General features: G+C 42.7%; 4 protein-coding genes and 2 long non-coding RNA genes across 8 annotated transcripts in view; 3 read left to right on the plus strand and 3 right to left on the minus strand.

The window, feature by feature from the left end:
- GCM2 (glial cells missing transcription factor 2) overlaps nucleotides 1–6521 on the minus strand; it is a 10587-nt gene extending 4066 nt beyond the window's left edge. The window contains exons 1-3 of the mRNA XM_008165345.2: nucleotides 6296–6521; nucleotides 2559–2811; nucleotides 1614–1726 (exon numbers count right to left, since the gene is read on the minus strand). Of these exons, the coding sequence (XP_008163567.2) occupies nucleotides 1614–1726; nucleotides 2559–2811; nucleotides 6296–6394 (465 nt within the window). The 5' untranslated portion in view covers nucleotides 6395–6521. The remainder of the gene's footprint in view (nucleotides 1–1613; nucleotides 1727–2558; nucleotides 2812–6295) is intronic.
- Nucleotides 6522–11620: 5099 nt separating this feature from the next.
- Nucleotides 11621–63568, plus strand: SYCP2L (synaptonemal complex protein 2 like). Of its 2 annotated transcripts, XM_065584954.1 has the most exons (36): nucleotides 11621–12119; nucleotides 14168–14233; nucleotides 15416–15553; nucleotides 15656–15775; nucleotides 16845–16949; nucleotides 21004–21028; nucleotides 21905–21990; nucleotides 22177–22265; nucleotides 22562–22596; nucleotides 23381–23523; nucleotides 24804–24856; nucleotides 25836–25881; nucleotides 26860–26952; nucleotides 27031–27091; nucleotides 28085–28233; nucleotides 29671–29731; nucleotides 31764–31870; nucleotides 32278–32353; nucleotides 32464–32542; nucleotides 34040–34097; nucleotides 34879–34940; nucleotides 37321–37372; nucleotides 41624–41679; nucleotides 42975–43029; nucleotides 47257–47413; nucleotides 48620–48669; nucleotides 50238–50334; nucleotides 51606–51682; nucleotides 51834–51903; nucleotides 54966–55097; nucleotides 56155–56276; nucleotides 57756–57850; nucleotides 60284–60383; nucleotides 60474–60532; nucleotides 61427–61496; nucleotides 63155–63568. In XM_065584954.1, the coding sequence occupies exons 1-36, from the start codon at nucleotides 12111–12113 to the stop codon at nucleotides 63215–63217; spliced, it is 2916 nt and encodes a 971-aa protein (XP_065441026.1). In that variant the 5' UTR covers nucleotides 11621–12110; the 3' UTR covers nucleotides 63218–63568. The 2 variants fall into 2 exon arrangements, with proteins under 2 accessions (XP_065441026.1, XP_065441027.1); XM_065584955.1 differs by lacking the exon at nucleotides 60474–60532.
- Nucleotides 63569–76683: 13115 nt separating this feature from the next.
- ELOVL2 (ELOVL fatty acid elongase 2) lies at nucleotides 76684–175243 on the minus strand. Of its 2 annotated transcripts, XM_065584956.1 has the most exons (8): nucleotides 175057–175238; nucleotides 133520–133583; nucleotides 124590–124777; nucleotides 108856–108933; nucleotides 105963–106134; nucleotides 98988–99112; nucleotides 94374–94508; nucleotides 76684–79908 (listed from the first exon to the last, which is right to left on the minus strand). In XM_065584956.1, the coding sequence occupies exons 1-8, from the start codon at nucleotides 175057–175059 to the stop codon at nucleotides 79780–79782; spliced, it is 894 nt and encodes a 297-aa protein (XP_065441028.1). In that variant the 5' UTR covers nucleotides 175060–175238; the 3' UTR covers nucleotides 76684–79779. The 2 variants fall into 2 exon arrangements, with proteins under 2 accessions (XP_065441028.1, XP_065441029.1); XM_065584957.1 differs by lacking the exon at nucleotides 108856–108933 and having other exon boundaries at nucleotides 175057–175243.
- Nucleotides 152848–193002, plus strand: LOC135981630 (uncharacterized). Its single transcript, XR_010598748.1, has 2 exons — nucleotides 152848–152955; nucleotides 192638–193002. It is a non-coding gene; the product is annotated as an uncharacterized LOC135981630 (long non-coding RNA).
- LOC135981629 (uncharacterized) lies at nucleotides 187473–206923 on the minus strand. The gene is made up of 3 exons (XR_010598747.1): nucleotides 206776–206923; nucleotides 193053–193237; nucleotides 187473–190929 (listed from the first exon to the last, which is right to left on the minus strand). It is a non-coding gene; the product is annotated as an uncharacterized LOC135981629 (long non-coding RNA).
- On the plus strand, nucleotides 206230–225125 carry SMIM13 (small integral membrane protein 13). The gene is made up of 2 exons (XM_005305188.4): nucleotides 206230–206763; nucleotides 221320–225125. The coding sequence occupies exons 1-2, from the start codon at nucleotides 206688–206690 to the stop codon at nucleotides 221511–221513; spliced, it is 270 nt and encodes an 89-aa protein (XP_005305245.1). The 5' UTR covers nucleotides 206230–206687; the 3' UTR covers nucleotides 221514–225125.
- The last annotated feature ends 9703 nt before the right edge of the window (nucleotides 225126–234828 follow it).

Raw genomic sequence — 234828 nt, forward strand, 5'->3', positions numbered from 1 at the left:
TAACAAAAGAAGACTGGGGAGAAGATTTCAGTGCAAGGTGTGAGATGACCTTAGCATGGGCCAGTAATTTAACCATTAGAGTGGAGAGGAGAGGGAGGTTGCAGATTAGTGATGCTGTGAAGAATTAAACAATGGGATTTGGTCACCACCTGCATGTGGGTGAGAAGGAAAAGGGAGGGAGGAGTCAAATATGATCCCAAAATTCTGGATTTGGATGAAGGAGAATACAGATGTTGTCCATGGAGCTCAGGAGTAGCTGAGAGGATCTGGGAGGAAAGATTAGGAGTTCTGCAGTTCAAAAATCTTAGTTCTGCTTCATAACAGCCACCATTAAAACAGTATACATCAGCTTTAAAGAGCTTGCACTGTACTCACTGACAAATGTTCTTTACTTTAAAAACAACTCTTCTCAAGCAGAACTGAAATGCATTCTGTAGAAGGACATCCAGAGTTGCTCTTCTGTTAAAAGGATTATGGTTCTATCTAAAACTTTCATTTCTCTACCTTTCTATAGTTGTGATTTTTGTCTTAGTTTTAGACCCTGATCCTCTTTGAAATCAATGAAACTATTTACGTGCTTATGTGTTTGCAGGAAAGGGCTTTTAGCTTGTTTAAAAAAAGTTGTGGAACCCTATCCAGATGATCACTATTGTAATATGAACCTATTGGTGAAGAAAGAATCCTCATGTGCTGAAATGACAAAAATCTGCTATAGGATACTATCATTTTGCTATTTAATTTATGAATGTTCATATTAAATATGGATTTTAATCTAAATGCTACTCAGGCCATTTAAGTTTTAAAAAGCAACCAGCACTAATGAGCCTCAGTGAAGCGGTCCCTTTAGATTTAGGCCCCAGTCCTGCAAACAGTTATGCTCATGCTTATCTTTTCTCACAAGCATAGTCCCATTAGCTTCAGTGGCACTACTCAGCTAGGTAAAGTTAGGTATAGGAATAACTAAAATAGTGTATAAAAATCTCCCTGTATTGAATAGAAAGAGTAAAATTGTTTTTAATCTGTGACTATTCTACTAAAGAAATATGCTTTTCAGTTTCTGCCCTTCTGTGAACAGTAAAATGGGAATATTTTGGAACACACAGAAGTTTAGGGAACATGATCAGAGTAATCACATTTATCCAGTGTACCACACTAGCCAAGCTTTCCTTTCACTTTCCTCTTAATTCAATAAAAGTTAAATATGAAGCATAGACCTCTGATGTTAATTCCTACACAGTGAATTAATCAAACAATCAATTAAATGAAAGTTCTTTTAATGGGGTAAAATCTAACCAATAGACATATTTAAATCCTGGTCAGTCCTTGTGCAGGCAAACCTCCCATTTTACTTGATTCCATACAGTTTATGCATGAAATTTAGCAGGAGAGTTTCTTCTTTAAGTAATATGGGATTCAGCCCATGTTAAGGGCTGGGAGTCTTGTCTGTGCAAGGACTACAGCATTAGGCCTTTAATGAAATTCTATTGTAAGAAATGTGTGAAGGAAAGAACAAGCCTCATGCTTGTAATTGTGTGTAATATTCATCAAGAGCTTTTATAAATCCATAGCAATAATAAGAAGTAAGGTAAGTTTAAGGACTATTTATATCTTACCTGGAAAAATATTGCCTTGCCATCAAGCCTCCAAAAGTTAGTGACTGGGTAGCCACTGTGTCCCCGGCAAGGAATTATCTCTAGCGCTGAGTTACAGTTTGGACAGACTTTCTCTGTGAAATCAGATAAGGCCGGTATTGAAGAGCATGGTTAAAATGGAGAAATCAGCTGAGAACACCGTCAGGTTCAACCACTCTATAACTGATCCTTCAATTAAACTCCAAATCAAAGTATAATACTCAAACAATATAAGGTACACTAAGAAGCACAGCTGAACTACCGTATATACTCGTTCATTAGCCCATTCGTTTATAAGCCAAGCCCCCCAAGATGGTTAGGTAAAAATAGCAAAAACTGTATGACCCTTTCATAAGCTGATCCTATATTTCAGGGGTCAGCAAACTTTGGCTCCCAGCCCATCAGGGTAAGCCGCTGGTGGGATGTTTTGTTTACTTGGAACATCTGCAGGCACGGAGTCCCTCAGCTCCCTGTGGCCGCGGTTCACTGTTCCCAGCCAATGGGAGCTGCGGGAAGTGGCACACCACAAAACAACAATGCGTTAGATATTCAATTCAATGATTCCATAGAGTTTAAAATCATCAAATTTTGGTGTAGACCCGTTTATAAGCCGACCCCCGCTCTTTGATGCGTCACTTTTTACCAAAAATATTCGGCTTATGAACGAGTATATACAGTGTATACTAATGGACTCGAGATGAATACTTGATATATTCACTTTGGACGTCAGGGATGTTTAGATTTAAATCTGAGTCCATTATGTAGGCCCATCTCTGCTGGACCCTTTACCAGACACACACATTTTTGAAATTTGGAGCGACTGCTTTACATCCTCTTTGCCACTAATAATAAGAGCAGGATAAGCCAGCTCTGTCTGTGAGTGGGAATTAGGTTAATTTGGAATCCCACCCCTCAAACTTCTCTCACTTTGTTGCTTCTGGCGGGCCTTGTCACAGATAGCAGGTCGGAGCTGCAGCCTGGTACCATCCGGCAGCGTGCAGTTCCTGGCACAAACCACCACTCCAAGGCAGGACTTCTTGAGGATCTGGCAGTTGTGGTTATTGGTGTTGCGCATGGCCCAGCCGCTGAGATGCCGCTGTGCATTCTTTTCCTCGACAGAGTAGATAAATCGCACATAGCCATCTGGCCACTCCTGGAAGCCATCAAAGTGCTTGGGCTCCTGTACCACAGTTGGGTTAGGGGAGAGGGGCAACAATAGAAAGGAAGGGGGAAGTGGAGACCAGCAAGAAAGAATGAGAACGTATTAACAGAGTACCTCAGCACAGTAAAAACTACTCAGTCTATCCTTTTTATCCTGTCCCATTATACATAACAAGAAGTTACCTGAGGAAGTTAAAGAGAAGTAAGCTTAGAACAACAAAAGGAAATAATACTGTCCTTAAAGCACAGCTCTATTCTAAAACATAATCCTGTAAAAATAACATTGTCGGGTTCCATGTCCAATGCCGCTCAATAACTCTAAATTAAATGTGCTCAATTTACAAGCAAAAAGAATTTTTTTTAAAAACTGCCAGCTCTGTAAACTCAATCTGGGTTGTGAGAATCAAACTGGGCTCCTTCCATTTTGCCCAACTCCGCCAATAATAAAACTGTCTGTGATCAGTGACACCTTTGCGATACAAAACTCTTTGGTTTACACAGTTGTAACTGATTGGCCAGCAACAGGAACTTAATAAACAGTTTGATGCACAAGGACAAATAGAATCCAGCTCTCATTCTCTTATGCTGTACCCATTTCAGGATTTAGGATTTATAGATTAATAAAAACCAGAAATATTCTGAGTAAAAGTTTTGGTTATGCCACTATTTCTTCTAATGTATTTAATAAGACTTGAATAGACCCGTCACCAAAATAATGTTAATTGATTATAAGTATAAATAATATATATTTGTGGAATATGCTCAATATAGTTTAAAAGAAGCATGTTTTGAAATTGGGATATTAAGACTTGCTTTCAAAAAGTTGCCAACCAAAATGTAATTTATTAGAAAAATGATAGACTGAAAGAGGGGTTTTTTTTAAACCATTTTCTTTGTTGGCCAGTAAAGAAAAGTAAGATCCTGATCCTGCAAAACTTAGTCATTTGCTTAACTTTATGCCTGTAAGTGATCCCCCAGTATACACAATGGGACTACACATGTGCATGAAATTAAACTTGTCCATGAGTGTTTGCAGAATTGAAGCTCAAATGATTAATTGACAAGCTTTAGGGACTACAAAAATAGATTTTAAAAGAAACAAGCTATTGGGGGGCTAAACCATTTTTAAAAATCCTGAATGATGTATTAAATATTAAAATCTATTAAACCACTAGACAATTCAACAAACTTGTAAAACATTTTAAATTATTTGAATGATAGACACCATCTGCTAACAAAGAGATGTCAAAGGCAGCTAAGATTTAAAAAGGAAAAATAAATAATTCATCCAGAGCTGTTCAAATCATCATCTGTCAAGTCCGACTTTTATTACTAATTGTTCTATAAGCAATGATGGACATCAAGATATTTAGCTCAGACACTCTGCTTCCTTCCCAGGACCTGAAGAAGAGCTCTGTGCAGCTGGAAAGCTTGTATCTTCCACCAACAGAAGTTGGTTCAATAAAAGATATTACCTCACCTACTTTGTCTCTATCAAGATATCATTTTACATTTGAAAATGGAAGTGTCTTCTCATTCATCACAACACTCAACTTCATCAGAGGCTATAATGAAACTGTAATTCCAAAAAATATAAACTAAGCTCTTAAATTCATTATTTTTTTTCCCATCCTGTGATTGTATTGCTTTAGCCATGTGCAGGAATATATGATTTTTTCCCCTGTGTTAGATTGAAGTACCTTTTACAGTTTCCGATTGCCTGCATAATTGAAGAGTCAAGCAAGGCAGTTTCTGAAAAATTTAAGGATTTGGAGAGGTTTTAACTTATGTTGCATCATAAGGTCCATTAGAGAAGATTTTTTTGAATCACCAGAATCAATTTCTGATTTGCCAGATAAACCTACTGCGTGAATATGGAAAGCCTTAAAATTCTTCTCCATAACCCCTCTATTCCATGGAGTAACAAATAAGGTGAAATCCTGGCACCATTGAAATTGATGGAAGTTTTGCCATTGATTTGAATGAAACCAGGAATGCATACATTGTCTTTTATAACAATGCAAATCAATGGTTTTAAACTCTCACTCTGTACTTGTAACTTGGACATTGAGGTCCTGATACTGCAAAAATATATGCACAAAAGCAACTTTATTCAGGCATGGAATCCCAGTGAAGTGAATGTCACCTGAGTAGTCTCATTGATTTCAATGGGACTCCTTGTGTGAGTAATCTTTCGCAGAATCAGGCTCTTAATGTTCCATACTACTGAATTCTTCCTCAGCAGAAAACATTCTCCAAACCATTAGTTTTTGAATTATATAACAAAGCCTACTTTATATTCTTTAGAATCCAATCAAAGACTGAAAGTTCTGACTAAAAGGGATTTTGGGTAGGTAAAATCAGGAAATCTCTTCTTCCAGCTTCATCCCCTATTGCATGAGCTCTCATACTTGCGGGCGCAACCACAGGGTGCGTGCGTGTGTGTCTGTCTGTCTAAAACAGGTTTCAGGGAGGTTGAGACCAGCCTCCCTTTCTTTATAGCTAGGTGGGAAGAGGGTCCTGAAACTTTGTTTCTGTTTTAACATTGGTCTGGAAACCCTTGAGAACCATTTCGCCACTGGACCTACAGTAATAGCTAATTTTAAACTTATTTTAAGGGGGGCTTTCTATCGCACTCATAAATGTTTTCTAATCACTTAAATATATATGGAAGTATCTGAATATATTTATAAAGGATTAAAATAACTGTCCCCCATCATTCTCAAGAAATCAGCAGTTGATGTCCGCATGCTTAACAGCATGTCCCACCTTGTATTGAGCTGGGCGCTTCTGAGTACCTTTCGTAGGCTCTGTAGTTGGAAATCATGTCTCTTTCACCAACAGAAGTTGGTCCAATAAAAGATATTACCCTTGTCTTTCTCAGTTTATACCAGTCTAAGTAAAGTAGTCTGATAAACAAATATACAATGATATGACCAGGCACAAAACTATCCAAACATACACAGTCTTTCTTATAATTTCTTGTTAGCACAGAATTAAACTATAGCGATCACTCTGAGATCTCGTTTCTTTTCTGACAAATTTCAGAAACCACAAAGACCAAAACCATTGAGCAAACAAACATAGCAGAAGAATAATTTTGGTTTCTTTCCTTTACAACTTCAGATTCCGGGTTGTCTACATTCCGATTCCCCAGTCCACTTAACCTCACCGATCTAATTTGCCAATATGAGACAAACTCTGAATTTTAACCAGTTTTATTAAAACCTTTACTCCCGAGTCCAGAATCTACGTCTCCTGTGCATGGGACTTCTCAGTGCCCCGAGGCAGCCACGGGACCAGGCTGTACAGTTCTGAAGCATGTCCTTGTTAGCTTTAAAGAAGTGCTTGAATTCTGTATGGGCAAATATTAGCTGTTCAGTTGGGGCAGTGGTCCCTCCTTCATTCTGGGCTGGCTACAGCCGAGCGAAGAGCATCGCCGTGAGAGATCAAATCCCTGCTCCCCCAACCCACAGCAGCAACCACCTTTCTCTCCATCCTACCTGAGGCAGTTTGGGGTCATTGATATCCCAGGTTAGCTTCATCCCGTAGGAGCACACGCAGTCCGAGTCTTCCAGGGGGCCCTTGGACATGTTCACCATCGGCTGGCAGGGAGCTGCCCCCTCTGCTCCGGGACGCTACGCAGCAAGAGTCTGAAAACTGGAGGAGGACTTAACAGAAACCGAATTGCAAAGGAGAAGCGGCGCGCGGGGCAGCTACTGCTTGGCCAAGGCGCTGAGTTTAGCAGGCACGTGCAGTGCTCGCGCTTTGCCCTGTCCGGGGACTGCGGTGCTGAAAGGAGCGGGCAAATCCTGCTCCTGCTCCGCCCTTTGATTCCCGCTTTTATGCGTGGATGTGAGACAGTCTCCCGGCTTGCCCTGTCCATCTCCCTCCCACATAGCTGGTCTGTGTTAAACGCAGGAGGGGCGGGGGGGGGGGGGTTGCTTTGTTTCAAGGCCGACTCCTCCGGTCTAGTCACTGAGCGCGAAGGAAAAGTTTGGAAATCCGAGACACTTGAACACCGAGTCACTGGACAACCAGAGCCAGCCGCAAAGGGCAAAAGGGGGCAGCGGGAGCACTACAATATTGCAAAAACAGGCCCAGTCCTCAAGGTCAGCGCGCAGGCCGCTTTGGTTTGTAATCACCCTGTGTTTAGCCAAGAGCGCAACCATCTCCACTGACAGGGCCGAATAACGGCTTACGGGTGATAGTCACACCTGGACAATTGGTTTTACAGTCCTCTCCAGGCGCACCTTCGAAGGGAGGCTTTGAATGCAGCGCCTATGAGTGGCAGGATGAAAACACGAAGCTACTTCCACGAGTATTTTATTGTTTATCTATTCTGTTTTGATACCAGGCTTAGGGCAAGACTAACTCTAAAACACAGCTGGAAGGCAAACCGAAAGGCGTTCCCCATTCACAGCACAGTCCTGAAATCTGGCAGGCACCTTTACTTGCATCAGTGGGAGTTTTTACTCCGATAAATAATGCAGAATGAATGAACCTCCGAAACGGTCCTAAAAGTTGACAACTAATATACTGCTACTGTATGAAATTTCACCCCCCCCCCGCGTCTGATTTCTAGAAACTAGAAATGAGACATGAAGGACAATAATGAGTTTAAGGTTATACTAAATAACCAAGATCACAGCTTGTCTCTCGGTTTTAGATCAAGCCTTATTCATTTGGTCTTCAGTTCTGAGTGAGGCAAGTAGCAAGTGTCCAAAGTTTTGCCTCCCCAGTAAGACAATATGTTCTATATGTTGTGCACACACTGGTTCCGATCATGATTTATGTCGCGGAGGGGGAGGACTTCTAAAAGTACCTGCATGCTAGAATCAGTGCAAAAGGCACGAGATTACATATGTGCAAACTCTACAGAGCTGCATTTTTGCTGATCTTGTAGCAAAAACTGCCTGATTCTTATCCAGCCCTGAAATTTCAGGAGGGCATGATACACCTGTGCTCCTCCAAGCCTTCTGGTATGGTACATGGGAAGATGTTTCGATCAATCACTAGGTTCTGAGGCTCCTCTCTAGCTGCTGCTATCGAATTCAGCAGCAGCTAAAACCACTTGTGGTTGTTTAAAATTCGGCAGTACAAAAATAATTCCACTTCACTTTCCCCTGAGTTTGTGGAGTAGCTGCTGTTTACCCGCGTCTTGTGTGAAACCTGGAGTTCTATCTGCTAAACACACATGCGGCTGGAATCTACATTGCAAATCTATTTATCCCAAGTTCCATCCAGTCAAGCCTCCTAATGAAAATCAGAGAAGAATGGATGCAGGTGAAACATACTCACTTCTTCTCGGGTAACAGGGCACCAGAGCTATACAAAAATAAACCACCCTATTTCAATAACACGCATCAGCTGAAATCATTGTTTGATAATGTATTCCTTACTTCTTTCCAAACACAATTAAATGCAATAGTTTTCTTTTTCCCCACAGTGCAGCTGATCATTTTTGTAGCTGCTGCGGGATACAGTTTGTAGAGGAACTAGGTCTGCGATTGCGGATATCTTCCTATTTAGCAGAGCCAACTCATCCTGCGATCGTTCCTCAGACAAAATTCTCATGGAAACCGATGGGAATCTTGCTCGAGTGGATTTGCCTTTTCTGTTGTGTGGTTGCAGCTACGCAGAGGTTCCAGCTGCAGGAACCAGGTTGCTGCTCATCTCCGCTGCAATGTCCCCGAGACACAAAACCACGCAAGCGGCTGTCTGTATCCTCATTTATCCGGAGGTGCTTTCCGAAAATATAAACGGACACAGTACTAAAGGCCTAAGCCTGCACCATTGAAATCAATGGGAGTTTTGCCGTTGATTTCAATGAGTCCAGGATTGAACCTTTATTTTGCACGATATATCACTATTTGCAGCTTGACACAACTAGCACTTATTAAAGAAATCCAGATCACTAACCTCTAATTTCAAATATGTCTAAAGTTTGTTATGATCTGAAAAGACCGCTTGGGTGTGATACTTATAACTATGATGTAGCCTATTGTTCTTTAGCTTTATGCATATATACCAAAAAAACATGCTGCTCTTACGAATTAATTTGTTGTGCTATTCGTATTTGTGCCCTTTCTACACACACTTATTCGAAATGGTTACATTACTCTACATTACGAAATAAAATAACGACTACTTTCATCAACGTGTAGCAGCTTCTGCAGTGGAACTTGTCTGATTGAAGCATGACACTATTTGGTGTGATTTAAAGAAATAACTTTTTATTTTGACTCTTTCATTAGCAAACCTAATAAGTAAAACATTGTTGTCGCTTAATATTATGGAGATGTGGCAAGACACTGGAAGCCAGCTTTAGCTTTTAGCAGGGCCGCCCAGAGGGGGGGCAAGTGGGGCAATTTGCCCCGGGCCCCACAGGGGCCCCAACGAGAATGTAGTATTCTATCGTATTGCAACTTTTTTTATGGAAGGGGCCCCCAAAATTGGTTTGGCCCCCAGACCCCGTGAATCTTCTGGGCAGCCCTGTCTTTCAGCTGGAAAGAAATTGGACATCTGCATTCCTACAGTACGTGAAAGGAGTGTGTGCCTTGCCACAGAATTTCCCAATCGCTGACTAGGTTCCTCTTTCGTTCACCTGTGAAATATACAAAATGTTCGCCTTAATTTAATAGAAGTTCCCTCCTTCCTTTAAATCGGGAAATAAATCCTGAAGCCAGCAAGGGTCCCGTTTCTCCTCTTCTGCTAACAACGGCACCCCCCAAAAAATCCCATTAACTACTTTGTTCAACTGTTTAGTGTGTGTCCTTTTAGCTGTATAAAACTTTGGGGGTTGTGTAATATTTTTCACACAAAAATAATTGCGATCTGCAAGGAGACTCTTCCTTCTCCATTGCAGAAAAGGCCCCGGTTCCCTCCCTTAATGGATTCAAGAGACATTTTCTTTCCTGAAATCTGACAGAGATTAGGGAAAGAATTGTAATGCCTGCATCTGTAATTTTCACTCCATACATCTAAAGAAGTGGTTTTTTTACGTAGGAAAGCTTATGCCCAAATAAATCTGTTAGTCTTTAAGGAGCCACCAGACTCCTTGTTGTTTTTGTGGATACAGACTAACAAGGCTACCGCTTGATACTTGACAAGTTCAGCATAACTTTCCCGGGCTGGAACTGCCAGCGGTAGCGAAGCATTTGTAGCAGATGCCAGCCATCTTTCCACGGGCAAAACTCTCCAGTGAAGTCAATGGCGTTTTTGCCAGAGTTAAGGCTCATAAGAACGTTCTTTCTTAACTAGGCAATTTCCACACGCCAAGAAATTGATGTCAATAGCAAAGCGCCCATTGATTAACGGAAGAAGGGCTGGATCCAAAACAATGAGGGCCAGAGAGCCCCTCCTAGCCCCACTTGGAGAAGTATTCGTTGCAGTTTCAACTGTGCTGGGAGGGAGGGAAGGTCAGTTGTCTCTAGTGCTAGTGGCTTTAGAATCGTGGAAAATCCTCTCAGGGGAACAAGCAAGTTCACGGCCGATGCCGTAGGGAGCCCAAGGAAAAGTTATTGCTGTCTGAGTCTGCCCTAACTTTACAGCAGAGCCCCTTGTGCTAAGGACCCAATCCCCTTGAGATGGAATGTCAGGGGGAGAAGCCTTCAGAGCAACTCCATCCACAGAGAATGCCCTGGGCTCCCGTGGATTGAGCTGGGCTGCGGGCCAGTCGCTTTGTTAGGCGGCTGAGGGGACTGAGAAGATCTGTCCAGGAAGGAGTGGATCGTTAATTCCTGTTGGTTTTGGTTTAAATGTCAAGCACTTACTCGCCCTCGTATGATCCTGTCATTGAAGGGAAGCACTGAGCAGTCATTCAAAAGAACATAATGCTACAGAATGGAAGTGCCCGTGAAAATATGGCGAGACTGTTCTCCCTGCGGAGCACATATAACAGGTGAAATAGTTGTAATTAAGGCGCGTGGTTCGCCACTGCCTTGCGCCCCTGGAGTCATTTGCACCTGTGCAAAGTGAATGTAAAACCTATTGTCAGTGTAAGTGGAAAACTCTTATTTGGTAGCATTTTTACCACTTTCCACAGGCGTAATCAGGCCCAATGTATATTTATTTTACTTAAAAAAAAAACCCCAAAACAACTTTTCAAGGCGCCTCCTGAGTAGTTTAAGCGGGCTCACGTGTTATTTATTTAGTATCAGATTGAAAGAACACAATCAATTTGGAAATAGTCTACAAATTTTGTATTTAGTATAGTTGCACGTGGCCCTTAAAGTTTCTAAAACTGAAAGATTAGCAAAAATATTTTCTCGTCTTTTTCAGTTTGTTTACTTTGTGTAGAACCGGTTTCATTGTTTCTCTTCCTAATCAGTTCAATTAAACACCTGCATAAATTTACTTCAACATTGGCTTCAATGGAACCCATATAAATGAAGTCAGGCACGTGCTTAAAGTGTTTTCAAATCGAAGGCTTTGCTCCTACAAAATATTTCATGGGTTTGATCAGTAGTTCTTCAGAACCAATATAATTACAAATCCATGGGCCTCTTCCGCCAATTAACTGCTGGGAGTACTCCGTATGAATGAGTAGTCCCATTGAAGCCAAGGATTGGTGTTTAGGCTCCTTGTTCTGGAGTTGGTTGCATTGTAAAGGTTAGTGCAGTAACATCTACATGAGCTCTCTATTGTGCAACTCTCCCCACGCGCAAGACTCAGTTAATCAAAACCTCTGTAATTGCACAATTAGTAACCTACTTTGAGATACTGCTGAATTCATTACACAGAATTACCATGCTTCCCCCATATAACAAGTTTGCAAATCATTGGTCAAATCTTGTAGTCCTACTGCAGCCTCCATGTTCCTCTTGGCTTAGCGGAGGGGAACCTGCCCCCAAATCACACACCCCTACAGTGGAAGGGAGAAATACCCCTTCAGTTCTTGCCTATTCTCTTCCCTCCCTGTGGAAACCAGCCCTCACTGTAAGTTCTCTGTGAGGAGATCTCTGTCCCCAGCTGCAAGTTCCCTGCGATGCAGATCCCGCAGCGTGCTTCCAGAGGCTTAGCCCCCCGGGGTTGATCTCCAGTCCTACCCCTCTGGAGAAGCGTAAAGCGCTATGCCCGCTGGTCAGGCTGGAGATACGCTCAGTAGCGAGAAGCGCCCTCAGATCTCCCAAGGCGGATTCTCTCTGGGCTCCCCTTTCCCGGCACTGGGTCCCTGTTCCCTCGAGCGAGGCAGGGGGCGCCCCGGGCTCCATAACCAACTGCACCTGGGCAGTACACGAGGGCTGATCGGCGTCTCATTAAGGGTGCAGCTGGGTGGCTTATGGTCGCCTCTTCCCTTTTACGGGGATTTGCACCATGTTGAAGGTAAGTGAGCTGTGCCGGAGATCGAGCTGGGGAAATGGCCTTGTCCCTGCCCCATGGATCAGCTTCTCTAGTTCCCTAGCTGACGGTGGCTTATGTTTCTCCCTCCAATCTCTTCTCCCCCTATTCCTGTTTGGCGGGGGGCGGGAGGTGTTCGTTCTCTCTCTCTCCTTCCTCTTCCCACCTCTCCATGGGGCTGTCCTTTGCCTCTTGTGGCAGGTAAAGGGGAGTCTTACTTCTCCAAGTCTCCTCCTCTCAAGTGCAAAAGGGACCGGCCTTCTGCCCTGGGTCCCTCTCCAAATCCCTTCCTTTGCTCTTAGTTTCCTTTGCCTAGGAAAGGGGCTCTAGTTCTGCCCAGTCTTATGTCAGGTTCCCTGCTCAACTGGGACTAGTCCACACTCAAAACCAGGGTTAGGTCACCTTAAATCTAAAGCCAGTTTTATTCTCTAGCTCTAACTGGCTTTAAAATCGATTAGCACATCGCCCCCAACCCTCGGTGTCTATCCAGTGGTATGGTTTTAAGGTCTGATCCCTGTTGTTCATCCCTTTCAAATCATACTCTTCTTCTCTCTTTCCCCCGCCCCTCAAAGGCAACGAAGGATCCTTGTAGGCATGCTACCCCACGCAGTTTTAACTGCAACTTTGTCCCCCGGCTCTCTTGGGCTGCGCTGTAAGGATGTTGATTTACCATCTCATGTCCCCACTGCAAAGATCTGTCTCTGGTTAAACAAAAATATGGTACAGGAACCATGGTGTCAATAAAGGCTATTTATGAAATAAAAACTATTCCTCAATTTAGTGTCTAGCCTTTGGTGTGACCTAAAGGCCAAAAGTTTTTGGTTCTGTAAGAAATCAGGGGAGTGAATTCCAGAGCCGAGAGCTCTTCCCTGTTTGTCCTTGGATATTAAAATCTGCTACTGAATTCAAGAGTCCCAACTGCTGTGATGATGGGGAAAGGGAGGGAGGAGAGAGCCACTGGTAGCCAGAGCTTGAGCCATTTTTACTTTCCTTTGGAGTCTCAGCAACAAATCTCTCGTTTATCTAGTTACATACTATCCGGGGTATTCTGGTAACTCAGTGCTTGGTTCTTTCTCTTAAGTAATTAATAATTAATAAAAACCTGATTAATGCTTTACTAAGGAAACATCACATGTACAAAAAGGGCTCTGTTTAAAGTTCGTGTAAGTCAGATGTTCATTTATTAGAAGAAAAAAACCTTGGTGCTGTAACACCCTGGAACTAACGTCCTGCGTTATTCCTTAGCCATGTTTAGTAAATCTACAGCAATACTGGGATTACTTGCCTCAGTAAGGGTTGCAAGATTGATCCCTTTGTGGAGCATTTTCTTTCTGCTGATGAATGGAGCCACCAAAAGGAAAAAAACAAACAAACATTAGAATGTCATTGTGGCTGTATCGTTTCTTGAATGCTGCTAACGATTCATCTGGTCGGTTAATTTCATCATGTGTTACAGAAACAAGGCTTCTTCTAAGGAAGGTTTACTTTTTTTTCTGGCTTTTATTTTTTAATTAAGATTTCTGTAGCGTTTAGAGCAAAATTTAAATATGGATTCATTCTGTAAATGAAAGTTTACCACTATTTGGGAAATCGTAACTATAAAACTTACGTTGGTTCTGTAAATAAGTAACAAGACTTTTCTTCCACATACATTGGTTGTCTTTGTTTTGGTGGATTCTTACAGTTCCAACTGCTGTAGTTTCCCCCCCCCCCCCTAGTTGTGGAAACTCTTATGATGGAGCTGTGGCTGGGGAGGGAATAATTGAATTTGGAATTTTTGGTTGTAAAACTGAATAGTTGCAGAGTGATCTATAATGGAATGAGAACTTGGCTTGTCATATTTATAATTGTGTGTTAGTGATTTAGTTATTACTTTTAAGCAATGGTCGTTTGACAGATGGGGAGAAATTTTGAAATAGTGTCTTAAAAACATGCAAGTAAAAATAGTTGATCAAAAGAGATTTTTATAACAAAGTACATTTTTTCACTTTTTGAGCAGCAATGAGTGCCTTTTTCTCCCTTTTCATTTAAAGGAGGAAGAAAGTCAAGAACAGAGCAGTGAGATAAAGGAAAACATGGCATCCAGAACAGAATACTATGTAAATAACCCTCTCCAAATTTTCACCTTCTTTTGAAAGCCATTACTGACATGACCTTATATACATCAATTTTCAACATACTCTCAAATTCCTAATTTTATGTGGTCAAAGAAGTGAATACATAATGACATACATTTTCCATTTCCATCAGTTTGTATATGTAATAGAACAGTAGTCCGCAACCTTTCAGAAGTGGTGTGCTGAGTCTTCATTTATTCACTTTAAATTAAAGTTTCGCGTGCCAGTAATATATTTTAATGTTTTTAGAAGGTCTCTTTCTATAAGTCTATAATATATAATTAAATGATTACTTTACATCAAACAAATAAGGTTTTTAAAATGTTTAAGAAGCTTCATTTAAAATGACATTAAAATGCAGAGCCCCCCAGATCGGTGGCCAGGACCCGGGCCGTGTGGGTGCCACTGAAAATCAGCTCGCGTGCCGCCTTTGGCACACATGCCATAGGTTGTCTACCCCTGTAATAGAACATTTAGCAAGAGGGCTAGTATGGTATGAGCCAAATGTAGACCCTAATCCTACAGTTGGGTCAGTGCTAATGAGTCCATCTGATGTACTTGGGTGGAGCTGTGTGTGTGTGTGTGTGTGTGTGTGTGTGTGTGTGTGTGTATATATATATACACACACACACACAAATGGGCGATGTATATTAAAAACAGTGTTTTCTAAAAAAGTAAATTCTTAAATGGAGATGACGAAAGTTAATTTTGGTATCTTATAGCAGTATTTACAAGTCAAGTAGGTAACTGACTCTCAACTTCATCTTTTGATTAGAGAATGCTAAGAAGTGATAAAATTAGTTATGAAATGGCTGAGTAGAGGAATTATGAATATCCACTCTCTGAAAATCAGGTTCTTTGAAGGTGTCTGAAGTTAAATGCTGAAAAATTGAAACATGCCAAATCACTATGTCACTTTTGAAAATTTAGGCTCATGTTTTTACAGGAAGTGTATACAGTTAAAAATCTAATGCTTTAATTCTCATTGAAAGTCCCCTTCTTCTCTCTCTCCTCCCCCCTTCCTCGCCCCCCCCCCCAAATAGCAAGCACTGTTATAATAGCTTTTGGTGGGAAGATAAGCTATGTTTATGAAATATAAATTACATTTTTTTAAAGAATAAAGATTATTTTCAAAGTGATCATTCTTCATGTTTTTCCTCCCAGCTTGAATCACTCATAACTGATGCTTTTAAGGGAAAGGGATTTCAGAAAATAAATGAACTGTTTGAAGAAAAAGAAATTTACCCTCCTCAAAAATACAGCAAACAATTGTTTAACCAACTTGACAAAGTGTTGAAAAAGGCAAGTTGGCTAACTTATACTGTATCATTTTAAGACTCAAATTAAATAATTAACATAATTGGCTAAGATAGTAATCAAAATATGGTGGAAAATGTTTTATAGGAGTTGGACAAGAATGAATTCCAAAATGTTTCCTTGTTGTTGAAATGCATTCAGATGTACTTTAAAAGTGATCCTCAAGAAGGGGCAAGCTTGCTTATTCAGCAAGGGCTGATACCAAAGATAAGTATAATATTCACATTTAGTTCTGTAATCAAATGACTGCAATTTGTTGAGATGGGATTTATTTATTTATTTTATTTTTTTAGAGAAAACATTAGAATGTGACTTCTTAGCTGTTCTGAAATCAAATCCCAGGGATCCTTTTTAATGGATGAAATGAACTAGGTCACCAAACTGAGTAGGGCTTTTTAAAATTGCTTTGTCTTCAATTTCAGTTAAATCTTACATTTGTTTTGCATTGCTTAGAATAGAAGCTAATGACTTTTATGTAGTATTTAAAAGAAAGCAATCTTATTTTTAAAAACTTTGTATAAACAATGCACTGAATACTCACCGTTAACCAGGTTCAGAGGGACAGTCTGCATGTGAGCTGAAATTGTTTCTTTCCTTGCCCAGTTCCTTTTAGGTCCTGCAATGTGCAATCCACTGTCGCAGGCTGCCCAGGTTTCAGAGTAGCAGCCATGTTAGTCTGTATCCGTCTCTAGGCTGCCCAGGTAGCTTCTGCAAAGCCCTTACACGCACCTACTACAAAACCTCTACAGAATCCTAGATCTCCCTGTAACCTATACAGGATGGAGAGATGTCCTTTGTGTATTATTTCACATGGTTTAACAGCATTGCTTTATAAAATAAGAGATGTTGCAAAACCATCAGTTGAGAATAAAAAAAAAATTGACTTCCTCCAGAAGAGTTCCCCAATAGCTATAATGTCACCAGCATAGTGTGTGCTGGAGCATCACAGCAGAGCAGGGGTCAGATGCAGTGGGGATGTAGATTTCATGAAAGTCAGAGGAAAGGTGAGTTGCTGAAAAAAGAAACTGCTGCTCATTGTTACTTTTTTCTTAACTAGAGGAGGCAATAATAACACAAAGGACTGTTAAAAAGATGGGATTCTACTAATTTCACTTGCAAGTGACCTTTAATGCAGTGTGGTTCTGCTAAGCTCAGTGATCAAGGAATCTTGTGTGTTTGTGTAATGTATCTAGCCACTGATGCACTTGAGGTGAAAATCCATTCAACTGAATCATTGTTAGCCATCTCTGCTTTATTCATTTATTTTAATTTTTACATGGTATCTTGGTTTGAAAGAGCAAGAGAATTTTTGATCCTCATAGAGCCAGCACAGAACAAATCTCTGCTGAGACTTGTGGAAGATTTCTTTGACTCTGCGTTGGTAAGTACACAATTCAAAAATCAGTTTGCTTTCTTCAATGGAGACGGCCCCTTACTAGAAAGGCAGTTTATTTATTCAGAGCACCACCATTGCAGAAAAGAAACACAAGAATTTGCCTTAAAAAAATGAACACCATTTTTATTTAAATAACTCAACAAACTTAGGAAAAAAAGACACCTAAGGAAACTTTTGGCACCCTTTTGTTGTTTCTTGAGAAATAAATCTGAGGTAAAGGACTGTTGTAGCTCAGAAAAGCACATCAACACAGAATTTGCATAGTGGTGTTATGCCTTTTCCTTGAATGCTCCCCTCACAAATGTGTTCCAAATTTTGAGATGTTCCTAATGTAATAGCAATTTGAGGGGTTAGAATTGTGTATGAGTATCTCGTACAATCCTAGGTAGTCTAGGAGGCATCTCTTAAAAAGCCCCCCCTTTAAAAAAGGAGACGTGACAATGGGGTGGCTATGACTAATTTGGATTTTAATGCATGTTAGTGCTCATTTTTATGAACAGGTAGTTGTGCCCTGATGGGCACCCTATCTAATACTTCTAGAGTAAGTTAAATGTACTGTCTGTTGATCCCTTTAACCATACCTGATGGTTGGGAATTTTCCATCAATGTTTTTTTGATGAAAACATAGATCCTGCAAAATAACAAAAATCAAAATTTTCTAGTGGATTTTTTTTGACACTCTTGTACTTCACCTCTCCCAGAAATAAAAAGAAAATATTTCATGTCAGGCTGATCCAAATTGAAACATTTTGGTTAGTCAAATAGAATTGAAATGTTGACCTAAGCCAAAATGAGACATGTAATCTGTCTCCCTGAGCTGCTGCAATGCCTCATGAAAATTGTAGTGAAGGTGACTGATGCCCCAGTCTTCCTTTCTGGTTTGCCTGGCCAGACTACCATGGTCTCCGCCTTTCTGTAACTGCCATAACATAGAATGGGAGTCCTGTGATCACAGTGAATAACAGAAGATATAGTCTGGCCATTCAGGGAGAGACAAATTTAATCTTGAATAAGGGCTAAACAAAATGTTTCAGCATTATTGAATAGACACTTTTCTGAACATTCCACTCCACACAAAAACAAATTGACTTTTCATTCCCCAATTTAGGACAAAAACAAATGTTGAAATATCAGAATTTTCTGTGGTTTAGAAATTTCCATCTTCAATCCGCTCTAATTTCTCTTGTTTTCATTGCAAATGTGATTAAAATAATTATTAAGCTTTGGGGTGCTAAGGCTTTGACTATCAGAAAATTTTTCCCCCCTTCTTTCTTTCTCCCCTCCCCTCCATTATTGAGAATTGGAAAGTGGGTTGTATAAGTGATCTTGCAATATATGTGTATATAGACGTCATACCCTATTTTGCTGTACATGAGCTGAGCTGTACAGTGAAGTCTACATATCAAAATCTGTTTTGAACACAGTAAATTAGCAATTGCAGGTAATCATAATCGAAGACTTCCTATAATTAAGACATTTTAAAAGATACTTTGGCAGAGCTAAATTTTCTTGTTCGGGGCTCTAATAAAACCAGAAATGGAATTATATCCATAATTTATGCATGGTTGGAGATGGAAGGGGCAATTAATATATTTTAAAAAAATAAAAATACATAATTACATTATATTCTGGTTTGTCTTCCTATCCTCAGTTTTTAGGTCAGTTCCTTTTGTGTTCCTTCATTTGTGTCCATTCATAAATTCCAAGGCCAGAAAGGACTATTGTGATCTAATCTGACCTCCTGTAGAATACAAGCCACAGAACATTCCCCAAAATAATTCCCAGAGCAGATCTTTTTAGAATAAACCCCCAATCTTGACTTTAAAAATTGTGAGTTATGGGCAAGCCACTGTGACCCTTGGTGAATTGTTCCAATGGTTAATTACTCTGTGTTAAAAATGTACGCTTTCTTTTCAGAATTAATTTATCTAGTTTCAACTTCCAACTATTGGATTATGTTACAGCTTTCTCAGCTAGATTCCAGAGCCAAGTGTTACATATTTGTTCCCCATGTAAATACATATAGACTGTAATCAAATCACCCCTTAAACCCTCTCTTTGTTAAACTAAATAGATAAGCTCCTTGAGTCTAATCCCTATGAATATGTCTACACAGAAACGAAATGCCCATGGTTGGCCCATATCAGTGGACTTGGTCTCATTCAGTGGGGCTATAAAATTGCAGCATAGACGTTCAGGAGTGTGCTGGAGCCCAGGTGCCCAAAGTCGAATGTCTACACTGCAATTGTATAGCCCCGCAGTCTGAGCTCCATGAGCCCAAGTCTGCTGACATGGGTCAACAGCGGATATTTTATTGCAGTGTAGACTTACTCTATAAAACATGTTTTCTAATCTCTTAATCATTCTCGTGGCTCTTCTCTGAATTCTTTCCAATTTATCAACATCCTTCTTCAATTGTGGACAACAGACCTGAACACAGTATTGCAGCAGTGGTCCTGCCAATGCTAAATACAGAGGTATAATAAACTCTGTACTCCTACTCAAGATTCCCTTTTTATGCATCCCAGGATCTCATTAGCTCTTTTGGCCACAGTGTCACCCTGGGAGCTCACCACGCCTCTTCCCCCCGGGGGATCACACTAGAAACACACTTGTTAAATGATCATTCCCTATCTGCAGTTACATTTTGAGACCTTCATTTAGGCAGTTTTTAATCCATTTAATGTGTGCCATGTTAATTTTATATCATTCTAATTTTTAATCAAAATGTCATGCAATACCAAGTCCAAAGCCTTACAGAAGTCTAAATATATTACATCAATATTATTACAGTTATCAACCAAACATATGATCTTATTTAAAAAAAGATATGAAGCTAGTTTGACAGCATCTATTCTCCATAAACGCATGTTAATTGGCATTAATTGCATTACCCTTTTAAAATTCTTTATTAACCGAGTCCCATATCAGCCATTCCATTATCTTGCCCAGGATCGATGTCAGGCTGACAGGCCTATAATTACTCAAGTCATCCCATTTCCCCTTTTTAAAAAAATAATTGACACAACATTAGCTTCTTTTAGTCTTCTGGAACTTCCCCAATGCTCCAAGAATTATGGAAAATCAACATTGATGATGAAGTGAGCTCCTCAGCCAGCTTTTCTAAAATTCTTGGATGCAAGTTATCTGGACTTGGTGATTTAAAGAAGTCTAACTTTAGTAGCTTCTGCTTAACATCCTCCAGAGCTACTAGTGGAATGGACAAAGCGTTGTCGTCATATATGATGATATCATCTTTTTCCCCCCCAATACAGAACAAAATATTTAATACTTCTGCCTTTTCTACATTATTGTTGATAATCCTACCATTTCCATCTAGTAATGAACTGATACCATTGTCAGGATTCTGTTTGTTCCTAATACATTTTAAAAACTCCCTATTATCACTAACTCTGCTGGCCATAAATTCTGATTTATATTAATTACTATCAATTTACCCTTTCTTCCATTTGTTATATTATTTTATTTTTAAAAGCAACCTTCACTTCCCCTTTAAACCAGGTCAGTTTGACTTTCTAAAACTACTTAAATTTCCCCCAGAACTTCAGATACTGTTCAGATATCAATGTCTTGTTATGACATTTAGCACTATACCATACAAGTTTCAATGGTGTTTATATATACAAATAGATGGCAAAAATAACCCTTTTCCCACTATGGTTTGGGTTTTCAAAGGAACCATGTCTAAGGGAATTAGGCACCCAACCCTCCTTGACGTTTGAGGACTCCATTAAGTGCTTCTGCAAATCTCAATAAGTGCTTCTGCAAATCTCAATATATAAGTTTTAGTGAACAATTTTAATTAATGTAACTGCAGCTTCTGAAGGGTTTATCTGGATGTAAATTTGAAGTTAGTGTCTCAGAAATGCCAGTGAGGGGTGAGTGGGATGGTGCTGGCTGCATAAACACATAGCGGTTCACTTTACTAACACTGTTTGTTTATTATTACTGTATCCAGTATGTAATCCAGATTCCCCTCTTTCTTTCTCTCCCTCCTCTCCCCTCTGCCCCAAATCAGGTCATTTGCAAATGCAACAGTGAAGGTCAGTAATTTCCCAAATACTTTTATTCTGCACATGTCTCAGTAACCTTTTCTTTGTATCATTTTTTTAAAAGGGGGGGGAAAATAGATCTTATATGAGTAAGAGTTCATCCAAAGCCACATGTATAACTATTTACAGGAAATTTTACTGTAACATGCAAATAAGAGTGTTAAACCTTTTTAGTAACTATTGGGATATACTGAGAACATGTAGCCTTGCTAGTGCTACAACTAAAATGAAATATTTTCTTTCAAATTGTTGGTAGTAAGTAATTAGCTTGTTCCAAGGTAAATGGTATTCATGAAATGGGTTTAGTATAGTCAAAATCCTGATGTTGTTTTCCCCCTCCCTCTCCACAAGAATATTTAAAAAAAAAGATCATTTGCCACTGAAAATGGCTGTGTAGTTTTTAATTTGTCTGTGTCTAGAAACTAGAATTCTGGGTTAATAAGAATTGCACAAAGGAATGATCTATATGGGCATCCCCATGGAATAAGAGATAAGTTGCTTACTCCTCTTCTAGCTGCTATTTTTAAAGCAGAGGAGAAATGGCATTATTCAGAACATGCTTGTCTAATAGCCTGGTCTACACACTTTTTGGATCAATTTAACTACTTTGGTAAGGGGTGTGATTTGTCTACTTAAATAGTTAAATTGGTACAACCCCTCTAGATGGGTGCAGTTATAACTATATAAAGGTGACTTCTATCTGAATAGCTTATTCCCCTTACCATGTAGAAAGCCCCCTTATACTAGTATAACTGCATCCAGTCTAGGCGATTGTACTGTTTCAACTATACTGATGTTGCTAAAATAGTGCAATTCTGTGTGTAGACAAGCCTTAAGCCAGATGTAAAACTTTGACTGTTCTCCTAGGAAAGAAACAGTTGCTGGATTCATTCTTACCTGACCTAGGACAGCTAGTGACTGAAACAAAGGTTGGCTGTGCACTTCGGCAGGAGGTGAGACTCAAATGAGAATACAAACTACAAATGTATGTAAATTATTTAAAAAAAACGAAAACAAAACCCACACACAACGTTTTTTAATGGCTTATTTCTCCTCTTCTCCATACTGTCTCTTTCCCCCATCTTTCCTCTCTTCCTCCCCCCCCCCCACCTCCCCACAAAAAAATCCCTGCAAAAAAGGCTTTGAGGACTCTGAACTCCATGCTGGACAGTGTACCACGGGAAGAGAGAAGAAAATTTCCTATGTCTGAAGAAATGTGTTCGCTTACGTAAGTATCTCTACAACAACTGTAACATTTGTTGCAGCAAGAAAAGCATTTAGTTATGGGGTGTAATTTTTTTTTTTTTCAACAATCTGAGGCCATAATCTATAGATAGAACCTAATTGGTGAAAAGCTGATGGATTGTACAAGTATGGATAAAAGTTGTAAGCTTTTCATTTTATTTTAATGAGTGGTTGCACTTTTGTTCAACTTTATAGAAAAAAAATGTATTTTTTACTGTCCATATGCTTTGAATGGATTAAAATGGAAAGAAAAAACATTAATGGATTATGTTGTTTCAGGAAAGATCTGGCAAAAACAATTCTGGAGGTTGGTGGTAAGAAATATTTAGTCATTTATTTTCATGAATTGAAGCTCTTTCCCCTAAAATCCCTAATGAATTGTTACTTTGTTATACTTCATATTGTATTTTTAACTTTTTGAATAGGATTGTTGAGGAAAATAAAAAATTAAGATGAAATATATTTTAGGACAAATTCATTCTTAAACCAAAAAGCTACTAATACTGACCTTAAAAACACTCAAGTAATTAAATAGTAGGAAAGGTTATGCTGAGGTACAGTAAGTCAAAACTGAACTGGTGGGAGATCAGCGTCAGGTGGTAGCATTTTGTTCTGTTAGCCTGCTAAGTGGTTAAGAAGTCCATCTTCCTGTTAACATTTTAAAAATAAAACTTATGAGTTTCATCTGTTTTTTCCAATATAATAGCTTTGACCAAGTAAATAATGTAAATGTAGATCATCGCCTTTCTCTGTAATAAAAGCATTTTGAGGTATCTGTGTTTTGGTAGGTGAAATAACAGCCCTAAGGAGTTTTGGAGGTGAAGTCCTCTTCCTTTTTACTTCAGGGAATGTCTCCAGACACTCATGCACAGAGAGTTAACAGTGCACGATAATTGGTTGAATAAAATAAAGGGACTATATAAGATCTCAAAATAGCTTGTGATATTTTGCAGGACAGTTTGGCTTTTGTCATCACTGAATCAAAGCACCAGCTTCTTAGAATAAAATTTAATGCAGTGGGCTGATATTCATTAAGCCATCATATTAACCTTCTGTTTTTTTGAGGGACGCTTCTATTCTTGTATTTATCACATGTAGATTATGACCTTCAGGTTGCTCTTTCGGAAGCACTGTGTAGGCTGATAACAAAAAAATGGAGGGATGACCTTGTTCACAACTGGTTTGAAGATGATTATCTTGCTGAAGCTTTCAAAGAGATAAAGGATAGAGAATTTGAGACGGTAAGGGTCCTTATTTTGAAAACAAAAACTGACAGTTCTATATAGGGGTTAGTTTCATCTGGGTTTAGTATATAAAGTTCCTGATAATGTCAAAGAGAAGTTTTAATGTCCTTGTAAGAAATTGGTTCAATTACCTTATGTTAATACAATTAATGACAATGTATCCTTCAGTAAGCTGAAGAAGAAATTTCATATTGTTATGATTATGTACTTTTTTAAATGCTATTTATTTAAAAATATTAATTACAAAATAGAACTAATCACCTGGAATAGAGGCTACAAGAACAAGTACAGTCGTGCCTTGCTTTCTCCTTCTTCTTACACCAAACCTTATACAGTTAAATCATACTTTAGGACCAGATTCTCACAACCCTACTTCTTAAATAGTCCTAATGCGAGTAAGATGTGACTCACTGTAAGTAAGGACAGCTGACTCAAGCCATTTGGATCATGTCATCTGCTATTAGATATGTCTTGTCAAGTCTCCATCTTATGTCAAGCCCTCTTTTTTTTTTTTAAATTTGTGCTCAAGACTTCTCCACATGCATCCTCTCATTCCAGAGTGGCCTAACTTATTCATCAAAGCTTTATATCCGCGCTAAAATGCCCTTTCCCACCACTAGAAAACGAATGTAGTATAGACAGTTACAGCAGAAAGAGGACAGATTATGCTAAGATGCAAGCATGCGGGACCATTCTACCTAGGCATGTAATGTGCCCTCAATTCAGTGAAGTCAATGAACGACAAAAACGTAACAATAACATTCTTTTCTGTAAAGAAAATTGCTCAAATAGAATATGAATATAAATAACCACGGGGAATTACTTTTTAAATGACAAGCCATTTAGTGTTGTCTAGCAGCTCAAGAAAACTGAGCAGAAGCTTAATGTGATATGGTACATATAATTTGGATAGAGAGTTTTTTCCTATTATGGGCCCAATCCATCTCTCACTGATTTCAGTGGTAACTAAACTAAGCCCCCTAGAGAACATACATTAGTTTGACCTGTGATGTTACAATATGTTCTCTTCCTTTGAATTGTTCCCCTTCTCTCAAGTGTTCCCGTACTGACTTGTGTGGTTCCAATGTGGGCTTTAACTAAATTGGGTTTGAATCAACTGATAACTCCAACTATACTAACAGCTTGGGTTTGGATCATTCAACAGTGATCCTGTGTATGGTCTTAGTCACTACGCTATTTGCCCAACAAAATATTGCTTACAAGTGTAAACAGTAACACATTTTTGTGTGTGTAACAAGCTGTCCTTTGTTTTGAAGGACTGCAGAAAATTTCTCAATCAACTAAATGACAGACTTGGGGATAAAAAAAGGTAAGTTCTCCACAGTGAACATGGAATATAGTATCTGGCCTGCTAGACAGTCACAGTGACTTTCAATCTATACATATTGGGAAGAAAAATGCAAACCTTTGGTTATGTGGTGTGTAAATTGCAACATGTCTGTAAATGAGTGGCTAATAAACCCCTTTTACAATCCTGGTATCTGCATTTATTTTGATGGAAGAGAAAATTTTCACATCTAAAAACCTGAATTCATTTATTATTATGTGTTTATCAACACTCAGAAAGGAAGTTAATGAGGTTATGCTAGTCACATCACTTAATGCCCTTCTGAAAGGTGCTAAGAAACTGCAGTGATGAGGGAGGTATTCTAGCTTATTCAAGCTCTTCTAAAAGTCTGATGCATAGATTTATAAAAGCTACCAATGGGTGAGAATCTATTTGGTTCAATTGGTCTCCAGTTAGTGCAAAGTGGCTCCTATAAATTTATCTAGCCTTTTTCTCAGTCCAATGTTACACAACCAATGTGCTGAACTACTGATACTTCCCTTGGAAGATTGTTTGTTTACAATATTTAGATATTCATAAAAGAAGGCACTGGGATAATATTATTCTTTCATCTGTACTCATCAGTTAGTATTCCTTCCTTTACTGCTGTTTATAAATGAAATGGTGGCCCACAGGTCACACATTATTTTCTAAAGTACACATTTTAAAACTAACTCTGTAACCTATCAGTGGGTCACCTTACACTTGAAAATAAATTATTACAGTTGATCTCCTCTACTGACAGAATGAACACCCAATACCTGTATAGTATCAGCCTAAAAGGATATTGCAGTCTCTTAAAGGAAAACAAACTTATTTGACTGCTAGAAAAATTAGCCTTTTGATCAACAAGTCTAGAGAGACTTAACCTCTCATTCAGGTTTTTGGTTTTTCATTTAAATTCCCATTCTAACTTGTGTTCAGGAGCAATTTATTATGTTCAAGTATGCTTCTTTTGCAGAGTTTATTCATTTCCCTGCATATCTGCTTTTGCCGACATGGAGGAGGTAAGTGTTTTTATATACTGAGGTGCATTTCTTATACTGTTACTACACTGTTAAAAATGGACAAAATAGCCTAATGTGATTAAAAGATATTTAGTTCTGCTGCATCCTACAACCATGTGAAAGGAATGTTCCTGTACATGTTTGCTTTGTAAACTGCTGTTTTACTTCTCTTTCCATTTTATTGTCTAGTTACCTATTATTTGTGTCAGCCAAACAATAAAGAAGCTGAATAGACTGGTTCTCTCTTAAAGACCATGAGATGAATCAGCTGTTCCTGTAGTAAAACACTAGGAAGGGAACAGGGAGGAAAACGGAGATTCATAGAATATCAGGGTTGGCAGGGACCTCAGGAGGTCATCTAGTCCAACCCCCTGCTCAAAGCAGGACCAATTCCCAACCAAATCAAAACTAAACTAGATTGCCCTTGTACAGTTCCTCCCAAAATGGGTGTCAAAGGGCAAGGTTTGCCTCCCTAACCCCACAGAACAGATCACAGGCTAGCAGCTCACCCTACAGATCCACAAGAGGATCCCTATATCATGGCTAGGTTTCACAGTTCTTTAATTATGTAAGTGAATGTTAAGTACATGGCACTGTGCTCCTTAGAAGGTTATCAAACTAACCTAAGTAACAGAAGTATTAGTCTGAAGAGGCTACCATCAGCTCTGCTTAATAAGTACTGACAAATACATAGGACTTCCTAGAAGCTTGAACAAAACAATTGTGCAGTATTTGCTTCAGTCTTAAGTAAACATTTTCCCTTGGCTAATATACAGCAATTTTCTGGTTCTGCTGGCATTGTAAGTCAGTTACAGGCTAGTAGTTCACCTCTTCATACCATTTAGAAACAAATGTAAGTGTTCATGATAAGGATAATATGTTTCTAGTTAAGCTAGTTAACACAGTTGAGGGCACTAGTACTGTATTTTTGTATGGGCTCTTCTGGAAATAATGGCAATGGCTGTTCTGTTTCTTAAGGTGAAGAAGCCATCAGATGAGAAACTGGAGGAGTTTTGGATTGACTTCAATGTTGGAAGTCAAAGTGTGTCTTTCTACATAGACAGCGCTGAGGTAAACATATCCTCTGATTACTTTTTGATTAGGCTAAAATACTTGAAGAGAATTCACTCCCAAATCCTTTTTTTTTAGGGTGCTCTTTGGGACTCAGTGAGGCTGCCAAGGGAAGTGGTCAGTAGTTACAGTCTGAGAGGTAAGATTATACAAAGGATATTATCTTTACAATCCAAGTAGCCAAAAGAAACTGCAGATTTATATTCATACCTTACACTGAACTTCCAAGAACTTCCAACAGGATCACAGTTGCCAAGTGTAGTCAGCTGCTAACACACGAAAATTTGCAACATAATTTGAGGTTGAGAGTCTAACTCATAAAACTCACTGTGTGTTTGGCTTTATTTTCTGCAATATATTTAAATAAGAATTGAAATTAAGTTCAATCCACTGTAACAAATAGCATGTTTTTGAAATAACTTTATTTAAGTATTCTGCATATACATAAATGTCTGCTGCTATGAATACCTACCATGAAAATGAATTCTCTTTCCTCATGGGCCCAATGTAATGCTAACTGAAGTCAATGGAAAGGCTCTCACTGGGAGAGAGAATGGGCCCCGAAAGACTTTTTTCTAAGGCTAACCTAGCAAAGGATACTTTTTAGGGATGTACTAGATTCTGTCTAGCATAGCTAAAATAGAGATCAAATATGTGCTGGGACCATGAAGCAATAAATGCTAATTTAGGCCTCCCCCTACTCCCATGGATGTAATTGGCAGTTCCCTCCCATCGGGGGCAAACATGGATCCTTAGGGGTAAAGACTTCTAGCTGTGATGGTGAAGTAGACAGCCACAAACATGACCTAGCTGCTACAGTTTAGATATGCAGGAGGCAAGGCTGCAGAGAGGGCTCATAGGGGGACTCTGTAACCTTCTGTGTGGTATAGAGTTTAGCTCCATGAGGGCTGTGTCATCTAAGTGCACTGGTTGGTTTATGGAGAGGCCCAGGACATGGTTCATAGACTTATTTGTACCCTGTAAAGAGAGGAGGATAAAACTCGGTGCATAGTCAACATTTATTTACTTTTCAAAAGAGTGACTCTCTTGGTGTGGGAAATGGCATGCAAATTATTTCAGTGGCGCTTTCTGTGTAATTCTAAAGCAGATTCTAATTTCCTTTTTTAAATAGAGGATAACGGAGAAGAGATAGTTAAAATTTACATGAAGAACCCTACTATGATCAATGGCAAAGAAGTAACAAAAATCAAAATACACTTCAGTGCCAAATTTGATATTTTAAATACACTCAATGAAGTTCTGGGAAAAGACAAAATGATGGCAAGTATTAGTTTTCGGCTTTATTGTATAATCCTTTACAGTCATAAGACTTTTTTAACATCCTAGTTAACACCCACTTTTCAAATGCATTGGTTGAAAGTTTAACTAGCCCTGAAGATCTTGGCTGTTAGATTTAACCAGAGAAGAAGAAAAATGTTTGTTTCCTGTTTTGATGCTATGGAAAAATCTTTCAAGCCTTCTTAGTATACCATGCAGTCTTTTTCGTGTCTCCCCTACTGAGGCCAGGTCTAAACTAAAAAGTTCTGCTGGCATAGATATGTTGGTCAAGTGTATGGGAAAACCCCCACATCCTAGACAACATAGTTATGCCAGCAAAACCTTCAGTGTAGAGACAGCTATATTGGCAGGCCAACTCCTTCTGTTGGCATATGCTACAGCTACACTAGGGAGCTTTGCTGGAATAGCTATACCTGTCTAGTTATACCAGCAAAGCCTATGTAGTATAGACTAGTCTTTAGTCTTCTACACTAGAAATTCAGGTTGTGTCTACCTGGTCTTCCACCAGAATACTGGACATGAACTCAAGTTAATGCTGATGTCTGCACTCTTACGGATATCTGTAATTTAAATGTTCCTTCTCCTTCTAATGTTCAGTAACTGTCCATATGTAAGTTAGATGCTGTGGCACTTTGACCCAAAGGGAAGACATTCCCCGCCCCTTTAAAAAGTTTCTTTCTAATGCCCAAAAGAATGGCTGTATTTAGAAGGTGAGGCCTTGAGCTACTACTGGCTGCCTAATAATGGGTTTGTTTACCTGCATAGTTGAATCAATAAGAGTATTTAAGTTTATCCTATTATTGCGCTTTGAAGTACATCATTCTATTTAGATAAATGGGTAACCTAAAAATACAAATGTGTTTTCTTGTTGGCTCATAGTGTAAAATGGACCATGACATGCACATTGGGGAAAAGAGAAGCTTGTGGGTCCTGCAAAATTCAAATGTTCAGATGAAAGTAAAAACTATGATCATACTCTGTAAATGAGACTCTATGGGCAAGGAAGGAAGGAAGACTGACTTTGTTTTTTTTAAGTACTTGGGAGAAACTTGCATTATGGAACCCATAGAAGTACCTAAATACCGAGGGAATAAAGATGTGTAGTAAATGAGCATACTTTATCCTGGCAGCAGAGTAAATTATTTCCAAGTACTGACTACAGTAATACACTGAGAGCAACAACATTATATGTCACTAGCATTATTCAATGCTTTGTTACCTAAAATATTTCTGTATAAGAATTCTTGGATAAAGAATTCTGGTTTGTTTTTGTTTTTTGTTTTGTTTTTGTTTTTCACAGAATCATAGAATATCAGGGTTGGAAGGGACCTCAGGAGGTCATCTAGTCCAACCCCCTGCTCAAAGCAGTACCAATTTTTTTAAAGATAACAGTAATGTTAGATTAGTTTACACCAACAGATCAAGACTGATAGAGAGGATCTCATTGGCACCGAGGAACAAACAAAGCAAAATGGAACATGTGAGTTTTTAAAAACCTAGATTTCCTGTAGCTGATGAAATTCTAAGAATTATGAATGACGCCAGAAAATGGCATATTCTCCCGAAAGCATCAGCAGCTGTAGAGATTTTCACTTAAAGTAACTTTCTACATAAGTTCCATAGTGATTAGATCTTTAATAGTGGGAACTGAGATACTGTTGATGAAATCATACGGCTATACTGAAAATGTCTCAAGACAAAAAGCAACATTAATGAAGAGGTTCAAAATTGCAAACAGGATTTAGCAGCTGAAGTAGAATTTATGCCTTAAAAATATCTCTGGAAGATGGACGACTCAAATATGAAGTCTTAGCATTAGTCTCTAAAATGTAAGTTTTCTATGAATGAGAAGACTGGGTAAAAATTTCAAAAGTTCACTTTGGGACTTACCCTCCAAAGTCACCTAGGCACCTCAAAAAGTTTTACCAAGTCATCTTCAATAAGAACACCAGTAAGTGCATTTTGGGCTTCCTTTCGTTTCCAGAGCTGCAATGTTTTCTTGCAGTTCTTATGGTTACGTTTTTTTTTTCCTGCCTTGGAGACTCTTAATGATGCTGAGTCCAATTTATTTTCAAATTAAATCCTGGTTCCAAACTTTGCAATTGAAGAAAAATAAAGCATTCCTAATAAAATCTTAAAACTGTAGACCTTCTCATAACTCATCTTGCATATTGAACCCATGGAATGGTTACTTGTTTTGGCAAGTAAATCTGCCTCTTTGATTTTGTTTGTATAATATTATACGGCCAAATTCAGAAATAATGCAAGTAGTTATACATTGGTAAATTGGGGCTTACCTCTTCTAGAAAACTAGGTCATGTTACCTTGAAGTCATACTAATGAACAGATTAATCTCATTTTTGCAGTCAATATTGACAGGTACAAATTTGTTTAACACTTTGTCACCTGGACTTGGGTAAAACCCCTAATTTCTGTTGGGTATATCACAACCCGTTGATAAGATGTTAAACATGATTTGTCCTTGTTCACACTAACTGCAAAGGCTCTAATATTACCCAATTTTCTAATAAAGACTAGACCTTGGTGCTGTCTTTATATGCTGATGGGGCAAAATACTGCAGGAAGGTGTAAGACAAAGAAGGCACCACACTTTTGTCTTGTAGGAGAAAAAGCAACCCAGAGGATACAATATCCCTTAACTACCACCATTCATGTTACCTCTGGATTTAATTGACAAAGCTTGTAGCAAATCTCTTAGGCAGCACTCTCCCTTTGATGTAAAACATAAAGACAACTCACCACTTTCCTATTTGCTGTGGTGATGCATTGATGCCACAATTAGAGCATCAGAAATGCCTAAGGCAGCTACTCAACTACGTTTTCTAGCTCCAATTATCTGAGACCATAACTAGCACTTGTTTAGTAGCTTCCCCCACTCTCCCTGCCAACCTTACTGCCCCTAAATCAATCTATTACTGAAGGTCCCCAAATTAAATGGAGGCTCAGCTATGTAAAGTGGACAGCAGGTAGATTAGAAGCTGCTGCTGTTCATTCTTTGTCCATCTGAAATATGCACGAAGGCAAACCTCACCAAAATAGATACCCCTTAAAAGTATTTGATCACCCAGATGCTCCATGGAATGTATTTGTGGGGTTAATGCCAACTGCAGAACGCTGGTTGTTTGATATTTGCAGAATAATAGCACAGAGAGGACCCAGTCATGATTTGTGGGGAAGGGTTTGGTCCCATTATGCTGCGCATTGTACAGCTATAAATTATAGTCTCTATTCCAAAGAGCATATAGCCTGATTAGGGACAAAGGTGTAGTACACAATGGAGAGGTAGCAGGGGGCAGACAATATGAACCTAGTTGCTTCTATTGGCTACGTGTTCAATGTGGAGGATTTGTATCTTTTTTTTTTTTTTTTTTTTTTTTTTTGGTTCTTCAATATGATCTAGAAGGCTGTAGTGCCCTTCACATTTTGCTGGAAATATAGAAGGGAGAAAATCTATGTATTAAGATATTCTTTCCCAAATTGCTGTTTCACAGTAATAACTAATGAATCCAGCTACTTACAGTGGAAGAAAGATTCTACAAACATTGCAAAAACAGACTCTTTATCTGACATCCTGACATCTCAATATAGTGATCAATCAGTAAGTACTTTTACAGTAAGTATGAGTGTTTGGGATCCTATGTAGAAATGTAATAGTTTTCCCCTTCTTTTCATAGACATGGTGGATGGTACTTTCAAATGTGCTTCAGTGACTTAGGTCATTTTAGAAAATGTTACCCAGTCTTTCCAAGTCTCACAGCTATCAGGGGAAGGTAAAAATGTTTTTTCCCCAAACTTTCTAAAAAAGATGCTAGACTTTACTGCCCAGGAATATTGCAGTTCATAAGTGTAGCCATAATTAAGTCACACAGACTAGCACTTTCCCACCAAATGAAACAATACATTTGAATATTCAGGAATGTTTCCTAGCTGCACTTCTCTGGGACTAGGAACATAAATGTTAGTGTCATGTGCATATCATGTTGTTAACTTCATATCTCAAACCAGCATAAAACTAGTTCTGGTATCACTACGAGCATGGGAAGCCAACAGACTGAAACCGAAGATGCTAAGCTAAGCCAAGGTCAGGCATGACTTCTTGTAGTTTATAAATATCATTCATGTATAACACTTAAGAAATGGTTTGCTTTTGTAGACCTGCACAAATACGGTTTTACCTCTTAAAATTTTCAGAGTGTGAAGCTGCAGTTTCCCAAACTCTTTCAGCAAAAAAGTCTAAAACTCCATCACCTAAACTGAATGATAAAACCAGGTAAGCACTTTGGAGATACAAGATCTTGTCCAAAAGATTAAAATTTCCTAGGGGACTTCTGTATGTTTCTGTTTAACAAGCCATCCAGAACTTAGTTGTTACTAAATCAAAACTGGTATTTACTACTGTAAACCTAGCCCTAAGGCATGGCTGCAGCCTTCTCCTTTTCTCTTCATAGTTATGGGTCCTGGATTTACCTATAAGGTGCCTGGTGCCTCCACTCAAGGAAACCCCTCCTAGCTCAGAGAACACAGAGGGCTTGTTCCTTGTAAAAATATTTCACACACAATCTCCTACAGAGGAGTGTCAGTCAGAACACACAAATAAAACAGCAATCACAATTCCCAGGGTAATAAAACAGTAACTGGGGCTTTATTAGGTATGGGGCATTCAGAATAAGGAACAGTGTCAAAGAGAATTAAGATAAGCACAAACAATAATACATAACTCTACCTCTCCCAACATTTACAGCCAGAAGAAACAACACTGTGCTCCCTGCCAGAACATGCCTAGGCAAACAGTGAATTTAGGCTCAGTCTGTGGTGGGTGGTGCAGTGCAGAACTCAGTGGGCATCTTAAAATAAAATAGCAAAATAAACAAACAAGGGTATTCTTACAAAGCATCCACACCAAGGATGGCAAGGTCATCCTTGTGGCTCTCTGGTCTGGATTCCATGATTGTCCTCAGCCTTCTAAGTTTCTGGTCTCTGCTGAGATGACACTGAGCCAGGAATCTCAAAAGGTTTTTCTCTTGGTAAGGAGTGTGGAGAATAGAAGGGTCCTCCCTGGCTGTGATGGCTTTCTCCCTGCTACACAGCCAAAAAAACAAAAGTAAAACCAAACCCTTCGTCTCTGAGTTCTGGTAGTGTTGCTAGTCAGGTCTCTCTCTACCCTGGATCTTAGGCAATCTGGGCAACGGGATCCTGAGCCTCTCCAGCCATTGCTGCTATAGTCCAGGAGTGAGTCCCTAGTGGGTCTGGACTCTAAAGGGGTTACACTACATTAATAGGAAAAAGGGTTGAGGTGGGGAGAAGCTGCCTAGTGATTATAATCATAACTTCTATAAACTTTTCTTCCTAGTGCTATTCCTGTTTTTAGTGGCTTGCTGTGACCGTAAATGCTGTTTTTTAATTTAACCAATCTAAAAAATTGGTCAAATACTTTGTATTACAGGGTTAACTTTTCTAATGTGCTCTGGGTTGTTTGGTTGTAAAGTAGCTATATAAACAATTTTATCTCTACCATGTAGTAGTCACACTAACTGGCTCCAACCTTAATGCCTAGTTATCTCCCCTTTCTTAATAGTGGTACAGAATAGTATTTCCCTTATTACTAGTTAGTGGTGTTGGAACTGAACAGTTCTCTCCCCTCTTTCCCCAACCTTTATTGCATTGGAGTTAACTGGGCTACGACATTACCTTCACATCACTTGTTTTAATTGGCTTTAAATTGATGGTACTTTAGAAATGTTTTCTTGCCCTTTCCTTCTGTTTATAGTGAACCATCCATAGAAGAACAGCCAGATATACAGTTTGTAGAAGAACATTCCCCAGAGGTAGGTATGTCTGTCTTGGGGCACAATTTACATACAAAAATTTTTCTTCAAGTGCTTTTTTCCTTCACAGTAGAAGAATTAAATTAGAACATTGCAAATATTGTTTACATACCGAGACAGAACAGTCTTGTTCTGTGTTTGTACAGTACTTGTACAGTAACCAGGCCTGTGACTGGGGCTCCTAAGTGTTACCACTATTGCCTCTTGGTCTGTTCTTTCACCCTTGTAATGTGGGGGAGAAATAATAATAATACAGAACCTAGAAACCTTAGCTAGAATCTTCAAACATAAATGCCTAAAATAAGGTACCTCAGCAGAAGTAGCCTGATGTCTTTTCAGAAGGATTTGGACACCTAAATAAAAGTGATATTTGATTTTGAGGTCAGTGGTCAGCACCTATGAAAATTCAACCTACTATAACTGGTGCCTGGCCTTGGGTGCCCAGGTACCATGAAATAAACTTTTACTTTTGTCTTTTCTGGGCAGGCGAGGTCAAAACTTTCATAACTATACCTATCCTGTGAATGAATTAAAGATTTTAAGTATTCTATCTTCTCTACCCTCCTTCTAGTTGTTTCCTCACTGGTCCACCCCTTCCTTAACTTCTGGGTATAAAGTATTATAGAACATGTTTTTATTGTGGATTATGCTATTAATTAGTTTTGGAGTGATTCTATGAACTAATACGGGTGGGTGTGTCTATTTTTAGTTTCAACATACTGAGTAAATAGCTTTACTCTGTGTGCTATAGTTTTAAATTCTGTAACCTCCTTTCTTTCAGATTGATAAATGGGAGAAGAAAAATAGAAGAACAAGCTTAGGCAAAGAAATAATAGAAGCAAAGTACAGTATATGAGTCTTGAATGTGTATTAAACCTTGGTGCACTGTTGCTTAAATGTTCCTACTGTTCATGTTCAGTGTTAAAACTGGATTAAGGAAAAAATGCTTCTCTGCTGCTCTCAGCTAAGATCGAGTGTAAACTGACTAGAGCAGCCATGCCCTCTGGTGATATTTTCCAGTATAGCAATTAATCGGTCTGGTTGAGATTACCAGTGCTTCAAAGGAGGATCCATTCCTATACTGCCAATAACATACAAGAGCTAACTGATATACCACAGAGGAAATTTCTTTTTGACTCCCACTGATTATATTTATGCCCTGAAAGAGGAAGACTGATGGCCTCTGTAAATTTACTTTAGTATGGCTGCTGGTGACTTAATTTGCAAATGTCTAATCTGTTCTGAAATTTTGACATCCTATAGTAACAAGTTCCATCAATAATTTTTTTGCATGTAGTGTATAGGTTTTTGTGTTTTTTTTTTTTAATATTTTTAAACTTGAAAGCACTAGACTGATGTATTCTTAGGTTTTGAAGGGTTCTGCCTAGCAGTTGAGTAGCCCCTTTAGGGACCTAGGGAGCAGAGGATAGCCAGAGTGCCATGCTTTAACACCATGCTCCTGAACTGCACCCTTTGTCATGCAACAACCCAACACCACTCTGTGAGCCGCTGAATTAAAATCCGGTCGCTTGGATTCCAAAGGCACACATGGAGTACTTCATGGTCTGCTGTAGCAAAGGATGCTGACTGCCATTTTCTAGACTAGTTAAAAGTGAAACTTTGAGAAATTCTTCCAAAAGGCTGAGAGGAAATGGGGTTTAGCTGACTGGCTCCATTTAGAGGGTTTAGACGGTCACTCACACATGAAGACAATAGAAAATGAAAGAATTTAGTTGCTTTTTTCAAATACATCTGTTTTCTCTAAAATCTGAATATAATCTTTTTTAGTGCCTACATCTCTGAGAGCCATACCACTATAAACTCAGGCATTGTTGTCTTGAATCTGCAGGCAGAAAAACAGGAAGGAAGAAACCTCGCTAAATCTCATCCATATGACTGGGTGTTGATTCAAACACAATTATACCATTTAAACTATGGAAACCAATTCTCTGCTGCTTGTAGTAACAGCAACTTCCCTCACAAAGTTCTCCACAGTACCTGGGTGTTCTTTTTGTATCCTTAGATGATATGTTTATGCTTCATATGTATAACATTTTAAGTTTTGAATATCTAATATTCTGTCTGATTCTTAGTGTTATCGGAACAAAGGAGAATTATTATTCTTAAAATTAGGGTGATATTGAGGTTTACATTGCAGTTAGCTAAAAATGTGGCAGTTTTAATCCCCAAGTGTTCAAAAATGAGATGACAAACAAACAAAAAAGAACTTTTATGTTTAGCTGAATTTTTGAATTGGTTGTGAATGGAAACTGAGTAATTGACATAGAAAATCTTTGGTTCAAAACATAAATTCAAATATTCACTAAGATTTCTATCACAACAGGTGCCTCCTGTTGAGGAAGGGGTTGACTTCACAGACATTAGAAATGGAGAAGATGAAATACTAGGTTGTCTAGCTCTCCATCACTCTGCCACTGCAGGATTGCTCCAATGTAGTTCTGAAAGCAAAGTGGCTTCTGTCTTTCCTGTTGGGAATCCACAGCACGGGAGAAAGGACCTAGTTCTGTATGTGCACCGCTTTTCCGCTGTTAAACAGAAGAGTAGAATACACAGCCATTTTGACAGCTAATTTTTAAATGGTGCTGAATCTAATAAACACTGACGACTTTACACACTTTTACTAATGTTGGGAAATATGAAGCCTATTTCCAGATGCGATATAGAGATGTGACTAGAGAGCAACCATTAAGAGGCGACGTTTTCAGAAGTGGTTAGGGAAAAGGTCCCTTTTAAAGCCTCTTAAGTTCTTTTCAAAATTCCATCTGCATCCACTAGCGATATTTTTTTGTCTTGTCTTTCTCTACTATTATTGATGGCTTTTGGGGAGCAGAGAGATACTTAATTTATATAACATAACATGCTAAGTTGGCTTAAAGGACATACAAAAGATGCACAATTGTCTTGAACTTACTTTCTAAGGAAACAAGGCATGAGACCAACCCCCGCAAAAAAGTATAGTGGGGAGGGGAAAGAGATAAGAAACCAAGACTTAAAATAACAGTCAGAGCAAGCATTTATTCTTATTAATGCATCTTGGTAAGTTTTAGATACATGAACTCTGTGAATAATATTAATGATAAATATTGTAAATGGCTGCAGTTTTTTTCAGCACTCTATTTTTAGTGAAGTTATGCAAGTTGAGTGTTCTTTCATAATTGTAAGCCAGAAACATTTCACATATTAAGTATGTGTTGCTTTGCAGGATGAATTCCTATGACTTTGAAAATTCATCTGACTCTCTGCATTATGAGAAGGTAAAGTTTGGGAAAATATTGGCATAGGAACCAAAACTAAATCACGTTTGCTTTATATTCAGCAACCAGTCAATGGTAATAAGTTTTTCAATAGGCTGTGTCTCTTAACTGCAGATGAAGTGAAAAGCTTTTCTGAGAAGGTTGAAATTGATCCTATAAGCTAGGAACAAGTAATGATAGACATGGATGAAAACTGGAGATGTGAGACTCATGTCTCATTTCACAGGATTGGACGCAAAAGCTTGTGTTTCTCTTTGAAGGAGTAATCATAATTTGTTGCAGGTTGTAGTGGAAGTCATATAGTGCAGCCATTTGAGTCCAGACCATCAAGTTTGTTTTCCTTACCAATGTACATTAACTTGATTTAAATGTGGTTGAGAATATCTTGCTGTGTTTAAATAGTCAATTTTTTCCCTTCCCTGAATAGAGAGGATGAACTAAAGTCCGTGGTTCTCAGCCTCTTTCGTATCATGACTCCATGTTACAACAGAATGTTTTGGGATCCCAGTCTTGCCATAGAGAAATGGAAGGTGGTCATATCTCACAGGCTGAGAAACCCCAACTAAGTCAATAATTGAGAAGATACTCTTTGTTATAAAATAGGTGTCTGACTTAAGCCTGAAACTTGTCAAGAACTTTAATGAAAGCCAAAAAGTTGCCTGAATGGTGCATGTCTTTACAAGAAGTTAATAAGTACTTCTGATAACTTTCTTCAGGATAGCTTTCACACATAAAACCTCTGATTTTTTTGTTACTGTAATTATCATTACCATTTGGTAGCATGCAAAAATAGTCTTTGGTCCCTGTCCTTCAAAGTGGTGGTATAGGCAGGGCTGGTATTATGGTTGCCTGACACTTCTTCTCGTTTTCATATCCTGTTCTCAGTTGCTTATAACTTTTCCGACTTTAACCATTTGGGCTGAAATTTTTCATGCCAGGTCTCTGCCTCAGGCTGAAATGGTTTGGAAAAGTTCAGCCAAAATGGTTGTCACTTCTGAGAACAAAGCTAGGGAAAAAGTGTTCGCACACGTTAAAATTCCGGTGACCTTTTTGTTTGAGAAGTTGTAACACTCCATGTTTGGGAGCATGGACTTGAAATTTGGTGTGTGTATCGGGAACTGGTGAGGCCAATAGCCTTTGTCATGGATGTGCCTCTCAACATCCTCATGAAAAAAGTTCTAAGCCTTTGAAAAGTCACAATTTGTAGGTACTTGGGACTTGCTGGAGAAGCACATCTAAAAATCTCTGAAGATTCCATCCATCCTGAGCATGTTCCACCCGGAGGCTCCGGAGGGTTTTCTCTGCAATTGCAGCTCTGGGCTGCTGCAAGCCAGATCCAGGTCTGGGCACCAGAACTGAAAGCAGGGAGGCTCTTTCTCCTGTGCTCTCAATGCCCCTTGTACCCTTTTGATGCCCAGGCAGCATGGAGAAGAAAGTTGCTGGAGTCAAATGCAGAGGGCATGAGAGCTGGACTTGGTGTGGTAGATTAGGAAGGAGGCTGGCAAGGGTGGGAGGGGCTGGAGGCTGGCCTGGAAAGGACACTGGGACTGGAAGTAGAGGGGAGAGAGGAGACTGAGACAGGCTGGGCAGAAAGACTAGGACTGGGAACCATTCGGTTGGGGGAACGGAGGTGGGATTGGGGGGAAAACATCTCTGATGAGAAGTCAAGGTGTTGGTTGAGAACTGCGTTTGCCTGGGTAAAGAGAATAAAACAAGGAGGGGTCAAGGTGTGTGTGTGTGTGTGTGTGTGTGAGTGAATGAATGAATGAATGAATGAATGAATCACACCGAGATGGGATGGCTGGGGAGAGGGACTGGGAGCCAGTGGGGATAAGGATTGTGAGCATGGGGGCAGGAGCCACTGGAGGGTATGTGGGAGGTCAGAGAGACAGATTGGATGGGAAGCTAGGTGGGCAGGAACTGCGAATGATTTGGCAAGAAGGGTGAAAGGGACATATAAAGCCCTAGGGGAACTAGGATAGGGAGTCTAGAAGAGGAGACTAGGACTGGCTGGGGAAGGAGTCTGGGACAAGGAGCCAGGGTAGGGAGAGCTAGGATTGGCACAGAGATAGAAAGAGTTAGGCACGGGGTGGGGAGGAATGGGCAAAAGATTCAATGCCCTCTGGAGAACACTCTTCTCTAGAGCCTGAAACAGAGCCAAAGATTCCTGAGTCTCACCATTCCTCTGCTGTCATGTCTCACATCCCCCTCTAATGGTTATCCACAAAGAGGATGATAACCTACTAATGCATTGTAATTTCAAGTGGCAGATGTCTCCCCAGTGGATTTAAAGGTTTCCACTCTACCCATGGGGGTGTCAATATGATGCAACAAGACTAAATTTCTTTTATTTAAGACTGTTTGTTTAAAAAAACCCAACAACCTAGAAAACTGCACACACAAACCTAAATTAAAAGGTTATTCTAAAGTCAAGCCTTCACAAGGTAGGAAATACCAGGGATTCATCATCAACTCTGTCATGTATACATTATGATCATGATCACATAATATAAATATATATATTTTTACAGGACCCTTGCCTCATTCAGTGCCCAGGCTGGACCTGTTTCAGGGGTGAATCATGGGGTGTGTGGTGAAAGACTTTAGGACCTCTGTTTCATTTGTTGCATAAGTTGGAATGTGTGTGGTGAATGAGGCAGAGGATTGCAGGAAGAGAAGAGATGATCCCATGGCTGTTGAATGGCTGACTTGATACCCTAGGGTTTCATTGGTAGAAGTACTAAGCACTCAGCTACAGCTGAAGTCAATGGGAGCTGTGCTTTGTATGTATAAAACTATATACTTTAGTGTGTATATGTAAAGCTAAATACTCTGGGGAAAAATGAGTTCCTAGGGATCTCAAACTGGGTACCCAAAATGAGTGGATATTTTTTTACCTTAATCCTTCTGTGCTTCAGTTTCTCATTGGTAAGAATGAGATCATACCCCCTCACAGGGGTGTTGTACAGATAAATTAATGTTTATGCAATACTCAGATACTATAGTGATGGGCACCAGGAAAAGCCCACGAGGAAATTAATTCTGTTTTCAGGATTTGAATAGTGTACAGTAAATAAGGCCTGGGGTCACACATTGAACAAAGAGGAGGAAATGAAAAATTGAATAGCTCGTTGTTACATGAGAACTGTCCATCCTGTGCACTGAATGAGGCAGTGGATCTTGTGGAAAAAGTAGTATGTGATCATGTAATTAAAGACTGTTTCACAATACACACACACACAAGGGGGTTCAAGTTAAGGTTGCATGGGCAACCTTAATTCTGGTACTTTAACTCTGGAGTACTTGGCTTTGCAATTTTACTGTTTGTTTTTAAAGTGTGTGTGTGTGAGATATTAACTAGCCTACATAAGGTAAGACCAGTCTACTAAGTGCCATTACGCCAGGAGAATTCTTGTTTGTTTTGTGGTGAGTACAGTTGCCCCTAAAGCTTCTGTTGCTGGTGGTAGAATGGTGCAGCTGCAACGCTGGTGAAACATAGTTAAGACGTTTGCTAATGTAGATGCACCTTGAGTGTTTTTGATGTAAAGCAAAGTGTCAAAACTCAACCGTTCTCCTAGGAATTAACTGAACTTATGTTAGTCAGCCCTTAGTGAAATATTTAAACAGATGGTGCAAAGAAATGAGGTTATTGTAACCAACAGCAGTTCAACTGCTCTCAGCCAGATTCCATTTACTGCCCCTATGCTTGCTATATTAACTCCATTATTACCTCTTTCTGGTTTAATATCCCTCAAATTCTAGCTGAAAAGAAAAATCTGAATCTCAGTCAAGTATTTGGCATCTTACACCTTTCAGTACTACCACTGGGTGTCAGCATAAAGCACTGCTCTCATACATTCTACAATATGTTACACTTATTATTGTTTATCTCCGTCTAAATATCTTTATCCAACATTTGCCATGTCTAGCATTTTGTGTTTTATCCAGAGTGCCTTAGCAATTATCAGGACTATCCTGATTTGAATGCCATTTCAGTAATATATTCTGTGATTCAGAATTCTTTTAGTAATAAAGCAAGGAAAAAGTGGAAAAAATGCTGTTTTGAGAAACCTCTATCTCCCTATATATTAAATTGTTTCACTTAACTAATTCCTTCTATTTATAAAGCACTCTTATTCCGGAATATTTTTAGTCAATTCCCACTTTATCCCTTCCAAGACCTGACATGTATTCATTTAATAGATTATTGTATGGGATATTGAACCTTAAAATATGTGGCTTCTATTTTAGGTTTCTGAAGCAAAACAAAAAATTCTTGGCCAGAGGGTTTCTTTACAAAACCAGAGGTACAGCATCATATATATTCTTTCATAATAACATCTTGCATTGGTAAAGAACACACTGCCTTCTTTAAGAAGATGCTGCGTTAGCTTCTGCCCAAATAAATGTTAGTTTTTAAGGTGCCACTGGACTCCTCATTGTTTTTGTGGATACAGACTAACACTGCTACCCTTGATACTTGCTTTTATAAGGTTAGAACAAAAAGGAAGATGCAATATATTTTTCATTAGAAATATCTTAGTTGTTGGTATTGTATCTGATACACACAGACTCTGGGAGAAGAGAATAACCATCCAAATCCTGTTCATTTTTCTCACAAAAGAGATCCTATTCTATTCAGTGCCCAAGATTTTCAACTTGGGCGCCTAACTTTAGATGCCCAACTAAATGGCCTGATCTCTTCCCCCCCCCCCCCCCCGCCCCCGAGAAGTGCTAGTTACACCACTCTCAGCATCCCCGTGAAGTTAGAGAGCTGTGGGGGGGCTCAGCATTTCTGGAAAAATCAGGCCACTTAGGCACCTAGTTTAGATGTCCTTTTAAATCTTGGCCAATGACTACCTGTGTGAATATGGAAAGTAGGATCTGGCCTTCATTTTTTGCCTCTAAATGATGGCTACTGTTATGACTGCCCTTATTGGAGGGGTTGGGGGAGTTGTGCATCTGAGGAATTGGAGTTCTCTGCTACTCGTTGTGTGGGTGGGGTTTTTTGTTTTTTTGTTTTTAAATCACTGACCAAATATTTGTCTTCTGATGGGAAAGAGGCAGGATACTTTGAAGTCTGGTGCCTACAAAAGGATCAGCCAGCAGTGTGTTAGAAAAGGGGGAATACGGAAAATCTTTTAGCAACGCAAACATATCACCTTTATCTCCCTTTGCCCTTCAGACCCCTTGCTAATGCAAGCTGTTCCCGCAGCGTTGCCAACTCTCACATCTTTATCCTGAGGTTCACAGTAGTTTGTATCTTTCTTAAAGCAAAAGCTCCTGGAATCAAGAAATTGGTCTGAGAATCTTGGCTTCCATTTAAAATAAAATTAAAAGCTTCTGGTCCTGAGTGTTGCAGGGGAAAAAGTTGAACATGTGAAATGAATGCATCCTAAAGACTCAGAAACCAGAAGGCAAATAAACTCCACACTGAAATATTTTTAAAAAAATCTTATTTCTGTTTGACTCATGATTTTTGAATGCATGGAGTTGGCAATGCTCCTGCTTGCAGAATGGTCATATCTTTCCTAATCCATAATGATCTGTTGCAAGCTTCATTGATTAGTTCTAACATGCATAATTGTGGATTACTCAACAGAAGTCATGAAAATGGAAACATGAAACGGGAATCAAGCAAACTAGAGAGAAGGCCGGTAGGTAATATATATTTCATTATGGTAGATTGTGTAAATATTAATATGTGGCCAGTTTCTGCATGTAAATAAACTGAAAGCATGGCCTGTTTAAATTAACTTGGGGAAATGGAGAGATTAGAATTGGTGATGATGAACCAAACCTCCCCCATATTTATTCAGATGCATGATTACTTTCTCCCACCTAACCAAACTTCCATACATTTAGAGAACCTATTATGGAGGCTAGCACCTCTGGGGCACTCTGTGTGGTCGTGACCAGGGCCAGCTTTAGCAGGTGCAGGGCCCCATGCCGGCACACGAATTGTCTCGTGCCCCAACTCCGCCCCGGCCCCGCCTCCTCCCTGGCCCCGCATCTTTGTCGCATTCCTCCTCACCCCTCCTTCCAAGGCTTGCGCTGATCAGCTGTATGGGGGCGCAAGCGCTGGAGGGAGGGGGGAGAAGCAGGACGCGGCTTTTCTTTTTGCTTCGCCGGCAGCCCCGGACGTTGCGGGGCCCTCTTAGGTGCGGGGCCCCATTCCGGGGAATCAGCCGAAACAGCTTAAAGCCGGCCCTGGTCATGACCACCACTGAACTGAAAATTTAGATGCACTCTCTTATGCCCAGCACTCTGGATTTGAAGTTGGACAGCCTGGCTTGAGTAGTCAGGAGGGGGTTAAACTAATAGTAAAATGGGAGTGTAAAAAGAAGGAAGATAAGACCTCTGGGCAAAAAAATCAAGATGTTGAGAACAAAATTAATCAAGGAACTAAACAACATGAAGAAAAGAAATTATTCATTTGCCTGTACACCAATGCTAGGAGCCTGGGTAACAAACAAGAGGAATTGCAATTGCTCATTTTATGGGAGAATATTTGATCTAGTTGATATTACTGAAACCTGATGGGATGGTTCACATTATAGTCATTGATTTTAATATGCCAATCATCTATTTAGGCAGGATCATGTGGGCAGAAGGGAAGAGGAGTACCATTCCGCATCAAAAATGGCTTTACCAATTTGAATCACTGATAACTTAGAAGAAAATTATCTTAAATGCTTATGGATTAAGGTGCTAATAGATTAAGTGCAAGATGGGGTATTAGTTGGTGTCTGCTACAGACCACCACATTACCCAAGGGAACATGATGACCGGCTCCTTACACCCCTATCTATAAGGTGTAGAAGAAAGAAGCTGCATGATTCATGGGGGATTTCAGTTTGAGTGACACATGCTGGAGGTCTCAAGCTGCCAGGACTAAAATATCCATGGAATTTCTGAACATTATAGATGACAATTTCCTAATCTAACAAAGTATTGGAATATTAGACCTTGTCTTAAGAGATAAGAGGATGACAGAACTAAAAATTGATTAGGTACAAGTGACATTAACTAAATCACATTTATAATGTGCAAGCAGAATGAAGTGCCATATAGTCCAGTTATATGTATATACTTGGTGCTTTAAAAAGACTAATTTTACAAAGCTGGAAACAATTATGAAAACAACTGGGAGGAAGAATTTAATCTGAAAAACTGAGAGTGATGATTGGCAATTGTTTAAAAACATTTTACTAGGTGCCAAAAAGTCATAATCAAGAAAGAAGCCCATACTGGTTTAAAAACTGACCCAGTTTTGAAAGGAAGAGAAGGCAGCTAGTGGAGGTGGGTGCAGAATGGGGTTGGAGGGGCAGCTCATAGTAATGAGTCTAAATCAGAAGCTAGAAATTGTAGAAAAATGATAAGGGAAGCAAAGGGACACAAGGAGATATCTATGGCCAGCAGAGTTAAGGACCGTAAGAAGGATTTTAAAAAAATTATATTTGGAACAAAAAAGAATCTTCTAGAAGGAAATGGTAGAACTATTACTACTAATGTAGTAAAGGCAAAAGTATTCAATAAATATTTCTGTTCTGTATTTGGGGGAAAACAGTTGATTTAGTCATATGGTAACAACACACTATCTATTCCACTTTTTAAATCAGCAGGTCTAGCTAACTTGCATCCAGGAGTTTTAAAAGAGCTGGCTGAGGAACTCACTGGACCATTAATGATGATTTTAAGTCTTGGAACACTGGGACAGTTCCAGAGGATTGGAAAAAAACTAATATTATGCCAATATTTCAACAGGGTAAATGAGATGACCTGAGAAATTATAGGCCTGTCAGTCAGACATTGATGCAAGGCAAAATAATGGAGTGCCTAATATAAGACTTCCTTAAAGGAGAGCCATTAATGCCAATCACCTTAGGTTTATGGAAAATAGAACTTCTCAAACTAACTTGATATCTTCTTTGGGATGACAAATTTGGTGGACAAAAGTAATAGTGTTGATATAATATACTTTTTGACTTGATTTTGATTTAAAAAAAACTAGAGTATGAAATTTATCTGGAACATATTAAATGGATTAAAAGCTGGCTGATAGGTCTCAAAATGTAACTGTAAATGGGAACTCATCATTGAGTAGGTGTGTTTCTAACAGGGTCCCACAGGGGATCAGTTTTTGACCCTACTCTCTAAATCAATGACCTCAGAGAAAACATAAAATTATTACTGATAAAGTTTTCAGATGACCCAAAAATTGGGGTATAGGTAAATAACAAAGAGGACAGGTCACTGATACAGAGTAACTTGGGTCGCTTGGTAAGTTGGGTGCAAGCAAACAATGTATTTTTACTATAGCTAAATCTAAACGTATACATTTAGAACAAAGAATGTAGGCCATACTTACAGGATACTTACACTGCTTTCTTGGGAAGCAGTAACTGAAAAGATTTGGGGATTGTGATGGATAATCAGCTGAACGTGAGCACCTACTTAGTGCAATGCTGTGGCCAAAAGGATAGCGCAATCATTGGATGCAAAAATAGGGGAAATCTTGAGTAGGAGTAAAGATGTTATTTTACCTTTGTATTTGGCATTGGTGCAACTGCTATTGGAATAACTGTGTTCAGTTCTGGTGTCAACAATTCAAGAAAGATGTTGATAAATTGGAGAGGGTTCAGAGAAGAGCCACGAGAACGATTAAAGGATTAGAAATCATGCCTTTATAGTGATAGACTGAAGGAGCTCATGTCGCTTAACAAAGAGAAAGTTCAAGTGATTAGATTACATGGGAATATGGGAAACAAATATTTAATAATGGGGTCTTTAATCAACCAGAGAAAGTTCTAACATGATCCAATGGCCAGAAGTTGAAACTAGACAAATTCAGACTGAAAATAGGTGTAATTTTTTTAATGTTAAGAGTAATTGACCATTGGTACAGTTTACCTAGTGTTGTAGTGGATTCTCCATCACTGACCATTTTAAAATCAAGATTGGATGTTGTTCTGAGAGAGCTGCTCTAGGCATTATTTTGGTGCCATCCTATGGCCTGTATTATACAGGAACTCAGACTAATAATCACTGTAATCCTTTCCAGCCTTGGAATCTATAAGTCTATGAAAGTAAGTTGCTGCCTGGGTCCTGTGTCTAATGAAGCCTTAAATGAGTGAGATGGGTGAGCAGGGAACTGGGCTTTATAGATGGGCTGAGGGGCTTATCTACATGAACAGTTAGACTATGGCAAACTGTGGTGTAAATCTACCCCACACTAGCCTACTATAGTCTGTCCATATGCATCCTGCTGACATGTGTTAAGTTTGTTAGAACATTTGAGCTAGTCCTGTTTTCAAAGCAAACTAGCTCAAAGCACTCTAATGAACTGATAACACCCATCAGCTGGGTGCACGCTGGTAGGCTAACCTGAGGTAGATTTATACTTCGTTTGCCATGGGCAAACGGTTTGTATAGACAGTCCTTATGTTGCATGCTGCTACAGTTTTGTAATTCAGAGCAGCTGAGAGTATGTTTAGACAGCAAAGAAAAACCTGCGTCCATTGGTGACTTTATTGCTGTGTCTTGAAATTATGATTTGGTAGCGGCTGCCCCTGCACCCCAAATGTGTATGTGGTCTTAATACTGATAAGAGGTGCTGGACCGACAGCTGTAGACACTTAGGGTATGTCTACACAGCCACTAGACACTCACAATGGACCCATGCCATCTGACTTGTGCTCATGGAACTCGGGCTGTGGGACTGTTCCATTGCAGTGTAGCCTTCCAGGCTTGGGCTCGAGCCGGAGGTCTGGTACCCTCCCACCACACAGGGTGGTGTGGTGGGCCGTTGCTCATCTGATGGTAAAAAGATTTGCACCGTCATTTGTTTTTGGGAGTTAGAACTGACTTATTAGTATATTTAGTCTGATTATAGGAAACATCTTTTCTCCGAAAGTAATCGTGACACTGCAAGCAATAGTCACAGTGAAAAGAGCTGGATCCTTGATTCTCAGAAAAAATCACTACCAAAAACCCTAGATTATACCCGAAGAAGGCCCAGGGTCAGGAGTAAATTAAAAGGTAAGGACTATGTCATGTGTGGCAAAACATAGCTGATGTAACCTACTGTGTAACAAAGGTGTAAACTGAATGGTGAAAATATCCAAGTCTGGGTTTGGGTTAGGCAGTGTTTGTGAGATTGAGGACTTGGATGAAAACTGCCCAGTTTGCACAAGACTAAAATTATGCTGGTATTCTAATAGGTTAGGGAAGATTTGGCCAAGATTTTTGTCTGCCTGTCCCTGCCTTGAGGGAGTGCATCAGCTCTTAGTAACACGTGTTTGTAATTTGGGTATAAAATGAGATATTGGGGTGCTCATGGATGCTCAGGTAGTGGCAATGTTCAAAGTGCTGCTTTTGATCTCTGCCCAGCAAGAATGTTATCAGCTTTCCTTGAGGTTGGGGACCCTGCTTCAATTTTCCATGCCTTTGTCTCTTTAAGATTGCTGAAATGTGAGCTACGTGGGGCTGCATCCTCATACCCAGCAGAAACCAAACTTGCTGCAGAAAGAGGCTGCCGACTTTTTTACTTTTTCAGACTCATGAGTGCTCATCTTCTGCAAAAAAATATAAATGGACATTCTAAATTTTGATGATGTCTTTCACTCTCACATCATATACCGTATATCTTTCCCAAGCAGTACACCGCTCCAGTGCTCCATAATCAGCAGTGGTTTCTGACACCCTTGAGTTTAACCTATAATCTTCTGAATGGGTTGGAACCTCCTCACCATCGGCATGAGGAGATGAGAAGAGCACAACTACTCATGATGGAGCCCTTTAGAGTGTGTGTGTGTGTGTGTGTGTGTGTGTGTGTTTGTGTGTTAAATAAAATAAAAGGAAGTGGCAGCAGAATGTCCTCAGTGCGGGTCCCTCAACTTTAAGACCTCTTCCCATTTCTCCACACTTGTTCGCCAGACTTTGGATTTGTTGCCCTTCCAGACAAGCTGCAAGGTCCACCTCTTTGCCCAGATGTTCGAGGATGAAATGGTCTTAATATTATTTGCATTTGTGCTAATGGGCAGCTCTGTGAGCAAATGAGTGTTTTTTTTTTTTTAACATTTTAGTATGGAGATGTCGTTAAGTTGGGCCTTGTACGTGCTATGAAAATCCAAATAAAACTGAATGAGACTTAACCATGTTGCAGATAACTGTAAATCAACAGGTGAGGAGCAAAAGTGTGCAATGTCTCCAATAATTGGTTAAAACCTTCTTTTTCTCTTACAGTGTTGCCGTTATCATCTGCAAGTAGTGGCAGTGATTACCACACAAAGAAAGTAAGATGCTATGGTATTTAGATTATGCTGCTACTGATGCTCATGCATTACTTATGTGAAGCATATTAAGGGATGAATATGTAGCATGTAGCTAGGTAAATATCAAGAGTTGTACATCTCTACCCCGCTATAACGCGACCCGATATAACATTAATTCAAATATAACGCGATAAAGCAGCGCTGCGCGGGGCTGCGCACTCCGGCGGATCAAAGCAAGTTCAATATAACATGATTTTTTTTTTTGGCTCCCGAGGACAGCGTTATATCAGGGTAGAGGGGTACCTGGGTTTTCAAATACAACCTAAATATTTATTTATTTTTTGAGGGAACATATAGTTCATAATTAGTCATAGACATATAGTAATAGACTAGTCAACTACTGTAGTCTGCTATCATCAAGCTATACTGAGCTGTTAGCTGTAGGTGTGTTGCATCTCAAGGCTTGTCTACAGGGTGAGTGACTGTGCAGCAAGCCAGAGTGTGAATCTACAGTGCACCAGCTTGCTTCACAGTAACTAGCCATGGGGACACTGCTACAGTGCAGTGACAGTCCTGGAGTGCACCTTAGTGTGTACTACACACTTCAAAGCAATGTTCACTAAAGGATCTTACCTACATTCTCCTCTACCTTTAGTAAGGAATCTGCTAGAGATTAGGGGTAAGATGTATTTTAGTTGGAGATTTAAGGCCTAGGGGCATATGGAACATGTAAAATTTTACAACTTCTACCCCAAATGAGCCTCACTTAGATTTTATTTACCTGTCATTCTTGGGAGCAGGACAGGAATTAGCATGCATAATCCAACATCAGCTTTGGAAACCCAGTGGTACTTCAATTTCAGATAAGCATCCAAGAGCTACAGCAGCTTATTTGAATATTTGGAACCTCATGTCTGGCCCTGTGCTCCTCTATCCCGACACTGTTTCTCCTCTCCCCTCCTTCCTCTGGTTTTTGTCTGAGCCTCCTGTCCCACTTCCTTCAGTGGTAGACCAGATTCCCTCCGGCCATTTTTTGGGCTCATGTTCCCATACTCCCACATGCTCCCTGGATAACCCTCACTTCAAATCAATGTTTCCATTTGATTCAGAAATATGGGCCATAAACATGGCTACAGGCTGCATGGCATGCCGCCAAACTACACTTCAAACAATGGACAGTAATGATGCCAAACTTTTCTAGTGTTCCAAATGTTAGCGCCATGTCTTGTGAGCATAGGCGATACTGTATGAAGTCTAAGATAGTTACTATTTATCATGTTTTTGCAAACTTCAGAAAGCTTATATCAGGCTTCTTAAATTTTCGCTCCTTCTGCTCTGTTAAAACATTTTGTGGTCATTCATATGAAGAATGACTTGAGCTGTAATTGCTTGCTAAGGAGGAAATTTTAGAGTTGCCTCAGATTTAAGAGCGTGAGTCCTTTGCAAATCAATGGAGCCTATGTTCCTAAACCGCTTGGGTGTTTCAGGAAATCTCCCTCTAGGAGTCTAGACATGCTAATAGCCTAGTTACTACTAATGTTAATTTTACTTCTTGAATAAAATAGGTACTTAAAATACATATATTTTAGGTTGCTGTTTCAAGACCAACAATGCACAGGGAAGTGCTGAAGAAGGAAATTAAATCCAGTGCAATGAGGCTTGATTTCTCTGCAGTGGAGCTCCCTGGTATGTTATGTTATGTTTGTTTTCTCCCCTCCCCCCCCTACCCTTCCCATACAGTCTACTAGAAAGAGGCCACATACATTTTATATTTCTTTTATCCCCCTGTACCCCATAAATTCCTGCCTACTTGCACCTCTTATAGCAGTGGTGAGACTTCATCAGTGTTTTAGGTAAGCTGTTTTGGGAGGGGGGCACTGAGCGATATTTTGTTCCCTGATACACAGGTTCAAGTCGGCTCAGCTCATCACTACATTAGTAGGGCTGCTTATGCTTATGCTTTGATGGTTTGTCATCCATGCTTGAATTTCCAATCCCAATAGATGGAGGGGAGAGGAAGGGGAAGAAATCAGATTTAGGATTTCTGGCACTTGAGCCACAGATGTTCAGTTCGTATTCAGTTCCCAAGTCTGTGAAAATTGGAATTTTCTTTTCTGACTAGGACTCTTAAATTTGTAATGAGGCCGTTAAACTGATTAATGATTTGTATTGTTTTAAACTTGAAACAAATCTTTGCTGAAGATTTTTCCATTCCACAATGCTGGTCTCTCTTATGACGTTAAAATTCCTAACACTGATCTGTTGCATTGAAATTACATTGTAAACTGTAAGTATATTAGTGTATCTGTCATACATTTACATACCGCCTTCAGTGCTTCTACTGTATGCAAATAACTATATAGCAGTTATGGATCTACATACACAATGCTGTTGTGTCCTAGGATATTTGGAGCTAGTGTGATGTATATTATGGTATGCTAAACCTTACGGTTTGGGGCTGGAAAAATTAGCTATCTGTCCAACAGTTTTTACAGCGTAATGTCTCCATGTCTGAAAAAGCTACTGTAATAAAATGCTATCTCGTTCCTTTCATGTCCTGGCATCATAAAAATTATCCTGCTGGTCATGTCCCTGCTTGTAGCTTGTCTGGTAGTACAGAATTTTATATATAGTACTCTGAAGTATTTTCATTTTTCTTTTCCTTACTTTGTTCCCTCCAGGAGCATACTGGCTGGAATAGATAGTGATGTATGTATTGCTTCAGATGTGTGTATTGCCACTATAGCAGTCCTGTGAAGGGAAAAGAATGCTGTTCAACTGCAGCTCAAAATACAATAGCACTCTCTCATATATTGATTGTAGAAGAAGGTGGTGGTGGTGTGGTGGTTGTTACTCACTATTCAATGCACGGAGATATTGACTTGGTCAATATACAATCCAAAATCAATTGCCTGTATTACCTGACTAATAATACGTCACTTATGCACTTCTTTCAGATGATTTGGAAGCAGACGATCTGACACTACCATTAAGTGCATCTTCCCATGAGTATTCTGATGCTGGAGAGAAGAAGGTGAGGTTTAGAGTACTTATTTTACCCTATTCTATTCTGTTTATATTACTTTTAATACAAATAGTTAGAGAACAATATGTTTTATTTGGAAATGAGGTGGCCTTTTTTCCCCCCCATATACAGAGCTAATGCAATGCATCTCTCTCTCTAGAAATATGCAGAGGTATCCAGTAAATTACCAGGAGAAGATAAAGTCTCCAAATTTAAACGAAAAGGTTCAGGTATAGTAGACACCATCTAAGTAAACACAGAAGCTATTCAAAAGCATAACTGCATGGAGTGGAGCACCTAACTGCCCTTCGTCTCTGAAAATCTCCCCCTATATGTCAAGGGTCTGACTAGACTTCATTTTCTTGTGCAAATTGTGAGACTGTTAATTCCATGCTGTAGCTCTTGTACAACTTTACTCCTGTCTAGTGCTCTCATATTTATTTTTGTCCTCAGTTGGTCAGTAATGTGACTATCTTGAGCAGAGACACACACAGCGAAGACCCTAAGAATGGCGTGAGGGTGGGGAAATCTGAACCTTATTACAGATTTGGAACTATGATGTAATTAAATCAACACTTCATTCAAAAATAGTCAGTCACATTCCCCAGGTATAAGAGCGGAGGGTAAACTTTGTGCTCAAGGTTATCCTTTATATTTAACCCCTTTCCAATAATAACCTTTTTGGTTTTACTGCACACTATTTCTATTAAAGGCAAGTACAGTGTGAAGCTTCACAATATTGAAATGTTTTAGCTGCTCTCTTGTTGAACACCAGCACATAGAAATCCAATTCTTTTCTTGTTTTGCTTGGTTACCATCTGCTGTCTTTTTTGAGTGAGCACAATTCATTTGTAGCAGAGTGTATGTATAGTTGTATTTATCTTGAGGGTGTGCTTTATCTTTGTAATTAGCAATATGACACTGCTTCTGTAGGAAGCAGAAGATCTTCAGAGGATCGTCTTTCCATAGCACTTTTCTCTACTAACACTTTCTGTGTGGCCTTTGCATAACTATCTGGCAACTAGAAGAAGGCAAAGCCAAGAGCGTGTGGAGGGTTAGCATCTTGTTAGAGAAGCATAAGGGTTCAGGTTCTCTGGCCTGAGGCGTCAAAATGGAATGTCATGCTGATAGTGGTGCATGACCCATATCTTGCCTGGCCACTCAGTTCTTCATTAAGTCGCTAATGACTTTTATTGCTTTAAAGGTGTTCTGTAAGAACGGCTTCTTGACAATGCTGTAAATCTTAGTTGAAGCAAAATCAAACAATTTTTCCTGGGTTTAGTGAAAGAGAAATTCCTTTTAATCACTTCTTTTTTTATATATATATATATCTTTCCCCCCCTCTTGTAACCTATTTTGTGTACAATTTAACGGTGGGGTATTGCTTGTGTTTGCAAGCTGTTTGTGAATATTTAATTCCCATACTTAAAAAGCATCAGTACAAACTACTGTCATCTGCTCGAAGTAAATACATTACCAGTGACATGTAAGGACATGTTTTCAGTGAAGATGAAGTCACATAATCCTTTTCTAATCTGCTATTCAAGTGGCGCTGCAGCACATCCTTCCTTGTTGGAAGAAAACCAGTTGTATGCTAGCGAAACAACAATAGGGTTTTGGTGTGTGGTGTTCATGCAAATGTTCTCGACACTGATCCAATTACCAGATAAAACACATGGTTCACTGTAAGGTTGCTACTATTTTACTATGTATATATGGTATACCAAGGAACTATTGGTTTTAAAAAAAAACACACACCAAAAACCTGTTGAGTCTGAGACCTCACTTTCCAGATACAGGCTGTATATCCACCCAATGTTTGTAGGAAGTGAACCTCTGGCTACGTCCATACTTGCAGCAGAGGGTGTGGTTCCCAGCCCGAGTAAGCGTACCTGCACTAGCTTTGCTCAAGAGGAGATGCTCAAGATGAGATGCCAGCCAGAGTAGCGTGGGCAGCAGCAATGGCATGGGCTAGCCGCCTTGAGTACAAATCTGCCCATAACCCATGGGTATGTATTCAGGGAGTCTAGCCCATGCCACCACTCCCTGTGCTAGTGCAGCTAAACTACTGTTCTTAGTGTGCTAACTCAAGCAGGGCTAGAGTGGGTGTGTCTATGTAAGCTGGGAATCACTTCCCCTGCACCAGGTGTAGATGTAACCTATGAGTACCCATACACCAGATCAGGATAGCACTTTTCTTAATTATCAGACAGGAGAGAAGGGAGTCAGCGTGTCTGAATTTATTATCATTTGCGGTTAATGGTGGCTTTAAGTCAGCAGTTGTGATAGCTCTAGTCTACAGTGTAAATGTAATCCTATTACATGGTCGGGTGGCTATCTGGTGGCAGAGTTAAGGTTATTTATGGAGAACATGCATGGTGATATTGTGAGTGCTTTTGTTTGGAGATATACTTAGGGGTGTAATTGAATATTTACTTCATGAGCTCTGGGAGGGTGCCAGCACCCCAAGATACCACTGCCTTGTAGAGCTCATGAGCCGCTCAGGGGCCCCAGCTGCTCCTGCTGTGCACTGCCTTACCGAGTTTAGGAATAATCCACAGAGTTCCTATTTCTCTTCTGTTCTCCTAGCCCTGCGTAAACTTCAAAAAGCACATGTACCATGCACACACCATCCATCGCACAACATTAAAGCTGACAATGAGGACTGGTTTTATAAATCTCCTCCTTAAAATATGGCTTCCATCTCCTTAGATGAGCCCAAGTCCTAATAGCATTAAACTGGTATGTGAAGTTTGAAGTTTTACTTGTGACCCTTATTTTCCTCTCTCCAGCTGCTCTTGCTGGCATGCTGGAAGAAGTGGTGATGAGGCTATGTGCACTCACTGCCCTCGTCCACTCACTCCTCCAGCCAGGGCCAGCGCAACCCATTAGGCAACCGGGTGCTACAATTTGGGGGTCGGTGACAGTGGCGGTATTTCGGCGGTGGGACCTTCCACCTCCTCTGTGGGAGGCGGCATTTTGGGGCAGCAGAAAAGCTGGCGGCGCTCCTGCCTCCAGCCATGTTTGCATGGGAGAAGCAGCAGTTCTGCAGAGGCTGTGCAGGGTCTGACGATGCAGGTAGCCTGTGCAGAGGAATAAGGAGACTCCAAACTGTCCTGCAGAGATGCGCAACCAATGTCTCAGATAAATTCAGATTGCTCACCAAGACTCTTGTAAACCAGCAAGCAGTGCTAGCTATTGCAAGGGTGGTAGGTCACTGTGCAGTCGTGCTAAATACTCAATGTGGAACTAAGTTCTAGATCTCTACTGTACCGGTATTATTGTCTTTTAGATCTATCGCCTGGTGGTGTCGTTAAAAAGCGCAAACTTTCAAGATGGGAAATGGGTCAGTCATCTCCTGGCATTTCCCCTGAGCCAAGAAAACTTTTTGATTCAATAGAGAAGAAAAAGGAGATTCAAACAGGTAACACCAAGCCAGTGTTTAAAATGAGCATTTCAAAGTCTTTGTCACTTGGCCTTATTGACTGAAATTGTAGTTTGTGTCCAAGCCTAGACAGAACTATAGTGAACTCCTTTACGAGTGAGCCATTCTAATGGGGTAGATAGTGGATCAGATTGTGAACTTGCAAGAGTGTAAATAACTGTTCACTCCATGGAAATAAATGGAGTTAGAGGTGTAAATGAGAGGAGAACTGGTCCCATTGTTTGCAAGTTCTGGTGGGGAAGCTGCATGGAATTGACATATCAATGCCCAGAAATGACAGCAGTTTCAAGTGTACCTGCGCCCAGATGTCAACTTCATTGACAGTCGAGCCCACTGTCTTGCCCCTTCTACAGTTACTAGCAACCTTTGTGGAAAGTACATGGAAATCACTACCAAATCAGAATGGGAGTGGGTTACATCAACGCAAAGTGACTGTAAAGAACTACACAAGAGGCAAAGCAGTGGTATCAGGGCCTGAAAGTGCAGACACCACACACTTTATGAAGAGTGTATAGTCTTTGGTTTTCCTCGGACACACTTCCCTCTGGGGAACGGAAGCAAAGGAGCCCAGGATGGGGCTGTCACAGGTTTCAGCCAGAGAGTAGCAGGGCATTTTGTTGCCGCATTTCTGTACATAGTTTCCATTCCTAGTAAAGTGTGTTTGTCTGGAAACAAGCCTGCTCATCAGTAAGATATTAGGAGGCCCAATGTTTTTTGGTCTGATTGCCCCATATTTACATGTTAATACATTGTGTACTTGGTTGGTGTCCAAATATCTGTTCTACAATGCAGTCGTTTGTAATAGATTGACAATTCCTTCTCAGACTTCCTCCATTTTGAGATTGTTCCACTTCAGTTTCCAAGAACTTTGGAAGAGTGACCATGAAACACCGTCTCACCCCTAACATAGGTTGTCACTTGCATCTCGTTGGAGTGAAGGAATGTGGTGTAGTGCAACAGATAATGATTAGGATCGGGTCTGCTCGAGTGCTTTAGAAACGTTTTGCATGGAGTTGCACCTTCCTCTCTCTTGCAGGTGGGGAATCGGATGAATCAGATGACATCTTTGTCTCCAAGATACTGCATGAGGACGTCAGTGATTCTGGTGTCATTGCTGCCTTTGAAAGCTTTACCAAACAACTAACGAAAACATTCTGGGTAACTCTACAGTGTGCATGATTTTCCTAGTGTGTATCCATTGTGTGGTATGCATATACCTAAACAAAGCAACCAAACAGCAGATTAGCTGAGATGCCTGACCTTACTGTCCCTAAATTAATACAACTGGGGGAAGGGAGTTAGTTGGAGAGTAATTTATTCAGGAGCTCATCCCACCACATCTAGGTATGCTGCAAGGCCCAGCTATTCCCAGAAATGTCCAAGGGGCAGTAATGGATTGGTTGTGAGAGGATGGTTTTAATTGGAACGGAGAGTTCTTTTAAATGAAACTTTATTCTGTGATGTCAATTTAGTTGTATTTAGATGTTCCAAATAATTTGATGGAAAGAAGGAAAGGAACAACACTTTTTAATCCTATCCCAACATAATAGTGGCATACCTACTTCTTCTAGTTGCAGGGTTGGGGCCACATATATATTTAGAGTGTATGCGTGTACATATACGGTGGGTGGAGATAGAGATTGTATTGTTTTGGGTGGATTCTTTAATTTATGGAAATTATTGGCTACTGTTCAGACAGAACAGTGACCAGTAATGTCCATAAACTAAGCATTTTTTTCTGTAATGAGACAGAAAACTATATAGTCCGACTTAGTAGTTAGAGCTTATGTAGACCTGTAGGTATGTCTACACAGCATTTTGGCGTTTGTGGGAGCAGACCTCCCAGTCTGGGTCAACAGATCTGGGCTAGCGAGCCTCGCACTAGTGCTCTTAAAAAAAAAAGCTGTGTAGACAGCACTTTGAAGATGTTACTCGGGCTAGGATGTAGGCCTCAGACCCTGAGTCACAACTTCAAAGCGCTGTCTATACTGCTATTTTTAGAGTGTGCCACAAACCCTGTAGGCTCAAGCCTATTGACCAAGGCTGGAAGGCTTGCTCCAAGATGCTGTATAGACAAACTCATAAGGACTTAGACATGTCTCTTCGGATTTATATTACATGCATGCAGTTGCATTTACCATGGAACTTGGTTATGACCCCAACACACACTTGGAAAAATTCATATTATTGTTGATTTGAGATGGTGCTAACTAACAGTGTGATCTTGCAGCCCTTCTGTCCCGTTTCAGGGTGTGAGTAAGGACTTTAGGATAAGGCCCTTAGTAACTTCTCAGGTAGTAAACTGATCTCTTTATGGGTTAGATGTTCACTTGTAGCATACTCTGTGTAATTTAAGGCTTTATCTACAGAGTTCCAATGATATAAGTAAAGGAGTAAAAGTAAATTGATTTAGTTAAACCAGTGTGAACCTTGGTGTAGACACTCTTTTTATTTGTGTCTTATTTCAGTTTAGCTTATGTTGATCAGAAATAGGTTTAAACTAAACCAAAATAAGTTTGCCGTATAAGGGGTGGCACCAGTTCAACTAAACCAGTACAAATGTATGGATGGACAAGTTTTAGACTTAGTGTTTTTTGTTTTGATATTGTATGTTAAGATGTATATATTGTGGTCTAGTCCAGGTACAAAAGAATGGAGATTTGTGCAAAGAATGCTTTGAAGACCTCTGAAAAAAGTGTGTCCGCTTTATTAAATCAGATACATCAATGCAGGTAACTAGTTTGCTATGTGCCAAAAACAGCTTAAACTTTGCATGAGTTTTCTAGTAATCCTTAAAAATGAATGCCTTTTGTAATAGAACTTGGCAGTAAAGTGTTGCACTTCTTAGGGTTACAAAACAAAATGACAGTATCTGACTTGTTTAAAAAGCAACAACATTGGGAGCAGAGCTCCTGTGAAGTTCACTCGTTTGTGATGAATGGGGCTGTTCACGTATAGGCGAATCCCTCCCGAACTCGTGGAGCTGTATGTGTAGGCAATGTCGTGCATGACCAGGGCTGGCTCCAGGGTTTTGGCCGCACCAAACAGACCAAAAAAAAGAAAAGGAGAGAGGGGGGAAAAAAAAAGCCGCGATCGCGACCTGTGGCGGCAATTCAGCGGGAGGTCCTTTGCTCCGAGCGGGAGTGAGGGACTGTCCGCCGAATACCTGGACATGCCACCCCTCTCCGGAGCGGCCGCCCCAAGCACCTGCTTGCCAGGCTGGTGCCTGGAGCCGGCCCTGTGCACGACCCACTTTCCCTGCAAGGGCAATGCGCATGGAGTCAATGCAAAGGGTACTGGAGCCAAGAGAATGGACAACAGAGGCATTTTGTGTGCCATTGACTGGCAGGCCAGGTTAAAAAGTATGCTTCCATTAAATTATTTTTGTTTGTTATCCTCAAACGGCATCACTTGCCTCCCGTTTAAATAGAAGTCAATTTCTAGAAAGCTCTTCATACTCTTAATGTCATCTTTATAGTCAGTTAAGCTGTTGTGCTTAACTGCATAAATATAAATCTAATTGTATATGTATGTATATAAATAATGCACAAGCACAGTTTGGGATCAATATTGATACAGAATAATCATGAACATCTCTCACGTATATGCTCGCAAATGTGCATCAGTGTGTGGGATTTGGCAGTGTGAAATAGTTCCAAATTTGTGGCAAGTATTACACCTTTAACTTATAAACTACACGGGATGCAAGTACTACCCATTGTATCACTGTTGTATAAAATATATCGCTTGCATGGTACTATGCCCTTGTCTTGATGAAAGTAAATGCAGAAGCAACGATAAAAATCTGTTAATTTCTCTCACAGAAGTTTAGAGCGGGTTTATAATAGAAAACTGCTGTTGTGCCTTTGTACACTGATTTTTCTAGAACCAGTCAGAAATGGAAACCGCTACTTAACAGGAAAAAAAATCAAAACTTTTGGTCTTTATTTCTAATTATGAAATTTTGTCAGTTTTCAGATTTGAAAAAATGCACCCAGCTCTTAGGTTACTTTCTCTCTGTCACTTTCTAATTCAGTAGAATATTTTTAATTGGGAAAACTTGGTGAATGGCCTTGTGTCCCCACTAACAGACATGCTTGATCAGCAACAGGCTCCATTTTAATAGTGATATCGCTGGATAGTTCCATGGAATTAATATACTCTTCAGAGGAGCCGGGCTGATGAAGTTGTTGTCCTGTTGTGCCAAAACCCACTGTAAAATGGGCTTAAAGCATGCGTTTGCACCTTTGGCCCACTGACTTTAGTGGTGCTCACGAGCAGTAGGAGTCAGTGGCTTTTATAATTGCCTGCTATGAGCTGGACAGAGATGTTTGTCTAATGCAGACCACTGAAAAGCTGCCATCTAGTACAACATCTATGGTACGTACTGTTCATGTACCTACCTAAAAGCCGTAACCTAGGAAGGTAAAGCCTTTACGTTCTATAACCAATCCCCTGAATCCTCTAATCCCCATGTGTGCAAATTATTCTTGCTTGCTCATGTGTATATGGCTGTGGTATCTTGGCAATGTATGTCCCTGGGGATAGTTCCGGGGGGGGAGGGATAGCTCAGTGGTTTGAGCATTGGCCTGTTAAACCCAGGGGGGAGGGATAGCTCAGTGGTTTGAACATTGGCCTGCTTAAACCCAGGGTTGTGAGTTCAATCCTTGAGGGGGCCACTTGGGGATCTGGGGCAAAATCAGTACTTGGTCCTGCTAGTGAAGGCAGGGGGCTGGACTCGATGACCTTTCAAGGTCCCTTCCAGTTCTAGGAGATGGGATATCTCCATTAATTTCTCTTTTTTATTTCTAATTTCTTTTATAGTTCTGACTTGAGAAATGTACCTGCTTTTGCCTTATTTCCAAGAATTTCCTTATGTTTACCTTTGCAATATGTTGCCCTTGCACTTGTCTGAAGACGTATACTCCGTTTTTTGGCATAGTATTTCCTGTGCTGGCTATCTTGTAACACATTGTTTATGTTCTGCTAAATAGATATTTTTAAAAAATCAGCTGATGTTGGGTTGGAAAGAAAACACCTGCTTTTGTTTTTTTTTTTTTTTTCCTTACAAAGCCTGCAAAATACATAAACCAACTTGCAGCAGTCATCTGCTGTCTTGTGACACTGCATTTTAAAGATGTTGAATTTATATTTATTGCCTACAGACTGAATAAATTGGAGAACTTCCACAAGGTGGTTGTCCAAGAACTTGCCAATCTTGAGAAGGATGCTCAAATTTTATCCATCCTTGAGAAGGACACAGTGGTGTGTATGTCTTAATTTGTTTTTGACCCATACATGGATTGTATGTCCAGTTCCAAAATAACACATGTACTCTTTGGGAAACTCTTGTAGGACTTTTGGAATAAACAGTCCATCAAACTGAGCTCTTTCTGTAATCATCAAAAGCAAAGGTATTTATCTTCCAGCTGTCTTTTAAATGTGTCATTTTAGAGATAGGAAATATCTTTGCTCAGTCTTAGTCATCTAGTTAAATGATCAGTTCTGATGCTGGTCATTACTTCTGAGACAAAGTAGGCGAGGTAATATCTTTTATTGGACCAACTTCTGTTGGTGAGAGAAACAAGCTTTTATTCTGTTTTAACCAGTGCTGCTTGGAAACCTGTAACTAACAGATACGGACCAGAGCAGCAAAATTTGGATTTAAATAGTTCCATAGTTTTCAGGTGTTTGGATCTGAGGTTTTGGTACAGGACCACCTTTATGTTGCTTACATGTGCTTGAAGTAACTTACTTTGGTTAGCAGGTTTCGCAAACTGTAATGTGGTGGTAGTTCTTTGCAGGCTTCCCTGGAGTTTTGGTTTTGCATAAACCCAAAATGCAAATGAAACCCTTGACTCCCCCAAATTGGTCCTTACACCTCCTTACCACCTTAAAATAGCTTGTCAAGTCCAGCATCCTTGCTCCAGTATCTTCTGTTCTGGAGCAGTTGGCCTCTGACTGGGATTTTTGAGGAGGTGCCAGAGGGCTGGTCCCTATCTTCTGTATTTGAGAGCATGTCTGGTATGCATTTACCCCCCAAATTTCTGAAATGGTTTTCTTGAGGAGGCTGGAGGCTCTCGCTATTCAGTCTAGGTAACAGCGGACAAAATTAAAGCATGTTCACTCTGTGGCTAACAGTGAGAGCCGTGTGCACTTGGTACTAGGGTTTTCCTTATGCTAGCTATTGTGTTGGCCTTTGAGCTGCAGTTAGGTGAATCCCAGGAATTTATTTATGAAACAGTAAGCATGGACACACTGAAATGAGGCCAGCCAATGAGATTCTCCAAGTTTTATTTTTCTTCCAGGATTCAGTCTATGGATTCAGTATTGGAAGAAACTGCAAGGAGTTTTAAAGATACAATACAAAATACAAAGGTAGGTGCTGTACACCAGCCGCTTTGTATCCGGATTCTGAGCTGGGGAGCAGTTGATAAGCAAATGAAGTATGATTCTATTTGCTGAGGAATTGTTAATGAGAAACTTTTCCATTAAGTAGATAAGGCAAGACTATCCCATCTAGGATGTTTCATCGTCTGGCTCAACATGCTTTGGGATGGTTGGCTGTGGAACACTGTGCATATAAGCACAGTTCATCCTTCCCCAACCTATTAAACGGCTCGTTACAAGATCTGTTAAACATGATGCATGTTGATGATAAAACTTCAGCTTGTTCTGAAACAGACTCTAGATCAACCAACGTTGTTGAGATGAGATTTTTCCTAATTCATGTTTTTTGTCCTTTTTCTTGCCAAAAAGTCACCTTGGTGTTTCTTCTTTGAACAGTGAAATCAGCATTTTGTGGACCCAGTTAACCAATTCTGCAGTTTTGTATTATTTTTATGTGCCATTTTTAGCCTTTTGCCCAGTCCGTCTCGTCTTGCATTCATACCATGAAAAGGCCAGGCACAGTCATACCTCCTTTTAGTGCCCCCATGGGTCTCTACCATCACCCAGGGGGGACAAGGAAGGATTTTCCTTTCTGGGGCTCCTCTTGGGACTATTACTTATGTCTAAGATTTAATGGCATAATAGAGCCATTAATCTTCTAAAGTGCTAGAATAATACTTCTCCTGTGGTCACTTCATTATTTAAAGAGAATAACTGTAGAAGGTCACTTGCATTTTCTCTTGCCTCTGCCTGTTTCCTTTATTTTTTTAAAGCAAAATCCAAACCCTAATTTTTGTAAAATGTGAAAAATCTCTAAAATAAATACTGGTTCCTTTTACAGTAGGAGACGCTATAACTCATGCTGAATTATGACTCTACCAAGGATCTAAGCTACATATTTTTGCATAAGCCATTGAGCAGGTGATAGATTCCTATCAGGAGAATCTTTAACAGCGTGTTCAGATGAACTAAACATTCAAAATGTTATAGATGAATTACAAAGGTTTTATCAAGCTCCACCCCCACCCCACACACTAGTTCCACTGTTCATTTCTTATATGTAGACCTGTTTAATGTCTCTGGCATAGCTTTAGAAGCTTGTGACCACTGCTTTAGTATTCCTGTGATGGTGGGATCTTCTGGTTTTCATGATTTGTGCATAATGCTATTGGTGTGCATGGTGCTTCAGGAACTCAAGAAGGCCAAGTCCCCATGCCAAGGAGGGTAAACCGTATGCTAGTGATGATAATTATACTAGCTAAAATGATGTTCATGTGGCACTTCAGAGAAAACCATCTTTCACTTACATGTCAGATCCTGAATTCACGATTCTGTTTCCCATGAAACTGATGGCTTTGCAAGCACTTGCCAGTGGAGGGAGTGCAGCCCTTTGCTCTGTTGTGGGCAGCACTTTTGAAAGTGAAATGTAGAATGCTGAATCCTGGAGTTGTCACATCACAGAAGATGCTCAGTACCTTGCAGTATTATGATCTTCACTGAACAATTGGCAATTAAAAATAAAACACAGGTTGTTTACAAAAATTAATTGATTTCTAAATTTCAATTAATTCCAGATTACTTTTGCAAGTCTTTATATTAATATGCTCATATTTTTTTCTAAAATACTTGTGTTTTTCTCCCTGCAGTATGAACATCCACAGGAGAAGGTGGAAGAAAATAGTAAGGTGTTCATTGTTGCTTCTGATTAACAAAACACTATTGTACTGTAAAACAGTTTTTGAAGTCATCACACACCTTACAAAGTTCTATAGAAGAACTTTGAGTCTTGTGGAAAATATGGAAGATGTATTTTCCTCAATCTCTCCCCTCTCAAAATAATTACGATGCTATTTTTGACTTTTTTTAAAAGAAGGTGCTGCTAATTTCTCAGATGTCTCCTTTCATTGCAGTGCTACCTTTAGGTCCAACTTATATTTGATGAGTTTCAAGGATGAACAGAAATCCAAATACTTGATATACTTACACATGCTTTATATCACAAATTGATGTAAAATGGATTGCATTAGACGTTTTGTTAATACCTTTACAAATAAACTCCTTTAGTCACTATAGGCTGTTCATTTTAATGATTTAAGCAACATGTTGCTCCCTTGTGACAATTAAAATCCCCTTCATTTCTTTGTATTATAAAAAGGAGAAAATTTTCTCTAAATGAGGAAAAATATCAATTTCTCCATCTTTTTAACCCTTTAGTAACTTAAGAAAGCCTGTTATTCTTATGTTTTGGTTAGCTGGGATGTATTACCAGGGCCTAATGGGTAATCTAGGGTGCATCTCTGACTCTGTTGCTCACTTACCTCCTATGTGCACCTGATGTCAAGGGAGTTGCCATAATAGACTTTGAAATCTGAGCTCCAGTGCGCACCCCCACCCCCAATCCCAACTGGCAGACTTCAAAGTCCACAAGGATGCCTCTCTTGGGTCTAGAAGATTCCATGCTCTTCACTGGGCTCCAGGTTTCCAACCCCAGACTCCCACCTCTCTAGCTTTGAAGCCATGGTCTTTCAGTTAGCACCTTCTACTTTGAAGCTGGCTGGCACTGGAGAGGCTCGTGTCTATGGCCTGTGGGAGCCCAAAACGCGGGGAAGAGAGAATGTTGGCTCTCAGGAAATGTTTCCAGGGCTTGGACAGAGCCTAAGCAAAGTTAAGTTAATGGAGACTCCTACTTAAATGGAGTTCAGAAATCATGTTTGCCCTGTACAGACAAACTGCATTTAATAGTTAATAGTATAACAGAAAGTACAGGTCTGTCTCATCTTATGCGGGGGTTCTGTTCCACGGTTAGCGCGTAAAGCAAAAACCGCGTATAGTCAAAATTACATTGAGTTCAATGGCAGGCGGAATCGCCCGCACTACAGGTACAGTATTAAAATTGTTATTTTTCTCTTTTTTGTTTTTGTTTTTGCCAACCGCGTAAAGCTGAAATCGTGCATGTTAAATGCGCGTAAGATGCGACAGACCTATAGAGAGATACTGGGTGCCGGTATCAAGGACTTCACTGGAAACCTAAACTTGGTAAATTTGCAAGTTGCTATGGCTGTCCACAACCTTTCAAATTCCGGCAGCACTGAGACAGCCATTGAGGACAAGGATGACCTGGTCCCCCACAACCTTCTCCCCACCAGGACTGGCTCTGAAGGGTGAAGGAAGGGGTCTGTTGTGATATTTGGGCCTACACATTTACCATAATTGTGAGCTCAACTGTGAGCTCAACTGTGAAAAGTGAGTGAAAATTAATAAAATGTCACAATAACCCATAACAAGAACTATTGTTTGGGGGGGGGGGGAGGGGAACAAAAGAGAGACTGACTAAAGTAGTCCAAACTAAAAGCCCTGCTGATGTAACTCAAGGTCTGTGTTAAGATCATGCCTGGTAAATAAGAGAAGGGTAGGACTAGAAATCGATGAACCAAAATTGGCATGTCCAAAATTAGGCCTAACTGGTGGATAAATTAATGAGGGGATGGATTATTCCACTCATCGCTCCTTTTTGGGGGATCCTCAAAAAGAGATTGTGGGGTGGGGGGAGAGAAGTTGGCTACCATAATGCTGGCTGACTTAAAGGAGGGGATGTGAATGCTGGCTGAGTGAAAGATGAAAGAAGGGGAAGGCATGAGCTTCCATCATGACTACCACCCTGCCATCTCCTGAGACTTTCTTCTTCCTACTCTTGAGTGATGTCTTGTCCTGACCAAACCAGAGGGAGCCAGAAGGCTGCACCACCTCCACTGGCTTTAGCTAAATCCTGAACACAACTTGGGATGCGAGACACTCTTTCTCTTCCTCTTCCCTGCCATATTTTTTTCATCTTTCCTATCTCTCTCTCCTTTTGCTTTCTGTCTAACAGTAGTCTTGTTTAGCTGGCCAAGACTGCATAGTTTGCAATGCTGCTGTAAACGGTGACCAAAAAGGCAGCTAAAAAGTCCAATGCTGATACAAGTTTGCCAGGTCTCTGAGTAGGAGATAAGACCATGAGCTGTTCCTGGTTGTTTTTTTTTTTTTTTTTTTTTTTCAAGCAATGAATTTGCAAATGAGAGTCAACACCAGAGACAGAAGCTGCCTTTTCTATGTTCTTTTCTTTCCCCTTGTTTTGTCTGCTAGCAGAAGGGACTGGCCTCTTGCAACAACAGCCCATCTCTGCTAACTTCTTCCTCAAAAGCACAGTTTATTATCTTGAATGCCATTTAAAAGACTGTCAGGCAAGGGGTGGGGGGCGTGCAGGGAGGAAGGGTTCTTTTTAAAAAACCTCTGTCCAGCAAAAGGGAAAGGGAACAAGGGATGATCAAACAAAAGCCTTATTTAATACTTTGCATTTCAAATGCTTGAACTGATTTTCCTTCTTTATCTTTAATACAAGGTTTAAAAGATTTTTTTTAATAGTGTAATTGCCATGGTAGTAAGCAGGCTGAGGTCTCTGTACACGAAACCCTGAACCTTCTTTTCAACTGTTTTAATTAGGGTTACCATACGTCCTCTTTTTCCCGGACATGTCCAGCTTTTCGGCACTCAAACCCCCGTCCGGGGGGAATTGCCAAAAAGCCGAACATGTCCGGGAAAATGCTGGCCAGGCACTTCCCCTCCCGCGGCGGCTCTGCTCCTCCCCTGACTCTTCGGTTCTGTTTAAGAGCCAGGCTGCCCGAGCGCTACCGGCTTCGGGCAGCCCCCATGCCTCCGGACCCTGCGCCGCCGGAGCCCGGGAGGGGAAGTGCCCGGCTGGGGGGCGCAGGGTCCGGAGGCAAGGGGGCTGCCCAAAGCCCGAGTGCTACCGGCTTCACGGTTTGCTGGGCAGCCTCCAGACCCTGCGCCCCCGGCTGGGCACTTCCCCTCCCGGGCTCCAGCTGCGCTGGGGAAGCACCGGCCGGGGGCGCAGGGTCTGGGGGCTGCCCGGCAAACCGTGAAGCTGGTAGCGCTCGGGCAGCCCTTTCCGGTGGCTGGGAGTGGGAGGGAGGAGGGGGCGGAGTTGGGGTGGGGAAATGGGCGGGGCCAGGGCCCGTGGAGGGTCCTCTTTTTTTATTTGTTAGATATGGTAACCCTAGTTTTAATGTTGAAGAGTGACAAGGTCATATTAAAACCTCTCAATCTTATTCTATCCAAATTAATACAACATATTCTGATGGGATGTTTCTGCTTCCATTCCCCTAGAGATTTTAAGGAATTTGGGAGTGGCACTCAGTGGGATACAAAGTTATCCGTGGACTTTACTGACAGCAGCTAGTGTGAGGGTTTCAGCTGGCACAGAGACAAAGTGGGAGGCCAATATTAAGAAAATTGCTTCCAATCTATCTTAATATTTTGTGTTTCGCCCACAAGAGAGCTAGACCTGCAATGGTCTTGTGTGTTTATACAGCTTCAGTTTTCACAACTTCTGCCAGATGACTCCACGCACATTAAGTTCAGCACTTTTCACTTTGAAAATGATGGCGTATTGAATATCTCTTGAGCCGTTTCAATGAGGCGTTTTGAATATGCACCCAATGCCATGGAATTGGGCTTGTCATGTGGAGCTCAACGACAAGCACCAATTTAAAATAATCGCATTGTACTTATGTACAGAAAGCTCATCAGCTGAGTTTGTCCATATTGTCTTTTTAAATGGAGTAATGTTCTCGTGAATTGCTGCTATTTAAACTTTTAAACAAAAAATGTATTTGCATCAGATCACCTTCAAATGTGCCTTTGCAAAAATGTTAAATGAGCTTGATTTGGGGCCTAAATAGTAATGAAACTGCTGGAATTTTATATGAATTGCAGAATTCTCATGGCTAGTTTTCAAGTTGAATTTAATTAGTGCAGATTTATAAATGATTTATATGAAGTTCAAAGCTTTATAAAACAGATTCTGGCTAACGGTGACAGTTAAAATCAAGGGAATATTTTGCTGTAAATTACAGAGCGTTCATAACCAAAACTACTATTGGTATGACCCAAATCTGTCAGTGTCTAATTTCATCATAGTTAGCCTCCTTGGAGATTATTCTATTCCTGCCTATGAAGATCATGTAACATAGTGTGTAGTCTGTGTCTCTTTGCACATTGATCATTTACTGAAGATCATATCTACATCTTGATAGCTTTAGCTGATGAGCTGGAAGCATGATTCCTGTTCTGGTGGCGGGGAGGGAGAGGAGGGGAAGAGGAAACAGCTACAGATAAACATTGTACTCGCTATTCCTGAAAAGGTTGATGGAAAAATTAAAACCAAAAATGCTCCTCCCACCTGCGGGAAGGTCAGTGCAGCTTTGTAAGTTCTGGGATTGTATTTTCTGACATACACACACTACCGAATATATTGTGCAGTAACACTTCTGTTTGCACATAAATGCTGTGATATCTCTTTTAGAATCATTATCGAGTGGTCCAATTTCATAAGTGCAACAGAACAATTTGGAGATGATTTAAGCAAACAGAGCAGACCTCTGAGAATAGATAAGATGTTGGTAATGAGCTTTTGTTTGCTAAAAGGATGGAGTAGATTGTTGATAATTTGTACCATCAAGTGTTTGACCGCACTCTGGTTTGTTATGGGATATACTGGATACAAAATAACCAATGTCAGTCAGGTTTATTGCTATAGTCCAAGAATAATATGGTACAGGAAAATGGTTTTATGCGATTCCAGTCTCTGGGAAGCTGTCTAATGCAATGATGTTGCATTTACCTTACACAGAAGGTGTGCTTCCAAAGTTACACCTCACACGTAAAAGGTACTGTGTACATCATCTGAAACTAGATTCAACTAATCAGCTTTCTACCTTGTTTTTTCTAGTACGATGGTGTTCCGCTTATCTCTTTGTTCTGAACACATGCATTTCAGGTGCCAAAGGATGTGAAGACACTTCCTAGGTTTGTAATAGGGTAGAACAATCATATGCCTTGTCCTCTTTCTTTGGGACCGGTACAGGCCTGTGAGAGTAACTCTTTCTGTTGCTATGGTAAAGTGCTCATCTATCCTGATCTTGACGGCTTCCCTATTTGCTCAAGCTAAAATTTACTTCAATGAGTGCAAGGGATTATGGGATACTTAGCATAAGTTAGCAGGGTTCTATAAAAATCAAAGGCCAATTTAGGCTATATAACTGCTATAATATTTGTGCTTAATGCTATTTATGCTTATTAAAATATAGTGTGTGACTAATACATATTATATGTATATATTGGTCAACAAGATATAACTTGCATTTTTCCATAACTTTTCATGTGATTTATTTATTTATTTTATTTTAATGTCTGCTACTAGAAATACCTCTGGTCAAGAGGTGAACTTTATTTAAGGAACCAACATTTATGATTCATGCTATCAGTGAGGAGAAGAACACTTCTACTATCTATGCATAGTTGAACTTCATGAGGCATGAGGGGTTGTTGCCATGACAAAACTGAGCATGGGAATTTGATTCTCTGTGTGTATTTGCACAGACCTGCCTGAGTATCATGTTTTTTAAAAAAACTAATAGATGCTTTAATTTTAGAGAAAAATACAACTAGAGGGGAAGAAATTCTTCATGTGACGGAAGGAACAAAAAGTGCAGTAAATGCAACTGCATGCAATGAAATATGTCAATTTTGATGTGAACAGAGAGCTGCTCTAGAACTGTGTAACCCACTTAAAATGATCCCTTTCCCTTGACTCATCGTTTGATATTTCTATTGCTTGTTTACATGGAATACGGGGGATGATGATGGTACAGTGGCAAAATTGAAGGAATAGAATATGGTGACTTTAAACATCTATGAACTATATCTTTTGTCCTAAGTAATCAAGTGGTGTTCAATCTTTAATCTATTGCTCACGGGAGCATCAGGACCTCTCCTATTGGAACTAGTACAAGTAAGTCACCAGTAGAGCTTGGCCTGTTTTGCAAGCAGTCAAAGCACTTGCTTAAAGCTTGCCCGTTTGACTCAAGTAAGTACTCTTGTTCCTCCAGTGAAATGGGATTTTTCTTAAAAGCTGTAATAATTTCTTGGTTTTTATTTCTAAGATGTAATTAAATGGTTTTACTTCCCTTTCAGAGGTAAACTAGACTAGACTTAACTTGCTTTGGCAAAGGGATGGAGTAGACACAACTTGCCTTTTCCTTACCTTTGAATTCTATGTTAATTTTTCCTGTTTGATATCAATCGCCATGAAAATGGAGCTTTCAAAGACTTAAATATGTTTCTCTGTCTTGCCCATATTTTCATGTCCTACTTGTCTTGTTCTTTTTGAATACTTCAGTGAAAGAATTTGCTTCTTGTAGAGAAATGAAGCCATGTGTATCAGGTATCCTATCTCTTACTGCCAATCAATTGAACAGTCAGACTGAAAAAGCTCCTAAAGCCATTGCATCATGTTTCTAAGAGTTTAGATTGAGGAGTCAGACTCCATGTGGATTCCTCCTCTAACTACTCATTGAAAATATCATGTATCTCACACCGTTTCAGTGACTGTTCTACTATTGAAAGCAAATTAAGTCATAAATAGCTGTCGTCTCAAGTTGCTGTGGGGGAGGTCTAGGTTGGATATTAGGAAACACTAGTTCACTAGGAGGTGGTGAAAGACTGGAATGGGTTACCTAGGAAGGTGATGGAATCTCCATCCTCAGAGGTTTTTAAGGTCAAGCTTGACAAAGCCTTGGATGGGATGATTTAGTTGGTGTTGGTCCTGCTTTGAGTAGGGGTTTGAACTAGATGATCCCCTGAGGTCTCTTTCATGGAATATTAGAGTTGGATCTATGATTCTATTCCCCATGACTGGTAGAGGAAGGGGAGTGTCTCTTGATGACAACCCTACATTGCTTTTCATTTTTCCCCCTTTTTCTCTTCCCATCCCCTTAGATATTTTTTCTTTTCATTCATGTAAAATATTAAATATCCTTTAGTTATCTGTCTGGGTGTCTATAGATTTTATGTCTTCTTACTGAACTGATCCAGTGGTGCCATGCACCAGCTGAAAGTTTGTGAACCTTTGGTTTCTCCAATTGATTAGCTGGCAACAATGTGCCATGATGGGTCATGATGATTATTTCATACTTGAAGCCAGTTAGTTGACTTTGGCAGCTCTCCTGAATATGTTCCCTTTACAAAGCCATAGATGGTGGTACTGGTATTTATCCACTCAGTTCCCTTATTTCCTTTCATCCTTTTAGTGGAAATAGAATTTAATTTTCTCACCCTTATTGTGAACCAAGAAAGATAATTCTGACATCAGTGCTCAAGAGGTGCAAAGATGCAACCAAAATGCACTGATGCTTATCAGTCTGGAGACTGAAATGACTTCACATGCAAATTAACTTTGACTACCACATGATCTGTTGATGATACTGAAGATTATTAGAGTATAATGTACATGCCTTGACTTCTTGTTCAAGCTTCCATCTTTAAACCTTCTTTTCCAGGTGACAGACATTTTGCATGATGTTACATCCATCAGTGTTTTGTTTTTGTGGTGCATGTATCTCGGCATTGGTCTGCCCTGGTAGCAGTTGTAATCAAAGGCTGCATGATGCAATTTTAAGAGTGTGATATGGGTGATTGGAAATAGCAAGAGAAGCAGGCAGATTTAATCCTTTCCAAGGTGGTTTATTAGTGTTACCTATTCTTTTCTTCTCTTCCCTCCTTTCCACCCGCCGGCATAACTGCTTGCAGTTAATGCTTTTGTGCTACTCTGACGCAGGCTGGCTGTGTGCTAGAGCAGTTTTCCACTTCTGGGAATTAAATATCCACGCTATATGTGCAAATTAGCAGTGACATTTGAAAGGTTACAGTGGGGCTGAATACAGCTGCATTTTAATGCTTTTTGGATAGTTTGCCCCCTGCAAAGAAAACATCAAACAATAGAGTAATCATTTAACAGGCTGTCTTCCATCCCACCCCCAAAACAATCATTACCCTGTTGCAATCGGTACAGTGCTGAGAGACCACTAGCTGCAATGCATGTGCCTGTGAAACCCTGCAAAGCTGATCTCAAAGAAGGAGGGCTATTCCTTGAGCAGTCTGATTTTTGTTGGTTTTCTATAGGACCCTAATAAGCGGAGACCCCTCTTCTCTGTCCTTTCTCCCTTAACCTATCCTCACAGACTGGCTGACCTTATCTTGGCATGCAGAAGGAGAATGTGGCCTCTGGGTTGTAGTTAAATGTTAAGGAGAATTAATATTTCAAGTAGAGTATCTTCAGGAATGAACGTTTAATTTTCCTGAAGGCTGGTAACGTGTGAAAGTGATGTTATGTGGGGTTTGCCTATCCATTATTTTCTCTGGGTCATGTCCTTTCCTTCTCTTTCTCCACTGCTCCTGTCCCGTTCTCTCCCCCCCATAGTGGGGTAGTTAACCTGCTCCTGCCCGGAGGGGTTGAAAACAGCTGGGGAGAGGGCCGTGGCTGGGGCAAGCAGCTCCAAGGCTGATTGGGGAAGCAGCCTCAGCTGAGGCCACACCCCAATCAGGGCCCAGCTGGCCCTTATAAGAGGGAAGGGCCTGGCTGTGTAGGAGCTCACAGGTTACCTCGAGTGGAGCAGGGTTGGGGGAAGGCCAGAAGAGCTGCGGAGCTCCGGCCTGGAAATCACCCAGGCTGCAGGCCTTGATAAAGGCCCCAGGGCCGGCTCTAGGATTTTTGCAGCCCAAAGCAAAAACAACTTTGTCTGCCCCGCCTCAACTCCACCCCTTCCCCAAATCCCCGGCCCTGCCTCCTTCCCGCAGGCTCTCAAGCCTGGGAGGGAGGGAGCGGGAGAAGCAGCGCCGCGCCACGGCCACTTGGAGTCTCCCCCTCCCTCCCAGGTTTGAGAGCCTGGGAGGGAGGGGGAGAAGCTGCGCGCGAAACAGCTGTTTCGCGCGCTGTGGTAGCAGTAGCGGAGGTGAGCTAGGGCGGCCGGGGCACATTTTTAGGGGTGGCGTTCTGGCGCCGGCCATGCCGCCCCTAAAAATGTGCCGCCCCAAGCACCAGCTTGTTTTGCTGGTGCCTAGAGCCGGCCCTGAAAGGCCCAGAAGGGTACTTGGGTTGCAGAGGGCAGCCCAGGGATAGGCCAAGGCAGCAGGTCCAAACCCCCCTTGCCTGTGATGAGTGGCTTGTACACTGCAGTCTGCCCCAGTGAACGGGGGCTAGATGGTGACTGGCAGTAGCCTGCTACTGAGGCGAGGTGGGGATAGGGGGTTCCACTGAGTGGCGAAACCCAGATTGCTGCAGTGGGCAGAACCCCTGGGTAAAGGGCACCGTGATCTGGGAGGGACACGGGGGGCCAGCGGCATGCGGGACACTGGCCTGCAGAGGGTGTTCTGGATCTGGAAAAAAAAAATTCCCAGGAAACCAGTAGGAGGCGCTGCAGGGGTGAGTCTCGCACCATTACAGCCCCCCCTGGAGAGGCTTATGAACACTAATGAAAGATAGGAGAGGGACTTGCATACCTGCCTCTGTTTTAATTTTGAATCTGAAGTTGTTGATTATATTTGATGTGGTTTTCTTACCAGACACCAGCTGGGGGAATTCCTGGGGCGGGGGAGGAAGAATGGGAAATCAAAGCAGGAATCAAAGGATCAGCCAACGGGCAAGGACCAATTTTAAAAAAACCTATCTAAACATTTGTAAAAACTTGTCCTCTAAACAAGGCCTATAATCAGGGAGTGTTTGGGGAATTCAAAGTTCCTGTGGGACAGAAAGTGCCTGCAGAACTACAGTACAGTACAATGTGAACTCAGATGTTAATGAACTGCGTAGGCAAGAGGACTGGATTATCTTATAAATATTATAAATGACACTGCACCTTTTTTGGTCCAGTGACTTTTTTTGATCGGGACTGTATCTTAGGCTAGAAAATGCAAGCTGACCCATTCCCAAAAGTTATAGAAACCATCCTCTGACTAAAATCTTGCTGGAAAACTGCCCTCTTAAAGGAGGATTTAGTCTTGTCAGAAACACACCTAGAAATGCTTAAAATGCCAAAAGCCAGAAGTGATAAAGTTAAGCCTGCAGTTCCATCCTCCTCATGTCTGTTTCTGGTAGTAGAGGATTCTCCTTCAAACAATAACTTTCAGCCTGCTAGGGTTCTAGTGCGTAAGACAGCTTGTCAAGAGGCAGTGACAAATATTTGATGTGGTGGTTGAATTATTTCACAGTAGATACAACAGGGATATCTTCAAATATCCTCACCCATGTTTATCAGACCATATTTCCATCTTCATAGATAGTGTTTGTTTAAAGGAACTTCAGCAGAGTTATAGAAAGCATTGTTTGTGTTCAGTTGTCCTGTATTGGTAGATGAAGGTAACTTTTTAAAAATGTAAGTTATCTTACAGATGGATACATTTGTCCACTTTTGGTCATTTTTCTCGGGGAGCTTAGAAGAAAAGCTAGGCCAGCCAAACTTGAGGCTTTTTTTTTTTTTTTGCCCAGCAACATCTTTGTTGTTATGTAAATTCTCCCAAGACCTTTCAAGTGTGCCAAGAGTTACACTAGAGATTAAAAATATAAGTGAATGCACACCAGGTTTCCTTGGCTTGTTTGATATTTGTTAGTGGATTGGAGTAATTTCACTAATTTTGGGCAATGTGCATTATAGCAGGTATACAAGGCACTGGTGAGACCTCATTGGAGTACTGTGTGCAGTTCTGGTCTCCCATGTTTAAAAGGGATGAACTCAAACTGGAACGGGTATAGAGAAGGGCCACTAGGATGATCAGAGGAATGGAAAACCTGTTGTATGAAAGGAGACTCGAGGAGTTTGGTTTGTTTACCCTAACCAAAAGAAGGCTGAGGAGGGATATGATTGCTCTCTTTAAATATATCAGAGGGATAAATACCAGGGAGGGAGAGGAATTATTTCAGCTCAGTACTAATGTGGACACGAGAACCAATGGATATAAACGGGCGGTGGGGAAGTTTAGGCTTGAAATTAGACGAAGGTTTCTAACCATCAGAGGCGTGAAATTTTGGAACAGCCTTACGAGGGAAACAGTGGGGGCGAAAGACCTCTCTGGCTTTAAGATTAAGCTTGATAAGTTTTATGGAGGGAATGGTTTGATGGGATAACATGATTTTAGTCAAGTAATCAACAGCGTGCCATCGCTGGTAAATAGTATCAATGGTCAATGAGGGTCTGTCTGGAGAATCTTGCCTGCATGCTCGGGGTTCTACTGATCGCCATATTTGGGGTCGGGAAGGAATTTTCCTCCAGGGTAGATTGGCAGAGGCCCTGGAGGTTTTTTGCCTTCCTCCGCAGCATGGGGCAGGGGTCGCTGGCTGGAGGATTCTCTGCGACTTGAAGTCCTTAAATCACAGGAATTGGGGACTTCAACAGCTGAGTCAAGGGAAAGGGGGTGGGTCAGCTTTTGTGGCCTGCATCATGCGGGAGGTCAGACTAGATGATCATACTGGTCCCTTCTGACCTTAAAGTCTATGAGTCTAGGTAACAAAAAATGCAGGGGGAAAACTATTGTAGTAAATGAATGGCGTAGATTACAAAAGCATTCTGAAGTGAGGTGAAAGACTGTCCCACTGTAGTACTTATTCCTAACTGCAATACATGACACATGCTTTGGCAGCTGTTTGTCTAACCAGGACACTTGTCTACTCTGAGGCTCATTCAGTCTGACAATAAAAAAGAAAAAGCAATTTCTTAGACCCAAATCCTCTGTAGGCAGGCAGGGCCTCAAACACAGTGGGATCATTGCTGTTCCGCTGTTGAGGGACGATAGGATGGTAAGAGCTCCTGCAGGTGGTTGGCACCCCCTGCACACCATGGGAGCTCCCAGCAAAGAAGTCCATTGTTGGATGTAGAGTTGTTCCTCCATGAGCGGAGAGGGATAAAGGCAGTAGAAACTTTAGGCTAGGTTAGTGACAAACAACGCTGTTGCTGCTCTGTAGTGTGTTTGGGGGTGAGCGTGCGGGAGGAGATCTCCTTCCTTTGTTCCCATGGAGTTGATGAATGTGGTGCCAGATTAAATAGGTCTGGGGTCTCTTTGGGCTTGTCAGACTTCATATTCAGCTGGTCTGAGGTAGAGAAATTACTTAAAATTGCATGTGAATTGACCATAATGGTGAGGTGGGAGGAGGAAGGATGTTCAGAGACTGACAAGATTTGATCACGTGACAGTGTTGCAATTGTTGTAAACCCAGGACAAACAGCTACAAAGGGGGTGGGGGGTTAGTAATTAGTCCCATAGGGTTAAAAGGCCTCTTCCTATCCACTGAGGAGAGAGAACCATGGGGAAATAAGGTTCAGCTGGAAAAGGGGTTACCAGGGAACTAATTAGGTTCAGCTGGCTCCACCTGCTTGAGACCTTTTTAAACCCTCCCCTGTGTGGAAGTAAGGGGGGGGGGTGAGAGAAGCAGGGAAGCTGCCAGTAGGCTGGGTGCAGCAAGACACTGAACCCTTCCAGGAAGGAAGGCTACACTCCCTCCCCAGAAGGGAAGAAAAACAATCACAAGGGACTGACTGGGGAAAGGAATAGCTGGACCCTGTGCTACCGGTAAGGATTTGCCTTGCCCAAGCCTGTGTCTCCAAGGCTGAAAAGGACTGAGCCTGCTGAGGAGGAGAAGGTACTTTGCCACGCAATATGTCACCACTTTGTGTGAAAGTGGCATTGTGTGTCCCATACTGTGCTAATGGAGATATGTTCAATTGTGAATGGGTGGAGTTCCCAACCCCACTCTGCACATATGAATTAGCATTCGAAGTAAGCACATGCACACAAGTGTCCAAACAGAGGGAGAGTGCATCTCAACACCCCGCACGCTAGATTCAACAATGGGCTTCTTTGCTGGGAGCTCCCATGGTGTGCAGGGGGTGCCAACCACCTGCATGAGCTCTTACCATCCTGCCTTCCCTCTACAGTGGAACTGCAATGACCCCCCTCTGTTTGGACACTCGTGTGCGTGTGCTTACTTTGAATGCTAATTCATATGTGCAGAGTGGGGTTGGGAACTCCACCCATTCACAATTATAATGGTAGCGTCCCTTGAAAAACTGACATCAAGGGGAAGCATAACAAACAATTGCCCTAAAACGTTTGCTCGATGAAACTTGCTCAAGGGCAGAGGTACTTGAAGCTGTGGAGGGCCTTTCTCAGACCATCTGCACCCAGGTGAATGTCTATCAAACAGTTCTCTCTGTCCAAGTTCCAGGAAAAGATTGCCTCAGATAGTCTGTCCCCCAGCTATTTATGCCTCAAATAACAAAGAAAAGACTGATTTTGTAAAATTTTTGTTTATTTACAATGTTAAGTGTTACAGGAAAATCAATTTAAAAAGTCGACACCTTTTTTGTTTTTCAAAGTTGCAGCATTTTGGTGTTTAAAATACGTGTAAAGAACTCAGAATATACCTGATTCCAGTCTTTCTGGTGGTTTGGATTGGTAAGGTGATGCTTTTGTATATTTGTATTTTTTTTTCCAGCCCTTTGAACATTTTCAAGTAAGGCAATCTGTTGTTGTTTTCCTTTTTAAAATTAGGCTTCAACGAAACAAAAGACAATCTTTAAACTTATCTGGGTTTGGTTTTCAGAGTAAAACTTTTAACCATTGAATGCTGATGTTTTCCAGACTGCCAGTCAAATGAATGTTTAGGAACATATTCATGCTGTCTGCACCCAAAGGTTATGGATTCTATTCAGACTAAACTCAGGATTCCATATTGGGCCAAAACACCTCTTCTCATTGCTCCACCTCTATCGTGTGTCTGAGATTAACTTGCACGACACCCCAATTAATAATTATGCCTTCTGACTCTGGAATCTTGCTCCTGATATGAGGCTAAAATTACTTCCTGTAATGTCTGAGAGGCAGAGTGACAACTGTGACTATATGAAAAATCATGGGACTTCCTGTCAACTCTGCTTTGGTGCCAAGTGGTGCCTAGGCACTAGCTCATAAATCTCTAATAATCCATCATTTCAATTTACTTCTATTCATTGACCAGCTGCCTTCTCCAGCATCTAGTCAGTTGACCTGCTTTTGTCTGTGCCCATCACAGCAGGAGACATTTCTCATACAAAATCTACACCTGCAAGGTCTTCCAAAGTTTTACCCACATTTAAAGAGCTCACGCTTCCCATGTGATGTTTGCAGTGTTGTTGTAGCCATGTTGGTCCCAGGATATTGGAGAGACAAGATGGATGGGATGATGTCTTTTAGTGCCCTGAAAAAGAGCTCTCTGGAAATGGAAAGTGTCTCTCCCACCAATAGAAGATACTACCTCACCCACCTTGTCTCTAACTTCCCATTTGAATCCGATTGACTAGTTGCTCACTTCTTATTGGAGAGAACTGCCGAGCAAGGTCTCTCTGAAGTGCCAACTTAAGCTATTCATCCATGCTGATTAATTCTGTTTGTTTGTTCTTTTCTTTTTTAACGTGTCGGGAAGGGTGAGACTTTCATTGTGGACAGAATGAAGACATCCGCTCAAGGGGGAGCAAGAATGTGGCTGTGTGATGCAATGAGCAGGGGTTAGAAGATATTCCAGTGCCATTTATGTAAATACTTTACTACTGCATAGGGTGACCAGATGTCCCGATTTTATAGGGACAGTCCTGATTTTTGGGTATTTTTCTTACATAGGCTCCTATTTACCCCTCCCCCCCATCCCAATTTTTCACACTTGCTGTCTGGTCACCCTACTACTGCAGCTAGTTTTGCTCATCTGATTTATTAAGACATTGCACAGTAACAAGGCTGCTTAAATGAGCTGTCTGTGCTGCAGTGAGGATTTCAGTCTTCTGCTTCAGTATAATGGTTGCATTCAAGCAGTCCAAGTCATAACTAAAAGAGGTCCAAATCAGGGATCTGACTCAGGGTTGGCCCTACCTATGGTGGTGCCCTATGCAGCCCGAGCACCTGCACCCCCCCTGTGGGGGGGAGCGGCCACTCTGCTGGGGGGCTGGCCTCTCCGCGGGGGGAGGGAGAGGGGAGAGAGGAACTGCGCTCAAGGGCTGCAGGGGCAGGAGCTGTGAGGGGTCAGCGGCAGGGCAGGGAGGCCCAGGGCAGCACGGGGGATTAGCGGTGGGCCTGGCGCCGGCAGCAGGAGTTTGTTTAGTTTGGAAAAGAGTTGGATTCACTCCTTTTAAGGTTCAATTTCTTTTCCAGAGACCTCTCGTATAGCATGGGAATTTGATTCACACGCAGGCTGTTTGTGCATTGGTATTTTCCTTCACATGCATTTGAGACTCTTTGTGGCTTTTAAGGGCTTGTCCTCACTACGTTATTTTTTAAATTAAATTAAAAATCATGGGATTTCCTGTCAACTCTGCTTTGGTGACAAGTGGTCAAAGAATTTACTCAGAAATTCCTCCTAGCTTTAACTGGACCAACTAGCACACTCTAAAGTACAACTGCTTTACACTGTAAAGTACAATGTCTCGACTAGAGTTCTCAAAGGAGTTAATTAAATGGAGTTAGGTAACTGCATCTAACATCACACCTTTAAACCCTAATCTAGACAAGGCCAAAGAGACTGTAGGCCTGGTCCAAAATCCACTGAAGTCAACAGACTCCCGTTGTCTTCAATAAGTTTTGGATTAGGCCCTATGTGCATAAAGCAAATGTGTGGTGCATATTTCTGTGCATGCTGAAGTTGTAAATGTGGGGCACAGGGACTATGACACTAATTATTCTGCCATTAGTTGCATTATTTTCCAGAAATGAGAATAATTTCTCTGATGATGGAGGGAGGTTTGATGTCCTCGGGACTGACATATGATGGAGTGTGTTTTGAGAGAGGCTGTGAAGTGGCAGAATGGGGGTGCTAATGGAGTTGGACACAGGTATGAATTATCTATCCTGTTTGATTTCCATAAGCGGTCTTGACTAAATTAGTCAAAACAGGTTGACCACTCAGCTGCCTTTCGGCTTAAGTCAGCAAAGTATGACACAGGTATTCTGGAGGCTCTCCACGTACATAGGATGTGTCAAAACCTTTTAGTCTGAATAAAACCCTACCTTTTGAAGGCTACCATGAAAATGTGACCACTCTTTGGGTTTCCCAGTTAAATGTTTTGTAAGGCATTGTGTCAGCATTAGAGATTGACGAATGTACCACCTTTTTTTTTGCATGTGGGAGGGGGATGATGTCTCACATGGCCTCTCTCATTTTGATGGTGATCTTGGACAAAGCACTTAAAGCTACACACAGTTAAAATCTAAATAGCAATACATTAATAAATGTCTGGTACAAAGACCTGATAAATGTAACCAAACTGAGTCAGAGTTTACACTAAAACTGTGTCTTGTAACTCAGTCTCTTTTTATTTAGAAAAAGTGAAAAATACTACAATGTAGTATTGAGTTACTGTACTTATTGTGCTTTCTTATTGTTCAGAACCCCATTGGCTGCAGCAAAGTAGTCTTTATGGAAACCATTCCTGATTTCTGTCACAGGAGGGACCTTCTTCATATCGGTTCTTGAAGGCCTTTTCTGGTACGTCTATAAAGAGCAAAATCCCAAGGTAAATAATTGGTTTAATTTAGTAGAAGCGCGCGCACACCCAGGGTACGTCTATACTTACCTCCGGGTCCAGCGGTAAGCAATCAATCTTCTGGGATCGATTTATCGCGCCTTGTCTAGACATGATAAATCGATCCCGGAAGTGCTCGCTGTTGACGCCGGTACTCCTGCTCCGTGAGAGGAGTACGCGGAGTCGACAGGGGAGCCTGCCTGCAGCATGTGGACCCGCAGTAAGTTCGAACTAAGATACTTCAACTTCAGTTACGTTATTCACGTAGCTGCAGTTGCGTATCTTAGTTCGAAGCAGGGGGTTAGTGTGGACCAGCTCTCCCCCCACCCACCCACACAGTACTTTTTACAATTAATTGTAAAAGTTTGACTTGAGCTCTCAGCTGTTCTCTAGAGGCAAATATGTATCTGCTTACAGGTTGAACTAAGGGAGCTATGCTATGTACAATATAGGATGCATTTATTGGTATTACTGTAACACCTAAAGATCTTGACTGAGACAAAGGACCCATTGTGCTAGGTGCTGTATGTACACCTAGAGCAGGGGTCTCAAACATGCGGCCCGCGGGGTTCTTTTGTGTGGCCCGCCAAGCTCCCCACGCCCCCCTGCCTACCCCACAGCGCCGTGAGCCCCGCACCGCTGGACTAGATACTGGACCCTGGACTAGATACTGGTGTTGTCTGTGGCTTTTAGAAAGAAAAAAAGCCCTTTTCTTTACAGGTCTGTCCTACTGCTTTTTAGCCACTCAGGCTTAGTGTCCTTTCTAAGTACTACCATCCCTGCAGCCCTGGGCAGGGGGAAGAGTAGAGGGCTCCGTGCTCTCACTTCCAGGCACTGCCCTCCACAGCTCCCATTGGCTGGGAACGGGGAACTGTGGCCAATGGGAGCTTTGGGGGAGGTACCTGGAGGAGCAAGAGCAGCACATGGCGCTGTTTCCACCCCCCCAGCCCCCCGGGACTCCGGCTAGGGTGACATAGATGTCCCGACTTTATAGGGACAGTCCTGATATTTGGGGCTTTTTTTATATGGGCTCCTATTACCCCCCACCCCTGTCCAGATTTTTCACACTTCACAGAGTTGGGGTGAGGACTTCAGGGAAGGGGCTGGAATGGGGGCAGGGCAGGGGTGGGGCCTCATGGAAGGGGCTGGAATGGGGGCAGGGCTGGGGGCAGTGAGGGGTGTGTGTCAGTGATGTGGCCCTCAGGCCAATGCACTAGTCCTCATGCGGCCCTCGTGGTCATTTGAGTTTGAGACCCCTGACCTAGAGTAAGAAACAGCCCCTGCCCCAAAGACTGAAATAAACAACACAGGCCAAGGAAGTGCTATTATCCCCATTTTCCATATGAGGAATCGAGGCACAAAGAGACTGTCCAAGGTCTATGGCAGAGCCAGAACTTTTGAGTCACAGTCCTAATACTTTACTACCTCACAGGGCTCTTGTAAGGGTTAATTTAATCAATGATTGTGAGGTGCTCAGATACTGAAGTGATAAACCATATAAAAGCCTAGAGGGTGGGAAAAAGTAAAACATTTCACAAAGGCCACTAAATGGCTGTAAGATACCACCATGATGGGTGCAGGATAGGAACACTATAGAACAGGATGATGGGTCATTTCTGCTTAGACCAGAACCCTTGAGCTAGTGTCTTCTGCGAACTGTAAACATCACTGTGCCTTTCATTGACTGTACTTTATGTCTCTCTCATTTAATTTTCTTCCCTTTTGATTTTTTTTTAAAAGAATCTTTATTTTAAGCAAACATTTATTTTAACAAGTATCAGAGAGATAGTTGTGTTAGTCTGTATCCACAAAAACGAGGAGTCTGGTGGCACCTTAAAGACTAACCGATTTATTTCGGCAAACCTCAACCGGATTATTTTAAGACCTCAGCAGGCTCCAAAGCCCATACTGTAGAGCTGATATTTTTAAATGATATGATTTAACTTTCCTGTCACCTGTAATTTCTAAAATTATTTTCCATTTACAAACTTGAGAAATGTAAATTGCCCCTGACATTTCTTCAATTTGATGCTCACTTTTAGAGTTAAGCACCAATGCCTGTTGACTTTTTCTAACGATGCTCTTTCTATGTGAGTCTCCCCAAAATATTAAAAATTTATAGAGGTTCCTTTTCTTTCACCCTCCTCTCCAACCTCTAGCCAGAGTCCTTTACTTACAACTAGTAATGTTTGCTGATGTATGACCACATTTCTTTGACTCACATAAAACAGTTTGTGGTTTCTCAATAGGCCTGTTTATCATCCTAACTGGTAAATGAGAAACTAGATGTTAATGGGCATGCATTCTACTGAGGAAAATGCAGACCAGTTTAAGTGGGCATCTATACTGATCAGCAGTTAATCTCTTTTCAATAATTAATAAAATTTAATATTATAATAATTATTAATAATAATAGTCTAAATACTGATTTCAACAAGATCAGGGGCTATCGTGTTGTCTTTGACTTACCCTAAGAGATTAGGTAAGGCACATCTAAACTGGCAGAGTTACATCGCCAGCAGTTACAGGGTCGCTCAGAGAGTGCTGAAGGGAAACCGCTGTTGTGTGTTCACACTATTAGCTGCCTGCGCAATAGCGTGTTCACACGTGAGGCATTTGCAGCGGTATTCAGAGCGGTGCACTCTGGGCAGCTATCCCACAAAGCATCTCTTCCTCTTTTGCCACTAAGAGTTGTGGGAAGGCGGAGGGGGGGGGGTCACAGGGCATCCTGGGTCCTGTCCCAAGGCCCTGTGATGCATTGCTTCGCATTCCAGCAATCCCTGTGCTTCCGTCCACGTTTGGCGCCATCTTTCAATGGTTTGTGTACTGCACGCTCTGCCTCTTCAGTCTGCAGGAATGGATCCTGCACTGTTGACCAATACGCTGCTTGCTCTCACTAACACGTCACGAGTGGCAGTGGAGTTATTCCTTAAACTACAAAGGCAAGTGGAGTTCAACATTGATCTCGCCACACATAGTAGCTACAACACAAGATTGCTTGTGGCATTCGTGAAGGTGCTGAACACAGTGGAACGCCGCTTTTGGGCTCAGGAAACCAGCACTGAGTGGTGGGATCACATCGTTATGCACATCTGGGATGATGAGCAGTGGCTGCAGAACTTTCGGATGAGGAAAGCCACATTCATGTGTGATGAGCTCGCCCCAGCTTTATGGCGCAAAGACACGAGAATGGGAGCTGCCCTGTCATTGGAAAAACACGAGGCGATTGCCCTGTGGAAGCTGGCTACTCCAGACTGCAACTGATTGGTCGCTAACCAGTTCAGAGTGGGAAAGTCAACCTTTAGACTTAAGTTGACGGAAGTGTGCAGGGCCATTAATCGCATCCTTCTCCAAAAGATTGTGACTCTGGGCCATGTGCGTGAGATTGTGGATGGCTTTGCACAAATGGGCTTTCCTAACAGCAGAGGGGCGATAGATGGCCCACATATTCCAATTCTGGCACCAGGCCACTGAGTACATTAATCTAAAGGGGTATTTCTCAATGGTTCTCCAGGCGCTTGTTATCACTGTGGGCGTTTCACGGACATTAACGCAGGCTGGTCTGGAAAGATGCATGACATGTGCATCTTTTGGAACATTGGCCTGTTCAGGAAGCTGCAAGCAGGGACTTTATTCCCGGACCAGAAGATCACCGTAGGGGAATTGGAAATGCCCATTTTGATCCTGGGAGACCCCGCCTACCCCTTAATGCCGTGGCTTATGAAGGATCACACTGGGCACCTTGACAGCAGCAAGGAGCATTTCACCAACAGGCTGAGCAAGTACAGAATGACTGTTGAGTGTGCTTTTGGCCATTTAAAGGCCCGCTGGTGCTGCCTATATGGGATGCTGGACCTGGCTGATGACAATATTCCTATGCTTATAGCTGCTCCATAATATGTGTGAAGGGAAGGGTGAAAGCTTCACTCAGGGTTGGACCACTGAGGCTCAGTGCCTGGAGGCTGAATTTGAACAGCCAGAGACCAGGTCTATTAGAGGGGTGCAGCATGGGGCCATAAGGATCAGGGATGCCTTGAGGAAGCAATTTGAAGCTGAAATCCACTAATATTTGTTGCTATGCTCAGGAGTGCAGTGCTTGTAATGCTAGGAGGTGATTGTGATTGGTGCAGACGATGCACTGTGAAGGTTTAAGAAAATTCCCTGTTGCTTTGCAGGGCTCTGTTTGCTTTCAGTTGATGGAATAAAGATTGCTTTCAAACCCAAACAATTCTTTTATTAAAAAACAACAACCAGAGGAGAGGCACAAACAAAAAAACACATCAGCACTGTGTGCGGAGGGGGGGGTCCCAGGACAGTTAAATATTTGTGTATGTCCAGGTATCCTATGCAACCATGTCCTTTGCAGTACAGTGCAGCGGGTAGTGTTCTTCAGCAAGGCTAAACTGCAGAGGGACGGGTGTTGAGTGCAGTGGGTAGTGGGAGTCCGCAGGGCTGGACTGTGACAGGGCAGGAGTGGAATGCAGCGGGTACAGACTGGAGCCAGGAGGTTGATAAAACTGTGTTGGCAGTGTCTGGGGGGCGCATGGGAAAGAGTTTTGCGACAGCAGTTGCAGGGGAGGGCGGGCGCGGAACTGCTCGGTTTGCACTGCTAGTAGGGCCTGGAGCGTGTCTGCTTGGTGCTCCATAACCTTTAAGAGCCACTTCGTTCTGGTGCACCACGTTCTCCTTTCGGTCCCTCTTCTCGCTGTCCTGCCACTCCTTCAATTCATGTTTTTCAGCCGTGGAGTGCATCATAACATCACGCAGAAAGTTCTCTTTAGTTTTTCGTAGCCGCTTTCTAATTCTGCGCAGCCGTTCAGCCGTCATAACAAAGAGGGAGGCTGGGCTCCCAAGGTCATCTTTGTGAAGCCAAAATGCAACATTTTACAGAAGCAGTATTGTTTGCAACATGCAGGCCACTGAGTCAGTGATTTAAAACACAGCCACTATTCACATACCTGTCACTAACTGGCTAACCCCAGACAAGCACACATGAGCCGCAAGACCCCCAAAATGGTGAGTAACCGCAGGGGCAGGAGAAATCACTCTTCCCGGACCCTGCTGTACACTGGGCATGTAGCTCTTGGGGAGAGCCAGCACTGTAGGGGGGACCTTATAATCATTACTGTCCCATAATGAACACAGCCTGTGGAAAATGCAGGAAGATATCTCGCTGCTGAGGGTGAGCAGGGAATCAAGGGAGGGTCTTCTCCAAGACTGTGGCTTCCACCCTGGCCCTTATGTGGCTCACCTGTGTGCAGCAATAGTCCCCCAGAGTGTCGACACAGTGGTGCAGAAAAGTTACCCTTAATGGGGCAAGAAACAAAGCAGCTCTGCCAAAGAACCTGCAGCAGCAGATTGCCCAGTAGCTTCATGAGAGTTTCATGGAGATCTGAGGCAGATTCCCATGAAGTGAGGGAGTCAATCAACACCCTGTTCTGCTCAGACTAGGCATGTGGTGGTACGTGCATCATACAGACACAAGCCTGCTTTCTGCAACCCTCCTGCCCCCAACAACTCGCTTCAGCAATTCCCAAAATCAAAGCCACTTACCAGGGGTTTCCTCTCCTGTTTGCGCTTCACCAAGTTCCGACCGCTGTGACTGGCTAGCCTCCTCTGGGGTAGAGAAGGGCTCTTGGCTGCATGCATCTCTGGTCTCCAAGTCATCCTCTGCCTCTGGGTCCCCCTCCTCATCCAAGATTTCCTCTTCCTGGCTCGGTCCATCCTTGACTGTCACACGAGCCACCAAAGTATCCACAATGGTCTTCGCAGTGGAGGTGGGGTTGCTGCCGAGTATTGCTTCCAGCTCTTTATAGAACCAGCAGCTCGTGGGTGCAGCACCAGAACGGCGGTTTGCCTCCCGCACCTTGTGGTAGATGTTTCGCAGCTCCTTCACTTTGACCCTGCGCTGCAGTGTGTCCCGGTCATGGCCCCTTTCTGTCATGCATCGTGAAATCTGTCCGTAGGTATCATAATTCCTATGGCTGGAGTGCAGCTGGGACTGAACAGCCTCCTCACCCCAAATGCTGATGAGGTCCAGCAGCTCGGCATTGCTTCATGTGCCTAGTGTATAGGGCAGGCATGGTAACCTAGAAAGATGCGCTGAGACCACTGCACATGTCACCGAGCAAACGGGAAGGGGACTTTCAATATTCCCAAGGAATTTAAGGGGTGGAGCAACTGAGCGCAGGGAAGTAGAGTTCAAACTGATGACCAGAGAGGTGAGAACAGGCATTGTGGGACACCTCCTAGAGGCCAATTGCAGTGCTGTAATCGACCAGGATGTCTACACTGGCACTGTGGTGCTGTACCCCTGGCGCAGAAACCTGTACGCCTCTCGTTGGAGTGTGTGGTTTGGTTTTTTTTTTAAATTATTTATTTATTTATTTACAGTGCTGCAACTATGCCGTTTCTGCACACTAAGTGGCCTGGCCGTGTGTACACCTTGGGAGTTACACAGCAGAAAGCTGCTTTATTGCACAGAAACTTGCCAGTGTAGACAAGGCCTAAATGTAGAAGGGGGTCTCCAGGGGGATTTGGAGTTCCTCCCAGAGCTTGCACCCCCAGCCAGAGCTTGCACCCCAACCCTCTGCCCCAGCCCTGAGCCCCCTCCCACACTACGAACCCCTGGGCCCCACACCCACCACACGTCACCTCCATATTGCTGCCCATAACAAAATTGATTCCACACATGCATGTAAAAAATTAGAGGGAACATTGCTACAGACGCTGCTCTCGGGGCCCCATGTCACCTCGCCGCTGCTGGGCCAGCTGGAGAATTGACGTCCAGGGAGGGGAGACTGTGCAGGGATGAAGCCCCAAATCAAGGGGATGGGCCCAGACTGGGTGCGGGGGGGGACCCCTGGACACAGGAGCGGCAGGACCCAAAGAGGATGGAAGGGGCCTCTGGACCCAGAGAAGATGGAGGGGACCATGACCCCTGGGGTACAAGCCATAAGGAGACAGCCGGAGCTCAGAGCACAGCCATTGGATCCAGCATCGGGACAGCGGCTTGGAGCCTCCCCCCGGGGCCGGATGTGGGGCTGAGAGCCTGGAGGATGTGAAGTTGCACTCCACATGATTTGATGAAAATATGCTGATGAGTGTGAATATAATGGAACTGGATTATGCTTCATGCAAAAAGTCTCTTGTAAGGTATTATTACAAAGCTTATAATCTACTGAGTGTGGTCATCCTATTTGTATAAATGTATCATTCTTGTATCTGAAACTAGAAATATGAAATATAACTCTGAGGTCCTACTGTAGTTATGCAAAGTGTGGGCCGTTAATGGTGGTTTGGAATCTTGATGGCTCCCATTAACCAGAACAATTGACTGTAGATGGCTCTGTTTACTTCCAAAAACAGATACTGCTACGCATTTGTGTTAAGACTGGAGAAACGTGTAAAATGATATCAAAATTCTACTCTTTCTTTCTTGGAGTTATGCTGATTCAGGGTACAAATCAAAATTTAAAAATTATATGGAGAAAATGTAAGGATGGGGAAAAAATAAGAAATTTATTTCAATTCACTTCTACATTAGGACGATATTTCCAAGCATGCATTTAAAAAGAAAAGTAAAATGAAACTAATGTCTCAAAACCTGTTCAGTACACATTGAACACAGTTTGAATTGTATGGATAGGATCTGAGGCCTGGTCTACACTACGGGTTTAGGTCGACTTTAGCAGCGTTAAACCGAATTAAGCCTGGACACGTCCACACAACGAAGCCCTTTCTTTCGACTTAAAGGGTCCTTTAAACCGGTTTCTTTACACCACCTCTGATGAGGGGATTAGCGATAAAACCGGCCTTTGCGGGTCAGAATTGGGGTAGTGTGGACGGAATTCGACGTTATTGGCCTCCGGGAGCTATCCCACAGTGCTTCATTGTGACCGCTCTGGACAGCACTCTCAACTCAGATGCACTGACCAGGTAGACAGGAAAAGACCCGCGAAGGTTTGAATTTCATTTCCTGTTTGCCCAGCGTGGAGAGCACAGGTGACCACGCAGAGCTCATCAGCACAGGTAACCGTGATGGAGTCCTCCCAGGATCGCAAAAGAGCTCCAGCATGGACCGAACGGGAGGTACGAGATCTGCTCGCCATATGGGGAGATGAAGCAGTGATAGCTGAACTCCGTAGCAGTAAAAGAAATGGAAAAGTATTAGAAAAGATCTCCAAGGCCATGAAGGACCGAGGCCATAACAGGGACACACAGCAGTGCCGCGTGAAAATTAAGGAGCTACGGCAAGCTTACCACAAAGCCAGAGAAGCAAACGGAAGGTCCGGGGCAGAGCCACAAACTTGCCGCTACTACGCGGAGCTGCATGCGATCCTAGGGGGTGCAGCCACCACTACCCCAACCGTGTGCTATGACTCTCTCACTGGAGAAACACACAGGGAAGACGGTTCGGGGAACGAGGAAGATGACGATGGAGGTACTGTAGGTAGCTCACAGCAGCAAGGAAGCGGAGAAACCGGTTTCCCCAACAGCCAGGATATGTTTGTGACCCTGGACCTGGAACCAGTAACCCCCGAACTCACCCAAGACCCTCAGGGCACACAGGAGACCTCTGGTGAGTGTAACTTTGTAAATATTTGTAAACATTACAAAAAAAAAAAGCAAGCGTGTTTAATGATTAATTTGCCCTGGCAATCGCGGCCAGTACATCTACTGGAAAAGTCTGTTAACGTGTATGGGGATGGAGCGGAAATCCTCCAGGGACATCTCCAGAAAGCTCTCCTGGTTGAAATGGGGTGATTTTATTAAGGGGACATTCAGAGGCGCCCGTTCCTGCTCTTCTGACCAGAAATGTTCCCCGCTGTTAACCACGCGGTGGAGGGGAGGGGTGAAGTGATCATCCCAGAGAATCGTGTGTGTGTGTGTGTGGGGGGGGGGGGGGTTACTTGTGTTTGTGCCGCATGTTAACCGGGAAACCGCAGCCCCCTCCTTTTACATTGAAACCCCATTTTAAATGGACAACCCAATTCATCCTTGATATGGGAAATGCGCTGCTGTTTGCAACCTTTCCTGCATGTTAAGAAGGTTAAAAAAGCCAAAACACTGTGGCCTACCATGGCTGCCTGCAAGCCGAAATATGCGACCTTGTAATGAAAGAGTGTACCCATTGTTCTCTAAAATGTCTTTTTTAACCACCTCTCCCTTCTCCTCCACCAGCTGCAAATGTTTCTCTTTCGCAGAGGCTCGTGAACATTAGAAAGAGAAAACGTAGGACGAGGGACGATATGTTCACGGAGCTGCAGATGTCCTCCCAGGCTGATAGAGCACAGCAGAATGCGTGGAGGCAGTCAATGTCGGAGATGAGAAAAGCCCAATATGAACGAGAGGAGAGGTGGCGGGCTGAATCGCGGGATGAACAGAGCAAGTGGCGGGCTGAAGACGATAGGTGGCGTCAGCTTGCAGACAGACGGCAAGAGGCAATGCTCCGTCTGCTGGAGCATCAAACTGATATGCTCGAGCGTATGGTTGAGTTGCAGGAAAGGCAGCAGGAGCAGAGACCGCCGCTACAGCCCCTGTGTAACCAACAGCCCTCCTCCCCAAGTTCCATAGCCTCCTCACCAAGACGCCCAAGAACACGGTGGGGGGGCCTCCGTCCACCCAGTCACTCCACCCCAGATGATCGCCCAAGCATCAGAAGGCTGGCCTTCAATAAGAGTTAAAGTTTTAAAATGCAGTGTGTCCTTTTCCATCCCTCCTCCCCCCACCCATCCCAGGCTACCTTGGCAATTATCCCCCTACTTCTGTGAGGAACTAATAAAGAATGCATGAATGTGAAAAAACAATGACTTTATTGCCTCTGCAAGTGGGAGGGGAGGGTGGGGTGGGGTGGTTGGTTTACAGGGAAGTAGAGTGAACTGGGTCGGGGGGGGGGGTTGGAGGGTTCATCAAGGAGAAACAAACAGAAGTTTCACACAGTAGCCTGGCCAGTCACAAAACTCGTTTTCAAAGCTTCTCTGATGCGCACCGCGCCCTGCTGTGCTCCTCTAACCGCCCTGGTGTCTGGCTGCGCGTAATCAGCGGCCAGGCGAGTTGCCTCAACCTCCCACCCCGCCATAAAGGTCTCCCCCTTACTCTCACAGATATTGTGGAGCACACAGCAAGCAGCAATAACAATGGGGATATTCTTTTCGCTGAGGTCTGAGCGAGTCAGTAAGCTGCGCCAGCGCGCTTTTAAACGTCCAAATGCACATTCCACCACCATTCGGCACTTGCTCAGCCTGTAGTTGAACAGATCCTGACTCCTGTCCAGGCTGCCTGTGTACGGCTTCATGAGCCATGGCATTAAGGGGTAGGCTGGGTCCCCAAGGATCACGATAGGCATTTCAACATCCCCAGTGGTCACTTTCTGGTCCGGGAAGAAAGTCCCTTCCTCCAGCTTTCGAAACAGAGCAGAGTTCCTGAAGACGCGAGCATCATGTACCTTTCCCGGCCATCCCACGTTGATGTTGGTGAAACGTCCCTTGTGATCCACCAGGGCTTGCAGCAGCATTGAAAAGTACCCCTTGCGGTTTACGTAGTCGGTGGCTTGGTGCTCCGGTGACAAGATAGGGATATGGGTTCCGTCTATGGCCCCGCCACAGTTTGAGAATCCCATTTCAGCAAAACCATCCACTATTGACTGCACGTTGCCCAGAGTCACTACCCTTGCTATCACCAGGTCTTTCATTGCCCTGGCAAATTGGATCACAGCAGCCCCCACCGTAGATTTGCCCACTCCAAATTGATTCCCGACTGACCGGTAGCTGTCTGGCGTTGCAAGCTTCCACAGGGCTATCGCCACTCGCTTCTCAACTGTGAGGGCTGCTCTCATCTTGGTATCCTGGCGTTTCAGGGCAGGGGAAAGCAAGTCACAAAGTTCCATGAAAGTGGCCTTACGCATGCGAAAGTTTCGCAGCCACTGGGAATCGTCCCATACCTGCAGCACGATGCGGTCCCACCAGTCTGTGCTTGTTTCCCGGGCCCAGAATTGGCGTTCCACGGCATGAACCTGCCCCAGTGACATCATGATTTCCACATTGCTGGGGCCTGTGCCTTGTGAGAGGTCTATGTCCATGTCAATTTCCTCATCACTCTCGTCGCCGCGCTGCAATCACCTCCTCGCCTGGTCCGGGTTTCACCTTGGCATGTCCTGGCTCTGCATATACTCCAGGACAATGCGCATGGTGTTCATAGTGCTCATAATTGCCGCGGTGATCTGAGCGGGCTCCATGATCCCAGTGCTAGCTATGGCGCCTGGTCAGAAAAAAGGCACAAAAGTAGTATCTGATGGACCAGGAGAAGGAGGGAGGGAGGGAGGGCCGAGTGACGACATGGCGTACAGGTACAGGAACAGGGAGAAACACAAACAACTGTCACACAGAATGGTCCCCCCAAAGATTAAACTGAAAACCCTGGGCTTAGCAGGCCATTGATTTCACGGAGGAAGGGGAAGCAAATGAATACAGAACAAATCTATTTTTTACATCTTAAGCTGGCAGCCGACGGTGCAGCATGAGTGATAGCCTCTCCAGTACGATGATGACGGATACCAATCATAAAATACCATCATCTGCCAAAAGGCAAGGGGCTGCTGCTGTGTAGCAATGCAGCCCCACGTCTGCCAGCCCCACGTCCGCCAGCACCCAGCATCGCCCTCGGCCTCTTCTGGGTGCTTAGCAGACAATACTGGGCAATTGGCAGAAAATAGTATATTACGACTGGTAGCTATCATCATCGAAACAGTAGCATGTCTGCCCAGGTGGCCATGATTGACAGCCACACCAGTACGACGACGATGGGTACCAGTCATAATATACCATCGCCTGGCAAGGGGCTGGTGCAATGCAGCCCTACGGCTGCCAGCCCCACGACTATCTCTCATGCTACACCGTCTACCGCCAAAAGGCAGTTAGCAGCTGCTGCTGTGTAGCAATGCAGTCCCACGTCTGCCGGCACCCAGAGGACATATGGTGACGGTGAGCTCAGCTGAGCTGAGCGGGCTCCATGCTTGCCGTGGTATGTTGTCTGCACAGGTAACCCAGGTAAAAAGGCGCGAATCTATTGTCTGCGTTGCTGTGACGAGGGGGGAGGGGCCTGACGACATGTACCCAGAACCGCCCGCGACACTGTTTTGCATCATCCGGGCATTGGGATCTCAACCCAGAATTCAAAGGGGCGGCGGAGACTGCGGGAACTGTGGGATAGCTGTGGGATAGCTACCCATAGTGCAATGCTCCGGAAGTCGACGCTAGCCTTGTACTGTGGACGCGGTCCGCCGACTAGAGCACCTAGAGCATTTTATTGTGTGGACACACACAATCGGCTGTATACAATCGATTTCAATAAAACCGGCTTCTATAAATTCGAACTAATTTCGTAGTGTAGACATACCCTGAGACCTGGTACGGTTGGAGGTGTGACCTACTAGGGAGTTGAATTAAACTATGATCCTGCATGAAAGGCTATTGGTCCAAATTTTTTTATCTGATCAATTGGCTACAAGGATGTAATTTGAGACATAGCTCATTGTTGGCCCCATCTGATGCCCAGTTCTTCCATGGGTATTGGATAAGGCATTTTAATATACACATCACTCACTTTGCCAGAATTTTTCTCAATTTGCAGCCATTACAACAGGGTTATCCAGTGATAAAAGGCTCATTTGTATTAAAACCGCACCAAATTCAGTCTTTGAGACTGGAACTTGCATTCTGCAGAGACTGCCTTATTGTTTTTGTTTTAAATAAATATATATAGATATTTATAGTTTTATTATAAATTAAGCATAACTAACTCCTTTTGGCTGAACTCTGCTCTACTGATCATTGCAAATGCAGAGTACCCCCCTAACTTCAGTGGGATTGCTCCAAATTTAAAATGATTAGTGAAATTGAGAACATAATTTGGCCTCTTGCACTTAACTTAGTTGGATAGAATACATTGAAAGAAGGTCTGGTTTAAATCCCAAACATCTCTTGAAAGTTGTGTTAATAGTTTAAAAAAAACCACAAACAAAAACAAATGCAGGGATGAAATTCTGGCCCCACTGAAGTCCAATGAAAGTTTTGCCATCGATTTAAATGGGGCCAGATTCCTCAATAGATACTTAGACAATTTATCAAGGTAAATCTGACATTTTATGATTAACTGATTAATATAAATTGTCCGGTTAGGAATGGCTATAATTTTGTTTTGTTTTAAAATGTATTTTGCAGTTTATTATACAGAATTCTCCATTTAATGCTACTGTTTTTCCATGAGAATTATCTTCTATTCTCCATCAATAAAGTTGTATAGGGTTTTGGACATTCCTGCATATTTTTTACATCTATTCTAAATACGTCCTATTGCTTATTTGGATGTACTTGATTTATCTTTATATTTGGGGAGGAGTGGTGCCTTTTTTCATTTTTGACTTTAAAAAAAAAAACTTTATAAAGAAGAAAATCCATTACCATTATTCATTACTCTTAGAATTGCCTACTATGATATTTCATATTGTCTACTGCATCTGTATTTTTGGCTTGATTGTTCCTGCCTTCACTCATGAGAATAAACCTTATGTTAGTAGTTCTAATGAAGTCAATGGGGCTAATTGCACAAGGAAGGCTGGAAGGATTAGTTCCTTCTAACCTGAATTCGCTGAGGTCCTTCTATTGACTTCAGTCAGGCCTTTAATGCTCAAAAGTTAACACTTCTTATCTGTCACTGTATTTCCTTTGCTATTTTTATTGGCAGTTGAGGGCAGAAAGGAGCTTGCAGAAAGTGCTCAAACACTGTAGAATTGGGCATTTAATGAGAAAAGAAATGGCATTTTCCTGAACTAACGATCACTTAATTTTTGAAGGTATGTTTTTTTCACATAGTTTACTGCAGGGGTTCTCAAACTGGCAGTCAGGACCCCTCAGGGGGTCATGAGGTTATTACATGGGGGCTCACAAGATGTCAGACTCCACCCCAAACTCTGCTTTGCCTCCAGCATTTATAATGGTGTTAAATATATAAAAAAGGTGTTTTTAATGTATGGGGGGGGCGGGTCACACTCAGGGGCTTGCTATATGAAAGGGGTCACCAGTACAAAAGTTTGAGAACCACAGGTTTATTGCATCCATATTCCTCAACTGCTATAATAGCAAAAATCCAACCAAACAAAAAACAACAAACAAACCTAAATACCCACCAAAAACAAAAACAAAAATCTGGTATTTTCTTTTAATAAAATACTAACAAAACTTGATTGTATTAAGGTTTCTTATGTCATGGATCAGTCCATTTGGCAAAAACATTCCAGATCTCTGATTTCTGGTAGCACAATGCATGGTGGTATAAATTCACAGAGAGTTGCACTCATCAGCAAATCAGGAGCTTGATGAATAAATATAACCTGAAATCAGACCTCGGTGTATGATTTTTACATTCCCCAACTTACCTTAATATAAAAGTTTATAAACAGAATAACCAGTGTGGCCATGTATGAAGATTGGAACATGAGGCAACCAAATGGAAATCCACATGGCTTCACGGCAGCACTAAGAGTGTGGATAATGGTGAGCAGAAACTGAATCTGTAAAAGATAGATCATACATTTTATTTATATAAATTTAGATGAGATTTTTTTTTTTGGTTTATTACTATTTGAGCAATTTCAGGAAAGAGGATGGTGATCATTTAATCAGGTATTTCCTATGCAATCTCCATATTATAATTTTTTTGTAGTTTGTGAGTGTTCTGTTTGGGGGCATTGTTCTGAGGCTATCCAAATTATTCTCATATAAGGTCTAAAGAATTAAGGGTTGGCCATTTTATAGATACTTTGGAAAACACAAGTTTTCTTACAGGACTGGCTGGCAAACTGGTAGCTATTCTCTTTTAATGGGGCTGGGATGTCCCCTAGAACACTTTGTGCCACCTACAGCAGCATCTTTAAAGCAGAACCTAAGAGAAACCTGATGAATATCTGAGACCTGAAGAAGCCGTTTCAAAAGACTGAGCTGAAAATGGAACATCCATTTTTAAAGGAGAAACTAGAACTTTGGGTCAGGTAAAGAACTGTGTTGGTAGGCGTAAGAAGACCGCAAATAAAGGAGAAATGAGATGGGAAGGAAGCTGCAAAGATCCTTTATTATTATTACCAAACACTGCCTAATTAACTGGATCATAAGATCCTATCCAACCAAATGAATTATGCGGTACTCCATAGAACCAATGTACTGTATGTAGTTTATTTAGAATGAGGCATTATTCTGTTTTAAGTATGCAGGAAAACAAAAGACCTAAGATGCAGTCCTGATTCAAAGAATACACATTTTCACAAGACTGTTTTAGAGCTTTTTGCTAGTGTCTGTTCCCAAAATAAGAATAAAGAAGTCTTCTTTAAAATGCAAATGTGTAGAGCACATTCTTCTACCAGTAAGGAGTGCAGCATGACATATGTTTTTGAAACACAACTCTTGATGTATTAATGCTGACTACAAAGGGCACATGGCTTTGTGTACTGTATCCAGACTAAAGCAGATTTTTCTAAATCAGAGAATGTTTGTCTTGTGCTCTTGCTGCTTTGTGATTTTTTTTTTTTTTCATATTGGACTATGGTTACGTTTCCTGCTTTGGAGAGACTTTGGTGCATGTAAGTAGCTGATGCAAAACTTTTTTTTCAAGTCCTACAATTTTAAAGCTCTATAGGAAAGCTAACTGAAAAGTATATCATTTTAACATCTTACATAATTGATAGCTTTTATGACTTTTTAATCAGTGGTGCATTTAGCATGATTTAGTAATGTCCATTTTCTATGAAGGCCATAAATAATGGGAGGGAGTTTCTCCTAGAATCACTACTGAATACTGTCTCCCTCAGTGAGTAATATGGTGTACTGTCGATGACCGAGAGGCCCATTTGTGGTTCTTTATCCTGTGATAGCAACTCTTAGAGGCAAAGTAGATGAGAGAATTTTTTTATTAGACCAATTTCTGTTGGTGAGGGAGACAAGCATTTAAGCTTATACAGAAGAGTTCTGTGGAGCTTGAAAGCTTGTCTCACTCATTAGGTAAAAAGATATTACCTTAACTACCTTGTCTGTCTAATATTCTGGGACCGACACGGCTACAACAACACTGCATAAAGCAACACTTGTCAGGCCTGACATACTCATTACACCTCACGCACTGGTGTCATGATATTTATTTAAAAGGCAGCATGTAGTGTATCATTTGAAAGCTAATATCTCACTGATCATTAATATTCTTGAGTAATGTATGTATGTGGTGTGTATTAAGTGTTATGGCTATATGCTGAAATGATGACTAAAATGTGTTTAAGCCAGGTCTGTCAGGGAAAGTTGGTAAATAGGTCTGTCCTATACAAAGGAATGCTTGGTCAACAGGCAGAGACAGTGAAGGTCCACTTACATATCAGGTAAACAAAGCTATTAAGCTAACAATCGGGAGCAGACAGCTTCTAGAAGGAAAGAGAAACTTTATCTGGGCTATACGGACAAGGGGTTTGAACTTCAAGTGACAAGCCATTGAATCAATTGATTTATAATACAGTAATGTATACAAAGTTCATTGAATAAGCTGTTTTATGAAAGCCTATGACAGACTGGTGATTAATATATATTAAAATAACAGTATAAGGAATTATGGATATTCATTGATATTAGACTTTACAGTCTGTCCAATGAAAGGGAGAAACAGGTCTCTGCCAGACAGGTGGGAACAGAACAGCTATTTACCCGTCTCCTATGTAAATTTAAGCATGGTGGAATCAAAACAATGGAAACTCCACTTCCATCCTCCCAGGTATAGGAAAAACAGCTTGAGGTCATCCTGCCTCTTGAAACAAGGTAATTGAACTTTGGAAGATATAAGCAAAGACACAAACCATCTTTGGCATCCATCACTAGACAGACACAAGCTGTCCTGCAAGCTGAGGAAAAATGGGTCCTTTGACCAACAGGGTGGTGAAGTTTCTGGGAACAGAATAAAGGTGAGAGAACTGTTTAGACAAAGATCTTTCACCTAGGAAGATAACATCTTGTACTTCTGTGGAAAGTCCTGACTGAGGAAAAGTCAGCTATGGCTGGGAAGAAGGAAGATTTGGTGAGATCAACCATCTTGAACAAAGTCTGTACCTGACTAAATTGAGTTTTAGACTTTTAGCTGCATGTTTTCACTATTATTTGCTTGCAGCCATTTATAACTTTATTCCTTTTGTTTGACATCATTTAATCTGTCCCATTATTACTAAATCTGTTTTATTTTTACTATAAACCAACTCAGTGATTTGTTTGAAGGGAAGGGTTATTTACCCCAGTTAAATTAATATTCTGCAATGTTTTTGTCTCTCTTTAAAGGATCAGCTAACCTTATTTCTCTGAGTGGTCCTGGAGAGGGCCAGAAACTAAAGGGTACATGGTTTGGGGAAAATTTCAGGACTGGAAGTGTGTTGGGGTCAGTCTGCTAGTAGTAACCAAGGTTGGTGGAAGCCATGGTGAGACTGTTGTGCTGTAGGCTGGCTGCGAGAGTCAAAGTTGCTGATCCAGGGATGTCCGGCACATAGACACTTAGGATGTGACCTGCATGCTTGTATGCTGGTTGCTGGCATCCAGTTTGTGAGGCACAACAGTAGGGCATTTCAGGCACCAAGGTTTACAAGGCAGGTGGTGACACAGCCCCACACTGGTCTGAATTGTGCCCCCAAACATGACACTGTCAAAGTATACTGCATGGCACTATTGCAACATTTGAATCTTAACTGGCTCAATCCTGGAAAATACTGCACACAGTGAACTTCTATTGATAGCAAGAATCAGGCCCATTCTATTTACTTGCAAATGTATCCTAAGATTTTTACCCTATAACAAATACAAAATAAAGGCCAGACTTTTTTTTTTAATGAAAGGAAAGATTGGCAGCCAAATAAGTGTGCAAATCTTTTTTTATGCCAACAAGTTAGTCCACTTTTAAAAAGCTTGCCTCTGACAGTAATCCTACAAGGTTAAAACAATTAAAATCAGAATTAAACCATAAGTAGAATCAATGTGCTGTGTTAAAAACAACAAAAACAACAAAATCTGGAATGAAAATGGCTGTTAAGGTAGGTGCAAAACTCCATTTCACATCCTTAGCCTTAATAATAAGGTTTGGTATCTTTTAAGTCAAGTTAATATGTCTGTCTTTTTGCATTTATGAACAGGCTTTACTTAAAGAATGGTTCTGCTCTGAAAATTTACTCCCTAAAAATGGCACGGAGGGAGGAGGGCACATTGATTATTTCTCAGCGATGCCAGATTGTATCTGAAATCAAGTAAAAGGATGTTTGTTCATTTTTCCGTGTGTGTTTAACTTCTGTTAGTACAGACAGCTCAAGCTGGATTCTCACTGGCTCATGTATCACCACCAACAAGGATTCTACAGTAGAACCTAGTTAACAAGTCTAGTGGTCTTGTGTGAGCCAGAGCTGTATTGACTTACCAGCTCTAACAGGAGTAAAATGCAATGAAAACATCATCAGTGAAGTAAGCAGCTGTAACTGAATAAACTGAGGGACTAAGTCTAATGTATAATAAAATACCTTTTGTATGTAGCTGTTTTTCAGAGAAGAACCACACTTAGAATATCCAATTGCTGTGGCTTTTAATCATCGTGCTTAAATAACTTGCTAAGTACTTCAGTCCTGTTCCACCCCGTGAGTTCAGTTCAGATGTATTAAGATAGTATTGAATAAACATAGTCTTTATGAAAATGGGCTCCCTAGGCCCTGTTCATATTAAGTTTATTCTAGAGTTTGATGCTGAATTTGGATTTGGCAGCACAATTTGAATTTGATCGTACTGAACTCTTATGAGGTTTTTTCACAAGATTTCTGCTTTTGGATCCGATCTGGAAACAAAGACTTTGGGGTTGAATTTGGATATAGGAATTTGAATCCGAGGTCCTTCCTCTCCCACATTTCAGAAGCTTTATATTTAAGGTTACAGTTTTATGCTACCTCCTTTGACAAAAAAAAAATCTATTAAAATTAAAGAGTGAAAAATAAATGTACCAGTTGTGCCTGAGTGAGGTATTTCTTCCACCACAGATACTTGCGCATGGAAGGAATGACAGAAAATCCATAGTAGGAGTACATGAGAACATGGATAAAACTATTCAAAGTGGGTCCAAAGAAACCTGTAAGAATCCAACAAAGAAAACATTTTATTCAGTGGTATCACTGGGGGTGGGGTGAAGGACTTTCTACCAGGAACTGTTTTTAGAATTTACAGGGAGGGACTTTTACTGATCTACAAGTGGTCTCACTAGCGTTCTGACACTGCGTCCAGTAATAATGCTCTTTACCTTTTTTTTTTTTCCCCCTCACTTCTGGTCAGGATACTCTTGGACTTGCAGTGGATTCCACACTAGGGATTGCTGACCTTCCCTCCCCCCACACCACCACAAAAAAGTCTTACTACACTGTGACACAAGTTCCATTGGTACCAGCTAGCAAAGGGTTCACTTTTCTTTGCAAGCAACTCCTGTCTCAGACATGGCGCGCACACTGCTTTCATTGTAGTTATCCATGAAGGCTGGCATGTGCTAACTCTACTGAAAGCTTGTAGTTTATCGATACTCATAATCATTGGGGGATGTGTGTACAGGGAAGAGTTAAGGAACAATGTAACTATACTGAAAATTATACCCTTATGGTCTTGGAGTGGAAGTGGTTTACAAGGAGAATATGTCTCAGTGATGGCTGGTTGAAGCAGGAGGAAGTTGTCACCCTTCCCAGGCTAGTCAATTATGTAATACATTGCTTCATTGTCCATCATTGCACCAACCCACAAAAGTCAATGGAAAACCATCAAAGACAAAATATAAACATTGAAACTACTTGACAGTGAAAAGGAACAGTGTGACAGCCTGAGGATCACCCTGTTTGTGAATAAAAACTGAGTATATCACGGGCTGGAGAAAGATCTGCTGGATCCACTCACTGAGGAGGTACCTTGATGAGTAGGGGTGCTTCATGAGAGATTGGGTCCTGGCTCTTTGGAGCTAGCAAGCATTGCAAAAGACTGAACTTTGGGTTGAGAATAGACTCTGTTAAATAGTAAAGGTGACTATTAATAAATGTAGGCCCTAGTTCGCATTTTGTGATGTGTGTAACCATTTGTTTCCATGGCTTACACTTGATTCTGATTGAATCTCTATCCTTTCTTAAAACTGTTTCCTTTTGTTTTACTGTAACTGAACTCAAGTGCTGTTCTTGGTACTGAAGCAGTGATCTAAGGTAAAATGGGTAAACTGGGGCACACTGCTCCTTTGGGAATAGAGGCTCTGGGATTTCTGGGGGTATCCAGTGATCAGGGGCTGGTTACCACAGGTGGACACTTTGAAGGGACTCGGAGGCTGGGGTACATCTACTGTCACCCTGCAGGGCTGGTATAGAGGAGAGTGCTAGAGTGGCTGACAGGCTGGTTGTGTTGGAGAGCTAATGCCTAGCTGGCACAGGCAAGTCTCCCTCATGCGGGAGGTGAGTGGGAACAAGATGATACTTGGCCCTGGGTGCCCTGAGAAGTGCCTCATACACCCAGCTCTTCTTCCTCCCTTGGTTTCTTTTATGTCAGAGGCTGTATATTTTACTCTATGATTTCCCCTTTCTGCCTTCTTCCTTTTTATTTTCTAGATTGCAGGCCATCCCTTCACTTTGTTCTAAAAATCCTTTGTCTGTCTGTCTTGGCATTCTAAGCTCTAAAAACTCAGCTATTTTAGATTATGTTGCCATAAACACCAGCCTAGTGCCCAGGGAGGTAAAAGAACATGAAGGACTCCCATTACTGAACACTGCAGTGAGAGCTTTACTCTTTGTATTGGAGTACAATTCGTGTACTCGGGGCAAATTCTGTGGCCTTAATGGAGGAAAAGCTTTCACCGACTTCAGTGAATGTTTTGCTTGCTTAAGGACTACAGAATTTGGCTCCAAACAATATTTCACCATTACAATCAATTGCAGTAACTGAATATTAATTCTAGCATTCTGCATGATGTGGATAAATTACCCTCTACCCTTTTGCCTGGATAGTTGAGCAGGAAGTAGCAATATTGCTAAGTTACATGTGTTCATTCTGTTAGTAGAATGTTCAGTAGCTACAGAATATGTTAACATTTGGTCAGAGAACAAATGGGTCTGATTCTTGTGACACAGGGCCCTCTCAGTGCTGAGGGTGCAGGGGGTTCATAGGGTTTTACAGGAATTTCTTTGGTCATGTATGCATATAATTTACTAAAGGGTGACATACAAGATCTTCACTGTGAGCTAGTAGCCCACTGGTTGACATAATCACTGCAAAATGCATGTAGGGGTAATATTTAAGGACTTATGTCTCAATACTGAAAATTGTGTTCTTAAGGTCTTGGAGTTAAGGCAGGTCTCCAAGAGGTGACCTGCATCCAACGTGTTCCTTTCAGGGAGGCGGTGACAGACACTTACCTCCCTGTCTGATCACGAGTGTATTGTGTGTTGTCTACCTCACAATGGAGATCTATTTGCTGACCAAGGGCTTGTCTATACTACCACTTAAGGGGATGTAACTTGCATCGCTTAGAGATGTGAAAAAGACGCCCCCTGAGCAACGCAAGTTACAGTGACCTAAGCACTGTCCATGCCGCGCTATGTCAGCGGCAGATACTTTCCTACCACCATAGCTTCTGCCTCTTGTGGAGGTGGAATAATTATGCTGCTAGAAGAGCGTTCTCCTGTTGGCATCACGCGTCTTCACCAGACACGCTACAGTGGCGCAGCTGCACCCATGTAGCATGGTAGTGTAGACTTGCCTTCAGCCCAGGTTCCAGTTGTAAGGTTACAGAATCTACAGGAAGAAACAAAGCACCAGCAGGTGTCCTGTTTATGAATGAAAACAAAGGATGTGACTTGTATATCTTGGGAAGCAAAGAACACACTGCGTCCTTCACCTAGGAGACCTGCTGCGCTGATATATTGATATCTATGTAAGCAGGGTCTGAATGAGCTGTCCCCTGACATCCAATGATGAACTGGGGGAAAAGATTTCAGGAACAGACCACATTTGCATTGACACACTCACTCTGCCTAGGTATTTAGCAGACAGAGCTGTTTTGCCAAAGTGATCAAGTTTGGCTGGTTTGGGGTTACAATTCACTTTAGAATTATCATCCTTATTGTATGAGCAGAACTGTACTTAGTATGCCCTTATTAAGGAGGTCACCCTAAACTGAAACTCACTTGCTAAGCAGGGGCTAAGGATGTCAAATCCCAGTGAAAATGAGATGGGGGTGGGATGGGTGTTCCTATCTGATGGTATGGACTCTGCCTAAAGAGTCCTAGACACCATTTGAGCCTCTCCTCTTTAGTGTCTAAAGACAGAGCTGATTGGACTCCCCTGAGAGTCCTTGTTTCTGTTCAGAAGTTACTAGAGTTGAAATCGCTTGTGAGCAGGTCTAGGGGCTAAGCCTTAGACCTAGTGTGGAGACAGTGTTGTAGTGAAAGATAATGAAGAGAAAGAGCAGCTGAGATGCTCCCCCTACTCAGTGAGTTCACTAAGAGCTGGGTTTTATGGTGGAACTTCAGAATGCAACATTGCAGAGGTAGCAGTGAGTGGTAAGTAGCAGCAGCAGAGCTGAGGGTGGCAAAGACAGCAGCAGCAGAGGTGGTAGTGAGTGGCCAGTGGTGGCAGAGATAACAGTAGCTGACCAAAGGCAACCAATTGTGAGTGGAGTGCAGTATAGAACAAGGGGAGTGGTGTATTAAGGGGACATTTGTTTCCTATAAGGTAAGAAACTGAGGCAAAGGACATGACCCAACATACTGTGGGGTGGGTGTTTGCTTATGGTTAGATGCTTTCGAATTGGTTGCTGTGTTTTCCCAAATTAATACTGGGTCTCCTTTCCCTTTTTAATAAGTTTTCTTTTGTTACACACAGACTTGGAGTTTGCAAGTGGGGAAGTACTGCCTCTTATGGGCGGTAGTTAGTTTTCCCAGATTAGTGGGTGGGGGCTTGAGCTGGTTCTATTTTGGATTGGTAAGAGGAACCCCCTGGTATGTTAAACCTTGTCCTTGTTGCAGATTCCACCTGGCAGAAAAGCTACAGCTAAGGCCTGTGGGTTAAGCGGAGAGGTGATCTCAGATGGAAGTGGTAAGCAGCGAATCTGAATACAGTGAGTGTCCAGTGGAACAGGGGCTAGACACTCCAGGGAGATGGGGGTGGGGAGGAGCTCAAGGGTTGCAATGTGGCCAGTGTGAACCTATAAAGAGACAGCAAGGCCTGTGAGGCTTAGAGGCGAGTGCTTGTGTTGCATGTGGCCGGTGGAGTTGGGGAGCTGACCTCCAGCAGGGACGGACAAGGCTTCCTCATGTGAAGGGCAGGTGGAAGTGGGGTGCCTCACAACCTGGGGTAGCCCAGGAAACATCACAATTCTCCTCTCTGTTACAATTATGCTGCTGTAAAAGTGGTGGAGAATCAGGTCCTGGGCGTTAGCCATAGAAGAGAGCACAGAGGCTGGTATGTCCATTGCCTTGCCCCTAAGCAGTCCTTGACACCCGTACAAACTGTGTGTAAATCACTGCCAAATCACAATTCTCCACAGGGTCTGTGGGAGCATTTTACACCTACTTCACACAATCAAAGTGACTGTACTAAGCAGTGGAGACTTGGGTCTTACACTATTAAAAATAAGAACTTATAACACATTACTTTGAAAATAGAGCTGCTGAATTTTGTATAGGTTGAGATAATTTCCCTTTTGAGGGATGTGGGAACCAAAGCTTAAAAACTAAGTTAAAACATTAATTTTCTTTTCAACTTAAATGACAAGGCTACAGAAAAAAAATCATTCCATTTACCCACTAACAGGAATGTTCTTGATTTGATGCTAGAAATAATTCTCTACTTCCCACTCTAAGCCACAATGCAGAGACAGTAGTCTCTAACTATCACTATTTCCCTTGGGTATGGGAGGAGACGGTGAGACTGACAATTTCCAGCCAAGATGAACATGATATATTCCACAACAATAATTATTATACCTGACTTTTGATGTGCAGGGAGCTAGAGAAGGCCAATTTTCTGTCACAAAGACATCTGGTTTCACTTGGGTAAAATGCACATTACTCTGCATCACTGTGACTTCCTACCAACTATGCAGTCAAATTTCAGGTCTTCAAAATAGGACTCTAAAACAAGGCAAATTCATGAATGTAGGGTCTGTGATTCAAAGAGGAATATTTTTAAGAGACAGTGAATGTGTTACATTTACACTGCCAAGTACACGGTGTACTCTGATACTGATTTCTCATCAGTTTTACAACAGTGTGACTCCATTGCACTTCAGTAGAGTTAATTCTGATTTACTTTTGTATAAGTGAGAGCAGAGATAGTCCCTTTCTCTCTCCTAACAGCCCAGGCCTCATATGAAGTTAAGGCTGAATCCTCTTCCCATAGAAATGGATGGGAATTTTTGCTACTGACTTCAAAGGGAGCAGGATCAGACCCTTACCTATTCAAAACGAGGTCCTGAGACTATGATCGTCCTTGGCTTGTCAAAGTTTGGGTGACAAATGGAATTACGATTCTTCAGTAGTGTGTGAAGTTGAAAAGTTTAAATAATTGTTTAAAATATTCACAAGAAATAGGAACACGTGAGGGGGGAGCATAACCCTTCACTAAGATAATAGGCAATGGCAGTTCCTCATAAGCAAACAAACTGGGCTTTGCCTACCCTGGATGGAGTTTGAATATTCTCTTTATTTCTATATAGGGGTTTTGAGTACAAAATTTTTTTTCAGTTTGGTCTGCGTACTTCTAAATGTCTTCAAATCAGTTATGCTGCTCACAGATGCTTAGTTACACATTTATAAACGAAAGATCTTGCTAGTGCAAGAAGTCAAAAATGTATAAGCATTTGAATGTTGTGCTATACAGCAGGGGTGAAATTCCCATTGACTTCATTATTTTGCCTTAAGTATCTTATGGGACAGATTCTTCTCTCAGTTATTCTATTTGAGGGAGATACACTTGCATGAAACTGGTTTGAGGAGAATCCGGTCCCATCTATCAGTCTCTAGGCACTGTATACTGTGCTCCTCACTAGGGCACTGGGTCTGTCAAAGATTCTGTGATTTTCCACAACCTCCATGACTTCTGCAGGGGCCAGTGTGGCTGATCTCAGGGCCAGCTACTTGGGTGATCCTGGGAACAGCCATAGCAACAGCTGAAGGAGTGGCTCTGGGGCTAGCCACACCAGCCGCTGCTCAGGCGGACCTGGGCAGCTGATCCGAGGGACTGCCTGAGCAGTGGTCCTTGGGGCGGCCAGAGCAGCCGCTGCTCGGTGGCCCCAAGCAGCGGCTCTGGGGCAGTCCCTGGCAGCTGGTGCTGCTGGCTCCAGCTCCCCACCCGAGCAGCACCCTCCTGCCCCCCACCCCCCAACAGCGGTCCCGGGGGTGGCCAGAGCAGCCGCTGCTCAGCAGCCCCTGCCAGCTGGTGCTGCTGGCCCCGGGGTGCCCCCCCCAATCAGTGGACCCCCCCAGCAGTGGCCTCCCAGGGCATCCCCCGCAAGCAGTGCCTCCCCAGCAATGCGCGTCTCCTCCCCCCCCCCCCCAATTTTGTCAAGGGTATTTATAGTAAAAGTTATGGACAGGTCACAGACTGTGAACTTTTGTTTATTGCCCATGACCTGTCCATGACTTTTACTAAAAATACACATGACTAAATTGTAGCCTTATTCACAACTCTAGTATCTGAGCATGCAGCAATAGTTTGGTGGCCCGGCAGTCCGTGATCCTGAGCACTCACAATTCTTTTTTATTTCAAGAGGAACGGCAGGTGCTCAGCACCTCTGCAAATAAATCCATATGACTGTATACTCACCTTGATTTTGTAGGGATTTGTGAATAATTCTGCAGATAGCTAATATTACTATTAAATGCTTGCAATGCATAGCTGTGTGCAAATCCCCTACATCTACCCCCTTAACATACTGCTGAGAAAATGATAGAAACACTTACTTTGTCCACAAGGGATCCAGTTCAGAACACACCACCAGATGTTAAACATAGTGGCATGATGATATACATGAAGGAAAGTAATTTGACTGTTTTTCTTCCTCAGTACAAAGAAAATAGTGTCCATGAATTCAATTGCTTTGGAAAAATAATACCACCACAGCACCTTGGCCACCTGTATGAGCAAGAGAAAGAGAAATGAAGATCTGTTCGTAAAGGGCTAAATTCTGCTATCCTTAATCAATCCTTGCTCTAACAAAATTCCCATTGAAGTCATTTTCCCATTGATGAAAGATGGCAGGATTTGGCCAAACATTTCTTATTCCCTAAGTATTCTTAGACCTCTAACCTGTTTTGCATGTAATGAAGGTTTTCTGAAAATGCCTTCTGATCTAAACTTCCAAAGTAAGGCTTTCTAATTGCTCTTCATCTGGATCAAAAAGCTACAATAACCTTTTTCTAGGGGGCTTCACAGGCAGATAGGCGAGTGGGGAGAATGTGAAGCATAATGAACTAGTGGGATACTTGAGCAGCAACCAACTTGGGGACTGTTGCTATTGGAAAACTTTTCAAATGTGATCTGAAAAAAATTAAATGACTATTTTAAATGTGTTGTAATATGCAAGTTCTCAAAAGAGTAATTAAAGTAGGCAGCCCACATAGTCCATTATCAAAGCCCCTTGGACACAATGGAGCAGATCCTTCATAGGGAGATATGCCAATTAATACCAGCCCAGAATATCGTAATTTCACAGGACCCTTAATGCAGAGTATTGCAGTGAGATTCATAGAGCCTATAAGCCAAGAGGGAGAGAAGAAAATTTAAAGTAGTAGTATCTCCAAGGGAGGAACAAAAAAAAAAATCATATAGATGGGAAAATGTGTCTGAGTGACCCTTGCAAGCCAAAATGTGGAAAGCCCTAGAAAAGGAGAAAGGGGGCTAAAATGGAGGAATGAAGTAAGTATTGGTGAAAAGTAAGAATGATCAACTATATCAGGTGACAAGTATCAGAGGTGTAGCCATGTTAGTCTGGATATGTAAAAAGCAACAAAGGGTCCTGTGGCACCTTATAGACTAACAGACATATTGGAGCATAAGCTTTTGTGGGTGAATACCCACTTCGTCAGCTTATGCAGACCAATAAGTCTGTTGGTCTTTAAGGTGCCATAGGACACTGTCGCTTATATCAGGTGGGAGTGTTCATGGAGAACTTGGAACAATAGAAGGACAAAACTTTGAATTTTAAGGTGTGTAATAGGAGTCAAGGCTAGAGATGAGGTGAAGATGCAAAATCTGGATCCAAGCATTCCCCGAGTTCAGATTGGTTCAGGTGCACTTTGGACCCACAAGAACCCAAATTTGCATGGACAATTTCACCATAGGTTTTTAATTAAAGGATTTATGTTTTCCATAGAAAACATTTCCATTTTGTATTGGTATCTGTTCTGATAATTAATGATAATGCAATGCCCGAGGAGCCAGAAATATTGGACATAAACTTTTGTAAAAGCCTTTCCAGAACAAAAATGTACCTCGCACATTGTTCTTTACCCTATACTGGGGAGTGAGGACACATCCAACCTGGATCAGCATATACATAGGGTTACCATTCGTCCGGATTTACCCGGACATGTCCTCCTTTTTGTGTTAAAAATAGCGTCCGGGGGGGAATTTGTAAATCACTAAAAACGTCCGGGATTTCCCCCCCATGCAGGCGCGGCTGGGAGGGCTGCAGGAAATTCAGCCGCTCGCATGGGGCTCTGGCAGCCAGAGCCCTTCCCCCGCAGCTTGCCGGGCTGGACTCCGGAGCAGCTGTAGAGCTCCTCCTCCCCCCCTCCCTCCCCCGCATTCTGAGCCAGCCGGCCGGCCGGGCCGTTTGCATCGGGCCTCGGCAGCTCCTCCTCCCCTGCAGCCCAGCGCCCCGCTCCGGCAGCACTGTGCAGGGGCAGGGACCAGGTTGTGTGTTGCGCTGGGGAGCGCAGCCACGTGTCCGGCTCCGCACAGAGCCCAACACCCTGTTCTGAGCGGCAGGGTAAGGGGGCCAGGGGGCAGGAGAAGGGGCAGGGAGGTTCTGGAGGGGGCAGTCAAGAGACGGGGGGGGAGTTCAGGGGGGGCTTTTGGGAGGGGGAGTGGAGAAGGTTTTGGGCAGTCAGGGTACAGGTAGGGGGTAGGGTCCTGGGGGGCATTTGGGGGGGTAGTTAGGGGACAAGGAGCAAGGAGGCTTAGGTAGGGGGTGGAGTTCTGGAGGGCAGTTAGGAGCAGGGGTCCCAGGAGGGGGCAGTCAGGGGACAAGGAGCAGGGGGGGGTCTTTGGGAGTTCGGGGGGGGCTGTCAGGGGGCAGGGAGCAGAGGGGTTTAGATGGGTCGGGAGTTCTGGGGGGGGCTGTCAGGGGGTGGGAAGTGGTTGGATGGGGCGTGGGAGTCCCAGGGGGTCTGTCTGGGGGTGGGGGTGTGGATAAGGGTTGGGGCAATCAGGGTACAGGTAGGGGGTAGGGTCCTAGGGGGCCAGTTAGGAGGGGGGAGGGTCTCAGGAGGGGGCAGTCAGGGGACAAGAGGCAGGGAGGCTTAGGTAGGGGGTGGAGTCCTGGGGGGCAGTTAGGGGCAGGGGTCCCAGGAGGGGGCAGTCAGGGGACAAGGAATGGGGGGAGGGTTGGGGGTTCTGAGGGGGGGCGGGAAGTGGGAGGGGCAGGGGCGGGGCTAGGGCGGGGCTCCTCCCGTCCTCTTTTTTGCTTGCTGAAATATGGTAACCCTAATATACATATCCCACTGTGTAACAAACAGAAATAAGATCATTGCTAAATCTAAATAGGCCAGTGATGCAAGGGAATTGCACCAAAGCCTGTGGAGAAATAGACCACACTATCTTTTAGTTACTGAGTTGCTGTTTCTGCCTCACCCGGATATCGGCTTCTCCTGCGCTGACAAGGTTCTGACACTGTAAGTTATAGCCTCCTTCCCAACTGGAGAGCATAAGCTGGAACAAAACACACGCAGTAAATCACTCAACAAAAGTAGTCATTCATATTCCTCTGTGCTTCCGCTCAGTGTTGCCGATTCATCCCACGAACAGATGCTATTAAAATAGTCTATTTGCATATATCAGAATAGTGTTCTGTTCTGGAATTAAAAGGTTAGAATGTGGTGATGGAAATACACAATGCAACAAATCCTGCCTTTCTCGTTTTGCTGGACTTGAAACTTCAAACCTATCATAGATAGGTTGTCATCTCTCACAGTGCTTCTCAACCTACAGCTCTTTAGGAAGTCTCTTTTGTAGAAAGCCTATGTTTTGAGTAGAGCTGTTCTATCTGACACATGCAGGGCAGCACGAGAAGTGCTAAACAGATTACTGGTGCAGCCAATATCTTTCCCTGTTCCTCCAAACAAACTGAAAGTGTATTTGGGCTGGGGGAGGAGGGAGAGAATATGTTTTCCCATATCATTCATATCTATATCTCCCAGGAGAAGAGAGTATATATTGTACTGAATGAAGTGGCAAAGAGTCTTAAAATAATTTCATAGGAGTATCCTGATGCTACATTAAAGTGTCACACAAATATGTGATGAGTTAACACCATGCAACACTACAAAACAAATGTAGAAATGCAAAGGGTGTCGCTGTGATTGTTTTGTGGGTCTCAGGAAGTCCACACAGGGGAAGGTGAGCACAGCTCCTCCAGAAACTAAGACCAATGGGGGTGACTAGACAAATCCATAGACTCATAGACTCATAGACTTTAAGGTCAGAAGGGACCATTATGATCATCTGGTCTGACCCCCTGCATGCCGCAGGCCACAAAACCGTCCCCACCCTTCCCTTGACTCTGCTGATGAAGTCCCCAATTCCTGTGTCTTGGTGACTTCAATTGGCAGAGAACCCTCCTGCTAGCGATCCCTGCCCCATGCTGCGGAGGAAGGCGAAAAACCTCCAGGGCCTGCAATACCTGCTATTGCTCGGTATTCCTCAGCTAATGTGTTTTACCATTAAACCATTCCCTCCATAAACTTATCTAATTTAATCTTAAAACCAGACAGGTCCCTCGCCCCCACCGTTTCCCTCGGAAGGCCGTTCCAATATTTCACCCCTCTGACGGTCAGAAACCTTCGTCTAATTTCAAGCCTAAACTTCCCCACTGCCAGTTTATATCCATTCGTTCTCGTGTCCACATTAGTACTAAGCTGGAATAATTCCTCTCCCTCCCTGGTATTTATCCCTCTGATATATTTAAAGAGAGCAATCATATCCCCCCTCAGCCTTCGTTTTGTCAGACTAAACAACCCGAGCTCCTCTAGTCTCCTTTCATACGACAGGTTTTCCATTCCTCTGATCATCCTAGTGGCCCTTCTCTGCACCCGTTCCAATTTGAGTTCATCTTTTTTAAACATGGGAGACCAGAACTGCACACAGTACTCCAAATGAGGTCTCACCAGCGCCTTATACAACGGAAGCAGCACCTCCTTATCCCTACTAGATATACCTCGCCTAATGCATCCCAAGACCGCATTGGCTTTTTTCACCGCCACGTCACATTGTCGACTCATAGTCATCCTCCGGTCTACAAGAACCCCTAGGTCCACTCAGGTTGTAACACCTCAAGGAAGGTACAGCCACTTGGAGAGGCTTGCACGTGCTGGTTCAAACTGGATTCTACAGAGACTATCAAACAAAGGACTTTTGGATAAATAGCCTGAATTTAACTTGATTTAAGGCCTTCTTTCTGTTCCAGAAAATGATCAGAACCACCTGTCCAAAGGAGGGAGTCCAATTATTGTGGAAGGATTAGATGGACTGTCACTGACCAGAGCCCTTGTTAGATTTGGTGGGGTGATCTCTGGTAAGCTTATTAGCATGCATGTAGGGTCTTCTATTCTTACTATGTTTGTTCTGTAAAACTTTCATCTTAAGAATAAATGTACTTGTGTGGTAATTTATAACTGTGGGCATCTGTGCTGTTTATAGCCTCTGAGGAGAAAGCATGGTGCAGACACGCACATCTGTTTAGATGGTTTGGCTTGCTGGGGAACTCGCAGTGTAGGCAAGGAACTGTGCAGTCTGGAAAAACCTTGCTCAGTGGGGAATGAGTCTCGGGTCTGAATCCAAGAGAGGTGATGACTGAGGAGCCAGGAACCTAGAGTGGGTGTCCTTACTGCCTGCAAGAGGGGATACCGGTGTGGTTGCCCTGACTTGTGACATAGACTACAAAATCTGGCCCTTGGAAAAGCATCTCTGAGGTAGATATGTGGTTTTATTTATTTATATATAATATATATTTGGAGGAGGGGTAGAAGGATGAGAAAAAAAACAGTAGCTTGTCTCCTAAAGGACTGTGTTTCTTCTTTCTGAAGAGCAAGCTGAGGTAAAGTCTGTGTCTTGATGCATGTTACCATTTACTGAAGGTCATCTCTGCCTCTGATCAGTTTAGGTGCTGTTCAAGAATCACCGTTCCTGTACTCTAGTAGTACAATGACAATGGTAGTGCAATGACAAGAACTGCCGAGTACTGTATTGACTTTTGCTACCACACCCGACACTGACATGCCCCATGAGAAACCCTCTACTCAATGATTGCCAGTATCTCTTTCCCCACCACAGGAGGCTTAAGACAATGTTTCCTACAGTGTGTATACATAAAAGTGAATCATACTTATTAAATAGAAATACTGTGCAGCAAACCTACAGTATTTTCGTAGTTTACAAATTAGTTTGCCATTGAAGTTTAAATAGTTTTTCTATCTACAACCCCATGGTTGTTTGTGGATGAAATCATTGCTATTCCCATTGGACATTCAAGCAACTGTGATGTAATGTCTTATTCAATCAATATGCAAAGAAACGAAATACCTCAACCTTTTAGCTGTACTGTTCCATGAGGTTCAGTCAGAACAGATCTTTGTAAGGATGGTGAGAATGGGTTACTTAATATCCTTCTATAAAGAGTTGTTTATTTGTGAAAATGTCCTTTTATACTGTTTGTTTTATCATAACACACCCATTTTCTAGTGAGAAACCCAAGGGGCTCATTCTATGTACTTACAGGGGTTTAAAAAAATACTGGGAACCATAAGAAAAAAAGAGACTTCTTAATTCTCTGGCAGACCATTTATTTACATTTCTTGGCTCTGCAGGCCAGTGTGCTGTATGTTGCTGCTTATCCCTGAAGTAGAATAGGTGGAGACCCAAGTTCTTCTACAAGTTACTGTTATTTCCAGTACGGAACGGTAAAAATCCCTAACTGAAGAAAACAAACCTTAGACCTTACATTACATTCACCCTCTATCCGAGAATCTATGTGGTTCACAACAGCTCCAGAAGGCAGATGATGAAATAGATCAAAAGGGAGATTAGTGTTTTGTTTTTCAGAGGTGGCAATGAAATATTTTGGCTTAGGATATATGGAAATATCTTTCTTTAGTGGCAGGACCCAACAGCTTAGCAGCTTGCTACTTTTTCCCAACTAAAGCATTTCTGCTTTAGCTCAAGTGGCTTGTCCTCCTTAAGCTACACGTTTAATCCTCATTGTCAGCTGTGTCTGTGGTCACAGATGTGAGGTACCCTGACTCCCTGCAGGTCCCATTGATTTCACCTCTGAAAATCAGTCCACAAATGACTTGTCTATGATCACAGGGCAGTCTGTGGCAGAGCTTGGAATGGAACTCAAATTGATTGACTTCTGGTCCTTGACTTAGCCACAAGCAAGCCCATCTTCTCATCTGAAAAAGCGAAAAGCACTTTGTACTGCTTTGGTTCGAGAAAACTGAGCTTTTAAATCTCTTAAGGATACTCTCAGCTGTCTTAGTCCCCACTTTTAGGATATTTTATTTTAAGGAAAGAGAATGGTTTGCTAAAATATTATAAAATGTAGTGAAATATCTTAATCCATAATGTTTCAGTGAAACCAGAGTGTCACCCGCTCCACCAACACTTTTTTGATTTAAATAAAGCCTCCAGCAGAGTTTGCAACCCATGCAGTGCCACCTTATGCTTTGGCTGTGAAACTCTGAGCGGGGAACTGATCCAGTTGCATTGTTCAAACTAAATGAAGTTCAAATGTAAACCAGTGCCATTAATGGTGAAAATTAAATTAGAATTGTTTCAGAAATTTCAGTTTTAATATATCTAAAGCACTGGCAAATAGAATAGGACATGTTTTTTTATAAATACGAATGAAAAGAAGTCTTGCACTGTCCCTTCAATTTTAAAATGTCAGGTGCCGACAGCCAAAACAGCATCTGCTGTGCTGCAAGGATGGGTGTTAGAGACAAGGATTTATAAAGTGACAATAATGAAATACTTTTCCAAGTCAGTATTGTTTTTTTAAAAAGGGGCCGGGGGGGGGGATTTTTTTCCCTTCCTTTAGAACAGTCCAAATACCACTGGTCTTGTTTACAATGTGTGCTACAGGTCACTAAAATGGGCAGAATGGGACCATTGCCTAGAATATCCAGCTGAAGAACTCTTTGCAAATGCCTGGTGCAGCTGAGGTCACACAACATGCTCTGCCAAACAGCTTCAGTTCCCATTGCTTGCATTCTACCATGTACCTCCAGGAGTTGTGTTCTCTGGCCTGTGTGTACTCACTTCCTCTCCCGTGGAAGAGAGGGTGGAAAATGATCAACAGGTTTATTCCACCTGTGGCTTTGCGTTTTCCCCTTAAAGTGGAGGGGCTGGCGGCACTGTAGAAAAAGCAGGGATATTTTCAGCAAGGCTCTGATTGGGCCATGATCTGTGGGAAAACTAATACCAGTAGAAGACCTTTGACCCACCCTCTACTGCAGCATTCCTCTCTCCCATCACAGCACTCTGCTTTGGCATGCTGCTACTGGCTGGCTTTCCACCCTCTTCCTGATCCCACCCCTTCTGGATTTTGTTCTAAACAGTGCAGGGGGAGTTGCAATACAAAATGGATACTAAATTAGAGTCCTCTGAACAGAGAATTTACTGCATTGAATGGGGGTTCCCTAACTTACCAATTGTCCCCCCCCCCTACACATCACCTTGACCATGTAGAGCTGAGCTCCCATGTTGCATTTGGCAGAGGCAATTACTTGGTGGGGGTGGAATGCTACTGCCTAGTTGCTTTTCTGTCCAGCCTCTCTCAATGCCCTTCCTAACAGTTTTCCATAGCTTTGCCTTTCTCTGCAAAGCAGAGGGGAGCTAGGAGCCTGAATGGGTACTTCCTTGCCTATACAAAAAACAGAAGTCTTACCAACAAGCTCTCTTAGATTAGCTGATTAGTCATTACCTTGTAATTTCAGACATGCTGGAAGAACCTCAGTTTGTCATCTTGCCCTTGACTGGCAACAGGTACAGGACTGGAGTAAAAGGATCTCATTTGAGCAAAGCATTTTGAGTAGGATATGGCTTTACTGAGGGTGACATTAGGAGTTCCAGTAAGGAATGTATTCGGCTGGGTCAAATAAATGCAACCAGCTTTGCTAAAAGCTTCAACCACTAATATTGCTTATGAAAACAAGAAGGAAGGAAGTATTGCTATTGCTTGTAATATTTGTTGTTTTTCTAAGCCCCTCCCTCCCCCAGCTCCTGAAATAGTGGGATCTTGCAACTAGAGTCAGAGGGTGGGGGGAGAAGCGGAGCAGCGGCGCATTCAGGGGAGCAGGCGGAACGGAGGTGAGCTAGGGTGGGGGGGTGCAGGAAGTAACGGGGGGGTAGAGGAACCGCTCCCCGCTCCAGCTCACCTCCGCTCCACCATCGCTGCCTCCCCCCGAGCGCCCCGCCGCTCAGCTTCTCCTCCCTCCCAGCCTTGCTGCGTGAAACAGCTGTTTTGTGCCTGGCAAGCCTGGGAGGGAGGGGGGAGAAGCAAAGCAGCAGTGCGCTCAGGGGAGCAGGCGGAGGCAGAGTGGAGGCGAGCTGGGGCGGCGGTGGCACTTTTTCTCCATGCCACGGAGTCGGTGCCTATGATGGCCGGCGCCAGAATGCCGCCCCTAGAAATGTGCCGCCCCAAGCACCTGCTTGTTTTGCTGGTGCCTGGAGCCAGCCCTGTCCTCACCCCCAAGTCCAATTTCAGCTGCACTGTCCCTGTCACCTAGGTCAGCCTTTTTTAACAGCCAGCAGTTTGAAGTGAAAATTGGTTGTGAGTGCCTTAATCTCTATTAAAAACTCTTTCATTTCAGCTTGGTAGCAGTGATGATCTCTTCATTCTCTTCTTTAGGTGGCCTAGCTGCCATCTTGTCTCCTTCAGGGAATGGACAAGAAGTCTCCTCAGCTATGGAATGTCATTCTGCTTTCTGACAGAGTTTTTAAGCCTGGGACTCCTTCTGGGGAGTACCTAATAGATCCTTTCTGGATCTTTTTAAAGTTTTGACGGCATGTATGGGGGTGAGAGAGATGTGGGCTGAATCTGCAGCTGCCCATGCAGAGCAGGGGGTTCAATTAACCCTCCCACCCAGCTGCTGTTTTATATTTATTTGACTGATCTTATGTGCCTTAGTATCCCCCTATGTGACATGCCCAATGTTACAAAGTGAGTCAGCAGCAGACCAGGTGTCCTGACTCCACCACTAGACCTGCTCCTTTCCTTCCTGTGTAGCTGAAGCCACACATTAATATTACTATTTTATCTGTATTACCATAGCAGCCAGAGTCTCCCATCAAAGTAGGTGCCCTAGGGTGCTGTTCAAACACCTATGAGGAGCAGTCCCTGCCCTGAAAAGCTTTAAGGTAATGTCAGACACACAGACATTGTGGGAAAGTGGAAGATGTGCTAAGGAAGTAAAAGTTTTCTCCCAAATGTAATAATTCTCTCTCTCTCTCTCTCTCTCTCCAGGAAATACTCCTTAAAATGTTCGGCTTTCGTGGTAGTCTGTCCCCCGGAAATAATGGTCATGTCTTATTACTTGGTTTCTTTTAGATAAAGGGTCACTTTGCCACGTGAACGTAATACTAAACCATTCTGCTTAACTGCAACATCCTGATCAGTGGTACATTTTTCATTTATCACTGCAGCTCAATATTCTGATTAATAGACTTCCACTGTAATACAAACATATATACATCTTTACTCAAAAACTCAACTATAAGGAGACTGGGAGCAAGCTCACAGTGACAGCCTTGTTACAGAAATCTTACTCCTGCCTGTTTAAAAAGAGTAATTGTGTTTGTTACAGTTTGAAGTTAGGTCTGTCAGTGCAGACGCACTGTTGAGGCAGGTCAAGCCTTGCCGGAGACTGATGCTGAAATCTCTCCACTGGCTGAATGCTAGAATAAGCAACAAAGTTGCTTAATACATCATCAGATCCCCCTTGATGGGATTACAGCCACATAATCACAACTTTCTCATGCATTATCCTCTAATACTAGATTAGAAGAGAGAGAATCACATGTTAATTACCGAACTACAATACTGGTGATTTTTATATGGACTTTTCTAACCCTGGATTTCTGGACCAGAACAGCTGCTTTTAGCTCTGTGGGTAAGCAGTGGAACACCTTGCAAGCCTCCCATGCGTGGCTTCCTAAGCACATGTCCGACAGCCACAGGTTGCTTCCCCTGGCCCAGAACATAAGGAGAGGAGAGGGGCATTGCATCCAAGCATCATAATTACTGGGCCTCCCACCAGATGGATTCCCCATTGACTACTGACTCCAGATTCTATCTCCAGCACAATCTTTCTTGTTTTCCTTGCTACAGCCCCTCTAAAAACTCCTGCAGGCTCCTGCAGCATGTTCTCAGCTGTGATTATGAGCTAGGACAGATGTTGGACTTGGTATTTACACTGGGGACAAAAGGAAGTTTCCATTTGTTTTATTTAAGATGATCGCACCATTCGGCTTCCTCTGAAAAGGAGCATTATGCATTTTTATATATATTTTACTTTTTTTAAAAAGTCATTAGGAAACCCATGGTGGGGAGTGAGGAGGGAAGAGTACTGGGGAAAGTGAACAGGGACAGAGTAAAAAGGGCGAGCAGGAGAGGGGATAGGGAGAAACAGAAAGCAGAGGAGGAGAAAAGGGAAGGGAGTCTGGGAAGAAGGGGGTGAGAAAAGAAAGCAAAAGGTGATGGGGAGGGGGAAGAGAAGAATAAGAAAATAGAGAAGCAGGGAGACAAGAAACCCTTCCTGCCAGAAGCAGCAGCTCATCTCAGTTATCAACAGGAAGTGCTGCTGCCAGATAGTTTGATCCAAATGATGGGATCTGTTGTGGTCTTGTGGGCGAGGAGACAGGACTCTAATGAATATAACTGTGATTCTTCATTGAAGCAAGTGGACGATGCAGTTTTCCCTGGAGTGCTAGCTCCCCCAGGCTGAGCTAGCTGGTGTCACCACACTGTCTCTAATTCCAGGTCTGGATTAAGCAGCCACAGAAGATTGCTGTCTATACAATTGGATCGAGCAGATCAGGTCTGAATTACCTCAGTAGGAGTACACGGGGTCTTCAGGGGATTCATACTCTGGTTGCTAGCCAGGGCTAAAGCTTGTGGTGCTGCATCATGTTACCATGCTAGCTAGATTAAAGCTAGCAGGGGTATGCCTACCCCTGCTACAGCCACACTGTATGCAGACATACCATAAGGTAGGAAAGTGACAGCTGTATGCACACTGGCTCTATGGTGAGGAAATATCTGGTTTTTTTCTTGTCTTCTGAACAGTAGTTTCTCATATTGGTTGTAAATACATTTTTAAAAAATTGCATGTTTTTTGTGGTTCTTGAACAAAGAGAGCTCAGAGGATATAGCAATCAGTTGATCAAAAACGACAGGAAAAATAGTTCAAAATGAGATATGTATTGTTCAACGTTAATCAACACTCTTATGAGCAGCGCCTGTATACAGGGACCTGAGACTGACTGGGCTTGGAGACTGAACTACCTTCCACCCCTGAGATGTAGCCTCATCAGGATGAGGTTGAGACATGCTGGTGGGGCATGGAGGGAAGCTTGCATTTTACTAAGACGCCTCTTCGGTAGATAAACAGGGAAAAGACCTTTAATCCCTCTTTTGTGATTAATTCCTGAACAAAAAAATGTATTTTAAGGTCTTGGATATGCTTTCTGGGTGCAAAATTTACTTGTACAACACCTGCGGACTTGTGTAATAAAATCCCTGCATGTCTAGATGAAAATTTACCCTATGGTATCCATGGAAGTGTCTATGTAGGTTGCCTATTTTTAGATGAGTCTCAAAGAATCACAATATAATCCAAGGTTTTACAGAGGCAGCTGAGAAGCAGTGCAGCGAGTACTTAAAGATTGCTGCTCATGTGTCCTGAAGACCTCAAATACTCTATTGTCAGGACAGCTGTAAACTGTCTAAGGAGGCAACATAGTGGTTCAGCCTGGGATTGGGGGACAGGGATTCCTGAGTTCTAATCCCAGCATTGCCACTCACTGACTGTCTGGCCTTGACAAGTCGCATAACCTTGCTTTACCTCAGTTTCCCCACATTTAAAATGGGTTAATATTGCCTTAACCAAAACGGGGGAGGGGGGAGGGTAATGAGGATTAGTTAGCTGATGTTTGCAAGTAACCTTGAAGATGTAAAGTGCTATATGAATGTTAAACCTTCACGGTTACAGGAGCTATTCAGAATAGCAGATCTTGCATGTGACTCTGTGGTACTGGTAAAGTAATAGCAATTCTGCATTTGAAAAGCTCATTGTATTTGATTTAATATCAGATCTGTCCTTGGATACCTGATACAATTCCCACTGAAGTCAATAAGAGCTGGGCTGTAAATCTGAGCATTGCCTTATTGAGGAAAGGGGTAAATATCATGCTGTACCTAAAATATGTAGCTCAAAAGGCCAGTAGGAAAAACACAACACATTTAATTTATTTCATATGGAAGTGAGACAGAGAAATAAGGACGGAGTGTTCAGCTAGAACAACAGCTACTGAAAACAGCAAAGTCAACCCCTGAGATTTCCTAACTCAGCTCAAACAAGAACAGCCCCTGAGAAAGGAACCGTAACCATGCAGGGTTCTCACCCTCATAGAAACATTTTTACATTTCTCACATTGTTTCTTTGTGTTGTGTCCTCAGTGACCTTTCACTAACTATGGGAAATGATTTTAAATGCAGAATTTTGATTTTTTTTCCAAATTATAAAAGATTGCTCTTGATTGGCTTTCTCCAGATTCCCTCCTCCCTTTCCTGCTGCTTCTCCTTTTACAAGACTGAATAAGGCCTTTCTGCATTAATTAAAGAATGAGAAATTAGCAGCAGCTACGCTTAGCACACCTGATAAGCTTTCAGTTTATGTGAACCTTGGACTCAGACACAACTCAGATACAGATCCCTAGTGGCCAGGTGTTGTTACCACTTTACTGCTCCCCATCTATGGGCTGCTCTACATTGGGGGGTGGGGTTGATGTAAGATACGCAACTTCAGCTACGGGAATAACGTCGACTTCAGCTACGGATCATATTTCAATTTACCTCAGGTCCTCACAGCGCGGGATCGATGGCCGTGGCTCCCCCGTCGACTCCGCTACCACCACTCGCCCTGATGGAGTTCCGGAGTCAACGGGAGCACGTTCAGGGATCGATATATCCCAAGACGCAATATATCGATTCGATTACTATTCGCCGATTCGGCGGGTAGTCTAAACATACCCTATGTGTTAATCTGCCCAGTATCATTTAATGGAAAAGGGCAACTTTTCATGGGGTTTTTTAAACAATCCTGTTTAACTTAATAAAGACATTTATACCTTTGCTATAGAATTTTATAGGATGGTTGGGGGCTAAAACCTGGGTTAGAGATGTCAAATACTCACAACTTCAGTTAAAGTCAATAGCAGGTGTAGCTGCTCAGCACTTCTGACAATCAGACCCCTATTAGATGGATATCATCCTCCACTAAATTCTATAGGACAGTCAGTAACTTTTGTACAGCCCCCTTGATTTTATCCCTATTAAATTATATAGGACTCTTCCATAAGGCCCTGATCCTATAAAGTTCCAAGTACTATCAACTCCCACTTCAGTCAGTAGTGCTTAGCAGCTTGCAAGATTGGGTCCTCACACAAATAATTGCAGTCATGTAATGCATACCAGAATTTCCCTTTTTGTGACAATGGGACCTCTATTTCCCTTTCCTCAGCCCACTCTAGAGTCAAGGAAGGCTGCTTTGATCACCTGCTATGGGGAAGGGATGGCCTCTCAGTACTAATAAAAGGTACCACTTATTTCAGGCTCAGTGCACTTCCACAGAGATCTGAATTCTGATCTCTAGCACTGTGCTTTCACTAAAGTGCCAGGAGAGCCTGCATGGGGTCTTTTATACACTAAAACCTCACAGATTTGCCGCCTTCTTAACTTGCTGTATTAAAATTGCTGTCTCCCCCTGCTTCTCAGCAAGGATTTAACAGGATAGGTGGAGTAGAAGCCTCTTTATCTTTGCAAATTTACTACAGCATGTTATGAAGCAAATAATTAAAATTTCAGCTACCAAAATAAATGAACAAAATATATTTTGTGATGCAGTGTCCCTTTTTTGTTTTTATTTATCTTGTTCACTATTGTGCCAAATTCAAATATTTTAATGGGTTTTCTGTTCACTAGTGCCAATTTGTGAGGTGCCATTGTAATTCCAAAGTTTGCTTGCAAAGACAAACACAATCCAACCAATATGGCTTATGACTTGACTGCAATATCATAATTGTTCTGTCTCTGCTCTGCCCCTATTGGGTAAAGTAATTGAAAAGGTGGTTGGGAGACAACTCCTGGTGCTATTGGGAATCCTCAGATTGTCTTGATACTTGTCAATCTGGGTTCAAGCTTGTCTGTAATACTGAACTTGCTGGTGGTTGACCCCCTTCTAGAGAGGGTGCTCACAGTGCTGCTTTTAGCTATACTGGCAACCTTTTATCATGACTTGAATGTGAAAATTGGCAAGACGTGATAGACTTGCTCAGGTGTGGTTTTGTTCTTTCCTCTCAGATAGATCCCAAGGGACTATGTTAACTGTTACTCTGAGGACAGGGTTCTGATGCATGGTGCTCTAGTCTATTACCTCCCCTCACTTAAAATTCACATGCCTCACTGGTGCATAGGAACTAATAAGTGTATGAAACTACAGGGTAGATAGGCAGCCTGAGATGCAATGCCAACCATATGCTGATGACACACCTCTCTACTCTACACCTTTTCTTGATTTGACCCAGGTGGTGCAGTGTCTCTGTTTTCTCAGTGCCTGAACAAGGTAGGTCATGGATAAGAGCATGCTGGGTGAGGTTTAATCTAAACAGGAGAGAGATGGCACTGACTACTGAGGGAAACAACTCAAGAACTGGGTAGATTTCGTGGCTGCTCCCATTATTAAGGGAATCTAGTTTCCAATTGTTAGTCACAGTTCAGGATACTTTTTGAGCTTCCAGGGCTAGTGGATTCCCAAATGTTGTCTGTAGTCAAAAGTGTCTCTTGTTACTGTCTTTACGTAGCATGAGAGTTGTAACAGTTTCTTTCTGATGTGAATTTTGCTGGAGTTATCTATGTCTAGTGCAACGCCCGGAGACCTGACTATTTGATGGGATTTTCCAGAGATAGCACATTACGGCAGTGTTCCCCAGATTGCTCTGGCTGTCTATTCATTTCTGGATACAATTTAGGATTCTGGTTAAAGTTGGGCAGAGGTTGTGCATTTTGCACCACCACCACTGCCCCTGGGAAAAAAATCTTTCCATCAGCACTTGGATTTTTATTTAAAAATTGAAATCTTTTGGGAAGAAAAAAGTAAGCCAATTGTTAGTGAACTGATGAAATTCGGACCGTGAGCCAGATATTCAAGCTGGGTTATGAGCCTCGTGCACTACTCGGCAAGCACTTCGGAGCCATAATCCAGCTGCAAAGGCCCAGCACAGAATTCTCCTGTTGGAGGGAAGCTGCCTCTGTTGCAGTTGAGCCCTGCATCTCTGCGCCCTCTCCACCTGGAGTAGGGAGAATGGACAGGTGGGGAAGGGGTGCAGTGGAGCTGCTTCTAGCATAGTATTTGTTAAGGACCCTATGCCAGTGACACAACTCAGAGGTGGCCAGGTGGAGTTCTGAGAGGCATTGGGACCAGGATTGGTTAGAAGGTAAGGGAAATGATTTAAGGGGTGTCCACAAATGGATCCATAACAGATGTAGAACATGGAGTGGTGAGCTCTGTCACTGTAATTAATGAACAACAGAAATCGTGTGTGTGAACTGGACACAGAAGCTGATGAGCTATGGGTTGCAGAAGTGAGGCCTGGATGAATAATTGGAGGGGCATTGACAAATTAGTATTCTGTACAGCAAAACAATCTTCAGAAAGTGAAAGATCAGGCAACCTAACGGAAGTCTGTGCAATGCATTTACAGCAAAGATCCGTTACATTGAAAATCATGTGCACTTCAGCTGTATGACTTACATCTGCTAAGTTCTGATGTATTCACCTGCTCAGTGGAGGGCTGAGCCTGCCTGCAGACACAGGAGAGCAGGGGTCTGATTTTTCTGTGTAATATGCTGCATTTTCTTTGAACCTTACTATTTGGATAACGTTCTGTGTGCCTCCACCACAAATTAAATGTTAACCCCCAAAGTGTTACTTTTATTAAGGAGCCAAATTGTTGTATAGTGGCCAAACCATCCAGTAAGTGGGCTTGTGTTCATTTCTCCTATGTTTTGGGCTTGATCCTGCATTCCTCAAGCACCCGTAAAAATTGCTGAAGCCAGTGTGAATTCTGAATGGGATGAGTCTCTTCATGTGGGAGTAGCCCCTTGTGTGTCTGCACAAGCCAGAACTGAGCCCATAGTTTTGATCAGACAAATTGCCTCTTGTTAAGATCAAAAGAAATTAATTCCCTTCAAACTTGAAAGTTTTCATGAGGCCCTGTTTGACTTCTGAGCAAAGCAATGTTTTGCCATTCTGCTGAGAGAACAATCAGTATTTGTTCTTCTCTTGTCAATGACTCGATCCTGGTGCCCTACGCGGCACTGGGAAGCCTGGAATGCTGCGAGGGTAGTCTGAACAAGGCCTGGAATGTCATCTAGCACCTCCAGAGGTCACTCCAAAAACAAACACATAATTCAGCCTGCCTGTCTCATCAGGCTGGGTTATTTACCAGAGAAACATGGGAGGATTAATTTTAGCATGTTAACGCTAAGGTAAAGTAACTGGAATTATCCATAACAATTAATTACTCGGAAACCCAACACATTTTAAATGCGGGATAGTTTAGAACTGTGGTTAACAGAACTGGTATCATTTGGTACTTCGGACCCTGCTCCTATTCTCTATCTTTGTGATGAGCTCAAAGCAAACTGTTTCTGCAGGAGGCCACTATTCTGCTGTTGCCATTTCTCATCAGTTGCACATGTTCTAACCAGCAAGGGAGGATGAGTTGCTCAAAATCTATCTCATTGCTCACCCAGTAGTGTCCATTATGGGCACATGTCTGAGCAAGCCAGGATCAGCATTGGGTGCTATAGCCAAGATCTTAGCTTGTTCAACTGACAGACATTTGGGAATGGAACCATACCTATGTTACTATGAAGTTTTCTAGACCAGTGTAGTTTTCTAAAAGGGATCAGAGTGAACATGGATGCAAGAATGCAAGGCTGTATTTTCTCAAAACATCACCTAAATGGGTAAGAAAATGTCCTTGCAGATCAGGCTTACTTGGGTTCTATCCCTAGCTCTGCCACAAACTTCCTGTGTGACTCTGGGCGAGTCACTTAATCTGTCTCTCAATTTTCCCCATTTGTAAAATAAGAAAACATGCTACTTCACAACAGAGCTGGTTGAATTATTCATTTTGACTAAATAATCAGACAAATTGAACCCGTTTTTCTGTTCATTAATAGATTATAATTTCTGAGAGTGTATTCTTTACTGATAAGTAGTCACCGAACACTCAGCCCAGGGGTTTCCAAACTCTCACAGTAAGCTGAATTTTTGCTTTTCATAACATGTGATCGGTCACTACACACTCCCTTACTGGATGCTTGAACCCTGTTAAACAGGAGTGTAAACAAATGACAGTGAATAACAAATAATGAATATAGCACATACTCTTCTACATAAATCAGTTCAGTCACATGTAAATATGGGTATTTGAACAAATAGCCATTCCATAGATATACATGCAAATAAAAAAAAACAAAAAATTCACAGGATATTAGAGAGACAAGGTGGGCGAAGTAATATTTTTTTATTGGACCAACTTCTGTTGGTCAGAGAGACAAGCTTTCAAGCTCTCTCACCAACAGAAGTTGATCCAGTAAAAGATATGACCTCACCCACATTGTCTCTCTAATATCCTGGGACCAACATGGAACAACTGCATCGTATAATTCATGGGAATGTTCACAAATGGTGAAGAAAAAGATTGAACAGACATAGTTGAACAGAACAGCCACTAAAAATTCAAATGCATATTTGCAAACTTTCTGTTTTAGCAGAAATTGACTAACTGTAGGTGTGAGGCATAGCTCATTAATGATGGCCTTGAGATCCATGGCTAGACGGTGCTATACGAGTCAAATTATTCTATAGTTTCACAGATCAATTGTTTAACTGGCTGAAAGAGGTTGCAATTTGAAAGCCCAGATTACCTTGGAAGTTATGTTTTACTAAAATATTTCTGTGGTGAAAAATGACTTAGTGCTTGGCCTTCTCGGATGTGGTGCTGCATTTAAGAAAACTTACCTCTATGAGCATGTACAAGGAAAGCACTGTAACTCCAAGGTTATACACAATGAGATGACCCCTGAGAGAGAATGCAGGCCTGTTCTTCATAAACTTGGTACCCAGCCATATGGAAAGTAGATATACTACAGTAAGGAAAAATGTGGGTAGGTAAGAATCCAACAGGAACCATCCTCTGACCCTGGAATCTGAACAGAAACAAATGCAGTGAGCAATTAAAAATGGCTTGCTCAGTACTGCTAAATGGAGGCTGCCCATATTCAGAAGAGTGTCTGCTAAAGGCACAAGTGGGAATGTGCCAAGACTTGCCTTGTCTTTGTCATATCCTGGGACCAATATGGCTACTATAACATTGTAAATGACCTGAAGTAACATTCCAAAGGATATGCTATGTACAGTAATGGGCTGAAAAATGCTCTATTCATTTCAACATAGGTCTGTGGTTAAAATTTAAATACAAAATTAAAATTAAAATAAATACCAAATCGTAGTCTGTTCAATGGACAATGGCATTTTTAATAGTATTATACACGCAAAAATGCACATTTGAAAAACTATGACTTCACAGACAGTAGCAACTTTCTTCATTTATTTATTTACTTACTGGAGGGCTTTTGTATAAGGGAAAGCTTTCAAACACATTAAATCTATTCATTTGTCATTTCTTTTTCAGTGTTTGTTTTGCTGAATATCAAATATATTTTTTATTTAAACCAAAGGCTTGCTCCTTCATTAGCTCATGTGGTACACTTGCTTGATCCTGAAATGAAGCATTCAGGCCAAATCCTACTTGCCTTATTCACACAAGTAATCTCATTGACAGTAATAAGAACACTTGTTTGAATAGGAAGAGCGTGATCTAGCCTCACATGCCAAATCTGCAGCATCATTCTTTTTCAGGTGAACAAAGGGATGCCAGGAGCAAATAATTATGATTTCCCCCCTGCCAAGATCTGCAATTGGAGAGACTGAGTTTCCAGGGAAAGCAATCTTAATATAGCAAAATCCCTTCAGCAACAGACTTTATGGGTAAATGAAATTGCTTCATCATATATGCTATTCTCTTTCAAGTCTGTCCAATTTTCCAAAAGATATTCTCTATCTGAACCATGAGTTATGGTTTAAAAAATCATACAGTATGTTAAAACGACCCTCAGCTGTATTATTAATCATTTGGATTTGTTTAAAAAACCCTCTTTGTTTCACCATTCATGTTTACTTTTTCCATTTTGCTAAATTGGATAGTAAAATACCACATGAGAGTTTGTAGTTTCACTTGTTCACTCTTGCACAATACTTCAAAAACTGGGCTTGAAAACGCTTCAGGGGGATATTTAAATCAAACATTAAAGGATTTTTTTTTAAAAAAGATATCTTCTAATGTTCTGTTAAAAGTAATTTTTTCATCAGAAAACCTTATTTTTAACAACAAAATTTAAATGACTTAGAACTACCCCCTTGTGAACAGAAAGCCTATAGAAATGTGTGTTCTTATTATTCCTATCACCTTCTGCCTCCCTCCCTGCTTCCCTCTTATTATTTTGTATTCATTAGTTGAATTTTGTCATAAACTAGATTGCAAGCTCTTCAAAGCACAGACTGTCAGCCAGATCTATTAAAGCTGGAAGCCTCTGCATCTGTCTTCCCCCACCCCCAACTGGCTCCCAAGAAGCATCTTCATTCTCACTATTGAGAGAGCTGCTGAATAAATCTGCCTAAAAGTACAGTCAGCTAGTAATGGAGCTGCATCCTTTGTTTGGGGTTTCCTTGCTTCTGTCAGTTCAGATCGCTCTGTGTTAGCAAGCTAGAATGCTGTTTTCTTCCTTGGAATCTGAAAATGTGTTTATGATCTCTTAGACATGGTCATTAATAAATATCCAGCATGTCTCCTGGCACTAGCATTGTCTGTTCCAAGACAGCATATTGTGCAAAGGCACAGTACCATCTATACAAGAGCATAAGAGCCTTAACAATTAGGATGGCATTGGAAAAAGTTCTGTCATTCTGGAAGATGACCAGACATAATCGAGATGATCTTGGGCCATGATCGAATGCATGGGATGAGAGTACAAACAAAAGAGATAAGGCATAAGAAAATAAAGGTAAATTAAACTCAAGCCATACAAAGCTTGACAGAATGTACCTTTAGAAAAAAGAGAAAATGTAATATAGATGAAAAATGTATCATATAGATGATAACACCAGGGCCGGCTCTAGGCACCAGGCACCCAAGCACATGCTTGGGGCGGCACCTGGTAAGGGGCGGTGGGGGGAGCGTGGCGCGGCATTCTGTGGGGGGGGCGCTCCGGTGGTGTGGCGCGGCGCTGGGGGAGCGGGCTCTGGTTGCGCAGGGCTCGGCGAGGGGGCGGCGCGGGCGCGGCGCTGGAAGGGGGTTCCGGCGGTGCTCGGCGGGGGGCGGGGGCGGGCTCTGGCAGCGCAGGGCTCAGCGCTCGGAGGGGGGTGCGGTGCGGGAGGGGGGTTCCGGCAGCACTTGGCAGGGGGCAGGGGCGGGCTCCGGAGGCGGGGGGCATCGCGGGGCTCGGTGCTCGGGGGGGGGTTCCGGCGGCACTCGGCGCAGGGGGGGGCGGGCTCCGGTTGCGCGGGGCTCGGCGAGAGGGCGGCGCGGGCGCGGCGCTGGAGGGGGGTTCCGGCGGCGCTTGGCAGGGGGCGGGGGCGGGCTCCGGCGCCGGGGGGCGTCGCGGGGCTCGGCGCTCGGGGGGGGGGGTTCCAGCGGCGCTCGGCGCAGGGGGGGGCGGTCTCTGGCATGCGGCGGGGGGGCGGTCTCTGGGGGGGGTTCCGGCGGCGCTCAGCGGGGGGGGGGTGGCGCGGCGCTCGGCTGGGGAGGGGCGGCGCGGCCCGGCGCTCGGCGGGGGGCCTAGGGGGCGGCACTTTTTTTTGCTGCTTGGGGCAGCAAAAAAGCTAGAGGTGGCCCTGGATAACACCAGTCTTGCCTGCTTTGGAAGACTGATTTCTAAAGAGAGTTTACATGTGCATGCAGTCTCCAGAGCAAAGGAGTTCCACAGGAGACTGTGAGAAGGTAACCAGAAACTGCCTTTGCAACTAGAGGAAAAGTAACTGGTAGAAATCAGATGATGAGCTGAGCTAAAGTGGAAAATTAGATAAGTGATGAAAGCAGCTTCTACTCTAGGCACAGCAAGCAAGTTTTCCCATTGTTGCTAAAGGAGCACAGCTTATGTTCTAACACTTTAATAACTACAAAGTGACCTATGGCTGCATTGTCAGGCAACTTAAACATACTTTTTAAGTCTTACTATTGGTTTTCAGTGCTCCCTCTTGAAGCTTGAAATTGAAACTTGTTCCTTTCTCCCACTGTCTCTTCTTATGTGTATACAGTCACACTTGTTTCTTCTTAGTAAGGTGGCTCATAAATGCTGGGCTGTTGGTTTTGATTTTTTTTTTTTTTTTTTACGAAAAACAGCACTGTATCATTTGGGGGGGGTGTTGGTAGGAAATGTATGGATTTGACAAAAAGAATAAGAAAAAGAGAGAGAAGTTAACATTAGTGCCTACCATCTGTCAGACTCACAGTGCTCCATTATGTTGAAACAGGTTCAAATTCATCCACTTACGTTGTGTGGGAAAGTGTGACGTGCTGTTAGTTTGACAGTTCTGAATCATTCCAACAACTAAATCCCAGACGAAAGCAGTGAGTGACACTGCACTACACGAGCACCAGAACACAATATGTGGTGAGAGAGATGTGCACAAGCTCAGATTCCATCTCAAACTAACTCCTTTCCAATTAAAAATAGTGATGAGCCAGAGCCATGGAGTGAAATCCTGACACCACTGAAGCAGTGGCAAAATAATGGCACTGAGACTTTATCCAGGATGTTCAGAGGTGGCTAGATATTCCGCGTTCTAACTCAGTCACTTACAGCGGGAGCCTGTTTGTATCTGGGCAGAATCTGAATTTCTTAGTGGCTGAGGGTCTGGATTTCTGGAGCTGGTTTTTGATGCTGTTAATATTTAATGGCAAAATACATATATAAGGGTATGTTAATATGACTTCATCATACAGCTCAAAAATTATATCCCCTCTCAATATGTTGCCAATTTAAATTTGTTTTTGTACATGAATAAAACAAACTCAACCACTGGCTCTCGTTCCTGCAACTAGTGTCATTCCACATCACAAAGCTATGTCACTATCCTTTCTTTTTTTTATTTTTCTTGTCTCCTTAATATGAAAACTAATAAATTCACCTGCAGTACTAGAGAGGCATAGAGGAATCCTGTTTAAAGAATCAAATTAAGCAAGCCCCATTTTGATCCTTACACCTGAATGGTCACTGTGTCCTGAGCAGATAGCCTTTCCTGTTTTGGTATACATCAAAGAAAATCTAAAGCAAATAAGGGCAAGCACCTCAGTGTGGCATACAGGGAGTGAACTAAGGACCTGGATCTAAAAGCATGGCTGTGCAGTTTAGTGGATAGAGAACACAGGGCTGGGACTGAAGATATTTGGGTTCTATGCCCAGTTCTGCTACTGGTCTTCTGAGGACCTTGGGCAAGTCACTTTGCCTTTCTGTGCCTCAGTTTCCCGCTCTGTAAAATGGGGGTGATGATACTAACCCTCCTCTGAAAGTGCTTTGTGATCTGTGGATGAAAAGTGCTATATAAGAACAAAGCATTACTCTACTTCTTGAGCCAAAAGGGGGGTTAATTCAGAAGCTGCAGCCAATATAAACTGCTTTGTGAGATGTAGGCATCAGAAGGAGATAGAGCCACACAGGGGCTTGATGGTACTCATTGCAATCAATGGTAGAGCTTCCATTGCCTTTAAGTGCAGGATCACACCCTGTGTTAACTGAGTTTCAACACCACCAGTGGAAATTGCTTTTAGAAAGCAATGTTTGGTCTATAAAGGGCAAAAAACACGTTTGGTGCATCAATCCCACCCCTCCAAATCCAACCAAGTGGGAGCAAAGCAGGGGGAAAAAAGCTGTGTGGCACAGCAGTTCAACACCCCCTGGAAGGTGGCATTCAGGGTGATTGCCCTGCTTGCCTGCCCCTGGAACTGCCCTAGTTGTCTGCCCCTGGAACTGCCCTAGTTGTCAACTAAATAGTTGTCAACTATTGACTAAAAATAAAGCAAAATAAAAAAGATGGATTTACAGAGTAGTCATTTATTTTGGCTAGCCTGCTGTCAAACTAAGAGCAGATAGTAGTGGAAAATAGCTAATAGAAAGAAGTCTGTAATGCTTGTTATTTTAGCCTTTTTAGGTAAGTTCACTAGAATTCATCAGCGCTTCTCTTTCGGGGGTCAGTCCATCTACTTTAGCAACTTTTTGTGAGTCATCTGTCTATATAACCATTTTACAGGATGCCATGTTATTCTGGATTGTCATTCTACAGTCACAGACCACTAAAGTAAAAGTGCATGCTACTGCGTGGGACCATAGACAAACAAGATCGTATTTTCAATATGGAATTGATAGTATTGTCCTCAGAGTATTTTAAAACACAATTTGCAATTTGTAATTGCCCTCGTTTCTAGTTGTAATTGTACTAGCACAGCTACGTCCAGTGGCTTACTTGCTAACGATTGCACAGTTTAACGCTACAGGTAAATTAAGAAATATAGTGTCAAATTGCACCACTTGGGCTGTTGTTTCACTGCAGCACCTCTTGGAACACACTGCAGTTCTATTCTTGCCAGCAGATGTCAGTAACGGGGAGGGAGGAAAAGGAGATGAAAAGTAAGCCTGTTGTCAGCTGAGAACAAAATAGCAACATGGGAGCATTCCTCCAGTAACAGGGTGCTTCAAAATAACTTGTAACCTTACCCTCTGCTGGGTTAAACTAGTACAACAGGGAGAGATACCTGTGTTGAAGGGATTTAGAGGCAAATAATGGTTTCAACTTAGAAGTATTCATAACTGAAGGCCTCTCAGCACATTTATAAAAAGAACAGCTAACAGCATATCTGTAGGACACAGGGTAATATGTCCGAGTCAAAGGGCTGTATCTTTGGCTTTGGCCCTTCTGCATCCAACACAGCAAAGGAGGAGGAAGCCTGTAAACTACCTTTACTCTTTCCTGATTGCGGTGTCTTTGGGTGCCAATCTGTGTCCAAAGATGTAATTTAGAGCAGTGGGATTGATGAAAATTGATCATAGTAAGGACCAAGATCAGCCCCAAGAGATAGAGTAAGATGCCACTGAGGTCCTGCTCCCAACTAGAAAGAGACAGCTTATCAATACATGGTGGAAAAGGAGAAATCCTGCATTTGAGCACAGGTGAACTCAGGAAAGTATTTGAAGCAACTGACATGGAAGTAGAGTGACACTAGATCCTGCCAAGCTGAGGGACTGAAGTCCCATTTTATTTCTCCTCCAATAAGTTCCTCAGGATGTGTGTCTGTGCATGAATGTCTTTAGAACCATCTCTCTGAGCGCTACACATGTTTTCACAAGGTTTTGTTTCTCTGGTTGATTTGGGCTATTAATATTCAATTCCTTTCAAATGGCAGTCATTTCTGTGAGACTTTGCCTTTCAAATGCCAACCGTGAATCTCTTTGAGTGAGTTGGCACAGGCAGTACTTGTTTTACTGAAGCGCATTCTGAAGACCCAGTGGAGCTATAGTATTTGCTATGCAGTTATATTAACTGCAATGCATCCATCTCAAAGACTTGGCTCTGGAGGCATTGGAAAGAGAAGGATGAAAGGGCATAGCCTTTATATATGTAAAAAGGAACAAAACTTTCACACACATGGTTATTGGACTGCACTAGCTTGCTAGTATTAAAGGCCTATTTTACAAGTATTTTCTAGGAAGCCATTCTATTCATTTTTAAAATAGATTCAGGTAGAAATCCAGAAATTGTGCAAGCCAAAGTTTTGCAAAGATCCTATATGCTTCACAGTTGATGGAGGTGATTGCCATTCCCAAAGGAATAAAAAAAAAAAAAAATACTACTTTCCAGTTTTTAAGAACCTTATAACAATTTTCCCTTTAAGGAAGAAATGTTAAGATTTGAAGAATGTTAACCCGATGAAATTCAAGCATGAGGCATCTGAAAACGTATTATAATATAATTTATACTTTACAATTACACTATGCTGTAAGTCTTTATATTTTGATTCAGGAAGCAAGTCTGACCTCCTCAGGTGATAGCTAGAGCAAGTAGCCAAAGACCAGAAAGGGTATGAAAGAAGCGACCTCTGAATTTGCACCAGGTTTGCTGATATTTTGGATCTCATCCTGGGGGGTTCTAGATACCCTTAACTTTCACTGCAGTCTGCATCTCTCAGGATTAGTCCCTTTGTTAACTAGGTGAACCACATGAAGATGGGATTATTATTACAGCTGGTCAAAAAATGGAATTTCCTTTGTGCAGAAAATTTGGAGATTTTGAAGTCTGGTTTCATACTGATTCAGGATGAAAAGTCAAAATCTTAGAATTTTTCATGAAACAAAATATTTATTTTGTTTTGACTTTAACAAAATGTGGGGTTTTTTTGAGTTTTTATTATAAATAATATGACAAATCAAAACAAAGTGAAAATGAAACATTTTGACTTTACTGAAGCCAAACATCTCAATAATTTCCATGAAACTTCAGACCAAATGCACACATTTTCACAAAATGTTGTGATTTTGCCGTGTTGGCATTTTCTGATGGAAAACAGTTAAAATAAATATAAATTAATGGAGATATCCCATCTCCTAGAACTGGAAGAGACCTTGAAAGGCCATAGAGTCCAGAGTCCAGCCCCCTGCCTTCACTAGCAGGACCAAGTACTGATTTTGCCCCAGATCCCTCAGTAGCCCCATCAAGGATTGAACTCACAACCCTAGGTTTAGCAGGCCAATGCTCAAACCACTGAGCTATCCTTCCCCCTGTAAGAAAAATTTTTACCAGCTCATATTAGTATACATATTTTTGAGGAGCTATAACCTGAGTGACCAATACCATGCAAGTATTAATGAGACAGGAAAACCTCAGATATGTAGTGTCTGATTTGTGTTTATCTGGCTTTCATTACCATAGCATCTGAGAGCATGAAAACACAGCTACATATTCTGCGAATACTTAAGGAGGGCTGCCAGTAACAGAAGTATGTTCTTCTGTTTATTCTATAATCATTATTTTCCTCCAGATTTAGTTATCTCTGGGCCAGGTTGGTCGTAGGATGTGTCTGGGGTGGAAGGAAGGTGCCTTTCACCCCTGCTTACCCTACGTATATAGCCAACATATTAGGTGGCTGAAGTGAAGGAAACTTTGTATTGGGGTCAGTAGCCCAAATGTGATAGGTGGAGAAATGGTTTGTAGTGCAACACTTTGGGTATTATTTGTGGGCTAGAATGGAAATGCAGATGATGATGTAGTAATGTGATATATCTGGGTGTCAACAAGTGGTGTGGGATTAGCTAGAGGATAAGATAGAATTAAGTTTGTTTTTGACACCGTAATTTAGAGTTCCTGAGTTTTCAACAGATTTTTGTTTTCTTTTTTTCTTTCTAAACTATTATGTGCTAAAGACTTTTTTCTTAAATAACTGACTGGTGATTTTGGGAGACAGTTCTGGAATGCCCCACTTGAGACACCTCACAGGGGCTTGATAGGGTTGCCAGTTTTGGCTGGACATATTCCTGGAGGTTTCATCACCTGACATAATCTTTAATTCCTAGAGACTCCAGGACAATCCAGGAGACTCCAAGCCTTGATTTTCCAGAAGGTGGGTGCTCAGCACTTTCAGAAAATCCAGCCTGGCCTCCTTCTGGTGTTTGCAGTGAGGCATTCAAAATTTCAAGTCAGCTTTGAACATGCTGTTCACTGTCTTCAGGAAAGCAACTGCTTTTCTTATTTTCAATTATTATGTTGCATCTGAAGATGATTCAAACAGTTTTTGTCTGCACATGAAAAGATCAATTATTTTGAGTCCTGAAAAACACACTTACCTCGAGGCCCAAACATATAATCCACAAATGTGTTTATTTCCCAGTCCAAAGCCTTCAGCTGCTCCTAGAAAGACACGTGACAAATTGTTAGCTCATGCCTCACATAGAAAATACAATACAAAAATAAACCTGCAGAGAGCCTTTTTACACACAAGTGTCTCAAGGTACCTGACAACAATCATCCACATTTTAAAAAAGTGCTCTTTTAACATGAAAAGATTTAGGGCTATATTCTGCTGTGGCTACACCCACAGCTCCCGTTAATGCCATTAGTGGAAATAGCATGTACCTACCACAATAGACCCCTGAGGAAATAAATGCAATTTAAATGGAGATTTTAGAAATGAAAATGAGCAAGCCTTTAAATGAATCTAATCTGTAACAGGTGCCTTTTAGTGTTTAGAAAGTACCTTGGCCTTCTTTGAACCCCAGCAATGCTTGCTTTTTTAGTTTTTCCATTAAAATCTATATTTGAGAAAAGAGCAGTCAGTAACCCTGATCTGCTTTATGAAGCCACCTGGCTGTCAGCCACACTGTGATTGTGCACTAGTTAAATGTATTGATGTTCTGTTTTGAAGAGGGAAGATTTTTTTCCCCACCTGCAAAAGCTACATATTCCACATCCTTAGTCCCTCATCACCACTATCTGAGCATCTGAGTTACATTATTGCTAATTTGAAGAAAAGGGACTGAGGCAAGATCCAAGTTAATAGAACTACTTTTATTTATCCCAGGTGGTCCAGAAGTCTTTGGCAGAGTTGGGAATTGAAGAGTGCTCTCCTGAGTTCTAGTGCACTGCCTTAATTAGAAGGCTATCCTTTTCACACCTATTGCTTCATATACTCCCATGCTGTGCAGTCCAAACCCTTGCAAGAGATCATAATCTTGAAAGAATAGGGGACCAGCCAGCCAAAATGTTCTGCTGTGCCCTCTGAATTCTCCTGACAGTTGCACAGCAATGCTGTACTGCTGCGCTATTGTTTTGCTCTGGAGGAGAACTCCTTAAGTTCTCTACCCGCCAATGCATTTGCACATCACAGGGCAAGATTTGGTTTACTCCAGATGTTAAAAATGAATAGGCTGGTTATTGGGAATAAATGTGTACCTCTCTGCACTCATCTTTGCACATAACTTGCTCCAGGTCTAAGAGAAATGTCTCAGAAGGGGACAGGTTTTGCAGCACCTTGGGGTGAAGAAATTAATCTCTACAGAATGCTGCTTGGTTCGTCTGATCTCAGTAAAACAAAACCAGAACAAAAACCAATTTCATTTTTTAGTTTTATTTTTACAAATGAAGGGAAAGGTTCCAATCAAAGGGATCATTGAGATAAGACAAATCTTGTTGCTGAGAAGTTTAGCTTTTCTGAAAGGTACTTGATGGGGGGCATTAGAAATTGGCATCTCCCCATAGAAAAGATACCGATACCAGCAGCCAAAGTTTTCCCTGCAGTGAGCTGGAAGTGACCACTAAAGTTGGAGGAAAGTTCCATCCCGGTCTGGGGCTTTCTGCTGAGATTGCCAGCAAGGTGCCCGCTACAGTGGTGGGTTATGAAACAAGAGTTGTCTGCCAGAAATTTATTCTGAGACCAGCAAACTAATTTTAAACAGGCATCACGACTGAGCCACCACCGTTTAGTCAAATGACATAGATTGGAAACTCTCACCCATCATATCTCTGAGCTATCCAGTCCCCCTGTTTGTTTAAAGTTTTATGAAAGGGAAGATTCGGCCCGTTTTCATTTGGAAAATGCCATGCTAGCTCCCATCAGTGATCTGTTATACTACCATGTCAAAAACAACGAGGAGTCCTTGTGGCACCTTAGAGACTAACAAACTTATTTGGGCATAAGCTTTCGTGGGCTAAAACCCACTTCATCGGATGCATGGAGTGAAAAATACAGTAGGCAGTATATATATTGCAGCATATGAAAAGCCGTACCAAGTGTGTGTGTGTGGGGGGGTCAGCGCTAACGAGGCCAATTCAATCAAGGTGGAAGTGGCCTATTCTCAACAGCTGACAAAAAGGGGTGAATATTAACAGAGGGAAAATTACTTTAAATTTGTTAGTCTCTAAGGTGCCACAAGTACTCCTCGTTCTTTTTACTTTTTGTAGTGACCCAGCCACTCCCACTCTATTCAGGCCTAATTTGATGGTGTCCAGTTTGCAAATTAATTTCAGTTCTGCAGTTTCTCGTTGAAGTCTGTTTTTGAATTTTTTTGTTGAAGAGATGCTACTTTTAAGTCTGTTATTAAGTTTCCAGGGAGATTGAAGTGCTCTCCTGCTGGTTTTTGAATGTTACAATTTTTGATGTCTGATTTGTGTCCATTATTCTTTCGCATAGAGACTGTCCGGTTTGGCCAATGTACATGGCAGAGGGGCATTGCTGGCACATGATGGCATATATCACATTGGTAGATGTGCAGGTGAATGAGCACTTGATGGTGTGGCTGATGTGATTAGGTCCTATGATGGTGTTCCTTGAATAGATATGCGGACAGAGTTGGCAATGGGGTTTGTTGCAGGGATTGGTTCCTGAGTTAGTGGTTTTGTTGTGTGGTGTGTAGTTGCTGGTGAGTATTTGCTTCAGGCACTACTGTCTGTAGATTAATCTGTTTTAAAACACACACACAAGCATGGATTTACATGATGTATAGCTATTGACATTACAATACAAAGTGCTTGCATTCATGATCAGATTATGTAAATAATGTGTACACATTGTGAGTAATATCATTAATATAAATTCCTTTTATATTTGAATTTTGTAGGCAAGTCTACTTTAGGCTGCATTTTAATGAGAATTACTGACAGACTGAATTCTTGCAACTACTTAGATGAAAGAAGAGGAGAGTAAAAGGGAGATTTTTTTTTTTTAAAGATACCTGCCTACTTTCGTGGGCTAAAACCCACTTCATCGGGTGGTAATTTCATAAATCAGAATGCACTACTACATTTAATTATCCATGCCTAAAAGAAGGGTTAGTGTATCAAATAAAGAAAAATCATAATTGATATGTGCATTGTAAATGAAATACATTTGTAGGATCACATGTGTTTTTTGCATTTGTAAGTGATACTGTGTTTTTGTACAGGTGCAAAAGTGAATGAGCTAACTATGAAAATATCAAGAAGGATATTGGTACCAGCAGCTACACAGACCATTTTAGTGGAAGAGACAGAACAGGAGAATTATGCTTCTCTCTTTGTCTCCCTGGTTTCCACACTTCTTGACCATTTTAGCCCTTAGCATATCTCTGAGCTATTCAGAGGCTGATGTTTTGCTGACCAAGTCCTATGCATGGACAAGTTAAACAAAAAAATACATTTTATTTACCTACTAGGGGAACTACTTTGAAAAATGACTGAGAAATCAAAATAAAACTTTCTAAAAAGAAATCAGTAGGCCATATGGCTTCTGGAAGAACTCTTCAGTGATTGCTGTGGAGATATAGTACAACATAGCCCATTGTATGTAAAAATACAAGAAAATAGAAACAGTCTGCAGCATAAACATTTGTGTTGCTTGTCTGCATTTCTGGCAAATCATTTCTATGTCTCTTATCTGCCAAGAAGCTTGAGTTACCAGTCGCGAGATTAATATAGATTTTATTTTCTTCCCTCTCTTTATAGGACACGACTCTGGATATTGGCACTGTCATCAATTTTCTCACTCATTTCTCACCCCTCTTTCCCCTTACCCCACCCCCAGAAAACCCTTACTGGTGTGAACAACTGAAAGGATGAAAAATTGCCATCAAATGACAATATGCAACGTACAGATTTCTCATGAGGTATTTATTTTTGCAACAGAAGTGGAAATGAATCAGTAGCAATAAAATGTGCTTATGTGATATGTTCATGCTGATTATATTTGAAACATTGCTTCAAGGTCAGTCAGTATGGGGGAAAAATCAGTCTTATACTTGCCTTACATTTACACCTCTGTCTCCTGGTTGCCTTGGTTTCCTGATCAGTATTACTATAAAGGCACCATGAGCTATGCAAAAATAATGCACATACTGTCCATACAGTATAGGTTTTATATAGAAGAATAAAAAATAGGAACAGTTTGCCAATGAACATCTGTTCTGCAAGCATTTTACCATCAAACACTCTAGATTGGAAACTCCTTCTCTGCCTCTCTGGCAGGGCAAGCTGGAGGAAAAATATATAGAAGTAGCTATGTCTTGGGCAAATGTAAACACAAAGGGTTCTGTTTGCCCATGGATGCTCAGGAATAGAAGTATCCAAATTCGACCTGTCTGTCACTTCACCTTGAATGGTCCCTTACAATATGTTTAGCATAAGTAGTTAGGACAATCTGTTTGATCTTGTATTTAGCTGTGACACTCTGAGTACCTTTCCCAGACCCGAAGAAGAGCTCTGTGTAAACTCAAAAGCTTGTCTCTCTCACTGACAGAAGTTGGTCCAATAAAAGATATTACCTCACCCATTTTGTCTCTTGAAGTTATGAGACGCATTCTAACAGGATTGACCAGCACAGATGTATTGGATAGCTTGATTATCAACTTTATTCTTAGTTCTGCTTTCTCCTTTCTCTTACGTAAGTTAAGTATTACGTAAGAAGTTAATAAATACAATCATGAGCAGCATCTAGTGTTGCTAGCTCCTTTTCCTCTCACCCTGGCATTGGTTTACAGTTTCCTAATGTATGGTTTAGTTTGTGTGGTTTAGTAGTTTCCTAATGTATTTAAGTCCACCAAAAAATAATCCATTTCTTCCTGCTCAGCTGCATTAGATCTAAAAACATAACCTTGTAAGAGAGAGCCTGAATTTCAGAATATATTTGAGCTTGCCTTGATTTATTGTTAGCAATTTGCTGTCTATGTTTTCAGAGGGTGCCATTCAGTTTTAGCTCAGAAGAGATTACACTGCCACACAACTTTTTGCTACCAGCCAGCTGTCTTGATCAGTTTTTAAAAAATCTAAGTAAAAATGTTGATCATTTATGTCAGCTTAAATTGAGCCCTCTTATAGCAGCCTTAAAATCTTTACACTGGGCCCAACCGTGAGCCTAAGCAAAGCCTGAATAAACTGGCATTTGCCTCTGGGAAATAGGAGGGCATTATGGAAATATATTCCTCACCCCAGCATGGAAGTAAGGCCAAGGTACCTATGCAATTGGGCTGCATCAAGTTACTGCTGGATATGGAATTATGCTTATATCCCCCTACTCTGTAGTGAGCTATACAGACCCATATTAGGGATACATTGTGCAGCATACCCCAAGCAGTTTGTGGAGTCTCTTTGTGGGAAGTATCTGTTGCTTTGGTCCCCCTATGCAGTAGACCCACCATTTTCAAGATGTTGTTGGCCCGTCAGTGGGCATCTCAGACTAGGTTGTAAAGGAATCTGGGTTTCTATTTTTAATGGCAAGTCTTAAAGCAATGCCATTAAAGGTATATTGATCTCCCGGCTCATTTCACAGCGAAAGCAATATTCTATTAAATGCCTGATGCTCTGGCTGGTATCACATAACCAAGAAGGATGGGATCTTTTACGTGTTCTTGTTTTCAGTGTTGGTCTCATAAGGTTGGTCAACACAAGAAACTAGTGCTCAAAGCAGGCCACCAACCCTATCACATCTAGTGCAAGCAAGAACAGATTTAGGAGCACTCTGATTCACTCACACTGGGCCTAGAACTGTTACTCAGAGGAGTAATTCCTACCTATTTGAGAAGGTCCACTGCCTTCTCAGGGGAGTAAGGAGTACTTATACGGCCTCAGTCGTGAAAGATTGTGAAAGATTGCACTCCCTGCTAGGAGCACAAGCTGGAAGGGGTTTCTTAGTATAGATCTTCAGATGTGCTTTCTCTTTCTTAAATTTATTTGTATCATCTGCTAGTCTCTGTTCTCCAGAGCCTCTTTTTTGCTGTATGACTTTTCTTAATTATGTCACATGGTCCCACTCTTGTGTTCCTTCTTAAAATGGTCCAGGTGCTACTAAAGTGTAGGGTAATGAAATAGTAGTATTCCTTCCTCTTGATAAATGTCCCCTTTTTTCTTTGGAGAGTTAGAAACTTGCCTTACTATGCAAATGTGCTCCTTGGATTAATGTAAACAAAATCACGTTATCCCTGCAGATTCGCTACAGGGCTCCAGTGACTGGTGCTACATTTGCAACTTCATTGTTTCAAATACCTATTTTTAAATTAAAATTGGAGTGGCAGAACAGTAAGCATATTGGACTCACACATCTTTTCACATCTGCAAGCCAAAGTTTTAGACTCATCTGGAACAAAACTTGTGACCACAGGAAAAAATCCCTGTGCAGGGTTTCAAGGACTAATCACTGACAGAACCCTGGTTGGAGTGAGGGGGTGATCTCTGGTAAGCTTATTACCACATTTGTAGGTTTTTAATATGATTTCTCTGCAGGGCTGGCTCCAGGGTTTTTGCCACCCCAAGCAGCAAAAAGAAAAAAAAGAAAAGAAAAGAAAAGCAGCGATTGTGATCTGCTCTACCATCGCTGCTTCAGTCTTCGCGGCAATTTGGCGGCTGGTGGTCCTTTGCTCCGAGAGGAAGTGAGGGACCCGCCGCTGAAGAGCAGGATGTGCCGCCCCTCTCCGTTAGCCGCCCCAAGCACCTGCTTGCTGGGCTGGTGCCTGGAGCCAGCCCTGTTTCTCTGTAATGCCTTTATTTTAAGAATAAATGTGTTTGCTTAGAAAGAGCTGTGTGGCAACTTAGCTGTGACAAGCACACTGTGTACCATCTCTGAGGAGGGAAGCAAAACCGACCTGCAAAAGCAGTCTGTCTTTTGCTGAAATACCACCATAGAGTCAGGGAAATGTGTAGGTCTCCACCCAAGCGCGGTGACTGTGGGGGAGCTGGAAGCCTGAGAGCTGGGGCCTTTACTGGATAATGAGGGGGAAACACAGGTGCAGTTGCCCTGAACGGTGACATTCAACAACCTCATCACCTAACTTGGAACAAGTGGCAGCCTCACCTGAGAAAAGGCAAGGAATTGAAACAGGCATGTTGTTGGAAAGAGGCATGCTTCCCCCTTCTGCAGCCCAGCCCAGTTTCCACTAATACTTGTGCCTCTCTGTCAGTGTAAGTGGAAGGGAGCACAACTCATCAGAGCTATTGGCTGTAGTAAAAGTTAGTCAAATTCTATAGCATGTTTTCTTGAGGGTTTGGCACTACAGGATCCCACCCTTGACTATAACTCAATACATATAACACAATACATATAGCACAACAATAGTACAGTGTATTTTGACAGTAAGAAAAAATCCATGTAATTTAAAGATTGAAATATATCAGTTTCCTTTAATACAACAGAAAAACTCAAAGGAGTAAAAATACTAAACCAGTGCCTTTACTACTAGCAACTGAATGAATGTATAAATGAGTTTAGCTTCTGAAAATGGCTCACCATTTCTCATAAAAGCTCAACACTTCTATTTCTTCCTGCCAGCCCCGTCACCCCCATGTGTGAAATGGTCATAAATGTGGCATATCCAAGAAGGGCCATGGTTTTTTTTTTTCTTTTGGCAAAGAAGCAGCAGCGACCACCCTCCTTGATACAAGCCTCTTTGGCTCAAACTGGAGCCACGCAAAGAGAAGCATTAGTAGCTCAAGCAGATCACAACCTCCCCACTGCTGGGGGGCTCACTGTGCTGGCTAAGGAAAGGGAGTCAACACGTGTGTGGGGGCACATTGGTTCACATCTCCCCCCCGATTTCTGCCAACGTTTATGTGCCCTTCCCTGAACCCCACTGCATAGCACCAGCACTTTTAAATTGTGCCACCCCACTATCAATAGTTATGCATCATCTCTGCTGGTAGGATTTCTATGGAATGCCTTTCAGAAGCTAAGCCTCCTCTTTCCTGGAATAACCTCTGAGGAAAGCAGCAGTTGAAACACTGCTGAGATATGAATTTCCCTCCAGATACAGCAGCCTCCACAGGTGCTGGGAGCTGCAAAGTATAGGGTTCAGTATCAGTAGAGGTCCATCTAGCCCTTAACGATAGGTGTGAGCTGCATCCAGGCTGCTAACATTTGTTCATTAATTTCACAGACCTGAATCTATCAGGAGTTAGTGATATATTTTTATATGCTTTTCTAGATCAAAATCTTATGTAATGGTAGAGCGCTCTCTCTCACACACTTGATTGAACCTGTCATATTTGTGAGATATGCAACAGCTGATGATAACCTAATGTAAGGAAAAAACCCAAACGTTTTAAAATCTCCTTTTGAGTTTCCTCACTTTCCTGATCCTAAAAACTTGTCAGACAAAATGAAGATCAAACTATAAGTGCTTTTGAGCCATTTTTTTTTTACTCTATCAAGAGCTTTTCCTAGCCTTAAACAACAACAACAACAACAACAAAGCGCACACCATACTCCTATTGTTGCAGGACTTCGTTTCAACAGTGTTACAGCAGAGGATCACTAATTGCCACAATTCTCGCTTCCTTTTGAACTGATAAAACCACCTTAAATGTATCAAACTCCAGCCGCACATGAGTGGAACCATAAAGTCCCACATTGTACCGCTAATTTTATACTAGCAAATTCAAGAAATGACTTACTACTTTAACATGGTTGAATGTGTTAAGTGACTTGTGCAGCAATTTGTTTCATGAGTAAAACACCTGAAGCCATTCCCCTTGCAGCCTGAGGTAGCTCCTCCCTGGCTTGTACTAGGGCTGACCTCCTGTTGGCTCTGTAAGGGCCCTCCCCTGAGGGGGGAAACAAGTGAGCAGCTTCCAGCTACAGAAAAAGGAGGAGCAGGGACTTCAGGGGTGGGCTGGTCTCTGTAGCTGGGAAACACTGTGCAATAAATTTTGGGATAATAAAAGGAGGGATTTAGGTAGGCAGAACCAAAAAACAATAACCCATGAGTAGCACTCTCCCAGTTAAAGCAGGGTAGCTCAAGCTCCTCAGCTGATCGGAAGGATATCATATGAGGAGAAAGGTGGTTTTGCAAATAGCCTGGACTAAATAATTTAGTTGCCCAAGTTGGAATCTGACCAGAACTATGAGGCTAGCACTCTTGATTTAGTGTCCCTGGATCAATTAGGTAATCTTTGTGTCTTATTTACCTCATCCACTGAGGGGGAACATAACATTTACCCTACCTAACTAGGGGTATTGGGACTACTAAAAGTGTTTTGTGGTCCTTTGCCCAGAAAGTGCTATAGAAATGCCAATTATTACTAATATTTATATTACATGTTTTAAAAATAGCATAGGCTCTTTAGTTTCTAAAAGTGGTCAGCACTTCAGGTTTGTGTCTCTGATGAAAGACCAAAGTTAATAACCTGGTATAATCATTGAGACAGATTAGGTAATGTGGGATATTGAAAATTATGTTAAAATTACAGGCTATCCCTTTTAATCAGAAGGGGGGTTTCCTGGCCCTGCTTGCAGCCTAGGGCACTCTGTAAGGAAGTGTGAGATCAGAGTCAGTCTGCCAAAGGCCAGCCTAGAGCAAGGTGGAGTGAGTTGTCTCTCTCTACCTTAGGTATCGGCCTGCTTTTTCTCTGTGTGTTAATGTTCTGGATTTTAAGAACTAAAACAGTGCTACTGTTTCTGGAAGGTTGCGATGCATTTATGTTTTTATGTAACTGCTCTGAGTATGCCCTGAACATATCACATAAGATAGAGCTCTTAAGCTTCTTCATCCACTAACTACTACCAGGTGTAAAATTCCAACCAAATCTCTGGTTTTCCTTTTTGAGCCACAAATACAGTTCACACACGGCAACTTGTTGGAGAAAGAGAAAATGCAAAGTGCTTGTCTTCTCCTGTTTTCTTAAAAAAAAATGTATTTAGGTTAGCTGACTCAAACCTACCCAACTTGTGTGAGTTATGAATTGCCACGTTACATACCCCATGTTCTTAGTCCAATACTTAATTTGCAACACTAACACAGCTGGGAAACTGCAAGCCATGCTTGTACAGTAGTTAGTGTGCTATGGGCAGATGACTTGTGAACCACTAATTAAATCACAAATGGCAAAATTATAACTTTCCACTACAGCTATGCATCACTACTGTCTTGTAGTGGGTATGCTGAGGGCAGAATTTGGCTTTCATGTCTCATGGATCTGAGCTACATTCTGCAAAAGAAAATCTTGATGTTTATGGCTAAAGAAGGGAGAAACATGGCAGTAAGAAAAAAATGTTGTTCAAATCTTTGGGTGATAATAAGGGGCCTAATTTTACATTCCTTTGCACCTTGTGCAGCCAACCATTCATGCAAAAAGTGTGTGCAAAGTGGGTGTAAGAAGCAAGCCAATCACACTGGTAGCTATTTTTACACTCACTTTGCGCCGGTGTAAATAATGATACAAGAGGCAAGGCAGAGGAGAATTAGATCCTAAGAAGCAGAGCAATATTTTTATCTACCTGGTGAATGAATACTGAGACTTGCCTGTCAATATTCAGCTAAGCTAATTTCTGGACACACGGTCTTTGTGTTTGCAGACTTCACTCAACCAACCATGAACCATTATAAACATTTGATTGTGTTAGTTCCTCACATTCAATATATCAACCCTAAGTTTTGACTTTATTATCCATATCATTGTCAGATGAAATTTGGCAGGAAGGGCTATTGGTTTTATAATGTGACTAATTCACTGTTTTTTTTAAATGCTAGAAATAGTAAGTTAGAGAATTCTTGTGCTATTGATTCATTGAATAATATGTAACTAGAGTATGAATGAAATATTTGCTGTTGCTCTCAGTATCTAATTAGACCATAAATCCTTGTAGATACGTGCCTTAGCTGTTAACTGATTGTATTATCTTCCTAACTGATTTTTTTTCAAAGACCAGATGATGACATTTTCTCTTTTATGTGGAAAAAATTACTTTCCTGTTGCTTCTTGCTTTTATTGTTTCTAAATTTGTGTAATGTAATTATATTGTATATTTGATGTTCTCCATTCCTATTGTTTTACTGCTAAAGTTACGAAATGAAAAATATTAATCATTAATGTTAGACATAGCAATCACATCACCCAAAATAGGATCTCATCTGCCTTAAATCTCAGACATTATTTGACAAAACAAAAGAAAAGGTATCATCGTTATGGCCTAATATGGTATATATGTCAAATAAGTATTTACAGCCCTAGTAGCATATCTTCATAATCTATCCACTTACTTATTATTAGTGTGGCAAAATGAAACGGCCACCAAAGCAGATTAATGCAATCCTTTTAAAAGTAATCCTACTCTAGTCTACCTACTTCATAGTGGAACATCAGCTTAACTTGTAATTATAGAAGATTTCTCTGGGCAGCATCTTAGATGTGGCATGTCAGTTCTCAAGAAAATGGCAGCAATTATTAACTTAAAAAAACCAAACAAACTCTGTAACCACTACTTTTGAATAACAATATAACATCAGTGATTATATATAGCTGTGTCAATGATCATATTGTGAGTGTGTCTCTGTGTGTATCACTGCATTGGGATGAAATGGGGGGAAACAACAGTCAAAAATGAAAAGGTAGGTGAAAATTCTGCCTAGTCACACCTGCCTGAGTTAATGGGTCACTTTCTCAGAGAAAGGGATAGTCCTTTGGCACTCGCCCTGGTTAGAAGAAGGTTGGATAAGAGAAAGTTCTTGCATGGAAAATAAGGGTACCTGTGCTACAACTGAAGAATCAGAGCAATGTTTTTACAGAAAGGATAATTTTGTTATATTCTCCTCTGAATTAGTCTGTTCAACTCTTGTTGGCTTCACTAGGAGTTATGCGTGCTCACCAAAATCAGAATATACACCTACGTTTGCCTTATGAAAGTTTAATCTATTTTCAAGCAGCTGGGCTTAATAACAACATGAAACTAGCTAAAATGAAGAAACAGTACTTAGAAGTTATCATTACACAGAAGCAATATAGACAACTGCATGTAAAGAGGTATGGCATGGAAACAACTCTGTCAAAGTAGTGTAGATTAATTGCTCATTCAAGAGTTGTGAATCAGATTAATTGCATTTGGAACATAATAGTATAAAATATTTCCCTGTTTATGCATGCTGCACCCAAAATGTGCTTAATGCCTTAATGATAAATAATACACACAGTCCCTGCCCCAAGGAGCTCACAGTCAATAGTGTGGCTTAACATGAGGAATAATAGCAATAAACAATGTGGGAGGTGAGATGGAAGAAAAGGGTAACAGCAACAAGATTAGGATGTGCTTAGTTTCCTATGTATGCTACATTGTGTCTAAGTGGTTTGTGTCCCACCCCCCCTTATACATATATAGAGAGATTTGGCTTTCTTGCTGTTGAGATAACTTTATCATATAGAATAATTAAAGCACGTGGAATATAATGTACTTTTTGCAAACTGACATACACGATTCCATGTTTAATTTCTCACTCTCAACCTTGAAAAGGAGGGATGGGGGAAACAGGACACATTAGTTCTAGCATAGTGTGTATCTTTTCTCAGTCTTTCACTGCAACACATTTCAGACATAAGAGGCATAGTCGATGCTAAGCTTGTACACAGGACCCCTACGCTAGTTAGACAATGAACCTTAAAAAAAAAAATGAACAGCTTCAGTTTTCCCACAATTCCTAGTAGTGCAATGAAACAAAGGGGACTCTATGTTTAAGAACTAGGTTTTTTGGTTGCTGTCCCAGCTCTCTGTAATGTAACACTGTGTCCCCAAGACTAGGATTAATGTACAAGAGACTACCCCTCCTGTTACAGTCGGGGAGGATCATAAAGGGATTTCCTACCTCATGTTCCCTGACTCTGGCTCCATAGCTAGCACTGAATAATTTTGTCTGACCTTAAGCAGCCTGCTCTAGTGTTGTGGGTACAGTTCTTCTACTGCAAGCAAATGGCAACGGAAAGGACAAAAGTATTTGAATCGATGTGGCTAGAATTTCCAATCCCTCTGAACATATATCCATGTCAGGACTTGCTTCTTTCAAGTTTCTGCTACACTTTTAATTTATGCTGACTGTAGTTAAACAATGTTTCATTATTCCTTATCCTGTATTGGAGACAAATTTCAGCAGCCATTTAGAAAGCTCTACACAGCAACTGCTCAGAGACTTAATCACTAAAATGTTAATAAGCTGAGTTCACAATAAAGCAGTCACTTTCTATGTACACAGCCAGCACTGGGACACTGTGAAAGTATCACCTTGATTTGGCCGTATGTCCACAAATCTGGAGAATAATGCATTAACCCTGTGCACCTACCTAAGACTTGGGTTTTAACTTCACTTATCTTGTTTTGGAGTATTTTAATAACCCAGGAAAGCCTTTAATCACTCACACAAATTGCTAGCTGCTTAATTAACACTTCCTCCTACAATGCTAATTAGCCTTAAAGACATCACTATGGGAAAGAAAACAATGTTAATAGACTGAAAACAACCAGTGGACCATATAATAAGAATTAAAAACTGGGTGAGAGCTGTTTCAAAAACAAAATGTTGAAAAACTGGGAAATATACATGCAATTAACACCTTGCTTTTCTGTCCCAAACCCAATTATTATTATAACTTATTCACTTTAGGATTCATGAAAAATGTATTTTAACCAAAAGTTATGCAAATAATTGTATTTATTAAAATGCATGCAGCATGACATACTATTTGCTATATCTATCCACTTGTGAAAATGATTGGTAATGTGTTCTGAAGTCTAGATTTTACTCAGCACTATTTATTTTCCTGGTTATAAAAGATTTCAAAAAATGTGCATCGCTTAATATGTGCACATTAGAAAGGTTTAAGGCTTATTTAATTAAACAAGGTGCTTAGCTACTATGGTGATAGGCACAATACAAAAACCTAGAGGGATGGACTGATGCATACTGTGACAGACAAGACTTAAATTCACAAGTAATAATAATGGGCCTGATAGTATTTTCACACTGTTTTCAGACTTGTGCAAATCCACTAAGGTCAACAGAATTACTCCCTCATTAAATGGTATAAATAAAACCTGAAACACACCTAATGTGCCACACACTTGCATTACATCCTGATCACCATCATTTTTTTTCTAACAATGTTAAGTTTTCTAAAAAGTCACCTGTGTGGCTTGATCCTGAAAACCCTTTGTGCACAGAAACCCCATTGAAACCAGTAAGAGTCCTGTGCAGGTAGGTCCTAGAGGACAGAGTCCTTTTTGAGTGTCCTGAGTAATCACAGTACTGTCAGTCCAAAGTGTGTGAAAACGACAAGTCAAGCCCCCCAAATTCATTAGATTTTACAAATATAATACATCTTTGGGTGGGGGGGGGGGGTTACTTTCTGGTTTCCTTGTCTCTAACCATCACCCAAGATCACATTTTCAAGCTTTTCCCTGAAACCATAAGGGCTAGAAATTTACTTGTTTAAAAATGAAAGCAGAAATTCTCACTTAGTTACATCATAATGCCAGGAGCTGAAGCTTTAAAAATACACCAAGTATCAGGAGACTTGTAATAAACCACAAGAACTGGCAACACTGCAGCCAACAGTAGCCAGTGTTTGTTTGCTTTCTGGCTACTTTTTCAAACTCCAAAACAGTTCCTCAGTTAATCCAGTCTTAAAGCTACTGAGCCAAATTGTGTCCCATTTTATTCCTCTTGAAACCACCCTTGACATATTTGGGATTTGTATCCATGAATGGAGAGTAGAATTGGGTCAATTAATGTCCCCAAAAGTACCTTGGGTGAGATTCTCAAAGGTATTTAGGCCCCTACCTTTGAGGATCTCACCCACTGGGTCTAAATCTGTCTTGACATACATCCTGGGCAAAACCACTGGAGTCAATAAGTTAAACAGAGTGTAAACTAGGCAGAATCTACCCCAATATGTTCACTTTCCTGAACATGAACAAATAGCTGTGGGTTACATGAAGCAACAGAAACATGGTGCTGAGTTACACAAAAGGTTATTACTCAAATATATTTAGGTGCATTTTAAAAGTGAAAGAATCACATGAACTCCAGAATTTAAAGAATTTCCAAAAAAGATTTGTTTTCATAGATTCTTAGATTCCAAGGCCAGAAAGGACCATTGTTATCATCTGTGTAATTGAGTCCATAGATCTTCCCCAAAATAATTCCTAGAGGATATCTTTAAGAAATACCTCTAGTCAATTTCAAAATTGCCATTGATGGAGAATCCACCATGATGCATGGTAAACTGTTCCAATGGTTAATTATTTACGCCATATTTTGACTCTGAGCTTCAACTTCCAGCCATTAGATCATGATATACATTTGTCTGCTAGATTGAAGAGCCCATTATCAAATATTTGTTCCCCACATAGATACTTATAGACTGTGATAAAGTTACTCCTTAACCTTCTCTTTATTCGACTCAAGGAGCTCACTCTATTTAGCTTATCACTGTAAGACATGTTTTCTAAGGCAGTGGTTCTCAAAGCCGGTCCGCCGGTTGTTCAGGGAAAGCTCCTGGCGGTCGGGCCAGTTTATTTACCTGCCGCATCCACAGGTTTGGCCGGTCGCGGCTCCCACTGGCTGCGGTTCGCCTCCCATTGGGGCCTGCAGGAAGTAGCATGGGCCAAGGGATGTGCTGGCCGCCCTTCCCGCAACCCCCATTGGCCTGGAGCGGCGAACCGCAGCCAGTGGGAGCCACCATTATCCGAACCTGCGGACGCGGCAGGTAAACGAACCGGCCCGGCCCGCGAAGGGCTTTCCCTGAACAACTGGCGGACCGGCTTTGAGAACCACTGTTCTAAGGCAACATTATAAGGCATGTTTCCTTTAATCATTCTCATGGCTTCTCTGAACCCTCTCCAATTTATCAACATCCTTTTTGAATTGCAGGGACCAGAACTGGATTCAGTATTCCAGCACCAGTCATACTAGTGCAAATACAGAGGTAAAATAACCTCTCTACTCCTACTCCAAATTCCCATTTATGTATCCAAGGATCACATTAGCCTTTTTGACCACAGTGTCATTCTGGAAGCTCATGTCCACCTGATTCTCCACCATTACCCCAAAATCATCTTCAGAGCCACTGTTTCCCAGGAGAGACTCCCCCATCCTGTAAGAATGGCCTACATTCTTTGTTCCTAGATGTGTATATATTTACATTTAGCTATTTTAAAAGGCATATTGTTTGCTTGCACCCAGCTAATGAAGCGATCCAGGTTGCCCTGTATCAGTGACCTGTTCTCTTCAATATTTACCATTCTCCCAGTTTTTGTGTTTGCACACTTTATCATTGATGATTTTATATTGTCTTCCAGGTCATTGGTAAAAATGTTAAATAGCATATGGCCAAGAACTGATCCCTGCCAGATCCCACTAGAAACTCACCCATTTGATGATGATTTACCATTTACAGTTACATTTTGAGACCTCTCAGTTAGCCAGTTTTTAATCCATTTCATGTGTGCATGTTATTTATATAATTCTAGTTATTTTTAATCAAAATGTCAAACAGTACCAAATAAATATCTTACAGACGTCTAAGTGTATTATATCAATGCTATTACCTTTGTCAACTTAACTTGTAATCTCATCAAAAAAGATATCAAGTTAGTTTGACAGGATCTATTTTCCATTAACCTATGTTGATTGGCATTCTTTATATTAGTCTCCTTGAATTCATTATTAATTGAGTCCTGCATTAGCCACTCCATTATCTGGCATGGGATTGATGTCAGACTGACAGGCTTATAATTACTCAGGCCATCCCATTTGCCCTTTTTAAATATTGGAACAACATTAGCTTTTTTTCATGCTTCTGAAACTTCCCCAATGTCCAAGATTCAATGACAATCAACATTAATGGTCCAGTGAATGCTTCAGCCGGATCTTTTAAAACTCTTGGATGCAAGTTATCTGGACCTGTTGATTTAAAAATGTCTAACTTTAGTAGCTGTTGTTTAACATCATCTCAAGATATTAGTGGAATATTAAGAGCATTATCATCATCATATGATATGATTACTGTGATGTTACACCCCCATATGATATGAATATGGCATAACTAAGATATGCTTTATGGAAGATGGGTTGTGTGAGGTATCATTGGAAAGGTTATGATTTACTGAATGTGTTTATCCAATTTGTATGCATGTATCATTTCTGTATCTGAAGTTAGGAATATTGTCTATGTAACCATTACAACTGTGTGGATATGTGCTTGGGAAATGCCCACCAGACAGTAATATCAGCCTTAATGAACCATTAGGAAAAGACAATGAATCTTTGAAGATGTGGATCTCCCATCTTCCCTGGAGTTCCTTCCTGTGGACAGTGCAAATAAACCTTGTTTCATGGTTGCTTTGACACTACAAGGTCAGGTGATAAGGTCACCTGGTACAAAATACCACGTTGGACACCACTTATACTTTTACACTGGAAACAAAGGCTTCCCACCTTATGTAAATTCTATTTAAGGCTGGGAAGGAAGGCATTTAGGACTCTCCCTCATTGACTGCCCAGGAAGGGAGACTGCTAAAAACACTTGGAGGGAAAGGCAGGGTTGAGTCCAGGATGAGACAGAGGTCCAGTCTGTAAAGAGAAAAAACTGGAACTCTAAGCTACAGAAACTCTGCAACTTGCCTAGAACAACATTGAGTGTGAGAAATTACATTTTGCAACTTGTTTCTTGAGTGTATTAAGCTTAGTTTGCATGTTTTGTTTTATTTGCTCAGTAATCTGCTTTGTTCTGTTTGCTATCCCCTATAATAACTTAAAATTTACCTTTTGTAAAACTTTTAACTTGTTCATTTCAAAACCCAGTTTGTGCAATTCATATCTGGGGGTTGGAGGGGAGGGGCAAACCCTGTGCATATCTCTCTCCACTTTGGGGGGAGGGGGCAATTTTTATGAGCTTGCGTTGTGCAGATCTCTCTATACAGCGCAAACAATATTATTTGGGGTTTACTCCCCAAAGGGGGTGTGCTCGTGAATGCTGGGTGAACCTCCGAGCTGAATCCTCTCACACAGAGCTGACTTCAGTTTGTGTCTGCAGCTGGGTGAGGCCTTACCTGTGTGTGTGTGCTAGAGAAGCCTTGAGGGCCTGGCACAGCATAAACAGGGTGAGGAAACCCAGGCTGGTGGAACAGGTGGGCTCAGTGAGACCCCAGCACATCAGGTGGCATGCCAGATGGGGGGGTCCAACCTGTCACAATTATCATCATCTGTTTTTCCCCAAATACAGAACAGAAATATTTATTGAACACCTCTGCCTTTTCTGCATCTTATCTTTATTGATAATTCTACCATTTCCATAGCAATGGACCTATACCATTGTTAGGAACAAAATAAAACAAATCCTAATTTATGTAAAAAACCACCTTCTTAATATCCTCAAGTCTGCTGGGCATAGATAGTTCCTTGTGTCCCTTTGTTTCCATTATCAATTTTCTACAATTCCTAGGTTCTGATTTATATTTACTTTTTATAGCTGCCTTCACTTACCCTCTAAATCAGGCCAGTTTTTTAACCAGCATGACCATTTTCCTCAATTGTGGTATTGTGGCTTTTTGGACCACAATAAGGGGGTCCAGATCTCAGTTGTAATCATTAAACAATTATTATTTGATTGTTTCCTTACAAATAATCCATAAATGTCTGCATTTGCCTAGAGGAGGTAATATTATATTTCACTGTAAAACACTGTTCATTGAGGTATGCTTAGCTTGTAAAAATAATTACTGGGAGTTATCAGAATCACACTTGGCAATGCCCCTCTCAATGTTAGTTAAACAGACATATTTACAGAAAGATCTTGACATATTTAATGGTGAAACAGTTTTTAAGAGAGAGATTTTATTAAAACTAACCAGATTATAGGATAAATTTTGGGGAAAGGAGAAGATACAAATGAGAAGCCAGAGGATCTAAGATTACAAACTTTTATTGCATTATTGTAACTTGGCCATGTACCAGTGCAGAGAACCACTGACATCAGTGAGGGTCCATCCGTCTTGAACCAGTGGCAGGATTGGGTCTCTTGCCCCAGATCCCAGGCAACTAAACATCTTAGAGTACCTGGGCCTTAGTATTTACAGATCTTTTCAAAACCCAGAATGAAGTAAATCTGGAAAAGGGGCACAGCTCTGCTGGTTAAATTGTTACAATTAAGATATTAGATAAATGGGCACCAGGTGAGTCAGTGGACTGCTAATGGGATTAGGACAGGATGTTTTAGACCTTCCCCAAAAGTTGGCAAGCAAAGGGTTAACCCTCTCTCCTTCTGGCTATAGGAAAGACTATAATTGTCTGCCCTGAGGGCAGAGATTTGTAGAGTAGGGCCAACTGTGAAGAATTAATCCTCCCTTCTCTTCCTCCTCCCCAATATATAGGAGATGAGCAGTAGAGGAGCCTGGGGACTGAGTGTGGCAATGGAAAGTAAGAGCAGACTGTTGTATAGGAAGAAAGTGCAGCTGAGAAGAGAAGCAGCCTCCCCACCACTTTTTCCTTTCAGAAATTCTGGTGAGGTGAGTCACATGGTATGGTGTCACCTTGGGAGCACGGTCGAAGCAAGCCACACTTTGTAACTTTGCTTTTTGGGTCTTTGGTCGAGGGAAGTCTGTTTATATTTATTTGTCCCTTAAAGGGATAGGATTATTTCTCTTTACTGCTTTTCACTAAATCACTTCCTGCCAATATCTAAATATTTCCTAGATGTATAGAGTTTTCCCTGAACTTTCTGAAGTCCTGTCTTGCTCATTACAGAAACAGATTAAATCTAAAATGAGCTGGAAATTTGGGGTGTTTGAGGCCTCCCTGGACTCTCAGGTATAGAGCTGAACATCTGAGGTTTCACCATTGATCTCCTACTAGATACAAAACCTTTCAATTTCACTTCTAAGTCACTAGATCAGAACAACCCAGTCTGATAGTCATTTAGTGGTCTATGACATATGAAATGAGTTAATGGTCTCAGGAAAGCCTCTGTGTCAGTGTGTATCCACCATTGCTGACCGAACCTGCCACAGGTACACACTCCCTGCTAAAGGAAAGTGGGGCCAGGAGTTGGGGATTCAGAGGTTGTTGGTGGGGAGGGAAGGTGGAGCTGTCATCTATTGCTGTTTGTATTTAAATTTAGTGTGCTACATACATTGTGACATGTGATCTGAGACATGATAGCACAATAAAATCATACAAAAGAGGCAGCACTATGGCAGAATGCACATGTGACAGGTAAAACAATGAGGCAGCTGGACTCACATGAGATTTGCAACATGAACTGGTGACAAAGCTTCCAGATCCCTTGTTTGAAGGGAGAAGAGACCATCCCCATAGACCTACAGGTGATCTTGGTGGATAGACAGCATAAGCCAAGATGAGACTGCCATGAATCTATTCTGCATTTCTTGCTACTGTTTATGCTTGTCTTCACTGAAGTTTTTAAAACTAACATCTTGTTAAATAGTTACAATATTTAAAGGTTTTGGTTTTTACAGATGTACCTTATCTGAAAATTCATATAAAGGAAGCTAGCTACCTAAAGAAGTTAGGTTTTGGTCTCCCTTGTTATGCTTTTCTCTGATGCATTAGTTTCTTCATTACTGCTATGTCCCAAACTCCCTTTTATCAAGAACTAACAGAAGGGAGTGCTTTCTTTTTCTAATTCAAGTGTGTGGTGTTTATTGAAAGACTCATCTCTAAGTGAGACCTACAAAATTCACTAATGGGTCCTCAGGAAGACTTCTCTCAGTTTTGACCTGAAATGATCTGTAATTCTGCCCTAATAATCTTTGGCCTCTAGACAATCCCACCAGATATGACTAAAGCTTGCTACATTTCCACATAAACCCAGTGACCAATGCTGGAGGTAGATATAGATATATATATACACTCACACACATTTGATTAAGGTCCTGACTGACCCAATCTTAAAAGATAGGGTACATCTTTTAATGGTACATTGGGGGGGGATACACAAGACCATATTGATAACATAAATATTCACTGACAAATGGGTAACATCTCCCCCACCCCATACCCTCAGGCAGATAGTGTTATCTTATGTCCCGATTGATCAAATATTTGTGCATCTGTGGGATGGCATCCTTATTACCCACATTTCCTACAGCTAATGGCTAAAAATATGAACTTTCTACTGTCCTTTGTATTAGTTTAATGAGAAATATAGTGTCAGAGCTTTAAACGTGGGTAGACTTGAACATGCAGAAAGTGTTGTTTTGTGTTTAAAGCCCATAGGGTGCTTCCATGATACAGTTGGCTTGTTTTAGGTATTCCCTGGATATCTCAGATTTGAAAGATTCCAGTATTTTTGGGTATTGATTAAACTCTTGGACACTGATGTCAAGAATCAGTGGAGAGGGGGCAAATTAATTTGTTTGTGTGATGTCTTATTCCATGCTAGCAGAGTGGCTCATATCATTGAGATTACATTTTGAATACATTGATTACATTGAATATATTTTGAGAGAGCTATGCTTGGCAGTTCACTGGACATTCCTGATATTTTGGAAGGTTCAAGGAAGAACAGCTTCTTTTGAAAACAGTTTTCAACCAATTACTATGCAATAAGGAAGCAAAAAAAGTAAACCCATGTCCTCCCCTCCACTATCTTCTTCCTCTCCCCCTTTCTGTCTCAGGTTTCCTTTAAAACATACACAACTAAATGTGAACCAAAAACCTCATTATACAAGCAGCTTGAGAAATGCTGTTTAAACCCACATCTTTTCTCCTAAATGTATTTTAAAAAATAGGGGCTATTCAGTCTAAGACGCAGAGGTTATTGTTTCTGCAGGATTAGTTTGTATCCTCAAGTGACACTTCACAACATATGTCTTTCAAGTTCTGCTTCTTCCTTTTCCTACCTCAAATGTATACTTTCACAGCCAGCTTGAAGTAAAGCAACCTTGTTCCCTACAGTTCTCCTGCCAGCATGGATAGAATCATTACAAAGAGTAATGTGCTTTCAAACTGGCAGAGAGTGAATGGCTGGCATAGACCTCAAGGGGGATTAGTGTGTCAAGGCTTTGGCATTCCATTCATTGGAAAACCAGTTCCAAATAATGCCTTCCAGAGCAGTTTTGCTTTTGAGTGATCTGCATGTTCTTTGGATGGATGGAATATACAAGTAACTTGGCTTGCTAGCTACAAAGCTAGATAGAAGGTCACGTAACTCTTGCATCAATAAAACAGTATTTGTTGTTGCAAAATGCTATTTTATTAAATTATGTATATAATAAGATTTTTGTGTAAGTGCTTCATTTCTGCAACAAAATTCTTATGATCAAAGTGGGAGGGATTGCAACTGCTTTGGAGGATAGGGTCAAAATTCAAAATGATCTGGAGAATGGTCTGAGGTAAACAGGATGAAGTTTAATAAAGACAAATGCAAAGTGCTCCACTTAGGAAGGAACAATCAGTTTTATACATACAGAATGGGAAGAGACTGTCTAGGACGGAGTATGGCAGAAAAGGATCTAGGGGTTATAGTGGACCACAAGCTAAATATGAGTCAATGGTGTGATGCTGTTGCAAAAAAAGCAAATGTGATTCTGGGATGCATTAACAGGTGTGTTGTGAGCAAGACACGAGAAGTCATTCTTCTGCTCTACTCTGCGCTGGTTAGGCTTCAGCTGGAGTATTGTGTCCAGTTCTGGGCACCGCATTTCAAGAAAGATGTGGAGAAATTGGAGAGGGTCCAGAGAAGAGCAACAAGAATGATTAAAGGTCTAGAGAACATGACCTAGGAAGGAAGGCTGAAAGAATTGGATTTGTTTAGTTTGGAAAAGAGAAGACTGAGAGGGGACATGATAGCAGTTTTCAGGTATCTAAAAGGGTGTCATAAGGAGGTGGGAGAAAACTTGTTCATCTTAGCCTCTAAGGACAGAACAAGAAGCAATGGGCTTAAACTGCAGCAAGGAAGGTTTAGGTTGGACATTAGGAAAAAGTTCCTAACTGTCAGGGTGGTTAAACATTGGAATAAACTGCGTAGGGAGGTTGTGGAATCTCCATCTCTGGAGATATTTAAGAGTAGGTTAAATAAATGTCTATCAGGGATGGTCTAGACAGTATTTGGTCCTGCCATGAAGGCAGGGGACTGGACTCTATGACCTCTCGAGGTCCCTTCCAGTCCTAGAGTCTATGAATCCTCTTTAAGCTTGATGGCAGTTTTAATATGATTAAACTTGAAATGAAGGGAATATTTTTTTCATAAGTAGCTCATCCAACTTCAACATATTCTAACAGTTTTACTAATTTAACTTTAGTTATCCATAAATTTCCCCCCCCCCCCAAGTTTATAAAAAGAAGTTATGAACAAACATCCTTTACTTTATGGATATCCTAGACTATACACCAACTAGTTTGACTATTTAGTATTTGTTAGTGGTGCTATGTGATTGGTTTACATGATTTTTTTTTTCTGATTTTTAGTTAGATGAGAAGCATTATGAAGAAGGGAGCTCTCCCAGTATCAGTAGCAAATATCTTTTGTCATGGTTACAGGGCTACCCTCATCTCTGTCCCCTTTCTGGTCTCCAAGTGCCTACCCCCCTCAGGTCTCATGCCTTTACCTCTTCTGGAGTAGAATTCCACAATTCTCCCACTCTTAGACCAGACCCTGGGTTACAGTACCCTTTGGAACAACTGTGCCTACCCAGCAGGTCCCACTGAATTCATGTCCTTAAAGTTCTTTCCTATGGGAGCCCATAACCAGTGGTGTATACGGAGATATTCCTTCTTAAAACCAAAGTATTGCTTGTTTTAACAGTAGGAACAAAGCATTTAGAGGAACATGGTTTTTTAAAACAGCAGTCTTCACACATCTATCTTACCTAAAGGCTCATCATCCCCTGATGGGAACTTAGGCAGACAGACTAGCACCCATTGAGTGTCTATCAGCCTGATTTCCCTAAACAACTACCTGCTATCTTGAGACAGTGTCTTTTTAAGCCTGCTAAATCTCTCCTGTGTTCATGGGCCTTTTCCTGCCCTGGTTCAAACCAGTTTTGTAGGCTAGCTGGAGAGGAGGCAAAAAATTCTTCAGTTAGTAATCCTGGCATTGTCCTTTAACAACCCTCAAGTGTTTGCAGAGAGGAAGCTTTTCTTGAGCTATTATTCTCAGTCCTACTCTTTTTCAAGACAGTTTCCTGTTCTATTAAATCAATATAGCAATACGGAAAACATCTCAATAACCAGGTCAATGTATAATATTCATAAGTTACAGAGCAGCTCCAAATCCATCACACCCTGGTTCATCTGTGAATATACACAGAGAACAGCCGTTCACCAGCATTTGGCAAACAATAACCCTCTTCACATGAATGTTTATAAAAATCCAAGTGAACATATCAAAAAGCAATTAACTTTGAAGTGTTTGTGAAATCCTCTCCCCTCTCCCTCCCCCACACCCATTCTAGCTGGTGGCATTTAGAGTCCAGTTCAGACCTGGTGCGTGCTATCACACCTCAACTGAAATATGATGGGTTCAGCCACATTGATTTTATGGGAGATGCATCTGCCTACATGGGGTTTGAATTTGGTCAAAGACAGAAGCCTAAATGCTTCATGATAAAACAAATACAGGTTAAGTATTTTTTTAAGAACAACTTTAAAAAGAAACAGCCAGTCTGATTTTTAAGATTTTTAAACCTGCTTTAAGATCTTTTTGCATGGTTCTTCTCCAATCAAGAGAAGTCATTCCATAGTTATGGAGCCAGAGAGGAAAAGATGTGGCCAATACCTCTCCTGCAAGTCCCAACAATCTCCTCCCCTCAGACTAGGTATAAACAAAGCTACAGGCTCAAAAAGTTATTTGGATGCCAGTCCATTAAGAACTATAATTAACCCTGATTCAGTCCATGCCTACAAGGGCAAAGATGATTCCAATATTTTATTTTGTAATTTTTATTTATAGCTGTTTCCCTATGACTTCTGCAGATGTCTGTGCTGTCCCAAGATCATGGGCAACATCCTGACTTTTTCTAGGGACAGGCATTTGTCTCACAAGCACAGATTGAGATGATCCTGACCTCTGCCATCAACTGTGAGACTCAAATGGGAGTGACAGGTGCTGAACACATTAGAAGATCTGTTCCAAAATATGTAACAAGATCATTTGTCATTGATGAATTATGTTCCCTTAGACGAAAGGAAAGGGCATTGTGAACCACGGTCTTGGATTCTTGTTCCTGCTCAGAGTACAGCAGGTCTCCATTTAAGCCAGGGGTGATATCCAAGGCCTATTTTTTTGCTGTACTGCAGAAGAGATTTGATGATCCTGTATTTTAATAGCTTTTCCAAAAAAGCCACCTTAAAAATCTCTGTTGCAGAAATACCATGGATATGTGACCCTTACAATGAAACCTCTAACTGATACTTTCTAAAGGTCAATAACTTCTGCTAAGGGAAAAATTTCTGAACAGACCTTAACTCAGCAACTATTTTTTTGCATTCACAAAATTGCCAGAACAATAACTTGCAGGGGCAGATATGGTTAGAAATCTAAATGTTACCTGATTTGCAGACCTGACTACATTGGATGCATGTATATTTCCATGCAAGAATTCATGTATCCTTTTGAATCAGGCACAAACTACAGCCCACAGCAGGTTTTGGATGTAGCCACATTCTAATCAAACTGAACTTACTTCATTATTAACATAACTTTTACTACAAACAGGGTTTAAATCTTTACCATGTAACAAGAGCAACTGCTTTTTTATTTTCTCACCCCTATATTTGTTCCTCTAGAACCAGATTTACTCAACCTGAAAAAGATGGCAGAATCTAGGCCACAGTGTATTTTGAGTGAAAGGGGAAGAGTTGAGACCTGTGCTGACCAAACTGCTGTCTAAGAGCAGTTGTAGCAGAGACAGAGATGACGTAGAGTGGGGAAGTTTGCAGTATCTACATGCCTTAGTTTTTGTCTGGTGGAACACATGTAAGGGTGGATAGTAATTCAGGTTCCAGGCAGCAAAATCGTTTGCTGTCAGGCAAGGGGGGCAGTTGTCCTCCCACCACCAAAAACTTGGTTTGCTTCTCCCCCCTCCTCCCCCCCCGCCCCGCCCTCTGACATTTCAGAAGTCTATCTGCTCCACTTTTGCCTCCCCTCTCCCTTGGCTTTGCAGGATATAATATAATCACATAAAATGTTCTATATGCTCATGCAACTTTGCCTCTCTCTCAAATTTATCTGACGTAACGCTCCTGGTTCAGTCCTTGGCCCTTGCTGAGAATGCAGTATTGTCCAACCCAAGCATTCAAAAATCTTAAATCGGGTTCCAAACTCATGAGATTAGTTTAAAATCTCACATCATGGGTTTTAAGCCAATACTTCAGGGTTTTCTGTATTTGCCCTCTGGTTTTTGAGACTTTAGGAGCAACAGTTTTCAACTTTCCCCCACAACCATGAGGGCTAGAAACACACTCTTTTAAAATTGAAAACTGATTCTCATGTAATCACATGATTCCAGGAGCTGCGCTTCACAGATCTGGTCAAGCCCCCTATAATCCTAACAGCATCCCAGTGCGAGAGGACCAGCGGTTCACTGCTATCTGATAGTGAGTTTTAGCTGGCCTGACCAGTCCAGTGTACCCCAGCTCGGTAATGTCATAGCTGTTTCAAAAGAATGTCATGTAAGCTATCAATAGAAAGCAAATAACTTACTGATCATCAAGATTATGTGTTGTAGGTATAGAGGACAAATTCAAAATGACAAACATATTGGGAATTATGTTGTCAAAGTGTGTCTGTGAGACCGGGATAAAGTTACCCCATCCTAGACAAAGGAATGTAGTTTTGCCACCTGGAAGGCATCTCCAATGTACATTCAGAGACAATGGGAATGTGAGGTACATAGATGGTAAACAGGACCTCAAGACAGCACGGGGAGGAGACTTCAGGAAGCAAATCTATTTGCACTTTAGCAAACACCAGTGGGGAATGAGATGAGCATGAAACTTCCTTCCCCAGGAGATTCCATGTCCCCTTCCTCACAGCTTGAATGAACTTTACTTTGCGGGTTAAGTATAAGAAGAATCCATTTCAAAGGCTCATTGGACTATAAACAGAGGGGCAGAGAACCCATGTTACCTTTCACCTAAAACAAAAAAACAGAGCACTTTGGACTTTGTGGGAGATCCTGACTTGAGTGATGGTCCGCCATCTTTCTGGAAGGTAGACTGGTAAGAAAACTACCTTTGAACAAAGGCTCCAGCTTGTTTTGTTAAGTCTTAGCCTCTAGAAAATGTTTATCACTTTTATTTGCTTGTAACCATTTCTAACTCTATCCTACATACTTGAACTCACTTAAAAGCCTATCTCCTTTTATTAGTAAATGTGTTTTACTTTTAATCTAAACCAACCCAGTGCTTAGAGTGACCAGATGTCCCGATAAAATTGGGACTGTCCCGATATTTAACCCTTTGTCCCGCATCCGGATCAATGTACAATTAGGATGCCATTTGTTCTGATATTCAGGTAAGGAAGCGAGCAGGAGGGAGCACCCATGGGGAAAAATTGGAGCCAAGCTCCCTGCTCCTCACCTCCTTCTCTCCCCCTCCCCCCCCCCCAGCTCGCCGTGTCCCTGCTCCTCCCCCCCCTCCCAGCGCTTCCCACCACCTAACAGCTGTTTGGTGGCGCTTAGCACTTTCCAGGAGGGAGGGGGAGGAGCGGGGATGCGGCGCGCTCAGGGGAGGAGGTGGAGAAGAGGCAGGGCAGGAGCAGGGACTTGGGGGAAGGGGGTGGAATGGGGGTGGAGCGAGGACGGATGCTTGGGCAGGAAAAGGTGGGGGGTGGGCGAGCACCCACCCAGCAGAGGGGAAGTCGACATCGTAGGGGTGAGTGGCGGGCAGGGGGGGTGAGGAGATGAGTGGTGGGTGGGAGACTGAGGAGGGACGCAGCAATCCAGCAGGGGGCCGGGTGGATGAGGAAGGGCCGAGTGGGGGAAGGGGCAGAACCTGGGGCAGAGTGGGGGCAGAGCCTCGGAGGAGCAGGGTGGACTGTGGGTGGGGCTGATGGCACTCCAATGTGTCCCGATATTTTAATGTTGTGATCTGGTCACCCTACCAGTGCTGTTTGATTTAAAGTGACTGTTAACTCTACTTAGTGAAGCAAGCTGCTAGGTACTGTAACTTTAAAGGAACAAACTACCTTAATAGCTCTAAATGTTCCAGGGGAGGGCTAGAAAAAGCAGAATACACAGTTTGGGGGAAATTTAGAACTGGGAGTGTGCTAAGGCCACTTCTGCCGATGGTGACTGATGATAAAGACTAGAGTGGGGCTGTTGTGTTGTAGACAGGCTGCTTGGGTCAAAGTGGCAACCCAGCTGCACAGCACACAGACACTCAAGATACTTCATGCTTGTCTGCTGGCTGGAAGCATCTAGTCGAGATCCACAGCAACAGAATATTTTGAGGCATGTGGGGTTACAAGGCAGGCGGTGACACAATCCCTCACTGGTCTGGATTGCACCCCAGAATGTTACGCTATCCCTGCTCATCAGATTGCTGGGATGGGATTCAAAAGTTGAGTTCCCAGGTGTTAAGCCCCTTCCCTGCCCTGCAGAGACTGAACAGATTCTAGCCACTTTCTCTCTTGGGGGTCCCTAGGCACACTCTCGGGGTTCAGATCCTCTATCCAGCACCCATCCTGAAAGCAACAAGCACCTGCAACCAGGGCTGACTCCTCAGACTCTCCTGTAGCTAAAACACACCCTTTCCCAGAATCCCACCCACGGTGTGAGCCTCCTGCTTTACATCTTCAAGGGACCACATGGTAGGTGCAGAATATAACAAATTATTGCTCTTTATTTAATCACACACAATACACTGATCTATACAAAAAGTAAACCCCACAGGCATTTCTCCTGCCTCAGTTTCCTCACCACATCACAGTATTCCAATCCAGGGGTCAGATCTCTTAGGCCTGGCCAGGGACCTTCTGTTCCTGTGCATGGTTTGTGTTCTGAAACATGGTTCCTTCTATCCCCCAGCTCTTCTTCTCTAACTTTGGCCAGCCCATTCCCTTTCTTTCTCCTGCCCAAACTTCTTGTGCATCTTTCCATTGTATTTTTTAATCCTTTAATGCTTTGTGTGGCTTCTTCAGCCTGTGATTGAGAATTTTGCACTCTCCTACCAAGCCCCCTACCCCTTGCTTCTCCTCCTCTCACACACACACACACCCCATCATCAGATAGGAGTTGGAAGTATCTTCTCCTACCCAGCTTGAGCAAACTCCCTTAGGATATCTCTTGTCCAGTCAAAGCACAGTCCCCAAAGTTAAATACTCCTCATTGTCCTCCATCTGGTAAGGCCACCTCCAGATGGATCTGTGCCTTTGAGCCCTGGGACAACTTGCCAGCCATAACTCATCCACAGATCGCTGAGATCTGCACTTAACTTCCCATTCCTTGTAGAGGTCTTCAGTGAGGGAGGGCTCCAAAACTTGTGGCTTTGTGGGAGATCTCCCTGTTGTCTAGTCTGGATATCAAACTGACCAGCTGTCCATAGAATTTTCCAGGAAAAATAGGATAGATGGAACCTGAATTTTTAAAGTAAAAACCAAACGGGGGAGAAAGAGAACTTTCTGGCCTTCCATCATAAAAAAGTAGAAAGGGGCACAAAACCACCTTTTCCCCCTCCTTTGCAGGTCACTTGTAAGTACAGGGTAGATATGTGGCACATAGGCATAATCATAATACATGTTGCCAAGCCATGAAGAGATGTCTATGGTACATGTGGTTTAACAATCTATGTTAAAACCACCTGACACTACTGTGATGACCCTTGTAACAGAGCATCCCAGTATCTGCCTTTTGACAGTGATTAAAAGGAAATAGCATTTCCTTATTTACCTGATCATTGTAGATTATGGCCCTAGTAGTGACTTAAAATCTATTTCTAAACACTTATTTGGGTACATTGTATCATAAAAACTAAAAGAAGCAAGTGGAAAAGAAGCTAGGTTGGCTATTAGGGAAAACTATTTCACTGGGAGGGTGGTGAAGCACTGGAATGGGTTACCTAGGGAGGTGGTGAAATTTCCATCCTTAGAGGTTTTAAAAGGCCAGCTTGACAAAGCCCTGCCTGGGATGATTTAGTTGGGGTTGGTCCTGCTTTCAGCAGGGGGTTGGACTAGATGACCTCCTGAAGTCTCTTCCAACCCTAATCTTCTATTATTCTAAGAGTTGGACTGAAACCATCTCACCATTGATGAAGACAAGAAGTGACAGAGTTAAAGGAAATCAGCCCTTCCCTTTAAAATAAAGTAACTTAATCAGATTACTTACTCTGGATAAGTACTCTGCCTGTAAATTGCACGTTATAGCTTTCTTCCTTGGCAATAATAATAGACTAATTTTTTCCTTTAGTATATGTGACTTACCCTTGTGTGTATTGGGAGTATCTGTTGCCCATGCCTCCTATTTCCCGGCTTGTATGTTACTTGAGAACACAATTAGCCAGTTACACAGGCTAGAAGAAGACTTATAAGGACCAGTGAAACCACTGGCTTTGCTGAATTTTCCTCACTCTCAACTTTAAGTATAAAATCCTTGGAAAGCACATGCACTATAAATGGAACTATTTCTGGTCATTATTTATTTTAACAATGATACAATACCACACAAAAAATAACTACAGACAAGCAACACACTTTTACAAAATCAATTGAAAATTCTTCAACTTTTGTCACTAATCTTATAAGTAAAATGCTCAAAGCATCTGCCATACCAATGTACTAATCTTTTAAATCTGGGACATGTGAACTTTCTCATTTTCTGACAATTGGTCTCATTCCACAGACAAACAAAATCCAGTTTTTAAGAGTCTGTAGCCCCATGTGTTGATTGAAAAAGCATAATTTTTGCCTTGGCTAGCAAGTTATGATTCCATGTTATTTCTACAACTGCTAGAATATTTTACCAGAAGCTTCCAATATTAATACATTGCTAGGTATATGTCTGATTATCACAAAGATCACATGTCATTGTCTAGTAGGGTGACCAGACGTCCCGATTTTATCGGGACCGTCCCGATATTTCCTTGTTTGTCCCGCGTCCCGACCGACATGCGGTCGGGACAACCGGACAAACAAGGAAATGCCCCGAGCCTCGAGCCCGGAAGTGCTCGCGCCCCCCCCCTGCCCCGACTCCGCCCCCTCCTCTCCCGATTGGCTCCCTCCCCGAATCCCCGCCTCTTCCCCGGGCTCACCATTCCCCCTCCCTCCACAAGCGCTGGAGGGAGGCCCGGGAGAGGCAGGGGAAGCGCGGGGCCGGGGTGAGTAACAGTCCGGCCTGGCCCAGTGCAGGCAGGACTCGGGTGGTTGGGAGAGGAGGGGGGCGACCCGCGGGGCCAGGCGACGGGGGAGGAAGCGGCCATGGCGCTCGGCGGCTCTGGCGCCCCCGAACCCCCCGAGCCGGGGCCTGCAGCAGCGCGTACGCTGGGCCCAGCCCCTGGCTAGGCACGTCTGGGCTGCTGCCCAGCTGGTGCTATCCCGCGGTGGCCCCGGGGCGGAGGCATCGGCCGCCCAGCCCCGTTCGTTCCCCTGCGGGACGGGGGGGCTGGGGCCTGCTGCCCCCACTCCGGGGCCGCCGCGCGATAGCACCAGCTGGGCAGCAGCCCAGACACTGGCCAGGGGCTGGGCCCAGCGTGCGCGCTACTGGGTCCCCGCAGCAGGCCCCGGCTCGGGGGGTTCGGGGGCGCCAGAGCCGCAGCCGCGGAGCGCCATGGCCGCTTCCTCCCCCGCGGCAGTGGGAGCTGCAGCAGCGGCTGCTCCCGAGTCCTGCTGCCCGGGGGGGAGAACAACCGCCGCCTGGCCCCGCGGGCCGCCCCCCTCCTCTCCTTACCACCCGACTGAGTCCTGCCTGCTCGGGACCAGGCCGGACTCTTACTCACCCCGGCCCCCGCGCTTCCCCTGAGTCTCCCGGGCCTCCCTCCAGCACTTGCGGAGGAAGTTTTTTTTTTTTTTTTTTTTTTTTGGCCACGCCCCCCCACGTCACCCCCCCCGCGACGCCCCCCCCCCCCCCCCCCCCGCGTCCCGATATTTTTCTTTGGTGATCTGGTCACCCTATTGTCTAGTAGACACCACTTGCACAAGAGTTTTTCTTTATAGAATTTTTAGAACTGGTTAATTTTCTGACTTTTTTTTTCCCCAATCAGAAAAATTCTATCCATTGAAATCTAAATGTTCCGCAGGACCATGTGATTTTTAATGAAATTTTGTCTAAATAAAAATAGAAATGAAGCATTTAAATAAGATAACGACACTGATTATTTTTTTTCAAATTCTTTTATATTAAATAAAAAGTTAAAATGAAACAGTGTTTAGATTGAAATTTGACATTTCATTCAGATTTACAATGGGGGAGAAAACATGTAAAATGTTGTTGGAATTGCTCGTGGAACAAAATTTTCAGTTCCCAACCAGCTCTAATTGAAATAGCTCCAGTGTCATCCAATATTCACTAAAAGACCTTATAATATAGTCCAACATAAGTTACAATTATCTCTCATAAAACTGTATTTTTAAACACCTTGTTAAGGCCTTTTCTAAATTACTGAAATCTTCAAAAGTTTCCCACTCCTGCCCAGTGTCCACAACAACTGAACTCCAAAAGTACTAGCGATGGTTGGCGCAATAGTGGAAACTGAGTGCTCGATTCAAGCCCTCCCATCTTACCATATTCAAAGCCGAGGCTTGGAAGGAGAGAAAGAACCCAAATTACAAAGCACAATATTTTGACACATTTGGACTATTCTGTACTATTAAACCAACTTTATGATGGTGTGACTTCATTGACTTCAGTGGAATCCCAATGACATAAAAGAGAGTGAAGAGTCAAGAGCAGAATAACAGCACAACTACTTCTTCACCCTTTAAAAGGGTGCAGCTTGTGGCCCTGTACTCCCCCATTTTACTGGTGCCCGGTCCATGGGCTGGAGTAGGAAATGGAGACGCTTCAAGAAGTTTATTGCTACAGTCCTAGGGCCAAGTCCCTACACTGGCAAACAGTAGGAGTAAAGCTCCTATACTTACACAACTGGGCTTTATAACCTTAATCCATTTTTGGTTGGCTGGACTTAGTCTAAGTAGATGAAAAACAATAACCTACACAATTATATGTCATCCTTATTTTATATTAAACTCTAAGTATATCACTGCTGTATGGCAATTATGAAATTTCTAGTTGCAGTGCAGCGTAGGAAGCCATAAGAAGCTCGCCAAGAGGCAGTCTGAATTAAATACTGTGGTCCACATTTTTAGCAAATGAGGATGCAAACAACAAGGAGAAATAAGCAAAAAAAGATTTAAAGCTGAGCTGTTGCTAGGTGTTTAGTGTTAGTTAAATATGATACAGTTGGAGTCTGAAGCATGTGAGACAAAGTAACACTTGACTGCAAAATAATGTTTTGAGGATGGGAAGCCAGGGAAGTCTCCTCATTTACTAATGCCCTCCTCTGAGGCCACCAAAAAGAAACCCACACCTTTGTTTCCTGACTCTAAATGGTCAGTAAATTCCAATCCCAGCCAAGGTGCATACCTTTCTTTCCTTCCCCGCCTCCGCTCCCTTACAAACTAATCCCTGACTTGCAGTTAACAAGTATTACTCTATCACTGTTCACATACTTTAGACTCCAACTGTATCAGATTTATTAACTAATTCTAAATGCCTAGCAACTGCTCAGCTTTTAAACCAGCTTTATATGCACAGATTAATAAAACATTCTGTATAGTGGGGCATGACTCTAAGAAACATTAAGCCAAATTCATCCCTGATGTCACTGCATTGACTTCAACAGACTTACACCAGGGAATAAAATGGTCCTTTATATTTAAGCAAACTCAGAATTTATTGCAACCTGTGTCCTTACAATAACTGCTGTATTTTTAACTGTTAGAATCAGAAATACAATTTTAGAATGGCTTGAGCCTGAGTTTCCTGATTTCTGCCACTGTGCAAAGAGAAACTCCATGGGCATAAGGGATTACACTGGTATAAAACTAGGCGCCTGATACAAATTAGTGCCCCAATTCTCCTTTTTCTGACAGTGCATTTCTATGGGAATACAGTGATTGGAGCTAATGAACCAGTGGATTTTCAGATGTCGCATGAACCCGCCACAACCCAGAGGATCTGGGTTTTCAAGATGCTTTCAGAGCTCCACACTACCCCTTCTCCATTATAGTACTATTCTGATGGAAGGCATGAAACGAATAAAAAGAAGTTTAAAATAATTTGTGCTGACTATCTCAGTCACTCAGGTTATCTAGTCACTTGGCATATGGTTATTTCACTTTAAAATACTCCCAGATCTCCTTTAAAAGTCATGGTGGCCTTATTTGCCACTGGTTTGATCTTAGTGTAGCCATTTATACCTGTACAATGTGAGGTAGCTGATCAGAGTGGTAGCCTCTTTACACAGGTAGAAATGGTTGTAAATAACTATACAAGCTATAAAGGCACTGGAGAATTGGGCCTATGGCCTTGAGGGTTTGTGTCAAGGTGCCACTCTAGACGTTACTGGATATGAAAATTGCTTTAAAACTACCTGTGAGATTTTTGGCCACCAGAGAAAGCATGTGCTATGAATACAGCGAAGACTCATTGGACCAAATTCTGGCTTCTATGCATAATACAGATAAGCAGTATAAATAATGTGTTCAGTACTGATTCTGCCATCATCTCTTCCTTCTTGTTTGTGAAATCCATGTAAAGTCTAAAATGATTTTTAAACTTCAAAAAGGAGTTTTCATACCCAAACATATCCTCACCCATTAATATTCCTATACCATTGTGGTTTCTGAGTGTAAGTGTGTAAAAGATACATTGCATTTATGTAACAATTCATGTAGACTTGATACATTGTCTTGGACTTTGAGTTCCAAAGAAGATGGAGCTAGGCTGTTCTCAGTGGTAGCAGATGACAGAACAAGGAGCAGTGGTCTCAAGTTGCAGTGGAAGACATCTAGGTTGTATATTAGGAAAAACTAGTGCATTGGGAGAGTGGTGAAGCACTGGAATGGGTTACCTAGTGAGGTGGTGGAATCTCCATCCTTAGAGGTTTTTAAGGCCTGCCTTGACAAAGCCCTGACTTGGATGATTTAACTGGGGTTAGTCCTGCTTTGAGCAGAGGGTTGGACTAGATGACCTCCTGAGGTTTCTTCCAACCCTGATCTTCTATGAGTCTATGAATGGAAGGACTGGTGGGGCCGATCGCCTCATTAAATCAGAAATAGGCTGAGACACATCTTTGTTTGCCGTGGGTCCTGTGTGACTAGTGGGTTTCTGCCAGGACAGTTTCTGGCAAACAGAACCCGTCTCTTTCTCCCATTTGATGGTACATTGTATAAATGCTAGTGCATGGAGATAGGAATGTGCAGAGAGCGCATGGTAATGGCCAGTTTACAGCACATTGTGGTAAAATGGCTAAGGCGTTGTATTACAAAATGCATACTACTCTACCCTTCTGTTGCACTCTTTACTAGAGTGTCTCAAAGCAATTTACAAACATTAATGGATTACGAGACAAGATTTTTGGTTCTTATATTTTTCCCGATGCCTACAGAGAGGAGCCTGCTCATGTTCAGTGCAGCCTTTCTTACATAATAGCTTTGCATATTGCCCATTGACCTATACCCCAAACCTGATGGTTGGGATTTTCAATGACGCATAAGGGAGTTAGGCACCTAATTGCCATTGAATTCTCTTAGGCCCCTTTGAAAAGCCCAGGTGATGACTGGTGGTTCCTGTAGAGTCAGATCTTGCCAACCTGATGGGTACAGCCATGGCCATATCCAGTAGAGCTCTGCACTGGTGAACCATCCCCATGCTCAGACTTAACAGTGTTACTCATATTCTGTGTACACAAGGTACTACAAAACGCCACCCAATTACACACCTATTGCTCTGTGAAAGTCAAAGTTGACCCAAAGCAAATGAAAGGGACAAATCAACTAAGCATTACAACTTCAGAGTTCAAGACTGTGGGCCAGATTCTCAACTGATGTAACTTGGCATATATCCCCTGAAGTCAGTAGGGCTATACTGAGTTATACTAGAGGAGGATCCGGCCCAGCATATCCTTTGCTTCATACCAAGAGTTCAGTGTAGGCAAAATGTAGTAAAAGCTCATAGACTTTAAGGACAGAAGGGACCATCATAATCATCTAGTCTGACCTCCTACATTTAGATTTGCTTCTTCAACAAAATAAAAGGTGGGCCAAATTCTTCAACAGTGTGGGCCAAATTCTGCTCTATCACGTTGACCCAACAACAGTGAGGTCAATGACACTAGACTCAAGTGTGCTCCATGGCTGCAAGTTTCTTCCTAAGTAGGACACCTAATAAAATTGCTGGCCTGTACAATGATTATACCAGTGTAAAAAAGATAGAACAGTGTTTTAGTGCTCACTACTCTCTGGACAATAATCCATATTCTCCATTGTTTTTTTGATTAGCTATGGTAGCACATTTTAGCTTTGAGTCATTATCATTTGAGTTACCACACTTGCCTTAAGGCCCCTGTTCACTATTACAGCATTGGCACTATATCCCTGACTCATCTGAAGTCTGCAAGACAGCATCACCACCAAAATATGGATCAACCGTTCTAGTTATATTTTAGCCAACATGGTGACCTTCTCAGAAAGGTCCTAGTGGTTTTTTTTTTTTTTTTTTTTTTTCCCCTATTGAAGTCAATGGCAAATGATAGTCTTTTTTTCTCTGGCAAAAATCCCATTGAAGTTGTTGAGTCTGAAATTACACCAGGGATAAATCTTTTACTTCAGAAATAAATTTGGTCCAGTGGGAATTTTTATTCTGGCAAGATTTCTGCCCTGACCATGCTCCCATTAAAGTTAATGTTTTCTCACTCTTGATGGAAAAAGCAAACCACAGTAAATTATCTTTATTACATTTTGCATGTGCCCACATCTTGGTACAAACCCAGGGATGCATTTTTATACTACTTTGAGGTTTTTTCCCTGTCATTATCATTAGGCCGAGTCCTTTTGCAATCAGGGCCGGCTCCAGACACCAGCTTAACAAGCAGGTGCTTGGGGCGGCCAAGGGAGAGGGGCGGCACCTGCGGCAATTCGGGGGCGGCAGGTCCCTCACTCCCTCTAGGAGCGAAGGACCTGCCGCTGAACTGTCACTGGCAGCCCTTTTTTGCTTCGGGCGGCAGAAATGCTGGAGCCGGCCCTGTTTGCAATGCAAGTAGCTCCGTGACAAGAAATGAAAATGGAACACCTCCTTACAGATGCAGAAGAATAGATAAAATTTGCTTACAGAAACATACCAAACCCACATGTGACTCAGAGCTTGGCCTTCTGTATATTGATGACAGACATCCAAAGACCCATTCATTTTTACTCAGAGGTTAATTTAACCACTGTGTGAACCAGAAATGAGTTTCAGGATCACTCTCTGATATTAATTAGATTAATGGAAATCCAAAGTAACTGCTCTGATGTAAATGGAGTAACTTTTATACCAATGTGATTGATCTGAAATCAGCTCTCAAATGAGGGGAAAAAAATGAAGCATTTTGACAGGTTCAGACAGCTGTTTAATTTTGATTATCAAGAAAATCTCAGTGGGAGTTCTGTGACCTGATTTACTAGTTCTGCACACCTGGCTATTAATTGTATTGTACATCATTACCTTCATACTTTCATCACTACATGCTGCACAGTATTCTTTGGGACACAAGGCTCACTTGCAATCATCATCACTGTATTCTAAGTAATGCATTACTAAGATTTGGAACTGGCTTAATTTTGTTCTGCACAACTACAGGGACTTATGTTATTGATTCTATTGTCTACATACTCTACAAGTATGGAGGGCAAATATTCCTCGTCCTTGAGATATTATCACCCATATCCCTACAATGCAGAAGAAATGCAATGATCTTGTGTCAATCTTTGATTGTAGATTGGCTTTTACTAAAGAGCTTATCCAAAGAATTCATATGGGTAATATAAGAAAAATGAAACTGTTCCATTTCATATTCATTATACATAGGCGACACTGCAAAATATATCCACCCATGTACATAATCATTTTCATGTGCAAATATGTCTTGTGGGCACAATGCTACTTCACCGGAGCTGATTTCAACTGTTACTGCAGCAAAACTGGAGTAACGGTATGGTGAATCAGGCCCACTTTTTGAATGCAGCATATGCATCTGTGTCTAAACATACAGCAGATGTTGGATCTGATGCTACTTCTGTTAAAGACTAAGACAAAATTCCCATTGGCTTCTATGGGAGCAGGATCAGACCTAATATCTTTTAAAAAGCTTTCTTGGAAAAGGGTTAATCATTTGTGGCAGGACTGTGGCTTTTAAGCCATGCTCTTCACTATTGTAAGTACTGCAATTGGAATTCCTCCTGCAGCTCCCAAGCAGTATACACTACAGCACCGTCTCTATCACCCATTCAGTGAGTGTAGCATGTGTTTCCCTCCTACCTTCCTAGGTCTGAGTCAGGTACAGTCAGGCCCTTAAGTGGTCAACTTAAACAAGACTCACAAAGGATCACTTGGGCACCATTTTTAAAGACACAACATGTGGATATATGAACCCTTCAAAGGGAGAACCAAGTTAGTTCTTCTTTAACTTGCTCATTTCAATGGCCTAGACACCTTCAAAAGTGGTGGCTCTCTCCGGACCTCACATATGGCTGAAACATCTGCTTTCAAACTATTTTTATGCATGTAAGATGGCTTTTTATCAGATAACATGCATACCATTGAAGAGGAAGAACAGTCTTTTTGATAAAGCACATGACTGGGTTCTCTTCTGAACCATGCCACAAATTTGTAATGGGACCTTTGACAAGCTACTGAACTTCCCTGTCACTCACTCTTCTCATTTGTAAAATGGATCATAGTGCCCTAACTCACAGGGCTACTGTGGGCTGAACTCATTACTGTTGTTAAAGTGCTTTGGATTCCTCTGAAGAATATACTATATGCATGCAAAGTAGTAATATAAGAATATCCTCACAGTTGCAGTGTGGGTACAAGAATTGCTTCACTTTGTAGTTTACACTCTTGCATCCCAAAAGTGAGTGTTAAAATTATTCTGTTTATATTCATGAAAAAATTGTTCCCCTAAAAACTATTTATGCATGATTAATGCAGAAATATGTATTAACATACCTTCATGAATAATCAATGTGTGCACATTAGTCTGAATACTTGGAAATAAAGAATATGCAGAATTAAGGACTCAATTTCAAGATGGAATTAGTAGAAACTGAGGTTTTCGGTTTAAGAAATTTTGTAAAATCAGATTAATAGGTTTTTATATTGCTGTGTTTCTTTAGAGTGAACCCTGTGAAATCCATATAACTGGAATTGAAGCTATGCATTTTATTAACCTTTATGTATAAAACGAGTCCCTTTCCTTTTTCATAAAGGACTGTGGCAGCAAATTCTTTGCAATATTCAAACAATAGAATCTCTAACACTAATACACACTTGACAGACTCTCAGTCAAAGGTAATGCAGGTCCAAAATACTTTAATACTTTCACTTTAATACAATTCAGGAACTTTGTTAGAACTTTTGGGAAGCTGAGCTTTCTTTCCTGTCAATCTAGGCCTTATAGGTGTCACAGGAGAAAAGCTAACCAAATGTCCTTGAGGTAGAAGATTTCCTCCCCTAAATTAACGTATGACTTTCTATTGGGGCAGCTCTGAGGCTTTAACTAAATGCAAACCTACGACCATGTACTGGCATTGTGACTAAGGCCTGGTCTACATTACACGGTTAGATTGATGTAAGCTATCTTGTCTCAACCTAATGGTGAAAGTGTCTTCACTTAAATTTGGCTCCTGCTGATATAAGTGCCTCACTATGCTCATCTAGTAATACCACCTCCCTGAGTGGTGTAGAGTCAAGGGTGATGTAATGAGGTGGACACAATGACAGTGTGGACACTGCATTGCTTACACAGACTGTTACTGGCTTTCTGGACCTATCCCAATATGCCCCATACTGACAATACAATTGATACAAGCACTCCTGGTAAGGACACTCACTGCTGACAAAAACAATTTAATAACTGCTGTGGCTGTATGCTGATGTAAGATAGGTCAACATAAGTTTGTAGTGTAGACATGGCCTGAGTCTTCCCTCTCATTTTGTTTCTCCTTCTGAAATCACACCCTGCGATACTCATGAGGCACATTTACTGGCCTTTCATTTTCTGCTCAGATAAACCATAAAAGCAAGTTGGCATTCTAGATTCAATCTAAACTAGTTTAAATACAAACTAAAATGCTCTGTGACACTTAATTGGAGACAGTCACATTATATAAATAACCCTAATACTAATGCCAAGTTTTCTACAGCACTCTTCAGTTTTAGATCTCAAGGAAGTTTTAAAAAGAGGTCAATTATCCTCATTTAACCACTGGGGAAACCAAGGCAGGGGGAGGGACTTGACTGCTCCATGGTCACCTAATAATAGGTCAGTTGCAGACCCATGAATTAAACCCAGGTCTTCTGAATCCCATCCCACTAATGAAGATCAGGAAACATAAATCCTCAAACCCTTCAAGTGGTGTGGATATTGGGATGGCTAGAGCAAGCTACACATGAAATGAAGACATTAAGTGCTCCAGGAACTTAACTCGTACAATGAATTGATTCAATTTTAAGATGAACTCAGATCCCAAATTCAGATATAAACTTCCTCAGTTTGGAGTTGATCTGATCCGATCCGGGATCTTATTTTGGAGGGGGTGCGGGTAGGAGGGAGAAGAAAGAGTATTTAAAATGTCCTTTACTCTCCCTCAGACCCCATTTATGCGGTTGCTGAACTATAGGGATACCCCAGCCACGCACCCCTTCCCCTGGCCATCCTTCCTGAATGCGCCCCAGGAAGGGACTAGGGGTGCCACAGGAGCTCTGCCCCACCCGCGCAATCCTCTCCCCTGGGGGCAATCCGGCAGGGCTAAGCCGGCTTTAGGATCGTTTTGTGCCAGTGGCGCGGTGGATCAAGGCCGTAGGGTTTAACCGCCTCTCCACAGGGGAGGCTTCCATCGCAGGGGACCAACGCCGGGCTGCTTCGTGCAGGGGCCCCGGGGCAAGTCCGTGAGGGGGAGCTGGGCAGGGGCTGGGGGCGCATTGCCCAGCCTGGAAAGGCTCCATGTCGTGGGTCGTGTGAATTGCACATTGCCAGCTCGGGTGGGGGTGTAGTCCGATTCCCCCACGTGCCCCCTCTGCAGACACACACCAGCCATTTCCTTTTGTTCCCCGCGCTCCTGGCCACTTGCCAGCTGGGCGTGCGGGGAGAGGAGCGCGCCGCGGGGGGGTCTCTGTGTGGCCAGTGGCTGCGGGCACGGGCCGGAGTGGCCGGACCAGGTGTGGGTGCGCCAGGAGGTGGGGGGGGGGGGAGCCGCTGCCTGCGCGGACTGAGCGGGTCCCGCTGCAGCCGGGTGCGCCCCCAGCCCTTCCCTGCCCGCACAATGGGAGGGAGCGAGCACAGCGCGGCGGCGGCCGGGAGCTGCCGAGGTTGCCCCGCTCCCTCCTTCCCAGCCGCTTTTTGGGCTCCATCGGCTCGCCAAGCGCCGCGGGGCTGGCCCCTTCACTCACCATGGTGCGGACGAGAGGGGTGCGGTGGCCAGGCGGGCGCTGTGGAGGGCGAGAGAAGCAATGCGCTGTCCAGGGTATCCAGCTCCCTGCCGCCCGCAGCTCGCTCCGCGCTCTCACTCAGCTCCTTCTCTGCCTTGTCTTCCCCCTCCCTCCAGCTTAAGCAGAGCCCTGGCCTCTACATGCTCCCTCCCCCTCCCCCTGCAGCCGGGAGCTGGTGACTTCAGAGGGGAGGCGGATCCGGGGAACGTTCTTTCCCACCCCCCTCGCAGGCGCTGGCTGGTCAGGCAGGTGCACAAGCAGAAGAGGGTGGCTGGCTATTGTGGCTGCTTAGGACAGCTCCTGGCAGCAGCAGCGTGCACGGAAGCATCCCCTTAAACGTGGTCAGCTGCGTAGTCCTTCCAAGCCTGCTAGCCGGTGACCTTTGACTGATAACAGCCTGTCTCGTGTACGCTCTTTAGCCCCGGGAATTCTCCTGTGTCTGCAGGGGGCTAATGCCTAAAGTGACTAGAAAGCAACTACAGGTGTGTGGTTGGGCGTGGGTGTCTTTAGGTGGCAGGTGACCACAAACAGGCAGCACAGCAGGGCTATGCAAGTCTAGCGTGAAGGAAAGAATATTGTGGCTGCTGAGATCTGAGGAACAAAACACAGGTACTGCGCAGTCTTATCTGTGCTGCAGTTTTTACTACAGCAAGCAGATTTCTACAACGACAGAGGGGAAATGTCACAAGCCAGCAGAAACAAACGTGTCAAGCGTGAAGAGAAAAGAATAAGAAAGATAATAATTTTGCTACCATTCGTTACTCCTTGCCTGCGATCAGCTCCTGTATTCAAAAGCAAGAAAGTGTCACGGCTGGAAAGGTGCGGTAAGAAACAAGACCAAGTACTTTCTCCTGTTCAGAAAACTACTTGAGGTGGCGGAGAGGAGAGAAAATGTGTGAGGCTTCAAGAAATTAAAGAGTGAAAGTAAATAGCTGAAGGAAAAATAATGCAGAAGTCCAGCAGGAAAAGGAGCCACGGTTGGTTGGATGGTGTCAAATCAGTTCCCTGTGAACAAGTTTCTGCCTCACAAAAACCATCAGCATTAATGTCATCCTTGTCCTCAGGAGGTCAAGGACTAAAAAGATAGGAAGAGTGAGCTACCTTCCTGAATCTAATGGTGGTCCCTCCAAATCAGGATTGAGACACTAGTGGGCAGTTGGGGAACAAAGAGGGGAGGTAGTACTCCTGCTGCTTGTGCTGTATCTGTTCCCTGAGAGGACTTCAGTCTGCATGACTGTCAGTCCAGCACTTTAAAGATCTCAGAGGATATTCAAAATACTCCTGTGATGGGCTCAACCTACCTGAGATCACATCTCCTTCTTGAACAATGATCTTCCTGACAGCTACATTCCACTGGAAAAAGGAAACTGACAAAGGAGGCTTCTGAGTGTGGGAGACAGTGACCAATTGGGTAGCTGGGGAGGATGGATAGTACAGGTGGAAAGAAGGAAATCTCAATTTCATGATACTTTGCCCCTGGAATGTAGCATGTAACAAAATGTCAGTTCAGGAAGAAGATGGGGGAGGGTGGAGTGAGGTGGGGAGAAACCAGGATACTTAGACCTGTGAAGGAATTGGGATTTCTGTTTTTGTGGGATATTCCCATTTCAAACTTTGTTTCCATCTGGAATCAGAATGAAATTAAATCTTGAGATTTCCCACACGATTTAAAATTCTAAATTTTTGTCACCAGAAATATTTTGTTTTGATTTTGACTTTAAGGTTTAAAATTGTTTAATGTAAAACAAAATACATTTCAAAACATAAGTGAGTTTGAAAATGAAAAATCTAAATAGTGTTCTGAAAATGCTAGAAAGAAATATTTTGTGATTATTGAAATGCTTCATTGATTTTATTTTTGAAACAAAATTGTATTGACAGTGACATTCCTGCAGAAAGTTTTGACCTTTGACAAAATAGTGTTTGCTGACAAGGGGAAAAATGTTTTGTCTGAAAACTTTTGACCAGCTCTCAGGGATTTTCTTTTTTTATTATTATTTGTTTGTCTTTTGCTTTTGTCTTTTGCTTTTGGTGGTGTGCACACAACAGAATGAAGCTCCATAATTAAGGTGTATTTGAAGTATATATGTTCATACCGTTATCCAAAGCAAGAACCTACCTGATCATTTCCCCAAAATGAAAACCAACTGTTTTAAACTGCAAAGATTTTGGGGGATGGGTTTGTTACTGCTTCACTCCATAGTTCCTGCTGCAACCACATCCAGAGATATGACAATTGTACTGGGAGCGGTTCTCTTCACAATATTGGCTACCTGTCCAGAAATGGGAAGTGCTAGTTATCTCACACAAAGACCTGTGCTTATGTGACTTCCAGCCCAGCTTTGCAAACTCAAGTAGTTTGTTTAACCAGCCATGCTCTTGAATGCTCTCTATACTGAGCCAACTTTTTGAGGTTCACCCTCAATATCTTCATTTTATTAATCTTCACTTTAGATTATTCACTTGATTCCTGATGAGTTACTAAATGCAGAGAGAACAGGAGTACTTGTGGCACCTTAGAGACTAACAAATTTATTAGAGCATAAGCTTTTGTGGACTACAGCCCACTTCTTCAGATGCATATCAAGTGGGCTGTAGTCCACGAAAGCTTATGCTCTAATAAATTTGTTAGTCTCTAAGGTGCCACAAGTACTCCTGTTCTTTTTGCGGATACAGACTAACACGGCTGCTACTCTGAAACCTGTTTAAATGCAGAGGTTATTATTGCACTGTAGAAAGGAGATAAATGGTCACTTCTGGACAACTGTTTTGGTCACAAAGAAATGGCCACATAAGCAAAAAATTGGCCTTTTCATTCCATAATGTTACTGCTTTGGTTCTTCTGTTGGAGGTGGATTGCCCCAGGGTAAGTGGAAGATGACTGACAAAAAGCGCCATACTAACCACTGAATGTGATTCAGCTACATGTGCTAGAGATGGGCCTGAGCCACAAAGTTCTGATCCAGATCCCAATTTCCCCATAATTCAGAGGTTCTGGTGTTCCAGTTTAATCTCAGTATTTTTAATAGAATATAGCCATATCCAATTTGCTATATGAAGAAGTATCATTTCTAATTCCTTGACTTGCTTGTGGCTGAAACATAATTATTAATGTTCATTAACATGGTGGGTTTTTTGACTTCCAATAATGGCTTGATTTTTGTTTTAAATCAGTAATATCTCAGATTAATTAATCACACTTTCATAGCAAACATAATTGAAATTGCCCTTTAATTGAAAGAGTAATAGAAGTTACTGTCACTTTTAAAAGTTGAATAAGGAGTTGGATGCTTTTTTTTTTTTTAAAGTACCAATCTCTTAAAATATAAAAAGCTCCCCTAAGTGTACATTTATTTTAAATGTAATCCCAGTCAAGCATGTATTTTACGTAACTAGTCCAAGATTCGGTATTCTAAAAGTTACTGGGTCAAAGTTTGCTCTCACTTAAAATTTAAACCTAAACTAATTCTATTGAAATTGATGGAGTTACTCCACTATAAATTTAGAGTAATTGAAAGTAGAAATTGGTCCACTAAAGATATAAATTTAAAGAAGGATGTGCTGAGTATGTTCATGATACCTGTGTTGCTGTTCTCCTTCCAGCAAGACTTCAAGAGAATTATAACCACCCACGGACAAACACCCTCTTATTTCAGCACAAACAACAAGGAGTCTGGTGGCACCTTAAAGACTAACAGATTTATTAGGGCATAAACTTTCATGGGTAAAAACCTCACTTCTTCAGATGCATAGAGTGAAAGTTACAGATGCAGGCATTATATACTGACACATGGAGAGAAGCACACTGGCCCTGGTGGAAGACAAAGTTTTTCTGAATGTTTTATGTTTTCATGTAGCCTTTGGTGAACATTGGTTCTAATAGTTGCATGGCTGGCCTGAGCAGGACTGCATTACCCACATTCTTTAATACAGGACTGCTTTCTAACCAGAGGGCCTGCTGGCCAAACAGTCTGTGAGAGTCTAGGACCATTGTGCCAAATAAAGCAAGATGTATTTTTTTGAAATGATACCAGTGTAACCCCAGACTGTTTAGTCTTAGGCTTTGTCTACACTGGCACTTTAACCGTTAAAACTTTTGTTGCTCAGCAGTGTGAAAAAACACCCCCTGAATGACAAAAGTTTTAAGGATGAAAAGCGCCGAGCACTTTGTTGGTGGGAGCCATGCTCCTGGCAATGAAGCTACCTCCCCTCGTTGGAGTTGGTTTTATTTTGTTGCTGGGAGAGCTCTCTCCCAATGATAAAGAGCGGCTACATAACACACCTTACAATGGTGCAGCTGCAGTGGCATAGCCGTGCCATTGTAAGGTGCGCAGTGTAGCCATAGCCTCATATCTCAAAACCCTATGTGCTATATGTATTGGTACACTTGTGCACATACTAGGAGTTCCACTCTGCTTTTCTGAATCCTACAGATAACACAAAATAGGAATCAATCACTCCAGATAAAACTGCACACATATCAGCAGTACGGTATTGTTCAAACAAGGCCCCAGTTGGCTAGAAGGCTAAATTATGTAAGTAAAATAAGAACATATATTTACATAGTGTCTGTCTAACACTGTTAATTATATCTCACTGGATGTAAGCATTAGAAAAATCTGCTGTGTACATATGTTAAATCTTTAAATGTTACACGAGAATGAATGTCTCCCTCACACTCTAAGCTAGAACCCACCTTCTACTGCATGGATGCATTAGAGGGAGAAGAGGGAATAGGAAACTTCTAATACTTGCATGCCTCACAAAAGTGGGCTTTCTCGCTCTTTCATGTTGTTGAGCATTGGATTGGCTCTTCTGCTGCTCTGTACACTATGGCCCAGATCCATAAAAGTTGGACTTAGGCACTTAAGTCCTTTTAGACACCACTAAGATCCTCAAAAGCCCTGCTCAGCTGCCAGCTAACCCTGGAGGCACCCTAGATGCCTGAGTTACTGTCCGTGAACATGCACACAGCCTTGTGAGATAGACACATATCTCACACCTAACCCCAATGGGATCTTCAAACTAGGCATTGTCCTGCCTCTCGCCTGCAGGGTTCAAGGTGGAAGATGTTCTCAGAGCATGTCTAATTCCACACCCAATGGCCAGAGTGGGGAGTAGGAAGGGGTGGCTTCCCTTATGACCTTTAGACCAGTGGTTAGGAGATATTCAGCCTGGCTGGGGGAAACCTGGGTTCAATTCCCGCTTCTGCTTGATGTAGAGAAGGAATTTGACCTTGGGTCTCTTAACTCTTAAGTGAGTGCCCTAACCACTGGACTATAGAGACATTCTCTCTAGCCCACTGTAAGTTTAATTCTTTATACCAAATGGAACAACTTCAACAGGAAAGACTGAGAGAGCGACCTATAAGAGAACATCCCATAGTCCAGTGATGAGGGCACTCTCCTAAGAGGTGAGAAACTCAAATTCAAATCCCTTCTCTACATCAGGCAGCGGCAGTCAAAAAAACAAACAGAATGTTAGGAACCATTAGGAAAAGGATAGATAATAAGACAGTAAATATCATAATGCTACTATATAAATCCATGGTACACCCACACCTTGAATACTGTGTGCAGTTCTGGTTACCACATCTCAAAAAAGATATTTTAGAATTGGAAACGGTACAGAGAAGGGCAACAAAAATGATTAAGGGTATGGAACAGCTTCTGTATGAGAAGAGATTACAAAGACTAGGACTGTTCAGCTTGGAAAATAGATGACTAAGGGGGGATATGATAGAGGTCTATAAAATCATGAATGGTGTGGAGAAAGTGAATAAGGAAGTATTATTTACTCCTTTACATAACACAAGACCCAGGAGTCAACCAATGAAATTAATAGCAGCAGATTTAAAACAAGCAAAAGGAAGTACTTCTGCACATAATGCACAGCCAACATGTGGAACTCATTGCCAGAGGATGTTGTGAAGGCCAAAACTATAACTGCGTTCAAAAAATAATTAGATAAGTTCATGGAGGTTAGGTCCATCAAAAGCTGTTAGCCAAGATCGTCAGGCTTCCTATGCTCTGACTGTCCCCAGCCTCTGACTGCCAGAAGCTGGGAGTCAATGAGAGGGGATGGATCATTCAATGATTAGCCTGTTCTGTTCATTCCCTCTGACACATCTGGCCTTGGCTGCTGCCATAAGACAGGATACTGGGCTAGATGGACCATTGGTCTGACCCAGTAGAGCTATTCTTAGGTTCTTGGGAGGGAATTGAACCCCAGTCTCAGTACCCTAACCACTAGGCTACAGGGTATAAGGTAGGTCACTGCTGCCTCCATGGCATTTCTTGCCAAAAAAAACCCCAAGAACTTAAGTGCCTAACTCCTGGACAGGGTTCACAACTGAGAATATTAAGCAGAGACAGATGCTTCCCCCAGGACTGGACTATTGGCTAGTTTAGGTGGCTCCCCACCAGTGTGCTGACTTCTGTGTATCCCATTCTTAGATATCTAAGTCTTCCATGCGTTGTATACAGGAGCCTAGGCACCAAACCTGGCACTGCAGAGTCCACTGGGCGCCTAAAAGTTAGGCATTGCAATACGTGGTGTTGCAAGGCCTAAGTCCCTTTGTGGAGCCTCATGTTGCCATTATCTGCCAGTTAGGGCAAATGTCCAGTTCACTAACTGCCTAATGCTATCTGCACCATGTTGTGTGCTGGTTTACAAAGGAGTAATTTGTACTGCCCCACATAGTGCCCTTGCCCAACATGTGGAATTGTATCTTGGTGAGCGGGGTTCCTGGAGCTGGAGGGCACACTGAGCAGCTTCTTTGTTCCTATAGCAACTCTGGCCAGGGAGGAATTGAACCCACTGCAGCGGATCCTCACAGTTTTCTTCCCTACCTGAGCCCACTCCTTCAGGTTTTACAATGGGAAGGGGTGATATGTTTCATTGTTATATTGAACATCTGTATTTTCTGCAGGAAAGACAATTACACTAAGCTACTGTAACTGATACTACAAAAAATATTGGACTGAAAGAATAAAAACAAAACAAAATAAAAAGACCCATCATTTTCAGAGACTCTGCTTGCAGTCGCCATCATAGGGCTTAGTCTTTGCTATTTAATGTGCTCTGTTGCAGTGATTATTTTTTTCCCAATGAGTGTAGGAAAGACTATTCAGGTCAACATGACTTGAGTACAGACAACCATCAGACCAATATACAACCATGAGCATATTTTCAAAACAATGAGCATTTTTAAAATTGAGAAATGGTCTTTTATTGCTGGTGTTTTGGATGTTTTTCTTTTTCTTTTTAATACAAGAGGAACATGAATGTATATTTTAGCAATAGCAGAGTTTACCTTCAATTCTTCCTCGGTTTAATCTACCTCTGTAATATTTATAGCAACAGTTGACTTGTTCCATTAGTAAAATATGAGGACCAAATCCTGCAGTCCCTCCTCAATTACTAATCAAATAAAATTCCCATTACATTCAAGTAAAGATTGAGGAGAGACTGCTGGATTTGGCACCAGATCTGGCACAAGTCTGCACAGCCCTGCAATAAATAAAGCTGCCATTAATTGTCCAGTTTTATATAGTAATACTCCAAGAGAGTCTGATCCTGCATTTACAGGGGAAAATTCCCTTTTGAGTCACCAGAAGTTTTACCATATGTAAAGAGGCCACGGTTTGACTTATAACTAGGATTTTGTATGTTCCTACTAATAGTATTTCAGAAGAATGCAATGGTGAGGAATGCACTGTTCATTCATCTTTTAGAACTTAAGTTGCCCAGGGATATATCTGTGCAGTTGTACATAAAGCAGTGTTTAAGGGGCTACATGGCTGCACAGCAACATGAGGGAGCATCCAGACAGATTGTTTCAAGACAGACACCATCTCCTAGAGCTGCACAGTAAGCATAGACAGTGCACACTCTGCACCATTCATGAGGAAGGAGCAGGTTGCTCTTTTGGTGCCTGAGGCCCATTCTGGCTGGTATGGTGGGGCCTCGGGCCTGGCTCTTCCCCGTGCCCTCTTGGACCATTTGCTGACTGTGGCGGGAGGGGGAGCTTCCTGGGATTGCTACTGGACTTTTGCTGGTGCTGCACAGGAGCGGAGCATTCTTGCACTTCCTTCACTCATACAAGCAGGGCCGGCTCTAGGATTTTTGCTGCCCCAAGCAGAAACAATTTTGGCCACCCCACCCCACCCCCGTTTTTTCTTACCCCACCCCCGGCCCCGCCTCAGCTCCGCCCCTTCCCCAAATCCCCAGCCCTGCCTCCTCCCCCAGGCTCTCAAACCTGGGAGGGAGGGTGAGCAGCGGCGCACGAATCAGCTGTTTCGTGCGCCGTGGCCGCTCGGGATCTCCTCCTCCCAGGTTTGAGAGCCTGGGAGGGAGGGTGAGCAGCAGTGCGCGAATCAGCTGTTTCGCGGCAGCAGCGGAGGTGAGCTAGGGCGGCCGGGGCACATTTTTAGGGGCGGCATTCTGGCGCTGGCCATGCTGCCCCTAAAAATGTGCCACCCCAAGCACCAGCTTGTTTTGCTGGTGCCTAGAGCTGGCCCTGCATACAAGGGCATGTCTCAGTCTGGCCCAAGGAATTTATTGCATCACAGAAGATCCTCCTTAGTAAGTGTTAATTATTAAGACCAAATAAATGATGGGACCAGCCTTTCGGAATGCTGTTCTCCATTTTCGGGGATGTTGGTTTTTCTTTTTCATAATGGCAATATAACTGTTCATTTCCATCCAGTTTAAAGTACAGGGCCGTAGATAATTTTGCAGCTCATGTTTTATTCAATCAGCAGTTTCTATACACTACAAAGGAAAGGTGTCATACTAACAGCTCTCACAACAGAGAAGCTCAAGGACATCACTGTTCATGTTATGATTGCTAATAACTTGACCCATCTTTACATGTGTCTCTATTTTAGTAGCAGACTGCTCAGCTTTGAAAACTTGGAGAGCCCAAAGGCTTTAATATTCACAGTTATCATCTCTAATATATAAGGTACTGTGACTTTGTGGTAAATTTCAGGAGATACAAGCAGAAAATCTTCTAGCCTTCTCCCACTACATAGAGTAGCAACATTCCAAATGTTTGTCAATGAAGATTAGGCACGGTGAAGGCGTGTACTACCCCTTTAATGGTCAGCCAGGAGTTCACAGCCTGAATATAATCAAGGGGATTGCCTGCTTTGATAAGAAGAGGAAGCTGACTCCCGATGACTGGCCTGATCGGATAGAGACTTTTAAGTTTTGGAGTTCTGAATGTGGTCCATGTGGTAAGGGCTTTTGAACTGCCATTCCAGTGCTCCTTTCATGGGCTTCATTAAAGGGAGACATGTACATGTTAATTGGTGTGTTTGGCTTCTCCTTGCCCTGATCTGAACAAGCATACTTGTTGACACCCAGCTGGGGTAAAGCAAGGTGAGGTTTCAGAGTAGCCGCCGTGTTAGTATGTATCCGCAAAAAGAACAGGAGTACTTGTGGCACCTTAGAGACTAACACATTTATTTGAACATAAGTTTTCATGAGGTGTAACCCCAGTGCCACCCCTGGCCCTGAGAGGGTTCATAGAGGTGGCCCATCTCCTTTAGTCACCTAAATATCTTTGAGGATCTGGGTCAAAATGACTTGCTGAAGATCATCAACAGGCCAATACCACATCTGGGAAAAGAACTCAGCTTTCCTGAGTGCCAGGCAGATGCACTATCAACTAGACCATTTTGCCTCCCTTAGTGTAACATTGACTAGGAACTATTTTAACATGTAATAATGCCAAATTCAATAATCCTCACTTAGCTCTTAGGCAGAATTCCCATTGATATCGAAGGAGTGTTTTGCCTGAGTCAGGCTTGCAGGATTTATCCTACTCTTTATTATTATTAAAATTTTGTCAGTTAGCCCATATCTGTTCTTGAAATATACAAATCCCAGCACTTAAGAAAATGAGACACTGGTTCTGGAGAGTGGCATGAACAACTTGAAAGGTTTATATTATGTCACCATGCATATTCCTAAAAGGCAATAATGCCAGTTTTAAATCTGCTTGCAGTGTTGTATCCATGTAGATCCCAGGATATGAGAGAGACAAGGTAGGTAAGGTAAGATTTTTTTATTGGATCAACTTCTACCTTTACCTACCTTTTCTCTCTATGTTTTAAATCTTGCATGTACATACCTTCTACCCCAAGTAAAAGTTTGTGCAGAAAGCTGTAATGGGACAAAACCTAGATACCATGGTGACTAGCACTTGAGCTAAGTTAGATCTAATGATATTCCACAGTAAAATATATTAGAAGCGCTTGTGCTATAACAACCCTATGAGGACAGGTTTCAGAGTAGCCGTGTTAGTCTGCATCAGCAAAAACAACGAGGAGTCCTTGTGGCACCTTAGAGACTAACAAATTTATTTGGGCATAAGCTTTCGTGGGCTATAATCCACTTAATCAGATGCATGGAGTGAAAAATACAGAGGCAGGTATAAATATACAGCACATGAAAAGATGGGAGTTGCCTTACCAAGTGCGGGGTCAGTGCTAATGAGGCCAATTCAATCAGGGTGGATGTGACCCATTCCCAACAGTTGACAAGAAGGGGTGAATATCAACAGAGGGAAAATTACTTTTTGTAGTGACCCAGCCACTCCCAACAAATCTTGCTCAAAATCATTTCAAATACATGTCAAACATCACTAAATGAGGAAGGCTCCTATGGAAAAAATAGTATGTGATCATGTAATTAAAGACTGTCGTCATGCATACGCACAAGGGGGCTGAATTAAACTTGCACAAGCTACCTTCATGCTAATATTTTCTAATTTTTGAGCACTTGACTTTGCATCCTTTAATGCAACTTTATATATATATATAACCTCCCCCCCAAAAAATTAGTATAGTCTTGAGAGTTCTAATAACGCTTCATGCTAGAGGTTCATTCATAGAACTATTGTAATAGAAGAACTTTCCCTTTTTTTTTATTTATAGTGCTCATAACGTTCTCCCTGTCTGAATTCCTGGCCACGGTTCCATGGCTTATTTTTACAGTTGAGCCCCAATCATGGTAGATACCTGGATCTCTCAGGTGCAATCAATGAGAGGGGCAACAATCAGCTTCCTTAGGGAATTGATAGTTACTTCACATAAGTCTGGTAAAAATAATTGAACAAGCAATCTAAAGCTAACAATCTTTGTATCTTATCAATCCCCTAAACCATTTATTTTCTCTTCTAACTTTCCCCCATCTTCAGCCCTTTTGTATTAAGTAATTTCTCCTATGCTGCTTTTTCCAAACTGCAGCTGCTGTGATGTATATATGCATAGCTAGATCATAGCTAGCTATGTGTGTATAACATAAAAATAAAGTAAATGAATGCTAGAAGCAGAAGTTGTATGAGTATTTGGTTTATGAGTAGCTTGCTGCTTTTCATATGTAAATTTGGTGTTTTAGCACCCTCTGTTGGAAGAAGATGGGACTATATATATTTTAATTTTAGATACTGCAACAAATGCATGATAAGTGATGGAGCAATACAGGTCTGTCTCATCTTACGCGGGGGTTCCATTCTGTAGTTAGCGCGTAAAGCGAAAACCGCGTATAGCCAAAAACCGCGTATAGCCAAAACCCCATTGAGTTCAATGGCGGGCGAAATCGCCCACACTACAGGTATAGTATTAAAACTGTTGTTTTTCTCTTTTTCTTTTGTTTTTGCCGACGGCGTAAAGTTGAAATCGCGCATGTTAAATGTGCGTAAGATGCGACAGACCTGTATCTAGGAAAAGTCCATGGCTCAGATTGCAGATAACTGAACCGTTTGATACTAGGTATATTAAAACAAATGATGTTTTTCTTCTCACTTTTGTCTTTTTACTGTAGGTTTTTTTACCTTGTTGGTCTAAGCCAGCCAAGAACTTGCTCTGTTTCCAAAAAACTAAAGCTGATTTCATATAAAAGATTGCATTTTCTACTCGTTAGGCTTTGCACACTTTTTGTGATGTGTTGAGCATTGTCAACCCACCTTGACTTGTGGGTGGAGACAGATAATGTCTTACACATCTTAGTGACACAAATCTGGGTGCAAAATGGAACCCTCGGGTTTCAAAAAGCTGGCTGAGGGTTGAAGGTGGATTTTTTTACCTGCCCAACTCATCAACACTTCACTTGTATAAGAAGTCAGTTACTCTGGCTCTGTGCAGATAAAGTTAATGTCATCGCCTCTTTGCAGCAGTGGTATTACAGTAAAAGCTTTGTTATCCAGCATGATGGCGGAATGGGGGGTGCCGGTGAGTCAAAAATTCCGGTTAACTAAGAGGGAGGGAGTATGGGTGTGGGAGGGGGTTTGGGACAGGGGGTTGGGGTGCAGGAGGGGTTTTGGGATGCCAGATCCGGGTGGCACTTACTCAGGCAGCTTCCCAAAAGCAGCGAGATGTCCCTGCTGCTCCTAGGTGGAGGCGCAGCCAGGCGTCTCTTCACGCTGCCTCCGCCCACAGGCACTGCCCCCACAGCTTCCATTGGCCACGGTTCCTGGCCAATGGGAGTTGTGGAGTCAGTGCTCGGGACGGGGCAAGGTGGGGTGGGGGCAGCACACGGAGCCCCCATGACCATTCCTCCGCCTAGGAGCAGCAGGGACATGTCTATTTCTTAGGTAAAAGGTGATATAATAGTATCAATCAAAGACGGGGAAGGAAACAAAAGAATAGACAAAAGGAAATATAAGTACTGCCATACTGAATTAGACCAATGGCCCATCTCCTTGTATCCTGTCTCTGACAGTGGCCAGTACAAAGATGTGTGTGTACAGAACAGGGCAGTTGGAGTGATCCATCCCATCTTCCCCTCCCGGGTTTTGCAGTGAGATATTTAGGGTTGCTCAGAGCATGGGATTGCATCCCTGACCTTCTTGGCGAATAGCCATTGATGGACCTATTCTCCATAAATTTATCTAGTTCTTTTTTTAACCTGATTATACTTTTGGCCATCACAACATCCCATGGCAGTAAGTTCCACAGGTTAATTACGTGTTGTGTGAAAAAGTACTTCCTCTTGTTTGTATTAATCCTGTTGCCTATTAATTTCATTGGGTGACCCCTGGTTTGTGTTGAAGGGTATGCTTGTGTTCATTTTGGATAAAATGTGGTTTGCAGGGTGCTTATGCATAGGGAAGCATGCTGTGGCTCACCACCCTAGGAACATTCCAGAGAAGGCCAAAGGGGGGTGGGGGGTGAGCTCAGCATGTGGAGAGGAGAACTATGAGCATGTGATGAACAAATCCATATATGGAAAGGTTAAATTTGATTGGTTAGAGGTTTGTGTTATGTAGCTTGTTATGTAATTTATGTAAGTGCCATGTGCTATAAAATAACAATGGGAGGGGCTCCTTCCTGGAGGGACTCTGCCTGATTTTTGTACCAGGGGCTCTCCCTTTGTGCACATTGAATAAAGCCTTGTTGAATTGTATTGAATCGAATCACATCGCATCGAAGTCCCTTGATTCTGCCCAGCATCTGACTCATTGGGAACCACAAAATCCCAACAGTGTATTGTGGGAAAGGGTAAATAACACTTCTCTATTCACTTTCTCCATACCATTCATGATTTTATAGACCTCTATCAGAAGTCCTTAGCTGTCTCGTTTCTAAGATGAACGGCCCTAAGCCTTTTAGCCTCTCCTTGTGTGTTAGCCATTCCATCCCCTTGATCAGTGATCACTTCCCCAACCTTTTTGTGGCCAGTAGCACATTCATGTTTTCAGAAGAGTGTGGCAGGCACCAACAGTTTTTCAAGGCTTATTTTGTATTTGTACATTAAATAATACGAAAAACATCATATTTAATAGTACATAATATATGAATCCATAAGATAAAAAAGGTAATTTTAGAAGTAAAAGGTATTAATTAAATTATTCGGCACTTACTCTTTCACCTTACCATGTGAATTTGGTTTTTTATCTACCTGTAAGAAAAATTAAGTTTTTTTACAAAATAAATATCATAAACAGTTTTCATCTTATTTAAAAAAAGTAAAACATTGTTGAACTGCTGGTCCAAATATATTTATTATTCTTACTTTAACATAGCCAGTTATGGTTAATTAAAAATATTCTTTGTATTGTTATTTGTATCTGGATTTCAATAAACAAACAAATGAAAAAAAGTTAAACACAAGTTAGTCATATGCACTCATCAGCACTTAATGGAAAATAGGTATCATTAATTCACGTGGTTTTTCTAATAAAGTCAGTGTGATTTTTGGCACTGCATTTCTTCAGCCAATTTTTCGTAGTTGGGAGAGTAGGATGATATTCCCATTCATAAGCAATCGTCAAGATGGGTATCTGTAAGCCGAGATCTGTATTTTGATTTTATGATGTTCATTATTGAAAACAGAACTTTGCATAGATAAGTGGAACCGATTTTATTTTGTATGCTACATTTTTTAAGGCAGGAAACTTTTTTCGGTCAACCAGATTCCAAAAGCTTTCATCTGTTGTGCAGGATTTTAGAACAATATCATTTTGAAGGTCCAAAATCTTCAGTTCCACGTCTTCTGTTCTTAGTGGAATGAGCCTCTCAATTGATGTAGCCATTTCTGTTACCTCTATTTGGCAAGTAAAAGGATTCACAAGAAAGGCAACTACAGGCTCAATGATGGTGAACTGTTGAAATCTCTTTTCAAATTGTTCCAGAAGTGTTTGAATGTGAATAACAAATGGTGCTGCGTTAAAATCACGGTCACATACCATTTTCTTCATACTTGGGAAATGTACAAGAGACTTCGTCTTCATATGTGACATCCACAAGATTTTTTGCTTTGAATGATTTTACAGAACCTATCATTTGAGCCACATGTTTGTCTTTTCCCTGGAGCTCAAGATTTAAAATGTTCAATTTGTCAGCTGGTTAATGGACTTGGCTTTTCTTGCCGACATCACTGGAGTCTTCCAGTTGCTCGAAGTTCTGATTTGTGGACTTCAGAAGTTCTTTGATCTCTTCAATTAGGCTTAAAAAACGTGCAAGAACTTTACCTTTGCTCAGCTATCATACTTCTGTGTGCAAGATAAGATCAGATTGTTTATCATCAACATCTTCCAACAGGGCCTTAAAACGTTGGTGTTGCAAAGGTTTAGCTCGAATAGAGTTAATTATTTTAATAACGACATTCATGACGTGTTGAAAAGACAGAACTTCGATGCACAAAGCTTCTTGGTGGATAATGCAATAAGACATAAAGTTCGGAAAGGATTCATTCTTCTTACAGAGTGCAATGAATCCACTGGCACTGGCCATCATTGCTGGTGCCCCATCAGTGGTGATCGCAGACAGCTTGTGTAGTGGCATAGTAATGTTGCATATGATTTGAATAAATTATAGATGTCCTCACCCTTTGTTCGCCCTTTCATAGGCAATACTTCTAGTAACTCTTCTTTTAATGGTGAAGTCACTAAATACCATCCTCACCATAACTGCCAACTGCGCTGTATCCGATATATCTGTCGATTCATCGAATTGCAGTGAAAACCAGTCACATATTTCCAAGTCATCCTTTAGCTGAGTTTGCATGTCACTTGAAATTGCATGTATCCTCCTCGGAACTGTGTTGTCTGATAACTGCAAGTCTTGTATTGCCGACAAAAATTCACCCTTGATAGGAAATCCTTGAAACAGGCAATCAGCACCAGTCAAAAATGCTTCCTTCAACACTTCACCATCTTGAAAGGGTTTTTTCTTCTTTGCGAGCAGATGAGAAATTTTAAAGGAAGCAGCAGTAGCACTTCTAGACTTTACCACTTGTCTAGTGAAAACAGATTGCTGGGCAGATAGGTCTGATTTGAGTTGATTAATTTTCTTCTTTCTCAGCTCAGATTTAAGTGGATGGCTAATGTCAAAAGAGCTGTGATTAGTTTGGAAATGGCATTCGACATTGTTTTTTTGGCACTGCAACAGCACCCCCGCACAATAAGCAAACACATTTCCCTTTATTTTCAATAAAACAATAGGATTCTTCCCACTCTGCGTTGAAATAACACGTACGTTGTCTTTTATTTGAACTACTCATTTTGGGGCAAAATGTAAAAATAATAATAATAATAATAAATTGCAAAGCACAAGAAAACAGCCATATCAGTGCAGGAAGAATACTCACATACAGGGCAGGCACCAGTGGAGCAAGCACGTGCCTGGGGCAGCACATGCAACAGGGCAGCATTCTGTCCATTCTGCAGAGTCGGAGCGTTTTATTATTATTATTATTATTATTTATTTATTTTTTTGGCGGCCGTGCAGAAAGAAGCCGGAGAGAAGCTGCGAGGACAGAGAACACCGGCGCCTGCAGCCCCAGACAGGGCCGGCTTTAGCAGGTGCGGGGCCCCATGCCGTGACGTGAATTGCCTCGCGGCCCCCCCCCCGCCCCAACTCCACTCCGGCCCCGCCCTGACTCCGCCCCCACCCTGCCCCATTGGATCCCTCCCCAAATCCCTGCCCTGGCCCCGCCCCCAGCCCCGTCCCCTCCCTGCCCCATTGGATCCCTCCCCAAATCCCCGCCCTGGCCCTGCCTCTTCCCCAAGCATGCAGCATTCCTCCTCCCTCCCAGGCTTGCTCTGATCAGCTGTATAGTGGTGCAAGCGCTGGAGGGAGGGGGGAGAAGCAGGACGCAGCTTTTTTTTTTTTCCCGCTCCGCCGGCTGCCCCAGACGTTGCGGGGCCCTCTTAGGCGCGGGGCCCCATTCCGGGGAATCGGCAGAATCGGCTTAAAGCTGGCCCCGGCCCCAGAGTATTCTGTCCCCAGCAAGCGTGGGGCCCTGGCTTCTCTCCCCTGCTGGGCACTAGATGGGCCCCACGCCTGCCGGGGACAGAGAACACCGGTGCCCGCAGCCTGCAGCCCCGGAGTTCTCTGTCCCCGGCAGGCAAGGGGCTGCGGCTTCTCCCCCCGCTGGGCACTAGGCGGGCGCACATATGCCCCGGCAGGTGCCATGGCGCCCACAGGCAACGCGTTGGGGACCAGTGGCCTTGATCATCTTTGTGGACCTTCCCTGAACCTTTTCCAGTTCCACTATATCATCTTTGAGATGGGGAGATCAGAACTAGACATAATATTCAAGGTATGGGCTCACCATCGATTTTATATAGTGGCATTATGACATTTTGTCTTATTTTCTATCCCTTTCCTAATGATTAGCATTTTTGACTGCTGCTGCACATTGAACTGAAGTTCAGAGAACTATCCACCGTAACTGCAAGATCTTTCTTGAGAGGTAACAGCTAATTTAGAACCTATCATTGCATATATGTAGTTGGGATTATGTTTTCCAATTTGCACTACTTTGCACTTATCAATGTTGAATTTCATTTGCTATTTTGTTGACCAGTTACCCAGTTTTGTCAGATCTCCTTAGAACCCTTCACATAATTTTGTATCATCTGCAAACTTTGCCTCTTCACTATTCACTCCCTTCCCCAGATCATTTATGACTATGCTGAACAGCACTTGTCCCAGTACAGATCCTTGGGGGGACCCCACTGTTTACTATTCTCTACTGTGGAAACTGATAATTTATTCCTACCTTTTGTTTCCTATCTTTTAACCAGTTACTGATCCATGAGAGGACCTTCCCTCAAGGGGGCCTTCCCTTATTAGGGGGCTTACAAAGGCAGCAAAGCAGTGAGGCCACAACACAGGAACAGTAGCACATGGGTATGGGCTGTTTCCTTTGTGTTTATTTTCATGTTTACTATGTTGTTGATGCTGCTGTGCTTATGGAACATTTAAAGGACTTGGAACTTACCAGAAGGGACTGGCTCTGACTGACACTGTGGAACTTTCGCAACACAGAGCCTTTATAAGGGCTGCACGCCTGTCAGCAATTGCTGTCTGTTAGACAGCCAGTAACAGTCTATTTGCGCGGGCTTCCTTCACAACAGATAGTCATCACCGATCCTCACCATCAATCTGAGTCATCTTACGCCTGAGACTTACCTGTCATGTGTGACCCAGGGAACTTACCATTTGTTCCTGTGCTTCTGATCTGCTGAAGGTCCTGTGCTCCACCTGTCCCTGGCAACCGCTGGAGGCAGTGGTAGGTCCAGGACCCACCTAGCCCAGCTGCAGATGACTGCTTACGTCCATCAGTTGCTGTGTGCGTCCATCATTATCCAGTGGATCCGTTGGGACCTTGGTTCATTGTGGACCTGCAAGTACAAACTTTTGGTTATTGCCAAGGGTCGTTTGGAGACCAGGCTTCAGGCCCACTGTTGGGGCAAACCACTGAGTTATTTACTGCTTTTGTTTTCCTTTCCCCCTTGCATTCCCTGGTATTGTTGAGTTCCCTAAATAAACCCTGTTTGTTTTGAAAGATATTTCCTTGTTAAGTCTTGTGTTTACCTACTCACCTGGTGGGCTGAGGGAGGCTATTCCCCAGACGATAGATGCTGGTAGCCAGTTAAAGAACCTGACCCTGTTACAAAACATCGGGGTAACACAGGAGCCAGCAAACAGAGCTGAACACAGGGGACTTTGAGTTGGAGTTTTGTTAGAGGAGAAAGGAGGAGGGCACGTGTGGTGTCCTGTTTTTGTTTTGGTGCAGTTTTTGTTTGTTTTGGAGGGTTGTTTTTTGTTTCCTTGACAGGAGCTTAGGGGTAAAGGCTATGACAGATACAGAGGCAGCAGTGTAGTGACCCAAGGAATGGAAGAGTCAATGAAGATGACTGGATGTGGAAGCTGCAGGATGTACACTATCCTGGAGGGGGTACCTGAAAAGAGCTTCATTTGTATTAAGTGCCACCTGATAGATCTGATGAAAGAGAAGATCTGAGGTTTGGTGATGCAGATGGAAATTATAGTTGGGTTTCAACGGGAATTCAAGCAGATGATCGAGGGAAGATAACAGGAGGCTAAAGGGAAAACTCAAGAGTCGCAGATACAAGCTGTACTGCAGAACTGTGAGGGTAGACTGCTGGATGAAGAAGGTGGCCAGTGGAAGCATGTGACTACAAGAAATAGGCAGAGGAAAAGACTGGTTAGTGAAGGAAAAATAGAGCTCAAGATCAGGTTTACATAAGAACAGCCATACTGGGTCAGACCAAAGGTCCATCAAGCCCAGTATCCTGTCCTCTGACAGTGGCCAATGGCAGGTGCCCCAAAGGGAATGAACAGACAGGCTTTCATCAAGCGATCCATGCCCTGTCACCCAGGTTTGCTGCATTGGAAAATGAAGAATGGACACAGCAGGTTGTAACAGAAGATGGGAGCAAGGAAGAAGGGAAGTGCGGCTAGTCCTACAAGAAGAAGGGAAGAGTCAATGGAGACAGCCAGAGTTCAGAGCCCAAGGAGGATAAAGGATGACACTCAGACCACCGCAAGAGAAAACAAAAAACAAAATGACTTGCAGCCAGAAAGAACAGTTGGAAGGCCAGAGAATCACAGCAACACCAGGAAGAAGCAGGTCTATGTGACTCCCTACTAAGGAGAGCAGACAGTCCTGTCACCAGAGCTGATCTGCAGAACAGAAGGTTGAACTGTGCTGGGAGCTAAGATATGGGATGTGGACCTGAGGCTGAAGAGGATCCTAATGGAAGCAGGAAATAATCCTCTGATTGTTGTTCACATGGGAATGATCCTGCTAGATTCTCACTGGAACACATCAAGGGAGACTACGCCAGGCTGGAGAAGACAGGTGACTTTCAGTGGCAAGGCAAGATTATGATGATTAACTGATGGCTCAGGCAATGGTGCTATATAAGGAGGGCTTTGGGATGTTCGATCACTGGGAGGCATTCAAGGGCAGAGGACAGTTCTCATGGGAGGGACTCCCCCTGAGTAGGGAGGGAAAAAGACTTCTAGCATGGAGGTTGGCACAACTGATTAATAGAGCTTTAAACTTGAAACTCAGGGGAGACCGCTGGGAGATGCTAATGTATTCTCCATGCCTGATTCTAATATTGACCTAGAGGAAAATCAAGAAAAGAACAGCAGCGGGTAGGAGAATGGACATTAAGAGGAAAGATAATGCCAATACCAATTACACTAAAAGTCAGGCGATACTGACAGTAGAATGACTCTACCCAATTGGGTGAGGAATCTGGGTGAAGCCAAGCAGAAACAACTAAGATGTTTGTACACCAATGCAAGGAGCCTGGGTAATAAACTAGAGGAACTACAGCTTCTGGTGCAGGAAGTGAAAGCAGATATTATAGGGATACCAGAAACATGGTGGAATAGTAGTCATGACTGGAGTACAGATATTGAAGGGCATGTGCCATTCAGGAAAGCCAGAAATAAAGGTAAAGATGATGGAGTAGCATTGTATATTAATGATGAGATAAACTGTAAAGAAATTAGAAGTGGTGGAATGGATAAAACAGTCTGTTTGGGTCAAAATCACTTTGGGGAAGAAAGCTTCCCCTGGGATGGTGTTTGGGGTCTGCAGAATCCAATTTGGATATGAATAGAGACCCCTTAAATGTTTTAATGAAATAAATACTACTGGCAATTGTGTGATTATGAGAGACTTTAATTTCCCAGATAAAGAATGGAGGACAAGTGCTACTAATAATGGTAGGGCACAGGTTTTCCTGATGTGATAGTTGACAGACTTCTTCACCAAATGGTTACCGAACCAACAAGAGGCGATGCCTGTGATGAGGTGACTATCCCACACTCATCCTGCAGGATTTAATGCAGGCCGCATAGGCCAATTAACCAATAGGCAGCTGATTAAGTAGGCTCAGTTGGGCAGGAATAGGTGGGGCCTTTAAAGCCCAGGAGCTGAAAGCAGAAGAGGTGGCTGGGAAAAGGCAGAAAATCCCAGGAGAAAGGAATGAGTGAGAGGGGACTGCAGGCTGCAGTCATTCCCTGGGAAGAGGGAGGAGGCTTTGGGAACTGGTAGGCCTGGGGTGACCAGACGTCCCGAAAAAATTGGGACCATCCCAATATTTCAGGGGTGTGTCCCGACCGATATCCGCCAGCAGCGCTTTTTTTTTTTTTTTCCTCCACCGGCAGGGACTGACTCGGCTTTTGGGGTTTTTTTTGCTCCCCCCCACATGTGTCCCGATTTTTTTTCTTTCTCTTATCTAGTCACCCTAGGTAGGCCCAGGAAGACAAGGGGAACCAGCAGTAGGAAACAGCCATGTGATAGAGCAGTGAGGCCAGAAAGAGAAGGCCCAGACTGCTAAGCTAAGGGTCCCTGAGCCGGAACCTGAAAAAGAGGGCAGGCCTGGGCTCCCCTACCAGCCACTGGGCATGTGATACCGAGGCAGTGAGTGGGAAGACTGCCTAGGACTATTGAGGAGCTAACTCTCCCCCACAGGTGGGGAACATGGACAGTGACACGGCTGGAGGGCCAAGCCACAAAGAGGATGCTGCGGTTCTTGAGGCTGTGACAGGAGCTGCTGGCAGACAGCAGAGACAAAGTGATTGGGGGGGTGGGGGGGAGTGTCAGCCTCGAGCTAATCCCCAGAGTGCCAGGAGGAGGTGTCAGTCTGGCAGTGAGTGGTGCGCCCCATGACAATACCATTTTAAATTTGGTATTGGTGAGTAGTGAGGACCTCCTAGAAGAGTTGGTTCTAGGGGACAACCTTGGTTTGAGTGATCATGAGCTAGTTCCATTTAAACTAAATGGAAGGATAAACAAAAATATGTCTGCAGCTGGAGTCCTTGATTTCAAAAGGGCAATTAAAAAAAAGGGGGAGGAGGGGGAATTAGTTAGGGAAGTGGACTGGGCTGAAGAACTGAAGTATCTAAATGTGGAGGAGGCTTGGAATTATTTTAAGTCAAAGTTGCAGAAACTATCTGAAGCCTTCATCCCAAGCAAGGGAGGGGAAAGTTATAGGGAAGGTTTGCAGACCAATCTGGATGATCAAGCATCTCAAACAGGTTCTTAAGCGATAGCAGAAAGCCTACAAGGAATAGAAGATGGGATGGATCAGCAAGGAAAGCTACCTCTTGGAGGTCCGAAAATGTAGGGGAAAAGTGAGAACTGCCAAAAGCCCAGAAGAGTTGGACCTTGCAAAGGGAATTAAAACCAATAGTAAAAGGTTCTACACCCATATAAATAAAAAGAAAACAAGGAAAGAAGTGGGACCACTAAACACTGAGAATGGGGAGGAGATTAAAGATAATTTAGGTCTAGCCCAATACCTAAACAAATACTTTTGCCTCTGATTTTAATGAGGGTATTGAGGATCTTAGGGGTAGTGGCAGGGTGGCTAATGGAAATGAGGATATGGAAGTAGAAATTACCACATCTGAGGTGGAAGTCCAACTCAAACAGATTAATGGGACCAAATCAGGGGGCTTGGATAATCACCATCCAAGATTATTAAAGAAACTGTCACATGAAATTGCAAGCCCAATAGCAAGGATTTTTAATGAATCTATTAACTCGGGAGTTGTACCCTATGACTGGAGAATTGCTAATATAGACTCTGTTTTTAAGTAAGGAAGAAAAAATGATCTGGAAAACCAAAGGCCCATTAGTTTGACCTCAATTGTATGCAAGGCCTTGGAACAAATTCTGAAAAAGAAAGTAAAGGACACAGAGGTTACATGATAATTGGGATAAACTATATCACGTTTTTTCTAAAGGTAGATTGTGCCAGATCAACCTGATCTCTTTCTTTGAGATAACTGATTTTGTTAGACAAAGGAAATGCAGTAGATCTAATCTATCTGGATTTCAGTAAGGCATTTGATACTGTTCCACATGGGAAATTATTAGTTAAATTGGAGAAGATGGGGATTAATATGAGAATTGAAAGGTGAATAGAGAACTGGTTAAAGGGGAGACTACACTGGGTCATACTGAATGGTGAACTGTCAGGCTGGAGGGAGGTTACTAGAGGAGTTCCTCAGGGATCAGTCTTGGCACCAATCTTTTTAACAATTTTATTTATGACCTTGGCACAAAAAGTAGGCATATGCTAATAAAATTTGCAGATGGCACAAAGTTGGGAGGAATTGCCAATACAGACGCTCCCCAGGTTACGCAAGACCCGACTTACGCAAATCCGCACTTACGGAAAAAGTTCCATAAGCTAGAAATAGGAGGTGTGGTTTGTTTGTTTTTTGCATAATGGTCGGAGATACGTTTCTGATTTATGCAAAATTTGAGTTATGCAAGGCATTCCAGAATGGAACGCTTGCGTAAGTCGGGGAGCGTCTGTACAGAGGTGACTATAAACCGCCAATGTGATGCGGCCATGAAAAAAGGCTAATGCAGTCCTAGGATGCATCAGCTGATGTGTTTCCAGTAGAGCTAGGGAAGTGTTAGTACATTATACAAGGCACTGGTGAGATTTCATTTGGAATACTGTATGCAATTCTGGTCTCACAAATTTAAGAAAGATTAATTCAGACTGGAACAGGTGCAGAGAAGGGCTACTAGGATGATTAGAGGAATGGAAAACCTACCTTATGAGAAGAGACTCAAAGAGTTTGGCTTGTTTAGCCTAACCAAATGAAGGCTGAGGGGAGATATGATTTCCCTCTATAAATATATCAGAGGGATAAATACCAGAGAGGGAGAAGAGTTATTTAAATTAAGCACCAATGTTGACACAAGAACAAATGGATATAAACTGACCATCAACAAGTTTAGGCTTGAAATTAGACAAAGATTTCTAACCATAAAAGGAGTGAAGTTCTGGAACAGCCTTCCAAGGGAAACAGTGGGGGCAAAAAACCTAACTAGGTTCAAGACTGAGGTTGATAAGTTTATGGAGGATATGGTATGATGAGACTGCCTACAATGGCATGTGGCTGATCTGTGACTCCTAGTAGCAAATATCCACAACAGCTGGTGATGGGACACTAGATGGGGAAGACTCTGAGTTACTACAGAAAATTCTTTCCCAGGTGTCCAGCTGGTGGGTCTTGCCAAAATGCTCAGGGTCCAACTGACCGCCGTATTTGGGGTCAAGAATGAATTTTCAACCAGGTCAGATTGGCAGAGACCCTGGGAGTTTTTTTGCCTTTCTCTGCAGCATGGGGCACGGGTCACTTGCTGGTTTAAACTAGTGTAAATGGTGGATTCTCTATAATATGAAGCAGGGGTGGCAGAAGCTTCCTAACAGTGTGGGGACCACTGATGCCCCTTGGGCACAGCCCTTTTTCCCCCCCCACCCCAGACCCTTCTCCCCAAACCCCCAATCCTGTACCACCCCTTTCCCTGAGGCCTCACTCCCACACTGCCTCTACCCCCAATACCCTGCCCCTCTCCCCCGTCGCTCATCCTTATGGATGGTAAAAAGTGGGAGTGCATAGTAAATATGAGGGGTAGTGTGACCAGGTGACCAGTTTTTGACCAGAACACCCACTCAAAAAGGGATCCTGGCAGCTCTGGTCAGCATTGCTGACCGGGCTGTTGACTGTCTGGTTGGCGACGCCGCGCAGTGGGACTGACAGGCTCCCTGCTAGCCTCTGCACCGTGCGGCTCCCGGGAAGCAACCGGCAGGTCCCCCCTCCACCTGGCTGTTCCGCCGCATAGGAGCTGGAGGGGGGGATATGCCCCTGCTTCCGGGAGCTGCTTGAGGTAAGTGCTGCCCGGAGCCTGCACCCTTCACCCCCTCCCAGGCCCCAGCCCTGATCCCCCCCCCTCCATTCCTCCAAACCCATTGATCCCAGCACGGAGCACCCTCCTGCACCCCAAATTCCTCATCCCCAGCCCCACACCAGAGCCCGTAGCCGTAGCCCTCGCCTCCCCATGCCTCAACCCCCTGCCCCAGCCCTGATCCCCCTCCGAACTCCTCAGTCCCAGCCCAGAGCACCCTCCTGCACCCTAAATCCCTCAGCCCCACCCCAGAGCCCACACCCTCAGCTGGAGCCTTCACTCCCCCCTGTGCCCCAACCTCCTGCCCCAGCCTTGATCTCCCTCCTGCCCTCCAAACCTCTCTGTCCCAGCCTGGAGCCCCCTCCTGCACCCAAAATCCCTCATCCCAGCCCCACATCAGAGCCCGCAACCCGAGCCAGAGCCCTCACCCTCCCCACACACTCCAACCCCCTGCTCTAGCCCAGAGCCCCCTCCCACACCCCAGCCCCCTGAACCAGGCCAGTGAAAATGAGTGAGTGAGGGTGGGGAGAGTAAGCTACAGAGGGAGGGGGGATGGAGTGAGTGGGGCAGAGCCAGGGCAAGGGTGTTCAGTTTTGTGCAAGTAGAAAGTTGGCAACCCTGGTAGGGGGGTCTTGGCTCCCTCCCCACCCCCCATTCCAGCACTCCTGATTTGAAGTCTTTAAATCATAATTTGAGGATTTCAGTAAGTCAACCAGAAGTGATGGGTCTATTACAGGAGTGGGTGGGTGAAGTTCTGCAGCCTGTGATGTACAGGAGATCAGACAAGAATGATGATCATAATGGTCCCTTCTGGCCTTAAAGTCTGAGTCTATGAATCCCATGACTACTTAGTATCCTTAAAAGTCTGGTGAGGGACTTTACAATTAATAGACTGCTATAGGGAAGCCTTTCCCTCTGATATTCAGGATAAATTTTCTTTTCAGTTCAGTTCCTGTAGCAGTGTTACTCTCATGTTGCTTGCATTGTAGCCTGGCAGAGATGTTAACTACCAAAAGGCTTAGAACATCCGTGTTTGAGAACTGTTGATTGTTGGTAGACATTCCTGCTGCAATGCAAGCTAAGCTAGTCTTTCCCGACTTTCTTTTAAGAGCAATTACCTTTGCAGTTGCTTTAGATTCCAGTTTGATGTCTGTGCACTTTATATTCTTCTCTCTAGCATGGAGGGTGCTTTAAGGAAATGCAGTTCATTTTTCAAGTTGAACAGATGTTAATTACAAATTTATCCATCTGTGTGGTGCAACCTGAGGAGGCATGCTATGAACTGCTTTGGTCTTTCATTTTATTTCCTGGAACTGCGTTCTTGCTGCCACAGTTACTGAGTGTATATATATCACTCCAAAATGTAGAACGTTGTTCCAAACAAATTGGCCCTTAAATAACACCTCCGCAGGAGGGTGTATGGATTAATTAAACTAATGTTAGTAAAGCACTTTGAGATTGTTTGTTTGAAAAATACTATTCAAGTGCAAAATATTTTAATAGCCCCAGGAGCGTGCCAGGTACTCTACAGTACAAACAGAAAGACAGTATGATGGTGGAAGGACAAAGTTTATCTCAGTAAGGTCATGTGGCATGTATGCATCTTAAAGGTTCAGGTGGATTTTTGATATATAAATGGTAGCTGTTATTGCCTTTTTTTTAGCATTGGGGAAGAAGAGATGCTTAAGGAAGAATCATGAATGAAGTGTGAGGAGTGGCTAGGTGGGCTAGAATTGGGAATTTGAGGACTAGTAGTTGGCATGGGGCAAGTACAAAGGATACAAAGAAGCTTTAGCTGTTGTGAAAGAGAGGAAAGGATGATTTTCACCCTGAGATTGTAAAGGTGGCATCTTCCTGGATAATAATTCTATCATAGTGTATTTCAGACATGCAAATGTCCAGTCATTTAATAATACTTTAAGTATATGCATTCATAGATTTCAACTTGATCTACACAGAAGGGCCTTGGCGTATTCTATGGTTGAAGAAAATGAGGCAAAGATGATTTGTCCAAGGTCACGTAGCACGTCAGAGGCAGAGCCCGTACTATAACCCAGGTTTCCTAACTCCTAGTTCAGTGCTTCAGTTAATGGAACACATCACCTCCTCCCTTACCCTTGTTTATAACTACAGTTTTCTTCTAGAGTTTCTCTGCAGGGAAATAGCTGTCTGATATTTCACTATAGTGGCAACAGTGGAAGGAGCCAAAAACCCTGGTTCTGTGGAATTTGAATTCACCTATATCCTGCTGGCACAGAAATAAAAGTGCTGCCGCAGCTGAACCTAACTGACTTTGCTGTCACATTATAGAGAAGATACGGGAGGCCAGAGGGAGAGAGACAAGTGGAAGAACATTAATCAGAGATCAAATAACCTCTGTCCTTAACTAACCCTGGTATAAATTACTGCAGAAGCAAAACAGTAATGAGGCAACTGAAGGAAGTGACCCAACCTATGTTCAGGGGTGGGCACCAACAATGGCTTTGCTGTCGGTTTGTGAAGTGCTTCTGGGGCTATATTTGAACACCCTCAGCTGTCCCTTGTGTTCTGCAAAACACTAACCATTCACCCCTCTGTCCCTCATCTCACTCCACATTCCATTCTATGGCTATGGTGTGCTTAATGCAACCCCCTCCCCACCCATTTTTTCCTCCTTCCTTCAGTGAATAACTTTCCAGCCCTCAGCTTTAGTGTTACACAGGGACAGTGTGTGTGTGTGTGAGTTAGGGATGCTTATGGATTGCAATGTGTGTGAGGGCTGTGTGTACATGAGTGAGAAGTGTGTGTACATTGGTGTGTGTGTGCGGGGGGCATGTGGAGTGGAGTGTGTGTATATGAGGGGTGAGAGTGGTTTGCCTCGTGTATGTCAGGGGTGGGGGTGGATTGCAGTGGGAGTGAGGGGATTGGGGTGAATTGTAGTGTGAGCAGGAGTGTGGGGTGCATTGCCGTATGACTCACTGAGGGGTGAGGAGTGGATTGAAGTGTGAGGAGTGGATTCAGTGTGAGTGAGAGTGGGGGCACGGTTGCCAACTTTCTAATTCCAGAAAACAGAACACCCTTACCCCCCACACCTGAGCCCCTCCCACCTCCACTCACTCCATCCCCCCTCCCTTCATTGTTTGCTCTCCCCCACCCTCTCTCACATGCTCATTTTCACTGCAAGGCCCAAACAGGCACATTTATTGTTTTGACAGATGTATTAGCTAAGTTCAGGTTTTATTTGCTATAGGATGCTAGAGCTGGCAGCAAAATAGTCAAAAATGGTAATTTAAAAAAAATGAAATTTCACAAAGATTTTCATGATTCTTTCCCTCTCCTCTTCCCATTTTTCATAACCAGCTCCATGTTTTTTGTTCACTAAAGTTATTGTAATGTTATGTGTGGAATTAGGACCACACATTATCACAGCTGTAAGGGGTCCATTAAAGGCCCACTCACGAAGCCCAAATACAAATCCATAGAGCACAACCACAGAAATGCACACCTGTCCAGATACCTATATAAATAAATCTGTAGAAACTGACTCCCACACCTACATGCAGATACACACATGTATTCATGTGTACATATCTAGCATGCACTAACACACATACTTCCACATTATTTATTATTACAATTGTTATTTAGTACCTAGAGACCCCAACTAAGATCAGGCCTCCAGGGTGGTAGGTGCTGGACATACACATAAAAAGAGAGAGTCTGCAACAAAGAGTTGATAATGTAGTTACACAAAGGTGGGGCGAAATGTATGATACATTGGCTCTTCTGCAATTACTAGTCAACAACATTCACTTTTTAAGAAATAATACATTCCTTTAGAGTTCCCTTCTCTTTTAAAAACTTGTTATGAAATGAATATACACATATTTTATGTCATCATTTTTTGTGTGTGCAAGCTAGCAAAAGGAATAAAAAGTCAAAGAGGCTGCAAATTTTATTCACACAGGTATACACACATGCAGCAATACACGCATCTCCCTACACAAAGGCCAGGGCCGGCTCCAGGCACCAGCTTAACAAGCAGGTGCTTGGGGCGGCCAAGGGAGAGGGGCGGCACCTGCAGCAATTCGGGGGCGGCAGGTCCCTCACTCCCTCTAGGAGCGAAGGACCTGCCGCTGAACTGCCGCCGCCGCCGATAGCGGCTTTTTTTCCAACTGTCGCCGGCGATCGCAGCTTTTTTTTTTTTTTTGCTTGGGGCGGCAGAAATGCTGGAGCCGGCCCTGACAAAGACACACAGTTTCTTACACACATACAATGCATGCATGCACATACTTGCCTACACAGAGACACTTTTTCATACACTTTTCCAGAGGCTGCCTAAATTACCCACCCAGGAAGGCAGGAGGGCGGGCTGGAGGGGAAAAGATGGGTGGGGTGGAGGAAAGAGGATGGGGAGGGAAAGAGGCCAAGGATGAGACCAGGGTAGGGGTGAGAGGGGGCAGTGAAGGAGAGAGGAGGCGGTGTTGGGAGGTATGTGAGGTGGATGAGGATGCAGTGGGAGGCAGAAGGCTACAGGTGCATGAGGATGTAGGGGGCACAGGAGTGCGTAAGGACATAATGGGAGTGCAGCAGTGTATGGAGGTGAATGAGGTGTAGGGGTGAGAGACATGGGGGTGGTGGCTCTGGGAGGTGGAGAGGATGGGTGGGAGAGTGCTGTAAAGGGTACAGAGCTGGGATGGGTAGGTGTGGGGGGCAGGATGGGATGTGACAGGGGAGGGATGCAATGACAAGAGGATGAGGGTGCAGGGGGTTGGGACGGGGAGGGATGTAGTGGAGGGGATGGGGATGCAGCCCCATTCCCAGCACTTGGAAACGGGGATACACATACCTCCAACTCCTGGGTGCCGGTGACGGGATGACAGACCACGGTTTGCAGCAGGGCACATGCTGCAGCTTGAGTCCAGCCACACGAGAAGCGCGAGAAGGGGGCCGGGAACCAGCGGGAGAGGTGCACGTCACGCGACCCCTCAACAGCCACCTGCTGAGCGCTTGCGAGTGGCGCTAGTTCCTGCCCTGCCCTGACCCAGCCAATGGGAGCTGTGCCTGCGGGTGGGGCAGCACGAGGACCCACCCTGGCAGCCCCTAAGGCTAGGAGCTGGACATGCTGGCTGCTTCCCGTCCCGGGAGCCACACGGGCGTGGCAGGGAGCCTGCCCAGGGGCTGCAGGTTTGTATAATTTTTGATGGTGCCCAGAATGGATCCCACCCTCCCCCACACCTGCCTAAGGCTCTGGGAGGGATTTTGGGTATGGGAGGGGTGCAGGCTCCGGGAGGGAGTTTGGGTGCAGGGTGCGGGCTCTGGGCTGGGGCAGGAGTGTGGGAGAGGGTGAGGGGTTCAGCGCTTACCTCAGGCAGCTCCCGAAAGCTACTTGCACACCCCTCTGGCAGCGGCTCTTAGCCGAGGGGATCAGGGGGTCTCCATGCGCCGCTGCCTGCACGCACCATCGCCGCAGCTATTGGCCGTAGTTCCTGGCCAACGGGAGCTGAGGAGTCGGCGCTCAGGGCGGGGGTAGCGTGTGGAGACACACACCCCTCTCTCCAGGGTAGTAGGGCCGTTCCAGACACTTCCAGGAGCAGTACGGCGCGAGGCCGGCCAGGAAACCGCCTTAGGCCCGCTGCACTGCCAGTGGTGGTGGTGGTGGCAGCTGGGAGCCCCTTGGGTTTTTTAAATTGCTCAGGGGCGGCAGGCGGGGCCAGGAAATGCTCCAGGGGAGGCGCGTGGGGGTGGCAGGCGGGACCGGGGGAGAGACGCAGCCCTAAACATTGGTGGAGCCGGGCCCCCAGGCCCTGAATGTTCCTGGAGCACAGGCACTATGGGCCCATATAACTCGCCACCCCTGAGCCTGCCAGCCCTGCTGCAGCGCCGCAAACCAAACATTCAATGGCCCAGTCAGTGGTGCTGACCGGAGCTGTCAGGATTCCTTTTTGACTCGGTGTTCCGGTCCAAAACCAGACCCCTGGTCACTCGAGGTGGGGGTGCATTGCAGCGTGAGTGTGAGGGGTGGGGTGCATTGCAGTGTGAGTGTGAGGGGTGGGGTGAGGTGCATTGCAGTGTAAGTGTGAGGGATGGGGTGAGGGTTCATTGCAGTGTGAGTGAGAGGTGGGGTGCATTGCAGTGTGAGTGTGAATGAGTGTACGGGTGCATTGCATTACCAGAAGAGTGAAGGTGGGGTTGCTGTGGGGTTAATGACTGTGCAGGGCTGGGGCAGCGCTTGGTGCAGCACTGATGCTTGGCACACTGCGAGGGGAAGGCTGAGCCAGAGCGAGAAGCCAGCGCTAGGACACCAGAGACACAACAAGAAGGAACAAGAAGGTGGTCAGGGTCCTGCCTTGAGCAGGGGCTTGGTCTAGAACCTCCTGAGGTCCCTTCAAGCTAGGGTGACCAGCCAGCCAGTGTGAAACAGTGGGGCAGGGGGTGGGGGGTAACAGGCGCCTATATAAGAAAAAGACCCAAAAATCGGGACTGTCCCTATACAGTCGGGACATGTGGTCTCCCTACGCCCGGCCCGGGGGTAAAGTTAACCACAGCCGCGGTGGGCCATGCTGGGAACCGTAGTTCGCAACGGCAACCGCGGCAGCCGTTACACTCCAACTCCCAGCGTGCCCTGCGCTGCTGACTGGCGTCACCGTGATGCGTTTCTACGCAGCCTCCCGCGCGCCGCCCATGAACTGGGGGCCTCTGGCGCCGGCTTGTCAGGGAGAAAAACTGCCGCCGCCGCCCGGCCTCTGCCATTGGGGGTTCGCAGCCCCTCGTCCGGCGCGGCGGCTCCCTCCAGAGGCGGCCGGCAGCGGAGCCACGCGGGGCGCCACCTTCTCCGAGCCGGCGCGTCCCCCCGCTGTGCCCCTGGGGTCCTAGTGCCGCCATCCCTCCCTCCCCCCCCCGGCCCCAAATCTGTGCCTGCCCCTCCCCCACCTCCGGCCTGGCCCCGCCGCCCATGAGCCCGGGGGGTGGCTCATAACCAGACTCAGCCGCCCCCGAGCCCTTCTCCGGTGCAGCGAGTGCGGCCAGCCTCGTCCCTCCATGCGCCGCGGTGATGCCGCTGCGCCCTCCCTGCGGGTAACAGCGCCCAGCGCCTTCCGCTCCGGCCGGCCAAGATGTGGCAGAGCGTCGGGCTGACGCTGCTGGTGATCGTGGCCACCCTGGCCTGTGTGCTCTTGTTCATGCTGTGCGGTGAGTACGCACCCGTAGCTCTGTGTGTGTCCTTGCCCAGTGCTGCCCCGTGCTACCCCGGTCCCTCTCCGCGGAGTCCTCTTCGGCGTTGCCGGGGAAGGGAGAGGGGAGGAACATGGTGCCCCATCAAGGGTCTCGCTCACAGCGCCCTCTTCGCTTGTTCTCAAATATTTGAGCCTTGAAAAGCCTCCCACTAAAAACTGTGCTTTTTTTATATACCCCCCCCCCCCCCACACACACACACACACACACATTTGAGGTTAATTTGAGACTAAAGGAGTTAATTTGATACTTTATGGAGTCCCATAAAGATAGGCGCTTACGGATACTCTATAGGTGTCTCTTGTATTTTAAAAAATCAAAGAGAGAGAGAGCAGAATTTTGGATGTTCTGTAAGATGCAATCTGATCAGCTTCCTCATTTTCTTTACACTGCCATGGTAAACGTTGATTGGAATGCAGACCTTACGAAAAAATCATGTAACAGGAGTGATGTTGAAAGACTAGGATTGTTCTGTAATATTCAGGCAGGAGGCTACACCAACATCCTCCTCTCTCCCCCCATATATAACAGGTAGTAAGAACTTAACTGAAGAGTCTTATTACATTCTTTGCATAAATGCTTTTTACCGTAGTCAGAAAATAAAATGATGTATTAAATTGATTAAAAATGCTTAAAGGTCAGGAGCTTCCGCGTCCTAAGTAAAATTTTGACTGAATTTAATGGACGTTTTAATAATTTGGAAACAGGTTATAGACAGAGAATTAGAGCTGTCAATGACTTTGTTGTTGTTTATCTATATTGAAAGTGTACCCAGAGCAGGAAGCTGTTGTTTGCATTGACTTAGGAATCAGGCATATCTTTATCCTATCTCTCACTATGTGTACAGTCAATCCAGGTTACACAGGCTATTTACATATTTAGATGACAATTTTCCATCAGGACAGACCATTTGTTAGTAAGGATAATAAAATAACTTCTCTGAGTTGTTTGTTTTATTAGTCTTGAACTTGACAGGTGTTGAAAATCCCACAATCAACTTAACTGTGTTGAACTTATAGTACAGTAAGTTTTAGAGCAGTGGTTTTAAAACTTTCTTTCCGGTGAAGAAAATTGTTGATGTCCGTGACCCAGCAGAGCTAGGGATGAGGGGTTTGTGGTGTGGGAGGGGGCTCAGGGCTGGGGAAGAGGGTTAGAGTGCTGGGGTGAGGGCTGCAGGATGGGGCTGGGAATGAGGGGTTCAGGATGTGGGCTGGGGCAGGGGGTTGGGTTGCAGGGTGGGGGGGTCTGGGCTGAGGGTGCAGGCTCCGGGGTGGGGCTGGGGATGAGAGGTTTGGGGTGGAGAAGGGGGCTCTGGGTTTGGGGGGGGGGGCTCAGGGCTGGTGTAAGGGATTGGAGTGTGGGGTTGGGGCGCAGGCTTACCTCCAGTGGCTCCCAGTCAGCAGCGCAGCAGGGGTGCTAAGGCAGGCTTCCCGCCTGTCCTGGCACCACGGACTGCGCTGTGCCCCGGAAGCGGCCAGCAGCAGGTCCGGCTCCTAGGCGGAAGCGCGCAAGTGGCTCTGCATGGCTCTCATCTGCAGGCCCCACCTCCCACAGCAGAGCCAGTGCCCCGTGGCCCCCCTGCCGGACCTGCTGCTGGCCGCTTCCAGGGCACAACGCTGTGTCCGAACAGGAGGGACTACTAGATTTTAAAGGCCGGGTGCTGAGCAAGATGACCTAGTGCCTTGCATTCCACGACCCAGTACTGGGTTGTGACCCGAAGCTTGAAAACCACTGTTTTAGAACCCTATCCTTCCAAGACTTCGCATACGGGAGCTGTTGGGGGGGGGGGGGGGGCTGCCAGTGTATACAAAGCAGGCAATCAAACGACGTTATAGCGAAGCATTGCATAACTTTAAATGGAGCATGTTCTGTAATTGAGCAGGGACGTTAGACCAAAACAACGTTAAGCGAGAGGACGTTAAGTGGGGAGTTACTGTAGAAGAGTCTGGTAATAACTGTGTTTTCTTGGGTGAAAAATGATTTACTGGGCACTCTCTCCAACTTCATTGTTTTGGCAAATAGTCTAAATATTTGTATTGCCTCTTGCTATAATTCTTTCTGTGTGAGTGTTAGAAGTCTTCAGTGGTAGATTAATTCTTCCCAGAAAGGACTTAACCCTAGTGCCACTGAAGTTAATGTTAAAACTCCTATTGATTTCAGTTATACTGGTTTGGGCCCAATTTGCCTACATGCCAAAATGCTAGTCGCCATATAAATTGTTGTAATAGCAGTAATAAAGCTAACTTATTTCCATTTCACTTGAGTCAGGTAGTGACTAGACGCCATTAGTAAGGGAGAGTCCCTTTTCTATCAAACCAAACTTGGTGGGGAAGCTGGGGTGTTAAAACTATTCTGAGCCCTTTTTCAATACTTTTAATTCACATACAAAATCATAGCATGCATGGCATAGGGAAGAGAGAATACATATAGATTCAAGTTGTAGAGTTAGCTATATATGCAAACTTTCAGAAAACTTTTGCTGAATCTTTTTGTCCATTACAAACGCTTCAGAATTTTTCAGTCATCTCTAGAAGTTGTTAAAAAAATACAGTATCAATTATATTTATCATAATAAATGATGGTGGAATAGCAGAGTGAAAAATGATATTTAGCATTCATTGCTAAGATAATGTGTATAAAATTGTGGGGTTTGTTTTGGTTTTGGGCTGTGGGGTTTGGTGTGGGGATTTTTTTTAGGTTTTGTTCAGGAAATCTTGATTTAAATCAATTTTAATCTTGTTTTGCTTTTGTAATTTTAAGTTATTTTCCTAAAGAAAGGTTGATTCTCATTAGTTGGTAACTATTAAAACTTGCTGATTTGCAAATAAACCTAGCCTTTACACTGATTTGGTACACTGATATGAGACAACAGACGACCCTTCAAATTCAAACCACATAGGTCCAAATGAGCAGTCTTGGGTGGAGCTTCAATCCAGGAATCCAAGACTTTGTGTCTCTTTGCATATGTTCTTTGTGCCATAAGGTACCCCATCATATAGGTTCGTTTAACACTTACCCTATAACAGCAACTCATGTCAAACAGTTTCAGCTTGACATGGTCCCTTCTCCACACCATCAAACTGCTGAATACTTCCTGTGATTTAAGGTAGCTTTGCATGCTTGGGCTACTAAGGAAGACTCAATACCGAGTTTAAATCTGTTAGTGTAGTAGTCTCAAAAAGCAGTTTAATATCACATCACTTAATACATTACAATGCTTTAGCTGAAACTGTTATTTACTACTAAGCGTTTAACAAATATTTAAACAAATCTGCTTCAACAAGGCAACTTACATTTTCTATTAATGTTCGCATGCATATAGATATATACAGTAGACACCATTAAAAAGTTCACTACTTCGTGAACACAGTTAAATTTATTTTTGCCTCCCCCCCCCCCCCAGTGCCCACAATGTACTTTGCACTTAGACACAGGAAAGAAGTCATGTCCCTGCCTATGAATTCACCACAGCTCCATTGATTTCACCTTACTTCCCTGCCCCGACCCGCTACAAGTAGTAAAGTTAAGCATGTGCTTAAATGTTTTCAGGATTGGCGCATGAGTTTTGTAGGGGGACTACTGCTAGTGCCATAATTAAATCAACTGTTGTGGCCTGTTACAGTGTTGTTTTTAGTGGTATACACTTTGAACTCTGTAGCCAATATATTTCAGTTTTTGCTTATTAATATATGGAGATCTACCTATCTCATAGAGCTGAAAGGGACCCTGAAAGGTCATCGAGTCCAGCCCCCTGCCTTCACTAGCAGGACCAAGTACTGATTTTGCCCCAGATCCCTAAGTGGCCCCCCTCAAGGATTGAACTCACAACCCTGGGTTTAGCAGGCCAATGCTCAAACCACTGAGCTATCCTATTCCTAACATATTAATGGAATAATACTGGCACTACATATTCTTTTAGCTAATTACAGAAAGATTTTTATAAAGGTTTAACCAAATGGGGAAAAAATGTCTGATTCATGTTTCAAAGGTGATGTGTACAACTCCTATTTGTAGTTACAAATTTGTATTTAACACTTGGATCTGGTGGACATGTCTAGTGCTATTTGAATTTCCACTCTTTAGCACAAATATGGTTAGTGTGTGCCATGCTGAATTAGTTCCCCTTTTTTATCATGCAACTTAAATTAGTTTTTACCACTCTTCTAAAGAGAAAAGAGAAAAATCTAAAACATTAAATGTCTACAGGAATTAATCACATTAGAAAAATTAAATGTTCAGCCATGTAAAGACAATAAGCCAAAATATTCAAACATATATGCCTAAAGTTAGGCACCTACATTCTTATTTAAATAAAAATCCCTGAATAGGTGCCCTGCTCTTGAATTGCTTGGTATCCACAATTCCCATTGTCATCAGTGGGAGCTGATGCCTTTCAGAGTCTTGGTTAAACCTGGCGGGGAACGGGGGGGCTCTTGCAGTTAAAAAAAAATCTATTTGTAAACTGAGCACATTTGTTATAGAAATGATTGAGAAACTGTAAACATGGCTGTTTGTCAGTCACTCTTTAAAGTTGAACTTCACTTCTAGCAACTTTGCTTCTGTTTCTTTTCCTTTCATTTCTTCTCAACTATTTAGGATTTTGTTATTGTTTTCTGCTTTTTTCTCCCTGCCACTTGTGTGCTATCCTGTGTTCTTCATGTGCCCATTTTGAGTTATTAGGACTGGTGGTAGCGAGCAAGATAAGACTTTCAAGTTTGTCCCACTTACATCCTCACTGCTGGTGTCTGACCAATTGTTGATCAAGGCAGAGTGAGTCTTGCTCAGTAGTCTGGATTACCTCCACCTTACACTGCAGCAAAGGAGAAAAGTGAGATCTGAAGCAGCTCCTTTCCCACAGGAGCTCAGGGTCCTTCAGCAGATGTGACTTTTTTTCTATTCCCATCAGGATCTGCTGTAGGAGGAGTCTGACACTCCTCATTTGCTAGTGCTCCAACAGGTCAGTAGAAGAACTGAGATGTCTCCAGTGAGTAAGGGGCTCCAGCAGCAAGGCATAGGACTCTTCTGCCTAGAGAAAAGCACTATTCCTGGTGCCGTGAAACGAGCACATACTCCCAGGGATCACACAGCTAATTTAAGGATCAGCCTGGGTCTCAAATAGCAGTCATTTAAATCTGTATAATTTCCCCCCTCTCTTTGTCTTACTGCTGCCTATTTCAGGACTTTCCTTTTTCTTCCTCACTCCCTTCCATCAGGTCAAATTTTGGCCTCCCCAGTCATTCCCTCCCTCCCTCCCGTTTTCCCTTTTGGCTTAATATCCTTCCTTTCCTCCTCAATCTTTTTTAACCTACCTTCTTTCACTTCACTGCTTTAGCCTTGGTTGTCTCTTGCCTCTTGTCATTGGTAGTAAAAAGCTTTAACATGCCAAGAGCTATGGTCATCATACTTGTGTGCCACAACAGACCTAGGTTTCATGGTCATGCAGACCTGAATAAACACAATGGTATACATATAACATCACACACTCTTGTGCAAATGGTGGGATCTTGACAATATTGAAGCACAGTCAAGGAAGTGAGGTTAGGATGAAGTGTCAGGCAAGCTGAACTCTGATATTACTAACTTGAGCATTTGTTGTCTGTACTTGATTTATTTTCTCACAATAGGCACACCTTGAGCTACACTGTGACTGCAAAGAGGTACATTTTGCTATGTGCTGAAAACTTCTAGTGAACTTTTGACTAGCAGGATGTGGTTTGACTTACATCTTGCCTAAAAAGAAAAAAAAAAACCCAAAACAGATTTAACAAACATTGAGATAGGGGACTTCTGTGTACTATTTCAGAAGGCTGAATTCAGTTGTAGACAGGAATGCTCTTAAGACACAAGCTGTTCTTTAATGCTACATTCAGTTATTTCATAACTCTTTAATTTCACAGACCTTCAAAGTGTAAGGCCATGTCTACACTACCACTTATGTTGGCAAAACGTATGTCGCCCCCGAGTGACATACGTTTTGTCAGCATAAATTCCATCTGTGCACAGCGCTAGATCAGCAGAAGAAGCTACCACCACTCATTGGGGGTGGTTTAATTATATTGATGGAAGAGCTCCCTCCCATTGGCATAGAAAGGCTACACAAGGTATCTTACAGCAGCGCCGCTGCATGGGTACAGAGGTGCCACTGTAAGGTCTTTAATGTAGACATTGCTTAAGAGACCTAAACCAACATTGTCTTTCTAAGGACAGTTAAAAAGAAAATGCCCTTTCCTTTGAAGTTGTCTTTAAAACATGCTTGTAAAGAGGAGCTAGCAAGGCGATACGTTCTTTTCCTAGTGGGAATGAAATAGGCCTGGACTGTATTTGAAAAGTTGCACTGAGGGAGAATCAAGCTCAAAGAGCCCTGTGGAGCCAAGCCACACATACTATGTCTATTGCATGTACATGGCCTATGTTACCATAGTATTTGAGCCCTTCACAATTCTTTAACATTTATTCTCACAACACCGCTGTGAGGGAGGGCACAGCTATTGGTCTTTCTGTGTCTACTCCCCATCTGTAAAATTGGGATCAGGCACAGAGACTAAGGCTATGTCTACACTGCACTTTCGTCATCAAAACGTTTGTTCAGGGGTGTGAAACACGCCCCTCCCCCCGAACGACAAAAGTTTTAACAACAAAAAGCGCTGGTGTGGACAGCGCTTTGTCGGCGGCAGACGCTTTCCCAGCAATGAAGCTACCGCCCCTTGTTGCTAGTCCCAGATGGTGGCTAGTCCTCGCCCTTTCCTCCGCCCTCCAACATTAGTCCAGCCGCAAAATTCAGCTAGACCGCATTCCATCTCTGGGCAGTCCCCCCGCTTATGTCCTGGCCCCCACACTGCCAGTACACAAGCTGTCCGGGGCAACTGGGGACTCGCCTGGACTCCTTCTTCCTTTCCAGGCCCTTCCCAGGGGTGGGGGGATGTTCTCAGGGTCTTTTCCCCCACTCCAGCTCCCGGCATGTCTGACCCTCCTTTTGGGGGAAGTCCGCCTCCGCATACTCCTCAGTTAACTTAACTGCAGCCTCCATGGTGCCCGACTGGTGTCACCTGACCCAGACTTGCACGTTCTCAGGGAGGCCCTGTAAAAACTGCTCGAGGATCACGTGGTCCATGATTTCCCCCACCGTTTGGGTATCGGGCTGCAACCAACAAGTGGCCCAGTGGGTCAGCTTTTGGGGGAAGGCTCGGTGCCGCAAACCCCCCGTCCACCAGGGCAACTGAAACTTCTGCCAGTATTTCTCTGCTGACAGCCCTACGCGGTCTAGGACGGCCACCTTCACTGCCTCATAGTCTTTGGCCTGGTCGTTGCTCAGCACCATATAAGCTGCTTGAGCCTCGCTGGTCAGATAGGGAGCCAGCCGTAGGGCCAAGGTTACCCAATCCCATCCGGTGTCCAGGGTTACCCTCTCAAAGGTACAGAGGAAGGCGTCCGGGTCATCGGCAGGGCCCGTCTTACACAGGTCCAATCCCGTCGCGTAGATGTCATCACCCCCGTGGGACTCACCAGTCTCTGGAGGAGCTGCTGCTGCACATTGGCCTGCTCCCTTATAAAGTCCTGCAGGGTTTTCTTCAGGTTGGATTTGGTTTAAATCAAATTGATTTAAATCACTAGTCAGGAAGACTTGATTTAATCATGGATTTCTACATAAAAGTGCGTTCTTGTTGGTTGTTATAATAACCTTAATACATATTCTTCACAGGTAGAGGAACTTCATTAATATATTCCCAAACTGGATCTCTTTTATGGCCTGCTGCCATTATAGGTTTTCCCTTCTAGTGAGAGAATGGTATGGTAGATCTCAAGTCAATGAAGGCTACACTCAGAAAGACCTCTGGAATATGCTGCTCAAACAGTTTCACTTTTGTTTCTACTGCCTATTCCTCCCTTCTCACATTTATCTCCAGACTTCTCGTTGTCCAGATCTATTCCTCCCCCAACAATCGTCTATTCATTGAACTTTTTGAAACTTTGCACTTTTAGAGAGTGGAAAGGGATTGATTCTGTGTACATAAATTTGCAGGGGGACAATAGGCTTGAGATCTGTTATTTCTCACCTCTATTATTTATTTAAAAATATTTTTGCTGTTAACACGCATGTTACCTCTGGAGACGCAAATCCACAGTTTGAGAACTGCAAAACTAAGCATCTCTGATGGTATCTTCTAGACTTAGCACTGAGTCCCATTGGGTAGATAGAAAAATTAACCTAAATAATCTATACAGAAGCCCCTGGAACCCCATAAGATTGGGTCCCTAATCCATGAACTATTGGAACTATTGGAACTCATTTACAAAACTTTGCTCAAACATTAAATGAATATACTGTCTCATACTATAGAATTAATAATCCCTATTACATTATAGCTCAAAGATATCTCATCATGGATCTGAATTAAAACTATCTTTAGAAAGATTTTTTTTTCCTCAAAAAGCGTTTTATAAAAAAAAATCTGATTTTAATTTAAAAAATCTGATTTAAAAAGAATGTTTGTTTGTTTGTTTTAAATCATTGATTTTTATCTACCCTGGTTTTCTGTTGCTCCACTTGCCAGGTGAGTAAAGCCTGCCTCTCTAGCTGGTGGGATTGCTGAAAGGCTTGCAGCACCTTCCAGGGAGGGATAGCTCAGTGGTTTGAGCATTGGCCTGCTAAATCCAGGGTTGTAAATTCAATCCTTGAGTGGGTCACTTAGGGATCTGGGGCAAAAATCAGTACTTGGTCCTGCTAGTGAAGGCAGGGGGCTGGACTCGATGACCTTTCAGGGTCCCTTCCAGTTCTACGACATAGGTGTATATCTCAATATATTTTTTGCATCTCCTCCTGCTGCTTCACTAGCCACTGCAGGGTCCCCTCCATCTCCAGGTCGTCAAACGCTTGCGCTGGCTTGAGATCCCAGACAAGCCCCCATGTGTAGCAAGTCGTAGTGGGCCCCTCTGGTTTCTGCCCCTGCTTCCCTCAGGTTGGTGCAAACACCAGTGCTCTTTATTTATAGCTGTTTCCCACCACCACCTTACTATCTATGTACAGGTTTTTCACAGTCAAACTTTGCCCGCAGCAGACTAGAGCGCCCCACCCCTCTCTGTGCCTGGCCTTTCTCTTCCCTCCCTCCTTTCTCTCTGGCTTCCTGCGTGCCAGCCTTTGTAGACCCTGGCTAATTCGGCTGGCAGCTGTTTCTCATTGCCAGATAGGAATAGGGCTCTTCGACCAGCCCTAATTCATTCCCCTTGATTGGGGCTGGAGTTGCGGGCTGCAGGGACGTGCTAGCCGCTGCTTCTCGCAGCTCCCGTTGGCTGGGAACAGCGAACTGCAGCCACTCGGAGCTGCGGGGGGCTGTACCTGCAGACTGTCAACGTAAGCAAAACGTCTCGTGGCCCACAATGAGATTACCCTGATGGGCCATATGCGGCCTGTGGCCCACAGGTTGCCCACCACTGATGTATGGTGATTATCATTTGATAAGGCTCTTAATATTCCCAAGTATCAGTAGTCTGGGTATACATGTTGTTTGAATTATAAAGGATGAAATACCTTAAATCTGTCACTAGACTATCTTTGTACCATCAACATAGTATTGCCAGATTGAGACCATTCTCAGTGAGATACTTGAAAATGCTGACAGGCCTCTGTGTGTGTTCCCCCCCCCCCCCCCCCCCCACCCCCGCAAAATCTGTTTTGGCTGTCAATTTTCTTCCTGACCATGTTATATCTAAGGAGCAGTTTGTGTCCTTACAAGCATTCAGCAATTCCAGTATAACACCTATTTTTTTTAAAGAGACCCAATTTAAAAATCACTCTTCTTTGAATTTTTTTATTTAGTATTGCTTCAGATAACACTTTCTTAAATCAGAGATTACACTGTGACTGAAAGCAATTAGACAAAAAGGCTTTATCCACTTTGATTACATCATGTGGGGATACTTCCAGGGTTTCCCCTGTATAGTCAGTCAGTCTTACATGTTTATGTGGGCCTTTTACACAGCAACAAGGGGCGAGAACCCGTTGGAGAAGAAAATAAGAAAATGGCTGTAAAACCTCCACAATTGGCAGTGGCAGTTCGGAGCAGGTGTCGTACCTCAAAGTATTTCTAACTTTTTTAATATAAATGTCTAGATTTCAAATTCACCATCTCTTTAGCATCATGACATTGGCTTTCTGTAAAATCCTGCACTGCTTTTTAAATCTGTATAGTGATTCAGTGTACTTAGCTGACCGCAAATTCTTAGTTGCCCAATGAGGTCTGAATTGGCTGGTTATCTAATATGTCCAAATTCTTGTCTTAAATTTAAAAGTTTTGTAGATATACAAATGATCATTTATATGATGAATGGCCCAATTCGCAAAGATAAAAGGAACACTTATTGTGTAATACCAAGTGATGTGCTCAGTGCCCCACTTATGCTGGTAATCTAGGGTATTAAATACATTTCAGTATTTTTCGTTCATCTTTTAAATGAGCTATTCTAAAGCACCCAATACTATTTTGTGGAAGATGCTAAATATTTTGATGTCTTGTTTTGTGCTGTCCCTAGAATTAAAACTGTACACTTTATGATGTGAATTGGCTTTCTTTGAAGGGCTTCTAGGAAAAAAATTAGATAATTTGTGGTCTGTTTTTTCTTCATATATGCTTTTGTAAGGTCTAATATTACATCTTTTTAAAAAAATTAAATTTGAGTGTCTGATTTAGTGGCAAGAATGAGGACTATTAGAACTGGAGATTCATAGCTGCTTCATAGGTTTTCTTTAATTGTAATATTCTGAGTATCATTCATATATATTAAATGTATATGAAAATAGAAAACTAGTAGCAATGAGTACAGTTTTAATCCTAGCAATATGTATATTGCTGTTAGTTTTCTGTTTTCATTTGACACACTTAGTGTTTTTTTCTCTTTCTCTTTCTTTCTCTCTCTCTCTCTCTCTCTCTCTCTCTCTCTCTCTCTCTCCCTTGTGAGTAGAAACTAACGTGCCTTTGCATTGTTTGATTGCTTTTCTATAAGAATTGGGCCAGTGAGGGAAAGAGGATTTAACTACAAATTCTGTAGAGACAGTTGATCGTAGGGCATAAAAAATAATCTTTTTGAGACTGAGACTGACTGCCTAGATGTCTCTGTGTTGTTGTCATCTTCCTTGATGACTCTTGCGTTCTTGTCCACATTTAAAGGATGTCTATTATCATTCTCTGGTGACACCTAAAATAAATAATCAAGACTGGTTCTGCTAGTTCTGGGCAAACAAGATTTTTAAAGGTAATTTAAAATTCATATAGGCCAGTGACTTAAATTTGGAATTGACAGAATTTTCCCAGTTTGACATGAGTCAAAGTATTAATGATTAACTCTAAGCAGGATAAACTTAACATTTCTAATATAACAAATAACACTTTTGTATAGCATAATTTTTCAAATCATTGTCCGTAACGTTTACTAAAAACACCTCTGACTAAAACTTGGGGGTGGGTGGGACTGGGGGAGGGCGGCCCGGGTGCTGGGGGTGGGGGCGAGTTGGCAGGGCCAGCAGGCTCCCTACCTGGCTCCGCGCCTCCCCTACAGCAACAGAGTTTGGGTGTGGGAGGAGGCAGGAGATTGGGGCACAGGACGGGGTGAGGCAGGCTTTGGGCGGCTCTTACCTGGGGGGGCTCCCCAGAAGTGGCAACCTCCCCCTTGCTCGGCTGCTAGGCAGAGGCATGGCCCGGCAGCTCTGCGTGCTGCCTCTGCCCAGAGTGTTGGCCTCGCAGCTCCCGTTGGCCGGGAACCACAGCCAATGGGAGCTGCGAGGGTGGTGCCTGCAGGCAGAAGCAGTGCACATGGCAGAGCTGCCTGGCCACGCTTCTGCCTAGCAGCTGAGCCAGGCGGACATTGCTGCTTCCGGGAAGTCCACCAGGTAAGGGCCACCCACAGCCCTCCTCACCCCGTCCCATGCCCCAGCCCCCTCCCACACTCAAACTCCTCTGCTGCTGGTGGGGCGGTAGCCCAAGACTGCCCCAGCAGCTGCCGGTACGACTGCCACAAGGGCTGCCTGAGCTACCCCGGAGCCAGGTGCACCAGCTGCTGCAGAAGTCATGGAGGTCATGGAAAGTCACGGAATCCATGACTTCCGTGACCTCTGTGACAAACTCGCAGCCTTAATTAGGATGGTAGCATTTAAGAGTCCCAGTCATCGGGGCCTCATTGTGCTAGATACTTTGCAAATGCATAACAAAGAGACAGTCACTTCCTCAGAGAGCTTACAATTGAAGTATATGATTAGAGACAACAGTGGATGCAACAAGCAGAAAGAGGGAGCGCAAGGAAATAGCCAACAAAACCAGTGATCACAGTTCAGCAACTTCCCTAAACATAGTCAAGTTTTTTTTGTAGGCATCACGGCAGAGGAGAGTTTTAAGGAAGGATATGGGAGACATTAAGATGGCTTTTCAGATATTTAGCGGAGATCCTTCCATGCCTCTCCTCAAGCATGGAAGGAACATAAAGATGTTGGTTTGGAAAATGTAACAATGACAGAGCAGAATTTACTCCTGGGGGAATTCTGCATGTGCGCAGAATTCATCTTTCCCGCAGATTTCTTTGCTTTCTCACAGAAAAATGACTTTCTGACAGGGAAGCAAAGGGAAGCTGCAAGAGCAGTCTCGTACCACTCGCTAGCAGTGCAGGTACATTTTAAGGCACCCTGAGCACCTGGCAGAGAGGTAAATCACCATGGGGCTGGGGACACCCCAGCCAGTGGCTCTTACCCTGAGGCAGGATCAGCTGCTAGTCCTGTCTGGGCTGGAGGCAGGAGAGGATGGGACGACTTCTTCCCCTGCAAGGAGTGTCTGGGACTGTGTCAGACCCACCCCCAAGAAACCTCCCCCCGGCTGCTGGAAGTGCAGCATCCTTTCCTGCTTCATGCCCCCATTGCTCCTCAACTGTGGGGGGAGGGCTCACTATACAGGGAACTGCTCCCCCATCCACCCAACCCCCATGCATCCGGACCTCCCATACCCAGACACCCCTGCCAAGCCTTAGTGAGCACATTCAGAACACCCCTAGCCCTCCATACCTGCACCTCAACCCCACTGAACCTCAACCCCTGCACCTGGAGCCACTCTGCACCCAGACCTCCTGCCTCTGAACCCCCACCCCTGCACCCAGACCACCCCCCACTGAGCTCCCTGCACTCAAACCCCCACCCTGATGCCTCACCCTGAGCCCCCACTGACCCTCGACCCCACCCATGCTCAGACCCTTCCACTGAGCCCCAACCACCTTCACCTGGAAGCCTCTGCAGAGTCGCATTGCCCCTGCATCTGGAAACTCTCTCCCTTCCCCTCCCTTCCCTTCACGAACCTCTGTGCATCCAGATCTCTCTTCCCCCCCCCCTCCCCCACTGGGTTGCCTGCACCCAGATTGTCCCCCCACACTGAGCCTGCCTGCCCCACACCTGGCGCAGAGGGGCAGGGCCCCAGGGTGTTTCTGGGGCAGGCCCAGGCCTTGTGCTTTGTCCGGGTTGGGTTGCGCCTCACCGCTGAGTCCTTGTCCTGGGGGTGGGAGGCTGCAGGGTGATCTCCCACTTTCAGCAAGCCAGTGGCCTGTGCTCCCCACTGCCATGCTGGAGCCTCTGCATTTATTTATTGACAAATAAAACTTGCAGAATTTTAAAATATTGTGCATGGAATTTTTAATTTTTTGGTGCAGAATGCCCTCAGTAGTAAGAATTGAAAGATGACATCTTGATGTCCTAGTCAAGATAATGGGTAGATTGGGGGTAGGCTGTGCAGGGCATTAAAAATGAAGACTTACTACTGTAATTTGCTGTTCTGACTAAACAGCACGTTTTAAACTGCCTTTTATAGTCCCTTCCCTGTATATGGAGGTGGCGGTGGGAGGAGCTGTGCAATGCTAAATTGTGTTCCCTGATCATTTTAACTTTTCTGTAATGGAATCTTGGAAGGGTAAATGAGGTAGTACCTTGTTTAAGCAAGATTTTTGAACTGAAGGGATCACTTCTTCCAGTTGAAGTATCACTTGAGAATATTTTGAGGGCTAGAAGAATGACAACCTTGTCAGTCTGATTCTAGAATAGAGCTGTGCTTTATACTAAATCTAAATTCTAGTCTATTTATTGAGTGAGGAAGTTTAGGCTGGAAATGCTGGGCTTATCTTTTTACAATGAAAAAGCATCATGGTCAGTCAAGAAACAAGAAGGAACCTCATTTTAATATTCAAAGGATGATACCCATAATTGTGCAATATTCATTACCCCCTGTTGCTATGCTGACATATTAACATTCATAGGGAGCTCAAGTCCTAATCTGGAATTTGAACTCGGCCTCTTCTGGTCCAGAGACAAGAGTTCTATCAGTTGAATCAAATTGAGAACTGTAGATCACTTTAAAAATCTTTGGAAAGGGGTAATCCTTTTCTGCGTGCTAGTAAGCAGTTGATGAATGCGCTTTTTGTAGCCTGAGTTTTTGTATGTTGGAAAAATTATTGTATAACATAAATGAGTAACTCTTTGGTTTTTGTCTCCCATAGGTTGGTATGTGGTGTGGCAACTGTTTTTATCTAAATTCAAGTTCCTGAGAGAGTTGATAGGAGACACAGGATCCCAGCAGGGGGATAATGAGCCTTCAGAGTCTGAAGCTGAACAGGAGACTCCACCCACTCCACAGAGAGGTAGACCGAAATCAGCACGGCAAAGAAGGGCACCAGCAGAAGAAGCAACTTAAAAAGAGTCCTCTGGGCATTCATTAGTGACCTATGAACAGATTAAACACTTCTGCTGCACTGTGTGATTCAGCAGTTTGGTTTTACTGAAAACAATGGACTGCAAAAAAACAAATATCTGTGAACCTTTACTTTTGGTTTTCAGATATACACTACTTTAGTAGCGGTTCAGGAAGGGCTTTAATGGTAAGCCATATAGAACTAGAAAAAAGAAGGTAGGGGGAGAATCTCTCTGCCTGAAAAAGGCTGAGCTGCTGTAGCTCCTACCCCTGCAAATAGATGCTGTTTGCTGGTCCATAGGCCTAGCCTTTCCATTAGTCTGAAGGTGGTAAGCATCTCGGACTTGAAATGGTTGCTAACTTATTTTTATTTCACAGCACTGCAACTAGTTGTAGTAAAATTTAATTTTATTTCTGTATTTCATTCAGCTATATAAATATATATATATTCTTCAATTTGTCAATGCATGTAAACTTGAAAGATGTTCAAAGGATATCCTGCTTGCACGGTATTCTAAAATGAGGTTTAGTAACCTTTTCTATACATGAGAATTAGTACTAGAGACGCATGATGTGGAGGTTGTAACGATCTCCTTAAAGAAAAACGTAATCAGGTGACCATACCCGGTTTCTTGGTTTTGACACAAGAAGGGTTACAGGTAAAACTATTCTGCTAGACTTCTGTGTTTTTGTCATCTGAACCTCTGACTCCATTTTTACTGGAGATGGGGAGGTGCAGCATGGGTTAAGTATCTTCACTGTTCAGTATCCTAAAGTGGCAAACACAGTTCTAACTCACTTTAAAATGTAAACATTTTTACATCAGGTATTTGATACCAGATTTTTTTTCTGGTGCCATTATTATGAAGAAATTGTGACCAATTTGGTGGACACCACTTTAATAGTGTTGTAGCAATGTGTTTAGTACCTCATGTTTGGTGGTGGTTACTGGTTTTATCAGCAGTTTAGCAGATTCTCCCAGTTCTTCAGTACCTGAATTGTACTCCAGGTGAACATCCTTTTAATTTAATTTAAATTTTTTTTTGCATTGTACTTCAAGCAAAATGAAATCCCACATTGCAGCAATCTAGCAACTTTAAACTAGTGTTTGATGTGTATCAAACAAGGAAGAATAAGCAGGTGCTGCCTCTGAAGGGGGGTGTTGGGGGATGAAGCTACAAAAAGAACAGTCTGTGTTTTGGGACAAGCTCATCTGACTTCCTTTCATAAACTTTGGATGCATTTGTTGATTTGTTTAGTTTCTCCTTAGTGGTTTTCCATGCATTCAGATTCTGCTCTACAGGAAAATGTCTTAAAACTACAAACTATGGAACCTACATTGGTGGACAAACTCTCTTGAACCTCTAGTGACAATAGCAATGCTTAGCTCTTTGATAGAATAGACTCTTATGTCTGGGAGAAGAGCACATTTTTACTGCCTTTATATTCTAATTTATCTGTGGATATTGTTTGAAAGCTAATGTTAGGATTTGAAGATGACAGTATTCACTGAAATATACCACAAACAGCTGACATAAACATTCTTCCTGATGTGTCAGGGTTAAAATATGTAATGGATGTCCTGACCCTTCCCTGCAAGTTCTATATTCTTTCTTTGTTTACCAGCATGTATGTACAAGCATGCTTTATTACGGATTATACTTTCAAGCATGGTTACACATCAGTTTGCACATATCCTCTAAACACACGTAAAACCTATTAATAGTTTTTCCTATTCCATACTTCCTGTTGGTAAGAATGGGAACTGGAAATGGCTATTGATTAAGGTAATATCCCCATTGTATTCAAATTGATCAACCACATTGTTTCCTTTTCCTGCTTGTTTCAAGTGTTTGCCTGTAGGACATATAAACTGTATAGTCCATTTGATGTACAGTATACCTTCAACCTAACCGTTCTAAGCAGATTTTGGAGCATTTTTCTTAATCTTTTCATTAAGAACATACATTTTGTACACTCTCATTAATTTTAGTCTGCAAAAGGTCTATAATCTTGATATAAAGCATTCATACTATATGTACATTTCAGTTCTAACTGAAATATAAGTACACATAGGAAATACACATACAGCAAAAAGCTGACATTTCTAATCTCTCCTGCTGAAAGAGGTAATAGAAACCCACAGGCAGTCTCTAATTTTAACAGCTGTGAAGAAATGTGAAATTACAGCAGTACAGATACCCAGCAAGGCAGCACTCAAAAGCCCTTGCGCCTTATGCCTTGAGTAAGTTGATGAGGGAAACCCAAGTAAGTTTCAATGCTGACACTTTTATCTGGAAGTATGCAATAAAATGGAAATTAAAACTAATGAATATAGAACTCTGGGAAGCAAGTTTGTCCTGCCTTTCTGACCAACCTTTTTTTCCTCACCAAGTGTACATTTCCCCCACATGGAGTTCATCTATTCTGTCATTTTGTGAAAAATAGCCAACACTATTGTATTAATAAGGCTGATGTGACTTACTTGCCAGTAACACTAAATCCACCTATAACATTACATTCATGCTCCTAGTAGCAGCATGACAACAAGGTTTATATTATAAAGATAGTATGAGTTGTGGAGCTTTGGTAATGAAGATGTCAATGTATAATATGAATAGGAGAAAATAAAAAGGGTTTTCTGCACATGTCCCATGTGGAAACTTCTGCGTATTGGGGTTTTACACACACCTACAAGGGCGTATTTATGTGAAAGTGTGCATGTGACCAGGTCCAAGGTATTAAGTTTTACCAGTCCAATAGAACTCATGTTCTTGTCTTCAAAATATTTTGTTTTGGACTTTTTTTAACAGTATACATCTAAAGTATTTTAGTTGTAGCTGAGCACTTAGTTTTTAATTAAGTAATACAATTCTAAAAAACCTTTTTGTAAGGCAAAAATATAAATGACTTCATCTTTGTTTTAATTAGATTTATTTTTAAATATATATGCCTTATTACAACCATTCTACTGAATATACTTGTTGGTTTGGGTCTATTAATTTAAAATATATTCATATCACTTTTGTGGCAATGGTTGAGTGAGCAGCAGTTATCTGCTTTGTTTATGAAACACTTTATTTGAAAAGGCTACTGCCAGGGATTGTAGAACAAGCACATAATATAGGCTGGTTGAAAAGAGTAGGTAAATAATGGCTACAAATTCAGGAGAAAACTGAGGACAGTTGCATTCTTGTAGGATTTTTTTTATGAATATTGCATAATTCAGACCTGTTAGGAAGCCATTATGATTTTTATCATGGTTATTTAACACCTGCCCACAAGGCTAATTCTATGCAGTTCATTCATTAAGCACTGCTGCTGTAGCTATTTGCAGTAAATGCTATATACTGTGCTGCAATCAGTGAGCAATTTGCTGCTTAACGTTAGGTTTACACTGACCTAGACCTGTGTATGTTTCAACTTCAGTTTGTTTGGAAACAACCAGAATAAAGAATGTGTTTAATGTAGTCATTTGTGTTCTCAGTGTTAACTGTTAAACATACTGTACCTAATGCTTATGTGGTTTGTCTGTATTCATCATGTTAACTGTTCTTTTAAACTGACTGCACAGATAACTTAACAAAAACAAAATAAAATAGACTTGATATGAGACCTCTTGTGGTATATGAGTTAATATTTTTGGAGGAGTGTTGGTATCTCATTTGCAAAGTATTAAGGTGGCTCTTTAGTTAGAGTGCAGAACAGTATGTAATCAAACCCAACGGTCAGATTTCAACTGTTATAATGGATGCAAATAGTTTGAATCTATAAAAATAGCCAACTGCTTAATTAAAAAAAATCAATATCTCTAACTTTTAAAACAATGAATATTCCCTCAAATTAGAAATCGACACCTGTTCCTTTAGCACTTTTTCCCCCTCTTCATTGTTACTACACTTTAGTGTGGCTCTATATAAGGTTGTTTACCAGTACTGACCTACTAGCTTCATTTAAAACAAAAAACGAACACAGTATAGCATGGGGGTGGTTTTTTAGATTGAAAGTGGAAGCACATTTGGGGGTGGGGTGAGGGAGAGAGTGTAGTCTTGTGACTAGAACACACAAGTTGGGGAGTCCTATGTTGTGTGTCTGCTCTCTGACCTCTAAGGCAAGCTACAATTTCATTCCACCTCACTTTTCTCATCTGCAAAAATGGACTAATGCAATGCAGTGATATTGCACTTTTGAGGAAAGATGGTTGTGCCAGAGCAACTCTGATACTTAGGCCTGGTCCCCACTAACCCCCCACTTCGGACTAAGGTATGCAAATTCAGCTACGTTAATAACGTAGCTGAATTCGAAGTACCTTAGTCCGAACTTACCGCGGGTCCAGACGCGGCAGGGAGGCTCCCCCGTTGATGCCGCGTACTCCTCTTGCCGAGCTGGAGTACGCGGCAGGGAGGCTCCCCCGTCGATGCCGCGTACTCCTCTCGCCGAGCTGGAGTACCGGCGTCGACGGCGAGCACTTCCAGGATCGATTTTTATCACATCTAAACCAGACGCGATGGATCGATCCCAGAACATCAATTGCCTGCCGCCGGACCCTCCGGTAAGTGTAGACGTACCCTAGGATTCTTGGATTTCCTTGCCCCCCAGTCACATATTTTCAAGTCTAGGTGTGAGGGGAAACTCCACTGGTGCTGTTGATCTGTGCCCTACTCCCAGCAGTGGAAGAGTGTAAAATATCCGTGCTGATTCCTTTGGATTTGTTAGCAGTCTTTGACACCGACCATGAAAGATACGGTGACATTTCTTCAGTCTCTAGCAGGATGCATAGAAAGACTCTTGCGTTAACTCCACTCCTTTATCTGAGCAGCCCCACAAAGGGGTTTGATAGTTTTTCTTCCCTACAGGTACTCTTGTGTGGAGTGCACTGCATTACAACTTGTCTTCTGTGCTGTCCAGTGTGTGTGGAGGATCCAGTTAAAGTACTATATGGGGTTTTGGGGCGAGGTTTCTTTTGGCTTTGTTTTGCTCAGTATACAAATTGTTTTGTCAACTTTGTCTTACTCTACATTGGTGTGGAGAGTTGTGTGTGTCAATATAAAGAACAGATGATAATAAGTCTAAAAGTTTGAAAATATTTTTTAAAATTGCTTACTGTGTGTATAGGCCAAGACATTAGTGTATTTTGCAACTTCTGAATTGGTTGCACAATTCATTCCTTCTTATGGAATTGTTGCATCAGACTCTAAACTGTCATTTTAAAAAACTTGTTTTACTGTAATGATTGTGAATTAAAACTTTCCAATTGAAAAGAGTGTAAATTGATACTATATTGTCTTCCTGAGTCTGCAGGCAGCCTGAAACAATTACGAGAAAGGAGGTGTGAAGTGACCTTTTTTCATTCCCAGTGGGTTGTTAACTCTGAAACCTAGGTCTTGAAAGCTAAGCATAATTGGTGGTTTTCAGGTGCTGGGTATGTGGATACACTGACTTCCAAGCATAAAAGGTGGCAATAATTGATTTGGGCTTGGTCTACATTTAGTTTAGGTTGACATAGCTATGGCACTCAGGAGTGTGGATTTTTTTACACCCCTGAGTGCCGTAGCTATGTCAACCTAACCCCGGATGTAGACACAACTAGGTTGACAGAAGCAGTCTTGTGTCGACCTACCTGTTATCTCTCACTTACATCTTTGTAGCCTGTATCTGTTATTCAGTTAGGCAGCCGTAGCTGCGCCATGATAGCTGTGTGGCTATATTCCCCATGTGTAGACGCAGTCTGGGCTTCAAACAAAAGGGAATTGACAGGATAGAGGTTTAGGTAGACCTGAGGGAGGAGAAGAAATGGCCAAGATGTAGTCAGGTGAGGTGCCTTGAAAATGAAGAAAATTCTGTGGGGAAATAGAGAAGCTAATGCAGGAATCCTAGATTGTGGGATGTAGATTTGATTCTTCTGCAGAGAGCTGAACCCACGGGAGTGAATAAGGTTACCAAAAGGGAGCTGGCTGATGTGTGTGTCCTGAAAGTCATAGATGGGGATGAGGGGTTGAAGTGACCTGAGGAGCTACTGGAGAGCTTAAAAAGCAAAATAAGAAACCATAGTCTTGGACGCCCAGGAATTAGAGAACACAGATGAGTAGGAAGTGGGCCAAGGCACTAAAGGTGGCAGATTAAGGAGACATAAGCCTGTTGAATCTGCAGGAGTAGTAATTTGTGACCTGAGTGAGAGCAGTTTTAATTCAGCAAGAGTATACATCCAGAAGTTAGGCCTTTTGAAATTTCAGACTTCTGGCATGACCAACTAACACCTAGCTCTTACATAGTGCTTTTCATCAGTGGATCTCCTTATAAAGGAGGTTAAGCATCATTATCCCTGTTTTCCAGATAGGGAAACGGAGGCAGAGGTGAAGCAATTTGCCTAAGGTTACCCAGCAGGCCATTGGCAAATCCAAGAAGAGAAACTGTTTCCTGACTCCCAGTCCAGTGATCTATCAAGTGGGCTACACTGCCTCCAACATGCAAAATGGATGCTGTGTAAATACTAGCCTTACGGGGGGGGACTCAGCTCAATAAAGATGGCCTATCTAAAATGTATGGTCTGTGCTTTGTAGCACACAGGTCATATCTTCAATAAAAAAGAAAAAAAATTCACACTTGCTATTTGGCTGTTATATGCTCCCTAGGCTGTAGGCATCTGTGGTATGTCTATCATTTCTAGTAGGCATGCACACTGCAACCAGGACTGCTTGCTTTAGGTTATTTGAGTGTTGTCAGCTGTCTCAACTTTCCAAAACAGAGAAGAGACATGGGTCCTACGCCATAGTCCTATCTGAACTGTGTGTATCTGTGAACCACCCTTCCCACAGTCAGTTTTGCGTATCAAGATTTATTGCTGCACTCAGAACAAGACAGAGTGTATTTATTTTATTTGTATGCATAGACCTGCACCTAGAAGTCCATGACTGTAGAAGCTGCTTAGCTATGTTAATGGAATAATTTATTGAACTAGAAATTATGTACAGTATGTACTATTTATGTATTGCATTCTTGGTGTGGCTAATCAGAACAGATAGAAGTTGTCAGGGCATAGTCTGTAGGGATCAATTTCCTCTTGGCTACACTAGAGGATTCTGGCATGGCAAGAGGCTGCTGTGCTTTCTGTTCTACACCTCACAAGAGTTTGCAAGCATTGCTAGCATTTGTTTGGAGCAAGGCTCACTTCCTCTGTTCTCGATAGTTTCATTGTTTGCTTTTTCAGTGCTAAGTAATGTTGCAGCTGTGCAGTTGCAATAGGTCTTTGTCTTCCTAACACAGTGCTCCTCAGTGATCGCTGTGGGCAATGTCTTCTGTACTCTTGATTGCTTTCTTATTTTTAGTTATTGGAGCTTCTGTAACTATATATACTCAGTTTTTTTATATGGGACAATGTATTCAGTTGTCAGGCTTTTTCATGTTGAAAATAAATTAAATGGTGTAGCTATTGCATAATGCTGGCACACATGCTGTTTCATACATTGTCACGCCATAATTTGGGTGGCTTCCATTTTTTAAAAGGTATTGCACCTCTCCACTGGTATTCCCACAAACCTCCACTTTGAAGATGATATATGGAGATATACCTACCCTATCTCATAGAGCTGGAAGGGACCTTGAAAGCTCATTGAGTCCAGCCCCCTGCCTTCACTAGCAGGACCAAGTACTGATTTTGCCCCAGATCCTTAAGTGGCCCCCTTAAGGATTGAACTCACAACCCTGGGTTTAGCAGACCAATGCTCAAACTACTGAGCTATCCCTCCCCCCAGACCTATGATAGGAACACTAAAATGTGTACCCGCAATGCTCTGGTACTGCAGTGATTGCAGGCAATGTTGTGTATGGTGTAGCGCAGTGGTGTATCAGAAACAAAATGGCTAACATGGATATACTGCACCATGACAAATAACCATGGTTCAAATGTCCCAAGGATGCTACAACAGAATGAAATTCTCTGGCACTGACAAAACTTCTAAGACTCATTCTCTTACCTAGCACCGAGTCACTGAGTTTAGCCTGCCACAGCTGGGTCTTGAGATTCTTTCAGAAAAGAAATGGCATCAGATTTGTATCTAAGAATTAAAGTCTGAGTACAGATGCTGCACACACAAAATACTCAGTAATTAGACACTGAACAGTGAGGGAATTTGAATAGATAACTTCTGGTACCCTGTGCAAAGCAGCTGTGGGGAGGGCATTTTCAACATTACCCTTGAAATGGCTTCCTGGGATTGAGATGACCATTACTGATTTCTCTTTCCTCCCCCCAGTGTTAATGTAATACAAATAGGCCAAGGAGTATAGTCTAGTTCAGCGGTTCTCAAACTGTGGGTTGGGACCCCAGAGTGGGTCGCCAGGGCTGGCGTTAGACTTGCTGGAGCTCAGGGCTGAAGCCCAAGCCCAGTGGGCTTCAGCCTCGGGCGGTGGAGCTCAGGTTACAGGCCCCCCGGCCTTGGGCTTTGACTTTGGTCCTGGCCCCCCACCAAGGGGAGTGGGGCTCAGGTAGGCTCAGGCTTCAGTCCCTTCTCCTGGGGTCATGTAGTAATTTTTGTTGTCAGAAGGAGGTTGCGGTGCAATGAAGTTTGAGAACCCCTGGTCTAGTTATTAAACCACAAAAGTGAGAATTTGGACTCTTGGATTGTCTTCCCAGTTCCACAGTTGATTTTCTATGTAATCTTCTTTATAGCATTATTCGAACCATATTACAATACAGTCATGAACCTTGATTCCTATTTGTACAACATGTAGACACTGGAGAAGTATTAAACATATGGTGCAATATAGCTTCTACTTAGACTCTTCTATAGGATCCAATAATACTGAGGTGAGGTGGTGGTTGTTTTTCCAATGGCCCTGACCCAAGAAATGATCAAAATTCTCCTAAGACCAAATAAATCATGTGGTCAAAATCCAAGGAAATCTGCTATACTCATTGAACCGACTGCTCAAGAAAACATGACTCTAGAAGAACCACGAACAGCGCTATACAGCGCACTTTTCCATCCATCGGGATCCTAGTTTTTCAGCTTGGAAGTCAGTTCAAAGAGCAATTTTGGGCCTGACTTTTTTCACCACAAGATGGCATCCGGCTTCAAGATTTAAATTTAGAGTGGCTGATACTTCAACACAATTGCGAAGTCCTCTGAGCACGGGGAGGCAGAACACGTAGTTGTAGCACTTATTTCTGTTTTTAATAATGGAGGTGTGATAGTTTAGATTTGAGTGGACGTTCAAGGACAACACCATGCAGGGGATCAGTCAATCTTGCCTTCTCCTTTATTCATGCACTCTCTGGGGACTAGAGAGTGCTGATGAAGCAATGTTCTGAGGATGAGCATATTGCTTCCCTGGTAGCCCAAGAGTAGCATCTGGCTGCCCTTGTAGTAGGGAAGGCCCTTGTACTGATGGTCTTCATCTGTCATGCACTTCCCCAAATTAAAAAAGTGCAGCAGAAAAGGGAGGACAAGGACACTAGATCTGATTTCCATACCTCTCACTATTCAAAACAAGTATCATTTCTTTCTATCCTAGAGGTATATTCTGCAGTCACAACACTGTTTGTCAATTACTTCTAGAAATGCTTTTTCCCTTAGCCTGATCACAAGAGTAGGATACAGACAACTCTAGCGCATTTAAAAGTTATATGCTGTAATAACATCAGAATCTCCTCTCTTATAATGACCTCACTGTAGAGACATGTGAAAAACTGTCACACAGTGGGATGGCCCTTTAAGGGTTTAGCCATCCCCCAGTGACTATTCAGCTGGTGAAATAAAAGGTCAGCAAGCACCTCCTTTAAGGGTAAGAGTGCAGGGAGGCAGCTGCAGGGGATCTTGGGTCAGGTCCTGAGCCCCAACAGCTGGCTAATACCTGTTATCTAGGCAGCTGCAGCTGCCCTAGGAAAGGGCTAAGTGGCAGGACCTGGTTTAGCTGCCTTGCTTGAGGTGGTTGCTAATCACTACATTGACCTTTCAGAAAAGGGAATGAAATACTGACACCAGTGGAAGCCTCACTGATGCACTGACTGGTGAAGTGACCTGCTGGTTTACATGAGTGGGGAAACTGAGGCAGCAGCAGGCTCGGACAGTGGGTTTAGGGTTGCCAACTTTCTAACTGCACAAACCTGAACCCTCTTGCCCTGCCCCTTCTCCAAGGCCTCATCCCCTGCTCACTCCCTCCCCACTCCCTCCATGGCTTACTCTTCCCACCCCCCTCACATTCCCTGGGCAGGGGGTTTGGGTGTGGGAGGGGGTGAGGGCTTGGGCTGGGAGTGCGGGCTCCAGGGTGAGGCCAGAAATGAGAGGTTCAGTGTGTGGGAGGAGGCTCCAGGCTGGGGCAGGGGGGTTTGGTGTGTGGGAGGGGGCTCTGGGCTGGGGAAGGGAGTTGGGGTGAGGGAGGGGTTTGGGGTGCAGGCTCTGGGAGGGAGTTTGGGTGCAGGAGGGGGTTCTGACCTGGGGTAGGAGTTGGGGTGCAGGAGGGGGTAAGGGGTGCAGGCTCCGGCTGGGCAGTGCTTACTTCAGGCAGCTCTTGGGCAGCCAGGCGGCTCTGCACACTGCCCCTGCCTGCAGGCACCGCCCCTGCAGTTCTCCTTGGCTGCAGCTTCCAGCCAATGGGAGCTCCAGAGTTGGCACTCGCTCTGGTAGCAGCACACAGAGACCCCCTGGCTTCCCCTGTGCCTAGGAGCTGGACATGCCAGCTACTTCTGGGAGCCATGTAGAGCCTGGGCAGGTAGGGAGCTTGCCTTAGCCGCACTGTGCTGCCAACTGGACTTTGGCCTATTAAAATCTCCCCAATTGCCTTTAAGAGTCACCGGGACATTGAGGCCAATTATGGGAGACTCCCAGCCAATCTGGGAGGATTGGCAACCCTAAGGGGTTTGAGGAGACACTGTTACACAAACCTTTTAAGAAAGCTGCTTTTCTTCTTTAGTTTCAGCCATTTATTACCTGGAAAGGGTTAAGGTCAGCTCTGTAATAAACTCACATTTGCACCTTATGAAAGAGAACTGCTGCTTTTTTTTTTCTTTTAAGTTTCTTTGCTAAGATTAAACTAATTTATAGTTTAGGCTAACTCACTGGGATTAAAAAGATCATGTGGAGTGCTGAAGTGTTTGGGCTCCACTTCCTGTAGCAGGATCATGTATGAGAAGAAAAATAAGGACCTAGAGATCTCACTTTCCAAACATGTAACTTAATCGTTTTATGGAGAAGGTATGTGTTTGGAATGCATCCCAAGGAGTCATTTCACTTACTCTTCCCAGAATCCTCAGGTAGGCCCTGAGCTTTGATCATGCTGGACAGTAATCAGCTTTTAGGAGGAGGGAAAAGCAGAGAGTTGTTTTGCAGGCCTGACCTAAAGCTGGGGCCAGCTCTGCTTATTAACACTTTCAGTTGCTGCTACAATGGGCAGGGAGCTGAATCAGATAGCATTTGCTCATTGTCAGCTTGTGAGCCCATTACTCATATTGGTGAGCAGTCATTTCCACGAATAGTTGCATGGGATGTGCTTGTGGATGTAAAAACTCACCCATACAATCTGGCTCTCAAGCAGCTGAGGTGCTGTAGGTGTGCTTACTGTTACAGGATGAGCTTCCTTCCTGCATGACTAGGATGGCACCACAGACACTGCAGATAGTCACCAGCTCTAGCACCTTTTGTGCCTCCCCACATCTAAAGGCCCTCACCAACTCTAGCAGTAGAGCAGAAACAAGCAAACTGTTTCTATTGGTGCTGCACTGAGCGTGAGTCTAGTAGCTGTAGCTTTCTCTCTCCTTGCTGACTTCTACCTAGAGTTTGAAGAACTGAAGTCTTTTTTCTGCCCTCTTGATTCCATCCACAACCCAGGGAAACCCATTTTTCTTCCAAAATCCCTACACCAGTTAGTAGAATTGCTCTCCAAAATAACCACCCACACCAAGTAGGTGAGACCACTAGTGGCTGAAGGGACCCACCCACCTCAAGAACCAATAAGAACCCATTCTCCAAATGACTAACCTGGATTTGTATGCTAACTCCTTCTCCACCCATGCTCCAGATGTTGGAGGAAACATGCTTGTTACCAGTGCTGCTACTAGAGACTGCCGGCTGCCATCAAAGTAGCTACTGCTGTGAGGGACAGTTGCTAGGTAGAGAAGCCCCTGTGAGGAGCAAGAGTGAGTTGAAAGAAATGGAAGTAGAGTTTGGATTTGGAGGTTTAGGTCTGTGCCTGGGGTGAAGAGTATGAAATTGATTGCCTATTGGAGCTTTGGGGGGACAGGAGGGGAAGAAATACTTTACCCAAGGAATGTCACCTGTATTGGTGACTGAAGCAGAACATTTTTGAGTGAGCCTCTTGTTTAAAAGTTGGTAGCACATCATGTGGAGTGCTGAGAAGAGTGATGCACAATATACATAAATGATTGTTATAGAGAACTGAAAATTTTTCAGCTAACTAAAACCTTGATCAAAACCAAACAATTTGGTACAAAAACAAACAAAAAATCATGATCGTCTTTCCTTTTCCCAACTGTGTTAATAATTATGACCATCATTCTTGCAAGAGAAGTTACTCTCTGTTTTCTACATGAAATAGTGTTCTTTACTTTGCTCACATTTCTCTATCCACCTTCTTTACACCAGTAGCCTAAGAAATGGGTGTAGAAATGAGCAGTGAGATGATAGCTACAGCCTTCTGAGGGAAGGAAAGCTATCACAGCTGCTAAATCTGTCCTTGTTTGCCGGGAATGATCTGCTCTATTATTGGCCATTTTCTGATTAAATCAACAGGCATTTTTCTACTACTTTGAGTAGTCATTTCCACCTGTGCAAAGTAGTGTGAAATGTTACAAAATCCGAATTCTCCCCTCACATGCACCACTGGTAGCGTTTTACAGTCTTTTTCACACTCTGTTCAAAGTGCCAGGCACTGGAGAATCACACCCACAAGGTTTGCAGCTGTATAATTGGCTTGGGGGAATGAGGGGAACCTTAATTAGTGAAAAACAAAACAGCTGTGGCTCTTCTGTTAATGATATTAACTCTCTTGATCTTCATTTTTTCTAAGAAATGAAGAGGAAGAGAGAAATAAGGTTGTACATACCATTCTGTGTAGTCTGATGGAACACTTTTCAGAGGACCTGTCTCAATATTTTCTCTTGAGAAACAATGGAATGCATTTTGGTACAAATCATGATACTTCTCTTTTCTTTTATAATAGGGTTATTTTACTGAATGGAAAATGGGCAGTGTTTGCAGACAATGCGCAGTGAATTCCTCACCCCCACTCACTTTCCCTTGCTTGGAAACTTAGGTTAGTATTTGTTCGTGAATGTACTATTTGTGAAATGTGTTGGCTGGAT

This window comes from Chrysemys picta, chromosome 2 (assembly GCF_011386835.1).
Source record: "Chrysemys picta bellii isolate R12L10 chromosome 2, ASM1138683v2, whole genome shotgun sequence".
NCBI lineage: Eukaryota > Metazoa > Chordata > Testudines > Emydidae > Chrysemys > Chrysemys picta.

Bases quoted from the DNA above. Each gene is read 5' to 3' on its own strand.
- SYCP2L (XM_065584954.1), top strand. The intron at 22,597-23,380 runs GTAAGAAATATT...TATCACATGTAG, and splicing joins AACAATTCTGGAGGTTGGTG to ATTATGACCTTCAGGTTGCT. The intron at 34,098-34,878 runs GTAGGTATGTCT...CCTTTCTTTCAG, and splicing joins TAGAAGAACATTCCCCAGAG to ATTGATAAATGGGAGAAGAA.
- ELOVL2 (XM_065584956.1), bottom strand. The intron at 108,934-124,589 runs GTAAGTTTTCTT...GTTTTGTTCCAG, and splicing joins CCTTGTACATGCTCATAGAG to CTTATGCTCTCCAGTTGGGA. The intron at 79,909-94,373 runs GTAAGTTGGGGA...TGCTCTTTATAG, and splicing joins TTATAAACTTTTATATTAAG to ACGTACCAGAAAAGGCCTTC.
- SMIM13 (XM_005305188.4), top strand. From the start codon at position 206,688: ATGTGGCAGAGCGTCGGGCTGACGCTGCTGGTGATCGTGGCCACCCTG. The intron at 206,764-221,319 runs GTGAGTACGCAC...TGTCTCCCATAG, and splicing joins GCTCTTGTTCATGCTGTGCG to GTTGGTATGTGGTGTGGCAA.